This window comes from Rattus norvegicus, chromosome 1 (genome assembly GCF_036323735.1).
Source record: "Rattus norvegicus strain BN/NHsdMcwi chromosome 1, GRCr8, whole genome shotgun sequence".
Classification (NCBI taxonomy): Eukaryota; Metazoa; Chordata; class Mammalia; order Rodentia; family Muridae; genus Rattus; species Rattus norvegicus.
The window spans coordinates 88,308,059-88,586,184 of NC_086019.1; the positions used below are offsets into that span (position 1 = coordinate 88,308,059).

The window sequence follows — 278,126 nt, forward strand, 5'->3', positions numbered from 1 at the left end:
CTGACAGACACAATGATGAGGTGCAGAGAGCTCCCAGGTTATGACAGCAAAGACATGGCACCATGAGGTGGCAGTCTGCATCCACACAGGAAGGTGGCAGGCAGGCGTTTCCTTTAGCCGTTCTCCCTAGGTTTGTTTCTGTAGTGCCTGAGACCGACTGTGGCCTTCCAAGAAGGCAAGCAAGCACCCACTGCTGAACCACACGTCCCACCAAAGCCAGGCACGTGCTAGCTAGGGACAGAGCAGGAGCTCCCAGGCCTGTGCACACTCTTCCCTCAACAAGTGGGGTGATGAGAGGACAGGCTGGACCTGCTGTCTCAGCCCGGGATAGCCTTCCCCCTGCACCTTGGGAACCTCCAGGCTGGTTGTGAGAGAGGGAGCAGCTGTAGTGTGCTCCTGAGGTGTGGGTTCATAGAGAGGGGGGTGCAGGGTGTGTCCGACCTTCTGGGTTTTTTGGAGATCACTGGCACCAAACCAACAGGGGTGCTGTGACCATTCATCCTCTCTCCCTCCCACGCCTTAAGTACCTGGGCCCAGCAGGAAACAGAGGCAGAAGGTGAACCCAGCTCCATTTATTAGAAAAGGTGTGAGAGCTGCTCCAACAGGAGTGGCCCAGCCCAACCCACCCTCACCGTCCACCCACCCGCTGCCCACTGCTGTAGTGCCTGCCAGGGCGCAGCCTCAGCAGCCCGGGTAGCAGGGCCCAGAGCCACACTGCTGCGTGCCCAGCTCCCTGATAGATTTTATTGCACTTTAGAGAAAAAAGCTCTGTTCCTTCTCCATCGCCCCACCCCACAGGGGCTGGCAAACTCTACCACCACGCTCACCAGCTAGGTCCTGAGGGGTGAGGCTGGTCACTGGGCCCTCCAGGACCAGGGCAGCCTTGTGGCTGGCCTCCTTGAGCCTGGAGAGCTCCTTGCATCCTCTTTCCCTCCTGTCCACCCCTGCCCCAATCTGGGGAGCGGCAGACAGGCAAACACATAAATACGTGCTCAAGTCCAGAAGCCGCTCCCACCCTGTGCCCCTGTGGCTGTAGTGCTCTTGTGGCGGGGCCTGGGGAGCTCCGCCTGGTTTCCTGGGGACTAGGCAGGGAGTCAGCAGGTCCTTGGGGATGGCTTCGGCTCATCACAGACTGTCCGGAACAGAAGAACTAGGGGACAGAGGTGGAGGACAGACAGTGAGAAGAGGGTTCTCAGCTCTTCGTGCCTTGCCCTCACATCCGCATCTACTTACAGTGTCACAGTGTGTCCCGCGGGGCCTCCTGACTGGCCTCTAGAAGCAGTTCCTCCAGCTTGCTGACACCATGGGAGCGGTGCAGTGCTGTAGGCAGTAGGTGGCAGCTTCCTTAGAAGTAGGTGGGGACATGGCCTTGTCCCTCCAGACCACACAGTCCCCACCCCAGTGGGAAATCTAGGGCCCAAAGTGGGAACCTAAGACCAACTCCTTTTCCTTATCCCTTTATGGACCAATCCGCAGAGCAGAATCTGAAGCCACCTACAGGTAGGTGCTCCCTTGGTAGCCCATCCCCATCTCTCACTCCTTACCGTGCTCCAGGCTGCAGCTGCTACCCTTAGCCTCCAGCCCTGGGGGTGCTTCTGGGGCTAGCGCGAGGGCAAACTCAGGCTTCAGGCCATTGGGCAGTGGCTGCCCTGCCTGAGATGGCTCCGTCTGGGGCTGAGCCTCGGATGACTCTGGGTCCTGGGTGTCCATGGTCTGAGATGGTGGAGAGGCAGGCGGGGAGGGAGGAGAGGGTGGAGGAGAAGAGACAGAGGTGGGAGGAACAGGGGGCTCTGGCCTCTCAGGTGGACTCTCCACCCGGGTCACCACAAATACCTTGTGACCTCGGCCTGGGCTGGAGACAGAAATACGCTGCTCAGTGGGGGAGGAGGGGCTCCCTGGGGGGCTTTTGTCACCAGGGCCTAGGGAGTCCGTGGAGGGTAGGAGGGCAGGGCAGGGGGCCGAGGAACTCTGGTCAGTGCCCCCCTCGTCCCTCTGCTGGTCTGATTGGTCCTCCTCCTCTTCCTCCTGCTCCTCCCTGTCAGAGTCTGAGTCTGAGTCTGAGTCAGGGCCAGGCCCAGGCCCAGGGGTCCCATTCTGAGCCCCCATGGCTGGCAGATCCCCAGACTCTTCTAGGGGCTGGGGTGCGGTGATGGTGATCTCAGGCATGGAGGCTGACGGCTGCAGCTGCTGCTTCTCCTCACGTTCTCGCACCAGCACAAAGTTTCGTTTGCAGCCATTCTGGATCTCAGCCAGTAGCGCCTTTTGTGTCTCGATGAAGCTCTTCACCTGTGGGACCCAGCCTGGCTAGGGCTCTGTGTGGCTTCTACCCACTTCCCCTCCCATCTGCCCCTGCCCATGACAGCACTGGTACACAGCAGGCACCCTCACCGGCTCCTTCTTGGGCTCTCGGTCCAGGTCCAGGCGAAGCAGGGAGTGGTTCACCTTGAGGGCCAAGGACAGCGCCATGAGCCCGCCTGTCTTGATCTCGTTCTCCCGGAGGTCCAGTCTCAGGAGGCGGGGGCTCTCGGCGATGAACTCTGCCACGGCCACCGCGCCTGGGAGGGGGACCGCAGGGGCTGGCCAAGGGCCCCATGCCTGGCCACTGGCCGGCCGCCCTGCTGAGCCCCGCTGGCCCCAGCGCGCCTGGCCCGCATCCTACCCTCGCATGTGAGCTTGGTTGAGGCAAGGCCGAGGCGCAGCACACTGCGGTTGCTGATGAGCCCATTCTTGAGATTTCGGACACCCTCATTCCCAATGGGGTTGTGGCCCAGGTTCAGTGTCTCCAGACTCTGTGTGTGTGGCTGGAAGGCACAGGGTAGGGGAGGAAGAGAGCCATGGGTGGAGGAAAGGCCAGAAAGGTATGTCAGGAAAGGAGCTGGAAAAAGGAGCCAAGGCACACTTCCTCCTTCCTCTTGCCTGGCTTCTCAGCACAATCCTACCACAGACCTGGGAAACGAACTCCTCTCCTCCTATAGTCTACCCCAAAGCCCACACTGCCCGCCCCCCCTCACCCAGCCTGTCTCTTGATGGCTTTCAGGACCCTGAAGATAGCCTCCTTGTGGAAGGGGACCTGCCTGGGCAGTAATACACAAGTGCCCACCGCGCCCTCCAGAGTGTTTGTATCTGCTGGAATTGCTTTTATGTGTTATGTGATGATAAAAAGACTAAAAACTAGGGCTGGAGAGATGGCTCAAGCAGTTAAGAGCACCAGCTGAGTTCAATTCCCAGCAACCACATGGTGGCTCACGACCATCTGTAATGGGATCCAATGCCCTCTTCTGGTGTGTGTGAAGACAGCTACAGTGTACTCATATACATAAAATAAATAAAAATTAAAAAAAGACTAAAAACTTACTGCTTTCATAAATATTAACTTTTTTTTTAAAGATTTATTCATTTATTATATATAAGTACACTGTAGCTGTCTTCAGACACACCAGAAGAGGGCATCAGATCTCTTTACAGATGGTTGTGAGCCACCATGTGGTTGCTGGGATTTGAACTCATGATCTCTGGAAGAGCAGCAGGGTGCTCTTAACCGCTGAGCCATCTCTCCAGCCCCCAAATACTAACTTTTTAAGCCAACATATCCAGTTTGTGCAAAAGCACTGTCCTACATAGTCTGTTACCAAAACACAATGATAGAATGGCCCAGACAGGCAGTGGCGGCACAGGCCTTTAATCCCAGCACTTGGGAGGCAGAGGCAGGTGGATGGCTGGTTTGAGATAAGCCTGGTCTAGATAGCAGGTCCAGGACATTCAGGGCTACATAAAGAAACCTAACCTAATCTTAAAAAACCCCAAAAAGAAAAAGCACGAAAGAACAGGGTGCACAGCTGGTGAGATGGCCTGAGAATCTAAGTTTGAAACCTGAAATATTTATACATGGCGGAAAGAGAAAACAGTCTCTTGCAAGCTGTCCTCTGACCTATATAACACACACACACACACACACACACACACACGTAATAAAAGATTTAAAACTTAAACATGCATTGGGGCCATTCAGGACGAGGCCAGTTAAGAGGCCCCTAGACTCACCAGCGCCATGCCCAAGAAGGCCATGCCTGTGTGTGTGAGCTGGTTGTTCCACAGCACCAGGGTCACCAGCCCCTTCCTCTGCTCCTTGAGACCCTCGCAGATGTAGGCCAGACCTGGGGGAGGCAGGTGGTCAGTGCCTGTCTGTCCCTGATGGCACCTCTGCTCGTGCTGCAGAGAGATCCAGAGGCTTGGGCCTGACTGGCTACTCTCTCCTGTGGAGGCTCCTGTCAGAGCTCTCACTGCCAGCACACTCTGCCGTCTGTAGCCCCGGAGGACAGTACTGGGAGAGCTCACGCTTGTACTTGGCATCTCTACCTTGGCACAGGGCTGGGCACACAAGGGGCTGGGTAACAGCATGGACAGGAGCAGGAGGCCACGCACCTGAGTCCAGCACGTGGTTGTTCCGCAGGTCCAGGATTTGCAGGGAGCAGTTGAACTTGAGCAAGTTGCCCAGCTGGGCCGAGTCCTGAAGGCCGTTGAGCTTGTTGTCCGCCAAGTACAGTTCTTGTAGGTTCATGTTCATCTTCAGAGCTGTGGCTGGGAGTGGGTGGGTGGGAGTGACTGGCCAGCTCATGTGCTGGGTCACCTGCCCAGCAGCAGGCCTCACAGGCACAGACTTACCCAGCAGCATGAGGGGCCGCCCGGACAGGCTGGCATTTTCTAGGTGCAGCACTGCCAGGCTGCTGCGGATGCGGAGGGCGCGAGCCACAAAGGGTGCCGAGTGGTCCAGCAGGGGTGTGTTGCGGGCATCTAGGTACTGTAGGCAACTCGTCTGGTAAGGACAAGGCAGGGGTAGGTCATTCAGTAGACCCAGCTGGGTTCCTTCCTGTCCCAGCCTTGCAGTGTGGAGTAAGTCAAGGCTGGGACAGGGCCACTTGCCAAGGCCATGCTAGGGAGGGGAAGGGCGGTGGATTACTCTGTAGGAGGACAGGAGAGGATGGGCCTGGGGCAGGTACTTCCTCACATTTTTCCTACCAGCCTGTGAGGTACCCACCTTGCGCATCATGTGGGCAGCAGCCTGCCAGCCTCGAGTGCCGATGTGCTTGTTGAAAGAGATGTTGAGGTGGGTGGCCGACTCGTAGTATTCAATCATGTCAAAGAGGGCTGAGGCACCCTGGAGGCAGGCACATGTGGGCTTGGCCTCAGGTCAGGTGGCCAAGGCAAACACAAGGGTTGTGCCACAGGAGGGGTGCCGGGCAGGCAGCAGCCTCAGGATGACAGGTATGCTCTGTATGACCCAGGAGGGTGGAGCTCTTCTCCAAGCTACACTCAAGAACACAGCCTTCAGAGGTTGTGATTTCCAGATACCCATCAGCCCCCTTAGTGTGATAGCCAGAATAGCTCTTGGTGGCCACTCTCACTCCTCACCCTGCTTCCCAAGCCTCATCTTCAGGGTCTCAGGCCCACCCTTGTCATATTAGATACCTGCTTCTGGTCTCCAAGAGGCCCTGCCCTTGCCCTCTCCCCATCCAAGTCTCAAGAGGCAAAAAGGAGCATGGATACTCACATCTTCATCCAAGTTGGTTTGCTCCAGGTCCACGACCTTGAACTGCAGTCTCTTAAAGACCTCCTCCAGAGCCTCACAGGTCTTGTAGTCAAGCTTCTCCCCTGGGAAGGGGCAGGAATCTTTTATGTGGACAGTCCACACCACTAGCATCCATCTGTCTCCTACAGGAACCACTGAGCCCTTGGTTACCCCTGCTGTCCGTGGGGACACATACCCTTTAGGTCCAGGCAGTTGATGCGTTGCTCAAGGTCGGTGAACTCCTAAGAAAGCAGGATGGAGCTGGTCAAGGCAGGTAAGACACCCCAAGAAGTGGGGTGGCCTGATAGTGGGGGAGCCAAGGCTCAATGGGCTCTGCATGCCCTGCAGTGAGATGGCATCTGGGATGGGATTGGGCAGGGTAGGTGGATGAAGGCCTAGAGACAATCAGGACTGGCTGTGAGCACCTAGGACATGAGAAAAATCTGCCTGCAGCCAGGCAGCCACAGACCTGTCACTCCAGCTGATGACATGAGGTCAAGGTCCAGAGGAAGACTGGCCCAAAGGACTGAGATAGGCAGACTGACAGCCACCCGTGGTACTCAGCAAAGGATGCAAAGGCACCAGCTTGGGTGTTTTCCCAGACCTCCCTGTAGGGTCCACCTAACCCACACACCAGGTCCCTCTCTGGGCTTCACTGTCACCCAAGGGTCAAACGCCATAACAGAGGTCAAGCCCCAGGACCCAGAGGCTCGGGCTGGCTTGACAACATACATGTCTGGTTAGGGGCAGGTCTATTCGGCCCTCATACTTGCCTCACATGCCACACTGAGTGGCTCTTTCCCTGGAAATGGCAAGGCCACACTTTGCCAACTCCACAAAATACACATAGCCCAGGAACTCAGTGACGGCCATGTCCCAGGCACCGAAAGGGCCCCAGGTGGAGGTAGGGCAAGGGCTGACCATGGAAAGCAGGGAGGCAATGGGCAGAGTGCGCCTGCGTTCACACTAGCTGGGACAGCGCTTGGTGCCTGCACTCCTGAGCTGGCAGCCCCACTTCTACAAGTCTTTCCACAGGCTGAGCACAGGGCTCTTGGGATGTGCAGGAGAAATGAGAATCGATTTGCTTTCCATGGCTCTATCTAAACCTTCTTTTCATATCACTGTGCTCATGTGGAAGACATAGTCCTCCATTTGTAGCCAGCATGTGGTTCCGGCTAGTCAAACTCAGACTGTCACGCTGGACACTGGCACCTCTGCCTCTCAGCCTCTGGCCAGCCTGTTTTTGATTTTGGAGACAGGGTCTCATATAACTGAGGCTGGCCTCCAAACTCATTCTGTAGCTGAGAAGGACCTTGAGCTCCATCCTCCTGCTTCTACCCTCTAAGTGCTGGGCTGACTGACAGGCAGTGCAGCTTGTTTTAACTTCCTAAGCAGCAGGGAGTATACGCCACTTCTGAATCCAGACTTAGGTTTCTGCCATTTTGTTCTTGTTTGTTGAATCAGGCCTCAGAGCCCAGGCTAATGCTTGACTTAAAATTCTCACACCTGAGGAATGAATTTTGAAGTTTAGACTTAATTGACAAGATTAAGTAAGGTGTTTCTTTGAGGACAGAATTTTTCTAGGGCTGAAAGACTTGGTAATATCATTTTTGTAATTCTGGCCTGTTGCAGCTGAACTAGGGGTTTCTGCAGCTGTCCTTACACAGGCCCTGGGGGCGGCAGGCTGGGCAGGTTCCAGGGCAGAGCTATGTGTATGCATGCAAGAACACACGCATGTGCGCACGAGTGCCCGCAGACCGCATACCTGCAGCTGCCTGAGGAGCTTGGGGATCTGTCTGCAGTTCAGCTTCTGGCAGGCCTGCCTGTAGGCACTGATCACCTCATCCACCGTCACGTTCTGGGCTGTGGGCAAAGAGCAGGCTCAGAATCCACGGCCCTCCGCTTGCTGCCTCACTGAGCCCTCCATCCCTTCTTCCTGACAGCAGCGTGACAGCACTCCTGGTTGTAGACATCACTCAGAAAGCTGGCACAGCCCTCTACAAGTCACTGGGGCTCTCAGGCAGCCACTGAAACATACACAACTCAGAAGACTTTTGATTACAAGTTCCCTCCCTTACTACATGGGGAGCCCCAGCTGAGCAGGCCACCACCAGGTCCCCAGCAATGCCAGCCTTAGGGCAGGCATTTGGCCAGCAGGTGCTCTGGTTTCATTTTTGTTACAAAAGTACCATGGAGGAGGGTGTGGCTTCAACTACAGGTTACATGCAGTCCCTTACTGCAGCAAAGTCACATAGGCGAGAGCTTGAGACAAACCAGTCACACCACACACCACATCAGCAGCCAGGGGCAGAGAGAGGCCGCTGTACCTATGCTGCCAGCCAGCTCTCTCCTCCCTCACACAGATCAAGGTGCAGTCCATAGCCGTTTGTCCTTGCACCAAATGGACCTTCCATCCTACCTCAAGTGATAACCAAGAAAACCCCCACATGTAACCACAGCCTGACTTGATCCAGGCAATCCCTCATTAAAACTCCTCATTCATTCAACTTAACCGCCATGCTGGTTAGCTCCACATTAAGCCCAGTGACCTGAGTGGGATCCCTGAACCCAGAGTGAAAGGAGAGAGCCACCTTGACCAAACCATCTCTAATTCCACATATGCCCGGAAAAGGTGCCACCCCTCAATTTTTTTTAATTCATTTATTATATATAAGTACACTGTAGCTGTCTTCAGATGCACCAGAAGGGCATCAGATCTCTTTACAGATGGCTGTGAGCCACCATGTGGTTGCTGGGAATTGAACTCAGGACCTCTGGAAGAGCAGTCGGGGCTCTTAACCGCTGAGCCATCTCTCCAGCCCGGTGCCACCCCTCAAAACAACATACATAATGTAATTTTAAATTTAAGTTTTGTTTGTTTGAAACAGAGTCTCATTTTGTAGCTCTGGCTGTCCTGGAACTCTCTCTCTCTCTCTGTAGACCAGGCTGGTCTTAAACTCAGAGATTTGCAGGCCTCTGCCTCCCCAGTGCCAGGATTAAAGGTGTGTCTTACTAGAAATGGCTGACCATCTTGCCTCAGCCTCTATTACATATGTAGGTACCACTGCATTGTGCTCACTTGAATTTGATGGATGAATGCACTTCGATCCCAGGAAAAGACAAAGCTCACAGAGGTCAAGAATCTTGCCTTAGGGCACACAGCTGACACAATACAGCTAGGATTTGAACTCCTCTTTCAGTTCCTCTCTTGAAATCCAGGGTACGGCCAACCACACTGCTCAGTCCACAGTGCCACAAACTGAGAATAAAGGAGAAAACAGGCCTGCGAGCGCCCCCCAGGACGAGCAGTGGCTGTTACATTCATGACGAGACAAAGATGGAGCAGAGTAGCCCCAGGCCCAGGCCCTAAGGCTCGCAGGCAGCCCTGTGTGTGTGGCAGCTTAACCCACACTCTTCTGCCTACTCAGATTTGCTTCTTCCAGACTTTTTAGAAAAATAAGTTTAAGCCAGGCATTGCAGTTACCTAGGAAGCAGAAGGGTCAAAAGTTTAAAGTCAACTTGAAGTCAGAGTGAATACAAGGCCAGCTTAGGCAATTTAGTGAGACCCTGTCTCAAATTACAGTAAAAAAATAAATAATAAATAAATAGTATGTGGTTCACTGAAAGAGCCTCTGCCCAGAATCCCCCAGCGAGGGGCTGGGGGTGTGGCTCAATAGTAAAAAGCTCATAAAACGGTCTAGTTTCTGTTTCCAAAACTCCATAAACCCACAAAACAACCAAAGTATGAATTTTATTATATCACAAACATACTTGAAGATTTTGGGTGCTCACAACTATCTTGAAAACAATTATAGCCACTTCCACTGAGTTATTCAGGTGACCATAAAGAGACGAAACATCAATAGCAGGTAACAATCTTAAAAGAAGGCTAGCTTATTATAACTGGCACCTTTTCTATTCTGCCTTTAAAGATCACTCTGAGGAGTCCCGGAGTTTACAGACGGCACCAGTGAAACTGGTTCAGTCAAAGACCATAGGTCCAGGCCAGCGACATTAGGTATGGTGAAGCTGGGCCTGGGCTAATATAGGCTGCTTTGTCAACATTGATAATTCTCAGTCTTGTAGCATCAACAAGAAGCTGACAAGAGCAAAGCCTGGTGCAGGGACACAGGCATATACTCAGGGGCCTGGGGCAGGAGCAGCTCAAGGCTAGCTTTAGCTACAAAATAAGCTAAAGGGTAGCCAGGGCAACTCAGTGAGACCCTGACTCAAGAAAAATTAAGGAGCACTGGGGGATACAGCTCCTAGTGCCATACTGAAGATGCTAATACATGGCTGCCAGGATGGCTCTCTTTTGGCTGTTCTTCCAGAGAAGGGGGTCCAATTTCCACCACCCACAGGGTGTGTGTCTATAGCTCCAGTCCCAGGGGATCCGATGCTCTCTTCTGGCCTCTATGAGCACCAAATAGGCAGGTGATAGACAGACATGCAGGCAGTAACAGCCATACATATACAAAATAAATAAGAATGACAGCTACATTGTGTCAATTTCCCACCTTCTAAGTGGTGACAGACACAGTAAAGACACAAGAGTAGGGCTCAAAGCCAGCAGCCCCTGGTGTACAGGTCTTGACGGACCTGGCCTACCATAGCTGGCTTCGCAGCTCCTAGAATCATTCATGTGACCTAGGGCATTGCCAGTGGGGTTAGAGGAGAAACTTGGAAGTGGACACATTAATCATCATGCACCAGTATTTATTTAAAGGTAAGGAAAACAGAGGGAGGGTCTGGGTCAGTGGTCAAGAGCCCTTGCTATCCTTGCAAAAGACCCGTGTTTGGTTCCCACCACCTACAACTGACAGCCAAAAGTGTCTGCAACTCCAGCTCCACAGCATCCAACATCCTGTTCTGGCCTCCCAGGGAACCTACACAAATATGGCGCACATGTATTCACTCAGGCACATACATGTAAAATAAATCAATCGGGTGGTTACAGGTCTTTAATTCCAGCACCTGGGGGTGGGGGTTTGGTGAGGGTGGGGATCTCCGAGTTGGGAGGCCAGCCTGGTTTACAGAGCCAGTTCTAGGACAGCCAGGGCTACACAGAGAAACCCTATCTTTTTTTTTTTTTTTTGGTTCTTTTTTTTGGAGCTGGGGACCGAACCCAGGGCCTTGCGCTTCCTAGGTAAGCGCTCTACCACTGAGCTAAATCCCCAGCCCCGAGAAACCCTATCTTAAAACAACAACAAAACAATAAAACAGACAAAGAAACCAACAAATACATCTTAGGGGGAAAGATGACTGGGGCTGTAACTTGGCATAGTGTTTGCTGTGAGGAGATCCTCTGCGTAATGGAACAGGAGAGGCACACAATGACTTAAACAGCCAGTCTGTGGAGGCGCAGTGCAGGCCTCAGGAGTGTCCACTCAGTCCAAGCTCAGGAGGCATACAGCTGGAGAGTGAGTGGACCTCTCTCACTTGTGGTTTTGTTTTTTCCTTATACCAGGTAGGCCCTCAACTCATGACCCTTGTGCCCTGGCCTCTCGGGCATTGGGATTCCCTGCATGGCTAAGGGCTTTCCATGGGTGACTTCATTTAGCCAAGTCTGGGACAGATCCCGGAGATAGGCACACTTCCATTAGACAAGGAAGCCTCGCCACAGGGCCAGGCGTCTGCCCGTCACAGAGCCAGAAGAAGCAAGGCGCGGAAACAAGAAGTCAGCTCTGTCTTCTTACCGCCTCAGCAATGGAGTTAGGTGGGTGGAAATATGGACCGTGTCATTCAAGGAAGGGTCACCAGGGACATCTGAGTTTCTTAAGAGGACCCTGTGGCATGGCTGGCAAGCAGAGTCTCAGCAGTGGGGCCCACGTCTCTTCAGGACAGGCTGCTGTGGCTCTCACGGGAACAGTGAGAAATCTGATGCTGAGCGTCAGGTGACTGGCGGCCAGGAGACATGGCCTCACGTGTACATACACGTGCAAGGGTGGAGATGGAATGTGGGTCAGCCGGGCACAGGGGTGGGGGGGGACACTGTCCAGTCATCCCCAGCAGCTGGGGACTGGTAGGAAATGGGCAACACATAGGGGCTCTCACAGAGAACGACAATGGGGGTAGAGTGTACATGGAGGAAGGGCTGCTCACTAACCTGCACCCTAACTTCATGCTGTCCTTATTGGGGACGATCTCACTGGTCCCTGGTGCCCACCATGGACAGGGGAACCTGGAGGGCCAGGCTCAGAAAGCGCTGTTTCACCTGGGAGGTCCCAGGCAGGGCCTGACTGGATGTTAACGAGGCCCTAGGTGATCTGTGGGCCCCATCCTGAGAGCCCCCACACTTGGCAACACTGAGTTGCTATTATGGAACAAAGAAGAGGAGGAGGCCAGCTGGCAATGGAGAGAGGTGGTTCCCCAGGCTCCTGCCACAGGGCTCCTTCATTCACAGGCACACTGTGCTGGCAACAGGCACCATCCCCCAGCCCTGTGGGAGCCTCAGGGTGGGGACATAGAGGACAGCACAGCAGCTGGCATCAGTCCTTGAACAGTATGGCAGGAGCAGGTAGTTGGGGCAAACCACTGCAGAGGGAGGCAACACTGAAGGCCTTGGTGGAGAGAGGCCACTGAGAAGGGGCACAGGACAGAGCAGCACTGCTCCAGATTGTCTTTTGTGGGACAGGAGAGGAGACCCAACTTCGTCCCCATGACAGGCTATTAGGACTGGCTACCAAAAGCAACCAGTAAAGCATGCTCTGAGGTGGACCCATACCATCTCATGTGACTCAAGGTTTTGGTGGCTACCAAGGGGCTGGGAAGCAGGCATGACAGACACCCCAAGCCCAGGTGCATCACAGAGGCTGACAGCTCCAAGAGGCCATCACCCAGAGCAGAGGCTCTGGGCAGAGTGCAGGACAGATGGCACATGCAGGTCCTTCAGGCTCCCTGCACCAAGGTCAGGACGCACTGATGGCAGGGGCCAGGCTCTACAGGATACTGCTGCTGGCGTGACAACTGTGGCTATAACAGGTGAATAACACACACTAATACACCAGTGCAGGCTATCAAGAGCTCCCTCTGCAGACTTGGGTCAACCCCTAGAAACTTTTCCTGAAGTGAATTTCACTTCCACTTCAGAGAAGGAACATGGGGTTGGGGATTTAGCTCAGTGGTAGAGCGCTTGCTTAGGAAGCGCAAGGCCCTGGGTTCGGTCCCCAGCTCCAAAAAAAAAAAAAAAAAAAGAACCAGAGAAGGAACATGAGGCAAAACAGTCTTGTGCTCAGATGTTAAGTTCTACAAGGACACACGCCGAGCTGCTTTCTAGGAGGGAGAGCTGGACAAGCAGAAGGGTGTTGTGGAAAGACTGTTTATTTCTTAAGACAATGTCTCACTATATAGTGTCTGGTCCCAAAGAAACCCGGGACACGTATCACTCCATGCCAATGGCTCTTGTTTCCTGAACCCCTACCCTAAACCTTTCCAGCCCAGGAACTGGGCTTCCCTTCCTCCAGCTTCAGATTCCTGTGTAGTTCAGCCATTTTGTCCACACATTCTCTTGGCTCCTGGTTCCCTCTTTGCCTTCTCTTCCTCCCTTCTCCATGGCCCTGGTCTATCCTGCTGGCATGTGTAGTCTGGACTCTTCTAGGCACCTCTGCTGTTTTTCTACATCATATCTATAATAAATCCTTCTCCTTAACCATATATAGATTGGTCATATCCTCATTTTCACTCATATGATCCTATCCTGAAATACACAGGTGACCCCTACTTCAGTCTCCAAATCCTGAGACTAAAGGTGAGCGCCATGATGCCTGTCTAACTCCTCAGTGCTGAGGCTGCTGTGGTATTCAGACACTTACTCACTTACAAAAACCATGGTGGCACACGCCAAACACTAGCATGCAGAAAGCTAAGGCAGGAGGACTAACTTGAATTCAAGGCCAGCCTAGGGCTCTGAAGAAAGGGGGACTTTGTGATGACTCACACCTCTAACCTGTGATCCCCACCTGCCTGAAGACATGCCCCTGGAGTGCTGGGGTTACTGTTCATGCGAGGTAACAAGCCGTGTGTTTTCACGCCTGTAAAGAGCGTGGCTGCCCCAACTGCACAGGACGTGCTTGATCCCACATAGGGGGAGGCACATAGCCTTGTGGGCTTTGCCTGTAGAAGCCTCTGACTAATGTAATTTGGTACCATAGTCTGGGCATCCCAGGTATGGACCTGGCCAGTGCCCACCATCCTGGCCAGAATTTAATAAAGCTTGCTTCAGATTTGGCTCAAAACTAGTGGTAGTAGTCTTATTCTCTCTCATCTGGTGGGATTAACACCTTCACATTAAAATTGGGAAGAGGGCTGGAGAGACAGCTCAGTGGTTAGAGCGCCGACCGCTCTTCCAGAGGTCCTGAGTTCAAATCCCAGCAACCACATGGTGGCTCACAACCATCTGTGATGGGGCTCCGATGGCCTCTTCTGGTGTGTCTGAAGACAGCAGCAGTGTACCCACATACATATAAATAAATAAATACATAAATAAATAAAATTGGGAAGAACAGAAAAACTAAACTTCTATGCCCAGCTGGGAGCGGCTGCTCTCAAGAGGTCAGGTTCTTGGCAGAGAGTGCTTGAGAGTGAGATCATGTGATATAGAAAGGGGAGGAGCATGGCAGGGTTCAGGGGAGGGAAAGACTGTAGGGTGCAGTGGGGCACCATGCTCAGTGAGAGGTCCAGGTTCCTTAGAAAGCCTGCAGGCTAGGACTGCACTCTTGTTTGCTTCCCTGTCCTCCCATAGCTGTCCAGAGCACACACGGCCTCTCTCAGGAACACCTGTATACTCCACACAGTGGGTCTGCAGTGAGTGCTAGAGATACTAGGCCTCCACAGCCACCTCGAAGTGAAAGAACAGAACAGGATGGGAGGGGTTGGGGATTTGGCTCAGTGGTAGAATGCTTGCCTAGCAAGCGCAAGGCCCTGGGTTCCGTTCCCAGCTCCAAATAATAAAGAAAGAAAGAAAGAAAGAAAGAAAGAAAGAAAGAAAGAAAGAAAGAAAGAAAGAAAGAAAGGAAAGAAAGGGAAAGAACAGGATAGGCAACTGCTGATTTCTGAGCTGGAATCCCAAACAGTATAGCGCCACACCCAGCGAAGTCCAGGTCTCAAGCAACATGTTGAAACCGTGGACTTGCTTTTCTCGTGAGCCTGGGAATGTCAGACTAGGGCTGCCAGCGGCTCTGGAAATGAGAGGTCTTTGTCGCCCCACTGGAAGAGAGCTCCTTTCCCACACATGTTGAGACAAGGTCCACTCCTGGAACTCTGAGGATACTGAGGGTGGGGTGGGTGAGGGTGGAGCAGTGTGGAGGGCTGCTATGGCCAGGATGACTCCCAGTGGGGAGGGCCTCCTCTAACGCCAACTCAGCATTCTAAGGGTCTCTTCAGTACTGACTGTCCATTATTTTTTTTAAACTAGGTGGCCATGAATGAACCTGGTACCTCGGAGACTGGCCTTGGGCTCCTAGTCCTCTGTCTCCACACCTGGCTACTGAGTCTTGTAAGACACAGGAGAAGACTGATCATACAAGACCTGCAGTTGGGTCAACAACTGAAAGCTGGGGGTGGGGACGGACATGCTGCTAGGCAGACTGGGAAAAACAAGTAAAACCTTTTCATTTGGCAAAGCCAGTCCAAGGCGCATAGGCATAAACTGTCTGTCTCATCCAGAGCCCACTCACAGATGCTCACACTGAAGGCTCACTAGAGTGCAACTGGCACCAAGGAGGCCTGCAGCTCAGTCAGGTCAAGGGCACACTGGTGCCACAGGGAATGTGACAATGTCTGAGACAGGTTGAAGGTGAAATGCAAGAGTGAAAACCCAACCATGACAGTCAGGAGCACCGACTTCCAGGCAGCTGTTTATCCTCATTGCTGTCATCCTGTCCACCCCACCTACAAGCTCTCCAACACTGCCTGAAGCAGAGACCACCAGCCAGGGTTCACCTGCACTCTGCTTCAGAAGATGAGACCCCAGGAAGGCAAGCCTACCTCTTGTCATTATCATGGTCAGACATGATGTGGCATGTGGCCTGCTGTGATAACAAGTCCCCTGCATGGGACCTCAAAATGAAGGGTGGCCCCAGCTGAGGAGGGGCTTCATTCCCTCTATTTGTATACCTGGCTTCCTTCCTACCCCATGTCCTGTACCCTCAACTAACCTGTCACTCGGGCCTCATCTCCCACAGCACCTCGTCTTGGAGATTTTATAGGACACACATCTCCAGCCTGTAAAGGTCTGACTGTGGCTCTCTCTGGTTCTAGAGCAAAGCTGAGTATGTGGGTGGGGCCACGAAAACCAGGATGAAGTTTCTGAACTTGCAAATAACCAAACTCTTAAGGCGTGAGTGTGCGGCAGCACATGCTGGAGCTGTCTCCTGCAGCTTTACTGCAGTCTCAGCCCTGAACACACAAGCACACCCGGGAGTCACTACTCATCTGTCACGCCATGTGAACGCCCATACTCACATGTGAGCTAGAGTGCTTTCAATGTACACACAAGGCCTTCTGCTCATACAGAACCAGAGCAGTTCAATATGGTAACATGCTAACATTTTCCGGCCACCATCCTGAAGCAGGTGTGGAGTACGCGTAGCAGTAGCTGCACGGTGTTAAATAGCATCCTTATCCCATCAGCATACACATTTTAGTATTTTCTTTTGCACTTACTTCCTGTGTGTGCACACACAGAGGTTAGAGGTCAGCCGCAGGGGTTGGTTTTCTCCTTCTACCATGTAGGTCTGGAGACTCAAACCCAAGCCAACAAACAGGCTTGGCAGCAAATGACTCCCTCTGGGCCACCTTGTGTGCCCTATTCCAGTTTTTAGTTACTTCAAATAAAGTAGGAGCTAGAGAGATGGCTCAGTGGTTAAGAGATTTGCTGCTCTTTCTCAATAACCCAGCTCTGCGGACCATGCCGTCTTTCTTCTGGCTTACACAAGCACCCCACTGCATGTGGCATGCACTCAGACACATACACATGCCTGTCAGGCAACCGTGGAGCTACTGCTGATCTCCCCCACACTGCTGGCTCTCACACCTCCTATTTTGGTTTCAGGGACAGGTCTGCCCTAGTAACGACTGTACCTTTAGCACGAGACTGGGCACGGAACTTAATCTGGCTGGGTGAATGTCTGAACAACTGTGAGAGAGCACTAGCTTGGGGCTGAGGAGAGACTAAGCTCACCACAGGATTGTTTCTGACTAAAGCTTTCCCTGGGGGCATTCAGGCTTTCCTCTATGGCCCAGCAGGATGTGTACACCTGAAGACACTGGTGCCATTCTGCCTCAGGACATGTATGTACCTTCACAACAGAGGAAACAGAGACCCAGGGAGGACATCCAGTTGGGAGTCAGGCCTTGGCTCCTTAGGATGGCCAGGCTTGTGTCACCTAAGACACAGCAGCAGAGGGAAGGTTCAAGAGACAGAAAGAGTGAAGTGTGGTCCAATAGCAAGGTACTGACCACTCTCTCATTTGTCTCATATCCCCGATGGCCAGAAGATCCAAACTGTTGTAGGCCCTGCATCTTATCTCATGCTTGGGTCTCCATATCCAGAAAACCACCAAGGACACACACACAGAGACTTCTAGAATCAGTAAGTGAGCCAACCTAGAAAGAGTAGAAGCGAAGGGCTGGTGCTTTGTAAACAGCAGCAGTCATCACCACAGTCAAGGACAGACACCTTGGTGACCAGGTAGTGGAAGAGCAGAGCAAACACAACTCTTACTGCAGAGAGAGGGAGGCTTGCACCTGTCCGACCCAGCTGCATCTCCCAAACGCTGCTTACACACCCACTGTTTACCCTTAAATATTTACCCAGGGCTGGGTAGCTGAGGGTACACAAGGGAAGACCTGGGGATAGGCAAGGCAGTGAGCACCAGGGTAGGCGTGGCAAGACAAAAGAATACCCTACAGGAGCCAGCAGCCAGCTAGGAGTGCACTTGTAAGGAAAAGGTTGCAGCCCAAGCAGGCGGCTTGTCCACTCAGACCTGGCACTGGGTGGGCCCGAGGAACTCTCTTTCTGTTTGTCCATGAGCAAAACAGCTGCACTGTCCCAAGGAGGTAAAGCTCTGTACTCAGGCCCTGAAGGGCTCACTGAGGCAGGGCAGACTCAGGGAGTCTTCCGGATCCAATGCCATCTTCTGGTCTCCTCGGGCACCAGGAACACCACACAGTATACATGCATGCATACATGGAAAACACACACACACACACACACACCCCACATAACATGGAAACCCAAAGTGGTGGGTGCTGGGGAGGCAGAGACAAGCAGACCTATGTAGGGCTCACCAGTCACCCAATCTAGCCTACCCATCAAGTTTTAGGCTAATATAAGACCCTATCTCAAAAAAAAAAAAAAAAAAAAAAAAAAAAAAAAAAAAAAGATGGCTAGCCTCTGAGATTGTAGTCTGACCCCTGACCTTCAATCCCTGCCACTCTTCATCTCATGCCTATGGCAGCTCCAGGCAGCCCTAAGTGCTCCTACAAAATTCCATGCATTGTTGCTGGCCCTGTCCACCTTCTTTCTGTAAGGAGGTGCAAAACAGTGTGTCATCCCCTTTTCAAAACAGTAGCTGGGCCAGTCCTTGAGCCTCTGTGGCCCGGGGCCTCTCATTCTCTAGGTAGCAGCCCTGAGCAGAGTAGGGAGTGTGTGGTGAACAGTGACCCATCTTCTGGACTGCTGACATCAAGGCCTTATCTGTTCCTCTGCCAGGGTCCAGCACAGGCATTCCATGGGTTCAGATCTTTAGGGAATGACTGAGCTTGAGGCTCACGTGTTCTCTAAACCAGATTCAATTCCAATAAGAACAGGACGCTGAAACCCACTTCTTCCTCTCAATCACAGGTTCCTTACCAGGGAACCTATGGTGCCCTATAGGGTGATGCTGCCCTTAGTATCCGTATGACAACCTGTCAATCAATGATGGTCCTCAATGCAGCCTGGGAAAGCACCTAATGGTGTGGAGTTGAGGAAGGACAGGCCACCAGAGAGCAGCAGATCTTGCTAAGTCAGGTGGGCTTGAGGTGGCAGCACAGAGAGACAGGAAAGTGAGGAGCACTGGAAGAGAAGGAGACTCTCATGCTGGAGCCTGAGTGGCATCACTTGCCAACTGAGAGTTAAGAATCCCAACATAACACATGGCAGCACATGCCAAGAAGTTGGCTCAAAGGGTAAAGGTGCTTCCAGACAAGCCTGACCATTGGTGTTTGATCCCCAGGACCTGCATAAAGGTGCAATAAAAGTACAGACTCCACAAGCTGTCCTCTGATCTTCACACGTGTATCATGGCATGCTTCCCCCCACATCATACTCATGTGCACAGACCCAACTTATACCAGTAACACTGTAACATCAGAAAGAAAACAATTCACACCTGTCTGTGCAAAGCTAACATTTCTTTACTTAGTGATATCTGAAATATTAATGTTGGGCTGGAGAGATGGCTCAGTGGTTAAGAGCACTGACTGCTCTCCCAGAGGTCCTGAGTTCAATTCCCAGCAACCACATGGTGGCTCACAACCCTCTTTAATGGGATCTGATGCCCTCTTCTGGTGTGTCTGAAGACAGCTACAATGTACTCATATATAATAAATCTTTTAAAAAAGAAACATGAATGTTAAAGCAGCAATGAACCGAGGCCTGAGTGTATGACCTAAGGATGACCTTACTCCTTCCCAGCTAAAACCTGCATCTTAGGACTTCCTTTACAGTGGCAATAGGCCTCACTCCTTTGTGCATCTCACCATCTCAGGTTTACCTTAGCAGCCATGAGCCTACCCAATGCACCACCTCATCACCAAAAAGGGAGGGAAAATCGAGGGCCCTTTTGACATCCTTTCCCTGTATAACCCTGGCTGTCCTGGAATTCACTCTGTAGCCCAGGCTGGCCTCAAATTCAGAGATCTGCCTGCCTCTGTCTCCCAAGACCCTTTCAACTCACCACAAACAGATAAAGGGCTACTGCTAAATCATTTTTTCAAAAATACTTTGTTTTGAGAACTCCCTCTGTAGACCAAGCTGGTCTTGAAATCACAGAGACTGGCCCGCCTTTGCCTTCAGGGTGCTGGGATTAAAAGTGTGCACCACCACCATCTAGGGCTAAAAATATAAAGACTTATTTTTAAGAATCTTATGTTCCTGTGTTTGTTAATACATGGGTCCCACGTGACAGCGGGTGCCTTAAGAGGGCAGAAACTTTAGACCCCACCACCCCACAGGGTGTTTAAGCCACTTCAAAGCTCTGGTCTTCTGATGTGGTGCTGGGAACTGAACTTAGGTCCTCTGGAAGAGCAATATGCGCTCTTAGCCACTGAGTTATCTCTACAGTTCATGTTGAAACACTTAAAATTTTGCTGGGCGGTGGTGGCACACGTCACAATCCCAGCACTCAGGAGGCACAGGCAGCCTGAGTTCCATGCCAGCCTGGTCTACAGAACAAGTTCCAAGATATACAGAAAAACTCTGTCACAAAAACAAAAAACAACAAATGAGTCTATGTGTCCTTCATATCTGCAGGAGTTCACAGGTCAGAAGAATGTGCCAGATCCCCATGGAACTGGAGTTACAGGCAGTTGTGACCTGAACGATGTGGGTGCTAAAATCAAACCCAGATCCCATGGAAAAGCAGCCAATGCCCTTAACTGATCTTTCTGGTCCCTAAATATTCCTCTTTTGAAGGGATCTTCGGTAACCGCTCCCTAACTCTACATGTGTGTCATCCCCATTTTCTGTAACTTCCTTATAGCAGCTGGGACAGAGCTAAGCCTTGTTTGCTGGGCAAGCGCTCACCACGAAGCTATAGCTCCAGTCCTTTGTTGTTGTTTTGAGACAGGGTTTCTCTGTGTGTCCCTGGCTGTCCTGGAACACACTCTGTAGAGCAGGCTGACTCCAACTCAGAGATCTGCTCACCTCTGCCTCCCCAGAGCTGGGATCAAAGGTGTGCACCACCACATCGAGTCCCCAGGCCATTTCCATGTTACTTTTTGAGACAGGGTCTGGCTAAGGTACTGAGGTTTACTCTACAACCAGGGAGGTGCTGGGCTTATGATCCTCTTATCTCTACCTCCCAAGTAGCTGGACCACAAGCCTGTGCCACATTGCTGTATGGTTAGTAATTTAAGGGACTCATTTGCTGTCTTAACAGCAAGTCCCTGATGGATGGGTCTGTTTTGTTCACCTCTGTCCATTTAGTAAGGAATGAGAGGATATCTGTGTCCTGTAGTTCTTAAACTTTACAAGGGATGCTGGTGTCAACTGGTAAGGGGCTGAGGTAGAATGATTGTAGAGAATTTAAGGTCAGCAGGACTACAGTGAGACTCTATTCCAAACAAAACAAAACCACACACATGACCAGAGACCCCCCAAATATGAAGAGCAGGGGCTCCCTTGCTGAAAACAGCAGCATGAACACAGCACTACTCTACTGCTTTGGAGCCTTGGCCCTCGTGGTCTCTGTCCAGAAACACAAACTGAACCTCATGTTTCAAATGCTCCCACCCTGTGACCTGGTAAAGTCATCTACAAACTTGTTCAAAAGCCACGCAGGGGAAGAGAAAGATTTAAGGTAATTTCAGCTCTGGTCATCTCTGTGGCTGAAAACAGAAAGATACGGGCTCAGCAAAGAGGAATGGCAAGTCAGAAAGTCGGTTGAGTCACCACAGTCCACAATGCATTTTAAAGTCTGCTTTTTTGTTCTATTTTTTGAGGGGAGGGTTCAAGATCTGTAAACCAGGCTGTTCTTAAACTGTGGCAATCCTTCTGAGTACTGGGATGACAGGTATTAGCCATCATACATGGCTGAGTCCTGAATTTTGAGACATACCTCATGTAGCCCAGGCTAGCCTTGATCCTACACACACAAACACACACACAAATATGCTGGCATTACAGGTCTTGGCCCTTTGGCCATACTTTAAAAAAAAAATGGGAAGACAAGGTTGGTCTGGTGGCACATGCTTTTTTTTCTTTTTTCTTTTTTCTTTTTTTTCGGAGCTGGGGACCGAACCCAGGGCCTTGCGCTCACTGGGCAAGCGCTCTACCGCTGAGCTAAATCCCCAACCCCGGCACATGTTTTTAATTCCAGCACACACATGCTCTCTGACTTTGAGGCCAATCTAATCTACAGCCTGGGCTGCATAGTGAGACGCTGTCTCAAGGGGGGGAAATTAAAAAATAAGAATGGGACAATGACATGAAGAGGTGCAGTTTTGAACTTTCCTGCCATAGACCAGCAGTTTCATCTGCCTCTCTCTGTGGCTGGGCACCACCCAAAGACACTGGAAGGAAACAACACCCACCTTATAAGGGCCCAGCACCATATAGATATAGATATAGATATAGATATAGATATAGATATAGATATATGGATATAGATGCTGGTGTAGGAGAGAGAGGAGAGGGAGAAGGAGAGAACTCAGACAAATTAGCAAGGCAACAACACAATTTATAAATGGTCAAAGATATGAAAGGCCATTTCTCCACAGATGATGATCAAATGTCTAAAAATAGAACACAAAGGCAATGTGCCATTAGAAAGCACAAATCAAAACCAGAGAAGTCCAGGAGCCATGGCATATAGTTGTAATCCCAGCACTCTAGAGGCACAGGCAGGAGGAGCCATTCAGTGAAGCCACCCTGTCCACCAGAGACTCTTAATAAACAAACAAGACATAACATAGTGAGATTCCATTTCATGCCCCAGGGCAGAACACAATCAGGACAGAGAGCAACACGTGTCACTGCCCTTCGTAGGTGCCAGGGCAAGGTTACATGACTGGTGCTGGAAGACTGGGTGGCTGTTCCTCAAGTTTTTGGCTGCCTAATTGCTCACCCTGCCACCCTATCAAGTTCTGGTGAAGCCACGGATGGTGACACATGGTATGGACTTTGGAGAAACAGTAGTGCCAGAGAAAATGCCCTCTGGCCTCTGACACAGTCTCAAGCAGGAGAGTGCATCAGCAGAACTACAAAGAGTCCCACAGGAACCCCTGGAGACCGAGAGAAAACATTTGTTGGTTAGAGCCAGCTGTGTACACAGGGCTATTGATCTAGACAGATGCGACATGGACACTTCTGCATCACAAGGAAGCTGGTGCTGCAAGGCCACGTAAAACTCAGTGGCAGCCAGGAAGGCAGGCAGAGATGGTCACAGCAGGATGGATGACGTGAGTAAAGGGAGGTGATGGACTGCTTTTCAAGACCTCCAAGGCTGCTGTAGTAAAGACAGGGAGCAGCCGGCGCTTACACTGCCCTGACAATGGCAGGGTCCGGGAGACTGATGGGGGGGGGGGGGGGGGCAGACGGCAAAGACTGAACAAATCCCAGCTCCAAATGAACACCTCGGGTCCCAGAACTCAGGAGGCTAAGCTCTTGAGTCCCAGGCCAGCTTGGGCTGTATAGTTAGATTGTCTCAAAAATAATATAAGGCAAGTATGAGGTAAAAGCCTGCAATCCCATTGCTTAAGCGGTAGAAACAAGAGGACTGGGGAGTTCAGGATCATCCTCAAGTTACTTCTAAGTCCGAGGCCACTCAGAACTGCGTGAGACTTAACCTTAAAAACAAATATACACTTGGAAGGGCCAAGAGTGGTCATACATCTACAATCCCAACGCAGATGAGGTAGGAAGACTGCTAAACATTCAAAGGCGGTGTGGGACACGGCAATACCCAGTCTGAAAAACACGTGCATACATGGGAGAGGGTGAGGGGTAGACGAGGGGGAAGGGAGAGCAGATTATCTCCCCAAACCCTGTTCTGCTCTTCAGTGCTCCAAGGTCCCCAAAGACACACTCTGTCACAAGCCCTTTAGTCTTCCCAAGGGCTGAGGCCTGTGCCTCCTCCCAGAAGCCACAGGAACAGGATGGTGCCCCTGCAGCCTCAAGCCTCAGGCCTAGTGGAGAGATGGCTGCAATAACAATGTGGGGAAGGAAGTACTATGGCAACTAGGGAGGAGGGCAGCACTCTGTCTGGGGATTCAGGGGAGGTGGTGTTATCTGAGCCAAGTGGGAGAATAAATAGAACCAAGAAGGCAGGGATCAGCAGGGGCACCTCAGTCTGAGGGTACATGGGGCAGGGGGTAGGGCACCACTGTGGGCTTCATCCTGTAACTCAAGACATGCCAGGGGAAGGCAAAGTGTCAAAATCCTCCTGGAGAGCCAGCCCATGCTCTGAGACCTGGGTGGCTCTGCTCTGGCACTCCAGTTGGGTCCATACCCTGCTTCCTGTTGTTGCAAAGACGATCTAAGTCAGTGACACAGTCAAGACCCGGTAAGGGTTGAATGCCAGAGAGCTGAGTGTTCTCCTTGCTCCCCAGTCAACACCACCAGCACTACCTTCTCTACCATCGCCATGTTACCACAGAAAAGCCGGGAAAGCCAACGTCTGCTGTGGAGGCTTGCCTTCATCTTCTGGCAGCACCTCCCTCCCCAGCTCCTCCCTTCTTCTCCTTGGGGAATCAGGCCCAGTGGCACTCTGTACAGACAGGGCCTGTGACTACAAGGCTGACAGCTGCAGCCCCTGAGACTGAAAGGAAGAAGGGAGGGGTGTGCGTGAGATGGACATAAGTCTGAAACCTGTCTCAAGCTACAGCTTGCAAATGGGGCCACCCATCCAAACCACTTGGACTTGCCAGCCTGCAGGCTCCTGCTGGGAAGGGAGAGGGTGCTGGGCCAGTCCCCTGAGCACAGAGAGCGGTGGCAGCAGACACTTCTCAACTGCCACCCCCAAGCTTCAGGCAGCTTATTCTTGCAGCTGCCTGGAGGGAGGGAAGGGAAGACAACATGTGAGCTGACTGTGCACCATCATCACTGTCTGGCCCTGCCTGGGATGGAGGCTGGGTACTATGAAGGGTTAGTATCTCCAAGGAACCTGGCCTTCAAGAAGCTTTCCCAATGCGGGGATACAGCCAAGCCCTGTGCATCTCTCTAAGGACTCTGGCAACCGGCCCTGGAGCTCCTTCCTAGAACCGGGGGCTCTCCACATCTCCACCCACACCAACCAGAGACACCAGCTGCCTATGCAGATGCAGCCCTCAGAGGGAACAGGCCTGGACCTATAGTGGCATGCAAAGGCACTATGGGCCACTCCACAGAGGGCTCCCAAAGCACTGGTGGGCTGTTCCCTGCTACGTGCTTCTCTTTACCAGCTTCCCCCTTCTCCCCTCTTCCAAATCAAAACCAGGCATTCTGCCAACAAGGGAAACAGAGGCACAGGAGCACCTATCCAAGGTCATGCGTTCTGGATAGAGGAGCTGATGTCACCCTCAGGCAAACTGCTCCTGGCCACAAGTCACCTGCTTTCTTTTTGCAAGAGGAAGGAGGCAGGGAGGAGCCACACTTAGCCTGCACTGCATGCTTGTTTGTTCTAGATCGATGTCACCCTCAGCCCACAAATAGCTGCCTACTGAGGCAAAGAAGCTAACAAGCTATGGCTTCAGTGCAGAGTGATGGTCACTGGGTCCCACACTACCTCTGGTGCAGTTGATGCAGAGGGAAGCCACCTTAATCTCCACATTTTCCTACCAGGGACCCTTGAACCAGAACTGCTCTAGAACAAGCAACTTTCTGGATTTAACAAATGACAAGGTATCAATGTTACACAGGGTTCTAAGAATGTGAAGGGACTGTGGAGTTATAAGGTCACATAGTAGTCTCCAAAAAGTAGAAAAAGCCCTCACAGGCTTAGGTGGGCTATACTCGAGATCAAGGATGAACTAGGGGAAGAGATGGGAAGGCCACAGAGAGTCTAAGGGTAGGGGTGGAGGTGGGTGTGCACGAGGCACCTCACGGGTGTAACAAATAACTAGCAATGGCTCAGGTAAAGCCAGTCACTGCTGGTTGAGGAGACAGCCTGTAGGAGGAGCACTACCCTAGAACGCAGGAGATGCAGGTTCAATAAAAACTACAAACCACCAGGCTCGGTGGCTCCTGCACACAGCCCTGGAGGGTTAGGCAGAACTAGCACAGTGCAGCACAGCTTTAGCCTCAGCACTGGATGAGAAGCAGAAGGAGCTGAGTCTGAGGCCTGCCTGGTCTATACAGAGTCGCCAGCCAAAGCTACAGGGAAATCTCTTTATTTTGTCCCCCCCCCCACCCACCCAGAGCTGAGGACCAAACCCAGGGCCTTGGACTTGCTAGGCAAGTGCTCTACCACTGAGCTAAATCCCTAACCCCGGGAAATCTCTTTAAAAATAATAACTTATGCTGGGTGATGGAGCCACACACCTTTAATCCAGCCTCAAAGGCAGAGGCAGGCAGATCTCTGAGTTCGAGGCCATCCTGGTCTATCTACATAGTGAGTTCCAGGACAGCCAGGGCTACAGAGAGAGACCCTGTCTCAAAACAACAACAACAACAAAGCAAAAACAAAACAAAATTCCTATCTACATATATATATGTACATCTACATCTACATCACACTCCCCTGCAGCCCCCAACTCCGTTTACTCAGGTGTTTCTGCAGCCCTGATCAGCCTCACCTGTGGCCTCCTTGGCTTTTTTTTCTGTCCTGAACACTACATTCTAGCTGGTCCTGGCACTAGTCCCCACAGACCTGGTGACCAGGCTAACTCCTAGGACTTACCAGATGTCCGTGCCCTGCCCTTAGCTTATCACAGGTCTCAGCACCGAGCCTAGGTGCTTACTGCTCACCCTGGGATCTCCCGCCATCTTCTCCCTTTAACCAGCGCCTAAATGGACTGCCACCAAGTTACCTGTGCAGCACTACAAAAGTGTATAGCCTAAGGGCACAGAGTGCGGGATAAGTAGCTCGCCAAGGGGAGAGAAGCAGCCCAGCCTTCTTGGGACTTTGAAGCCATCTAGGAGCCAGTTTCCTCCTGAGTGTCCAAGGTCAAGCAAGGCCCTTTACTGTTTCTTCTTCCTGTTACTGCCCTGCAAGACCACACACGTCATCTGCAGTGACACAGCTTGCCTTTGGTCCTGCAGACAGTCCAAGGACCACAAGTACAAGCTCTAGGAGCAGGCCACCTGGGTCTCAGTCCCAGCTAAGCCCCATCCTGGTAGTGTGACAAAGGCAGGAAAGTCACTTCACTTCTGCCCCTAGTCGTCACTGCCAGAGCGATGCCTGTCCACAGCAGAGGTTTGCACCTGCGGGTACTTGGTCATGGAGACCAGGGATGGGTGAGCACTAAGGTCATCCAGAAAACACACTGCAGCCTGGCCCTATGCTCTATGCAGAAGGTAGCTGCCACCACCTGAGTTCTTGCGGTCACCTGTGTTATCATGTCAGCACTCCCTCACTGAGCACTTGGGAGTCCAGCCAAGGTCATCCTGTAGCCGGTGGTCTGCTCAGAAGGGCCTGAGCACAGGAGAGGCAGCCGGGAAGGGCTGTGCCAAACCAAGCCCCTGAGGCCTGCAGTTGGTCCAGCCCAGGCCTATGGCTCCCAGATCTTAATCCTTTTGGAGCAATGCCCTGGAGGCACTATCAGCTCAGAGACTGTGCCCAGTGCCAGCTCTGAGTGCCTCAGCAGGGCTCAGGAGTATTGCCAACACCTGTCTGGCACCTTGAAGGAAGAGTCCTGTCATGGCACAAACTGGATTAACTGCCCCATAACTTCCTCCAAATGCCACCATAGGTTATCAGATCTAAAAAACCTCATCCCTTCCCATATTTGTATTCAGAACCAGACTGGAGTCAGAGCAGTGACTAGTTTCTCCCCTGAAGTGGGGCTGGCACAGAAACACAAATCAAGAACTAAAGGCAGGGGTTGGGGATTTAGCTCAGCGGTAGAGCACTTGCCTAGCAAGTGCAAGGCCCTGGGTTCGGTCCCCAGCTCCGAAAAAAAGAAAAAAGAAACAAAAAAAAAAAAAACTAAAGGCTAGGGGCTCACAACTATCTATAAAGGGCATGTCTGAAGTTAGTGACGGTGTACTCACATACATGAAATAAATAAATAAATCTTTAAAAACAAACAAACAAACAAACAAAAAAAAAAAACTAAAGGCTAAAGGGACTGGGGGTCACCCAGGTCCATGGGCCAGAGTGCAACAGCATAGTGTGCAATGGAAGTCCTCAAGTCCTCAGTGAATTTGTAGACAGGTCAGCAATGTCCCGTCTGGAGCCTGGTACCTTGACAGTCTGTCGTGTTGGTGCCCCTCACATTCTCGGCTCACATCCTAGGCTCAGTTTACTCAGTGAGGCTGGGCAACTTGCCCTCAGACAAGGCTGGGCCTGGAGGTTTAGACTGTCCCCAGAGTGAGGCACTCGTCTTGAAGAGCAAGCCTGAGGGAAAGTGGGGTGGATGGCAAGGCTGGGAGACACGCTGCAGCAGGTGTGGGATGAAGGGACAGCAGCTGATGTACTGTTGCTCCTATGCTGCGCTCCACACTGCACCTCACCGTCCCTCAGCTGCACTGTACAGAGGCCACAGCCCTGCTCTACTCCCAACTGTTGTCACAGCACTCCCTCCCTCCCAGAACCAAGATGTGCTTTCACCTGTCAAACCAGTTCCGGGAGTACAGAGCAGAGTCAGGGAGAACAAACAGTATGGGTGTCCTCCGCGTGGCTACTGCCCTTACCACCTCTCCCTTACTCCAGGTGGCTAGGAATGGTCACATGTTGGAACTTCACAAGAAACTTCCTGGTGGGCAGCCCAGGACTCAGAGTGCGAGCTGGCCACATGCCACTGGCAGGCTGTAGGGTGGGGAACAGCAGGGAGGGCAGGCAGGGTCATCCGTGTCATGTGCTTTGGTCACAAGTCTGCCTTGCAAAGCCCAGAGTCTAGCAGTGCCTGGAGAGGCGAGCTGCGTACTTTCTTGTGGTCTGCTCCAAAAGGGTTCCAGTTCCTGGAAAGAACTAGGACCTAAGGGCTGCCTCTCATCAGGGAAGGACTGGCCAGCTCCCTCTCCAGTGCCCACACACCCAATGTGCCTCTTCTTCTCACGACTTCCACCCCACCCCCTCCAAGTCTCACTTTCTGCCCGCCCACAGGCCTGCCTCCAACTCCCCAGCCATGGCATCTCATCCTCTCAGACACCCTGGCCCACTGCAGGGTGAAGCCCATGGCCCTGCTTTATAGACAGCCTGCTCCACCCCCACCCACCCCACCTGAAAACTTCCCTCTCAGGCTGGTCACACTGCTACAAAACTCTAGGTGGGGCTAAGAAAGTCAGCTCCCATTCCTGCTGGGGACACCAAGGAGAAAACACATAACAGAATACCAATGGCTCTCGTTTTACAAGGAAAAGGATGAGTCCTTAGATCAGCTCACTTCAAGGGGTCCCCAAGACCAGGCTCCTGCAAGGCCCATGGGGGCTCTGGCCCTCAGATAGGCAACTAGAGCTCCAGACACCCTAGTCAGCACTCCTACCCAGAGTGAGGCTGAGTGGGCGCTGGCACTGGCAGATTCCCTCAGAGCTGTCCCCTACTCCAGGCTTCCTTTACCTCCCAGCACCAGCCAGCCCTTCCATCTGTCTCCCTGGGAAGAATGGATCTGAAACCACCAAGTCCCTCAATTCAGACCCTCCAAAGGCTGTCACTAGGGGCACTGTTTGGGGTCATTGCTCTTCCACGAGGACCATGACTTGTTTATATACCCCTATGCTATAGAGGGCCCACAGACCAACTGTGACACACCACCTGCCACCCCGATCCAGGCTGGACCATCCTCAGAGACCTGTCTTTCAACTGGGCTCTCACCAACCTTCTGAGCCCATTCAGCTTCCCATCCCCAACAGCTCCCAGGCCATGGACAGTCCGGCTGTTCTCCTGGGTACCTGCCCCTAGATGCTGATGGCTTTGCCAACCTGGCCACCTTCTCATTCCCTCCCCTATGGAGGCCAAATCTTCAAGCTCATTCCCAGTCAAAAGTCATGGCTGCTGCTCTAGTCCCTCCTCCAAAAGGTGAGCCCTAATTGGTCTGCTGTCACTCTGGAAAGATGGGGGGATTGACAGTCTCCCGTCTGGCAGTCATCATCACCTATACCTGTCACATTAACAGCAGCAATCCAATTAGTGGCTTTATAGGACAGGAATTTACAAGAGCAGTCTCTCCTTCAAAGTTTACAATTAAGAAATTAGTACCTCCATTTGCAAACAAAGAAACTGGAGGCAGGCAGGAGGGGAAAAAACAGCTTTCTTGTTAGCCAAACCTTGCAGCCATGGTGGGTCATGTCTGTCATCCTAGAGCTGGGAGACAGAGGCTGAGGCATGCATTGGAGGACAGCCTGGACTACCCAATTCAATCCTGTTTCCAAAAAAAAAAAAAAAAAAAAAAAAAAAAAAAAAAAAAAAAATATATATACACACACACACACACACACACACACACACATATGCTGCAAGCGTGGCTCCACAGTGCTTGACAAGCAGTAAGCAGCTCTGGACTCTATCCCCTGACCTGCATAAAATGAGTGTTAGCACAGACCTGCAATCCCATCATTCTGGAGAGGGAGGTGGGAAGGTCAAAGTTCAATCACCCTTAGCCATACACAATCTGTGCTACATAAGACCATTTTATGTAAAAAAAAAAAAAGGGGGGGGGGCTAGAGAGATGGCTCAGTGGTTAAGAGCACTGTCTGCTCTTCAGAGGTCCTGAGTACAAATCTCAGCAACCACATGGTGGCTCACAACCAACCATCTGTAATTGAATCCAATGCCCTTTTCTGGTGTGTCAGCAACAGGATACTCATATACATTAAATAAATATTAAAAAAATAAATAAAAGGCTTAGCCTTTTCAGAAAAACGGTGGGCCAGAAACTTTGCCTGACCCTCCAGGTGCCCTGACCTCCAGGCCCCACCATCTGACCCTTATCCTGGAAGGTTCTAGGTTCTGACTTTGGCCCTGACTAAAGAGCAAGCTCTTTCCAGGTCTCAGTGCTGCCTTCATAATCATCATGGATTTAAGAGGGCTCACCCTCACCAGGCACTGTTCATGTGTGATGTCACTCAGTCTCTGGCAGACCCTGGGCCACTGCTCTTGTCAGTCATTCTGGGGAAGGGGGGTTCTGAGGCTCAGGGGATCCAGGCAACTTCTCAGCAGTTTGTAAAAGACAGCAAATGAGAAAATCAGAATTTGATCAAGCTAGCCTTTCTTTTTCCCCTTTTATTTTTATAACGAAATAGGGTTTCACCATGCAGTTCAAGCCCCCCTAGAATGGCTACTCTATGGTCCAGCCTTGGCCTCTAAGCGCTAGGCTCACAGCTGCATACAGCCACACCGGGTTTCTTAACCACTTCTGAATGGCCACACTGCTCCAACTTTCCCATTCCTGCTGTGATCTCACCACAGTGGACATCGGGTTGCTGCCAGGGTCCACTGGACTCTTCCTGTCCTCAGCACCAGTTCCAAGAAGTTCAGAACCTTAAACAAACCACCCGGCCCTGGCAGGCTCCCCAAGTCAAATCTAAATTAACCTTGGTCTCTTTGATAATTACTAGTCAAACTGGCATTTATGGCGAGCTCTCAGTGTATCATTTCCTGCAACCAAGTCCCCGCCCTCACATACATCAAAGCTACTAGCTGCCCACTCTGCTGCCCACAGCCTGGCAGTAGTGTCTGTCTGCTCCCAGACAAGCAGGTTAGCTTCTACGGAACATGGCCAGTGGGCGACCTCACTTCACAGGCTCCACCCAAGCAAAACACAATTCAGCTCAGAAACGGGATTAGCCTGAGTCCGTCTCCTCCGAAACCTTTCATCTTTCCTAGCCATCAAAGCCAATGCACACCTCCAAGTGCCCGTCCAGTTCTACCTCCCCACCAACCTTCTCCAACAGGCCTAGATCTTAGATCTTCCCATCTCCCAACGGCTTCTGTTGACCAGAAACACCTGAGTAGGTAATATTCCCCAGTCCTTCCCCAGGAAGACCCTGGTAAAAGTGGGCTCCACGTTCTGCTGCTGAACCTTACTGAGGAATTCCTCGCATACAGGCAAACTGACCACCTCGCCCTCTGCTTCTCAGCCTGCTGCCTCCGACCCTCTTTTCCCAGTCGGAGGGTTTACCAACTTCTTGTACAGTCTGGGTTTATTTCCCGTTCTCATTCCAGCCAGAAAAGCAATGGCCATAGCCGGCTACCCTTTGCGTCCTGGTTTACAGACCAGCTGGTTCTGCTCTCACCGCCCCGTGGACTCACTTACCTTTCCCCCAATACTATAGACGGGTTCTTTTCATCTATTCCTGCCTGGGTGTACCATGAACTCAAAGGCTGGCTGCCAGCCTCCCAAACTCCCAGACAAGGTTAGGGTTTGAAAACCCAATCCTGTGCACCTTTCCAACTCTCCCGCCAACACCACTGCCTCCAGCTCTAACCTAGGAACCGCTGAAACCACCGATAAGTGACATTTACCGCGGGCCACCTCCGTAGGAGTCGGCGCTCTGGCGGTCCCACCCGCCCCTAGGCTCTCTCCCGCAACCCTAGCCACAGCTACCGTGTCTCCAGGGGTCTTTGGGCTCCACAGCTCCGGACACGATGTCTTCGTCCGACGGGAACGTGACACGCTTGGCCGCAGCTTTAAGGCGCCCATCGGTTGGGGGCGAAGCTCCGCTGGAAGACCCAGCTTCGGCTGGGGCCTCCTCGGCCTCGGCATCTGCGTCGGCGTCCGCGCCCGGCCCGGGCGGAGCCTCCTGCGGCGGGATCTCCATCGCCGCCACCGCCTCCTCCTCCTCACGGGGGCCCCGGGGACATGCCCCGGGCCCCGGACTCGTCTCTCCGGGTCCTCCCGCCGTTCCGGGGCATGGGCTTGGCCGCTGCCTCAAGCGCCGCCTCCGTCTGCTCCGTTCGTCGTCGTCGTCGCCGCCGCCGCCGCCGGGAGCCCCAACGCGCCTCCGCCGAGCTCCGCGAGTACCTGCTCTTCCGCAGCCACACTTTCGCTACAAGCTAAGGCGCCCGCTGCGTACCGAGAAAAGCATAACCCCGACTCGAGATTTTGTTCTGAAAAAAATAATCTTTTCGAGGGCGACACGAAGACGGGAACAAAGAACAGTTGACTCCACGGGAAAGAGAAACGTGAGCAGCGAATCTGCAGAGCCAGAACTGCAGAACACAGAGGCGGGGCCTATGATCGCTGTCTCCCCCGAGCGCCGCGCATGCGCGAGTTTCAGCCGCTGCCGCTGCCGCCGCCGCCCCCTAACCCCCCCGCCCTCAGCCCAGCTGTCAACACTTAGGCTCCCGCACATTCGTCACAAGTCCAAGTAATTCGGGAAAGAATTCACTAGAAATCCTTTCACCGCGGTCTGCAAAAGCGCTGCGTCAGCGGTAAAAGTCGTCTTGAGCTCGATACCAGAGACTCACGTAAAATGCAAGAATTGCCGCCACAAAATTGTCCGCTGATTTCTACACACGCGTCCACAAAAAAAAAAAAAAAAAAAAAAAAAAAAAAAAAAACTTAAAATATAAAATAAGGATCAGAGTCCTTAATTTAAAAACTACCTGCTGGACAGGGTAGTGACACGCCTGTGATCCTAGCCTCGGAGAGGCTGAAGGCGGAGGTTGTGAATTCGAGGTCAGACTGGATTACATATGGAGCCTCAGACAAGCAGGTGCTACAGAGTGAGACCCAGGCGGGGCTAAGCCAAGTACTGGGAGCAGGGTAAAGTGATGGAGGTGTTGAAAAGCCAAGAGAGCCGAGCTGAATATAGGATGAGTACGTGCAGGTGACAGAAGCGACAGAAGAGCAGACTTTAGCTTCACTGTCTCGTCAAAATTGTATCAAATGTAAATGCTGGGTATTCATGAACCTGATTAAAAAACAAACTGGGAGCGGAATTCCAAAAGCTCGAGATTAATCAGCTGACCAAACCCGAGCGAACCCAGGCCACACCTCCAAGGGATCGATTTCATAGCTCGGATTCATCTCGGCACTTTCGCTTTCCCTTCTTATTAAGGGTCAACCCTTTGGTGCAAGGGACTGAAATGGTAGAACTGGACTTGATTGAACTGGACTAGAGAGCTGGGCTGGGGCTGGAGAGAGGCAGCGGTGTGAACTGATAGCAACTAAGGCTACTGCTCAGGGTAACTGTTTCCCTCTTCACATTGTGGATTAGCACACTTTTGAGACTGAGAATTACCAAAAGCCCCCTATAATTAATGCAAGCCTTCACTTACATTCTGAACTTCAATAAAAGGCATTAACTAGGTTTTCTTGTTTGGTTGGTTGGTTTGGTTTTACTGGTTCTCACGTAACCCAGGCTGCCCTCTGACTTACCATGTAGGCAAGACTGGCTTTATTATCTCTGGCTCTCCTACCTCTACACCCCATTCCCCACCCCAAGGGCTAGGATTACAGGCTTAGGGCATTGTGCTCAGCTAGGAACTGCTTTTGGATATCATCTACTGAAAGATTTCTAGTGACAAGGGACTGAAACAGGTGACACAGACTTTCTCACTAGGAGGTGGAGCAAACTGAGGAAGGGTAAATCTTCAATGCTAACCACCAACCTGCAGCATTTGCTCCCGGGCTGTCACACAAATTCGAACACCACCACCACTCCCTGTCTCCTCAGTGGGAAAACAAACCTGCAGCTGACTGCAGTGGACCACATCACCCAGAGGAACCTTGTAACCTGGTGTAAGCCAAGACTATTTCTAGTAAAAGGCCATCCCTGCCCACCTCAAAATAGGCTTAAGGTCAATTTCTTGTGCAGAGAATGACAGCCATTTGGGGAGGACCCCAGGAGCAGTGCAAGCCCCACACTGTTATCTGGATTCCTCACTCATGGCTTATAGCCCCACAAGTTTTAGCATGAGATAACTACTAACTTTTAAATACTACTCCAGGGGGTAGGAAGACAGCTCAGCAGTTAACACTTGCTCCTCTGTTCCAGAGGGCCTGAATTCTGCTCTCAGCACCCACATTTCACAAGCACCTGTAACCCTAGCTCCTGCAGAGTGTGTATCTTTTTCTGGTGCCCATGAGCAGCCACACTCATGTGGGCACAGATGCAACACCTGCATTTAAAAATTTTAAAACAAAAAGGTTTTAAACATGGCACCATTCTCTGTAGGATCCAACAAAAAAGATAAGCAGAAAGGCCAAGTATGGCAGCCTGACCTGTAATCCCAGCACTTGGAAGACTAAGGCAGGACTGTGAATCCCGAGCCAGCCTGGGCTACATGGCCAGTCCTGCCTTTTGAAAAAGGCTGGGGAGGGGTGAAAAGATGACTCAGCTGTTAAGTGCACTGCCTGTTCCTGCAGTGGAGCCCACGTTGTAGCTGACAATTGTCTCTTACTAGTTTCACTGGACCTGAGCTCTCTTCTGGCCTCAGCCATACCCCTTGCATGCATGTGGTACAGACATCCATGTAATCAAACCACCCACATACATAAAATAATACAAATTTAAAGGAGAGGCAGAGCCAGATTTCTCCAGGTGATGACTTCTTTGGCAGAAGGACAGATGGAAAACAGCTTGAGAGGCTCAACCCTGCAAGCTCCTCAGTGCTCTCTGCACACAGACACACATGCATATACACACTCCTCAGTCTGCAAGGCCTAGCCTTGGAATTTATTTCTGTAAAGTTCACTAGTGTGAGGAAGAACATTCCTTTCAACACGAAAGACCTAGGATGTCTGTGGTTGCAGCCTCCCACTGTGGCACAGCCTGTCCCCCCTTGAATTTATGATCTTCCCACCGCAGCCTCTTGAGAGCCAGGGTCATCAGCATCCAGCCCCAGGTGGTCTCTGCTTTGGTGTGCCTCTGAGTCCAAAGCCAGAGTTTGTTGGCGCTTGCTTTCGAAGTCCAGGAAGGTGCTGAGAACAGAGGCCTGGGCTACTGCGGCAATGCCCACAAGAGAACGAGCAGACAGTCTTCACAGCTTGAAGGAATAGGAAATTATGTCACTACATCGAAGCAGGGCCTCCGCCTGCACGCCTATGGGAGTCTGCAGCTGGGAAACGTAGAAGTTAGCTACATCCAGGTCTGTGGCACCAAACTGGGCAGTCACGTGTACACCTTCGTGCAGTGTGAAACTCACAGGGTGGCCCACCATGGCTAGGAGGCTTCGGAGGTAGCGCTCCCGCAGAGCGGCTCGGGCCCGCTGTTCCTGTGACTCTGGCGGATCTTGAATACGACCTTCTCCGACTTCTGGCCTCAGGATGGTCCTGCGTCCATCAGGGGCAAAGCCTCGGCTGAAGCCATCCGGGCCCCGAGGGAGGCGCAGCACCGGCACCGGCACAGGAATGATTGGTAGGCTCTGCATGGTCCAGGCTCTGGGAAGAAGGTCAAAGAGTTAAAGCCACATGGCTCCAGGAGAGAATAAGTCCGCCCTTTGCTTTCGCCTCAATCAAGACTATCACTGTCCTTTGTAGGACCTGCGTCAATTCCCCCAGCTCCACCCCAGATAGGGAATTTTGTCTGTCTGTTGTTACAAGGTTTTGGAGACAGCGGCTTGCTATGTAGCTCAGGCTGATCCCGAACATACAGGCACCCTGCCTTCTAACTGCTGAACAGGTATGCGACACCATATGGGACTCTTTTGCCTTCTGTTGTTTTGAGAGGGTCCCTAGCCCAGATGGACCTTGAACTCTGTCGCCAAGGACCTTGAATTTCTGACCCTCCTACTTCCTACCAGGTGCCAGCATTACAGGTTTGCTTTGCCACCCTCTGTTTATGGGGTACTGTGGATGGAAGCCAAAGCCTCCTGCATGGTAGGCAAACTCTATACTAACTGCACCCCAACCCTTTTTTTGTCTACTTTGATCATCATAGTTTTTTTATGATTCTGGGGTAACTGTTAGAAGAATATTCCCAGCCCCTCTCAAATATAGCCTATTCTTTTTTTTTTTTTTTTTTTTTTGGTTCTTTTTTTCGGAGCTGGGGACCGAACCCAAATATAGCCTATTCTTAACTCAGTCAGCCAGAATCCTGACAGCTAGATCCAGAATGATCCAGTGACCGCTAAATACTGCAACTACTGAGTGAAAACAGCCTATGCTTAAGGAGACCTTGTCAGGAAATTTTAAGAGTTTGCAGTATCTTGGGCTTTTTGTTTTCTTATATATTTGGTTGTGAGCCTAGCCTTTAACGGCTGAGCCATCTCTCCAGCCCGGCTTTTTGTTTTCTTAAAGATTTATAGGGGCTGGGGATTTAGCTCAGTGGTAGAGCGCTTACCTAGGAAGCGCAAGGCCCTGGGTTCGGTCCCCAGCTCCGAAAAAAAAGAACCAAAAAAAAAAAAAAAAAAAAGATTTATAAGCACACTGTCGCTGTCTTCAGACACACCAGAAGAGGACATCGGATCCCATTATAGATGGTTGTGAGCCACCATGTGGTTACTGGGAATTGAACTCAGGACCACTGGAAGAGCAGTCAGCGCTCTTAACCACTAAGCCATCTCTCCAGCCCAAGGCTTTTTGTTTTCAAGTGTGTGTGTGTGTGTGTGTGTGTGTGTGTGTGTGTGTGTGTGTGTGTGTGTGTAGTGGTACACTTGTTTAGCTGAAGGTCAGAGGACAGCTTGTAGGTGCTAGTTCTCTCCTCCCTCTACATTACCAGGGATAGGACCACAAGAAGGCTGTCAGCTTCGTGGTGAGAGCCTTGAGACTTTACTCATAGAGCCATCTTACTCCTTAATCTTTCTTTGGGAAGAGGGGTGGAGGATGGAGAAGGGCACAGGCTATCACTATATACCCTACACTGTCGTGGAAGCTACCATCCTGTCTGCCTTAGCCTTCCTTAATCCTGTAATCTCAGGCCATCTGCATTGTTTTAAGGTCCCTCCAAAGTCTCATAATCCCAGCACTAGGGATGCCAAGGCAGGAGGACTGACTTCAAGGCCAACCAGATCTAGATAGGGCATCAGCATCCCAAACCCACTAGAGTTACCAGCCCTGTTTTGTCCCTTCTTGCATCCAGCCACCACCATTGCATGCCTGGACTGTCTCTGTGACCTCCCCACTGGGCTCCTAAATCCACCCTCCCTGTGGTGTATTCTTTTTTATTTTTTCTTTCTCCGTACCTCCTCCCTTTTCTGAAACAGAGCCTCAGTGTGTAGCCCCGGGACTCACTATATAGATGAGGCTGACCTCAGTATGCTTACTGCTGCCTCCCTAGAGTTAGGGTTAAAAGTGTAGACTTCGGGGTTGGGGATTTAGCTCGGTGGTAGAGCGCTTGCCTAGGAAGCGCAAGGCTCTGGGTTCGGTCCCCAGCTCCGAAAAAAAAGAACCAAAAAAAAAAAAAAAAAAAAAGTGTAGACTTCAAGTCTGGCTTATATTTTTGTTTGTGTGTATGAATGTACATGTGTGAGCTGCTGTGCCCATTCCTGGGCATAAAAGCCAGAGGAGGACATCAGGTATCCTACTCCAGCCCAGTGTTTTCCCCACAAGCTGTAAACTGGATCTGGCAACATCTAAATCCTGGGTCAGTGAAGACTTCCGCAGGTCTCGGAACTTGTACCAAGCCTGGCCGCCTGACTTCAGAAGCCGCAGAGTCCAAGGAGAGAACAGAGTCCTAAGCTTGTCCTCCCTCCAGATGCACACTGTAAAGTGCACCCATACATACACACATGCACTCGCGCACAGGTTAAAAACAAGCAGACATACATAACTAAATCCCAGAGTGACTTCTGTTTAGACCATTCTTTGGGGTCCTCACAGTGGAAGTTACATGACCTTGTCACCCTCTGACCTCATCTCCCCTCCCCTCCCCACCTTTGGACCAGCTAATACTCCTGAGGTAGAGCAAATACAGCCCTGCCACAGGACCTTTGCACTCATTGCCTTTCCCTGGAGACATGGGGATGCCTCACCTCACTGATCCATCATCATTTCTTTTCCCATTTTCAAACCACTATTTCTGAGAAGAGGTCTCAGATAGCCCACACTGACTGCAAGCTCACGGTGCAGCCCAGGCTAGTCTTGAATTTCTGACCCTCCTTCTGCTACCTCTGAGTACTGGGATATCAAGCTGTTTTATATAGTACTAGAAATCAAATCCAAGATTCCATACATGCCAGGTCAGCACTTGACCAAAGTTGGATGTGGTACTGCCTGATTTTAATCCTAGTACTCTAGGTGCAAACACAGGCAGATTCCTGAGTTTGAGGCCAGCCTAATCTACAGAGTGAATTCCTGTCTTGAAAAAGAAACAAACAAACAAACAAACAAACAATGCAGAGGGAATTCTATACTGTTCACTCTATACTGTCAAACCTCATGCCCCCATGAGGTCTTGTCACATTGCTTGGGCTGGGGGCTGGTCTTGAACTCCTGGGTTCAGGTGATCCTTCTGCTTCAGGCTTCAGTCCTGTGCCAACACCTTACCCCATCTGTTCCTTACAGTAGTGTGTGCTCCTGATGGAATGCTTCCCGGGCCCAGGAAAAACAAGGTTCCCTCCAGGAAATGCAGGTTTTCTTTCACCAGTGTGCAGACACCAGTACCTCTACTGTAGACCAGGCTGGCCTGGGACTTGTGACTGCTAATGCCGGAACTGTGAACATGGCTAACTTGGGTTTCTACTGGCCTGTTGGTATAATCAAGAGTCAGCAGTGAGGGGGCTAGAGATGTGGCTCATCCATTAAAGGCACTTGGAAAAGCAGGTTCTATTCCCAGCACTTACATGATGGCTCACAACCATCTGTAATTCATGCTTCAGGGGAGCCAATGCCCTCTTCTGGACTCTGTGGTTACCAGGCACTCACATGGTGCACAGACATACACGCATGCAAAACATCCATTCACATTTAAAATGTTGCAAAAGAAAAGTGATGGTTCAGCAGTGGGGTTGGAATGTAGCTCACCTACATGTGGTAGATGCTATCCTAGCATGTAGGAGGCCCTGGGTTTGAACACAGCACTTCTTTTTTTTTTTTTTTTTTTTTTTTTTCTATTTTTCGGAGCTGGGGACCAAACCCAGGGCCTTGCGTTTGCTAGGCAAGCGCTCTACCACTGAGAACACAGCACTTCTTAAAACTGGTTATGAGGGCACACACCTGTGAGCGTAGGCAGGAGGCTCAGAAGTTCAAGGTCATCCTTGGCCACATGACAGCTTGAGGCCAGTGTGAGCTACATGGGGGACAGGAGATGGCGTGGAGGGTAAGAGTAACTGGCAGGCTGAGACCCTGTGAGGAGGAGAGAGCCAACTCCTGAAAGCTGTCTTCCTTAATACCACACAAACAAACAAATGTAATGAAAATTCGAGGCCCAGGCCTGGTCTACAGAGCAGTCAGGGCTACATGACAAACCCTGGGGGAGGGAGATGAGGAGGACCAGCACAGGTAAGTGTGTGATCTGAGGTAGATGTGATTACAGCATGTTGCCTTGAAGCCTAGGCTAGCTTCTCCCTGGTGATCCTCTTCTTCAGTGGAATACTGGGATTCCAGGAAAGCTTTGAAATTCCATGGAAGCACAACCTCACCAGCTTTGTGTTTATTTTTTACAGATTCGGGCGTTCTCTGCCATCCCAAGTACAGGTCCCTGCACAGCAGATCTTCTGCTGGCCGACCTTAAGATCACAGCCCAGCAGTGAACACAGAAGCAATTATCCAGACAGGGCTGGAGAGAAAGAGGCTAGAGAAGAGTCTAAGTCTTGGAGGAGGGAGGAGAAACACTGGACAGTGGTTTCCAGAAGGGCTTGGGAACAGTTCTGATCAGTCACACCACAGTGCAGTCCTGGATCAAATAAGAAGCTGAGCCATTTCAGAGAACACACCACAGTGGCAGCACAGGGAGGTTTAGGCAGGACAACTGGAGCCCCAGGCCAGCCTGGATATACTTCGAGGCATGGCAATAGATTGGAATGAGGAGGTTGAGAGAGGTGGGCACACACATACTCCTCTGAGCAAGGAGGAACATGAGCTATCCCTTCCTAGAAACCCCATGCTTACTATCTAGAGCATGGACTTGTGGGAATGAGGGAGGGACAGGGAGTCCAAGACAAAGGCCACTGTATCTCCCGCTTATGCTGGCCCTTGTGAGAGGAGCTGTTGGATTAGTGCTGTGTGGGGCATGCAAAGCACTCAGCAAGTTGTGCAGGTGGAATAAGAAGTCTTCAAGGGGAGCTGGAGAGATGGTTCAGCTCTTCCAGAGGTCCTGAGTTCAATTCTCAGCAACTACATGGTGGCTCACAACCATCTGTAATAGGATCTGATGTCCTCTTCTAGTGTGGGTGAAGACAATGACAGTGTACTCATATACACAAAATAAAATAAATATTAAAAAAAAAAGTCTTCAAAGCGGGCTCCAAGGCTCTGCAACAGATGAGGAAGACTAAGCCTAAGGGCTAAAGGCTGTGTGTGTGGGTCTGTGTGTAGGGTGAAGACCATCCAGAGCCTCTAGCAGACAGGTAAGTCTATCACAGGACCACACCCTTAGGCCCTCATAGGTGGATTCCAGGCAAGTACTCTACATCCTGAAGCCCTATCTATCTATCTATCTATCTATCTATCTATGAATGAGACAGTGTCTCATGTTGACCCCAGGTGGCCTAAAAGATCTGATCCTTTACTGGCAATGGTGGCGCACACACCTTTAACCTCAGCATTGGGGAAGCAGAGGCAGACGGATCTCTGTGAGTTCGAGGCCAGCCTGGTCTACAGGGGGAGCTTCAGAATAGCCAGAGCTATAGATAGAAATCCTGTCTCAAAAAATAAAAAAAGAAAGAAGGAAAAGAAAAGAAAAGAAAGAAAATAAAAGAAACCAAGTCTAATCCTCCTGCCTCCATCTACCCTGTCCTAGGATTACAGGCCTGTGACCCCATGCTGCTGGGATTAAACACGTGCTCCAGCAACTGAGCTACACTCCTGCCTCCCAGACTGCTTTCATTTTCAAGTTGGGCTCTCACTAAGTGCCCAGGCTGGCCTTAAATTCATCTGAGGCTGAACCAAGTTGTTTAGTCCTCTGCGTGCATGCATGTGGCCCAGCACGTACATGGGGTCAGAGGACGCCTTATAGGAAAGACTCTGTTCTCTCCTTCCACCAACTGGGTTCCTAGGACCAAACTCAAGACATCGCTTCAGTCCATGTGGCAGTTTTCTTTTAAAGGTTTATTTATTTATTTCATGTATATGAGTACAATTCAAACACATTGGAAGAGGGCATTGGATCCCATTACAGATGGTTGTGAGCCACCATGTGGTTGCTGGGAACTGAACTCAGGACCTTTGAAAAAACAGTCAGTGCTCTTAATCACTGAGCCATCTCTCCAGCCCCATGTGGCAGATTTTTGATCCTCCTGTCCCAGACTGAGGACCTGGGATTTTGATACAGCATCACACAGCCCAGCTACCTGCATTTAAAAAATATAACTGCCTACTGACTGCCAAGTCTGCCTTCCTACTCAGGTTAATACTTTAGCATTGTAAGAAAAGCATCTTAGGCTGGAGATGGCTCAGCGGTTAAGAGCACTGACTGCTCTTCCAGAGGCTCTGAGTTCAATTCCCAGCAACCACATGGTGGCTCACAACCATCTGTAATGGGATCTGATGCTCTTTTCTGGCCTGCAGGTGTACATGCAGGCAGGATGCTGTATTATACATAATAAACTAAATCTTAAAAAGAGAGAGAGAGAGAAGCATCCTAATAACAAGGGCTATTACTAAAAAAAAAAAAACAAAACAAAAAAAAAGGGGGGGGGTTGGGGATTTAGCTCAGTGGTAGAGCGCTTGCCTAGGAAGCGCAAGGCCCTGGGTTCGGTCCCCAGCTTCGAAGGAAAAAAAAAAAAGGGGGCTATTACTTAAGGAAGGGCAGATGGGAACTAAGCTAGCAGTCAAAGAGCTTTTTCTTAGATCCCCAGACAGAATTAGACTGGGAACCAGTGAGGAGCCCCTTGTTTGCTCCAATAGAGAAAAAGTATATGAATGGGGTGTGGGATCCTGGCAGTCTATAGAGGTTGAGGCTCAAGAATTTCATATTTTAGGCTAGCCTGTGCCATATAATAGGACTCTAAGATTTGATTATATCCAGAACCCCTAATTGCTGGAATGCATCTGAAGCTAGACATCACTTTGCTGGGTCCAGACTGGTAGGTGTCAGAAGAAAGCAGCTATCTGTGGCCGCTGAAGCGGGTGCTTTCTCCTGGCCTTTCCTGGTAACACAACTGGGCCTGGAAAGCTCTAGAGACAGGGTGGAAGAGTTAAGAAAACAAGAACTGGTTTATGCTGGGTGTGGTGATGCACACACCTTTAATCCCAGCACTTGGGAGACAGAGGCAGGTGGGGGGCCTCGAGTTCAAAGCCAGCCTGGTCTACAGAGTGAGTTCTAGGACAGGCAGGGCTACAGAGAAACCCTGTTGAAAAAACAACAAAGATTTGAGAAAAGTCAGGAAGAATATGTCCTAGTGTCCTAAATGGCAAGGACAGCTGGAATTATCCTCTTCCGGGTTATCCTGAAGACCAGGATATCCAGAGACCGTCAATTTCCTGCCCAGAGGTTACAGTCCAAACCCATACATCCCACTCCCTTGCTAAGTAGTTTTTTAGCCCGGAGCGGGTAACAGGCCTTCCATCAGTGAATAGGAAGCTGTTCACAGGCTATCCTTGGTGCCTGGTGAAGATTGGAGTGAGACATGACCAGTCTTTGAGGGCATGCTAGCCAGTTCTAGTGTGATGAGAGTGGCCCTGGCAGGCCTTGCACTTCTTCCCTAGTCCCTCCGCCTTGATAAAAAGCATTTGATCACATTCCTAAAGCCAGCCACCAAAGTCCATTCCCTTATTTGGATACTTCCACTTCCTCCTCCTAAGGCCGAATACCAAGGTACGGCCAACAAAGTATCAATGTCCAGCCCCTTTGGCGGCTCACCTAATTAACACCTCATCCTAACACAGGATTTCTCCTGGTGTCTTTATAAACTGCCATTTGTCTATGGGCCATGTCTGTTTGTCTCTATCCAGAGGAAGACCTTTGCTTCTCTGGGACAAAAACACATCCTCCTTCTCCCTTGTTCCCTTCCCCATTTCCCTCATTCTCTATCTTCTGTCTTTGTCTCTTATTCCCTGCCCTCTGTCCCTCTGGGACAAATAAATCTCCTTTGTGCTGAGAACTTGAGTCCTGGAAGTTCTGAGCAGATATTTTCCCTTTCAGTCTTAGCTACTCTAAGAGAGTTCTACAGCAGCCTCAATTACATAGGGAGAGGCTTAAGATGTAGCCCAATTGGTAGAGTACTTGTACAGAAAACATAAATCGAGCTTCCTTCACCAACTTAAACTGTGTGGTAGTATAGACCTGTAATCTCAGCCCTTGGCAGGTGAAGGCAGTATGTAAAATTCAAAGTTACCCAGGGACACACAGTGAGTTCAAGGCCAGCCTGGGGCTACTGTTTTGCCTCGTAGTTTGGGGAGGGGGGGGGACGACGACGACAAAACAAAACCCAAACAAGAAGAAGAAAGTTAAAGAGGAATGAGTCAGTTTGGAGGACATTAGGTCTACCTTGAGTTACAAGGATACGAAACTAGCTGGACTTCCAGAATAGAAGACAAGTAATCAATCGGCTACCTATTTCTCCATACACACTGTAAGGTCTGCAGTCCTCAGACTTCCAATGCAAATTCGCTAAATGAGGCCACACCCGAGAGTAGGCAGCCCGAGGGCAAGATCTGTTCCCTTCTCAGCTCCTATGGGCGGGTCAATTTCCTTTTAATTCCTTCTAGCCGCGAAGTGTCCTTTTCAAATTCTAAGAATGTCCACCCGCTTCGGGGCAGCCACCTCCCATCCCGCCCGCCCCGCCCGGCGGTCAGAGCACTGCCCCTCTCCAGGCCGTTCCTTACCCGCAGCCCCCTCCCGGTCCGGCGGACACGGAGGACATCCCACGACCGCAGCATACTCACCAAGGCCTGTCCCTGCAAGCTCTGCTCTTACGCCCGCGCTGCCGCCGCACAGGTCCCAGCAAGAGCCAAGCCCCGACCGCCTAGGTTCCGCCCGCGCAACCGCCGCAGACGTCCGGGTGGGCATCGAGTCCCGAGCGCCTGGGTTCCGCCAGCGCCTCCACTTTCCCCACATGTTCATCGGCCGCTCCTGGGTCACCCGATCGGGACTGAGGTCTACCAACCTATGGGTTAGGGACGGTTAAGATACCCACTTTGGGGATCACGAAACAGAGGTTCAGAAAGTTGGGCATTCCAGGTTTGGAATCCCCAGCACCCTCGGGAGGTGAGGCAGGAGGATTGTCAAAGTTCGGGCGAGGCCTGACAACCTGGGCTATAGATAAGACCGCATCTGAAAAGGGGAATGGGGTCGGGAGTGGGGGAGGAAAGAAGCAACGAGTAGTGGCTCACACCTGTAATCTCAGCACTTGGCAGCCAGAGACAGGAAGATTTGGATCAGTTAGAGATAAAATGGGGGGGGGGGCAGAAATAGGAGGAGAACCAAGCAGAAGAAGCATCAGCTGCTGCTGCTCAGAGAATAGAGGTTTCCTATCAGCTGCTTGGGAGGTACCCCCTCCCCTCAGTAGGAAGCTGACCCCTCGCCATCTCCGCCATCTCCGCCTCTAACTACCAGGAAAGGGGCTTACAGAGTGCTACCGCTAGGATGGGCAGAGGTCATTTTGTCCTTCAGCCCTCTCTGCTACCCTCGTTTACAAAGGGAAAAACTGAAACCCTGCATTGGGGCATGTGAAACCCTACTGATCTCAGCCCAGGTAGAATTGATTGCATCCCCACAGAGTTCACTTAGGCAGGAAGAGGACTGCAGCTTCCCCTGACTGCCTAACACACAGGTACTCTGCAACTATCCGTGGAAACGAATGCCCTGCTCCAATATAGGTGTTGATTGAATCGTGAAAGCATGGGTTCCAGGGGTTGGGGATTTAGCTCAGTGGTAGAGCGCTTGCCTAGCAAGCGCAAGGCCCTGGGTTCGGTCCCCAGCTCCGGAAAAAAAAAGAAAAGAAAAAAAGAAAGCATGGGTTGGGGGTGGGGGTGGGAAGGGGCACTGCCTGTCCTAGCTACTAGGGAGGCCAAGGCCCAGGATTTTCTAACCAGACAATAGGGGCCTTTTTTAGGAACGGGACACCCCAATGCTCTCTTAAAACCTGCATTCTCTTTCGAGTTGGGGGAACAAAATAAGCTACAAGTTAGCAAATGAATAAGCCAAGGTCCTTCAGAGGGACTGGGGACATGACTCAGTTTGGCTTGCCTAGCCTGACAAGACCCTAGTTCCATACTTACCTCAAGAAAAAAATGGCTGAAATTATACCTACTACTTGGTGAAGGTGGAACAAGAGGTGCCAGGTTAAAGGCTAGCCTATGCCACAATACATGGCCCTGTCACCAAAGACAAAGGGTAAAGGATGGGGCTGGGCATAGAGCTCAGTAATAGAATAATTGGCTGAGATGTACAAGGCTCTGTGTTCTGCTCCTCCGAACCCCCAAAAGAGGAGACAATAAGGACAATGGGCACAATGATAGCAAGATAGTGGTTAAACCAGGTGTGTGTAGAGGGAGGACAGCTCGTGCAAATTTGGGGACAGCCTAGAAAATGAAGAAGGAAAAATGCCAGGCAAGATGGCACACACCTTTACCTTTAATCCCAGCACTGAGGAGGCAGAGGCAGGTGGATCTCTTATGAGTTCCATGCTAGCCTGGTCTACATAGTGAGTTGCAGATCTCTAAATAGAGAGACCCTGTCTCAAACAAAAACAAACAAAAAAACCCTAACCCCTAGAGAGAGAGAGAGAGAGAGAGAGAGAGAGAGAGAGAGAGAGAGAAGGAAAGAAAAAGGGGAAAAGTGAAAGAGAGGGACTGGTGGGCTCAGTGAGTTAAAGAGCTTGCTGCCAAACCTAAGGACATGAGTTCAAATCCATAGACCCACATGGTAGAAGGAGAGACATACCTCCTGATTTCTGTCCTCTAACCTCTACTTGCATGCTGCGGCATATGTGAACACACACTAAGTGAATGCATATTTCTTAAAGTGGATTAATAAGTAAGTGGATTTACTGATTCTCAAAAGTACATTTTAAAAGCCACCTTTGTGTTGAGCATGGTGGCGGCATGCCTTTAATTTCAGCAGAGGCAGAGACGGGCAGATCTCTTGAGGAGGCCAGCCTGTTCCACAAAGCGAGTTCCAGGACAGTCAGGGCTATCCAGAGAAACCCTGTCTCAAAAACGAAGGTCATCTTCGGTGGTGGTCTGGGTCCAGCCTCTACTAAGGCTTTCAAGGCTTCGAGGGAATTGGGAACAGATGGAGGTCATAGGGAGTAATTTGCAAGGCCTTCGGCAGGGTGTGGCTACTTTAGATATGCTGGCCAGGGAGGCCCTGGGCCCTGGGAGGACAATTGAGGCCTTGCCTGAATAACAATATGAGGAACTTCAGAGCTTGGCCTTGGAATTCACTCAGCTGCCTGAGGACACCTGGGGCCGGACACACCAGGGCCCTAAACATACTGAAAGCTTGTGGTGGGTGGGTGGGTGGGGGAGGACGTTCAGCAAACAGTTCTACTGTGATGTGGTAGATGCCAGGAAGAAAAGAGAACTCAGAAAGGATTGAGGGTGTGGCAGGGTGCTGATGCCACTTCAAGCCGTGTACCGGAGAGAATTCTTATCTGAGGAAGTTCAGGGGGCCCCAGAGGGAGGCAGAGGGGACAGCTGGCCCTTTGGTTTCAACTTGTAGCCTGGGACTAGGAAGAACATACTTCTGATTTGTTTCAAACCTTTCCAGACCCCCACACCTAACCCCGCCCCGTACCAGGAAAACCAACTAACCTCAGAGTAGCTAAAAGACCCTCTGGATATGACCTTTACCCAAGTTCCTGCCCCCCCCCCCAGTCTTGTTAGTTCAGAATGCATAGGTTCCTTCTTGGCTTTTCTTGGTACCTTCAAAAACCTCAGGTCTTCATATTTATTTACTTATTGAGACAAGATCTCCCTAGATAATATCCTGGTTAGCCTGGAACTCATCACGTAGACCACGATGATCAGGAACTCTTGGGCAATCCTGCCTCTCATTCCAACATGTAGTATTGGGCTCACAGTGTGTACTACCACCATCAAAGGGGGGGGAGCGTTTTAAAAAACTTTGTTTCAGGATCTCATGTACCCAAACTGGTCTCAAAGTCCCTATGTAGCTGACCTCTACAACTTCCATGTGCTGAGATGACAGATAGACAACGGCCACCCTGCCTTCCCAGGTACAGGGAAGAAAATAGAAGTCCTCTTGTGGGGTACCCCTGCCTGCTTCCTAGCTTGATTTGGCTCTGGGGCACTTGTCTGCACAAAGGATACTCTATATACTATGAAACAGCCCCAATGGGCCTTGAATTTGTAATTCTCAGGCACATGAGTAGCTGGGAAAACCAGGAAGAACTGAGGTGAAGAAGGGGTCTTTTTTTTTTTTTTTTGGTTTTTTTTGAGACAGGGTTTCTCTGTGTAGCCATGGCTGTCCTGAAATTTACTTTGTAGACCAAGCTGGGCTTGAATTCAGAGAATCCACCTTTCTCTGCCTCCGGAGCATTAGGATTAAAGGCATGCACTTTTACAGTCATTTCTATGTGGTGACCACTCCCTCTCACTGCCACCCTCCATCCCCACATTATGGAATGAAGTCTGGGATGTAGCCCACTGGGTGGAACACTTGACTAGAAGAGTGTCAGAGGTTCTGAGTTCAATGCCCAGCACCACACAATATAGGTGTAGTGAGGCACCCCTGTAAAACCACCGCTGGAGAGGGGGAAGAAAATCAAACGAACGAAGCCATCCTCAAACTAGCCGTTACATGGCTAGTTTGAGCTTAAAAGGCAAAAAAGAAAAAAAGAGGGGGGGTGTTTAAAGCGAAATTTTCTTAGTATACTTCCCCACTAGTGAGAGATGTCCACCACTTCTCGCTTGGGGGATGAGGGGCTGCATCCCGAGCCTCAGGTATCACCAGCGCCTAGGGGTGGGAACGAGGGGCACTGGGAATAGCTTTTTTCACTCTCCTGGGTGAAATCGAGCCCAAGGGAGGAGGGCACAATTTGCGCACTGGTCCCCGGGGCAGCGGGCTGGGCGGGGAAGGTCGAGTTTGACCGCCGCGACTGGCCCCGAAAAGACCCCGCCCCAGTGGGCGGAGACAAGGCAGGACCAGCACGTGTAAAAGGTTCGGCGCGGGTCGCCTAGAGCTACTCACTCACCTGAGCGCCTGGCCGCTACGCGAATTACCTCTGCGTTCTTGCCCCATGTCCCGCCGCAAGGCCGGCCGCGTGCCTCGCCGCGTAGACCCGGAGCCCAACGACGACATGGAGATGCCTGATCTCATCATTGATGTGAAACCGGACCGCGACCTGGGGTCCTTGGCACAAGGGCCCTGGTCCGCGAGGGACGTGCCCATGCCGGGGCTCTTCGATGTGGAGCGTCGCCTCCAAACCGCCTCGCGCCCACTTGGCGCGCCCAGCACGTGTGCCCCGTGGATGCCTCTGAGTTCTATGTCTTCCGGTGAGTTCCTACCTTCGCCCCTGCTTGCATCGGGACCTTTGGGTGGGTGCCTCTCCCCTGAGGATGGCCCGGGGACCGGCCTGGCCTCCCCAGCCTTCGCCTCTAACCTCCGGGTTTCCCCTCTCCACCTTGGAGCCCTCACTCGGAGCCGGGCTCCACCCCACCGCTCACCACCCGCTTCCTCCCTGCAGACCGCCAGCCCTGGACCGACAAGCACCCAGATCTGTTGACCTGCGGCCGCTGCGGGAAGATCTTCCCATTAGGGTCCATCACCGCTTTTATGGATCACAAAAAGCAAGGCTGTCAGCTCCGTCAAATCTCCGACCCCATCTCAGGTAAGTAATTCAGTGTGCAGTGCACGCCTGATCCAGGGTTGGACTTCCTGCCCTGCGGAGGAGCTAAGGTGGACAGATGGGGCACCAATCGTTACTTCCCCTTTCTCCTTGCTCCCCTTAGGGTAGAGCCTGGGCGTGGCTTGGTCTTGCCTGTCCTAGGGCAGGGACTAGAGATGGGGCGGGGGCTGGGCAGTGGAGGAAGGCCACCCACAAGGTGTGGCCAGCCCCAGAAGACTGGCCCGGGGTTTTGCCATACACCCCTAATTTAGTTTCACTTCTTCTTTCCCGTGGACAGAAATAACTGACCAGGTGGCTGGACCAGGGTTGGCAGTAGGGACCTAGTGGAGGATGGGACATTGGCCTGGGGAGTACCACACCTACTGTGTTTTGATCCTTCTCATTGAGGTTTAGACAGTTCAGAACCAGGGAAGGGTCATCTGGCTTGTTCCCCTTGCTGGGATCTCCCAGCAGAGTGCTGGGAAGCCCCTGGTCTGGGCGCTACATACTCGAGTTGTATGTGGGGGAGGAATTAGGACTGCGTGGTGTCTGTCCAGTGAACTCTTGTTATGAGATTTTAAAATATGGTCTGAACTTGAATTTCCAGCCCCCAGCTCATGTGGTGCCCAGGTGGAACTTGGGAAATGTAATTATATTTGGGGCTGGGATCCAATCAGCTTTGGTTGAGGGTGGGGCTAAGATGGGTCCACCTGAATAGCAACTCCAGCAATGACGTGTGGGCACTTGGTGTGGGTCTCTGCTGAATTTAACATTTTAGACAGGGTCTCATCCTGGCCTAGGCAGCTACTATTACTGTTATTATAGGCTTGGATAGTTGTGGGTACTTTGTTTTGTGAGACTGGGTTTCTAAGTAGCCCTGAGTGGCCTAGAACTCTGTAGACCAGGCTGGCCTCCAACTGAATAAAGATCTGCTTGCCTCTGCCTCCCCAGTGGTGGGATTAAAGGCGTGTGTCACCACCTTTGGCTTAGCTGTGGGTATTTTGCTATCTGAGGCTCAGCTCACAGTTGAGGGCTTATTATGGTGACCAAAACTCTCAGCTGTTCCCTATTTGAGGTCAGCCCTAGAAGGGCCACTCAGACTCCCCATACTCTAGCAGCTTAGGAAGCGGGCAGAGAGGGTCTAGTCCAAGGTTACACAGCTAGGGAGGAAAAGCCTTGAGTTTGACAGGTCTCTGTTTAGTTTTGGTCTGTGGTATCATAAAGGCCACCCCGTCCAGACTGGGATTGGGCTATCCAAAGTCTAATAGGTCTGGGGAGTGTCCTGTAGACACTATAGACACCATGAGCCTAGAAAAACATCAAATTTGGAATCCACACACCAGCCCACCTCCCCTAGTGTTGTTTCTGTGCCAAGCCCCAGCTCTGGGCTTTCATATTAAGATCTACTTTTTGAGCCTCTGTCCCTGCTTCCCCAATACCTTGGTGCCCCCCACCCCTACAAATATTAAAACCTGTTTATACTTCAGGAGGTTCCCTGAGGGCAGCATCTGTCATGTAGCATCCTATTGTGGTGATACTCACTGCCCCTTCCTTCCCTTTCAGAATCCAAAGAGCTGAAGGCTCTGAGCTGCCTCCAATGTGGCAGACAGTACACCAGTGCTTGGAAGTTGCTGTGCCACGCCCAGTGGGACCATGGGCTATGCATCTACCAGACACAACAATTGGAGACCCCAGAGGCTCCGTTGCTGGGCCTGGCTGAGGTGGCTGCAGCCATGTCAGCAGTGGCAGTGGTGGGGCCAGTTGAGGACAAGCCCCCTTCAGTGAGTAGCGCTGCCCGGCGGAGCCCTACCTGCTTCGTGTGTAAGAAGACCCTCAGCTCTTTCAGCAACCTCAAGGTCCACATGCGTTCCCACACTGGTGAGCGACCCTACTCCTGTGACCAGTGTTCCTATTCCTGCGCTCAGAGCAGCAAGCTGAACAGACACAAGAAGACCCATCGGCAGCCAACGCCTGGGAGCCCCTCCACTTCTGCCAGTAGCCGCGAAGTCTCCCCAGCAGCCCCTCCTGAACCAGCTGCCTATGCAGCTGCTCCAGCCAGCACTCCCCCATGCCAGAATGTGGAGAAGGCTGGAGCTGCCGCCACAGCCGGAATTCAGGAACCTGGGGCCCCTGGCAGTGGGGCTCAAGAGAGTCCAGGTTTTGGTGGCTGTGGAGCCACTGCCAAAGTAGAGAGGACGGACTCTGTAAAGATGGAGAAGACAACACCCAGGAAGAGTCACCGGGCTGGGGGCAAGTGTGAGTTCTGCGGGAAGTCCTTCACCAACAGCAGCAACCTCACGGTGCATCGGCGATCGCACACTGGCGAGCGGCCCTATACCTGTGACCAGTGTTCCTATGCCTGTGCCCAGAGCAGCAAGCTCAACCGCCACCGCCGCACACACGGGCTGGGAACTGGCAAGACTGTGTACAAGTGCCCGCACTGCCTCGTACCCTTTGTCCTGCAGGCCACGCTGGACAAGCACCTGAGGCAGAAGCACCCGGAGATGGCCTGAGATGTTCTGTACAGACAGGTGTTCCTCAGCAAGAGGACACGGCCAGCACTTAGCCATTCTTTTGTGTAAATAAACCATCTCCTATTTATTCGTGTGCCTGGACTTGGGCTTTCTTGGGGTGTCTGAGGTGGGATGCTCCCTCCATAGTGTGGACAGCTGGACAGACCGGTTTGGAGTGGGGGGTAAGTGCCCTGGGCACTGGAGGACTGGCACAGAAAGCTGTGCTCCCGGTTCTTGGTGTGGGTGAGGCCAGGGGCAGGGAGAGGCCTGGACCTGTCACCAGAGGCTTCTGGGCCCAGTCCAGTCCTATCCCGTCATCCACTGGCCCTGTCCACACATGCCATAGTCTGGGCCTTTGACTGGATTGGCCCCTTCCTCCTGCCCCTGCAGGCCTCACTCACCACACCCTGCAGGCTACCTACAGCACCTGCAGCAGTCTTCAGCCTGGAAGTTCTAAATTAGAGGACAGCATGTGGCGAAGTCCATTAAATAATGTTAGCTTTTATTTCACTACAGAAACCCAGCAGCATAACAGCCCCCAACTCTTCTTCTGCCTAATGTCTGTAATGGGGGCTTCGGGACCTGGACCTCGAACGCCTGCAGAGAAGGGGAAGACTATGAGGGTGGGATGCTGGGAGCCTCCCTCGCACCCACACATGCACCAACAGGCCTGGAGACAGTGCAGAGGGAGGAGTGCCTTCCGTAGGGAACAGGTACAGCCCCACCAAATGAGGGGGTATCAAAAGGAGGGACGCGGGGCACTTCTAGAAGAGCTGGAGGGTCACCCTTGGTGGTTGGGCTATCAGCCTCACCTGCGGGAAGAACTGTACTCTCGACCTGAAAAGAAAAGGAGGGTGATGTGATGCCAGCCAGTCTCCACGGGCCATCCTCACCCTTGCCAAAACATCTCTGTGCCAGGATCAAGCCCCTCCCCCCCACATTCTTAGCACTAAAGGGACAGATGCAGTCTGTATGCTTCAAGCAGTGTCTTACTGGTTTTTTTGTTTGTTTTGAGACCAGGGTCTTACTATTGTAGACCTAACTAGCCTCAAACTCTGAGAGCTTCCTGTCTCTGCCTTTGTACCTTCCTAGAGATGTGCCACAATACCTGGCTGTTAAAGACTTGAAAATAGTACCGTGGAGTCTTTCTGTAATCTAGGTTGCTCCCAAATACCAAATCATCTAGCCATCCTCCTACCTCAGTGCTGGTGTCTTACTGGGGGGGTGGGGAAGTGAACTTTTTATTTGAAGCGGGGATTTCTCCATGTAACCCAGGCTGGCCTCTACCTCTTCAGTGCTGGGACCACAGGGGTGAGCTGCTTGCTAGTGGTCTCCTACCCTGGTACTGCAGGAAGGGTGGGGGGGAACACTCACTGTAGCGTGGGGAGGGTGAGCGGCTCTGGCGGCTGTACTGGCGCTCCCATTCTTCTCTCTCCTTCTCTCGTCGCTCTCGCTCCCTGCAAGGGGAGAGGGGAGGCAACCAACAGGGAGGGGTGAGCACCTGCTGGGCTGTACACCTCCACCTAGACCAGGAAAGCCAAGCCTAGCACAGTAGAGGGCTGGCCAACTGTCTCCCCACAGGCAGGACTGGGAACCCTGGCAGCCTTGTCTATGCCCTGTTCTCCCAGGGGGTCTGTGAGAAGGACCGTATTCCTAAAGTGAGGCTTGGACATGGCTGATGCAGACAGGTGGTGAGGTAAAGTGGCTGAAAGAGCCAGAAGCCAACATGACCAAAGAGCAGAGCAAAGTCCCCAATGACTCTTCTAGGGCTCTGTCTTTGAGAAGGTAGTGAGCGCAGCTAGGACTGGTCTTGAACTCATCATCATCTGGTGGAATTGTACAGGCATGAAAATACCATGCCTGTGCTCTTGCTCTACCCCACAGCAGTGTCTGACACTCAATGAGCATGCCACACACATGTGACAGGACAGCTCAGAGTAAACACTGTGCCATAAGCATGACAACCCGAGTTCCATCCCCAGGTCCAACGCTGGAGAGTTCTGCTATCAATTCACAAGTTATCCCCTGGCCTCCACGCACATGCATGTGCACTGGCTGGCTGATATGTGCACTCACGCTCTCTCTCTCTCTCTCTCTCTCTCTCTCTCCACCCTTCTCCCTCTCACACCAAGATAAACACGGCCTTCCATGCCTGTAATCCCAGCACTTAGGAAGACAAAGCAGGATTGCTACAGATTCATAGCTAATCTGGGCTACAGAGTGAGTTACAGGCTACCTAGACCTACACTGTGAAACACTTATCTCACAAAAGAAAAACAAAAATGTAAATTATGTATATTGTAAAGAAATGACCAAGCAGGAGCTGGCCTGGGCACTGGGCAGCAGGCTGTGCCACAGCAGTTGGTGGCATGGCTTACCACAGAGATAGGAGCCATCCCCACCACTGTTCCAGAGGAAGACAACTGAGCTCAAGAAAGCAAAATGTTTGTTCCTCTACTTTGACACAAAGCAGAAAGAACTGTCAGGAGCAGGCCCCCATCCCTGACCGGCTCCCCTCTTTGCCAATACACAGTGTAACAGCCCAGGCTCTGACAGAGACCCTCAGGTAGTCATCCTAGCGCTTAGTTTGGTGGGCACTGAGGGGATGGCCCACTTGAGGCTCCAAGATGATAGGTACCCACCCCAGAGCCACCTGATCAGACTTAAGACAGCTGAAACTAAATCCCAAGCCTGTGGGCCCAGGCTCTGACTGGCCCAACACAGAGTGGAGGAAGAGAAAGAAGAGAAGAAGAAAAAGCTCTTGGGCCACAAGACTGGCCACAGGCAGCTTCACGTCACCAATTGTTAGGCATCAGACACCAAAGGACAGTTGCCAGGTATGGGGAGGTCAGGAGGTAAAGGCCTGGGGCATGTGGAGGGCGGGCAGGCAGGCAGGCAGGCTGCCAGGGGAAGAGGACAGCAGTAGTTGGGCTTCAGAACCAGTGAAAGGACCAAGGTGGCTCCAACTACAGGAGGCTGGGTGGACCACAGGTCGGAGCCTTACTTCATTCGGATCTTTCGGGCCATGGCTCGCAGTTCATCCTCGCGTTCCTGCAGCAGAAACAGCTATGAGGGGTGGTCCGGCCCCCCACTCTACCTGCATGCCCTGCCCATCCGAGCACAGCCTGACCTGCCGCTCGTGCTCCTGCTGGATCATCTTCTCCTGAGCTGCCTTCTTATCCGCCTTGACTGTGGATGGAGGGAGAAAGGGTGTGAGGCTGAGGGCTGGGCTCACAGTCCCCACACCAACTGGACCTGCTCAGGCAGGCTCAAGAGAGGTCAGCCCACTCTTCCCACAGCCCCAGCTGGACTGAAGGCAGGACTTACACTGGCGGTTCAGAGCCTTCTGCATCCGCAGCTTCAGCCTCTCCTGTGGGGTCAGCTTGGGCTGCGGGAGAAGGGGCGGGACAGGCGTGGGTGCCCAGAGCTCGCCCAGCCCACCTCAGCCAAGAGTCTGGACTTAGGGGTCAGCTGGAGCCCCATGGGAGGCAGGGAGGGGACTTAGTTTGCCTGGGTAGCCCTTCCCCAGTCCCTGGGCTGGCTCTCCCCTCCCCCTGGGCCCCCTGCAGGCCCACCAGGCCCAGCTCTGGACACTGCTGCTGACGGGAATTAGACGGGCGAGTTCCAAATTCTTACTGACTTTGGCAGCTCCTGTCTCTTTACCAGCGGCAGGTTCGGTCCTGGGTTTTGAGAGAAAATGGCAATGCCACTTTTACCATAAGCCTCAGGACTGGCATCAGCCATGAGCTCCAGACTCCTCAGGATATGTTCTAACCCTTATAACCTAGGCAGGACCACATCCCTGACAGCCTACTCAAGCCAAGGCCATGATGGCCCTGACCCCCCCCTGCAGTGCACACACCTCCCAGAATTGCCAGGATACTGCTACATTCCCTTCAAAATAAACTGAGGGGGGGTCCCTCAGCACCAGCCAGGCCCCTAACTCACTTTTTCAGCTTCTCGCCCACAGCAGGGGATGCTGCTGGCCTGGTCAGCTTCTCCCTTGGGGGCGATGGCGAGTGACTCTGGCTCTGGCTGTGGCTCTGGCTGCGGCTTCTGCTCCGGCTCTGGCTTCGGCTTCCACTCCGGGTCAGACTGCGGCTTCGGGAAGGGCTGAGGGACCAGCTGCTGCGGCTATGACTGCTGCTGTGGTGCCTGGGGCCCCGGGCACCCCGCTTATAGCGGTCACCTGAACGGGAGCGGCTCCTAGGTGTAACAGGAGGAGGAGGGCTGTGAGGCTCCAGGGACCTACAGGGAGTCACCCCAATTTCCAAATCCACTTTGCTCCACACCAATCTACAGGTTCTGCATCAGTTGCACAGCCCAGGGTTTCCCTTCTAGGAGCACTAGTAGTATTCTCAAGAAAGTAGTCACCCCAGGCTGGCATTCAATTTGTGATTGCCCTACCCCACCCCACCCCTGCCGCCGTTCCCCTGTGGTCATGCTACAGGAAAGACCCAGAAGCCATTTTCCAAGCACATAATTAATGAATCTCCCTAGGCTGATTAGTACTCGTCTTCAGTTCTGAGTGCATACTCAGTCTGGTAACATGCATGTTCAGCCTCCTGAGAGCAACAGAAAAATGACGGCTCGCCTAGCCATTAATGACTGATGGCCCCATAGCTGTGTCTGTTCTACAAAGAAATTCCAGCTGTGTCACTAAGCCTGGCCCTATACAAACTCCCCACTGCTGCTTTCCCCAACCAAACTTAAAAACAGCTACAGCCCACGCTCCTCTGTCCCCTGGGAACCCTCCCTCTTCTTCAAAGGATGTTGCCCTGCCCACGAGGTTCCCAGGTCCTGTAGACCGGGAAGTTCAAGCAAAAGCCAAGGAGATACCTCCATGCCCCGCCCCATACTTTGGGTACCCACCCCGTCCTTCTTCCAATCACGTGCTTCCCAAGAGAAGAGGGCTGGCCTGGTCTGTCCACAGCCCGCCTCCCCAGTACCCGCTCCTGCCCCGTCGCTATCACAGACCTGCTCCTTCGGCGGGGCGCGTACCCGCTGCGCCGGGCTGGCGAGCGTGAGTAGCGGTGTCCGTCGCGGGAACCACCGTCTGAGTGCCGTCGTCCACGGCTGCGGGAGCGGGAATAGCGCCGGGAACGGGAGCGCGAGCGGGACCAGGAGCGGGAGCGAGAGCGCGCGTGGCGGCCAGAACGGTAATAGCCACGGCGGGAGCGCGAGCTGGAGCGCGAACTGGATCGGGAACTGGAGGTCCTGGAGGCGGAGGACGAAGAGGAGCGGCGGCTGCGGGAGGACGGGGTTTGTCAACGACAACGTCCTAGGGGGCCCGTCCCTCCACCCGGCGGTCAGCTAGGGCAGGCACGAGCGTTACCGACCGGGCGCTGGCATTACGGCCTGGAGCGGGGCCACCCGGTTGGGGAGGCGCGGGGGGCTTCCCTGGGGCAGCCCCGGATGCGGCGGCTGCAGCAGCTGCTGCAGCTGCCTCCTCGTCGCTGCCTCCAAAACTCGTGATAAAAGTGATTTTTTCCTCGCGGCCTGGGCTCGGGGAGCGAGAGCGGGAGCGGGACTCGGAACTGGATTCCGAAGGTGACCTGCAGCCAGAGGGCGGGCAAAAGAGAGGCAGCATTCAGAGCCCCAGCTGTACCAGAGCCCTAGTGGGATGTATGAATTCAAGTCTAGCCTGGTATACATACATTGCGAGGTCAAGAGCTACATAGAAAGTCCTTGTCTCAAAATATAAATATATATATGTGTGTGTGTGTGTGTGTGTGTGTGTGTGTATGGTATACATACATTGCGAGGTCAAGAGCTACATAGAAAGTCCTTGTCTCAAAATATAAATATATATATATGTGTGTGTGTGTGTGTGTGTGTGTGTGTGTGTATATATATATATATATATAATTTTTATTTTATTTTTTTTACTAAATAAGTCTGTGACTGGTGGGATGGCTCAGCAGGTAAGGCTTTTGCCTCCAAGCCTGAAAACCTCAGGTCAATCCCAGAATCTAAACGGTAGAACGAGAGCTGACTCTAAGCTGTCCTTTTATTTTCAGCCCTGTGGCACATGTGCACCACCCCGACCCAGACTGATAAATGTAATTTTTCAGAAAATGGGGGGTGGGGGGTTTGAAGGGAGGGGTAGTGGCACACACCCTTAATCCCAGCAGTGAGAAGGCTAAGGCCGGCAGATCTCAGTTTGAGGCCAGCATAGAGAGTTCCAGGACAACCAGGGCTACATAAGAGTCCTTGTCTCAATGTCTCAATAAGCAACAACCACAAAACCCAAAACAAACAAAAGAAAAAAAAAAAAAAAAAAAAGGCTGGCTTTCTGTGCTAGTTAAAAAACGAAAGACTAGGTGTAATGCAAAGAAGGCTTTGCCTATGCAAGAGACCCTGGGTTCCAGTCCTAGAACAGAAGCAAAACACAGTGAGGTCTTCCTGTCAACCTAGAGAGGAACTCAACTAATTCCATCCCATAAAATACGGACCCAGGACCCAGTGTTTTCCCTTTAGGGAAAAGCAGGCCAACAAAAGGTCCCTGGCCCACCAGGCCCCACCCCCTGGCCTTAGGAAAGAGAGAGGGAAGTTAGACTGGACTGCCCTCTACAACCCAACACCCCGGGACTGCACCCTGGAGCCTGTCAGTGCCTGGCCTTTCTAATTCTAGGAATCTTGTGTTAAAGACACCCAATATTCATGTCCTTTTATGTCATATTTGATTGTATCACAAGTCTGTACGTTAACATTGGAAGAAAATAGAGATTCTGAATTTTAAAAACACTGATGAAGACCCAACCCCCACCCACAGACCACAGGATGCCATCTGCCACAGGCATGGCCAAAAGGTCAGTATCAATGACAGCGTCTTCCAGGGCACTGACACTTACCGCTTATAGGGGTCATAGGTGGGGCTGTCTCGGCGGGCATAACTACGGAGAGAACAGGGAAGGACAGGAGAGCTGGGACCAGGCTGACTGGTGTGAAGCTGGCCCTATCCCTCCCTGAACTCCAGTGCTGCAGATTGTGCACCCCATCTCATTATGGGGACCACACAGCTGTCTCCTTATTACAGCACGAGACTCTGAGCAACAGCAACCAGAACAGACAGCCCTGGCCCTGCCTGGCCTTCCAATGCCGCACTGGAAGCCATGATGACCAGTCCCAGATCAATGCTGTCGTGAAAACAGTGACCAACCTAACTCAGTGACTTATCCCAAATCTGAGGATTCACTCTTCATACGGGAGAAACAGTCCCTGTGAGGGCAAGTGACTTCCTAGGGTGGCACCATCCCTAGTGAGGAGCCAAGGTCCCAGCTCAGGCCTGTGGCCTGCAGCTACCCTCACTGCACACCACCATCACTCCCGACCCTTCACCAGGCATATGCCTGGGCTCCCGGGCCCAGAGTCTTCACTAGCCTCATCTGCTCTACCCAATCCTCTCTCAAGACTGCCTAGGCCTCTCTACTTCCCAGTGGAAGAAAACTATAGCTAGAATGGAGTCACTTGTCTAGACCCTGTAGACATGACACTGACCAGCACAGGTGGTCATAGGTTCTGGCCACAATTCCCCCAGCCACCCCCAGCAGCCTCCTGTTCCACTCCCCAAGAGTCCCCAGTCCAGCAGGGTGGTGACTGGAAGGTGGGGCAGGTGGCCTCCCAGGCTACTCCTAGCTCTATTGGCTGTCAACCATGTGCATCATCACAGTTTTGCTGAAGTCGAGGCCAGGCTCCACTTTTGAGCCCCTGGCAGTTGAGGAGGGTTGCCCAGGGGAGAAATCCTACCTGGGAGGGCTAATCTTACGGCCCCTCAGCCGCTTCTCCCGGAACTCTCTTCGCTGTCGCCGTGAACGACGGCCCTAGGTGGGGAGTGCCAGGACAGTAAGGGGTGTGCCCTCCCTGGAGATACACTTTTACAACCCCCCCCCCCCCAACCCTACCCAGACCTCACCGAGTACATGGCTTTCTCCTCCTCCAGGGCCTTGGCATGTTTGATGGCCTCTGCCTCCTCCTTGTCTTTCCGTAGCATCCTGCGAAGGAAGTCAGAATTAGCATGAAGGGCATGGGTCCCAGAGTGGGTAGAGCCCTGGTAAAGGCGGCAAAGACAGCAGGGACCTGATGTCACGCCATGATTCTTGGATAGCCCTGTCCTTTGTCCAAGTCAGGGCTTTGCTGTTACAGGCTAGCTGGTCTTGAATTCAATATGTAGTCCTAGTAGCCAAGAAACGTGTAGGCACGCACTGCCCCATCCTTTCCTGCCCTTCCCTATGACAGGGTCTTGTTCTGTCAGGCTAGCTTTGAACTCATGACCTTCTGCCTCAGCCCTGGACTGCAGAATCACAGGTGTGCGCTACTACATCTAATTTCTCTGATATGTTCGACACTCATTGAGCACCTAAAAAAGCTGGTTTTAGATGTGTTTTCCATGTGCTTTGCCTGTGCATATGTTTGTCTGTCACATGTGTGCCTGGTGCTCCTGGAGGTCATTAGAGGGTGCCATATGCCCTGGACTTGGTTGTGAGGCACCCTCTTTAGGACCCCTCTGTGCTGGCACTCGGGGCTGAAGAGATGGCTCAGAGGTTAGTATCTATTGTTCCTCCACAGAACTTGAGTTCAGTTCTAAGCACCCACATCTGATAGCTCACAACTGCCTGTTACTCCAGCTCCAGGGGACATAGTGCCCTCTTCTGGTCTGCACATGATGCACAGAACGATTTATAGTCAAAACAGTCAAAACACCCCTACACATAAAAACCCAGAACCAAACAAAAGGGAGAATGCAGAAGAAAACTCTATGCCTGAAACTGTGAAAGGCAGAGCTGGGATGGTGGCCGCAGCCCCATCCTTTCCTGCCCTTCCCTATGACAGGGTCTTGTTCTGTCAGGCTAGCTTTGAACTCATGACCTTCTGCCTCTGACCAACAGCATGGCTCCAGTTCAGTGACAGGTGTTATCTGGAGGTGACTCAGGGGTGTACGCTGACAGACCAGTAGACCTGATGTCCTCCTCTGGTACCTGCACGTCCATGGGCAATGCACCAGTGTGTGTGTGTGTGTGTGTGTGTGTGTGTGTGTGTGTGTGTGTGTGTGTGTCTGGGTGGTGGTGGCAGCAACAAACACTTTTACTCCCTTAAAGGCAAAAGCACTAGAGCAGTGGTTCTCAACCTGTGGTCCTGCCCTGTGGGGAACCCGTATGTCCAAAGATATGTACAATTCATAGTGCCAGAAAAATTAGTTATGAAGAAGCAATGAAAATGTTATGGTTGGAGTCACTACAACATGAGGAACTGCATTACAGGACTGCAGGTTGGGAAGAGCCACTGTGCTAGAGGGTTCTAGGTTGACTAGGGCAGGGACCGGGACTGATCCCTAGTTTCAGACAAAAACTGTCTCTGGTCTGTTGGTGCCACTGATGTAAAGAAAGTGATTGGTGTGGCATGACCGTACAGGCAGTGGCAGAGGCCAGCTCATTATCATATGACCGATGCATACGGCTGACCACTAGAGGGTGCTGTCCCCAAGGAGCTCATAGCTTCCAGGTCACATTGTATGACCAGATCTGTTTCTGCAGAGTGTGGGGCCTCAAGTTCATAGCTCACAGGCTGAGAACAGCTGTTGGCAGCAGGCATGTGATGCAGAAGCCAGGGCAGGGCCAGAGTATGACATGGCAGCCAGCACTCTCACCTGACGAAGTCCCCGTCAGCCATGCCGTAGGTTGTGGCCTGCTTATTGAGATCAGCCACCTGCTCCTGGTTCAGCTCATCCACATCCACCTCCACGTCTGCACCAAGAGAAAGGCTGTCAGGGACCCAAGGCCCAGGAGAAGGGGGGGAGCACCCCAAGTCGGGGCAGGTCTGCCAGATGAAGCCCCTTCAGGGAGGAAGCATCTGTGTTGGCCCAGCTCTGAGGCCCAAGCTGGGGCTTGGGCAGTGCAGCACAGCATAGCACAGCACAGCAGGGACCAGTGGGGTGGATGGATGAGTCTGTGATGGAGTGCAGGAAAGACAAGAGGATGGGAGGTGGAAAGACATGGAGGTGGGGTGGGGCAGCAGAACCCATGTGGAAGGAGGGCAGGAAGGACATAGAGGGAAGGAAAGAAGGACAGATGAGAAGTTTGGTTCTGCCTGGGGCTAAGTCCGAATGTGCATCAGAAAGAGTAGGATAGAGGGGGCAGTCTTCTTGCTGGGCAAGCCCATGGGGGTGGTGGTGGGGGTGGTGGTGGGGGTGGTGGAAGGAGATGACAGTGGAGTGTGAGTGACAGAGGCTGGAGGATAAGGGGCTGGAGGATAAGCTCTAGGACTAGGGAAGGCTGCTTTCCCAGGGCATAGCAAGGTCAGCCCAAGGAGAAGAAGAGGGGCTGGCTCCTAGGTGGGAGAATCTTCTAGATCAATGCCCAGAAATGGGGCGGGGCTTTGGGGGAAGGGGCACACAGGGGATAGGGGACAGGGAAAGCTGGAAGTAGCAAGAGGCTGAGGCCCTGTAGCTGGGGGCGGGGGATGGGGCGGGGGAAGGGCTTGTAAGCACGGGTACCCCACAGAGGGTGAGGGACGAGACACAAAACCGATGCCCAGGGACTGCAGGTGGGGAGGGCAGAGAGGGGACCCCACCGATGTCGGGGATGACCTCATCTTCATCCGAGTTGCTCTCCTCCTCTGCTGGTGACTCTTCCTCCTCTGGCTTCTCGGCCACCTTTTCTACCTCAGCCACAGTACTATCTTCATAGGTGTAGCCGATGGAAGCCTTCTTCTCTGCCAGCCTGGGAAAAGAGCCATGAGCCAGGGGTACCCAGGAGGAACAGGGCCACAGGTGAGCCCCACAGTGTTACACACATCCACCTGAGCTCTTCCACTCCAGTCCACCCCACTATGGCCTGGTCCTTCCCATCCCTGTCCTGGTACAGGGCCTCCTCTTCCAAGAAGTCCTCCTTGTCCACCTTTCTCTCCTGCCTCAGGCACTGTCCTGGACCGTCCAAACTTGCCCACATTGGCCTCCCCTGTCAGGATACAAGCGGACCCCAGAGTCATCTTGGACAGAGTGTACCTCAGCTCTGCCCTCAGAGGCCAGCCAGAGACCACTGCCAACTTCAACTGTTACTATACCCTGCCTCATCCCAGCACCCTTATCCCGAGCCACGGCTGAGCGTCAAGAAACAGATCCTGTATGTGGCTGCTCCCAGGTCGGAGCACCCAGCCAGGCTGGCTTTTGAGATGGCTGGCAGCACTGATGCCACCAGGTCCCTGTGGGTTGCAAACTCGCTACATGCTGGCACCAGAACTTTATGACTCCCCATCAGCCACGTTCCTCGCAGCTCCTGACTTAAAGCTGACTCTGAGGGCGGCCTTTCCTCAGCCCACCCCAGGACTTATACCTCCCATTCTGCAAGGCAGGAGCGACAAACCTGGGTGGAGCCTGTCTACTGTCACTGCCTCCCCCTCTCCACATATATGAAGGCAGCACCCATCAAGTGCTGGCTGACATGAAGGGGTAGGGAGGCCGGTCCCTGCCCACCCCATCAGGCCAGACCCTGACTTACTTCTTCTTCTCATCCTCGCTGGGTCTCTGCAGGCCTCCATACAGCTCATCAATATAGATCTGATACAAGCACTGTTCCTCAGAGACTGGGCAAGGAGAGGCACACACAGGTCAGCCCAGCCAGGCACATGTGAGTGCAGTGGGACACAAAGACACAGGAGGGAGTGGGAGGGGGACAACCAAGGCAGGGTCACCTATCTCAAATCACTCTTCTGTCTAGGACCCAAGTGACCACAGTATATAACATCAGCCAGATGACCCACTCACACTGTGACCTGGCTCGTTAAGTTAACCCTTGACCCTTGTGTCTCAGCTCCCTCTTCTATAAAATGGGATCCCTGACAGAGAGTAAGTACTTTGGACCTAAGGGCCCCTACCACTGTCATGGAGCCTCTCTGGCCTCCAGAACCATAAAGGCCTATAAGTGTTGGGCATCACTGGCTGCCGTGTGCTCCCGTGTGCTCCCGTGGGTTGGCTTCTATTAATGGAGTGTCTGATGATCCTGTTCTCCTACACCCCCAGCATCCACTTCAGAACTTCCTTCCCAGGGTACTGAGGCAGCCAGTCTCCCTTCAGCTCTGGACTGGGGCTCATGTGAGTCCTTTCCCTTCCCTTCAGCTAAGCTCCCCTTCCTCTTTAAAGGGAACAAGTGAGGAGCATAAGAGTAAACCTAGGGGGTTGGGGATTTAGCTCAGTGGTAGAGTGCTTGCCTAGGAAGCGCAAGGCCCAGGGTTCGGTCCCCAGCTCCGGGAAAAAAAAAAAAAAAAAAAAAAAAAAGAGTAAACCTAGGCCGAACAAGTCCTCTACCATGGAACTCCATCCCCAGCCTTCTTTTTGAGACAGGGTCTCCAAGTTGTTCAGGCTCTCAGGCAAGCCCTGAACCTGAGGCCTTCCTGCTTCAGTGTCTAGGGCAGCTCTGGTGCTGGGCCACTGTGGCAGTCTGAGTGCTTCAGCTCTTCTGTCTGGGCATCAGGGTCTGTGCTAGGTGACAAAGCATGGCCCCTCCTTGGGACTAGGAGACTCCTGCCTAGTCTGCATATCCTAGCAGAAGGCCCTACTGCCCTCTCCCAGTGCTCGCTGGCCTGTCTTCAACACTGTTCTCCAGGACCTCTGTTTACCTAATTTTAGGAGCTAGAATCTACTTTCCCTGGGCTAGCAGAAAGCACACATCGGCCCTGCTGTCTGTCTTCCCTTCAGGAACACTTGGCGAAGCATCCCTTAGACCACCTAGGTTTGTTCAGTGGCTCTCCCTGGGGCCCCGTCCCCACAGCAGCACAGAACACACTGCTTGTAGGAGTGACTGAAGGACTAAGAGAAGCCCAGGCTCCAGCTGCAAGGAACCATGTGGCCTGGACTAAGGGCAAAAACGACAGCACCAGGGCTGGAGAGATGGCTCAGCAGTTAAGAGCACCCGACTGCTCTTCCAGAGGTCCTGAGCTCAATTCCCAGCAACCACATGGTGGCTCACAACCATCTGTAATGAGATCTGATGCCCTCTTCTGGTGTGTCTGAAGACATCTACAGTGTACTTATATATGATAAGTAAATAAATCTTAAAAAAAAAAAAAATAGGGCTGGAGAGATGGCTCAGCGGTTAAGAGCACCCGACTGCTCTTCCAGAGGTCATGAGTTCAATTCCCAGCAACCACATGGTGGCTCACAACCATCTGTAAAGAGATCCGAAGCCCTCTTCTGGTGTGTCTGAAGACAGCTACAGTGTACTTATATAAAATAAATGAATAAATCTTTAAAAAAAAAAAAAATAACAGCACCATGGTGACAAACGACAAACTTCTTGACTCTAAGGCTGCACTGCCTGCTAGGAGGTGGCAACCTCTGATTTTAAGCACATAGAAGCATCTTAGAAATACAGAAGTCTGGGACTAGGAAGCCCACATGCAGGGCCACCTGTGTCAGCCAGAAGCAAGGCTTGCAGACCCATGGACCCATCTAACACTCCACAGGGAGGAGTGAGACCGGCCGGGAAGAGGTTTGTGTGGATGACCCTGGCCCAGGGCGCCCACCAGTGAGCTCTCCATGCTTAGGCAGAGGCAGGGAAGATGTCATATCCAGACAGACACCCACAAGTTCTGTCTAAAATGGAGCCATCAAACTAGACATAGCGGTCCTTGCCTGGGGACCAGCTGCAGCACTGGGGAGGGTGGGGCAGGGGACCGTGAGCTTTAGGCCGGCTCGGGCTAGAGTAAGACCATGTCTCAAACATACAAAGAGTAAGAAGAATATCCCAGGTCTAACGGTGCAGCTCGCTAGGCGAGCACTTTCCTAGCATCTGTGTGCACAGAACACAAGAGGGGGGGACTACTGAGTCCTCTCCTGCCGGAAGCCATGCAGGGTCACCCGGTGCTATCTGCTTTGTCTGCAGTGCTGGGCACGGAACCAGTCTCCATCTGCTCATGCATGCCATGTGCACAGGTAACGAGGCATGTGTGTAGAGGTCAGGGCTGGGGTCTCCTGAGCAAACTCAGGCTGTCAGGCTTTCAAGGCAGGCACATTTTCTTCCATGAGAGAATTCTGAGCCAGTCCCTGAGCTGGTACCCAGAGCCTCACACACCCAAGTGCTCCACCACTGAGCCACATCCCAGCCACATGCAGGTGTGCCCTGATGACCTGACAGAGAAGCCTGCTCAGAGGATCCACCCTCCCAGGGAAGCCCAGAGGAAAGTCCTTGCCTCCTGGACCATTGACTCTCATTCACAAAAGCGAACAGTAAAGGCCAGATTTGGCATGTTCGGGGCTCTGCCCATAACAAGGAAGAGCTTCTTCCCCTCTCCCATGAAGCTGGTGCCTGCCTCCCTCCTTTTTTAGGAAAAGAGCTCTGTATAGAATCAGAGGGAAGGGATAGATGTGGCCTGGGCAGAGACCTCCAGTCTCTTAACTCCACAGAGACCCTGTGCCAGATTCATGGACGCAGACCCAAAAGGGGGGAGGGTACACACACTAGGACAGAACCAAAGGTGACCAGCAGCAAGTACCTGGGTGAGCCTTGTCTAGGTGGTCCAGCCTCAGGCCCCCATGCCCCACGCCCCGCCCCGCCACTCACTGCCGGCGAAGTCGTTCTGCACCAGGCCTCGGTAGCGCTCGTAGTTACACTTCCGCTCGTCTGACTCCTGTTCTGGGGAGCTTTAGGGAGGAGTGGGTTAAAGAGAAGGTGAGAACCAAAGCCCCAGGCCTCAGAAAAAGTGGTGGTGGTGGTGGTTAGGCTTCTGGCTAAGGGAGGGAGTGGACAAAGGTTCAGTCAGGGGGAAGGGTATGCTGAGGCAGCCCAGTCTTGCAGGACACTTACATGGTAGTGAGCAGTGGGGGCGTATAGTCAGGGATGTGGTCTAGATGTGCACGGACATCAAAGCGGTCGATCATGTTGTTGGTGTCTCCCTGCCAGGGCATCCTGAGGTGGGAGGGCACAGTCAGAGAGGCAGAACTGAGTCCAAGCACCCAGTCCCCACCGCTTCAAGCTCCTCTGACGTCCACCCAAATCTACATCTGGGGTTTGGGGCCCAACAAGTCACCCACCTGCCAGTCCATAAGCTAGGACCTCACTTCTCAGTGCCAGGAAACAGCAAGGAACTTAAAAAACTTAAACCACTAAAGGAGGCACAGTCACCCTGAACCAGGCCCCTCTGGCAACCTGCCCTCTGCCACCTGGGAGCTTCAATCAGCCCTAATGCCTTCCCTATTGTGAGCATCTATACAACTTCTCTGATAGTCAACTGGTCTGATAACACAAGTCTGACCTTATCCGAGCCTCTACTGCAGACTCAAGAGTACCCCCAAGTCCCTTCTGACACCATCCACCTCTCCACCCCCACCTCTCCACCCTACCCCCATCTTACATGTTCACAGGGCTCTCAGCAGCCAGGGCAACTGCAGAATCCAGGTGAACCTTGCAGGCTCGGCCATGTACCTGCAGGAACTGGGCGGGGTCTTTCTTCTGCAGAGATGAACAGGTCAGAGGTCACCAAGGCCCACCATGCCTCCCTGAGTAGACCTAGTGTCACCTGGCCTCTGGGTCAAGTCTCTGGGCCACACCTCACAGGTGAGCCAACATGCACAGCACCAACAGCCTAACCACCCTGAGGGACAGGGAACAGTATCCTTCCAGGCGTGGCCAGGGGTGCTGAACTCTGCTCTAGCTGAGGCGAACTGCCAGCAAGGCCTATCTATCCCGGAACTAAGGCAAGAGGATTACAAATTAAAAGCCTACCTGAGCTACAGACACACACTGTCAAGTGTTACCCCACCTCTTTGCTCCCATCCCAAGTCATCCATTTGGAGCACAGTGCGAGCCCTGGGCCTGGTGCAGCCTCTGAGGCAGCACCATCACATGGGCAAGGGCAGTGATGCATCTGCAGTAGGACAGTGACACTGACAAGAGCACAAGCAAGGCACCAGGAAACTCAGTCCCACACAAGGTAACCCAGGCTGAGACTGTGCTGGACTGACAGTGCTACTGCCTGACACACAGGAGGCCCTAACTCCACCCACAGCACTGCAAAAAAAAACTACAATGAATACAAAGTTCAACAAAAAATTATCATCACACGATCCAGCAACTCCACCTCTAGGTACAGGTCTTACACATGCTAACACTCACGCCAGCACTGCTCACGGGAGCCAGAAAGTGCTAACAACCCAGCAGACTACCTGTATAAAGCGGGGCATTACTCAGCCATAAAGGGGACCAACATGCTATCCACTACAACACAGCCTTGAACACACAGGGCCAGAGGAAAGCCCAAACACTGCATCAAGTGGAGAGACACACTGAGAAGCTCCCCAGAACTGAGGGTGAGAGGGGACAGAAGTGAGGGCTCACGAGCATTTGTGAGGTGCAGGCAACACTGCAGTGTAGGGGACTGAACCCTGGGCCTTGAGCATGCGAGGCAAACATCCTACCTCAAGGCCACAGCGCAGCAATGAACCATGAACTTCTAATGAGTAAACTGTGGTACAGCACTTACAGCTAAGAAAGCTGCTTACACAGAGCACAGCAGTGCAAAAAGCCAACCATGTCAGTGGGTGCCTGTAACCCCGTCACTGGGCAGGCAGAGAAGGGGGGATCCTGGCTGTTTACTGGCCAGGGTTGGGGAGAAATCCTGTCAAAAGCATGATGAAGGAGCATCTATGGGATCCCCAACATCGGCCGGTAGACTCTACCAGTGCTAACATACTTGAATAGAAGCTAACATACTAGAATAGAAGCCTGTATATAACGCACACACAAATTATTTTTCTTTTATTTCAACATATTTTGTTTTGACTTTAAATTTATTTTATGTATATGAGTGCACTGTAGCTGCCTTCAAACACAGAAAAGGGTATCAGATCCCAGTACAGATGGTTGTGAGCCACCATGTGGTTGCTGGGAATTGAACTCGGGACCTCTGGAAGAGCAGTCAGTGCTCCTAACCACTGAGCAATTTTTCCTGCCCCCCCCCCTTTTTTTTTGCTTTCAAGACAAGGTTTCTCTGTGTAGCCTCGGCTGTCCTGGAACTCACTCTGTAGACCAGTCTGGCTTGACGAGATGCACCTGCCTCTGCCTCTTGAGTGCCAGGATTAAAGGTGAGCACCTCCACCTCCTGTCTTTGACAAAATAAATTAAAAAATAAAACAAGGGCTGGAGAGATGGCTCAGCAGTTAAGAGCACTGACTGCTCTTCCAGAGGTCCTGAGTTCAAATCCCAGCAACCACTTGGTAGCCCACAACCATCTGTAATGAGATCTGATGCCCTCTTCTGGGGTGTCTGAAGACAGCTACAGTGTACTCATATATAATAAATAAATCTTTAAAAAAAAAAAAAAAAAAACAAAACAAAACCAGCCCAAAAAAGGACACCTAAGTGGGAGCCTACCTAGTCTGTCATCCTGATCCTGATCCTGGGGCTGGGAGATGGGTTACAAATCCATAAGCCACATCACCACAAAAGCATCATGGGAACAATAAACCATGGTGGGGAAAGCACAACTGCCCTGGCCTGGCAGTCACTGGGTAACATCACACGACCAGGAGGGCCACAGGAGGGCTCCTATGCTACTCCACCAATGCCGAGCTGGCTCCCACAGTTCTGCCAGAGTCTCAGCACATCCTCTGCTTGGCTCCTGCTGTCCACTGGCCATCTTCCCCCTGGAGCAAGTGGCTACTCTGCTCTCTGCAATGCTTTCCCTGTCCCTCAAAGCCATGACCCTCCTCTTCCCAGTACCCTCTGGGTGTCTCCCTGCCTTTCCTCCGCTCTTCTGGTCCAGGCTTATGGGCCTCTTCGCTGTTGTTCCCTCTTAGTAGGGCTACTTTCTCCCTCACCCCACATCACCTAGAGCCTCCCCAAGCTACCCTACATGAGTGCCTTGGGTCCTCAAGTTTCTTCAGGGCAGTGACCGGCACCTGCTATTCCAGCTCAGCTAACTTCGTCACCACCTACCTCCCACAAGAACATGAAGCAGAATGTCCCTCCCAGGGGATAGGGATCTGTTTTGCTCACTGCTATACCTGTCCCCAGGGCCTAGTCCCCAAAGGGCTCTCAAGGCCTGTAAATCAGGCAGGAGGAGAAAAGAATCCTCTCTGACAGAAGACTCAGCTCTTAGAAGCCACAGCCTCCCAGTGGCCAAGGTGCTCATACTTGACACCCCAGCTCCATGTCATTGTCTGTCCCCAACCTCCTCCCTCCCCACCCCCCTCGCACAGGAAGTAGATGCAGGTGCTGTGCAAAGACCCACAGTGACCACAGCTGGTACCCTGCTCCTATGACTCTGCCGGTTACTGGGCTGTCGAGACTCTGAGTTCACAGTGAAAAAGTTGACAGGGTGCAGCTGGGTGGCTGTGAAATCAAGTCCTGGGGCTGCCACATCTGCCTGCCTTCTTCAGCTCCTCAGGCCACAGGGCCTCCAGCTAGTCTGAGGCCAAGACTCTAGGGACTGCCACGTGCAGTATGGAGTCTGGCAAGTGTGTGAGAGCCCCTGGAGGGATCTGCATCTCAAAAGTGACAGCCACAGAGCCCAAGTAAAGTGCCCGGGGGGGGGGGGGGGGGGGCAGGGCATGCTTGGGGGTGTGACACTGTGGAAAAGCCAAGGAGCCCTAACAGCCAGGCTCTCAAACAGCACTGTTTGTGAGAACTTCCCCAGCTCAATCCCTGCAGCCCTAAGACACCCATTTCCCACGAGGAAACTGAGGCAGAGCCACAGGCTGCATTTGGAATCCATCACACTAGCATCAAGCAGAAGTAATCCAGCCGCAGACAGGCCTAACTCCTTTCTACCTTTTGCTTATTTTTTCCAATTTTAGGATAATTGTTACTGTGGTAAAACGTACCAAGCGTAGAACCTATGCTCAACTACTTTCTTTTTAACTCCCTCACTGCACTGGGGATTAAACCCAGAGCCTCGCCCATACTAGGCAAATGCTCTCCCTCTGACAGATGCCCCAGCCCAGGCCTTAACTGCTTGAGTGCAGTGTATCAGCTAACACGCACCTCTCCGTGTGAACCATGCTTCCCTTCTCTACAATGGCCTCTTCTTGCAAAGTGGAAACTCCACGCATTGAAGACCACCTCACCTAGCCCACAACTACCACTCTGTGTTTGCATCACCTGGCGTGCAGAAACCAGCCATACTGTCCTTCTGGTTTTGGGGTTGTTTGTTTGATTTGTTTGGGACAGGGTCTCACCATGTAACTTACTGAACTCACAGAGCTCCAGCTGCCTCTGCCTCCAGTGTGTCCCTGGCTTGTGCTCCACATTGGATGTGAGGTAAATAGCCTTTCAGTGTATGTACATAGTCACCTTCCTTTCTCCACTTCCATGTGTGTGCATGCTTGCATGTGTGTGGGCACCTGTAGGTGCACATGTGTGGGGAGGCCTGGGGCGCATGTCAGGGATCATCCTTCACCCTCCCACCTTCTCACTACGCCATGGCCTCTCACTCACTTAAATGCGGAGCTGGCTGGTAGGGCTGCTCTGGCTAGCCAGCTCCATCTGGGGAACCATCTCTGCCTTCCCAAGGTTGAACGACAGAAAGGCCACCATGTGAACTGGCCCTCCTCATGTTGCTGTAGCAAGTGCTTTAACCACTGAGCTATCTCCCAGCCCACAGCTTCTTTATTCACTCACCCACACAGTCAGTTTCTCCCAACTCTGGCTCTGTGAGCCATACCGCAAAGGATCTTCCTGAGATGCTAAATCCAGGCTGAGCGCAGCACAGACCTGGCATGGCTAGTCTCTAGGCTCCACCCCCAGCACCGCAGGCAAACAGATCAACTGAATCCACTGGAACCCACCAGGCTGTGCTCGCTCTGGGCTCAGACAGGGCAGGAGTCCATGTGGGCGTGTTCCCTGTCATTCACTGCCTCCTTTAACGCTTTAGCAGATGCCCAGTCCCAACAGCTCAAGCTCCACCTCTAAGGCTCACAGTTCAACATAGAGGACAGCCCTACACTCCACAGTGATGACCTTATTTACAGGGAAGGGCTGGCATGAGGAGCTCAGGGGAATGCCTGGCCCGGCAGAGGGCCTGCTGGGCCTTCCAGGAGACACATTTCCCACCTGTGCATCAACAGGGGATTGTACTTCTTTTTCTTTTTTCCTTTGAGACAGTCTCACTATGTAGCCCCGTGTGGCCTGAAACTTGCTATCGAGATCAGGCTGGCCTCAAACTCAGAAACACGCCTGCCTCTGCCTCCCTTTAATGCAAGAATTAAGAGCGTACCCATCAGGTTCTGTAGGTTGCACTTCTTTATCCAAATTAGAGAAGAGGCACGGGGGGCACACACTTGTAATCCCAGCATCAAGGAGGCTGAGGCAGGAGGAATGTGAGTTGGAGGGGTAGCCTGTGACCTGAATTCTACGCAGTGAATTCTAGGCCAGCCCGTATGACTTCGCAAAATCCAATCTCAAAAGGAAAAATATTGACAAGAACTGGGACAATGAGAAAAGTCATAAAACTCGAAGAAAAGCAGCCACCAGGAATGATCAGGGATGCAAATCTAGCTGCTCACAGACAAGCTTGCAGGCAGCCGCATCCCAGCCTGGCTTTCCTCACCCCCGCACCCCCTACACCACCCCAGCAGCCATAGGTAGTGGCCTGGCCATCTCCCAAAGCTCCGCTCCGCTCCGCACATCTGGATGCCGATCACATTCCCGTCCTGCCCTGGACACTGGTTGCTTGTATGGTTCACATCACAAAGAGCCTCACAGACACTTGTTGTCAAGCTCTTCCTGTCACCCAGTGAAGACTGTTCCTCATCAATGCCCTGAACAAAAGCTCGGGAAGCTCCCCTCCGTATCATTCACCCACTGGTCTGAACCCAAACTCCATTCTACCCAGCAATCACAGGGGCTGTTGAGTCTGCTATTTCTCCTTTCTTTGTGTGTCTAGGATGGCGCTGGCTAGGCAAGCGCTCACCACTGAGCCACATCCCGGCCCTGCAAGTTAACCCTTCGGGAGCCTCAGTTACACACGAGCAGTGTGGCTGTCCCCTCCCTGTTCAGACATTCCTTCCTGGTTCAGGAAATGAATGCCACGTAAGTGGCTCTGAAGTTTACTACTAGCTGGACACGTTCACCAAGCTGCTGCCACAGAGACACAGTCGTTGACAAGGGCCACAGACAGGGAACACTGGTAGAGCCACTTGTAGCTGTGGCTCGGAGCTCTCCCATGCTGGGGTAGACTTTCCGGTGATGTGCATGGCTGAGTCCTCCTTGCTCTGTATGTAACTCCAAATACACTCAGAAGTCACGAGGCTCGACCTTCAAGGAGTCCTCTCTGGTGTGTTGCTGTGCCTCACTCAAGTCGCCCCAAGGAGAACCCACAGAACACCCAACAGGCAAGCACACACTGGTCTACACATCCACCCCCAGTCAGCCTGTGAGGAAGCTGCACCCAGTTGCTTTCCACTGGCAGACGGCCCGCCCACCTCTACATCCCGATTCAGTGCTCCCCTCACACACATGGCCGAGCCCCCCAGGAAGGGAATCCATGTGCCAACTTCCTTGAGGCTGAATGGGCCTGTGGGACGATCAGGTTATCCAGACAAGGGGTCATGGGAAAACACCCAGAAAGTCTCTCACCAAGGAGCCTAAGAGCTCCTGCCCCCCTTCTCTCATTTCCTCTCTGCTGGGTAGAACAAGGCAGAAGAGCCAGAGCCTCCAGAGGTCTCAGACCTCAGGACAAAACTTCTTTGAAGATAGGAGACAAAAGTCTGTCAGTGTTAAAACCAATTGCTCATGTTTCATTCCTCTGCTGCAGCCAAATCAATTCCACACAGTGTAACATTCTGCATGCAGAAGGAAACATTAGGCAACATAGAGAGAGCCAGCAGATCTGGACAACTTGAACAAGGGAGCCAGGCAGAGAGGAGAACGGCATGAATCTGGAGGAGAGGTAAAAATCAAACTAAGGGGGGCTGGAGAGATGGCTCAGGGGTTAAGAGCACCGACTGCTCTTCCAGAGGTCCTGAGTTCAATTCTCAGCAACCACATGGTGGCTCACAACCATCTGTAATGGGATCTGATGCTCTGTTCTGTTCTATCTAAAGGCAGTGATAGTGTACTCATATACATAAAATAGAAAATAAAAAAAAATCAAATTAAGGGTCAAGTGGCTCAGTGGCAAACTACTTGCCTAGAACCTACCAGAACGGCAGGGGCCTACGGGTATGGCTCAATGGTAAAGCACCCCCCTACTCCCAACCCCTGCCTAGAATCCCCCAGTGAGGGGCTGAGTGTGGCTCAGTGGTAGAGCATTTGCCTGACATAAGCCCTTTCCTGGTTTCCAATTTCAGCACCTCATAGAGAATATCCAAACTACGTACAGCCCTGAAAGCTACAGTAAAGAAACTGGCTTTCTCCCAAAGACACCCACAAGCCATAGGATTCGGAACGAGAGAAATGGGACCAGTTTTACCCTCACGAAGACCTCTCTAGTCTGCTGAATGGGCTTCTGGAGACAAGACTGAAGGCAAAGGGAACAGAGAGGCTGGGCAGCAACTGTAGTTAATAGGATGTCTACAAGAATCTAAAAGAACTGAGCCAGGTAAGCAATTGTCACTTCACACTGTGGGACAGTCCCAAAACCAAGCCAGTCAAGACAAGGTAAGGCATCACAGACCAAAGCTGTATCTATGATGGCAGATATGGAAAAGACCAGCAAAGGTGTCCCAGAAAGCCATGCAGGGGCCTCAAGGACTTTTCAGCCAAAGCATGGAGTCTGCTTTGTCTTTTTATTTATTTTCCTCCAAAAGCAATGAAGAGAGGGGACAAAGTCAAATGAATCTTGATGGCACTGCTGCTAGATGCCAAGCCAAGCCTCAAGGATGGCTGAGCTGCTCTGGGCACTGGAACGCATTGATGGAGGAGCAGAGAATGTTCCAGAGGTCTTACTCCTGGAATGTTCAGAGAGCCACAGAGTCTTTCGTCTTTGACACCAATGCACCGGGGCTGCACCAGACATACTAGGCAGATGCAAACAGAGGCCCTCAAGTTCACTCCAACCACTACGCTGAAGAAATGACTATCGCTGAGTATGGCAACAGCACAGGACTGTAAACACAGCACTCGGGAGACACAGGCAAGAAGACTATGAGTCTGAGGACAGCCTGGGTTACCTACCAGGATTGTCTCCAAGAGACGGGGTAAGGGCAGCTCAGGTGGTAGAAGACTTGTGCAGGGCCCAGACTTCTATCTCCAACACCACAGAAAATAGTCACAGTAGAAAAGGCGGGGAGGGGTACAACTAGGATTCTGAGGAAAAAGAGCTCTTGCCTTGACACACTTCCAAGCCCAGGACCCTTCCCTCGGGACCCCGCCCACCCCATGCTGAAGCCTGCTCACTCACAATCTTCTCATAGTATTCCCGACGCCGCTCTGCCCTCTTCTTGTAGTCCACCATCATGCCTCGAAGTTTCCGCTCATGCTTCCGAGCCTCGTGCCACATCGTGCTGAGGCTTCTCTACCTGAGAGAGGAGGGCACCAGACATATCAAAGGGATGGTAAAGACTTACAGTCCTCTAAAGAGTTGATGTTGATCCAGATGCTAAACCCCAGGCTTCAGGAGAGAGAAGCCTTGCTGCAGACCTGGAGGCTGAGCGCACAAGAGGATTCGTTAACAGTCCTGTGGCAGTAGCTCGAGATCTATGAGAAAGCTCTCGGGGACCTAGGTAAAACCTCCTCCTGGGAAAGAAATCATCTTAGATTCTGTGCACCAAAGTCCTTATGAAAGACTATGGAGTGGGCGGTCTTTGGAAGGCTGATGCAGAATTGTCTTGAGTTCAAAGCCAGCCTTGGTTACACCGTCCAGTGTAGCCTAAATATGGAGAGCCTGCTTTAATTTTTTTTTTAAATGGCTGGGAGTGATGGTGCATGTCTTTAATCTCAGCAGTGGAAAGACAGAGATAAGCAGATGTCTTGAGTTTGGAGCCAGCCTGGTCTGTGTACTAAATTCCACGCTAGTCAGGACCTCATAGAGAGATGCTGTCTGGAAAAAAAATAATGGAATTTTTGGAATAAAAGGAGTGCCTAAAACCGATCCTTAGCTGCCAGGGCTGGGCTCACAAGAACCCCAAAGATCCCTCTGCAGGAACCATGCATGGTGCGGGGGTTGGCGGGGTGGAGCAGTGCTATAAGATAGGTTAGTAGAGAGAAGCAACAGGACAGCAGGGGCATGCTGCTTGGGGAGGGGGGTGAGTCAGGTGAATAGCGAGGACAGAGGATGAAGATGGTCAGGCAGCTGAGATCTAAAGGTCGGATGTGAAGCGGGCCAGGCGTGCAGGCTAAAAAGAGAGGCTGAGGCCCTGAGCCGAAGCGATGGGTGAGAGGCAGGGGCGGAGCTGGGGTACCGGGGTCCGGGCCGAACCCCAAAGCCCGGACTCGGGCCTGAGGAGGGGCGAGGGGCGCAGCCTGAGGCCTGTCAGGACGGAAGCAGGCGGGGCCGCCCTCAGGGCCCGGCCGACACCCACGGCAATCCCCGGAACGCCTCGGGCAGGGATGAGGCCCGACTGCCACCGCTCGGAAGTCAGGAGGTCGAGGTAGGACGCCTGCACTCACCGGCTGGTCGCCGCCTCCCACTGCTGCGCTCGCGCGCGCTCACGACCCGCACCGGAAGCGGAAGTTAGAGGTTGAGCGAAGGAGAGAGGCGGCGCTGCACAAAAGGCACTTCCGCGGTCGCAAGGAAGGGCTCTGGGATGTGGGCGTGGTCCTCGAGATTGGTTCGAGTTGTGGGCGGGGCCTGTACGGTGGCACGTTCTGGGCCGTCCTAGCCCTGAGGTGGCCAGGAAGCTCAAGAAGAGGAACCCATTCCAGACATGTTTTGTTATTTTAAAAGATTTATTTTAGGGGCTGGAGTGATGCCTAATCGATTGAGAACACTGGCTGTTCTTGCCAAGGTCCCGAGTTTAATTGCCAGTACTCACATAGCGGCTCACAACCAGTCTCTTAATTCAAGTCCAATGGTAACCGATGCCTTCTTCCGATGTGCACACATGCAAAGAAAATACCCATATGCATAAAATACAAAAACTGAAAAGTCTTTTTAAAAGACTTATTTTTGGGCTGTAGAGATGGCTCAGCAGTTAAGAGCACTGACTGCTCTTCCAGAGGTCCTGAGTTCAATTCTCAGCAACCACATGGTGGCTCACAGCCATCTGTAGTGGGATCCAATGCCTGATGCCCTCTTCAGGTATATCTGAAGACAGCTATAGTATACTCATATACATAAAATAAGTAAATCTAAAAAAATTTACTTTATGTGTATGCCTGAAGGTGTTTGTGATAAATATATAATTTTAATTACTCCCATGTATACATACATATATGTATATATATATATATATGTATACATGTACATACTCATGTAAATATGTTCATACACAGATATAGATATATAGGATTAATTAAAATGATTTATAGGTTGTGATTCAGTTCATACAATGGTAGGCTATGAACAGAAAGTCCAAGAATGCAGTAGATGCTCAGTCTACAAGGCCGGATGTCTCAGCTGGTCTTCAGTATATACTGGAATCCCAGAGAAGGCTCTAATGCCAGTGAAGGAATGGACTTGCTAGCAAGTTGAGGGCAAGCAGGCAAAGACCTAAAGCTTCCTTCTTCCACATCCCTAAATAGGCTTCCAGCAGAAGTTGTGGCCCAGAAAAGATCTGGATTAAAAGTGTGTCTTCCCACCTTAAGATCCAGACTAGAAGTGGATCTTCCTACTCCAAATTAAGCAAAAATCTCTCCCATGCCTGCCCTCCATTTTGGGGTTTTAGTTCTAGATGTAGTCAGGTTGACAACCAAGAATAGCCATCACACATTGTGATCTCCCATGTGGATGCTGGTATTGAACCTAGGTCCTCTGGAAGAGCAGCAGTAACTCTTAACCGCTGAGCCATCTGGCTAGCCTCTTAACTACAACTGTTTTGTTCCACACAAACCTAGTGTTTCCTAAGCAAAAAAAGAGAGAAGACCCCAAAGGCTCAAAAAACTAATTTTTATTGGGAAAACTGAACAAACAACCTACCCCCTTCTTCAGGATTGGGGAAGAAGACTGGGGATCTGCTCCCTATCCCCTATGTACAATCTTGAGATTCTGTCCTGAGAAGGGGTCCACCTGCAGGAGCCCCTTTTCCTCTCCGGACTCCGCATTCTGTTTAATGGGCTCAAAGAGAACAGGCGCTCACCCCATCTCAACAGCACTGCAGACGTCCGACTCAGGATGAGGAAGCTGGAAGACTGATCAAGGTTGGCTTCGGGGATGGAGTGCTGGACCACAAGCCTCACCCACTGCCTCCTGGTCAACTCAGAGGCTACGTGGCTTCAGGCCCTGGGGACAGGAGGCCACCCCCGAAGGCTGCCTCTCGGTACTGGTTAGGGAACATGTTGCTGCCCACAAGGCTAGCAGTACCAACATCCCCAGGGCCCGGAGCTGCAAAAGAGTCCAGCGACAGGGGCTCTGGGCCAGGAGACTCCACGACCGTGGCCCCTGCACCCCCATTACCCACCACAGCACTGGCAAGTGGTGGTGCTGGGGGCAGCAGGTCCAACATAGTGAAGAGCGTTGGGGCAGAGGGATCGTAGGCAAAGCCATCATCCAGGAGGTCAGGGCCGCCAGGAGGCTCCAACCCAGGAAGGGATATGGTACCAGGGAAGAAATCAGTGTCTGCTGACTGCAGAGCCGATGGCGGCAGGAACAAGCCTGATGAGGAGAGAAGAATGGCAGGCTTTACCTCTGGCCAGACAGTAACTAACTTGGACTCCATCTTGGGCCTTTAACCCTAAGCAGAGTAGAAAGGAAGTACTACCACTCTCCTCATTTTTAGCGTGTATGGATATGTGTGTGAGTGTGTACATGATGTATGTGAGTGGACATACCTGCCACCATAGTGCATGGGAGGAGGTCAGAGTTCAACTTTGTGGAGTCACTTCATTCCCGCCACCTTTACATGGAGACAGAACTCAGGTCCAAGCTCCATGGTGGTGGTGGGGGGTAGCGGGGGAACAACAACTGTCCCTACTGAACCAGCACACCAGACCACATTTTTTAATGTGCATGAGTGTCTGCCTTTGTGTATAATAATGTATATATGTATGTACAACACATGTGAGTTTCCCAAGACCCTGTCTTTAAGGTTGGGAGGGCTGGAGGGATGGCTCAGTGGTTAGGAACACTTCCTCCTCCGGCAAAGGCCCAGAGTTGGGTTCCCAGCCCCCACTTCCAGCAGTTCAAATCTATCTGTAACTCAAGATCCAGAGGGATCTGATGCCCTCTTCTGGCCGCCACGGGCAATTGCATATCTGTGGCATACACTCACACAGACAAAGATGGAAGTGAAAATAAAGGCGGGGTCTCGGGCCATCCAGACCTCTCATTGGTTAAAGGTGCTTCCTGACATCCCTGATGACTGATGCCAGGTCAGACCCGGAACCCCCATGGTGAAAGAAGAAAACTGACTCATGTAAGTTGTTTTCTGATCTCCACATGCAACCAGCATGTATGCACCCACACGCATGCAAAATAAATAAATAAATGTTGTTTTTATAAAACTTAAAAACAAGACGCGGTCTCTTACAAACCAGGCCGAACTCAAATATGCTAAATAGCCTATAGTGATTTGAACTCCAGATTCTCCTGCATCCACCTCCTAAGTGCTACCACATCTGATTTATTTATGTGGTGGTGCTGCAGATCAAACCGAGGCTTTGCACATGTCCCCCAGCTGCACCGCTCCTTTAAAAAGCAAACCGAGGCAGAAAGAGCAAGCCAGCCTCAGCTGTCTATTCCCAGAACCCGAGCAGAAGCCAGGCTCCAGCAGGGAGCAGGGCTATGGACATAGCTGCGGGCGACTGGGTAATGGGGGCCAGGGAGAGAGAGCATCAGAGAAAGAGAGACTGAGACTCCCTTGCAGCCACTGTGGAACTCACAATTCTTCTATCTCAGTCTCCCAATTGCTGGTATGAACGCCATACCAGCCCTCTCTTCTTGTTAATGGCATCCATCTGAAAGGGACTGAGGAACTACAGAGATCAGCTTGGCCTAGGGGCGTGACAACAGGGAACTGCGTTGATTGGTTGATTGTTAATTGACACAGGAAGACCCGTCACGCTGTGAGAGGCAACATTGCCTTGGTAGGTGGTCTCGGGCTGGGAAAATAAAGCTCAATCCTGAATCCCCTTCCTACCCACCCCCCACATACATATCAGATGTACATCTCCGTCTTCACGTGGGTCCCTAACGCCTGGAGCAGGGGCTGTCCCAAAAGCTGCTGCCTGTCTGGAATACGTTTTCCCCTAGCTGGGGTACCTTGTCTGGTCTCAGTGGGAGAGGATGTGCTTAGCCTGCAGAGACTTGATGTGCCAGGGTGGGGCATAGCCAGGTAGAGCCTCCGCCCTCTCAAAGAAGAAGGAGAAGGAGTAGGGAGTGTGAGAGGGGGCACCCGGACAAGAAACAGGAACAGAGATCCAGATGTAAAGTGAATAAATAAAAATAAATTTAAAAAAAAAAAGCTACCTGAGCACGGGTCTGGCAGGGAACAAGCCAGCCATGGCGTTCCTCCATGGTCTCTACTTCAAGTTCCTGCCTCGACTTCCCTCAGTGATGGTCTGTGACCCAGAGCTGAGATAAACACCTTCCTCCTCCCCTACAGAGCTGTAACTTGATTCTGGTGTTTCTCACAGCAGCAAAATGAAACTAGACTGTCTCTGGTGTTGTGCCAACAGAACCATGGGGTGCCATGGCAGCTGCCTTTGACCAGGGAATCTACTCAGTGAGAAGGGCACCAGACCCTTCCTGGAGCAGTTACCTCTCCCGTTTCCGTAAAAGGTGAAACAATGTTCCAGCCTCCTGTTTGGAACCTGATGTGAATGCAAATAAACATGGAATGACCTTAGCCAGGACTGGTCTGGTGGCCCTCATGGTTTTTTTTTTGTTTTTTTTTTTTTGTTTGTTTTTTTTTTCTTTTTTTCCGGAGCTGGGGACCGAACCCACGGCCTTGCGCTTGCTAGGCAAGTGCTCTACCGCTGAGCTAAATCCCCAACCCCATGGTGGCCCTCATCTTTAACCCTAGCAGAAGCTGGAGGATCTCTGAGTTTAAGATCAGCCTGGGCTGCCTAAGAGTCTGCATGAGGGGTTGGGGATTTAGCTCAGTGGTAGAGTGCTTGCCTAGGAAGCGCAAGGCCCTGGGTTCAGTCCCCAGCTCTGAAAAAAAGAACCAAAAAAAAAAAAAAAAAAAAGAGTCTGCATGAGATAAAAACCACATACTCCGGATTCCTCCGCTATTTTCCAAGGTTGTTTTCTAATTACCACAATGTAGGCTTCAAGTGACTCTGGCCTCAGGAATGAGGGCGGGGCCACAAGACTTGGGGGACACATGATGGCAGCTGGAGGAGGAGCCAAGCGTTGCTAGGGAGAAAGTCATGCAATAGATACCGGCTGCAGGAAAACCAGAGAGGGCAAACAAATAGCAAACCCCCCCTGGCAGCAACCCCCTGGCTCTGGTGACTGGAGACTGGCTGGGACTTGGGTGCTCTGGGCAAGCTGAGGGTAGTAGGGAAAAATTCTGTTCTTCCATTTTTTTCTCTCTCTCTCTGTGTGTGTGTGTGTGTGTGTGTGTGTGTGTGTGTGTGTGTGTGTGTGTGTGTGTGTGGTCAGAACTGGCCAGCAGGTGGCTGTGCTGGGAAAGGCTCTGGAGATGGATGAGCTGAGCCCCATCCTTGTGTCCTTGTGCCCACTGCTGTCAGTCACACAAATCCCTGCTCCTCCACACAGATGTCTGCATGTCCAGCTTTTCGCCCCACTGCAGATCCCCGACCCTGTGACCTCAGACTCGGCTTGTCACCTCTCTGAACCCCTGGTTTTTTAAATCTTCGAAAAGCGAGGCACCACGTTATGAAGATGTGCGAACTTAGGAATAAACAGGAAGCCGGCTTAGGGGGTCTGTCACTGGGTGTCTGTAAAAAGGGACTCACTTGGGTCTAGGGCTATAGCTCAGTGGGAGAGTGCTTGCCCAACATGCAAGAGGCCCTGGGCCCAGTTCCCAGGACCATATGAACCCAGAGTGACAGGACGAACCTATGGCGGAAGCGCTTGAGAGGCACAGGAAGAGAGACCACAAGTTCAATGCCAGTTCTCCACTGTCAGCCTGGTGAGTGAGAGACCTTTAAAATGAGACTGAAGAACTGGCTCGGCCCTAGTGGCTCAGACCTGAAATGCCAGCACTTGGGAGGCTGAGCCAGGATTCCATGAGCTCCAAGCCAACCTGTGCCGGACTGACAGACTGGCTGAAAATTACAACAAAATTGAGGGCCAGGTGTGACGGTGCCCACTTTTAACCCCAGCACCTGAGAGGCAGAGGCAGGAGGATCTCTGTGAGTTCCAGGCCAGACAGGGATGCAAAGTAAGACCCTGCCTCACACAAACCACTGGGCTGACAGACGGGTCCGTGGACAATACTTCCTGAGTGAGCAAAGCTGACTCCCAGATTCACAGTGTAAGGAGAGAGGGTGGGAGGCCGGGGGAAGGGAGGGCGGTGTTGGGGGACCAGTTCCTCACAGTTGTCCTCTGACCTCTACGTGGGCACTTACACACTCACACACAGATGACAATAAACTTAATTTAGTTAAGAAAAATTTAAACTACTTTTGCTGGATGTGGTGAGGCAGCCTGTAATCCCAGTATTTGAGAGTCTGAGGCCCCAGTATTTGAGGTCCTGTTTTAAAATTATATTCAAGGGCTGGAGAGATGGTTTAGAGGTCCTGAGTTCAAATCCCATCAACCATATGGTGGCTCACAACCATCTGTAATGGGATCCGATGCCCTCTTCTGGTGTGTCTGAAGACAGCTACAATGTATTCATATATAGTAAATTAATTAATCATTAAAAAAATTATAGGTTGGGGATTTAGCTCAGTGGTAGAGCGCTTGCCTAGGAAGCGCAAGGCTCTGGGTTCGGTCCCCAGCTCCGAAAAAAAGAACCAAAAAAAAATTATATTCATTATGTGCATAAGTATTTTGTCTGTTCATCAGGTGCACGCAGTGTCCATGGAGGCCAGACGAGGGCAATGGGTTACCTGGAGCTGGACTTAGAAATGGTTGTGAGCTGCCAAGTGGGTGCTGGGACTCGAACCCTGATCCTCCACATGGGCAGTCAGTGGAGCCACCTATCTCTCCAGCCCCCACCCAAGCTTGCTTTCATTTATGGAGATAGTTTCTGAAACAAGAAACAACAAATAAAATAAAAAGTTCAACCCACAGCACACTGTGTTCTTGGACCGGCTCCCACACAGGTACCAACCAGGCCTGACCCTGCTTAGCTTCCCTGACGAGATCAGACACATCCATATGGTATAGTCAGAGATTGCATCTGTTTTTGTTTTAAGATGGGATTTCGTTTAGCACACGTGAGCCTTGACTTCATATATTTTTTTTTCTTTTTTCTTTTTTTCGGAGCTGGGGACCGAACCCAGGGCCTTGTGCTCGCTAGGCAAGCGCTCTACCACTGAGCTAAATCCCCAACCCCTGACTTCATATATTATAGCTAAGATGACCCTGCACTTCTGACCTGCCTGCCTTGACTTCTGAAGAGCTGAGTGAGTGCCACCACATCCAACCTGTGTGGTGCTGGGGACAAACGCAGGGCTCTGGGCAGCCCAGGTGACTGCTAGCTGCCATGTGAGCCACAGCCCGGCCCGGAGTGAACGACGATGTGCAAGGCAGGTCGCTAAAGGCCCTCCCGGGGCTGGTGAGGTAGTTTGACAGGTAAAATACTGCTGTGAATGCCTCATGCCCTGAGTTCAACCCATGGAATACTTTCATAGTGAGGGAATGAAAGAATAGAAAAAGTTGGATCTCTGTGTTTTGCTGATTATTATTACTATTATTATTATTACTAGTAATTATCATTTTGAAACAGGCTCTCAGTGTGTGGTCAGCCCTGGCTGGCCTTGAACTCACAAAGATGCACCTGCCTCTGCCTCATGGGTGCTAGGGTTAAAGGTGCTCAGTTGGTTTTTGGCCTCCATACAAGTCATACACATATCAGACACACGTGATAAATAAAATAATAAAATAAACTTGAAAGGTATTTTTAAAAAGATTTTCTAAGGAGCCCTGAGGCTCAGGGATGTGGAACAACCCAGCAACTGTGTCCCTGCAGAGAACACGAGCGTCCCCTACTCTGACTCCAAAGCCTTCTGACTACTCCTCTGTGGGAAGGTATGTCTGACACAAGGTCTCTCACAGAGCCCCCAGTGTGTCTTGGAACTTTATGTAGACTGTGTTGGCCTCCAACTCCTGGTAATTCCCCTGCCTCAGCCTCCTGAATGCTGGGATCATAGATGTGAGCCACTGCCAGACTTCTTGACCCCTTATTCTTTTTTTTTTTTTCTTTTTTTCGGAGCTGGGGACCGAACCTAGGGCCTTGCGGTTGCTAGGCAAGCGCTCTACCACTGAGCTAAATCCCCAACCCTTGACCCCTTATTCTTTGTACTCCATGTTGCTAGATAAGTGGTCAGCTACTGACCTTGGGCAAGCATTCAGAGGATGTAAAGAAATCAGAAAAGGGTTCAGGATGGCTCAGGGGGTGAGAGCACTGGCTGCTCTTGCCAAGGACACGGGTTCCATTTCCAGCAACCCCATGGCAGAATCTGACACCCTCTTCTGGCATCTGTAAGCACCAAGCATGCATATAACGTGCAAGCAAAATACCCAAACATAGAAAATAAAATATTCTTTTTAAATTATGGGGGGAAAAAAGAAGCCAGAAGGGGCTGCAGGGGTTGCTCAGTGATTAGAAGCACGTACTACTCTTCCAGAGGTCCTGAGTTCAATTCCCAGCAACCACATGGTGGCTCACAGCCATCTGTAATGGGATCTGATGCCCTCTTCTGGTGTGTCGGAAGACAGTGACAATATATATCTATATATATCTATATCTATATCTATATCTATATATATATATATATATATCTTTAAAAAAAAGAAAAGAAGCCAGAAAAACAGGGTCAGGGGCTTCCTGTTAGCATACACAGAAAGGAGGGGCTACAGACACCACACTCACCGGAGCTGTGGCCAGGCAGGAAGTGGTCCAAGAACACTGGTTTCTTTTTCCGTCGCTTGCTTTCAATTCCATGTGGATCTGAGGGGGAGGTGAAGATGAGGGTTCCATATCCCAACAACCACCCACCCCAAGCAGGTCACTCGTACCCTCCCAGGGACCTAGCGATGAGTGTAGGCAGGGGTAAAGGGACACACCAGAGCTGCTCAGCTCTCCAAGGACATCAGGCAGTCCCCGCTTTCGCTTCTTGTCCACACCATAGCTGTCTGTTCAGGAGAGCAGAGGTATCCAAACGTCATACATCAGTTAAACACAGAGGTCGCTATGACAGTCAGTCACAGAAGTCACTATGACAGTCACAGAAGTCACTATGACAGTTGGTCACAAGGGTCGCTATAAAAAGGAAAGGCTCTTCACTAACTTATGTAAGTAGATTTCTATATCCTAATAGGATAAAAGCCCAATGCGGTTCTCTCTGGATCCTACCTCAGGACCTTGGCCCTGGCTAATCACATGGCTTTCCTCCTGTCTCTCTCCTCCTCCCTGTGACCACCTCTATAGCATGTGTGGAGCCCAAATGCCAATCTTGGTGCTCACTCCTCATTTGTCATCTAACTTCCTCTTTTGTTATGTTCTTTTGTTTTAAGATAGTTTCTTAGTGGCCTGTGGTTTGCTGTCTAGCCTGGGACTTGCTGGTCAGACTAGGCTGGCCAGAGAGTCTCAGGAGTCCAGCTGATTCCGTCTTCCCAGTGCCAGGGACATGCGCCTCCCTGGCTGGCTTTCTGCAGGGGTGCTGGGAATTGAACTCAGGTCCTCATCCTTGCAGGGCAAGCCCTACACTGACTGAGCTACTGCCCCCGGGCCTGCTTTCTTTCTGCTTCTCATATCTCCCCAAAGACCTGGTCTCGGGGTGGGGGTCGCTGCGTGAGTGGTTACCATGGTCCCGAGGCAAGTACGTGAAGGGCAGCGGCTCGCTGCAGACCCCGTCTGTGAGCCGCTGCAAGAACACGTTGACCGTCACGGGCTCTGAGATCTCCAGGTCCTCGTATGGTGGCGTTTTGAACACAATGGCGATCTGCCTGTGCACGTCAGCTTGAGAAAAGTCAGCACGACCTTCCCAGGAAGCTGTGCTGAACACCACGGATATGTCCTCTGGTAGGGTGGATCGGGGGGAGAATACAGCTAAGCCAAGGGCATGAGACAGTCCACGGGGTCCCTACTCACTCATTCTACCCTAATCAAACCAGTATTACAAATGATAAAAGGGGGCTGGAGAGAGGGCTCAGCGGTTAAGAGCACTGACTGCTCTTCCAGAGGTCCTGAGTTCAATTCCCAGCAACCACATGGTGGCTCACAACCATCTGTAATGGGATATGATGCTCTCTTCTGGTGTGTCTGAGGACAGCTAAAGTATACTCATATATAATAAATAAAAATCTTTAAAAAAATTTAAAAAAAGGATCTGATGCCCTCTTCTGGTGTGTCTGAAGGCAGCTACAGTGTACTTACATATAATAAATAAATAAATCTTAAAAAAAAACAAAAGCAAAAAACAAAACAAAACAAAAAAACAACAAATGATAAAAGGACCCAGGGAGGCCCAGCATAGTGGTGCACCCCCTTAATGCCAGCACTCAGAGGGTAGAGGCTGGACATTCTTGAAAATTTTAAGACAGCCTGATCTACATAATGAGTTTCAGGCCAGCCAGGAAATCACAGTGAGCCCCTGTCTAAAACATACAAAAACAAACAAACAAACCCAATTACCTAGCTTCTCTACACCAAAGAGAGTAACACAGGCATGGTGACAAAGACATGCAATCCCACTACAGGAGCTGAGCAAATTAGCAAAACTCCTGCCTCCTGCCAGTAATCAGCAGAGACTGAGGCTGGAGAATTGTGAATTCTAAGTAAAACCTGGAAGACTAAAAATTTGATGTAAAAGGCCTAGGGATATAGTTCAGTGGTACAGAGTTTGTATAAAATCCTCCAGGGAGAGCCCGGGACTTGGATCAGGGTAGAGCCCTGCCTAGAATCCCCCAGGGAGAGGCTGGGGGCGTGGCTCAGTGGTAGAGCCCCTGCCTAGAATCCCCCAGGGAGAGGCTGGGGGCGTGGCTCAGTGGTGGTACAGCCCCTCCCTGGGGAATTCTTGGCAGGTTCTCTCCCGATAGCCACGCCCCCGGCCTCATAATGCACCTGTGCAGTTGCATCCCAGCACCGCAGCATCCTGAAAGAGCGCTGCACAGACCTGGTTGGCTCCAAGGCTTCCATACTTGGCAGACCTGAGCGGGCTCATAAACCCCTCGCCTGCATCTGTGTGCCCTGCAGCTGGGCTCTGACTGTATCCAGAGCGCTGCCCTGTCTAACCAGCACCGCCTTCCCCTCTGTCCATACAAGACTATGGACCCCTCACCTTTTTGCACCTTGTCACATAGCAAGTACAGCTCCTCACCACCTGTGCATGGCCCGCTCTCCTTGTTGATTCGGCAAATCCGCAGCTCAGAGGTGTTGGTGGACTCTAAAAAGAAGAGTGGAAGGAAAGGCAACAATTGAGCCATCACAAGGTACTTGCTGACAGGTGGGCGAAACACCCCATCCAGGTGGAACGCAGGATGCTTAGGCAGGAGGGTACGACAGACAGTAGCCAGAACTCTACTCTGAAGTCCGCTTAGTGTGGCATGATGAGGGTGACACAAGACCCCTAGATCAGCGCTTACAACCTGCAGTACTGTTTTGTTTGTTTCCCAAAGTGGAAGTTTTGGAACACAGGATCGTATACTGGTTAGGTAAGAATTCTACCACTGAGCCACGCCCCCAGCCCCTCACTGGGGGATTCTAGGCAGGGGCTCTACCACTGAGCCACGCCCCCAGCCCCTCACTGGGGGATTCTAGGCAGGGGCTCTACCACTGAGCCACGCCCTAGCCCTCATTTTGTATTCACTGGATTAATATTGATCAGCTGCCCAAACTGGCCTTGGATTTACCATCCTCCTGCCTGATCCTCCCATGTGGTTGGAACTACAAACATGTGTCACCATGTGTGTCAGCAACCTGACCTGATGTTCTTATAGTACACCATCACCTGATCCACAGTCCTTGTCCTTTTGGTAACAGCTCTCAAAACTAGGGACCACTCCTTATCAGCCATGATAAGTCCTCCCTTAGGTCAGCGATAATCTTAAAGGCTAGACTGAGTCAGAGCATTCCCTCCCCATGGCCACTGCTGATTAGTTAGAGGTTGTGCAGAGGCTATGAGCAAAACCTGCATATTGTCAGCTATGGTAATGTCTGCTTGCAACTGCACCACTGAAGAGGTGGTGGCAGGAGGATTGCTAATTTGCTCAGATATGTATCGGGATCTTGTCTTAATTAATTAATTAATTAATAATACAGGCTGGGGTGGGGATGTAGCTCAAGTGCTTCACTGATATGCACCAGAGCCTGGGTTCAATCCTTAGCCCCAGGAAATGGGTTATGGTAATCCATGCTGGTCCTCTCAGCTCTTAGGAAGGAGGAGGCAGCATAACAGGGAGCCCACCAGGCTCCAGCGCAGAGTTCCCAAGCAGTGGTCATACCGGGGTCCCAACTAAAATCAGTGGACTACAAAATAAAACGCAAAGCTGTGAATGTGGAAGGGCCCCATGGGAAAGGGAGAAGACGGTGAAATCAGTGAAGAATCATAATGCACTAGATATGTGTGTGTGTGTGTGTGTGTGTGTGTGTGTGCGCGCGCGCGCGTGTGTGTGCGCGTGTGTACACATCTGTCACGGAACAGAGTCCATCAGTGAAAAGCTCCAGACAAAAAGAGAGATGCGGGCTGGAGAGATGGCTCAGCGGTTAAGAGCACTGACTGTGGGGTTGGGGATGTAGCTCAGTGGTAGAGCGCTTGCCTAGCAAACGCAAGGCCCTGGGTTCGGTCCCCAGCTCCGAAAAAAAGAAAAAGAAAAAAAAAAAAAAAGAGCACTGACTGTTCTTCCAGAGGTTCTGAGTTCAAATCCCAGCAACCACATGGTGGCTCACAACCATCTGTAATGAGATCTGATGCCCTCTTCTGGTGTGTCTGAAGACAGCTACAGTGTACTTATATATAATAAATAAACAAATCTTTAAAAAACAAAAAACAAAAAGAGAGATGCATACAGAAACAGACAAGGCACGGACTGTAGAAGCCTATGGGATGGCACTGCCCATCCCGAGCTTTGGATGTGAACGTGATGTCTGGGGCTATGGCACTCACCATGTGCCCAGGAGGGAAAAAGAGAACGGACGTGGAGACCCAGCTCCCCTGAGACTGTGAGCACCAAGCCTCTGTGTAAATGTATCAGGCAAGAAGGAAACAGAAAACAATCAAAACCCACAATGATGCCCTGCTCATCCATGCCACTGTCCCGGATACATTCCCATGCCTGTGACAACTCCCTCCTGGTGAACATGGTACCCGTGACTTACTCTTGTCGTAGACAGGCTCAGAGAGAATGGGGTCCATGCGGTGCAAATGTCCCTGCTGGTCGCGATAGGAGGCCTGGAAGCAGATCCTGACAACATTCATGTCGACCTCCTGATGGTTCTTCAGGGAGCCAGCTTGGAGAGAGCAAAGGGAGGCCTCGGTCAGCTGAGCTGCTGCAGGCACAGTGATAAAGGGGAGGGCGCTAAGGCGGGGTGATGGATGCTTGTCCCAGCACTGGGGAGATGGAGGCAAGAAGAGTCAGTGTTCGAGGTTATCCTCAGCTACATGGTAAGTTCAAGGACAGCCTGGCCTACCTTGAGGCCTCGTCTTGAAAATCAAAATGGGAAATCGAATAAAGGGGCAAGTGAAATGGCTCAGCCGTGAAAGGCGCTTGCTGCGAAGCCTGAGAGCTGATTTCATTTGCTGGAGCCCACCAGGGAAAAGCTGACTCCCCCAGGACACCCCTGGAACTCCATAGGCGTGCCCACACCGTGGAAAACAGACATGTAGCCACACAAAAGAAATACGTGTAATAGTTTTTAATTTCCTTTTTTTTTTTTTAAAAAGAAAAAAGTGGCTGGAGAGATGGCTCAGCGGTTAAGAGCACTGACTGCTCTTCCAGAGGTCCTGAGTTCAATTCCCAGCAACCACATGGTGGCTCACAACCATCTGTAATGGGATCTGATGCCCTCTTCTGGTTTCTGAAGACAGCTATAGTGTACTCAAATACATAAGATAGATAAATAAAGTTGAGAAGTGGTGACGCACGCCTTTAAGCCCAATGCTCAACAGGCAGAGGCAGGTGGATCTCTGAATTTGAGGCCAGCCTGGTCTAGAGAATGTGTTCCAGGACAACCAGGGTTATATAGAGAAACCCTGTCTTGAACAACCAAAAAACAACAACAATAAAAAAACAAAAACAAAAACAAAGAAGATCCAAAACCAAACCAAAACACCCCCCCCCAAAAAAAAAGAAAACCAACCAACCAACTGGAACAAAAACCAGCTAAGGGGGCTGGGGATTTAGCTCAGTGGTAGAGCGCTTGCCTAGGAAGCGCAAGGCCCTGGGTTCGGTCCCCAGCTCTGAAAAAAAAAAAAAAAAAGAACCAAAAAAAAAAAAAAAAAAAAACCAGCTAAAGGGACAGTGGCTAGGGAGACAAGTGGGGCACCTACCATTGTAGGGGTCAATTCCCAGCTGGATCTTACGCTCAATGGCAGCTTCGATTTCCTTCTTCCTAACACACTGGATGCCCAAGTTGTTAAAGCTGAGTGGGAGACAGAGAGGTGGTGAGGGGTGGCATCCAGTGGACAGGACAGGCAGCTGCACAGATGCTGTAGGCACAAGGCAAGGAGGAGCATGGGAAAAGCCTGGGACACTAAGCTCTCACAGGCCACCAGGAGGCACACTGTCGTGAGACCTAGAACCTGCCTTACTCTTTCCTGTAGGAAGGCTAGCCTGGTTCCTTTACATAGTAACAAAGGTGCAAAGAAAGCCTGGATTCTCTGCACTGGGGAAGCTGGATCCTGAATTTGGGGCTAGCCTATGGGCCTAGAAAAACACTCCCTCTAAACTAAGTAGAAGATTAAATGGAGCCAGGCCTTTAATCCCAGCACTCGGGAGGAAGAGGCAGGCGAATCACTGTGAGTTCAAGAGCAGCCTGGTCTACATATCGAGTCCAGGAGAGACAGGGCTATTACATAGAAAAATGCTGTCTTAAAAACAAACAATAAATAAATACTCAATAAATGGCTGCGGTTGTACTCTTAGCGCTCAGGAGGTAGAGGCAAGAGGATCATCAATTCAAAGTCAGTGGGCAGGGCGCCCTTTAATCCCAGCACTGCAAGGCAGAGGCAGGCAGATGTTCTCTGTTCAAGTTTCAGGCCAGCCAGGGCTACAGTGTGAGACTGTCAAAAGAAAAAAAAGTGAAGGTCATCCTCAGCCACGATAGTGAATTTTGAGGCTAGCCTGGCCTATGTGAGTCCTTGTCTCAGAAACAAAAGCTAGGGTCAATTAGATGGCTCAGCAGGGAAAAGTCTTTGTCAGCAGTATAAACTACCCCAGGTCAACCCAGGGAAGCCACACAGTGGAAGGAGAGAACCGAGTCCCATACGTTGTCCTCTGACACGGGCAACTCCGCTAAGTTGGGTCTGGAGTCCACGGGCAGCTCTGATGTTAACAGTACATCTGTGCTCCCTTCCCTCTCTGACCCTCTATCTCCTCTACAGAATGCAGATAAGTAGGATGGGTGTGGGCTGGGCTGGTGGCACTTGCCTATAAAGACTGAGGCAGAAGGGGCTCAAATTCCAAGTTAGTTTTGACTACATGGCAAGACACTGTCTCAAAAAGCAAAATGAAAAGCAAATATGGAACGGATGTGAACGTGGATGGTGGGTGTTCAGTGTGGTGCACGCTATAGCATTGTCCACGCCTAACTTTCCCCGTCCATCCAAGATGAGCAATAGGGAGGCTCTGGCCAAGATGCCGATGACCTGGGCTTTTCCAGGTGCTGATGTTCACCTTTGGAATCTCTATGAGCAGAGGTGAGAAGCTGGGGGTCAGAGGTCAGGGTCTGGTACCTGTGCCGGGGGCTGACGTGAGGCCGCAGCCGCACCCTGCAGACGCCGTCCGTGCAGTCTTTCCCCACAAGGCTGTGTGGGTGTACCCGGTGTGGCCAGTCCTTCCACACCAGGCACGCCGTCACCTCCACCTCCCGCAGCCCGCCACAGTCTCGAAGCTGTAGGAAGACATGGGCTTGTTGGGAATTTGGTGGACCCCTGTCCCCATCCAGGCTCCCTGGGGCTCCCTTGTCGCTAACCCCACCTCTTCTCCCTAGAAAACCAGGGCAAGAAAACCAGGGAAAGGCACTGCTTACAATCTCTAACCTACGAAAAGCTGGAAACATGTCAACAGTGGCCAAGTAGCCTTGCAACAACGTGCCCTCCCTTCCTCCTCCCTTCCTGTGTCTCTTCCTTCCTACCCACACCTGTTCTGTTGGATTTTTCTCTTAACACAGTTTTGAAACAGGATCTCATGTACTCGATAGTCCAAGTCTCCTCTTATCTGCTATGTAGCCAGGCTGGCCTTGAACTCCCGACTTTTCTGGCTTAGCCTTCCAAACGCTACATTACAGGTGTGAGCCACCCATTCTTCCTTGGATTTTTGAGATACGCCTCATGTAGCCCAAGATCGTCTAGAACTCACTATGTAGCTGGTGGGTGAACTTGAGCCTCTGATCCCCCTGTCTCCACCTCCAGAGTGTTGGAAGGCCTGCACCGGTACATCAGACACATAAAACATGTACTTTTTGGCCTAAAGAGATGGCTCAGTGGTTAAGAGCACTGACTGCTCTTCCAGAGGTCCTGAGTTCAATTCCCAGCAACCACATGGTGACTCACAACCATCTGTTATGAGATCCGATGCCCTCTTCTGGTGTCTGAAGACATCAACAGTGTGTGTATATATATATTTTTTTTTCACATTTTTTTGAAATGTACTTTTTTTTTTCGAGACAGGGTCTCACTATGTAGACCAGTCTGGCTTCAAACTCATAGAGAACTGGCTGCCTTTGCCTCCTACATGCTTGGATGAAAGGCCTGTGTCAGCAAGCATGGTAGATGCAGTCCTAAGAGCTGAGCAAACATAACTGAGAGAGAGAGAGAGAGAGAGAGAGAGAGAGAGAGAGAGAGAGAGAGAGAGAGAGAGAGAGAGAATATGCTGGACATACAGACAGAGACAGAGAGACAAGGTAGCTGGACAGGATGACATACACCTGTAGTTCCGCCTAAGTTTGGGGGCTGAGACAGAAGGATCTCTTTGTGAATAGCAGTGTTTGGGGTCAGCCTGGGAAACATTTGTAGATTCCGGTTCAAATGTTCAAGCAATCACAACAAAAAACAGGCCTGATAGTGTAAGCCTGTAATTCCAGCTACTCATGAGTTGAGGAATGATAGAAAGTTAAGTGCCAACCTGGGCGACAAGTATGTGACCCAAGATAAAAATTAAAATCAGAACGCTGGGCATGGCTCAGTGGTAGAGTCTCCGCCTAGAATCCCCCAGGGAGGGCTGGGGGTGTGGCTTAGTGGTAGAGCCCCTGCCTAGAATCCCCCAGTGAGGGGCTGGGGGCGTGGCTCAGTGGTAGAGTACTTCCTTGCCTAACAAAAAAAAACCTACGTTCACTTCCCATTGCTGAAAAAATCCAATAGAAAAGCTGACTTCTTATTCAGTAGCCATAGGTGATGGGGGAGACAATAACCAGTCCCAGTAGACTGCACTGACTCTCTCCATTTTGCTCTGGATCTGTGTCTGGGCTCTGCTGGCCTGGTCTCTGAAAGCAGCCTAGTCTGTGACATACACTTCACGGTGAAGTTTGAGTCAGTGCTTCCCTCTAGTGGCGAAATGGGAGGTTGAGGGTAACTGGATGGCACGCCTTTGGGATCCAGATGCTAATTTGTCATTGGAACAGCCTCACACGCGATGTCATATAGCTTGTTGTTGTCTTCGTTGTTTTAAAGAAAGGGCCACACTCTGTAATCCAGGATGGCCCCTCTATCCTCCTGCCTCCCAGCCTCTCTGGAAGCGCCGGGGTTTGTAAGTGTGAGCCACCACCCAGGCCCTTTCGAGGTTTGCAGAAGGATGCAGCCCGGCGATCCTGTTACCAGGCACCACAAGGGCACAGCAGCACAACACGCACCTCGATGGCGGGCAGAGTCTTGCTGGCTTCAGTGCTGCTCTCCCCGAGGATGCTGCCAGCCGAGCGACCCTCGCACTCGTAGCGGAAGCGCATGCCACGCTGCTTTGGCTGCTCTGTGATGACCAAGTATGGCCGTGGGCATGGGCCGGGTGATACCAGCCTGCCCAGTGTGCAGTTCCAGGGCGGCGTGGCAGGAGGCGGTGGTGCAGCTGGGCCCAGAGTGACGCTGCTCAGTGAGGCCGGCCCGCGGGGCACCAGACGAGGCATCTCACTCAGCTGTGCCCCGTCCAGGCCGAAGCCGTTCTCCTTAATATATTCGTCGATGATTTCTGCGGGACAAACAGAGGAGACCGGTGAGGCTGGGGAGGGACAGGGCTAGGTTCCTTTCCTGCCTTCTCACACTTTCTCTGCTTGGTTTTCCTTTTTGTCCTTTGGTTTTTTTGGTGGTTGTTTTGATTTGTTTTTAGTTTTCCGAGACAAGGCCTCCTTGTGTAGCTGTGGCTGGCCTGGAACCAGGCAAGTCTTGAACACATAAAGATCCACCCTCTGCTGGAATATATACCACACCCTGTAATTCACCCAATTTTTTTTCTTGATTTGGGTTTTTTTGTTTGTTGTTGGTTTTGCTTTTTTGGAGGCACGGTTTCTCTGTGAAGCCCTGTCTCCCAATTCCCATTCTTGGTAAAGCCGGAAACTCACAGAAATCCCCCTGCCTCTGCCTAAGAATGTTGCAATTAAAGGTGTGTACTACTACCCTGGCTCAACCTTGATTTTTCTTAAAGATTTTTTTCTCTTTGTCTGTGTGTGTGTGTGTGTGTGTGTGTGTGTGTGTGTGTGTGTGTGTTGCCTGCATATATGTCTGTGCACCACTTGGAGGGTCCAGTGCCCTCAGAAGCCAGAAGAGGGCATCAGAACCCTTAGAACTGGAGTTACCAGTGGTTGTGAGCTGCCATGTGGATGCTGGGAATCGAACTTTGGTCCCCTGGAAGAGCAGCCAGTCCTCTTAACTACTGAGCTAGCTTTCCAATCCTCTAAAGATCTGTAAAAATTACACGTATGCATTCGTCTATGTAGGGGTGTGTGCCAACGAGTGCCCAGGTGCAGAGGCCTGAAGAGGGTGTCAGATGTCCTGGAGCTGGGCTTGCAGGTGGCTGTGAGTCTCTTAACATGAGTGTTAGAAATCAAACGAGGGTTCTGTGGGAGAACGACTAGCACTCTTAACCACTGAGCCAGCACTCCAGCCCTTCCCTTTGGGTTTTTGAGACAGGGTCTCACCAGGTAGCCAAGGCTGCTCTCCAATACAAGATCCTCTTGCTTCTGCCTCTCTAGTGCTGCGAATACAGACAAGGGCCAGGAGAAACTCCATGTAGCACTTTCACCACTGGGCCTCTACTTAAAAACCATATTCACTTTCCCTGGAAGCTCCTTCAACCACTGTTGCCCCACCCACCACCTATCTCCCAACTGGACTGCGGCAGTTGCCAGGTTGTATTTGTGCATTTCACACAGCCAAAGGGATTTCGTTAGCACCAACCCATCCCTCTTTTGCCTAGAAGACTCCCATGGCTCCTGACTCCTTTACTGCCAACAATGTCCTCACATAAAACTTGCCTCAAATATGGATATGGTTCATTAGTAGAATGAACTCCAGTAAGGAGGTTGGGGGCGTGACTCAGTGGTAGAGCCCCTGCCTAGAATCCCCCAGTGAGGGCTGGGGGTCTGGCTCAGTGGTAGAACAACTGCCTACAATCTTAGTGAGGAGCTAGGGTAAGGATCAGTGGTATAACATTGCTTAGCATGGAGGCATGAATTTGAGCCTTCCCCTGGCCTACACGGCAAGATCCTGTCTCAAATAAACAGAGGGTTGCAGCTCCATTGATAGAGTGCTGGCCCAGCATGCACAGGGATTAAGCTCTGGGTTCCACCTCAGCACTACATCCAATCCCAGCCCCAAGGAGGTAGAGAGATGGCAAGCAGAAATTTAACGTTATCCTCAACTAGATGGTTATTTTAAGGCCAGCCTGGGATACTTTTTTTCTTCTTGATTTTTCAAGTCAAGGTTTTTCTGTGTAGCCCTAGCTATCTGAAACTCACTCTATAGACCAGGCTGGCCTCAAACTCACAGAGATCTGCCTGCCTCTGCCTCCCAAGTGCTGGGATCAAAGGTGTGCACCACTGCCCAACTTCAACCTGGGCTACTTGGAACCCTGTCTCAAAAACAAACAAAACCATCCTTAAAGTCCATTCTCTGAGGAAAAAACAGCTTAACTCTTTCTGTTTCTTTTACCCACCTAGTGTGGTGACCTTTAGGGCCATGAACTTGTTCCTCCTCTCTTCCAGTTCCCAGCTTTCCCTCCTTTCAACCCATAAGGCACCTCATGCTGCTGCCCCCTCTGTGAAAGCCACACCTCTTCACCTTCCTCCCCCTTTCTTCTCTGCCCTTTTATCTCTCCTTTTTCACTTTGTAGCCCAGGCTAGCCTAAAACTCACTATGTAGTTCAGACTGCACTCAAATTCTTTCTGTCTCTCATTTTCTTTTCTTCTTCCTCCTCCTCTTGTTTTTTTTTGTTTATGTTTTTGTTTTTGTTTTTGTTTGTTTTGTTGTTTTGAGACAGGGTTTCTCTGTGTAGCCCTAGCTGTCCTGGAACTGGCTCTGTAGGCCAGGCTGGCCTTAAACTCAAAGATCAACCTGCCTCTGCCTCCTGAGTGCTGGGATCAAAGGGGAGCACCATCACCCCCTGGCTCAAATTCTCTTTAATCTTCCCGCCTCCAACTGTGATTGTGGAGACTCAGGCATGGATCTGACCTACCTGCCCCTGCCTGTGGGTGCAGAGGTCCAGGTATGAGATGTGGGCATGCCTGGCTGCACTGTGTCTTCCCAGACACGCCCCTCTGCCAAGTCTCCCCCTAACCCCTCTTTCCCCTGCTCATTCTGTGTTCTCCCTGACCACTCCACAGTCCACACTGCTAGCTCCTCCAGGGTAATGATTTAGTTTTGTTCAAAGCTGGATTCCTGGTGCCTGGCACTGGGTCCGGCACAAGAAAGACCATTGTCACCCACGAGTGAGCACCGGCCATGGAGAACGGAAGCACAGACACCTGCTGAGTGTGCTGGAGTTTGGGAGCATCCCTTGCTCAAATCCCTGGTACTCCTCGAATCACACCAGAGCCTGCTCCCATCAAACAAGGTGTGTCCCAGCTCTACCAGTGCCAGGACCCTCATCCTCCCAAACACCTGCCTTCTGATACTCACCCAGTTCATCTGTGGAAGGAAGAGAAAAGAAAGGTGAAGGTCAGACACCATCAGACATGAGATCTACACAGACTCCCCCACCCTGTCCCAAGGCAGACTTCCTGAAGCTTCCATCCCCAATCGCCTTCGTCCCTTCTATCCCTTCAGTTCTTAATGTTGGGGACCCAGGAACTCAAGACCCCCCCCACCCAACACCTGCCATCCATTAACAGCCTCAGACCAGGAATGATTAGTGTTGCCAGGAACTCGTGGAACACAGAGAAAGGGGAGCTCTGTGTGAATTTGGGGTGTGGATTTGTGTAGCTGACAGACATGAACGGTTCTTAATAAACTGTGCATACATTCCATCCTGAAAGTCCACCTTGGGCCCGAAGAAACTGATCAAACTGGGGGTGCTGCCCACTCTGCATACTAGCCCAGCTCCCAAAATCTCAGGCCCACCCCTATTTTGCAGAGGGAATGGGGAGGAGAGGGTAGCAACCACGCTACATACCTAGTGAGACCTCATCTCTTCCCCAGTAGAAATCAACAACGACGTAATGGAAACCAACCTCCCCATACAGGACTGGGGGAGCCAGAGGAAGCAAATGGGCCCAGAAGTCACTCAGCAGGGAGGGTCACCCAACTGACTAGAGCGTTCCTGTGAAAGCTATTGGCTGGGGACTGATCACATAGTATCCCAGGCTCTGCCAGGTCCCTCCTCCTCCCCTGCCTCCTGCCCTTCTTTCTCCACACTCCTGGGAGTGGCTCCTGGCAGCCCGAACTTCGCCCCCGAACAAGGCAGTTTTCATGCACCCCTTATCTCATTTATCTGTGAGATCGGTAGATGCCAAGTTCCCTTCCAGTGAGATCAGGAATGCTAAGGCTTTGAGATCGGAGGGGACCTGACAGGACCAACCTCCAAGTATTTTGTTTGGGAAAACCCTTCTTAGATGAACCTGGAGATGCAGAGACAAATTTGAACTTCCAGGTATTGTGGCATGGGACTGTATTCCCAGGACTAAGACAATGAAGCAGGTCTTGAGGCCAGCCTGGGCTACACAATGAGCTTCAGGTCAGCCTAGGCTAAAGGGTGAGAGACCTTGTCAAAACCAGACCAAACCTCAACTCAGGAAATTCTACTTGGGGGTCCTGGGAGCTGGGTGTGAGCCACACCACTGCCATCCTGGCATTCAGGATGCTGTGGATGGAGGGCTGGAGCTCTTCCAGGCCAGCCTGGGTAACTTAGAAAGATACTGAACTCCAACAATCAAACGGAAAATGTGGCTCTCAGGCAAGGTCCAGAAGATCCGCGCTTTCCTGTCATTTGTCTAAGACACACTCAACTTGAGTACGGAAGAGTGGGGACCACGTCTGCCATAGTCTCACTTTACCCCCAGTTCTGCTTATGCCTGGCACATCAGAAGGGAGGAATTTGTCCTTCCACTTGCCCTGCTCCATCAACCTGTCCCCACCCTACTTCTGAATGTCATTGACCCCACGATCTCTTCACAGTCAACACTGCCTTTTATAATCCCACCTTTAATTGTTTATAGAACTGCTTCCTTGTCTGGGTAGGGAGTAGTCCTGTAAGGACAGGGCTGGGACTGACTATCTTGGTTACTGCTATGACCCCAGCAATGACCAGCACTGAGTCTGATGTAGAACTGGTACTCAGTAAATAATAACCGAATGGATGTAATCAGGAGCGACTTGGGAACCTCAGTGCTGTGATTCAGACCACACAAGCCTCAGTTCATACTTGTCCTTAACCAGCATGCGGGTCACCCCCGTGTCCAACACCATCCCCTGCCTTTCTACACCTCTGAAACTCTCATTTCCTATGCCCGCATCAGGGCTTCTGGGGTCCATTCTGAGAGAAGTCTAGGCATAGACAACAACTGAGGCTATACAGCTCTCCCACTAAGATCCAGCTGGCTCTGTCTTCCAAATCTCAGGAAATAATGTTTATGATTGTTTTGTTTTGTTTGAGGTAGGATCTTACTATAAACAGGATCACCTCAAAGTCGAGATCTTCCTGCCTCAGCATACTCAAATATGGGGACTCCAGGTATGGAGGGGTGGGTTTTTTGTTTTTGTTTTGTTTTGTTTTGTTTTGGTTTTTTTTTTGATGTAATAAGCAAAGGCGAGGTTTATTACGGAGATCTATTACGGAGATCTCCGGGCCGACACGTATCCCGAGCAGGAGACAGAGGTGTCGACGGAGGGGTGGTTTTGATTCGAAAGTCCTGTTTTCAATTGTTTGAGTTTTTTTAAGATTTATTTATTTTATTTATATGAGCACACTGTAGCTACCTTCAGACACACCAGTAGAGAGCATTGGATTCCGTTTTAGATGGTTGTGAGCCACCATGTGGTTGCTGGGAATTGAACTCAGGACCTCTGGAAGAACAGTCAGTGCTCTTAACCACTGAGCTCCTCTCCAGCCCCCCAATTGGTTCTTGATCTATCAATAAAGATGCCACGAACCAATTACTGGGCAGAAAGAATAGGTGGGACTTCCAGGTCCTGACAGACAAGCTGGAGGCCCCAAGGAGAGGAGAGGGAGAGTTTATCATGCTTGGGAAGGAGAAAAGCCAAGCAGGCATGTGAGACCTCGGGCAGAGCGACTACAGGAGGGCAGTTATAAATGTTGAGCTGGGACAGAGGGTGGCTGAGCAGCTGAAATCGAGTGCAGATTTAGACTGCTGAGCTAGGAATACCCGGAAGGGCACACTTGCTGAGGTAGATCGGGGCACCCGGCAATTGGGCCAATAGAGGCAAGTTAAAAGTGAACAGTTGTGCGGGTCTGTGTTTTTCATCCGCAGAATCAGTATTCTCTGGGCAGGGGCTGGTATCTTGGTCCTTTCCCCGAGTTTAGTCAGGGTAGTAAAAGCTACACAAAACAGATGGCATGGCTCCAAAGGGGAAGGCAAGAATCCACTATTAATTTAAGAATTCTCGGATGGATTACACACACAGTGGTAAAAATCTAGGAAGAGAGGAGAACTGGTTTCTCAGCGAGCAGAGTGCAGGGTGTGGGACAGGGAAATTTAAACAAAGGAACACGGAGCCTCAGCTCTCAGATGCTGGGATTGCCTGCTGTGCAAAGAGACAGTATGGCCACTCTGAGGCAGAGCCAGACAGTAAAAGCTGCCTGCTTCCTACAAGCAGGTAATTAAAGGATAGATTTTTTTAAAAAGTGATTTAATTGTTTTTAAGAATAGAAGGTGTGTGGGGTTGGGGATTTAGCTCAGCGGTAGAGTGCTTGCCTAGCAAGCGCAAGGCCCTGGGTTCGGTCCCCAGCTCCGAAAAAAATAAAGAAAAAAAAAAAAAAAGAATAGAAGGTGTGGGGACCTGGAGAGATGGCTCAGTGGTTAAGAGCACTGACTGCTCTTCCAGAGGTCCTGAGTTCAATTCCCAGCAACCACATGGTGGCTCACAACCATCTGTAATGAGATCTGATGCCCTCTTCTGGTGTGTCTGAAGACAGCTACAGTGTACCCACATACATGAAATAAAAAAAAAAAAAAAAAGAATAGAAGGTGTGATGGTTTGTATATGCTCAGCCCAGGGAGTGGCACTATAAAGCATGTGACCTTGTTGGAGTGGGTGTGTCACTGTGGGTGTGGGCTTTAAGACCCTCACTCTAGCTGCCTGGAAATCAATAAACAAGGCTAGTAGGAGATTCCAACAGGCGTGCTGGCAAGTACATTCAAGCAGGCGAAGAAGTGCAAATCAGAAGAAGTGCAAATCTTCCTTCTTCCAATGTCATTATGCAGGTCTCCGGGAGAAGCTGTGACCCAGATTAAAGGTGTGGATCACCACGCCTGGATCTGGGACTGAAGGGAATACAGATTTTTCCCAAGCCGCATGGGGGATTTCTACCTATGGTCCAGAACTGATACAAAGACCTTAAGATGAGAGGCCGAGAGCAAGTTAGTAGATGCAGAAAATATTGAGCTCCAGAGAAGAGAGAAGTTAGGGAGATTGAATGAAAAAATGTTTTAGAGAAGATTTGAAAAAGTCTTGCCAACAATTTCTCGGGATCTTTAAACACGGCCTATTCATGGGATTTCTGGGATTCTTTTTCCTGGTAGGACATAGATAAAGCTGGGACACAGGCTTATACAGTAAGTAGACGTAGATAATAAAACATTGAGACATTCGATCTTAAAAAGTTAGATCAAAGGCAGGGAGGGGGTAGGTCACCTAGCCTATCTCAGACAGTAGAAATTCAGGCCTTGATAATTATATAAAGATCCTGGAAAGAGGTCCATACAGTAAGTAGACAGAAATATTAAGGTCAGGGCAAAAGATGGCAGAAATACTGTCTAATCAGCTGAAATTTGTTCAGATTGCTTTATTTTCTTTGATTTGTTTTATCAAAATGAGTGTGGTTTTGAGTTTGGCAGTGACACTATTAAGAGGTGTGGCCTTACTGGAGTGGGTGTGGCCTTGGAGGAAACGTGTCACTGGGAGTGAGCTTTGAAGTTTCAGATGGTCAAGCCAGGCCCAGTATCACTCTCTCTTGTTGCTGCCTGCTGATCTGGATATAGAAATCTCAGTTACTTCTCCAGCCTTACGTCTACCTTCATGCCACCATGCTTCCTGCAATGACAGCAATGGACTAAATCTCTGAACTGTAAGCCAGCCCCAGTGAAATGTCTTTCTTTGTGAGTTGCTACAGTAAGCTGGGTGGCAGTACAGTTTATACCCTTACTCAGGGCACTTGGGAGGCAGAAGTGGTCTCTGAGTTTGAGACCAGCCTGATCTATAGAATGAGTTCTAGGACAGCCAAGGTGGGGCAGTTTGAATGCAATTGCCTCCCTAGGTCCATAAGGAGTAGCACTGCTAGATGGTGTGGGCTTACTGGACTAGGTGTGGCCTTGCTGGGGATGGGCTTTAAGTTTGCATAGTCTCGAGCTACACCCAGTGTGGCATCTAGTCTTCCTCTGCTGCCTGCAGATCAAGATGTAGAACTCTCAGCTCCTTCTCCAGCACCAAGTCGGCTTGCATGCTGCTGTGGTTTCTGCCAGGACAATACTGAACAAAACCTCTGAAACCATAATTCACAATTAAAGGTTTTTATGAACGTTGTCATTGTCCTGGTGTCTCTTCACAGCAATAAAAACCCCAAGACAGGGTGGAACTCAGGGCCTTGTACATGCTCAACAAATGTTTTACCACTGGGCTACACCACCAGCCCTTGAGGTTTTTTGTTTATTTAGTTCACTTTGAGACAGTTTCTTTTTTTTTTTTTTTTTTTTTTTTTTTGGTTCTTTTTTTCGGAGCTGGGGACCGAACCCAGGGCCTTGCGCTTCCTAGGTAAGCGCTCTACCACTGAGCTAAATCCCCAGCCCCTTTGAGACAGTTTCTTATGCTGCCCAGTATGATATTTTGGATGAGAATGGCTCCCATAGACTCATATGTTTGAATACTTAATCTCCAGTTGGTGGAACTATCTGGAAAGTGTTAACAAATGTGGCCTTGTTGGAGGAAGTGTATCACTGGGCATAGACTTTGAGGATTCAGAAGGTCCTACCCTTCCCATTTTCTTCTCACTCTCTCGGCTGCTCTCTGCCTTATGCAGATGCGCTCTCAGCTAGTGCTCCAGCCTATGCCTGCCTGTCTGATGCTAGTCTCCCTACTAAGATGGTCATTGGCTCACCCTCTGAAACTATTTTTTTTTTTTTTTGGTCTTTTTTTCGGAGCTGGGGACCGAACCCAGGGCCTTGTGCTTCCTAGGCAAGCGCTCTACCACTGAGCTAAATCCCCAGCCCCCCTCTGAAACTATTAAGTCCCAATAAATCCTTTGTCTTGGTCATAGTGTTTTTTTCCCAGCAATAGAAAAACAACGGAGACACTCAGATAGGCCTTGAACATGACATGTAGCGGAGGATGACCTTGAACTCTATCTTCCTGTTTTCACCCCGAGCTACTGGAATCACAGGTGTGAATCAATAGGCCCCATTTTATAGAGTGCTGGTATCAAACCCAGGGCCTAGGTAAACTCTCAACTGAGCTACATCTTCTGTTCGTCTTGTGTGTGGGTTTGTTTTGTGTTTTGATACAGGGTACCACTATAAGCCAGGCTGGCTTCCAACTCATTCAATGGCCTCAAATTTGTGCCCATGCCCCTGCTTCAGCCTCCCCTGTGCTGAGAACATTACAGTACAGTACAGGCATGTACTGCCATTTGGTAATTGTTGTTGTTGTTATTGTTGTTGTGAGACAGCTTTCTCTCTATAGACCTGGCTGTCCTGGAACTCACTCTGTAGACCAGGCTGACTTCACTGAGATCTGCCTGCTTTTGCCTCCTGAGTGCTGCGAATAAAGGTCAAGACCACCCCTGCCTGCTCCCTCTCCCCACTTTAATGAGGCTTCCAGATAATTTGAATGCACATGGTCTGAGAGCTACCACTGTCTAAGTAAAAGCGATTACTGCTTTTGTTATCATGACTATGCCACTAACAGTTACCACTAATCGGAAAACGGTGAACTTGTAAGCATCGACTCATCTAACTTTCTCCATCCCCACAAAGAAAGAAATGGGTATGAAATTCATCATACAGATGGATAAAACTGAGGTAGTTTTAGGGAAATCTCTTGTGGATTCACCCAGTGAGGGGGTGGTAACATCATTTCTGAGATTCAGTTCCAAGGTCCAAGATAATGGATGGTGGGGATCATCTAAAAGGGCTTCTACTTAGGGATCAGCATTTAGAACTATACACCTTTCTGATAGCCTTGGAACTATGGGCAAGTAAGGACTCACTGACCAGCAGGGAGAGACAAAGGTTGCAAGTGGGTACACTCATTCCCTCTCCACAGGAGCTCCTCCAATCCTATTTCCTACAAGCAGATGGGCAGGGACCGAGGAGGGTTGCTCACCTGTGGTCCTGGACAGCGAAGGGATGTCACTGGAACCTGGGAGACGGAGACCTGGATCAACAAATGCAGGACCAGAGACTCTGACAACCCTGCTCCTTTCTCTGGCTTGGCCCTTTGAACAAAGTCCCTCTTCCTTACCTAGCTCAAGTGAGGCCACCCTTCTCACTCTAACTCTTGACAAAGTTCTGACTTTTCCTTTCTGCCCTTGACCCCGCCAGTCACCACCCAATATCTGCTACTTTCCCCACTAAGGTGAGACTTGGAGGACTCCTGATACTTCAGGAAAACCCCCCGTACCCCCCCCCCGTCTCCTTTCTTCCCTCAGGGCGAAATCCGAGCCCCAATACTTTGTCACTAGAGAACTTTCCTCTCCCCATTTCGCTAAAGGCCCCGCCCCCTTTCAATCCCAGCATCAGGCCCCTCCCTTCGTTTTCTGAACAAGCCCCGCCCCGTCCCTAAACCTGTCACCACGTCCCGTTCCTTCTCCCCCCCCTACCCCCCCACCCCCGGTAAGTCCCGCCCACTCACTGAGCCACACACCTCTTCTTGCTCTTGGAGCCTGACCCCGCCCTTATTTCCTGTCAAGCACAGTCCTGGGTCCGCCTCCTCCAGGTCAGGCTCCGCTCCCCCTTAAATCTTGAAGCTAGGCCCCGCCTCTTTCTTTGCCTTTAGGCCTTGCAGGAGGGTCCCCCTTGTTTGGAGAGCATAAAGCTACTTCCTCGAATTAGGCTCCGCCCCTTACTCCTTAGCGCAGCCTCACCCACTCTGTAAACCAGAAGCCTCCTCTAGAAGTTTGTCCCGCCCCTACGGGCGTCCGGCTCCTCCCCTTCAGAGTTATGCCCCGCCCCTCCCCTCGATCGCCGCCGGGCCCGCCCCCTTCTTTGCCTCAGGCTCAGGCCCCGCCCCCTTCTCACTCTTTAGCGGGACGCCTAGCTTGTATCTCCCCGGCAGGACCCTTCACCATCCTCTACCTTCTGCCTCGTCCCTCACGCAGTGTCCCCGCCACCCTCGTACTCTCCGCACCGAAGCGCGAAACCTGCGGGAATCCGCAGATGACTCCGAGCGCCCCGAACTCCCCCAGACCGGCCCCGCCCCAGAGGTTCCACTTTGCTTACCCAAGGCCCCTAGCTCGGGCGCGGACTCTCTGGCAGCGCGGCGACTCGGCATGGCCCGGCCCGTAGGGACCGACAGCCCAAAGGCAAGCTCAGGGCGAAGCGCGCACGAGGGCAAGCCGGGCAGCCGGACAGCCCAGTCTGTTGGGACGATCACCGGCCGGGGAAGCCGCGCAAGGATAGGGCCGAAGGCCGGGTTGGACGCACGGCGCCCGGGGCTGCGGGGGGCGCCGGGCCGAGCGGGCGGCGGGCGGGGGCGGGGCGGCGGAATTCCCCGGCGCCGCCGGCCTGCGCGCCCATTGGCTCACACCCCTCCGTGACGTCACGGCAAAGGGAATGGGAAAACCCCCGCTGCTCACGTGACTGCGGGGGCGGGGCCGGCCGGGAAGGGAAGGCTTGGCACCGTGCAGGGTCCGGGTGCGAGTCGCTGCCCAATGCACTGGCCAAGACCACTGAGGTCTGTCCGGGTCCATTCATGCCCTACCCACAGAATAAGCTGAGAAACGGGCACTTCTTTCCCCACCCTTAGGACTTGAACCTGCTATCTTTCAGGCTGACAAATGAAGCCAGGAGCGGGAAGTTAGCAGCCATTGATAATTTGATGTAACATTTAGATAGGGTCTCATCTTGCCTAGAGTGGTGACCTTGAACTGCAGATCCTTTTGCCCTCAAGGATTCTTCAGATTCGTCCCTCCAGTGCTGGGACGACAGGCATGAACTACCACCTTGGTCTATGCAGTACCTGAGTATTGGACCCAGGGCTTCATGCATGTTAGGCGAACATTACCAACTGAGCTACAGTTCCAGCCAGCCCCTTGGTGATATATGACACCTATGATCCATTCCACTTCTCTCATCGCATGTGTGATCAATGATTCAAGCAACCTACGCATAATTAAGCACTTGCTGTATGCTGCAGCCTGTAATGAAAAATGGGGCACAGCATTCCTAAAACAAAAACTAGACCCACTTCTTGCTCCAGAGGCAGAAAAGTGCAGCAGTGAATGGAGTGGCACCAGAACTACACCGCATACTGCTACACAGCAAAGCAAAGAGCATTGTTTTGGTTTTGCTTTGGAGCTCTGGCTGGCATTGAATTCATGGCAATCCATCTGCCTCAGTCTTCCAAGTGCTGGCAACTGCAGGCACCTACCATCATGCCCAGCTAGAGCAAACTTTTCCTTGCAATGAGACATTAGGCCCAGGCTTTCAGAACCACATGGTCTTAATTTTCAAATGTGCCACTGTATGTAAACAGCAAAGGGCCAGAAACAGGGGTGTGGCTGTGTTCTATTACAGTACAATTTGACAAATATGGAAATGGGAATATCATGAAACTTTCACATTGAACCATATATTCTTTTTTTTTTTTTTTTGGTTCTTTTTTTTCGGAGCTGGGGACCGAACCCAGGGCCTTGCGCTTCCTAGGTAAGCGCTCTACCACTGAGCTAAATCCCCAACCCCATATATTCTTTTTAATTTTGCACCAGATGGGTAATATGCCAGTGTAGTAGGCAAGTCTAGGGGTAGACATCTCCCGTAGGATAAGCCTCATCAGGTTTACCAGCCACACACACCCATCACTGCTTTCCTTTACATTTTCCATCTGTAGGGCTGAGGATGTGGCTTTTGATAGAATGCTTGTCTAGCATGTATGAGATTCTAGGTTGTATCCTCAGCAGCACACAAAAAGATAATTATAGCCATGATATGCCTGTTCTGGAGTGGCAGAGGCAGGAGATTCACTGACAAGGAGTTCCACTACATAGCAGGCCCTTGTCTCAATACAAACAAAAAAGAGGGGGAAATGAAAAAAAAATTGAGGACTGAGGGTGTGGCTTAGTGGTAGAGCCCCTGTGTAGAATCCCATGAGGGGCTGGGGGCGTGGCTCAATGGCAGAGCCCCTGCCTCGAACTTAAGAGGACCTGGGTTGATTGCCTGGATCTGAGAAAGGACTGTGAATTCAAAAGCAAATCTGAGAGCCAGGCATGATGGTTCACACCAGTAACTTCAACACTTGAAAGGCTGAGGCAGGAGATCACCATGAGTTCTAGGCCAGTCTGGACTACTTATAACAAGACTCCACCTCAAAGACAAGCATTCTCAAGAGAGTTGTAATTGGAAGGTCCTGAATCAGATTTCCTGTGTTCAAATCCTAGGTTTTTCTGGGCAGTTATGCAACCCCAGGAAACCGATTTCACCACTCTGGACTTGAGTGTCTCCTAACGGGGTTCCCTTAATAGAATGCCTTTGAGGACTGAGGACTCAATGAGGTAGTACAGTTGACTCTTGCCACAGCTCCCCCACGTCCCTGCACTGTTCAAACTACTAAGTACTTGTTAGGCTACATAAACAAGGCTGACTTCTTAGTAGTGTGATTAAATGTGTGATCCCATGGCCAGCTGGAAAAAACCCGAGTTTCTGATCTGGAGGTACAGAAGGCATCACAAAGGGGTTGGGGATTTAGCTCAGCGGTAGAGCGCTTGCCTAGCAAGTGCAAGGCCCTGGGTTCGGTCCCCAGCTCCGGGGGGAAAAAAAAAGAAAAAAAAAAAACAGAAGGCATCACAAACTTCAAAGAGCTGCTAGTCTGTCTGTCTGTCTGTCTGTCTCTCTCTCTCTCTCACACACACACACACACACACACGCACAAAACACAATGGTACTGGGCTACTGGGCACTGTTCTCAAAGTTGGGGACAGTACATGGTGCATTCATGGTGTTTTCTATTTTTTATTCAAACAAGGTGTTAAACAGCGCAAGCTGGTCTCAGACTCAACTTACAGCCTTGATGTTCTGATCCTTCTGCCTCCATCTCCAAAGTGCCAGAATTACATGTGTGCCACTATGCCAAGTTTTGTTTTATAGTCCAGGTTAGCTGAAAGCTTCAAATTCTCCTGCTTTGGCCTCTCAGAATCAAGGATGAGGTATGGCCACTGTGCCCAGCAGTGCCTAGAGTTCTGCTGAGTCCCACAGGGCTGCCATGGAATGACGGTCCCTACTGTGTACACAGAACTGTCCTGTGCCGTCTCTGCCCAGAGGGACTTGCAGAAGCCTCTATTGACCCATCCACTAGTACCCCAATAAGGGCTCTGGATATGTCTTGATATCTGTGAAAGCAAATGGCACCAGAGTGGCGAGGACACAACAGCCACTGAGAGGACAATAACTATATTTTCACAGGTCTTGGTCCAGTGAAGGAACAGTCTCCTTGCCATGATGTAGCAGTGGGCAGAGCCTCAGGACTCTGGTGACAGGTGCCTGGGAAGCAATACCAATTGTATCCTGCAGGTACTTGGGACCCAGTGAGGATTTGTGAGACTGGGGTTAGAGGTGAGGCTGTGGCAGAACATGAGACAAAGGTTCTGGAGACATACAGCAGCCCCCCGGGGATCACCAGTTAGAATCTACTCTTCTGAAGACACTGGGCTGCCACAGCAAGGAGACTGGATATGACACCTACCCTGAAAGTGAGGGACCATCCCTGCTTGACTCAGCAGGGTAGAGAAATAGGTGGAGCCTGAAGGAACCTGGGTGGTCCAGGGCCTCCTTGCAACATGGCTGATCTTACTGCCTGGAAAGGTGTAGTGAGTAGCCCAGTGGCTGTCACTCTCCTAGAGTGGGTAAGTGGACCCTGCTCCTGCTACTGACAGTTCAGTTGTACCCTTGAGGCCAGCGGTGGAGAGGGACAATGCAATGGCACCCAAGGATTCACTCTGTTCTGTTGTGGCCCAGGTAAGTGTAAACAGGTCCCATTCTGGTTTCTCCACTGAGGAGGGTTTCAGGTCCTGCTTCTTGGCATGCAGCAGGACACAGAAACACCAGTTGCTCTTAGCCAGCAGCCTTGGAGGAATGTAAGAAGGGACTGTTTCGGGAGTCCTCTTGCAGGGCAATTGTCATGTTCGGATTATATGTACCACGGTGTGTGTGTGACAGTCAGACAACACTATAGTTGCTTCCTCCTGCCTTTGTGTGTGGTTTGTTGATCAACTCAGGTTGTGTGGCCTTTGTTGCACAACAAGAGTGTTAAGCCAGGTTGTCAGGGCTGCTTGGCAAATACCCTCACCCACTGAGCCACCTTGCAAGCCTCTGCTATCTCTTTTAAGTTAGCTCTGACTTATAGGCATGTGCTATCACTAACGGTTTATGCAGCACAGGGTTAATCCAGGGTGTTAAATGCTGAACAACCCCAGATTCCACTCCCTGTCATCACCTCCAGGTCTCTTCAAGACCTCAGCCAGATGCACGGTCCAGACAAGGAAGGCAGAGGAGGTGCTGTGGTTGAGCTTAAGTTAAACACCCATATGAATTTATTAAATCCAGACTGTGTTAAAGGGTGGTGGTCTGGGAGCAGGGTGGTCAGGGGATGAGGGACAAGATGATGGAGGACCATAGGCATCCCACAGAGGAGCCCTGGCCCCTTCCCCGCCTGGCCCACCCTCGGCGCCATATTGGCTTCACCATGATTCCCGATGGTGCTGGGCTGGCAGGGCGAGATGTCTGCAAACACACAGGAACAGACAGACAAGACGACGGACGGTTGCCTCCACATACACACAGCCAGCCCCAGCCTGCCCGGCCCCATCTCACACACTGGGCCCTGGCCCTGGGGGCCTCCTGCCGCCCCGGCCTGATCTGTCCAGGAAAAGGGCGACAGGGAGGGTAGGGTAGGGGCCCGGAAGGTGGTTGGCGGTCAGTCACCAGGAGCAGATAAGGAGAACTGCAGTGGCTAATCCTTTTTCTTGTCCTCTGCTGGTTTTGGAGGGTCTTCCTGGGGTTGGCTGGCCGTGCAGGCCCCAGGAGTAGCCGTTGGGACTGTGGAGGCATCCTCTCCGGTGACAGCTGTGCTGGGTGAAGGTGTGAGAGCCCCTGCTGCAGTGGATGCCTGGGCCCCGGATGCCGCTGCTGAGACATCCTCTCCACTCATACCGAACTCGTTCACACGGGTGGGGTCGACGCGGTAGATCCACCGTTGGTAGAGGTAGATGAAGAAAACCACATCTAGGAGAAGGGACTGTGTGAGGGAGATGGCCCACTGCAGTGAGAGGAGGCTCCTCCCTGCCCACTGCATCCCTGTGTCCTTCGGGCCTTACCGTCCCGCAGGCAGCCAATCCGGTACATGACAGGCATCTTGATGACAAAGGCAAACAAGTCATCAATGAAAGTGTTGAGGGCCTTGTAGGTGAGCATTCGCCATGGCAAGTGGGCCACAGACTTGAGCTTATAGTTGATGAACAGTTGGGGTGTCATGGTGATGAAGCCTTGGGGAAGACAAAGGATACCATGACTAGCTACCCGCTCGCTCTGCTCCTCTCGCATAGCCTACCCCAGATCTTTGCATTCTTTCCAACAATTTGGTTCTGGTGTTGTTTAGAGAGAGGGTCTCAGGCTAAGGCCTGGGATAACCTTGACCTCAGCTCCCCAATCTCTAGTGTTTCCAGGTCTTTATGTTGTCCCTTCAGGCCAGCCTGGGGACTGCTGAGCATCTTTCCTCGGAGTGCTTCCTAAACTCCATCTAAGTGCACATTTATTGCTCTGCCCGCATCTGTACTTATTACTCACTGAGTGTCTGCTTTCTCTCTGCACGCTGGGATTCCCACAACACATGAATTCCTCTCTGTAAACCTGGCCAGAAGCCTCCTTACAGCTCCCTAGTCCCACAGATGCCCACACTGGGTGGGAGGCCCATGAGTCCTAGGACAGGGCCTGGCTGCTGTGCTCACTGAAGTGTGACCATGTGGGCCTCAGATGGTCTGCAGGCACAGGCCCTTAAAGTGGGGGCAAGGGCAGGCCTGGCAGCCAGACCTAAGGCTGTGGCCTACAAGGATGGTGGGCCTGGAACAGTGTGGGCATGCCCTCCAAGCAGGGTAGAGCTGGGCCTGCTCACCAAAGGTCAGCAGGAAGCCGTAGAGCATGCTGAGCACCCAGGAGTACCAGCCCTTGTGCTCCAGGTACAGAAGGCTGTAGACGGCATAGCAGCCTAGCAGGGGAAAGAGGATCCATGACAGGTACCGGAACGCCATCTGTGGGGTAGGGGTGGGGGTGTGGTCACAAGAGCCGGCCCTGTTCAGTGGCTCTATTCCTCATCCGCATCCACCCACACCTGGTCCAGCAGGCTAGGCCAGGGGAATTTCCAGGTGGCTCTGGGAACTATGGACTTGGCCAGGAAGTAATGTGGCAGGCGGGGACTCTGGCAGTGATACTGGCAGGCAAGACCAATGGCCCAGCCTATCCCTCATGAGTATGAGTGCCTGGAGACCACCCCAGGGCTACGGGGGTCACTCACGTCATCATATACTTTGGTTGAAGACTCAATGTAGGTGGACTTGTCTCTGAATGTCGGACAAGGGAAGATCCCTGCCACTCTGTGCTCCCGGTCCAGCTATGAAGAGAAAGTCAAGGTCAGCCGGGACCTGGCTCCTGCCACTCCCCAGCCAGAAACAGCCCCTGCCCTTCCTCACTCTTCCCAGTTCCCCTGCCCTAATGTGACCCCAAAAAAATCCCCTACTGTAAAAATCCCCTTGGTCCTAGGAGCTAGGCAGGCACTGGGAAACCCCCAGAGACCAAGGCAGGTCCTGGCTGAGGAGGCGACCCCCTTCCCACCCTGCAAACCCCATAGCACATAGTGCCTGACTCACCCGGACATCCATGACCTTGGTAATCTTCCAGAGGTCAATGAGGACCCCAATGAAGACGCTGACCTGTACCACGAAGTTGGTCTCATTGTCCAGGATGTAAAGGAGAACCACAAAGGACTGGAAAACGCCAAAGAAGACAGACCGCACAGACAGCCCCTCCAGAGACTGACGACTGTTCCAGAACTGAATGTCTGCAGAGGATGAAGACACAGGCAGTCAGCGGCTTCCCCTGGCCTGTACTCTCTCCCACAAAAGCAGAGGGCACACAAGACCTTTTCCATGGTCACATAGGATAGGAACACCAGTTCTCTGGGCTGTTGGCTGGGTACTGATGAGGTCATCAGGTGCTAAGGGGAGCAGGTTAGCTGGGACCATACCTGGGGCTGTACAGCCTTGCATGGTAAAACCTGGGCAGATACCAGATCAGTATCACACAATGCCATCCTACCTCTCCTGGACAGGAAGATCCAAGGTGTGTGCTTGGGGACCTTTTCTTCTGGCCTCCCACTCAAAACTGGAGCACAGACAAGCCCTGGTTTTTGGTCTCCATGTGGACATCTGGCGGACCTGAGCTAACAACATCCAGCTATTTTCTGGTCTCCCTGGTGCCTGACTTCTAGAAGTTAAGCTGGACCACAAGAATTCAGGGTTCCTGGCATTCATGACCCAGGAGCTTGGACCCTAACCCACAAGCCCAAACCTGGGGCTTATCACATCCCATTCACAAGGCCATCCATTCTCCAAAACGACGGGGAAGTATCTGGAGACAGGACTCTAGAAACCAAGTGGACAGAATCTCCTCTTGGATTGGGGGGCACCTGGCATGGGGGGCAAAGCCGAGCTCACACTTGCTGCTTTGCATGTGTGGCAACACCTGCTCCTCACTCCTCTCAGGCTACCCTGCAGTTCTGACCTTAGGGTTTGTTTGTTTGTTTGAAGAGCTCAGCTCTTCTCCAGAGCCAGCAGAGCATGGTGAAGCTTCCCATTTAAAGGCCTTCCAGGAGAGGTCACACTGAGTACCCCTCATTTGCCTACTATATTCTTCTGGATGGTAGGTAGCTCCCACTGCAGTGTCCGTGTGACAGAGGTATCCATCACTCCTGCCAATTGCAGGAGCTTCAGGGCACCTCCCAACCCCCCTCACTATGGGCCACCCGCCGAGAGGCTGACAGAGCAGTTGGAATGGCTGCTGTAGCAGAGCTGGGCTGCTGCAGGCCTGCAGTTTATTCAGGAAGCCTCTGCCTTAGCACCTGGAGCTGAACATAGCAATCAGCTGTTCCAAAACTGAGAAGCTGCATGTTGGGGCCCCCTGACAGGCAGGGTGCTGGGAGCAGCCCCGGGGCTTCCCTTTCTTTTGGCTTTGGAGTTCCCCGCCCTGCTTCCTGGTGGTGCCTTAGTCCCGGCAGCAGGCCCAGGGCCTCCCTCAGTTCTGTGGCTAGTGGGGTCACTGTTCCTTCTCAGGCCTTGAGACCTCTAGAATACAGGGAGAGACCCCAGGCACAGTGAGGAAGCAGGGAGCAGATTACTTCCTCTGCTGGTTGATTCAGTGTCCTGGGCCCCCATACCTACCATTTTTGAAAGCCAGGAACTCGAAGACACTGTGGACAATGGAGACGATGATGGTAAGTGCCAGAAGATAGGGGCTGGTCTCCAGCAGGGCAACCTGGGGAGAGGAGCCTGTGAGCACTGCCCTGTCCCCGCTGTGAAACCTCATTTCCAGGAACCATTCCCTACATGATCCTTGGAATCCCAAGTAGGACCTGGTAAGACCTCTGTAGACCTGCTCTAGTGACCATCAGAGAGAGTGTATTCCCTATGGGCAAGAGGAGGAAACGGGAAAGTAACGGGAGTCAAGTCGGAAGTCAGGTCCCCAGAGTTAGCTAGGGCTGAGGACTCATTTCCTGCCCACTGCTTCTTAGAGGGTGGGGAGGCTAGGCAGTGGTGAAACAGTCTGGGGGAGTGTTGGGTGGGCCTTGGCCTGTGGATGCCCCACACACCTTCACTGAATCCTGTTCCTCGTCCGATTGCTCATACAGCTCATCACCTAAGAAGTTCCAGGGTGACTTGGTACTCTGTGCAGCATAAAGTTGCCAGCGCCACAGTGACAGAGGGCAGAAAGAGACGCGCAGTGGTAGACTGGCTAGGCTCTCATTAATGGGGTAGTAATCCTTCTGCAGGTTCCAGTAGTCATTGAAATAGATGATGGGGTAGTAGTCACCACTCACGGCATCAAACTTCACATCTGTGGGCACATGGGGCGGGCACTGCTCAGCCTGGCCAAGACAGCACATAGCATTTCTTGACTGTGCCATGAGGAGCAGAAGGGTCCCAGGACCTCAATGGAAAGGATGCAGTGGCAAAGAGAGTGGCCCTGAATGAAGGCTTGTCTCCAGTACAGCTTACACTGGTGGTCATATACCCCCAACTCTATAGAAAACAGTGAGAAACCAGGTGTGAACTGACACCCAGGGACAGTTCTACAGCCGTTCCCACCCACAGTAGCCAGACCTGGGCTAAGCAAGATTTATGGGGGGAGAGAGGACAGGCGTAGCGTGGTTAGTAGAATGTGGAACTAGAAAGATCTCTCATAAGACGGGGTTCGGGGAGGACAGGGTCATAGGCCCTGAGCTTTCAGCTGAGCTTACATTGGTCCAGTGGGGGTGGCACGCTGCCCTTCACCCATGGTGTGTGGTCATCCACGATATTGATGGTGATGTTGGGGTGCCAGTGTGAGATCACTTCTACAGGGCCATAGTCCTCAGCCCTCTGCGGGGAGATAGGAAATGAGCAGTAGGCCTCAGGCAAGCAGAGGCCCCATAAATACTACTGCTTATGCCCCCCATGACAACTGGGACAGAGGGGCAGAAGAGCAGCCACCGCAGCTATGGCTGGTAGGTGCACAATGATACCCATCACCCACTAAGCCTGACACGAGACTCAGATTTGACCATCTTCCACCCCCTCATCTGAAATAAGGAGACAGGCTTGTGGAGGCAGAAGCAAGGGCAAACTAGTCATAGTCAAAGCCCGCCCAGAGAAAGCACCTTGGTACTCCTCTCAAAGTAGCCCTTCTTCACTACAGGACCAGGCCCCCTGCCCAAAGCCACAGAAAAAGGTAAGCTCGTGTGCCTTTGAGAAATGCCCTGTGGTTTGCTCAGTCCACAGAGCCACAGAGCTGATTAAGCCTATGGCTGCTCCAAGCTCCTGCTCCTGCTCTGAGCCAGCTACATGGTGTCAGCCCAGCCTCCCATCTGCTGCCTCTGTAACCTGCAGCAAGGGTCCCCTGTGAAATGGGCTCTACCCCAAGGGTTCCCTGGGCCGACCTTGTCTGCAGTCTTCCTGCTGCAGTGTTCTCATCTCTGAACTCTTCCCAGAGAAGCAGCGCACAGAAGTGGCAGTCACTTGGCCAAAACTTGTGTGCAGCTAGGTAACACCACAAGACAACGACCTCACTTCCATTTACCTTGATCATTTCCGGGTCAGCTTCTGTCTCTCCTGTCAGTAGGTTCTTGGTTTTCTGAAATCGTCTACGCTTGTATTTGTTGATCACTGTGAGCAGAGGGAGGTGGGTGAAGCCTGTGAACACTGCCACCCCATGGCAGCTGTGTCCCGGCTTCCCACTAATGATTATATATCACTTGAGAAGCCTCAATCACCCCCTAAATTCAAGGAACCACCTTTCGGCCTATATAGAGAAGTACCACTTATAGATTTACCCAGGCAGAAAGCAGAGCCTCCCATCTCTAAAACCCACCTGGCTACTCCTTAAGCCAACAAAGGACACACATCTGCCTGGAGCCCACATCACACCATTGCTCCCTTCCTCAAGTCCTCCTTCCTGCATGGCTGTGGCCACTGTTTTTCTTTTCTTTTTTTTTTTTTTTTTTTGGTTCTTTTTTTCGGAGCTGGGGACCGGACTCAGGGCCTTGCGCTTGCTAGGCAAGTGCTCTACCACTGAGCTAAATCCCCAACCCCGGCCACTGTTTTTCTATACTTTAGGCTGGCCTCAAGTTTGAGAACTACAGGCACGAGCCACTTCACTGGTGTTCACCTCCCCAAGGACAGTTTAATGCCATCATGACACACGCCTACCTGCCTTCTAGTTCACCCATGTGCTCGGTAGCCTGGGCTCAGGAACAGCCCACTGAATACGTGGCCACACATGGGGGGTCAGAGAGCAGTTCTAGAGAAGGTGTGGTGCCAGCAACATGAGAAGCCAACATGGGAACTCTGACACTGTGAATCCCCAGCCACAAGTGGACTTACTTCCCCTTGCTAAGGTCAGGTCAGCCAAGGTTCCCACCACCTTGCCTGAGACAAGAGCAAAGGGTTAACCACACCCTCCCAACTTGGAGGTCACTAGCTCTTACTCAGGCTGAGAAGGAAAACTGCCTCCCTTGCTGGATCTACTGGTGCAAACAAGTAATCACAAGTAGTTAATGGCTGAGGCAAGAGGATCAGAGTAAGTTCAAGGCCAGCCTAAACAACCTAGTGAAACCCCCTCAAAATAAAGCCATAGCCGCTGGAGAGATGGCTTGTGCGTGACAGCACTAGGGTGGACGCACATATATACAGGAGAATACTCAAACATATAAAATCAAACACACTACACAAAATCAAATACAAAACACAAATGGCTGGGCGAGATGGCACAAGCCTTTTTTTTTTTTTTTTTTGGTTCTTTTTTTCGGAGCTGGGGACCGAACCCAGGGCCTTGCGCTTCCTAGGCAAGCGCTCTACCACTGAGCTAAATCCCCAACCCTGGCACAAGCCTTTAATACCAGTACTCAAGAGGCAGAGGGAGAAATAACTGTGAGTTGAGGCCAGCCTGGTGAGTTACATGCCAGTCAGGAAGGCACATAGACGCTTTCTCATGAGGGGCTGGGGGCGTGGCACAGTGGTAGAGCCCCTGCCTAGAATCCCCCAGTGAGGGGCTGGGGGCGTGGCACAGTGGTAGAGCCCCTGCCTAGAATCCCCCAGTGAGGGGCTGGGGGCGTGGCTCAGTGGCAGAGCCCCTGCCTAGAATCCCCCAGTGAGGGGCTGGGGGCATGGCTCAGTGGGAGAGCCCCTGCCTAGAATCCCCCAGTGAGGGGCCTGAGGGCATAGATGAAAGCAAGTGAAAACCCCTGGGTTCCACCAAGAGGCAAATGAAAGCAAGAAGGCCTGTGCTACTGAGGCCCATTCCATCCTACAAGGGAACAGGGAACTGGCCAACATAAAGCTGTGGACTAAGATTCTCGCTCTTGTCTCCTACAAACCAAGGGATGCTGGTGAGTTAATACCATTTCCTAGAACCTCAGTAACTACTATAGAAAATGAGGATAAGGGGCTGGGGATTTAGCTCAGTGGTAGAGCGCTTACCTAGGAAGCGCAAGGCCCTGGGTTCGGTCCCCAGCTCCGAAAAAAAGAACCAAAAAAAAAAAAAGAAAATGAGGATAAAGCCCACACTTCTTCATGGTCCAAGGTCTGAAGCTCTTACAGCATCATATCATTCCATTATTTCTCTCTCTTTTTTTAAAGATTTATTTATGGGTTGGGGATTTAGCTCAGTGGTAGAGCACTTGCCTAGCAAGCGGAAGGCCCCGGGTTTGGTCCTCAGCTCCGAAAGAAAGAAAAAAGAAAAAAAAAAAGATTTATTTATTTATTTTATGTATATGAGTACTCTAAGGCATTGGATCCCATTACAGATGGTTGTGAGCCACCATGTGGTTGCTGGGAATAGAACTCAGAACCTCTAGAAGAGCAGTCAGTGCTCTTAACCACTGAGCCATCTCTCCAGCCCTGTTTCTCTTTTCTTTATTTCCCTCTTGTTTTTTTCTTTTCTTTTTTGGAGACAGTATCACAGAACCCAGCTGGCCCTGAATTCCCGAATCAGGGTCAGGATGACCTTGAACGTCAGGTCCTGCTCTACCCCTCCAATGCCAGAATCGCAGGTGCATACCATCACAGCTGGCTGCTGCTTGAGGGATCCAACCCAGGGTGTCCGCATGGTAAGCAAATGCTCTGCCAACTGAGCCCCAGCTGCTCTTTCTTTTCTTTCTTTCTTTTTCTTTTTTTTTTTTTTTTGGAGCTGGGGACCGAACCCAGGGCCTTGCGCTTCCTAGGTAAGCGCTCTACCACTGAGCTAAATCCCCAGCCCCTCTTTCTTTTTTTTTGGGGGGGGGCTGGGTACCGAACCCAGGACCTTGGGCTTCCTAGGCAAGCGCTCTACCACTGAGCCAAATCCCCAACCCCCCAGCTGCTCTTTCAAACCCACTGCTGCACCTAATTCTGATCCACTCCTTCCCTCCAGTTCAGCCAAGCTTTGTGGCCACTACCTTCTACTCAGCAGTTCTAAGCTTCACCTGCTCTTGCTTATCTGTTTGCTTTTTCTAAAAAGCCTAGGCTGGCTTCAAACTCATGACTGCCACAGTCTCAGTCCCTCAGCTCCCTAGCTAAGATCCTGGCTTGCATCACACCAGATTCTCCTGCTCTCACTAGCAGGTCCCTGGGTGTCCCAGAGCCTGTAACATGAGTGGGGCCAGTGCCTGTCTCATCAATCGAGAGTCCAGAGCATAGAGCTCCACAAGACCCGAGGCAGCATGCAACACTCCAGTCAGGGTCCTGTGATCAGGAAGTAACTTACTCCGGGACATGTGGACGGTGGCAAGCCGGCGGTACAGGGCCTTCTGCCGGGGGTCTGGGTGGAAGCCACTCTTGGTGAAATAGACATGGATATAGATGGAGCCATTCTGCTGTACACTCTGCAAGAGAAGGGGACTGGTAAGTGAGGATTAGCAAATGTCAAGGGTGCATGTCCCCTGCCTAAGGTAGCTTTCATTTACTTCCAACTGTCCAGCAGCTTACTGAGGACTCAAGGCACAGATGTCAGCTGACTGGCCCTGCTACTAGCACTGGAGCAAGACAGACTGAAGCTGGGTCCCAGCTGGACTGAACTTCTTTTACAGGACTCAGTAACCCAACTGTGGGATGTAGGCCATTCCAGGACTGCAGCAAGGACTGCCCAGAGCACCCAGCCAAGGAGCTGCTTTAACCAGTCACGAAGCACACTGTAAGATCACAGGAGCAGAGCACTTCAGTCCTGCACTGCCCCAGGTCATGATATGACCCTGCTGTGCTGATGAGGCTCAGGGCTCACTTACAACCAAGGGTTAGAGACAGGCTGCAAGGGAGTCAGAATTCAGTTTTCTGAAAGCCAGTTGTGGTGGTGCATGCCTCTAATTCCAGCTGAGGCAGGAGGATTGAGAGTTTGAGGCAAGCTTAGGTAGGTACAAGATCATATTATGATAAGACAGAAGAAAACAAAAAACAACCAGTCTGTGAGCTCGTGGCCCACTTTTCCATCTTCCACACCGTGTGCTATCTCCCACTGCCCCTCTGGCCAAAGCCTTCCTCACTCCCAACTTCCTAGGAATGGGGAAGGAAAGGAGGAGCTGAGCGAACCTGATGTGTGACCGTTAGGCAGAGCCTGGACCACACTGGGTCCCGTCCTCCAAGCCCACCAGCTGCTTCTTGGTGGTTAAACCTTCTTGGGGGTTAAACCTAAGTCTCTAAGACCAGCTTACTGGTCCCCCCATCCTTTCTGAACCTCCAGAAAGGGCCTAAGCTTGACAGTATAGCCATAGCATGACCAGCATCACAGACCCCGTGTCTGCACACACACAGAACCAACCACTCAGAGTTGGTGCATCTCTCCTCCCCAATTCCCAAAGCCTGCTGGGTACAAAGGGCAAGAGTTCCACCAACCATGAAGTAACATGTGCACACTGGCTGCAGCAGCAGTCCTGGGCACAGGCCTGTAGTCTCAGTCACTCAGGAGACTGAGACTTAAAAGTATGTTCAGAATTCAGAGCCTGAACTCAGTGAACCCCTATCTAAAAAAGGGGGGGCTGAGGTCAGGTGTGTTAGCACATTCCTATAATACAAACATCTGAATGAAAGTTCTAAACCAGTTTCTGCTACACAGAAGACTTGCCTGAGCTATATGAGACTGTCTCAAAAAATAAAATCTGTCAGAAGGTGGTAGCACACATCATTAGTCCCAGCACTTGGGAGGCAGAGGCAGGTGAATATCTGAGTTCAGGCCAGGATGGTCTACAGAGCAAGTTCAGGACAACCAGAGCTACACAGAGCTTATCTAGAAACAAACAAACAAACAAACAAACAAACAAACAAACAAACAAAAGATTCAAAAACTAAATCCAAGGACAGGGGGACAGCGCAGTTGTACAGCCTTGTGTACCAAAAATGCTTTACATTTGACTGCCAACAATAGAGGGGAAAAAACCAAAAACAAACTACTGAGAGCTTGCGTGCCTAGTCTGCTGCACGGTGATGGGATACAGAGATTGCAAAGCCCAGTCTTACCCTCCTAAGTTCTAGGATTTGTGAGAAAGCATACAGAAGCCCAACTGGCTGTGAGACTCAAAACAAGCTGAGGAAGCCTTCCTGGGAGGCAGAGCCAGGGAGCAAAATGAATCTCTCACTAGTTGTTGACCTCGAGAAAGCCACCAAGCTGCTACTCACCCCAGTTCCATCTCTCAGACAGCACAAGCAGCAGTTACATGAGACAGTAACAGTTAACATGGGGGCAGTAAAGCTTCTTTTTGTTTTAAAACACGTTTTCCCAGAGCCTGGTTTTGAACTCATGGTAAGCCTGCCTCAGCTGTCCAAGTGCTGGGAGACTACAGGGGAGTGCTATCACATTCAGCTGCAACGCTTCTCAATTTTATGGGGTACAGAAGTTTCCACACATCAATCTGGCTTGGGTTCTGAACAGGAAATGCTCCATCACTGTTTATTCGTATTCCCTGGAAACTGCCTTTGCCATCACTGTGCTGAGAGGACCCTCAGGAATAGCTAATGATGGCTGACTGGCTAAAGTTGGAAAGCACACCACACTAAAGGGGCTTGGAGGACCCAGGCCGAGCAAGACAGGCAGATTGTAAGGAGGACCCACCTGTGGGATGTCAAGCTCTGCAAAGTGCTCGTAGCAGCCATCGGAGTTCTCTCCACTGGTCCAGTCACCATAGACCAGGTCATGTTGCTCCCAGAAGAGCGCCGAGGTGGCATTGAAGTCTGTGAAGTGCTCGTGCTCTGAGATGTACACGTGCAGGTTCTGTGGAATGCAGGAGAGTGAGGGGCCACTGATCAGATGGTAATGTTATTTGTGGACAGTGTCTGATAGAAACTGACTACCAGTAATGAACTTAAAGACAAGGGGAAGCAGGACCACCACGATGACCTCCCAATTGGAACTGGAGAGATCTGGGGCAAGGAAGTCAAGCGTCTGTGCCTCAGAAGGGGAGGCAAGCTTGGGGAGCCTCCTCCTACTCAGCCCAAGGCCCCCACCCACTATCCCCACCCCTAGGATCCATTAATCAATAGTGGCCTGCTGACGGGCTGAGATACATCACAACAGAACTAAGCAGAGATGGGACCTGGGAGAGCTTGAGGGGGAGGAGTCTGGTGACTGTGCTGTAAGCTCAGGAACCTGAACTGATCTCAGTCATCCTGTCACCCACAACCACGAGGGCCAAACATGTTTCTGAAAGAAAGCACCCGGGGACCCTGTTGCAATAGGTGCACAACAACCAGAAAGACTACTGTATGAGCTCCCAAGAGTCCTGTTTTCTCAGTGTCCCTTGGGTGGCACAAGTCACCTGCACTGATGGGCTAGAGCATCTGGGACCCATAAGTCTAAAGAGCTGACATAGTCGGGAACTGTCCCATCCTGCCTGTCCTCATCACATCACCGTCCCAGCCCCTCCAGTTGCCTTCCACCCAGCATTACCATTAGAGTGTCTTTGGGGAATAAGTTTCGGCTGGCGACACGTGGGGCTCCTCCAGGGCCTGACTGGTCCTGAGGGGATGGCCCTCGGCGGAACCAGCTGCTGATGGCCCAGATGATGAAGATCCTGAGGAAGGAAGCAGGGGCAAGTAAGGCCTACACCCTGTGCTGGAGTCCACTGTGTAAACCTCCAAACCCAACCCCCTATTCTCTGAGGTCTGAGATGGCTGAGACAGCAGTGGTGCAGCTAGTGAAGATCCGATGCCCTTGCAGGATGAAGGTTCAAGAAGACCCATCCAAGCACAGGGCCACCCTGACCCCTCCAGGATCTCATGTCATGCATGGGCCACCAGGCTCAGCCACACAACCCCAGAGTTGGGAGATCTAAGGCAGTCAAGATGCTCAGGCCTTAGTAGCCTAATGAGTATCCAAAGGATCTAAAATCTTCCCACTGTTCCACAGGAAACCTTAGTGTAATTCTTTCCAATTTCAATTGAAGACTAAAGAAGCTGGAGGTAATAGGTTAGCCTTCTCAGCCATAGAAAGCCCGGTTTTGGTGGTGATTTTTTTTTTTTGTACTACGAGAGTGAACTGAGGCTTTTTATATGCTAGTCAAGTATTCTACTGTTGAGCCACGCCCCCAGCCCCTCACCGGGGGTTCTAGACCTTAGCATTTAAAGGGTATCCTCAGGCAATTTTATTATATTTTCCTTTGCAGCCAGGGTATTTTTTTTTTTTTTTTTTTTGAGCCTTGGTTTCTCTGTGTAGCTATGTAGCCCTGGCTGTCCTCAAACTCACAGAGATCTGCCTGCCTCTGCCTCCCAAGTGCTGGGAATAAAAGCATATACCATCACTGGCCAATTTTTTTTAATTAAGATCAAACAAACAAAAAACTACAGTCAGTCAATAAAAATTATTTTTCTTTTACAAAAAAAATAATTACTATACTAAAAGAGCTATGGGAATAGCATGCAGGTCAGAGCTTGCCTAGCATATGCAAGGCTCAAAGTTCTACTCTAGTGACACAGACACGGACACACAGTCTCTGTCTCTCTATCAACAGATTTTGTATTTGCAATAATACTGTCATAGCAAGGCTACAACAGGCTGTCTCTATCTCCATCAGAAGAGTCAACCAACAATAGATCCAAAATACTAAGGAAAAAAGAAAACTGTACTGTGCTTGGTGACATGCTGTACTTGAGGAGATTGGAGCAGGAGCATCATTTGAGCCCAGAGGGCCAAGATGAGCTTGGGCAACACTCTCACACCATATTCTGAAACAGAACAGCTTGGACTTTAGGTTGGGCAACAAGCCCCAGCAATCCTCCTGACTTTGCCTCCTACCACTAGGGTTGAGGTTTCAAGACCCCTCCTTCAGGCATGGGGGCTGGGGACTACACTAAGGTTCTCATGCTGTGCACTGTGCCATCTACAGAGCCCTGGGTTGGCTTTTTGAGGCAGTCTCAGCCTGTAGCTGGGGTTAACCTGGAACTTAAAATCCTTCTGCTTCAGCCTCCCTACTGCTAGGCCTGGGTGTGTCCTGCCAACATTTGCTCTCAGGCAAGACTCTTGTTTGTTTCTTTTTGAGCAGGGTTTCTCTGTGTAGCCCTAGCTATAGAATTCCCTCTGCAGACCAGGCTGGCCTTGAACTCAGAGATTACCTTCCTCTGCCTCCCTGTGCTGGGATTAAAGATGTGCACCACCACCATCCAGCTTCAGGCAAGACTCCTAACGTTTTGTGTAGGGTGTGAAGAGAATGGAGCTAGCTTCAGAGTTGTGATGGCATTACCAGAATGGTAGCCTGGCATGCGCCCATGCCTGCCTTCCCTGTGTTAGCTGCTCCTGCTAGTTCATCAGGGGAAATAGGCATGCACAGCTCTCAGGGTGGAGCTCAGACAGCACTGTCCTGGCATGTGCAAGGCCCTGGGTTTCAAACCTGATGTTGCAAAAAAACAAAAAACATTTAAGTAGAAAAGTACTAAGAGTGATAGCTCGGTGGGTTGGTACCTCCCGGCTGAGCCCTATTAGGGCAGGACTGGGCAGAAGGACTTGCCTCTGCCTGTTGAAACCAAGGAGCCCTGGGGTCTGGGGTCTCAGGGGCTGCAGCCCAGATGAGCCACCTGCTGCTCCCCGATGCACATAGCTGACAAAAATCTGGAACCAGTGCTCTCTGGGGACCCTTGCAGCCTTCATGGGAAGCTCCCACTTACTGGTAAATACTCCAAGGAGAGTGTAGGAGCAGCATTGTGCTACTCAGAGGGGGGCCTGTGGATCCTCAGCCCGTGTGTGAAACAAGGCAGGCTAGACCAGCGCTTTGCAGGGTTTGGGTTAGATATCTGGACAGCATATGAGGACAGCTGTACATCGTCTCAGGAGCCCTCTCAGAGGGCTTTTGGGACAAAGAAAGCCCTTCCTCTGTGCACCCAAGCCTACAAGAGACTGTCCCAAGGCTTCCCAAATTACTGGAGTAAAGGCAGCATGGTGGCTCATGCCTGTGATTCCAACACTTGATAGGTAAGAGGGCTATTCAAGTTTCAGGCCAGTTTGGACTATGTGTCAAGACACTGTCTCAAAAATAAAATAAAACAGAAGAAAAAGTGGCTTAAGAAAGAAAATAAAAGGGGTTGGGGATTTAGCTCAGTGGCAGAGTGCTTGCCTAGGAAGTGCAAGGCCCTGGGTTCGGTCCTCAGCTCCGAAAAAAAAGAACCAAAAAAAAAAAAAAAAAAATTTCTACCCTATTCCCAATAGCCTCTGTTGCAGGAGTGGGGGTTTGGGTTTGTGATAGGTTTTCTCTGTGTAGCCCTGGCTGTCCTGGAAATAGCTCTATAGAGCAGCTCAAAACCAGAGATCCGGGCTGGAGAGATGGCTCAGTGGTTAAGAGCACTAACTGCTCTTCCAGAGGTCCTGAGTTCAAATCCCAGCAACCACATGGTGGCTAACAACCATCTGTAATAGGATCTGATGCCCTCTTCTGGTGTGTCTGAAGAAAGCTACAGTGTACTTATATATAATAAATAAATAAATCTTAAAAACAAAAAACAAAAAACACAAAAACAGAGATCCGCCTGTCTCTGCTTCTGAGTGCTGGGGTTAAAGGCCTGTGACACCACTCAGACAGTCCAAATAGATATTTTTTACAGTTAGAAGCTCAGAAAGCTTATAAACAAATGTGGGTATGATAGCTTATAATTGTTAATTTCAGCACCCAGGAGACAGAGACAGAAGGATCACTGAAAGCTTAAAACTAGTTTGGATTACAGTGAGTTCAATGCCAGTCAGGGATATGGATGGATATATGGATATGGATATGGATATATATATATATATATATATATATATATATATGTATGTATATGTGTGTGTATGTGTGTGTGTATATATATATATATATAAATTGGTATCTCAAAAAAACAAAATGCATGGTTAAGACCACTGCCTGCACTTCCAGAGGTCCTGAGTTCAAATCCCAGTAACCACATGGTAGCTCACAACCATCTGTAATGGGATCCAATGCCCTCTCCTGGTGTGTCTGGAGACAGTGACAGTGTACTTATATGTAGTAGTAGTAGTAGTAGTAGTAATAATAATAATAATAATAATAAAAAACCACCCACAGACAGACACACAGACATAGACAAAGACACACAGATACACACACACACACAAAATCTGGAAAGGAAGAATCGTCTTCCCCACCCCTCCATCTCCCCTAGGAAACACCAAAGCAGGTGAAAGGTAAGCTCAAATCTGTGGACATCATCCCACACTGATTATGTGCCATAGAAGGCCACTGTCACACAATCTGCTGAGAAGGGGTGGGGGGGGGCAGCAGGCAGGGGCTTTATGCATTTCTTAATTATCCCGGAATCTTAGTACTCATCTATAAATCTGGCATTCAGAACCGGAGAGCTGGCTCAGAGGTTAAGAGCTGCTCATCCAGAGGTCCTGAGTTCAACTCCCTGTACCCACAGGGGAGCTCATCAAGGAACCCAATATATGCAGATATAAATAAAATAAAATAATAAAAAAGGAAAACTGACTGGGTATAATGGCACACATCTTTAATCCCAGTACTAGGGAGGCAGAGGCAGGCGGATCTCTGTGAGTTTGAGGCCAACCTGGTCTACAGAGCAATTTCCAGGACAGCCACGGCTACACAGAAAGACCCTGTTTGGCACTCACCTGATGGAAATGGGTCATCCTCAGCTAAACAAAAACTTATTTGAGAGTATTGTTGACTGCACAAGACCCTGAATCAAAACAATCAAAATAAAAATTCCTGTATCTTATATTTTTGTGTGTGTATTTCTAGCTGTCCAGAACTTACTATATAGAGCAGGCTGGCTTCAAACTCAGAGACTGGCTTGCCCCTGCCTCCCAAATGCTGAAACTAAAGGTGTGCACCACCATATCCAACCTTGGAGCTGAAGAGATGAATCAGTGGTTAGCAGCACTTGTTCCTCTCCCTAATATTGGGGTTCAACTCCTGATACCCAGATGGGACTCACAGTCATCAGTTACTCCAGTTCTAGGGGATCGGATGCCCTTTCTGACTCGAGGGCCCAGGCACACATAGAGTACAAAGATACACACGCAAAGGCAAAATAAATACTTATACACATAAAGCCATCTTAAAATGAATGAATGAATGAATGAGTGAGTGAAATGAAGCAAGTTCCAACCAACCAGACATACACTCTGGTAATCACAGTCCGAGAGAGGCTGAGGTAGGAGGATCTCAGCAAATTCAAGGCCAGCCTGAGCTACAACACTGCCTCAGAAAAACAAACAAGTACCTTTAATTCCAGCAACCAGGAGGCAGAGGCAAGGGAATCTCTGTTGAGTTTCAAGCCAGGCAGTTACATGATGAGGCCCTGTCTCAATATATAAATAAACAGAATAAAAATTCAAAGCTAGGACTTGTGCAATCGATCAATGGCTTATCATAAGTAAAGTGTCTCACAATGCAGGCCTGGTAACCATGTGTCTTAGTTAGGGTTTTACTGCTGTGAACAGACACCATGACCAAGGCAACTCTTGTAAGGACAACATTTAACTGGGGCTGGCTTACAGGTTCAGAGGTTCAGTCCATCATCATCAAGGTGGGAACATGGCAGCATCTGGACAGGCACGGTGCAGGAGGAGCTGAGAGCCTTATTGAAAGGCTGCTAGGAGAACACTGACTTCCGGGCACCTAGGATGCGGGTCTTATAACCCATAGCCACAGTGACACACCTACTCCAACAGGGCCACGCCTTCTAATAGTGATACTCCCTGGGCTGAGCACATACAAACCATCGCACCATATAAAAGTAGGAGAAGGGGCTGGGGATTTAGCTCAGTGGTAGAGCGCTTACCTAGGAAGCGCAAGGCCCTGGGTTCGGTCCCCAGCTCCGAAAAAAAGAACCAAAAAAAAAAAAAAAAAAAATAGGAGAAAACAAATGTCATAAAGTTATCTTCTGGCAGTTGTCCAACACAGCATGTGCCTGACCCCCCGACCTCACATACAAACAATAAATATAATAACTAAAAAAAAAAAAGAAAGCTCTATGCCTAGCATATTTGGGTCCTTTTGTTCCACCCACAGTAACACACACACACACACACACACACACACACACACACACACACACACACACACACACACACGAGGATTTCAGACGAGATAGTCTGGGAGCAGCCACCCACACCCACCTGATGTCTGCTGCTACTAGCTCTAAGGAAGGAAGTGAGCCTGCAGAGCTGGATCAGAGCCCCTCAGAAGGAAGCAGTCCTCAGCACCACCGTGCAGATGTCCAGATATGCAGTTAATGAAAAGCACTGGGAGGGTGCTGAGGAGATGAAGGGAAGGACCCGAGTGAGCTGACTGCCCTGTGGCTTAGAGCATGAAATCATGAAGAGAGCCAGCCACATGGTGCAAGCCTGTGATGCAGCACTCAGGGAGTGGGGGCAGTCCCAGTTACAGGCCAGTCTAAGCTACGGACTGTGACGTTATCTCAACTAAAAGGGGACGGGAATGATGGACAAGGAGACCTAAGGAACTGGGCATGAGGCTCAGCTGACAGTGCCTGCCTGCCTTGCACATGAAGCTCTGGGTTTGAGCCATAGTACTGGATAAACTGTGTGTGTGTGTGTGGGGGGGGGGGGTAGGGCCTAAATAGGATCCAAAATACATTGTATCCACATGTGCAAATGTTACAGGGAAACCACTATTGTGTATAAATAATATATGTTAATAAAAACTTTAACCCCAACACCCAGGAAGCAGAGGCAGAGGGATCTCTAGGAGTTCCAGGCCTGTCTCAAAATAAATAAAAAATTAAATTTTAAGAAGTTGTGGGGGGGCGGGGGTTGGGGATTTAGCTCAGTGGTAGAGCGCTTGCCTAGCAAGCCCAAGGCCCTGGGTTCAGTTCCCAACTCTGAAAAAAAAAAAAAAAAAAAAGAAAAAAAAAAAAAAAAGAAGTTGTGGATAGGGGTTGGGGATTTAGCTCAGTAGTAGAGTGCTTGCCTAGCAAGCACAAGGCCCTGGGTTCAGTCCTCAGCTGGGGGAGGGGGGGTTGTTAAGATGACTTAACCATCCTCACGACTGACCTCATGTGTCAGGACCCACACAGTAGTAGGAGAGAACTCCAGGCTCTCCTCTGATCTCCATGTGCAGAGCACAGCACGCATGTAATATACACAGCCAGTCAATAAATGGGTTCTATAATGTTTCGGTTTTGGTTTTTTGAGACAGGGTTTCTCTGTGTATAGCTGTTACTCTATAGACCAGGCTGGCCTTAAACTCAGAAATTTGCCTGCCTCTGACTTCCGAGTGCTGAGATTGAAGGCATGGACCACCATGTCCAGCAACTTTTTTATTTTATTTTTTTTTCAGAGCTGGGGACTGAACCTAGGGCCTAGCGCTTGCCTGGCAACCCCAACCCCTCCAGCAACTTTTTTTTTTCTTTTCTTTTTTTTCAGAGCTGGGGACCGAACCCAGGGCCTTGCACTTGCCTAAGCAAGCGCTCTACACTGAGCTAAATCCCCAACCCCGCAACTTTTTTAAAGACTAAAGAATAGGGTCCATGGGATGGCTCTGCCAGCCGAGCACTTACCACGAAGCCTAAGGCCCTGCACTCCATACTCAGAAGCGCCATGGCAGAGAGCAGAACAGACTCACACAAGTTGTTCTCCTGCCTCCACACACATGCTATGCTATTTACGTGTGCATCCGCAACACGCACTCCCATACAATAAATAAATGTGTGCGGATACATACACACACACACACACACACACACACACACACACACACAGAAGAGGAGAGAGGAGAGAGAGAGAGAAATAGAGAAAATCTGAAAGCGAGTGGTGAGACAGGGTAAGGAACAGGGCCCCATGACTGAGAAGCTTGTGCACAAGTGGCAGAAGGACACCCAGGTCTGGGGCTGAACAGTGAGGAGCATTATCCATCCCTCTCTCATAGCTTCACACCCGGAAGCCACAGCAAGCAGTTCTGTCCCCCACCAGAATGTGCCTGGAGATGGAAATGAAGGTCATGAAGTCCGTCCGTCCGTCCGTCCGTCCTTCCTTCCTTCCCAGGGCTCAGAAGGTAACTCAGAAGTCCAAGCATGCTGGATGAGTACTCTAGCGCTGAGCCATGCCCACTGCAGACTATACCCTTCTAAAACAGCAGTCAGTCCCCTTTCCGTCACACCCCTCCCTCTGGTGACAGGTCTTCACGGAATCCCTAAGATGAGCTGAGCATAGGACTTCCACTAGAGGTGGGAACTGAAGCGTGAGAAGCAGAGGAAGGGGCGGGGAATGTAGTGCAGTTGGCAGAGGGGCTTTGGCGAACGTGATGCTCTGGATGGTATCCCCAGTACAACACATAGCACACTGGTATGGTGGCACATGCCTGTGACTGCCATGTAAGAAAACTAAGCTATGAAGGCAGGGGGATAGAAATTGGGGGTCATCCTCAGCTATAAATCTGAGGCTAGCTCAAATTAACTGAGACCATGCTTTAAAAAGAAAAAAAAAAGAGAGAGAGAGAGAGAGAGAGAGAGAGAGAGAGAGAGAAAGAAAAAAGAAAGAATGCTAATAAAGCTGGACACAGTGGCACAGGTCTGGAACTCCAGCATTCAAGATGCTCGGGCAGGAGGATTGTCCCAAGTTCAAGGCCAGCCTGAGTAACACCTGTCTTTAAAAAAACAAACAAGCAAGCAAACAAACAAACAAAAAGGGCTGGAGAGATGGCTCCATGGTTGAGAGCACTGACTGCTCTTCCAGAGGTCCTGAGTCCAAATCCCAGTAACCACATGGTGGCTCACAACCATCTGTAATGAGATCTGATGCCCTCTTCTGGTGTGTCTGAGGACAGCGACAGCTACAGTGTACTTATATATAATAAATAAATAAATCTTTGGGTTTTTTTTTCTTTCTTTTTTTCGGAGCTGGGGACTGAACCCAGGTCTACCACTGAGCTAAATCCCCAACCCCTAAATAAATCTAAAAAAAAAAAACAAAACAAAACCAAAAAACAAAAACAAAGGGCCAGTAAGATGGCTCAGTGAGTAAAGGCACTTGCTGCCAAGCCTGAACCTGAGTCTGATCTTCAGGTCTTAGACAGAGAAAACTGAGTTCTTTTTTTTTTTTTTTTTTTTTAAGATTTATTCATTTATTATATTTAAGTACACTGTAGCTGTCTTCAGACCAGAAGAGGGCATCGGATCTCTTTACAGATGGTTGCGAGCCACCATGTGGTTGCTGGGAATTGAACTCAGGACCTCTGGAAGAGTAGTCGGGTGCTCTTAACCGCTGAGCCATCTCTCCAGCCCCGAAAACTGAGTTCTTAAAGCTGTCCTCTAACCTCTGAATGCACATACTTATATATGCCAACACTCCCAACCCCTACATGTACCCTCACCACCACTACCACACATACACGCACATATGCAAATTAAGTTTTAAAATATAATCACGTAGTGGTGGCACATATGTTTAATCCTACACTGGGGGGGCAGAGGCAGGAGAATCTCTTGATTTGGAGTCAGCCTGGTCTACAGAGTGAGTTCCAGGACAGCCAGGGCTACACAGGAAAACCCTGTCTCAAACCCTCCTACAAAAAAGACAGAAACAAACATAGCCGGTGTGTGCCTTTACGGAGAAGTTAGTGAACGATGCACCTATGTGTTACCTGTACTCCGACTCCTTCAGCATTGTTAGTGAAGCCTTTATTTCAGACTAAACGTTGGGTGCTCCTAATGACTGTAAACATTTAGTTCACACCTATAAACCTGGGACCCAGGAGGCTGAACCAGAAGGGCCTTCATGTTTAAAACCTGGACTAGAGAGTGAGACCCTTTTTTCAAGCCAACAATAAATACCTGCATCTCCACGGAATACGTATAAACTTAGACTGTGATTAGTCCCTTGTGAGCCAAGAGGACCACTGCAAGGGAGTCACAGGCCAGCGGGGGCTACATACTGAGACCATTTCTAATCAACAGGACACAAAACACATGCTTATGGTTAGCCTAAGGCCACTGCCGATAGAGGACACAGATGTACCCCATACACTTAGGATGTCATTTTATCAGTGACCTGAGCACATGCTCAGCAGCTACCTAATACACTCTGTTATAAAAGGGCACAGATAATTCGAGTTTAAGGGGAAAATCTACTAGGGTAGATTCTCTAACTGCCTGTATGAAATCTTCTCCCTTCCAGTGCCTGGCAAGGCTCCATTTCCCACGTTACAAAGCGAGCATCAGCCAGACCTTGTGTTCCCAGCCTGTCATTTCAGTATTTGGGAAGCTGAAGCAGGAGGGCCAGTGAGCTGGCTCAGAGAGTAAACGTGTGTGCTAGTATGGCTCAAAAAGGATATCTTTCATCCTAACACTCAGGAGGCAGAGGCAGGCAGATCTCTTCACAGAGAGAAGGTTCAAGGTCAGCCTGGTCAACATACAGAATGAGTTCCAGGTCAGCCAGAGCTATATAATAGAAAAACAGTCTCAGACAAAACAAAACAAAAATAAATAGGTAAATAAATAAACAAATCCATTTTAGTCTGAATGTTGTCCAGGAGGGCTCTTAGGGGCTCTGCAACCACCATTAAAGAAGGTGTGAGACTATGGGGTGAGACTATGAGAGACCATGGCTTATCCACAAGGTCCTTCTCTGGCACATAGGTCCTGAGGCTCCTGTGTTGCAGCCCCTCCACCAATGTGGAGATGTGCTATCCCTGGTTACCTCTTCCTCTCCCCAGGCTTTACTTTTTGCAGAGTGGGAACCCCAAGCCCACATGCTCACCTGAACAGAACGCCTTTGATGACCTGCCAGGCGTTGGGGGCTGGCTGGGGTGGAGGGTTCTGAGGCTGGGTCTCGGCTGGTGTGTCCCTCCCAATGCTGCCATTGCTGGTCACCTGTGGGAGGAAGAAAGTAGGATAAGGCTGATCAGGGTACCCTGAGTTCAGAGGCTGAGACTCTGTCCATCTTCCAAGAGGGCACACCAGTAGTCCCCAAGCAGAAAGGGCTTCAGAGGAAACTGCTCCCCAAGGATACCAGTGCTGGGCACAGTCCTGAGCTGCCTTCCAGTCTATGGGGACCTGTCTATCAGCACTGACCCAGACGGGGCAGCATTGGGAAGCAGGAGCTAAGAGGGAGCTGTGGCCTGGCCTGAGACTCAGGTGCTAGGAGTTAAATCACAGTACACTGGATAAAGGAGCAGGCACAGATGCAGCCAGCAGCTGAGGGACAGTCTGACAGTTTGAGTTGAGCACTATCCATGGAGGGCTGTTCTAGGCTCTGACACTGTTGGGGCTGATCCACAAGATCCTTCCCTGGGCATGAGGGCTCTGAGTCCATTCTCCAGCTCTCCAGTAGCTACAGTCCAGCAGGGAGACAGACAGACTGGCGCAGAACCTCACTGCTGTGAGCTGGTACACAAACACCCATCCCTTATACCCTGCAGAGCACCAAGCTCTGACTATAGCTGCATTCTGCAACTGAACAAACAATGGCTCAGAGAGATTAAGATAGTTGAGTTACTCAGGAGCAAGACAGCAAAGAGAAAGAATCAGGTAGGGATAAATAACATGGAAAGAAATCATCTCTCACCAGGCAGAGTGACACAGGCCTATAATCTCAGCATTTCAGAGGTAAAACCAGGAGGAGCAAGAGCTCAAAGTCTGTCTTAAAACACTATGAGACAGGGGCTGGGGATTTAGCTCAGTGGTTAGAGCGCTTACCTAGGAAGCGCAAGGCCCTGGGTTCGGTCCCCAGCTCCGAAAAAAAGAACCAAAAAAAAAAAACCACTATGAGACAACAAAGGCCATCTCAAAACACAAGAACTCTCTAGAAGCAGAGACATTCCGACAGCCAGGAAGGAGATAGTCCAGGTCAGGGCCATTTAGAAGCCTCTCTTTGGACACTGCTGGCTCCAGTCCTGTGCTAGTTTCTCCCGCTGGCTGTCCCATCCTGTCAGCCTTCAAAAGGTAGGACCAGAGGATTACAGAGATGGCTCTGTAGCTCAGAGCACGGCTGCTCTTTCTGACGACTGAGGTTCAGCTCCCAGCACACACAGTGGCTCACAGACATCTGTAATTCCAGTTCCAGATCTAATATCCTTTGACCTCCATAGGCACTGGGCACACATACAGTACACACACATACATGCAGGCAAAGCCCTCACATGCATAAAATAAAACAATCTTTTTAAAGGGCGGTGGGGGTGGGGGTGGGGGAGGTCTCACAACACCATGGGCATAGCAGAGAATACACACCTGACCCACACTTGTCAAGTCAGCACATACAGGGCCTCCCTGTCTCTGGGCCACCCATACCCACTGTCCTCAGGCTCCACTGCCCAGCCCTCTCCCCCAGGACCCTGAACCCCAATCCTGCCCATCTTTCCTTATCACCTCACGGCAGAAAGCAGAGCAGCCGTGGAGCAGAGCAGGTGCTGCTTGTTACCTCTCACCCCGATTCAGCAAGAGCTCCTCCTTGCTATGTCCCAAAGTGCAGGACAGCACCAGTGAGGTGTCAGGGAGGGAGTGATGGGGGTGGGGGGTACAGTAGATCTCAGCTGTAGTCCTCCCCACGGTTCTTGCCTGAGACACCTTAGGCATGTCATTAGGCATGTCACCCCTTCTGCCCTGAGAAGACTTCTGAAAACACTAGTACAGGGTGAACAGAAATTGTCTCCTCCATGGGCTCCCAGGACTGTTCTGCATACCTACTGTGTGCCGTGCTTGGTGGTAGCCTTTAAGCTCAGGAGCTCGATGGCCCAGGCTGTAGAGTCAAGAGGGTAACACACCCACAAAACAACAAATAGTAAAGAAGCCAAGTACAGGGCAGACATCTAAACCCCAGCACTGGGAAAGAGGATGAGAATAAAAAGACAAAACTACTGCCTATTTACCTACCTACCTATCAACTATTTACCTATCAACCATCAACCTATCATCTAGCTGCCTGACTTTATTTTTTGTTTTTACAAGACAGGGTTTCTCCATGTAGCCTTGGCTATCTTGGAACTCAGGCTGTAGAACAAGCTGGCCTCGCTTGCCTCTGCCTCACAAGTGCTGGGACTAATGGTGTACAACACTGCTCCCAGCTCTATCTGGGTTCTTTTTGGTTTTAGTTTTTCAAGACAGGGTTTCTCTGTGTCATACCCAGTAAATGTCTAGCTGTCCTGGACTTGCTCTGTCAATCAAGTTGGCCTCAAACACAGAGATCTACCTGCATCTAGCTGGGATGTGCCACCACGCCTGGCCTCATCTGTTTGTTTAAGGTAAACATGCAGGCAGTACTGTGTGCCTGTTCAGCCATCCATCCTTATGGTACACTCAGTGCTCTTCTTAAAATAAGGTAAACAGAAATATGTTTGGAGAAACAAGCAGAAGATGACAGCCACTAGGACAAAAGGTAGGACCCACAAAGACTGGACTGACATCTCAGTGAGTCTCTCAGGCTGAAAGTAACATGGAGAACCCAGGGAAAGGTGTTTTAATGGTGGGGAGAGTATGAGGGCCAGCAGACATCTGACCATAGAGTCCTTACTCTGAGGATGTTGAGATTAGCCAAGTTTCTATTGAGTCTGGATAGATTCAGAGTCAGGAAGAGAGGTGGGGGCCCAGGCCAGGTGTGATCTGAAGTCACACCTAGCTGCTTCCAGGTCTTGTCTCCTACAGTGATGGGCAATCCAACTAGGAAGACTCCCACAGACAAGTAGACCAAACCCATGAGGTATACTCCTCATACGCAGGAGCATGGCCACAGTCAGAAAGCCCCTCAGAGTACTGTGGGGTGTGAGGAAACAGGCGGGTTCTGAGCTACTGCTTGCCTGGATTTCATGAGGATGGGGTGGGGAGCATGGCTCAGTATTCCCAGAATTCAGGATACACCAGACCCTGGGTCCCATCCCCAGTACTGGGAAGGCATGGAATTATCCTGAGTCAAGAAGACAGGAGGGGTTGGGGATTTAGCTCAGTGGTAGAGCGCTTGCCTAGCGAGCGCAAGGCCCTGGGTTCAGTCCCCAGCTCCGAAAAAAAGAAAAAAAGAAAAAAAAAAAAAAGGCCAGGAAAACTCACAAGGTAGCTCACAACTATCTGTGATCCCAGTCCCCAGGGATCTGATACCCTCTTTCAGCCTCTACATGTATCAGGTATCCATGTGGGCAATTACTCATGTACAAGAAATGAAGTAGATATAAGCATTTCTCTTTTTCTTCTTAATGTTTCTTTTATTTTATGGGGAGGACATATACCACAGCATGTGTGCAGAGGTCAGAGGACAATTTGAGAGACTTGGTTCTATACTTTTGCCATGTGGGATCCAGGGATCAAATTCAGGCTGAGAGGCTTGGCAATGTGTGCCTTTGCCCACTGCTCCATCTCACTGCTCCCTCTCATTGGTCCCTAAACCATTTTCATGTGTGAATGGACAAGAACAAGTGCCTTTTAAAAATATTTACGGGGGCTGGGGATTTAGCTCAGTGGTAGAGCGCTTACCTAGGAAGCGCAAGGCCCTGGGTTCGGTCCCCAGCTCCGAAAAAAAGAACCAAAAAAAAAAAAATATTTATGGATTATGAGTGTTTTGCCTACACGTATGTCTGTGCATCATGTACATACCCTGTGCCTGGTGAAGCCAGATGAGGTCATGGGATCCCATGGAACTGGAGTTACAGAGGGTTATGGGTTACGGGTTGTGGGTGTTGGGAAGCAAACCTTGGTCCCTGGAAGAGCAGTCAATGCTCTTTGCTAAATAATTTGTTTTTGAGTTAGGGTCTATGTAGCCCTGGCTGCCCTGCAACTCTCTATGCAGACCGGGCTGGCTTCAAACTCAAAGATCCTCCTGCCTCTGCCCACCAAGTGCTGGGATGTGCAGGTGTGCAGCACCACTGACCACGATTTCTTTTGAATTGTGTACAAGTACATGGTATACATTTGAATGCAGGTGCCCCTGGACACCAGAAGAGGTTGCCGCGCCCCTGAGCTGGAGTTACAGGCAGTGACTGGTGAGCTGTCCAGTGTGGGTGATGGGGATTGAACTATGGTGTCCTGCAACAACAGTCCAGCCTCTTAATGTCTGAGTCAGTTCTCCAGCACCCACCCCCTCTCTACCCCACCCCCCAAAAAGAAGTTTAGCTGATGTGATGGCCCACTCCTGCATTCCAAGCATCCAGGAGGGAGACTTGGAAGATCTCTTTGGGTTGAAGACAACCTGGATTGCATGTCGAGTTCTGGATCAGTTAAGGCTCTCTACAGAGACTGTCTCAAAAAAGTAAATATATAAATAAATAAATAAATGTTATTATTATTATTACTATTGTGCATATGTATGGTGCATATGTGTGAATGTGTGTACTCCATCATGTGTGTGAAGTTCAGAGACATACTGTTCTCTATGTAGGCTCCAGGGATGACATGGGCTACCAGGTTTATCTGGTCGCTGTTTTATCTACTCGTCTAGCTCGACAGCCTTCCCTACCCGAGTGTTTTCAACTGTGCACGCCTGTAACACCAACTCAGGAAGGAATGGCTGAAGGACTGCCTTAAGTCTAAAGCCAACCTAGCTTACGGGAGATCCCTTTTCTACCACCCATTAAAGCTTGCCTGGAGATGGCTCAGCTCAGTTAAGAGCCCTGACTGCTCTTCCAGAGGTCCCTAGTTCAACTCCAACAACCACATGGTGGCTCACAACCATCTGTGATGGGATCAGATATCCTCTTCTGGTGTGTCTGAAGACAGCTACAGTGTACTCATGTTCATAAGATAAATAAATATTTAAAAAAAGAGAGAGACTTAAAAAAATAAATAAAAATTTAAAAAAACAAAACAGTAGAGCTGGTTGGTGGCTTATGCCTTTAATCCCAGTACTTGGGAGGCAGAAGCAACTGGATCTCTGTGAGTTCAAGGCCAGCGTTGTCTACATAGTTCCAGAAGATAGATAGATAGATAGATAGATAGATAGATAGATAGATAGATAGATAGATAAATAGATCCTATCTCAATGCATGCATGCATGCACGCACACACCCACACATACCCACACCCTAATAAATAGGACTGGAGAAATGGTTGAGCAGTTATAAGCACTTGCTGATCTTGCAGAGGGCTGGTTTTGTTATCAGCAACATCCTACCATCTATAATCCATTTCAAGTGATCTGACCTTTGGCAGGCACCAGGCATGTGGTGCACATGCATACATGTAGGCAAAGCACTCATACACATAAATCACCTAAAAATTAAAAAAGAAGAAGACAAAACCAAAGTATGTAAGTTAAACCTGGACAGAGAGGTGACTCCTGGGGCTCCCCTGGCCTTCAGAGTCAAAGGCCCACCCTTACCAGAGCCTGGTACACTGTGCCTCCCTGCTTCTCTGTTTGGCCGTATGCTTAGCTCATCATCCTTCCTCACACCAGGCATCTTCTACCTCAGGCCTCTCACAGTCCAGTTCCATTACATTAATGGCCTTTCCTTTAGAGGGTGTGACTCCTCCTGTCCCTCCTCAGATCTGATAGAGTACCACCTTCTCTGGGACATCTTCCCCAATACCCTATTTGAATGGCAGCTCTCCCACATACCCACTGCTCACTCCATACACACACCAGCTATATATCTAAGACTCTGCCAATTGCAGCCAGGTATATTTTTTTAATTTTTTTTTTTTTTTTTCAGAGCTGGGGACCGAACCCAGGGCCTTGCCACTGCGCTAAATCCCCAACCCCTAGCCAGGTATATTTTTGTTACCGTGTCTCCACCTATGCATCCCCACCTCTTACTGGAGACACATGAGGTCCAAGAAGGCAGAGCCTGTTCTACCCAGCCTTGTAGCAGCTGAGGGAATGAGTGAGGCTAGCCTGAAGAGGGGCAGGCTGCCAGGACACAGGCAAGGACAGGGTCTGCAGGCTTCATGCTAAGCCAGCAGGCTGCGGAGGGTGGCAGAGACTGTGAAGAAGGCGGTAGGGAGGAAAGCACAGCTCCTGCTTGCTCTTGCCTCTGTGCCTGAGCTCAAAGACCCTCCTCCAGGAGCACCCAACAGTCTGGTAAACAGTTAGGACCACTTACAGGACCATGTGCTCAAGGACTGCTCAGATCCACCGTGACCACCCAGACTGTATCTCAGCACAGCCTCAGTTCAGTAGCCACTCAGTGCTGTGGAGGTGTAGAGACCTGCCAGTGACGGACTAGGGCTGCAGCTCAGTGTGTGGTTTGCTAGGCATGCAGGGATCCTGGGAATTCACTGCCTAGGCCATTAATAAAATAAAACAAAACAAAACTTCCTCTAACTTACCCTCTCCTTGCCCAGCCCTAAGCTGAGGGAGGTAGAGATATAGTACTGACCAAAAGTCCAGTGGAAGAGTGGGCAGGCTGGGCCATCAGAACCCATGGAGAGCCCAAAGGGCACAGCTCACCCAGTCTGAGAGGATTTCTTTCTTAGAGAAAGGAAACCTGAAATCTGAGGACTAAGGATCATCCAGGTAGTGAGGCATGTCAGGAAGCGGAGGGAAAAAGGATTCTGAGTCTGAGGCTAGACTGAACTACATGGTGAAGACTCTTGCCTTCAATCAAACAAATCCAAAAAATGCCCAACCTTCTGTGGCCCTGCACATGCCTTGCGCTTACAGCTCCCTCTAGGAGTAAGCTCCTAAGTGGATGTTACTGAGGATTGTGTGAGAGCAAGAAGATCAAGAGGGAGAAATAGGGAAGACTCCAAATAAGGAGAATGGAAGCACTCTAGGAGGTAAGGTTCACAGCAGATGACACTGTCCCAGCTGTCCACACAGGTGATTCTGCCTCCGTCACCCCTGCCCCCACCCCGAGAACACTCAGAAACTTCTAGAGACTTTTTTGATTGTCAAACCAGGAAAGAGTATACATGCTACTTACTGGCATAGTCTGCAAATACCAGGGGACAAGGTGCACAGGGCAGCCTCACATTGAAGGATTTACCAACTCAAAATGTCAATAACCAAGGGTGTTTTTAAGTTGGACAATGGAGGCTCACACCTTTATTCCCAGCACTTGGGAGGCAAAAGCAGATGGATCTGTAGTTCCAAGCTAGTCTGAGCTACAGAGTGAGTTCCAGAACTACAAAAACAAACAAACCTGGGTATAATGGGCACACCTTTAATTACAGCACTTGGAAGACAGAGGCAGGCAGAACTCTATGAGTTCCAGACCAGCCAGGGCTACAAAAACTTGAGATGACTTTAAAAAGTCTCAAAAATTAAAAGAGAGAGAGAAAAACAAAAGGAAAAAAAATAGAACGAAAAAAGCCTAGTCTAGTCTGAAGTAAACAGTTCATTCGAGATCTTGATCTGCTTTTAAAAAGAAAAAAAAAAAGGAAAAGAAGTGTACTTTATCCTGAAGGCCAAAGGATGAGTATTAAAACTTTTCAAGCATGAGCTAGGATTAGAAGCATATGCCTGTCATCTCAGAACTTGGGAGGCTGAAGCAGAAAGGCCACCACCAGCCCTAGCTTCACAGGAAGACCCTGACGAAAGTCACAAACAAAAGATTTAGCGCAGAGATGGGAACCAGAGAGGCTCCACATGTGACTACTCAACACAGTGTAAGTCTTGGTCTCTCATGCCACTGACACCCAGTAGTCAACAGAAACTTGAAGGAACTAGTTCCAAGGATCAGAAGAGAGGGAGTCCCTGCAGACCCAGCTAGTGTATTCATCCCAGCAGAGATAAACCAACAATTTCCTGAGCTGCTTGTACCCCAGGTCTGGTTGGAAATGCCAGAAAGACTCAGCTCAGAAAAGCTGGGTTCTATCTCATCGCTGTAGCCCGGTATCTTCCCTCAAGTGAGTCTATCTGCCCCGTCTTTGAGATCCTACAGCCCTTCATCTCCTCATCCCGACTTCTGTCACTTCCCTAGTATGTTTACACAGTCTCCTTTCCCACTCCCCTGACTGCAGGGACAAGGCTGGAGACAGCTTTACAGCCATTAAGTATGGGCCTCTCACTCAACTCCTCCATTAACCACTGGGGAAATGAAGACCCAAAGGAAGAAACTTGTCCAAGGTCACATCCAGTCAGCTTCACGCACCCCTCCCAGTCGGTCCTCCTCACCCCTGAGCTTCCTCCTACATGTCAGTGACATCCCAGTGGGTGGGTCGACAGCACCTTGCTGTCACTCCATCAATTCCAGCAGAAGCCTGCACTGTGCCTGAGTGAACTGGTACGCTCTGAAGTCTCAGTGTAGTTTGGGTAGTAATGGGTTAGAAGGCAAACGCGCCTGGACCAATTTCTCTATTTGATCAGCTAAGGTTAAAAGCGCCCATCTCAGTCCAGACCACCCACGGTCAGCTTTTTCATAGAACGAATAACAAAGCTAACCTGGGTGACCTTCTACAAGCGCCTTCGACTCATTCCTCGGATCCTTGTCTGTGAAATGGGTCGGTCCGCCTCCGCAGCCCATGCCCTTTCTCCACCACAAATTACCGTATTTGCCCTGAGCTTGAAAACTACCAATCACTGCCCCCTATCTCAGGCACTGCGGAGCGGACCCAGAACGCCAGACCTCTCTAGGAAAAGTGTTGGAGCCTGGAACCACACAGTCACTCGAGGACCGAGGACGCTTGGGTTTACAAGTTTGCGCCCCTCCGCGCCACCCTCTCCTCAGCTCGAGCAAGGAGTCCGCTGGACGCCCGGCGCGAGCCTGCAGGAGACCTGGCGCGCAACAGGGCCCGGTTCCCGCCACCGTCCGGCCTCCTGGGCAGCCGGGCGCCGCCAGGGCCCAATATTCAAGGTCCCTCTGGGGCATGGAGCCCCCGGTGCATCCGACTCCTCCAAAAAGGACAAGACACTCCCTGCAGGAGTGTCCCCCCGCTGGGGAAGAGCCCCCTCAGGCACCTCTCGGCCTCCGTACCTGACCAGAGCTGCCTCCCCCGGCCGCCACCACGGCGCTGCCGGCCCCGTCCGCCTCCTGCGCCGCCGCCATCTTCCTGCTCCGGGTCCCCGCCCCCGCCGCCAGCCCCGCCCCGTCCCCGACGGCGCCAGCGCAATCGCGCGAGATCTCACATTTAGCCCACCCCGCCAGGCTTCCGTATCTGAACGGAGCGCCTCAAGCCACGCCCTCTTGAAGACCCGTCTCGGCCACCGTACTCCGCTTCCACCTCTTTTCATCGCAGGATATTTGTTTTGGTCTAGCATAGAGTGACTTCTCCGAGTACTTGAACTTTCTAGTCTAAAATGCTCTTTTCATGGATTCTACTTTGTACACCCTGCCAAGTTGGATGATTTTTTTTTGATTGTATGGCCATTCCAAGCAATTCGACCGCAGTTCGGATTGCCGTTTCTTCGCGGTTTTTACAGTCGATGGTTTCGGAGATTTCTGGCCACCGTAGCGATTCGTAGCAACCCACTAGAGCCACGCCCCTATTGAAAAGAAACCCCCTTTCTGGCTGTGACTTTTCGTCATACGGGGTGGTCATTACCTTGTTATTTTCACTTCTAATGCGATTTCCTTTTTTTTTTTTTTTTTTTGGTTCTTTTTTTTCGGAGCTGGGGACCGAACCCAGGGCCTTGCGCTTCCTAGGTAAGCGCTCTACCACTGAGCTAAATCCCCAGCCCCGATTTCCTTGTTTTAAACTTTAGTCGTCTACCTCGGGAGATTGTAGTCTCTCCATTCATTCTTACAACGCATCTGCTTTCTTACGGACACCGCACCTGGAAATAGGACCCTAGCCACTTTTTCTTTTCTTTTTTTTTTTTTCGGAGCTGGGGACCGAACCCAGGGTTGCGGTTGCTAGGCAAGCGCTCTACCACTGAGCTAAATCCCCAACCCCTAGCCACTTTTTAAAAATAAAGGTTCATGTATTTATTTTATACTATATCTGCATGTCACACGAGGGCATCAGATCACCTTATAGGTGGTTGTGAGCCACCGTTGCTGAAGTAAACTCAGGACCTCTGAAAGAGCAGATAATGCTCTTAACCGCTAAACCATCTCTCCAGCCCGGACCCTAGCCGCTTTTAGGCTGTTTAGTTTAGTACTCGTCTTCCAGTAGGGGGTCTATGCTTTCCGGCAAACCTCGAATCTTTAAATACAAAGACAGGATCTCATATTGTAGCTCAGACCCGCCTCAACTCCTGACCCTCCTGCCTCAGCCTCTGGAATACTGAGGATAAAACGCCACAAACCTGATTAATAACCGTATTTTCTCTTTTTGCTTGTTCATTTTGATGGGTAAAGGGAAAGGTCTTGAAATGAAATCCTGGCTGTGGCAGGCATAGAATTAGTGGCATCTTCCGGTCTCATTCTTCAGAATGCTATCTGGGATTACAGTTTATGTCCCAGCACATTAAACAAGTGACAGACCAAATCGTTTGGGTTCAGACTCCATCTTAGAGAACCTGTCCTAAGGAGGAACTCAAGTAAACCAACAGGCCAGTACCTAGCACCAGTTTTGAGGCTCCACCTCAACAAGAGCTTGAATAAAGAGACCCTAATGTGATTGCATTGGATTCAACTCCTTGGTGGTCTTTGGGGTTTCATGGCACAACACAAAAACACCATGATTTTACATTAGCTACAAAACCTCTCAATTTGCTCTTACCCTCTTTTGCTCTTGCTTCTCTGCTCTCTTCCCCTCTGTCCCCTGTCCCTTCTCTCCCCATCCTTCCCTCTTTCCCTCCACGTGCCCATGGCCCGCCTCCTTTGTTTCTCCCTCTACTCTTCTCTCATTAAACTCTCCACGTGGAAAAAAAAAAAACTCTCAATTTTATTAGCTAAGAAGTTAGTGAATTACATCAGTTACAAAAATCTCTCAAATTTTATAGTGGCTACAAAATCAAAGATTGTTAGACAACAATCAGGGACTGGTATGTTGGTGCTCAACTCTAGTCCCAGCACTGGGAAGGCAGAAGCCGGAAGATCTCTGAGTTTATAGTCAGCCTGAGCTGCATAGCTACATATACCCTGTCTCAATAAAGAATTGTGAGCTGCCCAACAGGAGGGCTAAGAACTGACTGCTGTCCTCTGGAAACAAGCCCTCTTAATTGCTGAGAGTGGCTCTACCCCTACTAAAACATAGTTTTAAAATAAGTGGGGTTGGGGATTTAACTCAGTGGTGCCCTGGGTTCGGTCCCCAGCTCCGAAAAAAAAAAAAAAAAGTTAGATTCATCATTTTATATCTTCACGTATGGATGTGCACTTTGTTAGGGCCTAGTGTCCTTGAAATCCAGAAGAGGGCACCAGGTCCCTGGAACTGAAGTTACAGACTGTCGTGAGTGGCCATGTAATTCCTGGAAATGGAACCCAGCTGCTCTAGAAGAACAGCTAAGCCATCTCAGCAGCTCCAACTAAAAAGTCTTTCACGTAAGGGCCTGGAAAGAGGGCTCACTGGTTAAAGGCACTGGCTGCTCTTCCAGAGGACACAGATTCCCTGACACCCTTACACAGACATACATGCAGGCAAAACACCAATACTCATAAAATAAGAAAATAAATAAATCAGCAGGGTGGTGGTGCACGCCTTTAATCCCAGCACATATGAGGCAGAGGCAGGCAGATCTCGGAGTTCGAGGCCAGCCTGGTTTACAGAGTTCCCGATGAAGTCTGCATTGGTTACTTTCCTGTTGCTGTGACATAACACCATGGCCAAAGGCAAGTTTTGGAAGAGTATACTTTCACCTGTAACTCCAAAGAGAGAGTACATTGTGGGGGAGGGGGACATAGGCAGCAGGTATGCTGGTTGGAGCAAGTAACTGAGAGCTCATCTTCAATTAAATGTATAAAGAACAGAGAGAGAGAAAGAGAGCGCGCTTTGAACTCTCAAAGACCACTTCAAATGACCTACCTGTTCCCTCCAGTAAGACCTCACCTCCTAGGTGTCGCCAAACAGTACCACCAACTGAAGACCAGGCCACACCTCTGAGCCTATGGGGGACATTCCCATTCAAACCATTACACTGTAGGAGAACATGAATCCCTCTATAGGCAGTTTTCACATCCTCATTGAGTTCTCCTGTTTCCTGACTCTGAACAGGAAGAGAAAACCAGACCCCTCCCCCCCCCAGACAGAGGCTCTTTTTCCTTCCTTTCCTTCAGGCACCCGCTTAACTTCTCATTTTCCTACCCTGCCTCAGTTTCCCTGAAGTTCATACCAGGTCATGCCTGGGGATAAAATTATGTAGAGCTTCTACCTGTGTAGGAGGGCCTGGGCTTCCAAGGCAGAAGGATGTGCTAGGGCACACCTGTAAAGATCAGAATTCAAGGCCACCCTCGAGTTCTAGGTCAGCCTGTGTCACATGATGCCCAGTCTGGAAAAAAATAAATGAAGATATAGCTGAGTCAGGTGGTGGCAAACACCTTTAATCTCAGCACTTGGGAAGCAGTGAGTTTGAGGCCAGCCTGGTCTACAGAGTGAGATCCAGGAAAGCCAGGACTAGAGAACCCCTTTTCTAAAAGAAGGAGGGAAGAAAGAGACAGAGGAAGAGGAAGAAGAAGAGAAAAGTTTCTGGGGCTGGGGATTTAGCTCAGTGGTAGAGCGCTTGCCTAAGAAGCGCAAGGCCCTGGGTTCGGTCCCCAGCTCCGGAAAAAAAAAAAAAAAAAAAAAAAAAGAACCAAAAAAGAAGAGAAAAGTTTCACTTGTGGTTCACAAGGTGGCCCAGTGGATAAAGGCACTTGTGGCCAAGCCTAGGGATCTAAGTTCAGGGCCTGGGGCTCCAGGATGGAAGGAGAGATCCAGGTTCTATAAACTGACCTTGGACATCCACAAGTATGTCTTGGTATCCACATAATCACACACATAGAGTGAACAAAAGCATAACTTAAAACTTTAAATGAGGGGTTGGGGATTTAGCTCAGTGGTAGAGCGCTTGCCTAGCAAGCGCAAGGCCCTGGGTTCGGTTCCCAGCTCCGGAAAAAAAAAAAAAAGAGAAAGAAAGAAAGAAAAAAAAAAACTTTAAATGAGACAGGAGGTGGTGGCACTGGCATTAATCCCAGCACTGGGGAGGCAGAGGCAGGTGGATGTCTATGAGTTCCAGGCCAGCCTGGTCTACAGAGTGAGTTTCAGGACAGCCAGGACTGTTAGCACAGAGAAGCCATGTCTTGAAAAAACAAACCAATAACCAAAAAAAGACCTATCTAGATCTGACTCTTGACAGGCTAACAGATATTACTTCATAAGTAGCGTCTCTTTCGTCCTCAGCAACTTCCCTCCTCCCAGCCGAGAACTCTATTATGTGCCCCATACTCACACCCAACATGGCTGCTGTGAAGACCTGGTATGCTCAAAAGTGCTTGTAAAGATAAAGCAGCTGAGGGGCTGGAGAGATGGCTCAGAGATTAAGAGCACTGACTGCTCTTACAGAGGTCCTAAGTTCAATTCCCAGCAACCACATGGTGGCTCACAACCATCTGTAAGGGGATCCGATACCCTTTTCTGGCCTGCAGATGTATATGCAGGGCACTCATACATTAAATAAATAAAATTAAATAACACGGGGGCTGGAGAGATGGCTCAGAGGTTAAGAGCACCGACTGCTCTTCCAGAGGTCATGAGTTCAATTCCCAGCAACCACATGGTGGCTCACAACCATCTGTAAAGAGATCTGATGCCCTCTTCTGGAGTATCTGAAGACAGCTACAGTGTACTTGTATATAATAAATGAATAAATCTTAAAAAAAAAATTAAATAACACACACAGAGATGACGAAGGTTGGAGCGTTGGCTCAGGGGTTTAGAGCACTGGATGCTCTTCCAGAGAACCCAGGTTTCAGGTTCAATTCTCAGCACCCAAATGGCAGTCCACAAACATCTGTCAGTATCTCTAGTCTTTTTTTTTTTTTTTTTCTTTTCTTTTTTTTTCGGAGCTGGGGACCGAACCCAGGGCCTTGTGCTTCCTAGGTAAGCGCTCTACAACTGAGCTAAATCCCCAACCCTCCCCTGTATCTCTAGTTCTAAGAGACTGGATGCCCTCTTTTGACCTCCTTGCTGCCAGGCATTTACATATATGCAGGCAAAAAACTCATATACATAAAACTAAGTTGAAACTTTGTAATATACAGATGGGAAGTAGAAATTTAGTGGGTAGAGTGCTTGTTTAGCATGCATGGCACCCTGGGTTTGATATCCAACGTTGCATAAGACCAGGCTTTTCGGACGGACACCTTCTCCCCCAGTACCAGAGGCAGGCAGATCTCTGAGTTCGAGCCACCCTGGTCTACAGAGTGAGTTCCAAGACAGCCAGTGTTGTTACACAGAGAATCTCTGTCTTAAAAACACAAAAACAGGGGCTGGGGATTTAGCTCAGTGGTAGAGCGCTTACCTAGGAAGCGCAAGGCCCTGGGTTTGGTCCCCAGCTCCGAAAAAAAAAGAACCAAAAAAAACCACACGCACACAAAAACATAGAAAACATAAAAAAAAACCCAAAACAAGAACAACCAGTCTATTGTGCTCAAACAAGTTCTCACTATGTACTGGAAGCTGGCCAAGCATCTTCAAGAGCTAAGACTACAGGTCTGTCTGAGCCCGCACCCAGTGCCAGTTATATATTTAGTGGGTCACAGAACAAACTCACTCTGTTTACCGTTAGGGGGCGCCCAACACCATCAAGAACTGTGTTTTTAGTCTCTAGAGAAGTGGGATGGAACATCCATCTTTTAAATCTTCAGGAGACAGGACTCAAGGTACAGAGTCTTAAGTCTGAAAGAGGAGAAACCCGGGGTTCAGATCACCCAGCCTTAGAAAGAACCTGGGCATCTGGACTGTGGGATCCTAAACAAAGGTGGTGGGGAGCTGAGAAAAAAAAAAGTATTTGGGGGGCGGCACTGGGATTGGCTGGGAACAGAACTTGCCTGGGCAGTGGTTCCCTTTGGCTTGAGTTTGTGGGAAACACTGGACAGAGGGGGAATTGTTTCCCATGCATCTCCCCCTCCCAGGCACCCCTAGAGCTTGGCAGCCTCAGCTCTTCCCAGGCCCTGGGGACTTGGGAGCCTTCCCACTGCCCCTCCTTCCCAGTCCCTGTTTTCTACTGGATTCACAGCTGCCCAGCCTCAGGACCTGGGAAAATTGTGCCAGGAATATTGAAAGACTGGCCGTAGGTTATTGTCGAACAGATTAGGAGAAATCCAGGCCATGGGTCCTCTGCGGGACCAACGGCACCACCTATGGGACACTGGAGTGAGGAGCATAGTCTTGTCCTCAGGTCTCACCATGAGACAGGAGAACTTGGGGGAGCTGCACTTAAGATAAACTTGGATAAACAAAAGAACAGCCAAATGAAACATACGGCAAAGCCCTAATCATCAAAAGGGTACTATTGTCTTTTGTTTCGACACGGGGTCTTTCTGTTCTGCCCCACCTATCTGGAGTTTGCTCTGTAAACCAATCAGACTTGCAACTCACAGAGGTCTGCTTACCTTGCCCTCCCAGATAATGGGCTTATAAATGCGTGCCACCATGCCTGACGCCATTGGCTCTTTGTGAGAGACTACATGTAAGTATGGCTGACTTTTCCTTTGCTGTGTCCAGTTCCCCAAGCTAGCAAGATTCGTGGTAAAATGCATATGAGGTTAATGTGTTGGAACTGTCCAAGAGCCCAGATTTCAGTGTGTGTCCTCCTGGCAACCTTAGCATCAACTTCTTATCTTTAGCGGTGCCTTTCGAGCCCCAACAGGCCCTTCCTCTGCTCCAGGCATCTGTTTGGACAACTCATTGCCCTCCTTTTTCTGGTTTAAACTGAGGACACTCACACAGGCTAAGCAAGAACCCCAGCCCTGAGTTATTATTGTGTGAATATGCTGGTGCGTGTGTGCACGTGTGGCACACACGGCACAAATGTGGAAGCTGGAGGACAGCTTTGTGGAGTGGGTCTCCCCTTTATGTGGGTTCTGGGATGGATCACCTGTAATCACTGAACCACCTCACCATCCTGCTTTTGTTCGTCTGTTTGATTTTGTATGGTTTTGAGACAGTGTCTCATGTAGCCCAGGCTAGTTTCGAACTCCCTATACGGTTGAGAATGGTCTTGAACCCTTGATGTCCCTCCCTCTATCTGCTCCAGGGCTTTGGGACTGCTGTAAATATAAACTCCAGCTGCCACAACTGGGTGTTTTGGAGGAGTTAAAAATTATTTATTAAAAAAATATTTATTGGGGCTGGAGAGATGGCTCAGTGGTTAAAGAGCACCGACTGCTCTTCCAGAGGTCCTGAGTTCAATTCCCAGCAACCACATGGTAGCTCAAAACCATCTGTAATGGGATCTGATGCCCTCTTCTGGTGTATCTGAAGACAGCTACGGTGTACTTGTATATGATAAATAAATAAATCTTTAAAAAAAATATTTATTGAGCAGGTAGTGGTGGTGTATGCCTTTAATATCAGCAATCAGAGGCAGAGGCAGGCAGATTTCTATGAATCCAAGGATAGCCTGGTCTACAGATTGAGTTTCAGTAAGTCAAGTTACACAGAGAAACCCTGTCTTGAAAAAAACATGTATATACATACATACTACATACATACATACATACATACGTACATACATAATTCTTTTTAAGCTCTATTTATTTATTTATTTTATATGAGTACACTCACTGTCTTCAGACACACCAGAAGAGGACATCAGATCCCATTACAGATGGTTGTGAGCCACCATGTGGTTGCTGGGAATTGAACTCAGAACCTCTGGAGGAGCAGTCAGTGCTCTTAACCACTGAGTCATCTCTCCAGTCCATGTGTATAATTCTTAAATTGGGTGAGTTTGTGTGTTTGCGTGTTGTTTGTATTTTGTTTAGTGATAAATCTTACTCTGCCAACCAAGCTGGCCTCAAAACCCCTGTTGTGTGAAAAAAACAAAGGGGGGGGGGAGGGAGAGAGAAGAAAGAGAGAGAAAGCAGGGTGGTGGCTCATACCTTTAATCCCAGCAATCAGGAGGCAGAGGCAACAGATCTCTTAGTTTGAAGCCAGCCTGGTCTACACAGTGAGAAACACTACATAGAGAGCCTGTCTCTAAATACATACATACATACATACATACATACATACATACATAAATGTCATTTAAAAAGAAAACTAAAACTCACAATGTATCCCAAGCCGGACTTAGAAGTGCTATGATCCTGTGCCTTTGGTCTCAGGTGCTAGGATTACCCATGTGAGCCCGAATGCCTGGCTTCAGCCTTCATGCGAGTGGGCCAGGTTTTGAGTGAAAGCCATAGACATGTGGGTGGTCACCAAAGGTCCAGAATGCAGGATGCTAACCACCTTGTCATAAAACCACACCGATCAAAGGAGGACTAGATCCAAAGACCCTCCATCTTGGCTCTGGGAACCCCAGAAAAGAAGCCACACGGATGCCAAGGAAACTGGACTCATTTATTCTTTCATTGAAAGAATTTGGTCTAGAGTTGGACGCAGGAAGATGGGAGATGCTGGGACAGGGAGATGTAGGACCATCCTGGTCAGGTGATGAGAGCAAAAGGGCCGGGTGTCCGGTTTTCCTTTCCCCTAACTCGGAGTTTATGTAGTAACTACTCTCCTTTCAGGAGAGTAAGGAGCTGGTCTGTAAAAATGCCAGCGTACGTGGTCATGGCCGCCGAGCTTTTGCTGTACATGTCCCTGGAGAGAAGAGAGCACAAGGAGGAGTTGGAAGGAAGAGCCTAGAGACTGAAGCCCTGGGTCTGAGGGAGAAAAGGAAGGTTTGGACCTCGCATTTGACAGAAAGGAGATGGGGGCCGTATTCCTTAGTCTGGGGGGAAGACTGGGGTAATGCCTTGGTGTGAGGGAGGGGAGGAGGGGCGTTAGGGATTGGATCCTTGAGTCTAAGGGGAGATGGTTAGGCTTGGACCCTGAGCCTGAAAGAGGAAGTTGGGATCTGGACTTGAGTCTGAGGGATGAGGTCAGTGTCTGGATTCCAGAGTTTTGAGGTAGGAGGGCTAGAGCTTAGACCCATGAGTCTAAGGAAGAAGGGTCTGAGGGAAGAGAGCTGGGGCCTGGACTCCTGGGTCTGAGGGAGGAGGGATAGGGCATAGACCTCTGGTTCTGAGGGCATATGCTGGGATCTGTCCCCACTGGGAGAGACACACCTCAGTTTCTCGTCCACGCTGGTCAGGTATGTCTTCTGGTATAGTTCTCCGGCGGCCGCCTTGGCAGAGTTCCAGTAACTGAACAAGTGCTCCTGTACCGTGTCCAGCAGAGCTGAGCTGCCCGGATCATCTTCCTCGGTCCCCTGGACCTCTGTGGGAAGCACCAGAGTTAGACTGGAGGTGCTGAGGGGACTTTGGATGAGTGGAAGCAGGTGAGGAAGACAAGGGAATGGCTGAGGAAGGTGGGGAGCTCTTGAGGGGTCACCCCGCCCCTCCCTTACTCACCTCTCCCCACCACCTTGCAGTTCCACCCACTTACCGTTTCCCAACACTAGGAGAGCCAGGAATAGAGCCAGGAAGAAACGAGACCCCATGCTGTCTGGGACCTGGAGCATTGAGGACAAGGTTGTGTTAGACAGCGGGGTCACTGGGCAGTGCATTCCTAGGGTCCTGTTCACCAGGGGTGGGTGGGACCCTACTCTGTCCCTATTCCTGCCCAACAATGATTTGAAACCTGTTAATTCAGATGAGGTCCCTCCTGGAATTCTACTCTAGAGGGTTGTGTTTTGGGGAGGGAGGGGGCAAAGGGGGGGCAGGATCACACAAGGTCTCATCACTATGTAGCACTGGTTGGTCTGAGGTTCACTATGTAGACCAGGTTGGCCTCAAATTCAGAGTCACCTGCCTTGAGCTCTCAAGTACTAGGGTTGGTGGCGTGTGCCATTACAACACGTGTGTGTGTGTGTGTGTGTGTGTGTGTGTGTGTGTGTGTGAAGCCAGGCATAGAAGTGTATGTTTTTAATCCCAGAACTTGGAAGGCAGAAGCAGGCTGATCTCTTTGGGTTCAAGGTGAGCCTGGTCTACAATGTGAATTCTAGGACAGCCTGAGCTGTCTGGAAAACAATATAACAAGAAGATGATAATAATAGAAGAAATGCACGTGGCTGTTCTGCCCGCATGTATGTCAGTGCCCTTAGTGCAGGCCTAGTCCCTGTGGAGGCCGGGAAATGGTTGGATTCTGGAATTAGAGATGTTAGTGAACCGAACCCAAGGGGTTTTTTGTTTGTTTGGGTTTTTGTTATTGTTGTTGCTGTTGTTGTTTTGACAGGGTTTCTCTGTAGCCTTGGCTGTCCTGGAACAGTGCTGGATTAAAGCCGAGTGCCACCAAAGCCCCCTGTTTCCTTAAGAGCAACAAGCGCTCTTAACCACCGAACCATGTCTCAAAGCTCCACTTTAAAAAGCCAAAAACCCCCACAACGTCTCACATAGCCGAGGCTGGCCTCAAATTGACTAAGTAGAGGCTGACCTTAAACTCCTGAGCGCCCTGTCCCCACCTCTGGAATGCTGGGATCACATGTGTGTCACCACATCTAGTTTCCTGTGGTCCTGAGACTCAAACCTAGAACCCTAAGCTTCCCAGGAAAGCACTCTACTCTCTGAGCTACAACTCCCGTCCTGCTCTTCAGATTTTGACACGCCCTGCCTTTTCTTTCTAATAAGAAAGAAGAACAAAGGAAGGATTGAAAGAGTTGAAGGAGCTTGCAACCCCATAAAAACAACAATGCCAACCAACCAGAGCTTCCACTATCGAAAGACTATACATGGACTGACCCAGGGCTCCAACTGCATATGTAGCAGAGAATAGCCTTGTTGGGGCACCAGTGGAAGGGGAAGCCCTTGGTCTTGCCAAGGTTGGACCCCCAGTGCAGGGAAATATGGGAGAGGGCAATAAGGGGGATGTATAGGGGGAATACTTGTACGGGGGAGGGGGAGGGGAGGAAATGGGGGCTTATGGACATATCCCAGTTATGGCTTCCTAACCGGGAAGGGGAATAACCTTTGAAATGTAAGTAAAGAAATATATAATAAAAAATTTTTAAAAAAAGAAGCAAAGACAAGACAAAACAAAACTAGATTCTTTCTAGGTAGATCAGACTGGCGTTGAACTCACAGCAGACCCCTGCCTCTGTCTCTAAGGTGCTGAGATGACAGTATGTGATGCAATGGCAGGGTACATTTTTTTTGTTGTTGTTCTTTTTTTTTTCGGAGCTGGGGACCGAACCCAGGGCCTTGCGCTTCCTAGGCAAGCACTCTACCACTGAGCTAAATCCCCAACCCCGGGGACATTTTTATAAGCGGTAGTGCTGTCACTCAAGGTCTGCTACATACTAGTGAAAGGCAGACAAGGAAACTGAGACACATCTCTTCATTCATTCATTCATTCATTCATTCATTCATTCATTCATTCAGGAAAGCTGTCATGAGGCCTAAACAGCCCTGGAGTAGTAGGAAATATAAACAAAACTTTTTTAAAAAAAGATTTATTATATATAAGTACACTGTAGCTGTCTTAGTTCACACCAGAAGAGGACATCGGATCCCATTACAGATGGTTATGAGCCACCATGTGGTTGCTGGGATTTGAACTCAGGACCTCTGGAAGAGCAGTCAGTGCTCTTAACCACTGAGCCATCTCTCCAGCCCCTAAACAAAACTTGTAAAAACAAACAAATAAATTCTTTGGTAAAATCTTGAGGGTGGTGCTGGGCACACTGTGTGAGATGGTTCAGCCGATAAGTATCTGACACCAAGCCAGAGGACTTGAGTTCAAATCCTGGGAACCAAGTAAGTAGTGGAAGGAGAGACCCTACTCCTTCAAGCAGTCTTCTTCTTCTTTTTTTTTTTTTTTTTTTTTTTTTGGTTCTTTTTTTTTTTCGGAGCTGGGGACCGAACCCAGGGCCTTGCGCTTTCTAGGCAAGCGCTCTACCACTGAGCTAAATCCCCAACCCCTCAAGCAGTCTTCTGACTTCTACATGTGTGCCATGGCATATACAAACACACAGACACACACACATACATACATACATACATACATACATACATACATACATACATACGTACATAAAATATAAGAAAAAATAATTGAGCCTGCCAGGCAGTGATGGCACCTTCCTGTAATCTCAGTATTTCAGAGGTGGAGGCAGGAGGATCAGAATTCCAAGGTCACCAGGCATGGTGGGCACACGTTAAACCTAGCGTTCCCAGAGAGGTAGAGGCAGGCAGATTTTTGTGAATTCAAGGCCAGTCCGGTCTACAAATGCAGGTCCAGGCAGCCAGGGCTCTATTACACAGAAAAATACTGCATGTGGGGGGGGTGAGAGACAGAGTGAGAGAGAGAGAGACAGACACACACACACAGAGAGACAAAGACAGAGAGACACAGAGTCAGACACAGCGACACAGAGATACAGAGACACAGAGACAGACACATAGAGACAGACAGACACAGAGAGACACAGAGATAGAGACAGACAGACAGACACACACACACACACACACACACACACAGAGAGAGAGAGAGAGAGAGAGAGAGAGAGAGAGAGAGAGAGAGAGAGAGAGAGGCACTCTGGGACCTGGGACACCTGTCACACCAGACAGACGCTCCTGCCTCTAGTGTCTTCAGAGTCTTGGGCTTGTCTCTGCTTTGCTCAGCCGTCCTTTCTTGCTTGCCGATGGTTGTATAATCAGGACACAAATCATCTCCCATATTTTGGAGATGAGAAACTGAGACAGCAAGGGGCTGAAATCCAGGCCGGAAAGCGATGGCGGGGGAGGGGGTTTTAGTGGTAACTAGAGAGAACTAACTACCTTCCAGAGGACCTGGGTTCGATTCCCAGTACCTACAAGGTGGTTCACAGCCGGCTCTAAGTCTAGTCCCAGGGGATCCAGTGTCCTCCTCTGGATCTCTAGGATCTCTAGGGAGTCGGGATACATGGGGTGAACAGACACATGCAGGGAAAACACCCATACATGCAAGAAAGTAAATAAATAATAGATTTTTTAAAAAAAGGTAGAGATGAAACCTGGGAGAAGGGCCAAGTTAAACAAATAGAGCATGACTATAAATTCCATGGTTTTAGTCAGGCACACCACAGCATGCCTGGTCAAGCCGAGACGGGAGGAACGTAAGTTCAAGGCTCACCTGGGCTGGACTACATAGTGAGACCCTGTCTCAAAGGAAGGAAGAAAAGAAGGAAGGAAGGAAGGAAGGAAGGAAGGAAGGAAGGAAGGAAGGAAGGGAGGGAGGGAGGGAGGGAAGGAAGAAAAAGTCTTTCAATCCCATCTAAGACATCTAAGGTGTTTAGTCCTATAACTTTCTGCTTTAGGAATCTCCCCTCCCCACCTATATCCCACCTCAACCCCTCGGCCCACCTCTTACCTGAGTGCAATGGGCAGGATGGACTATCCTCACTAACTTCAGTGGGCTGGCAGGCTTTATAGCTCTGGAGGCCCCCTCCTTCCATATCAGCCTCTGTCCTAGGCCAAAGTCCTGGCCAACAGAGCCACAGAGGGGGTGGGGCAGCAGGCCTGGAAGAGTAGTGGCCAGTGACGTTCCCTGTCAGGTCGTGCCGCAGGGGAGTCCCACTTTGAGAAGCCACCCATAAACTGGACAGGGCTGTAATCTCAAGCTTTTTCAGAAGGCTGAGGCAGGAGGATTAAGAATTCAGAGTGAGTCCAGGAACCACTGAGCAACTTAGCAAGATTTCTATCTGAAAATGAAAAGGTTTGTTATGGTTTTATTCTAACACGGGATCTCATGTAGCTCAGGCTACCCCTGGAACGCTCTGTGTAGCTGAGTGTGTCCTCATCTTCCAAGTGCTGGCATTAAAGGTTTGTACCACCATGGCCAGCCTTGTCTACACACAGCAAGTTCCAGGAAGCTGGGAAGCTGGCCCACCCTGTAACAGAGCTTGCTACCAAGACTGATCTGCGTTCATCCCCCCATGTGACGGGAGAGAACAAACTCTTTTTTTTTTTTCTCTTTTTTTTTTTTTTTCGGAGCTGGGGACCGAATCCAGGGCCTTGCGCTTGCTAGGCAAGCGCTCTACCACTGAGCTAAATCCCCAACCCCGAGAACAAACTCTTGAAGGTTGTCTTCTCACTCCTACATGTACACACGGCACACACACACACACACACACACACACACACACACACACACACACACGCGTGTGCGCGCACACATATAAATGTAATAATTAGCAGTCTGTCACATTAACCACTCAGCTACCTTGTCATCCCCTCAATAAATGTAATTTTAAAAGGAAGGAAGGCTGAGGCTGGGGCTCAGTGATAGGGTATTACCTGGCATGTACTAGGCCCTGGGTTCCATCCCTAGAGCCTCTCCTCACTGTCTCCCACAAAAGAGAGACAATCCCCCAATTCCTGAGAGAGATCGGTGTGCTTGGGTGTTGTGAAGGGCTTTCTGGGTTTGCGGAACCCACTTGGAATTCTGTATAAGGTCTGCATGCTCTAGGGAGAGAGGGGCATTGTGAGGATGTGGGTTATCTGACCTATGCCGGCCTCCAAGACTTTGCCTCCTGAATCTGAGCTGGCGCCTGGAAGTCTCCTGTTCACTTCAAGCCGGAACCCATGGGCAGGGGGAGGGTTATCACTTTGGCCCCTTCCCCTAAAGCTTTCCTGTGTCCTCCCCAGTCAGGTGACAGCTTTCCACTTATTAACTCCTAGATATGATGGAAGGTTGACCTCTGGCCTCAAGAGGAGCTATGCATCCGGTGACACAGATCAAGAACAAACACCTTTATTGTGGGTTCCAGGGGAGGGAGGTACGTGGTGGCACTTTAACCCTGAGTCCAGTCCCTGCAGAGCAGTCTGGGACACAGGCTGTGGGTCTTGTTTAGGAGGTGGTCTCTGGAGCTCTGCAGCCAGGCCTGAGTTCGGGGACCCAGGTCTTTCAGGTGATCTTCATAGTAGGTCTGCACGAAGCCCTGGATAGCTCTGGGGCCCCTGTGTAAAGGGCACATCTCAGATGACAAACCAGATACTCCAGCTGTATTGCCCGTTTACTTCTGACCTTTTTCAGACTCAATACTCCAGAGTCTTTGTACTCTTCCCTCAGACCCAGGAGTCCAGACTCCCATCTTTCCTCCCTCAGACCCAGGAGTCCAGATCCCCAGCCCTTCTCTCTCAGACCCAGGAGTCCAGACTCCCATCTCTCCTCCCTCAGACCCAGGAGTCCAGATCCCCAGCCCTCCTCCCTCAGACCCAGAAGTCCAGATCCCCTCAGACCCAGGAGTCCAGATCCCCAGACCTCCTCCCTCAGACCCAGGCATCCAGATCCCCTCCTCCCTCAGATCCAGGAGTCCAGATCCCCAGCCCTCCTCCCTCAGACCCAAGAGTCCAGATCCCCAGCCCTCCTCCCTCAGACCCAGGAGTCCAGATCCCCAGCCCTCCTCCCTCAGACCCAGGGGTCCAGGTCCCAGCCTTCTTCCCTCAGACTCAGGGTCTAGTCACAGGCTTTCTCTCCTCTCTAACTCTGGTGTCCCCTCCCAGCTGAGCACAAGAACTCTCTCACCAGAACCACCGCCATCTGTCCCTGGTTCTGGTCACCAGTGGTTCCACCATCTCCATCACCCTGGCTCTTACCAGGCTCCAGCGGCTGTTCTCAGGGCCAGGAGTGGGGGTCAAGCTTTCTGTAGGCATGGATGCTGGGGGAAACCACAGAGGAGCTTGAGATCTCAGAACCCCATTCCTTTCTCCCTGTATGTTACTCCTGGGGACAGGGGGACTCATCTCTGTACTCGGACACCCACGTCACCCCTTATTACAAGTCACACTTGACTTTGCCTGTCCTAGGCTCAGTTTCCCATCCTATAGAAGGGGGTGCAATGATGCTCTTTCTGTGTACTGTATAACACAGGAACAAGTAAGCAGGAATGTGCCCGGTATATTGCACAGCCTTTCTCATCCTGGCCTATTAGGCCCTCTGACACCACAGCCTTCTCTCCACCATCTGATCCGGTCTCTTCCTCACTGCTGGCCCCTCCCTTGTCTCTGCCTCCTGAGAGTTTTCTTGCTCAGTCTGCAACTTCACTTCCCACCTGGTGCCTCTCTCCTCTAACCACCTAACCCTCCTGCCCTAGGATGGGCCCCTGACCCAGAAAACCCCCTGCCTCCCAGTCCTTCCCACAAAACTAGCTGCCTCCTCCATGCACCGAGGAGCAAAAGCCCGCTGTAATTTATCTTCTACCATGGACAATGTCCCTTCTGGGACACACACACAGACACACAGACACACACACACACACACACACACACACACACACACACACACACCACACCAAGGTAGAGACTCACTCCCACATACTAGCTGGCGCACAAGTACTTGTGTATACTTGTGTTGTTTGGTCTTTTGGTAACATTTTTTTTTTCTTTTCTTTTTTTCGGAGCTGGGGACCGAACCCAGGGTCTTGCGCTTGCTACCACTGAGCTAAATCCCCAACCCCTTTGGTAATATTTTTAAAATTAATTAATTGGGGTGGGGTAGAGCACTTGCCTAGCAAGCGCAAGATCCTGGGTTCGGTCCTCAGCTCCAAAAAAAAAAAAAAAAAAAAGACAAAATAATAATAAGATTAGGGGCTGGGGATTTAGCTCAGTGGTAGAGCGCTTACCTAGGAAGCTCAAGGCCCTGGGTTCGGTCCCCAGCTCCAAAAAAAAGAACCAAAAAATAATAATAATAATAATAATAATAATAAGATTAATTAATTAACTATTTTATGCACAAACACCATTGATCTCTTCAGACACACCAGAAGAGGGCATCAGATCTTACTACAAATGGTTGTGAGCCACCATGTGGTTGCTGGGAATTGAACTCAGGACACCTCTGGAAAAGCAGTCAATGCTCTTAACCACTGAGCCATCTCTCCAGACCTTCTTTTTGTTTTTCAAGATATGGTTTCTCTGTGTAGCCCTGGCTGTCCTGGAACTCACTGTGTAGACCAGGCTGGCCTCGAACATGCAGAGATCTCCCTGCCCCTCCTTCTGAGTGCTGGGACTGAAGGGGGTGTACCACCACTGCAGAGCTCCCCAATTTTTTTCTTTAGTTGATGAATCTTCCTATGTAACCCATACTGGCCTCCAAAGTCCCCTTGCCTCAGCGACCCCCCGCTTGAGAATTGGCATGCATGTGCCTTTTAGACCTGACTCGTTAGGTGATTGTATTTTAATTAATTAATTATTTTACTGGATGTTGAACCAAAAGCCTCATGCATGCTTTGCAGGTGCTTTACCATTCAGGCCGTTCTGTCTGAAAATTAAAAAGAAAAAAGGGCTGGAGAGGCAGCTCAGCTGTAAAGAGCACTGTCCGCTTAACAGCACTCACTGCTTTTCCAGAGGACCTGGGTTCAATTCTCAGCCCCCCCATGACAGCTCACAACTGTCTGTAACCCTAGTTCCAGGGGATCTGGCACCCTCACACAGACAAATGTGTAGGCAAGACCCCAATGCACACAAAACAAAAATAAAATAAAATAATAAGAGGAATTTAAAAATTATTTATGTATGTATGTGCTACATGTTTCTGCGTGAGGTCCTCTGTGTCTCATGACGCTGGTGTTAAGGTCAGAGGACAACCTTCAGAAACATGTTCCTTTCTGACATCATGTGGGTTCCGGGCACTAACCTCTGGTTCCAGGCTTTTGTGGCACACACCTTTACCCACTGAGTCATCTCATGAGTCCCAGTTTTCTGTACTTTCAAAAACTGAGTGTCGGGGCGGGGCTGGACAGATGGCTCAGAGGTTAAGAGCATTGAGAGGTTGTGAGTTCAATTCCTAGCAAACGCATGGTGGCTCACAACCATCTGTAATGGGATCTGGTGTGTCTGAAGACAGCTGCAGTGCACTCAGATGCATCAAATAAATAAATAATTAAATAGCAAACAAACAAAACAAAAAAGATCTGAGTGTCTCTAAACTGTCGGGAGGACCCTCGGTCTGCAATCCTCCTGCCTCAGCCTTCGAATAGTTGGGATTACAGATCCACACCAATGTTGTCTGCTTTTGGGATACAATTTTGACTGCATGAACAAAACACAAAGCTATGTGCTAGCACGCATGCAGAGAGACAGCCTCCTGGATAGCCACACACTTAGAACTTTTCAGACATGTACCCTATAGAGAGCACACACATGCCCACCCAGGAAGCTTTGCCGGCTTGTGATTCTGGTGATTAGGAGATAGAATCAGGAAGATCAGGAGTTCAGTCTGGGCCACCTGAGACCCTGCCTCAAAACAAAATAAAACTGAAAAAACTACAGACAGCCACACACCCACAAATAAATGGTATCAAGTAAGAGCGACCAAAGCATACTTATGCCCATGGTGGGACATAAACCTTTGTCACAACTGCAGCTGGGGCCAAAGGGCAGAGGAGAAGGCTTCACTGGGAGTTCTTCCTTTGAATATACAAGGCCCTGATTTTGATGCCAGCATCAAATAAGCCACTAGTGGTGGGGCATGCCCTTAGGCTGAGCACATTGGGGGTGGGGGACGGGTGAGGGGGTGGGGGTGGGGATGGAGGTGTGGGTGTGGAGAAAGGAACATTCAGAATTCAAGATCATCCTTAGCTGTATCTGGAGTTCAAAGCCAACCCGGGCTACATGAGACCATGTGTGTATACGTGCTTGTGTGTGTGTGTGTGTGTGTGTGTGTGTGTGTGTGTGTGCATGACCGTGTGTGTGCACGTGTGCTGTGCATGTGCATGTGTGTGTTGCGCTCCTCTTACATGGCTACTGGCCTACTGATGAAGCCACAGCTGTGCCCCATCCAGGGAACCCCCCTCCAACAGCCCCCCTCAACTCCTCACCTACAAAGCAGGCCAGGAACAGCACAGAGAGGCAGAGTGATGGCAGGGTCTGCTGCCTGCATCTCAGCAGGGACATTTCTGGGGACTTGGGCCTCTGTGTCTCTGTCCCTCTGTACTCCACTCTTCACACCGGGGAAGGGACAGGCAACACTGGGAAGAGCCCTCCCCTTGTGACCTCCCCAATCCCCTTGGCAGGACTTCAAAGCGATGGGGCCAGTGACTGTGAGAGGCAGAGGCTCTGCCCACTCTTGCCTGGCTCCCCCTTTCCTAGACAGAGTGTGGCTCTGGCCTCAGAGAAGACAGGAAGCCCCGACACTGACTCCACACGCCACCAGAGTTTTCCTGGACTCCGTTTCTTCCTTTGAGAAATGAGCCCATAATCCACACTTTGAGAGAGATTGGGGGGTTGGGGATTTAGCTCAGTGGTAGAGCCCTGGGTTCAGTCCCCAGCTCCGGGGGGGGGGGGGGAGAGATTGGTGTGTGTGAGGGGTTCCTTCTGTCCTAATTGAGGCAGGGTCTCAAGTAGCCCAGGCTGGCCTGGAATTCATTGTGTAGCCATGTGACTTGAATTTTGAGTTCTTCTAGCTAACATTTAAAAAATGTATTTTTAAAAAAGATTTATTAAGCGCAAGGCCCTGGGTTCGGTCCCCAGCTCCGAAAAAAAGAACCAAAAAAAAAAAAAAAAAGATTTATTTATTTATTTTATATATAACTCACTGTTGCTGTCTTCAGACAGGCCAGAAGAGGGCGTCAGATCCCATCACAGACGGTTGTGAGCCACCAGGTGGTGGCTGGGAATTGAACTCAGGACCTCTGGAAGAGCAGTCAGTGCTCTTAACCACTGAGCCATCTCTTTTTTTTTTTTTTTTTTTTTAATTTTTGGGGTCGGGGATTTAGCTCAGTGGTTAGAGCGCTGGTCTAGCAAGCGCAAGGCCCTGGGTTCGGTCCCCAGCTCCGGAAAAAAAAAATTAAAAAACAAAACAAAACAAAAAAAAACAATAAAAAAAATTTTAAGATTTTTATTTATTTATTATTATATATAAGTACACTGTAGCTGTCTTCAGATATACCAGAAGAGGGCATCAGATCTCTTTACAGGTGGTTGTGGGTCACCATGTGGTTGCTGGGAATTGAACTCAGGACCTCTGGAAGAGCAGTCAGTGCTCTTAACCACTGAGCCATCTCTCCAGCCCTCTTTAATGCTTTTTTGTTTTTTTGGTTTTTTTCCTTTTTTTTCGGAGCTGGGGACTGAACCCAGGGCCTTGCGCTTCCTAGGCAAGCGCTCTACCACTGAGCTAAATCCCCAACCCTTTTTTTTGTTTTTTTGTTTTTTTTCCTTTTTTTTTTTTGGAGTTGGGGACCGAACCCAGGGCCTTGCGCTCGCTAGGCAAGCGCTCTACCGCTGAGCCAAATCCCCAACCCCCAGAATGCTTTTTTAATTATGCTATTTCTTTTATGTGTGTGTGTGTGTGTCTCTGTGGGTAGGTGTCTGTGTGTGTGTCTCTGTGTCTGTGTTTGTATGTGTCTGTATGTGTGTGTCTATGTCTGTGTTTATGGGTGTGCCCATGCCATGGAACATGTGTGGAGGTTAGAGGACAACTTCAACTTTCAGGAGTTGCTTCTCTCCTTCTACTGTGGATCCCAGAGAGCAAACTCTGGTAGTCTGGCTTCGTCTCAGGTAATCTTGAGGCTGCCATCGCTGCCTCCTCTTCCTTCCTCCTCTCTCTCTGTCTCTCTCCCTCTCTCATGAGTCAAGGTCTTGTTATACAGCTCATGACAGCTATGAACTCATAACCCTTTAGCCTCAGGCTCTTGAGATCTACAGTGTCAAGAGTCAAGCACATTAATGGGAAAAATTAATTTAAACATGTTCCATGCAAGATTTGGGAATTTTACCAAATGGATGTTTAGACAGTACCTACTCCTCTGACACTGAAATGTTACCGGGTACCCCGTGGTTGCTTATTGTTTACTGAGACTTAAACTCAGGGCCACCTTGACTGACCTTGAATTTCTGATGTCTCTGCCTCTGCCTTCCCAGGGCTGGGATGACACCCAGTGCCCACATGGCTAGCACACTCTGTTTCCATGCAGCAAATCCCTGATGAGGTGGGGTAGGGTGGAGAGATGGCTCAGAGGTCAAGAACACCGGTTCCTTCTCCAGAGGACCCGGGTTCAATTCCCAGTACCTTTGTGGCAGCTTGAAACTGCCTGTAACTCTGGTTTCAGAGGGTCTGACACCTTCACACAAACATACATGCAGGTAAAACACCAATGCACATGAAATACAAATTGTGTGTGTGTGTGTGTGTGTGTGTGTGTGTGTACTGATGGTCTTTTACCTGCAGTGGGGGCAACTGCAGAGTGACCCTGTCCCCAGATGACTGAGGAGGGCTGAGCCATCATACTGATATCATAGGGTTCCTCACGTGTTGATTTCTCGCTGACAGAAAAAAAAAAAAAAAAAAAAAACACAGAGCTGCTGCTTGTCATGATGCAAAACATTTTAGGAATAGATTTTGGGGTCTGTTGCACAACCATGTAAATGTCTCAACACTGCTGACCCAGACACCCGAAACTGGCTGAAATGGTAAATTTTATGTTCTGTGGTTTTGTTTTGATTTTCCACATCAGAAAAAGAAAAACAGAAGCGCAAACCAACAAACCATAGATCCCCTACGTCTGGTTATGAAAAAGACCTCTTGCTGGACATGGTCATGGGGCGGGAGGCACACGTCAGGGACCGCAGAACTTGAGAAGCTGAAGCAGGAAGATTATTGAGTTTGAGCCTGGGTGACTTAGGAAGACCCTACTCCCCAGAAACTCTGGAGGGAGGTGGAGTTTATAGCCAAACTCCATGTCTTTTCAGCATTGAGACTACATGCAGGTTGCCGACCCTCTGCGGGCTGATTACTTCACACTAAAATGTGACTTGCTGATTTACTGTTCCCAAGCCTGAGACAGGCCAAGGCATCCAAGAGGTAATGCTCAGTTGCTATTTATTTTTTCATTTTTGAAAAAAAAAAAAAGATTTTAAACCAAGTATAGCGGCACATGTCTTTAACCCCAGCACTCCAGAGGGAGAGGCAGATGGACCATTGTGAGTTCAAGACCAACCTGGTCTACAGAGCTCCAGGCCACTGTGGCCATGGAGAAACTGTATCTTTGAGAAGAACAGCAACAAAAAATTATCAGGCATGGTGGCACAGGCCTTTAGTTCTAGCACACAGGAAGCAGAGGCAGGGGTCTTGCTGGAAATCTCCACACTAGGTTTTGGATTTTTAAATACAGGTTCTCCTTTCCTGATGAAGCCCTGCATGCCTAGAACTGTGAACACTTTTGTGTCTGCCTTCCCAGTGTTGGGATCATTGGCCTTTGCCACCACTGAATTTGATGCACAGTTGGGGATTGAATGCAGGGCCAAGTGCAAGTTAGTAAGTCCTCCATCAACTAGCCCACGTATGATGGTCTTTATTTGGTGTGTGCTTCTCTACACACTGTGCTCAAGGCCCAGAGGGAGCTGCTTTGGTGTTCTCCAACAAGGATTTTTTCCTATGGATGGGAATTGAACAGAGAGGGCTTTTTGTCTGGGCAGGAGCACTACCACTGAGCCACATCACCAGCCCTTCACTGGGGGATTCTGGGTAGGTGCTCTATCACTGAGCCACGCCCCCAGCCCCACACTGGGGGATTCTGGGTAGGTTGCTCTACCACTGAGCCATGCCCCTACCTAGTATTCTTTTTTCACAAATGAAGAAACTGAGACAGTAGCTGGTGGTGGGGTCTCCGTCTGAATCTAGTTGTCTCTCACTATTTCACCATGCTGGGACAGCCTGTGACCTTCCCCATGCAATGCGTACAGCCCAACAGGGAGGCTAAGGTGGGGGGCTGGGGCTGGAGCTGGGGGAGGTCTCTGTCCTTTGCCCTTAAGTCAAAGTCAGCATACAGGGTGGCTGTGGGCTGTTTGCTATTTGCTGCCTGAAATGTTTGCTCATCCTGGGGACAGGGACAGACTGAAGGTCGTTTAGGGTGGACATCAGGGACAACTGAAAAACAAGTGTTCCAGGGAGGGAGCTGGGGGCGGGGGGGAGAAAGAAGAAGGATCAGTCAGGAGACTGGGACGGGTTGGGGATCCTGTCACCCTGGCAGATGTCTGAGGTTTTGGGAGAGTCCCTGAGATCTGAACTGGCTAAGTCATCAAGAGCGCCAGGGGAATTAACGCTAACTCTCCTTTGTCTTTTTGTTTTTGAGACAGTTACACTGTAGCCAGGCTGGTCTCCAGCTCCTGGTGATCCTCAGTCAACCTCCCAGGTGTCTAATCTCCTCTCTCCTCTCCGAGTGATCTTGTTGGGATTGAGAGTCCCTACTCATGCTGCTCATCCCCCAACCCCCTGCCCCCCCAACCCCCCTAACATCCTCCCTCAGCCACCGTCCATCTTCCACCAGTCTCTAACTGCTCACTTCTCCAGATGGATGCTTGGGGCTCTGGCAAGGAAATTTGGAGTGAAAGAGAGGCTGAGGATGTGTGGCCCAATGGGTAGAGCCCTTCACCACACACATACACATGGTGTCCGGAGTTCTGTCTCTAGCATTGCATAGGCATGGTGACAGAAGTCTGTAACTCAGGATTTGGTTGGTGGAGGGAGGAAGATGCATGGTTTACCACCTTCCAAGTTTGAGGCTAGCCTAGGCTATATGAAACTGTATCAAAAAAATAAATATTAAAAAAATCTTTTAGAAATTAATTATGTAGTGGAGTGGTGGTGGCACACACCTTTAATCCCAGCACTCAGGAGGCAGAGGTGAGCAAATCTCTTTGAGTTCAAGGCCAGCCTGGTCTACAGAGTGAGTTTCAGGACAGCCAGGACTACATGAAGAAACCCTATCTTAAAAAAAACTAGGGTTGGGGATTTAGCTCAGTGGTAGAGCGCTTGCCTAGGAAGCGCAAGGCCCTGGGTTCGGTCCCCAGCTCCGAAAAAAAAAAAAAAAAACTAAAAATAATGCTAAAACTAAAAAATAAATGTAATTAGTTATGCATATATGCTGTGAGGGTGTTGTACATATGTGTCCCTGTGGAAGCTGGAGTTGTAGATAGTTGGGATCTGCCCCGTATGGATGGTTGGAACTGACGTCAGGACAGGCCCTTAACCACTGAGCCATCTCTCCAGCCCACCTGATAAAGGCACTTGCCGCCAAGACCCACGACCTGAGTTCAATCCCCAGATCCTAGAGAAGCAACTCAGGCAAGTTGTCCTTTGACCTCAACACATTCCTTGAGGAGCACGCACACTCGCACAGTCACACACACACAATAAAGTAAGTTAGGTGGGTGTCCCCGCCCTTGTGATTCGTCAGCTGATACAATCTACAAGGGGAAAGGGAGTAGAAGATGTCGAGTGGGGTAGGGAGATGAGGTGGGGAGGGTTCAGAAGCCCTGTGAGAAGATAAGGTGAAAGACCACAGCAGACATGCTGTCAGCAGACAGAACAACTTTACATGATTGAAGGCTTAAAGTTTTGGGGGACTGAGAGCAGGGACACCCAGGTTGGGCAGAGTCTGGCTTGGGGCTTAGGATTCTGAAATGCCTCATTCGCATGGGGAAGTGTTTTAGGAATCTCAGCTGCTGACTCAACAGGTTTTGTCAGGAAAAAGGAAATTAATCCTCTAATGTCACTGAGGTCGTGTGAAATTCTTCAGGTAGAGGCAAGTGTGGGGGCTTAGAATTCCCCAGACAAGGTCAGAGCAGGAGAAGGCTGGCTAACGAAGAGTGTCTCCCATATGGCACTGAGCCCACAGGCTGTCCTGTCATAGTGGCCTTCAACCTTAATTAGCAGAGTTTTTTTTTTTAAAGTATGTTCAAAGAGTTAGAGGTGGCAGCACACACCTTTAATCCCAGCACTTTGGGTGGGAGAGTCAGGGGGATCGCTGTGAGTTAAAGACCAGACTGGTTTATGTAGGAAATATAGAGCAAGACCCAGCCTCAAAAGTGAGAAAAGAAATGAGGTAGGAAAGAATTCCTCAGTGAGGGGCTGGGGGCGTGGCTCAGTGGTAGAGCCCCTGCCTAGAATCCCCCAGTGAGGGGCTGGGGGCATGGCTCAGTGGTTAGAACCCCTGCCTAGAATCCCCCAGTGAGGGGCTGGGGGCGTGGCTCAGTGGTAGAGCCCCTGCCTAGAATCCCCCAGTGAGGGGCTGGGTGCGTGGCTCAGTGGTAGAGTAACCCAGAGCACAGGTCAGGCCCTGGGTTTTGTGGGAATGCAGTGTGCTAAGGCAGGCCTAATGCCAGGCAGTGGTGGCACACTCCTTTCATCCTAGTACTCAGGAGGCAGAGGTAGATGGTATAGGCCAGCCTGGTTTACAGAAGTTCTAGGGCAGCCAGGTCCTGCCTTAATAACTAAACAATAATGAAAAGAAAGACAATTAGGCCCAGCATGGTGGCACATACCAAGAGTCACAAAACTCTGGAGGCTGAGAAGGTTGAGGCAGGATGCTCTGGTGTGAGACTTACCTGGTCTGTAAAGCCATCCAGAGCCAATTATTGAAACCCCTTCTCAAAAAACCAAAGCAAACAAAACAAGGCACCCCAAAGCCAAAACATCTGATGTTCTTAAATTAAGCAATCATTGCTTTGAACAAATGTTGTTCAACACTGGCACTGCAGTCTGCTGAAATGAATGTAGAGCCTCCGGTGACAACAATCTTGGCCCTGTTATCTGGGGCCTCATGGTGACAGTTCCAAGAAGGTGAGTAGGGAAGAGTTGGCAAAGCTGCAATGGAGAAGCTAACCTGGGAGGATTTCCTGGAGAAGGGGACCTGGGTACTAAGCTCTATACTATAGGTGAGTACTATCTTTCTGGTTCCCTCCTATGCCCGTCCTGTCCATCCTGTGTCCTCAATGCTTTCAGGACGTGAATAGGCTTCTCAAGAAGATTCTTTGGGAGAGCCATAACGTGAAACGTATACAGACAGGGGTGGGGAGCGGAAGAGATGGCTCAGCCCTTGAGAGCACTGGCTGCTCTTCTGGAGGACCCGGGTTCCATTCCCAGCACCCACGCGGCAGCTCACAACTTTCTCCAGTTTCAGAAGTAAGGTCCTCTCCTGGCTTCTGTGGGCACTGTGGTATATGCAAAGCACCCACACACATAAAATGCATAAACAAACGGCAGAGGGACCCAGATTCCACCTTCTCCCTCAGCTCCCACCCGAGTCAAAGCACTTCAGGAAGCATTTGTTCTCTACAAGTTTTTATTGGTATTTGAAGAGGGACCTGGCCCGTCACGTGGCCCTCTTTGCTGCTGCGAGGTGGCTCGCCAGGCACTCAGGCAAATGTGGTTTTTAATTTCTCCTTCATTTTGTTGAGCGTCTCTGAAAACCAGTTCCTTTGGAGAGAGAAGGGGGCAGGGTCAGTGCTTACTGTACCCTCCAAGGGACCCAGAGCTGTGCTTCCCACCCCCTTCCTGTTCCTCCCTCCCTTCCTCCCTCTCTCTTTTTTAAAGGTTTATTTTTATGAGTACACTGTAGCTGACGTCAGAAACATCGGATCCCATCTCAGATGGTTGTGAGCCACCATGTGGTTGCTGGGAATTGAACTCAGGACCTCTGGGAGAGCAGTCAGTGCTCTTAACCACTGAGCCATCTCTCCAGCCCCTGTTCCTTTCTTTATCTCCCTTCATACTGTCTGTGGGATGAAAACCTCTGGTAAGTTCCCTCACACAGAGCAAAGAATTTGTGTGTGGGGTTTTAGAGACAGGGTCTCATATAGCTCAGGCTAGCCTTAACCTTGATATGTAGCTAAGGATGATGACCGATGATGACCTTGAACTTCCAATCCTCCTATCTGCATCCCTCAAATGCTGGTGTTGGGGACCAAACTATGGGGTTTGGAGCACTCAAGGCAAGCGCTCTACCCACTGAGTGACATCCCCAGCCCAGATGGGGCACTGTGAAACAAAAACTCAAAAAACTTCATCTTGACCTGGCTTTCAAAGCCAGCCACTGTGGGGAGGTAGCTAGCAGGTGACTATAGAGGATGAAGGACAACCTCAGGTCTTCCTCAGGTATGTCCCTGATCCAGGCTCCTAGCATAGCCAGCCAGCTGGCTAGCTTACCCCAGGGTCCATCTGATTGTCCTAGCTGAAGCCAGGGTTCTCTCTGTCCTCCCCATCAGTGGGGTTAAAAGCATGCAGCACCGGGGCTGGGGATTTAGCTCAGTGGTAGAGCGCTTACCTAGGAAGCGCAAGGCCCTGGGTTCGGTCCCCAGCTCCGAAAAAAAGAACCAAAAAAAAAAAAAAAAAAAAAAGCATGCAGCACCATACTTCTCTCACTCACGATTTTGTTTTGTTTTGACACAGGGTTTCTCTGCATAGCCCTGGCTACCTCTAACTAACTCTGTATCCTTGAACTCAGAGATCCGCCTGCCTCTGCCTCCGCCTCCGGGGTGCTGGGTTAAAGGCGTGCACCACCACTGGCTGGCACTTATACATTCTCTTGAAGTCTTGTTTTGTTCCTGTATCTGTGCTCTGGTGCCTGCAGGTCCAGGAGAGGGGACTGGAGTCCTTGGAGCTGGAGTTACAGGCCACAGTGAGCTGTGCTGACATAGGTGCGTGAGTGTGGGGGAGACACAGAACCCTGGTCCTCTGCAAGAGCAGCACGTGCTCTCTTAACCGAACCCTGTGACTAACTTTTAAGATGTAGATTCTGGGTATCAACTTCAGATACTCACAGGCATTTTAGGCACTGAATGATCTTTGATCTTTTCTCAGTCTCCCTCCTCCTTCTCCTTTTTTTAAAAGTTTTTTTTTAAAGCTTGTTTGTTTTTCTTTCTTGCTGAGATTAAAAACATGTGCAGCTGCACCTCAGAAGCCTTGCCATCTCCTGCTTCCCACCCTCTCCTTCTCTAGCCTGTGCTTGCCCAAGCTGTCTCCACTCATCCTGGCCTGTCCTTGGCCCGAGTTCTAAGCCGATGTCTAGAAGGCCATTCTCTCTTATCTACAGATCTTCCCGCCCCAGGGCCTTTGCACTTCCTGGCCAAGTTTAAGTCTGGCTGGATATTCATAATCAAAATCAGACCTTTAACTTGTCTACTTGCCAAATTGGCTAACCAACCTGTTTACAACATACCAAGCGCCTCTTGGGGTGTCTGTCTTCACCTCCTGCTTTTTCGTTATTTTTTTGTTCCTCATTTTTAGTCAGAGGCTTGCCCTGTAACCCAGGCTAGTCTCAAACTCCTGATTCTTTTCCTTAGCCTCCCAATTTGCTGGGGCCTTTTTTGTTTGTTTGTTTGTTTGTTTGTTTGAGACAGGGTTTCTCTGTATAGCCCTGGCTATCCTAAACCTAGCTCTGTAGACCAGGCTGGCCTCAAACTCAAGAGATCTGCCTGCCTCTGCCTTTCCAGTGCTGGGATTAAAGGCGTGCACCACCACAGCCTGGCTGCTGGGATCTTAGCCAGCCCTAATCTCTCTTTGGCCAGTCTAAACTGCAGAGCTGCGGCCTGCACAACTCTGGCTGTGACCCTGCCCCAACTCTCCTACATTCTTTCTCTGTCCCAGGGGATCAAAGTCATGTCCTGTCTCAAGAGTACACAGGGAAGGGACAAGGTCTACCCTAACCAGTCACTACAATCATCTCTAACAGACAGACAACTAGGTGTTACTAGGCGTCAATCACTCTGCTGCTGTTTCCACATTGTGTCAGTGTTGGGACGGGACACACACACACACACACACACACACACACACACACACACACACACACACAGAAAGAAAGAGAACATCCGCCCGTGCCCTGAAAGGTCCTAACCGAGTCTTGATCATAATTTCCTTCTGTTTGATATGCTCAATGGCTGCCCGGGCCTTATCTTCCAAAGTGTTCCCAAACTCTTTTAGTTTATCCGGTAAGCTCTCCATTGCGCTGGAAAAGTCAGGGGCCGCCTGGGCAGGGGCTGGGCCTGCAGCGAGATGGTTGTAAGCAAACCCGTTAGCATTGGGGGAAGAGTATTGGACACTTATTTTTACTGCACTGCCCACCTCCTTGTTTTTACGCGCCACCCCTTCTAGGAAGATTAGCCAATCCCAAAGGGTCATTGGTTACTAAGGTCTTTTCTGGACAGACTTGCCTCCTGCAGCACCCACCTTGATAGAAAAATAAGGCACCTGGCCAATGGGTTGGGGGATGATTGGAGAGCGGTAGTGGAATGGTGACATAGAAAGGGACCTCAGAGCTCTCCCTCAAGAGTCCTCTAAGCCTGGGCCACAGGCCCAAGACCAACTTCAGACTTCCAAGCCTCTTACCTTCCAAAGCCATGGCTACGACCACGATCAGGACAGGAAGTGCGATGAAGAGCCTCATCCTGGCTGGAGGGGCACCCTGGAGGCAGACGCGCGCGGATAGGGGGCATCACTAGTACCCACCACCTCCCACCACTATGATCCCACCACCCCAATCCCTTATCTGTGGGAAGTGGGGAACACTTTCCCAGGCACTAACCTGGATCTAAGGTTCTCTCAGGAGGCCCGCAGGGGTGGGAGGATCCTGCACAGAGGTTTAACGGGTTGGGGAGGGGGCGGAGCAGGTTGATCGCCCTCCCCTTGAGCCTCCCCCTTGTCTCTGTGCCCACCTCCTTTTTTATTTTTATTAACAGAATTTTTGGCTGGCCTGGAATTTGTGATCCTCCTGCTTCTGCCTCTCTAGTGAGTGCTGGGATTATAGGCACCAACACAACCGACCCACCCTGTTCTGCCATACTGGTGGATACTGGGAGCCAGATCCCGGTCCAAACATTTTGTTTAGGCCTAAGGCTCCTCACTGGTCAGCACCCTCACTTCCAAATCTCACTGATCTTCACCCAGCCTTGGCTGCTCTACCTACTCACACTCTCTCTGAGGTTGTTCACCTTGGCGGGGTGTGTGTCTTACAAACAACTCCCCCCAAGCCCCCAAATCTTACCCCAGCTCACACTGCACCCTCAGGTTAGCTCTTCTCTACCCTGTCCTTGTCCAGAAGCCTCAGCTCACACTCTCTGTCCTGGATGCTGGGCTCTGGTTTCCTTCACCTCCAGTGCCTTTGTATCTGGAAACCCTCAGACCTCCTTTGATGCTCTCTAGGGTCTTTGACAGCCGTCATCTCCCTTCTTTACAAGTTGCCTCTTTAGCTAGTCAAAACTGCAGAGCCTCTCAGCTTGCAAAGCTCCACAGTGCCCCTGAACCAGCACAACCCTCACTCCCCTCCCCAACACTATTAGCTCTTGTTGGGCCTCCTAGGCCCCTCCAGATCTGAAGCCTGCTTCCCCGCCCCCTCCCTCCACCACATCCTTTCTCTCAGGCTACAGTCCAAGGCCCTTCCCTCCCTCCAGAGCCGTCAATGACCGCCAGTGACCCCCTGGCAGCTGGTGGCTAAGAGGCCCAGACTCTAGGTTGGCTGGCCTGGTGCCCCTGCAACCCACGTGTCAGCTGGGGGTGGGAGGATGGGGGCACAACAGGGGGATGGTTGTGAAAGGGGTAGAACAGATTCGACCCTGGCCGGGTTGCAACATCTCTGGGGCCAGCTCACAGCTTCCAGTCCCTGTGGGCGCCAGGCCTGACCCTCTTGCTTCTTGAAAGGAGTCCTGCTCAATCCTCAAGCACCCATCTGAATAATGTAACAGATGTCCCCCTTACTCTGCCCGGTGCTTCCTATGTCCTTTCTCTTAGCAACGAGAGCTTCCTGTACCACAGGTAGGGTAATGGGAGCACAGCTAAGGTCGTTAAATTACTAGTCGTTCAACTCTGATTTTTTTTCTTTCTTGTTTTGTCAAGATAGGGTTTCTCTGTGTAGCCCTGGCTGTCCTGTCTGTACGTCAGGCTGGTCTTGAACTCAGAGGTCTGCCTGCTGGGATTAAATGTATGATCCACTTACCACCGGGCTCCCCCATGACTCTCTGATTTTCAGTAGGATCAGCCCAGTACTCCATGGCTCCCTCCACAATCCTGGTTCTCTAATGTCTTTCTGGGGTCCTTGTCCCACCTCTAGGTCTGCCCATAGGGAGGTGGGGCTGCTCCTTTGTTTAGAAATAAGGTTCTGCTCTTGGCTGTACATCTCTGTATCCCACTATCACTTGTTAGGTAGAGTTAGGAAGACCAGGGATAGTCTTGGTTAGAGAGTGAGTTCAAGGCCAGCATGGGCTCCCAAGAGATCTGGATTAAAAACCACCAACAACAAAGGGTTGAGGAGGATGTGGCTCTGATGGTTGTTTACTTGCCTAGCATGCAGGAATTCCTTGGTGCTATGCATCCGGCACCACCTAAAACTGGGCGTTAGGATCACCCATTGTCTACCCAGCCTGGAGGACTCCGGAGATGGGGAGACCACGTGTTCAAGGTCACCTTGGTTCTACAGGGAGTTGGCAAGAGAGTAGCTCCCGGTCCATGAGGCCTTATTTCAAACCAATAAAAACAAAATCTCTTCTGTAGAATTCAGAAGTTGAGCTCTCAGCTAGGCCTGGTGGCAGGAGCCTGTAATACCAGCCGTTGGGGACGGGTTCAGAGTTCAAGGCCAGCGTGGTTCAAATACCATCACAATAATTCAGGTCTTCAGAGGTAGACATGCCCTCTGTACTCTCCCCTCATCTTGATATTTGAGGGTAATGAAGCTCTGGGGGTGTGTTCCTGGCCCTTGGGCATGAAGTGTGGCTGTCTCCGGCCCTGCCACTCAGCCCACTGACCCATCTTCTCACTGGCCTGATGAATCATCTGTGGGAGTGGTGCCTACCTCCAGATAATGCTGAATTTGGTGCCAGGAAAAGCTGCAGGCTCAGGGTGTGCCAGAGGCAGTTGAATTCTGAAGCCTTGGCCTAACCCAAGACACGGCTCAAGCCCTAGCCTGCCCAGGTTGGTGGGAGCCCTGCTGGGTCCCTGAGAACTGAGGGGGTGTGAGGGGAAGCCAGCCAGGGGCTCTCCAGCTCCTACCACGACCCCTTTGAGTGCCAGGATATGGGAAGAATGGTTTTGTGTTCCCAGCTTGAACTCACTCCCCATACACTTGCTGGGAAAGTCAAAAGGCAGGCAGGGGAGAAAAAGTGGGGCTGACTCCCTATGACCCAGAGGGAGTAAAGACCCAGCAAGCTAACTTCAGAGTAAATGAGAAAGGCTGAGGCTCCAAGAGCCACCGCATAGAAAGGGCCAAGCAAAGGCCCAGAGCGAAAGAAACCGCAGGAGGGTGAGATAACAGAAGATCAGGAAAACAGGAAGCCCAAAAGGGAAGCCTAGAAGAGACAAAGCAAGGAGAGTGTACCAGATAAGACTATCGCGGAGTAGGAATAAGACAAAGAGAAAAGTAAACACCACCTGGCGACTCTGGTCTCTTACATGTTGATTCATGGCATAGCTGAGGAGCGGGTGTTTAAGTTGGGAAAGATAGCCCAACAGACAGACATAAAGTGGTACACACCTTTCTCAGTTCCTACGGAGATTGAAGACAAAGATTCAAAGATTCAACTAGGCTGGAGTGAATGCAACGAGGAATCAGTTAAGATGCTATTTCAGACTAAAAAGCGTGGATATACCTAAACGTAAGAGCCCCTGCCTAGAATCGCCCTCCCCCCACCCCGCCCCAAGGGTGTGGGCGTGGCTCAGTGGTAGGCGCTGGACTCGAATTCCCCCATCGAGGGGGCTGGGGGCGTGGCTCATGGTAGAATTCCCCATTGAGAGGTTGGAGGTGTGGCTCAGTGCTAGATACAATCCCCAAGTGATGGGTGCGGGCGTGGCTCGGTGATAGAACCCCTACTAGAATCCCCCCAGTGAGATCTAGAGGCGTGGTTCAGTGGTAGAGCCCCTCCCTAGAATCCCCCCAGTGAAGGACTGGGGGCGTGGCTCAGTGGAAGGTAGAATCGCCCGGTGAAGGGTTGCGGGCGGGGCTCAGAGGTAGAGCACTTGTCCTTTGGCGTTGCTAGCTCCTAGGTTTTATCTCTATTACTGCAAAACCAAAGCAGAGCAGACCAAACTAGACTTGAAATAAAGCACATGACCTCCTTCTACAGACATGGCCATGGAATGTGTGCTATGTCAGGCAGAAACGATAAACTGAGGCTGAAGCTGTGTGGAATCACTCACAGAGACTCAGAACGTGCTTGGAGAATCTTTATTAAGCAAGGGCCACCAGAGGGCCAGAGTGGTGCTTGGGACAGGGCCACCTGGCTGGTCATGGATGTTGCGGCAGGGCGTAGGTGAGGGATGATCATTGATTCTCCAGGGGCACTGTGGTGGAGGCAATGGAGTTGGTAGCCACAGAGGCCTGTATCTTCTCCATTAGGTTTGCCCACTGGCGCTGCATGTCTTCCACTAGCGGCTCGAACCAGCCCTTGATGCGGGCCTGGAAGATCTCGGCCTGCAGGCGTATCTGCTGGGTCTGCTCCTCCATCTTGGAGCGCACCTCCTCCATCTGCTCACGCACCTCCTCTAGGCGGTCTCGGGCCTGGTTGCCCACTTCCTCCAGCCGCCCTCGGATGCGGTCACTCAAAGCCTGGGCGCGATCGCGCAGGGGCTGGGCGGCGCCAGCGCCTAGGTTGGCTGTGCGCTGACGACCCTGCTCCACCAGTGGCCCCAGGCGCTCACGGATAGCACTCACACCGCGCTCGGCGCCCTCCTGTGCCCCGGCCTTGTACACCGCCAGGCGCTTCTGCAGATCATCCGCATCCCGCATCAGGCGCTTGCGCATCTTGCGCAGGTGTGTGGAGAGGCGCGACCGCAGCTCCTCTGTGCTCTGGCCCAGCATGGTGTTTACCTCGTTGCGGTACTGCCCGAGTCGGTTGCGTAGATCCTCCATGTCAGCTCCCAGACGGGCCTGTGCCGCCTGCACCTCTTTAGCCAGCCTGGCCCGTGTCTCCTCCGCCACTGGGCCCAGCTGTTCCTCCAGCTCCTTTTTGTATGCCTTTACTTCCGTCATAGTGTCCTCCATCAGTACCCTGCAGGCCCAGAGGAAACACAAGAGGGAGATGAATGCAGAGACAAAAAGGTCAGAATTAGGGTGGGAGGAAACCACAGAGCGAGGTGCGGTGGTACTCGCTTGTATTCCCAGAAGTTGAGAAGCTGAGGAAGGAGAATTGCAGAGCCTTCGAAGCCAGCTTAAGTTAGATTGGGATCCTGTCTCAAAAAGCCAAAAGCCATTCGACCAAGAACATAAATGAATGCCTGTTCATCCCAGTATCCAGAAGGCTAAAGAAAGCAGAAGTATTGAGAGTTCAAGGCCAACCTGGCCCACACACTCATGGAGAAAGGAAACAAGTAGGTAGGTGCCCAGATAGGAGGAACCCCTGGATCTGGATACTCAGCAGGTGCGGAGGGTGAAGCGCTGAGCACTCACGTCAGTTCCTGTGTGACTTGGGAGCTCTGCAGCTCTTCCTGGACCTGGTCAGAAAGCGTCTGCACCCAGCGCAGGTAATCCCAGAAGCGGTTCAGGGCCTGCTCCCAGGGTTGGTCGCTTTGCCCTGGGAGCTGATCTGTCACCTCCAGCTCTCCCTCGGCCAGGCATCCTGTGTAGAGTAGTAAGTTTAAGGCTGGGTCAGGACCTACAGTGCTCTTGGGTCTCTTTGAAGCAACAGTGCGTCTGGAAGTCAGTCGTGGAGTCTGTTTAGATACTACAAGCATACACTGTCTAGTATCCTATGTAGAACAGAGCTGAGACTAGGCTGGTATGGGGTTAGAAAATGTATACCTCCCCTTTAAAAGCGACTAAGAAATTACACACTTCAACTTTTTAATTGTGTGTCTGTGTGTGTACCCTTGGAGGTCAGAGGACAACTAGAGAGAATCCGCTCTCTCCTTCCACCATGTTGGGCTCCGAGATAAGTCTTCGAGCTTTATGACAAGCACCTTTACCCTCTGAGCATCAATCCTCTCATATTATGGATAGGGAAAGACAAGGCCTGCATGTAAAACAGCTGCTCAGGGCTATTGAATCTCAGAGGTCTCAGAACTGCCCCAACCCCAACCTGCCAGCAGGGAAAGCCACCCCTTGCCCCATACCTGTCAGCAATGGGACCAACAGCAGGGCCCACAGAGCCTTCATCTTCCCAGTTGTGATTGGCCAGTCTGCGGAAGGAAAAGCTGTCTTTGAACACCAGTGGGTAGGGGTGGAGAAACTCGGGCCACCCAAAGAGCCCCCACCTTAATTCCCTTCTCAGGTCTGTGAGTCATCACAAACATCTCCACAATAGAGCATCTGCCCAAAGGTCTATTTACCTCCCCCTCCTATCTCTATCTCAGCACCCCGGGGTGGACCCGCTGCCAAAAATTCCAGCTCCCAGTCCTAGGGTTCAAATTCCACAACGCAGAGGGACAGCCGGTGGTCCAATTTACATTCCTTTCTACCTTCCCTGCTAAGCCGGGCTCTCGGTTTAGTACTAATGTAAGTTTTTAATCGTCCTCCATCCCTGCGAAGTGGTACCCTCCCGCGACCCCAGAACTTCGGACGCTCAGGCATGAGGATCTTCGCTTTGAAACTGGCCCAGGGTAATTTTGGGGACTGTGATGGAAATCAGTAGGTATTTATATAAACGCAACCTAAGGCTCATCGCGGGTCCTTTCGCTAAAGATTGATACTACCTTCTAGTTGAGCCCGTATGCAGTGCACCGACAGTCCCATACTCCTGGAGATGACCCCTCCATCTCCTCCATCTGTTCTGACCCCGGCAAAGGCTAGTTACCTCACGATCTTAGTTTGTCTCCCCGCCACCCTAAGTCTTCTATCGGGCTTCCTGCTTTTCTAATAATTGTGCCTGTTTCCTGGACTCCAGCGGATTTCAAGGTCCCCTGCCCACGTCTTACCAAGCCCCCTGGGTGAATCGCCAGCCCAAGCTTGTCTTACCAGCTCCTTCCGAAACAACTCCTTAGCCTCCGGGGTCTGAGCAGGGGACCGGATCCCAGACCTGTCCAATTATAGGACTCCCCCTGCCCCGCCCCCTCCTCAGGGCTAGGGCGGGCTGGGCCAACCCCCTGTCACGAGGCGGGTTGCTCTCCCCCCCCCCCTTCACAGCAGGGCAGAGGAAAGAGGTGGAGTTTTGATGCCTTGTGACCCCCCCCCCCCCCCAAAAAGGAGCTGACTCCTCATTGAATAATCCAGGCCTTGGTGCTGGGGCACTGAGTACTGCTTCTCCCCTTTCCCGCGGGGTCTGGTGCATTCGTTGTACGGAAAAGGGCTGGAGGCTTAAATGGAAATAGGTGGGGGGCTCTATCTGTTAAGAGGCTCAGCTTCTGGGATGAAAACTGAGTTTTAGCCCTGGCCCCTCTTTGTTGATTCCTCTGCCACGGGTGAACTCTCCCCATCCCCGGGCTGGGGACATGCTCCTTTCCTTCAGGAGCTGTTCAGTGGTGGCTCCCAATGGATTTGAAGCCATACATTGTCAAGCCCTGGGAACCCAAGTGTTGATGCTACTGTCCTGTTTCTGGCGGTTGCCGGATGTATAATCTTGGGAGGGGGAGCTATCCCCACCCCTACTGAGCACAACTTTCAAGTTGTTTTGCGATCGGATCCTCGGGCTGCCCTTAAAGTCACAAAGGTCCTTTTGCCTCTGCTGTGGCATGCTGGGGTTGCAGGTGTGCCCCTCGGCACATGCATTTGCCTTTTCCAAGCACTTTTCCTTTTCTTCATGAAAGAAGTGTAGGGGCTGGAGAGATGGCTCAGAGGTTAAGAGCACTGACTGCATTTCCACAGGACCCAGATTTAAATCACAGCATTCGCAACTCAACACCCAGATTTGACAGCCCTACAGGGACATACATGCCGGCAAAACACCCAACACACTTAAGAGACAAGCCAGAAGAACAGCTATTTATGGGGACATGTGCCTCTAGTCCTAGTCACTTGCAGAGCTGAGGCAGGAGGATCCCCTGAGCTCAGGTAATAGAACAGAGCCCAGGCTAGCACATGGCAAGGCTGCTGTTACCGGGCTGTCAGGTAGGGCCAAGGGCTCACACACCACTCGGATGCTTGCTGAAGTGCCGCCTGCACAGGGGTTCCCATTCCCAGCTGTTGCTCAGAGGGTGGCAGTAGGAGAAGCCTCCTAACAAGGCTTGGCAGCAGATATGGCAACACATGACTCCGCAGGATGGGAAGAGGTGGAACACCTGGTTCCAAGGGTACAGGGTGCCGGGCCCAGGCCTGTTAGTTTTGGCTTAAAACACTGACAAGGAGTGGGTGTGGTGAGATGATTTTCATGGGTTACTAAGGGCCAGCTTCCATCTCCAGATGGCAGTAAAAAGGGTTTCAGTGTTGCGGTCTAGAGGGTCATTGACCAGTTCATCTTGAGTCTTCTCCTCCAGTGGGGTGCCAGGAGGAGCAGTGGTGGCATGCAGGCCCAATTTGAAGATGTGACCACACACACATCAGAGCTGGGGCTGGAATGCAGCTCCACGGAAAAGCACTTTAGTGACCCAGCACCTGCCTGATACGTGAGGGCTGGAGTTATATCTTCAACAAAATTAAAAGAACCAAAAAAAAAAAAAAAAAATCCCCAAAACCTTCACGTTTCCTGTTTTAGTCTGGGAAGGTCCTAGGGCCCCTTCCTCCCCCCTCAGTTACTTTCTTTATTGTGCTGAACTTCCAGGAACTTGGTTTCTTCCTGAAGTTTCTGAGACCTCTGACCTTCCCACTGGGAGAAAGTCAGCACATGCTACCACCTCAGCCCTTTTTGGGACAGGGAGGCTCCTGAGCCCCATCTCCCTGCCCCCACCCTGTTTGCAGAGACAAAGTCCTCCGCCAGCTCTCCGGGGCCAGGCTGCACAGGGGGAGTGACCTGGAGCCACCCTCCCGGTGAGGTCAGGCCTATGATGTTCCCGCCGCCAGCGTAAGTCCCCAAGAGCAGAGGGTGTGACTACGCCTGGCCAAGCTTTCTCTAAATTGCTTGCCGCTGCTGTGCTCTCCGACCCCTCGGCGCCGCCTGCTGGCAACCATGTCAACAACTGGAGAAAACCGAGGCCTCCCAGATCCTATTTTTTTTCCGTGTGTATTTTTTGTTTTTTAAGTTTTTTTTTTCTGTAAAATGTCCCGGTTTTCCATAACTTATAAACATGATTTCTATGGAGGGGTGGAGGGGAAAGTGACAGGCGGCCCGGCGCTCCTCTGCTGCCCTCAGGAGGACGGGGACATCAAGTCTTTCCTCCCTGAGCCTGTACAGCCGCCTCTGTGCCCCTGCCTGGGCGCTCACAATCGAATGCCCTTCAGATCCCAGAACTCCCTCGGGGACCCCAGGCCTCCAGACACTGTCCCCTGGCGCTGGGATCCTCGGGCATGGGGTAGGTCCCCTCCTTCCCACTGCCCCAACCCCAAGAGAGAGGGAGGAGGGGAGGGCAGCTGGCCCAGCAGTGGTCTGCAGAGGAAGGCCAGGAGGACTCAGCCGATGGTGAGGCCAAAGCCACACAGGAACTTATTCTTGCGGTGGTTCAGGAAGGCGCAGAGCGACAGTGTCAGGGGCAAGGGCGGAAGCTTCTTCTCCAGCGTGGCACCCACGATCCAGTTACTGTTCACAGAGCCTGTGGGTCAAGAATGGGGCAGAGACTGGGTGGCTCGATGTGCCTGGTCATCCACCTCTATGGCAGCCACAACAGACCCATAAAGTATACATCCTGGCACTTGTGAAGCGGCTACTTGGGCCTGTTACTCTCCAGCTCTGGGGTCCCTGGGATGGTGGCTTCCATGAACACACAGGACTAGTGTCGCTTGAGTTGGGCTCAAGCTTAGCTCTATCTCTAGGTAAGGGTTAAACAGGGTGCAGGCAGCAGGGCTGGACTCAGCTGGCCTGGCCCAACCACAGGGAAGACTGCTGGGGTCACAACCAAGGCCACTCCACACCATTACAACAGTCCCTTAAGCCTCAGCACCACCGAGGTTTGACAAACCCAGGTCATTGCCCAGAATGAGGTTCTGAACCTGGCTGTCATTACCCACATGCCCCTGCAGTCTCAGTTCCCCAAGTTGTGCTGGCTATACAAGCTACTCATTTGTTTCTCTGGGTAGCCCTGGTTGTCCTGGAACTCGATCTGAGGCCTCAGGCTGGCCTCAAACTCAAGAGATCCACCTGAGGGAACCTCAACAGACATCTGTTAGATAGGGCAGCAGGCAAGCCTGTATGTCATTTCTGGGTGATTGATACCCAGATTGTTTTCAGTGGGGCATCCTGGGCTAATGGTCTTGGGGATATAAAAGCAGGCTGAGGAAGCCACCAGGAGCAAGTCATCAAGCAGCACTCCTCAGGGTCCTGCTCCATCTTCTCAGTGATAGGCCTGTGCTCGGACAGTTGTAACCCAAAACAAACCCTTTCCTCCCCGAGCTGTTACCCCCACGTCTCATCACAGCAATGGGAGAACCCTAAGGAAGGAGAGAGTGAATGGGAAGGCCCAGAAGAGGGCTTAAGCATGGCTCCCAACATCCACTAGAGGTGCCAGGGTAGGAGCCATGACAAGCCTCCCAGAGTAATTTGGAGGTGTACAAACCCCCCACTCTCATTCCCCCAGCACACTTTCAACCTTCCTTTTACCCATGGCCTCTACCAGACAAAGCTGAGTCATATCTGGCCTGTTTCCCGGGAGGGAAACTGAGTCCTTCCTTACCTTTGAAGAGGAAGTTGGCCTTGGGCAGGTCCAGCTGATACCCAAAGGAGGCACTGGTGTCCTGCATCCTGGTGCTGGCCTCAAACTCCACACCCACCTGCAGCTGGGGGAGGGAAGGCCCCGCACAAACATGAGCTGCCTCCTGGGTACACCAACAGCCCCAGCAAACCCAGCCTGGGACTCACAGCTCAGAGCTCCCTCAGGCTCACCTGGTCACTGGCTTTGTGGTAATACGTCGCATGCATGCCTGCCTGACCCAGCGTTACTGTAGCCAACCAGTTGTTCACTAGGAGAGCAGAGATGGGTGAGGACTAGGTGTCAAGGGATGCGGGCATCTGGAAACCCGCTCTCTTCCCTCTCACCCTGAGATACAGGCCATAGCCCAAAGCCTCCTCCCTAAGTGCGCCCCAGGCTCACGTGTGTATTTCCCAGCTAGAGACATGACAGTGCCCTCTTCTCCAGGCCGCCGGTGGTAGACGAGCTCGCCACCTAGGGCCAGACACGGTGTGATGCTCTGGAGGTAGTGAGCCACGAGGATTCCTGTAGGAGGAGAGGGTGGTCAGACCCAGTCCTGGCTTTACCTCCCCAGAGGCTCCTGTCCCTTGTACCTCACAACAGTTCATGCGGTTCTCCTTTGTCTCTTGGGCTATGACCCCCAAGAGGTAGCACATACTTGTCACCTCTTAGGGAGAACAGAAGCAACCACCCTTCAACAGAACATGGTGAAGCAGGCCCCTCCATATCATAAACCCAGAGCTCTGAGCCACTCAGAGGCATTAAAGGAGGGCAGAAAGCTGGGAGGGAGGGATTGGAGGCATGGTTCAACAGCAGTTGCCTGGCCTGTATAAGCCTCCAAATTCTACCCCTAGAATGGGGAGCTAGAGGGGAGCAAAAAGAGAAGTCAAACCCAAAAGACAGGAATAGATGGGAAGCAAAGAGCGGAAGGGTTCCTGGGAGGACCCAAGGCCAGGAGGGCAGACGGGTCCTCCCACACAATGGGAATGAATAAGCACACCTGGGATCCCATGACTTGGGAGAGACTAAATGCCAGGCCAGCCAGGGGCACAGTGAGACCATGTCTGGAAAAACTTTCCCCAGGCACATCTGACAGAATAGCGGGCAGGACTACATGTGGACCAGCTTTGGCAAGGAACTAAGTAAGTACTTCCTGCCCCCTGCAACATGAGTTCCCAGCCAGGGCCTGGGTGGGTGTGTTCTCAGGCTCCGGGGCCAGTGTGAGGGAACAGGGACCATTAGTTTCAGAACAGGATCATCTGAATCCCAGAATACCTCTGATCACCAGTATCAATTCATCTAATTAAGAGGAAACTCCTTGGGTCACCACTGTACTGGTAAAGCCATTTTTCTACCCACAGCTCCCACAACTCGTACAGAGTATCTCATAGAAGCATAAACAGAGCACTTGCCAGTGCTTAATGAATATCTTGGCTCCTCACAATAGATTGTGGTGCCCTAAGGGTTGGCCCCAGCATAAAAACAGCCAACCACTATGGGACACCTGGTCAACCCGCTTCACCCAGCCCTCTCCTAAGTGGGTTGACTGTGGAGGCTCTGAATTACAATGGTTCCTCTTAGGAGTTTGTGGGGCTTGTTCTGAGTCATCTCCCACTGTGTGGCCCAGGCCTGCCTTGACAGAGCCAGGTTAGAAGTACCACCAGAGCCCACCCCCGATCTTACCATGGCTTAAAAATGTTTCTTTCTTTTTTTTTTTTTGGTTCTTTTTTTCGGAGCTGGGGACCGAACCCAGGGCCTTGTGCTTCCTAGGCAAGCGCTCTACCACTGAGCTAAATCCCCAACCCCTTAAAAATGTTTCTTAAAAATGTGCAATGGTCTGGGTTCGGTCCCCAGCTCCGAAAAAAAGAACCCCCCCAAAAAAAAAATGTGCAATGGCTGTTTTGTCTGCATTTATGTCTCTGTGACACCTGGTGCCCACAGAGGCCACAAGAGGGCATCGAATTGTTGTCTGGAACTGGAGTTCCAGGCAGTTATGAGGAGATACACAGGTATTTGAAATTCAGCATGGGTCTCCATCCCAACATGAGATAGAGGTGGGGCCAGCCGGCTCTCCATGCTTTGTTCCAGGACTGCCAGAGCTGCACAGAGACCCCATTTTACTAAACAATAAAGGCAACTGCTCTGGAGCTCTGGCTAGCCTCAAAGTTGGGGTGATCCTTCTGCCTTGGCCTCCCAAGTGGTTGGGATTATTGGAGTGTGGCACTGTCTATTCAAGGCGGCACACCCAGCCTCGTCAGTAGTTGTGCAAGCATGTGCAGGTGCTTGTGCAAGCACACAGGTGTGCATAGGTCAGGGGACAACTTGTGGAGTTGGTTCCCTTCCATGTGTCCCAGGGAATGGAATCCAGGAAGTCGGTCAGGCTTGGCAGCAAGTGCCTGACCTGCTCAGCCCTGCTGTGCGCCTGCCCACCTTGTTCTGCTGCTTGCTGTTGTTTTCACTCTGTGCAATCCTAGGCGGCTCAGAACTTTCGAGATTCTTCTGCCTGTGTGAGCCGCCAAGCTCTGAGCCAAAAATCTCTCTAATCAAAGCTGATGTGGAGTCTGCTCACTAATTAGCCCAGGATGACCCTGGAGGTGAAACCCTCCGGTTCCTACTCTTGGTGATGTGATTTGGGGTGTGTTCCTCTACCCACTTTGGTTAGTTGCTAGGGACTTAATGGAGGGGTCTGTACCGTAGGCAAGACCTCAGGTCAGCAGCCAGGGCTTTATCATTGAGCTTCGCCCAGCCCTGTGTACAATGCCATAGCAGCTCTTACAGCTGGATTCTAACCTATGCCCCAGGTGCTTTGTATGCCCAGTCTTCTCTACCATGCTATCTCCACGGGTCCCCACTGCAGTTTAGAATACAGCAGCAGTTCCCAAACGAAGGCTTCTGCAATGTATGAGAACGTTTCAGATGGGAAAAACTTGGAAGGTCTGTCTACATATGCCCACATCCACCTGTCCAAGAACAGTCTGGCTAAAGTCAGGTCTGAAGACTGAAAGCCCAGAAATGTCAGCATTAATTTGTAGTGGACAGGCAGCCTATTGGTAGAAGAACCCCTGCCTAAAATCCCCCCCAGTAACAGGCTGTGAGTTGGGGGTGTGGCTCAGTGGTACAGCCCCTGCCTAGAATCCCCCGTGAGGGGTTGGAGCACAGTGGAGACATTGCCTAGCATGCATACTGAGACCGTGGCTGCCATTTTTAGCATTGCAAATAGATAAAGGACCAACATGAAGCCTGGCACTTTCAGAAGTGATCAACAAAATCATGTTCTTCAAGCAAATGGAAGAACCTGAGTGGCTCAAAGGGACTAGAATAATCCAAACTGAGAATGCAAGATTAGTAAGAGCTAAGGTAAGAGCAGGCCTCAGGGGTTGGGGATTTAGCTCAGTGGTAGAGCGCTTGCCTAGCAAGTGCAAGGCCCTGGGTTCGGTCCCCAGCTCCGGAGGGGGGGAAAAAAAAAGGATAAGAATTTCGATCCCCAGCCCAGAAAAAAAGAAAAAGAGCAGGCCTCAGGCAGGCTGGGTTTTGGTAGAGGAAGGCAGGCCACGGTCCCAGCAGGTCCCGGCCTGATCAAGGGGGACAGTTTTAATTCTCTTTTCTGAGACGGAGTCTCTGTGTAGCCCTGGCTTTCCTAAAGGCCAGTGCTCTGCCTGCTTGGCTGACGTGGTATCTTGAATGACTACCGGTACCTATACAGATGTGCAGGTTGCCTCTGGAGGGCAGCAGCTATGTGTTCCAGCAGAGACCTTCCCATCCCTGCCGTGAACGGAGTACCTTTTTAAAAAACAAGCAAAACAACAACCAAAACCAAGGCCACCCTTCCTTTTTCCACTTCTTGGGTGAGGCACTGGCATTTTGGAGAAGCTGTCTGGCTTACTCCAGTAAGGATGTGGCCCTTTAGGAGCCATCACAGAGATGCTGTCCTTCCTCTGCCTCCAGTGACACACAGTGATAAACAAAGTCAAAAAACAAAGCAGCCACCAGTGGCTGGGCAGTGGTGGTGCATGCCTTTAATTCTGGCACTTGGGGGGGGGGGGGCGGAGATGGGGGAATCTCTGAATTTTGAGGCCAGCCTGGTCTACAGAGTGAGTTTCAGGACAACCAGGGCTACACAGAGAAGCCCTGAATGGAAAAATCTCCACCCACCCACCCCGAGAGCATTCAGCCATTTGAACTTGCTTTATGCGGGACTTATCCTAACAGTAAGCCATGCACTGCACAGATATTTGCTGTTGGAGGTAAAACACGTATTTGCCATAGTTGTACACTCTAATCTCACTCAGGAGAAAGACAGGCAGAACTCAGGTGAATTCTGGGCCAGTCTCAAAAACAAAACAAGTGCCAGGCATGGTGGCACACCTTTAATCCCGGCACTCTGGAAGTGGATATTTTTTGAGTTTGAGGCCAACCTGGTCTACAGAGCAAGCTCTAGGACAGCCAGGACTACACAGTGAAATCCCATCTTGCAAAACAGAACAAAAAAATTTATGGTATTGAGACCACAACCCAGAGTCTTGCAAGCACTCTATCCCTGACCACTGCACGAGTACCTACCTCACTGGCGGATGTGGGCAGCCCCACCCCAGTCTACATCAAACATCCCACATCCCTGTGTGCTCGGCGCTCGCTATCTGGAGGTCCTTGCTGGGGTGGTCACTCCCTAGAGGTGGATTCAGGTTTTCCTCCACCATCTTATTGTCAACGCTAAAGGACACCCTATGGGGCAGGCTCGGTGCACTTACATTCTACGGGCAGTTAAGACAGGCGGTCAGTAACTCCTGCACACCAAGAAGGAGCAGAGGGCAGAAGTGCAGAGAAGGGCCAGGTGTCAAGACTCAGTGGCACTCATCTTGGTCTGTCTTATCTTTCTGTCTGCACACGGCTACCATGTGCCCTGTTCCATGACCGAAACCCAAGTCCACGTACCATGGGCAGGTGTACTAAGAACAGTTCTATCCCCTGGTGCTTCGGACATGCCCGGCCCTATAGGGCAAGAGTCCAACAAGCTTCACCAGTGTCACTAGGGTGCACACGGTTGAGCAGACAGCAGCAGTACAGGGCTGAACTGTCACCCAAGGATGGTTACTGCCAGATGGCATTGTATGGTCACAGATGGGATCCTGGAAGTTTACCACGGCGCCACATGCCATCTCTACTTCTCACCACACTCCATCATTTTACCCCTGTCCCTGGGAAACAGGCTTTCTCTGCCGATGTAACCAGGTGTGGGGGTCTGAATGAGGCCCCCCCATAGTCTCAGGCACTGTAACACTTGCATCCCAGTTGGCAGTACTCTTTGGAGCCCTGGGCACAGCCTGCTTGAGGGAATGTGTTACTGGGGGCAGACTTGGAATTTCACAGCTAATGTCATTCCTAGTGGTCTCTCTCGCTTTGCTTCTCACTTCTCCTACGCCAGCTACTTGCTGTCATGTCCCACTGCCAGGACAAACTCATCCTTCTGGATCTTTCTCTAAACCCAAACAAATTCAATCCTTCCCAGTGTTGCACTGGGCACACTGTTTGACCACACCAACTGAACCCTCACAGGGCAGGCTGGCCTTCCTTGCACAAGTCTTCCCAAGCGTTGGAATGACAGGTTTGTATCATCACGCCCAGATTTCTTGGTTTATTTCAGAGACAGTCTCATTATGCAGACCAGGTTGGCCTTCAGCTCAGGTAATCTGATGTCTCTGCCTCCCTAGTGCTGGGCCTAAGGCATGTTCCACCAGGCCAGAACAATTGCCCAGTGGTTAGGAGCACTGGTGGCTCCTTCATTAGATCTAGGTATCACCAGCACCCACAAGGCAACTCTCCACAGCCTGTAATTCCAGCCTCAAGGGAATGGACACACTGTGCTGGCCTGAAGGAAACGGGCACGCTTGGAGTGTGTGTGTGTGTGTCCACATATGCATGTGCACACGCCCTCACACATATTGCAGGCAAACACACTCACCAAATAAAGTTAAAAAAAAGTAGGCACCCTTACCCTGAAGGGATCCAACATCTATCTTTGACTCTCCCTAGTCCTGAGATTACAGATATGGCTACACCAGCTTTGTGGTTTGCCTCTTATTTTATTCATTTTTTGAGAAAGACTCTCAGCTCAGGCTGCCAGAAATCCAAGACTGCCCTGCCTCAGCCTTGGGAGTGCTGGGACCACAAGCTCATCTCAGCACCCAGGATCTCAAGTCACTCCAACCTTGCCACCCCTCAGAGGCAAAACCATGCGCCTTGTGGGGACAGGGGATCTGGACCAAGGCTTCTTGAGTACCAGTGAGCCCCCCACCTCTTACCTGAACCCACCAAGACATCTGGGTTGCCCAGGGTGACAGCAGCCGTGAAGTCGGAGCCACGGTACTCGCCATCCACCTGCCAGTTCACGAACTTGGACTGCTGGGTCTGTGGGGGAGGGGCGGTGTGAGGACCACGGGTGAAGAAGCCCCTGTGGGGGTGACAGGCCACAACCATGTGTGACTCACCTGGATGGCCATCTTGGACCTGAGGCCTGGGCTCAGCTGGTGGATGACCTGTGCATTGAGGCTGCCACTATTGTCCATGTCACCCACCAGCACGGGGAACGCCTGTGGAAGAGAATGAAGGGTAGAGGGTGAGCACCGCTCACACTGGCATCGCCTCCACCATGAAGCCTCCCCAGTGCTTCCACTGTGTTGTGGAGCTAACTGGGGAGGCAGAGCAGGAACTCAATGCAGGAACGTGAAGGCAGGGGCTGAGGCCACGGAAGGGGGCCACTTGCTCAGCCTCTCTCGTAGCACCCTCGACCAGCCTGGGGGTGACTTGGGGGGCAGCACTGCCCAAAGTGAGTCTGCCCTCCACCGTCATCTAGAAAGTGGCCCCAATCTGTCTGTGGGTAGCATTTTCTCAGCTGAAGTTCCTCTCCCCAGGTAACTGTAGCTTGTCCCACCCTGGCTAGCTGCACTAGCTAGTCAGCACACTAGTCATGTCATTGAGGATACCAGTGACATGAGTGACATCAGTGTCACTGAGTGACCTCCAGAGAGCTGGGTTACAGGTCTGCACTGTTTGTTTGTTTGTTTGTTTATGGGCGTTGGTCTTGCTATGTGACACGGAACTCCGCCTTCTGCCATAGCCTTTCCTTTCCTAGGGTTAGGATGAGAGGCAGTGTTGGGCAGGACAGTCAGCTGGGCATGCTCTGCTTCCTGGCTGACAACACAAGACCTCCACGGTGGGCTTCTGCTCCTACTGCCTCTCTTCCCCGCCACAACTGCAGACTTTCTCTCCAACTACTCAGAGGCCATTTGTTCCCCACGTCACCATTCTCTGAGCCATGTCACAGGCGAGCCTTGCCTCTTAGATACCGACCTGCTCCACTCTTCAAAACATGCCTCAAGGGGCCAACGAGATGGCACAGTAAAAGGGTAAAGGTGCTTGTCACCAAGCCTGAGAGCAGTGTTCAAGCCCCAGAGCACACAGGGGGAAGGAAAGAAGTTGTCCTTCTATCCTCCCTGGGCCTCCCGCCACACAAACAAATGCAATTCCAAGTGCAGCACAGGCTTTTCCTGCCTCCAAACACTAGGGCCCCGTGACACATGGGCAGTGCTGCACAGGTCCCCTTGCTACTCTAACGCAGCTCCTGAGAACGCTTTCATTCCCGGCTGATCTGCTTGCAAGTGGAGGTGCAAGACTGTAGAGATTTAAAAACAAAAACGTGGCAGGCATTTTAATCCCAGCACTTGGGAGACGGGCAGGAGGGCACAAAGACCTGAGTTGGATTCCAGCCTGGTTTAGAGTTCGAGTCCAGTAAGAGCTGGGATAGGTATGAACTAGGGAAAAACATTCCTACATGCAAGTGTAGCAACCCATGTTCAAATGCCCAGCACATGTATCGGCATGGTCTAAGTGTCATGTATGGCTGCACATGCCTGTCACTCTAACCCTGTAGAGATGGTGCATCCTGTGAGCCTGCTTGGCAGCCTGTCTAGGCCCAAACAGTGAGCTTTCGGATCAGATGTCCCAATCTGGCTTTTGCAGGCGCCTGCACACATGCATACAACACACAAAAAAGTGCTAAGGAAGCATCAGTGAGAATGTTTGTCTAGTATGTCCAGGTTTGAGTCCCAGCACCAGATAAACTGAGCATGAGGACTTATGCCTGCAATGTCAGCACTTAGGGAGGTAAAGACAGGAGGGCTGATGGTTTAAGATTATCCTCAGCCACAGCTCAGTATTTCCAAAAACACCAACAAAAACCCAGCGGTAACACAAGGAGCGATCTAACTCAGATCTTTACCTCCCACTCCCACCCAGCTCCACCCCATTATCTATCCCAAGGAACATACCTGGAGCACCCATCTGACCCCATTTCTCCCTCGCCAAATCTCTGTGGCTCTCTAGCACCCCCTAGAGAACACCCAAGCAAAGAGCTTGACATTCCAGGTGCTGTCTGGTTCCCAGCATCCTGGTCATCACCAAGTTGTCCTTCAACTGCAGCCCCTTACCCCAGCATCACTCAGCTCAGGAGCAGACACAGGAAATATGCTAGAGAAATTGCTGGGGAAGGAGTCACCCATGTCCCAACACCTCCATGGCGCTAGGCTGCTCACTTGCTCACCACCTCCCCTCTCAACCCCTTGAGTCTGTCACCTGGCCAACGTTAGGATGACTAAAGGAACCTTACCTCTGTGGGACTCAGCTGTTTTGTCCCCACGTATGTAACCCCGAAGTGGTAGTTGGACTCCCCAATTGTGCCGAGGGCTACTGTATGGGTCACCTGGGAGAAAAGAGTAGGCGGTGGGGTCTTGGCAATGGCTGGGGGAAGCAAACTAGTGGTGTGGGGCTGGGGAGTTGGCACCAGGTGGCAGGCCAGGGTTAGCAGCATCAATGCCCAGGGTTCCAACAAAGCACCAGGCCTGACCTGATGAGATTCAAGGTTACCTGTGAGAAAAGTTGGGCCAGGGTGGGCTCCACACTCACTGTTTACACTGCTGCTTGACTTTGCAGGGTAAGAATTCTGAGCCCCTAAACGCTAACTCTCCCACTCCCGCTGAGGAGTCAACCTGGAATATATGAGTCTTACTGTTGTTTTGCCTTTATGTTTTGATACAGGGTCTTGTGATGCATGTCGTGCAGGTCTGGGGAGTAAGATCTTCCTGTCTCTGCCCTGGCCAGTAGTGCCACTGGAGTGCTATTTGAATCTTGCTACCTACCAAAAAGCCCAAGGCTTTAAGAGAGTGGGGGGATCTGTACCCATGGAGGAGTATGGCTGTTGTAACCTCTGGAGGGTCAAGGCATCAGAAAGGCTCACCTGGAAACGATTGCTTAACCCTTTGTTGACTGTAAGTTTGACACCTTCCATCTGAACTGGAAACAGCTCTGCAGAAGAGAGATGCTGTCACACCCCAAATTCTTTCCCTGCCATCCCAAGCTCTCTCCAGAGACCTGTATCTCACCAACTAACTGAAAATCCTACCGCTAGAGGAGCCTCCGCCTACCACATGGGGCCAGGCCCTTTGCATGTTTTAAATCCAGTGCAGTCACCTGAACTTAGGAAACTCACTTTCTTGACATGAAACTTCTCATGCTTACAGTTCTCACCACACAGGACTGTTCCCAGTAATTGGTAAGTTAACACATATTTGAGTATCAAGAATAAGAATGTACCCTTCTTGTGATCAAAATGTCAAGATGATCCTAGGCTAGGATCCAGGTCCCTTGGGTTGAACCCCTCACGGGAACGTTGGGGGACACCTCTTGACACTGTGACCTTGGGCTATAATTCCTTCTCTGATCACATAAATGAGTCTTGGTGGGGTTGGTGCCCTGGCTCCCAGTGCCCTAAGACTTCTTTCTCCTACTGTGGCATTCTTCCCCAAGGAGTTCAACATCTGATCGCAATTCCGAGTCCCAAGTTCAAGGTCCCACCGCCCCATCCTATCCTCAGCTCCTAACGTTCTGTTCAATGACTGCAACGATGCGCGCCAATCCTCCGGGGGTCCCTTCCTTTTCCCTCGGGCGATGCGGGAGGGCGCCCCTCACCCTTGCACTTCCGGTGGCACTCCTCGAACGTCCCCGGGTTGGGCAGGCAGCCGCAGTTCCCATCGTTCGAGGACGCCGCAGCGCCGCTCGCCGCGGCCCCGGGAGTCCGTTCCGAACCGCGACCAGCGTTTGACCCAGTGCCCAGGCCACCTCCAAGTGGCGGCAGCGTGAAGCCTGGCGGCGAAGGAGGCGGCGGCGGGAGCCCCACGAGGGACGGCGTAGGAGGCGGCGGTGGCCCTGCGGGCGGAGAGCTAGCAGCCAACACGTTCCCCATGGTATCTGCGAGGGGAAAGGTCAGAGGCCAGGGGTCAGGGGACACACGCACACCCCCCGGATGCGACCTCAGGCACTTCCCACCCAACGCAGACTGGGCTCTCACTGGCGGCAGCTGCGGCGCCTGTTCCCGGCCTGGGCTCCGCTCCTACCCCGTGCGCTATGCGCAACCGAACCCGCTGCCGCCGCCGCCGCTGTTTCCCCGCCCCATGGAGCTTATTGGTTCGGTATCCTCCGAGATCCGCCCACCGCTCTAGAAATAAGATATTCTATTGGAGATTTGGCAGGAAGTTCCACCCTTCTCGTTGAAACACCCATTTCCATTGGCTTTTAGTCGAAATTAGTCAGTGCAGTTTCCCGTACTTTCCTATTGGCTTGTGTATCTTGTGCCCATTGGTTCGCGACGCCGCGGGGCTGGTGCTAGTTCGCTATTTGTCAATATCACAGGAATTGAAACGCCTACTTGCTCATTGCCCCACCCTCTTTTTGGAGGCGCGGAGCCCCGCCCCAGAAAATGCCTTGACCATTGGTGGGTTTTGGTTCATCTCGCATTCTAATTGGATACAGTACGTCTAGTAGGCTGACCGTAGTGACGTGTTATGATAGTTCTCTCATTGGCTCAAATGCCAGGGTCAAAGGACATTGGTAGAGGTGCGTTGCGCTGCAGACGCTGCTAGGCAGCAAGGTCAGGTCTAGCGTCCCAACAGGCACTGCGATGGAGAGGCAGGGTCTCCGGCTGAAAAGCCGGAAGTGCTGCCCCTTCCCACAGTGCCTCGGGAAAGTTTCAAACCAGTTGTGTGAAAACTGGCCCGCATCTACTTACCCACAATGCCCGCTTTCTCCCTTAACGCAACAGCTGCCTAAGCCCCCCTTCTTACCCATCATGCCGTCTGCTCCTTGCGTCACTGTGGCTTCTATCTTTGGCCCATTCATTCGTTTCCCATTATCCAGCATTCATTTCCCCATTCATTGCGCTTCAATCCCGAGGCTCTGCTTAGCCCATTTCTGCCTGTTCACTTATATCATCCTTCTGGCCTTTGTCTAATTGACCGTCGTGGAATCTTTTAATTTCTGGCTGTTACCCATTATGCCCATGGCTCTGTTTTTTATCGCTTTGCCTCTGGCTCATTCGTTTAGCTACATTACCCATCACGCCTTGGGGGCTTCTTTGAAAATATTTGCCTCATGACCTTAGACACCTCTTGCATGCCTATTTGTTTTTGTTTTAGTTGATGTGGTTTTGCTTATTACTCATTAATTTCTGCGGCATCTTTGAACTTTTTTTGGGAGGGAGGGGTATCTATTCCGTATTGACTTACAGATCACGGATGACTTCAGTCTCCAGTCCTCATTCATTTCCCTCACATGCTTCCCCACTCCCTTCACATCTCACAGAAAACACAAGACTTTATCAAAGTATAAACTCATATTATGTAGGAAATGCTTACAAAATAATATTCCCAACCCAGATTGCCAGATTCTCCATCACACACACACACACACACACCATCCCCTAAAGAGGGATGTGTAGTTCTCATCTCACTGGGTAGGGGTTATAAGAATTCAGTAGTCTTCCGATAAGAGCAGATTCTCCCAAACTTGGGGTGGCAAGGCACACTTGCATTAGGCTCTCCCCTCCAGCACTGGACCTGGAATTCATGCTCTGGAGACAGGAACTGGGGTGCTGGGTGATGAGGAGAGGGTGTGAACCCTGAGATTCCTGCCTGCAGGAGTGGGTGGAAATGGGGAGGTCCTACCTGACACTGGGGAATCCTCTCCCTTTTCACCTTTGGGGAGCAGGGTGGGAGCCTCTGCTGCCTGGAGGGCTCAGGTCTGAGCAGCAGGGAGCCCTGGATCCTGTTCTTGCATAACTGTGGGGACTCTAAGGCCTGAGGATAAGTGCAAGGTCCGGATTCTTTGAGACTTTAAGGGTAGTTGAGATAGAAGTATTCGGTGAATGCCGTGGTCAAAGGGTCGCAGCCTTAGGAGTCCTTGTGGGGGACAGGTGGTACAGAAGAATATTCTGAGCTCCCTGCCTTGGGAGGTAAAATCCCTAGGTTTCCAGTTATGCAGGTTTGCCTGCCTCAGAAATCATAGGTTGGATGTCATGGTGGAGCCATTAAGAAGTCACAGGTGGATTGCATGGGTGATAGCTGTCCCTGGCCTGCCTGGAAGTCAGAGTGTCCTAGATCACTGGTGGAAAGCTGAGGGGTCAAGGGTGAAAGGTGAGAGGTCAGAGCCCTTGTGCCTCCCTCACACATACATGGCCCGTGACACAAAAAAGTCTTTGCTCTGGTAGGAGTCAGAGGGGCTGGGGTAGGATAGGGCATCATAAATAGGGTTGATTTTATCCAGGAAATCTTCCTCCTCCTCATCTTCCTCCTCATCTTCGAGACCCAGGGAAACCCCCTCCACAACATTGGGTCCTGGAGGCACAAGAAGAGAAGGTCCCAGGCCTGTAGCCCCTAACAGCAGGGGCCCTGACCGCTCTTCCAGGGTGGGCAGCTCGTGATATCGAGGCATCTCCTAGAAGTGGGGAGCAAGCAAGATGTCAAGGTCACCTCGGTCTCAGGATGGTGTCCCAGACAGATCTGACCCCTGCCGATCAGATCCAACTACACCACTGTCATCTTTTCTTCCTGGACCAAACTTCTTTGTACAGTCACTCCTAACCCAAGCCCAGCACTGACTCCTTACCCTGTGTCAATCTTCCTCTTTGACCTCTGAAACCCAAACCTTACCCAAGAACTTTGACCTCTGTTATATCTCCTCCTCCTCTTCTTCTTCCTCCTCCTCTTCCTCCTTCTTCCTCCTTCCTCCTCCTCCTCCCTCCTTCCTCCTTCCTCCTCTTCTTCCTCTTCTTCCTCCTCCTCTTCCTCTTCCTCTTCTTCCTCTTCCTCCTCCTCCTCCTCGTCTAGTAGTAGTACTAGTACATATTTTTTATGTAACTCTGGCTGTTCTGGTGAGCCAGATCTGCTTGCCTCAGTCTCCTGAGTATTAGAATCATAGGTCTAGGCTGCCATAAATTTCAAAATGTTGGGGATTGAACTCAGGGCTTTGTGCATGCTGGGCAAAAAAGTGGAACCAACCAATTTATAACCCCAACCTGACCCCAATCTTTGCGTGTTTGGAGATGAGGTCTCATGTAACTCAAGGTATTCTCTGTAGTCAAAGATGACCTTGAATTCCTGACCCTCCTGCCTCAATCTTCCTCAGGTCTCAGAAGGGGCACAGGTTGGTTTCAAAATGGCAACCCTACCTCAGGCTCCCAAATTCTGCAGTTACAGGTGTAGATCCCCACACCAGGCATGGCTTTGGTCTTGTTTTTCTAGATTTTTGGAAATACTTGTGTATGTGTGTGTGTGTGTGTGTGTGTGTACTAGTATTTGTGTAGAAACCAGAGGAGGGTATCTGATCTCTTAAGGCTGGAGTCTCAGGCACTGGGGGATGCCTTGTATGTGACTCAGACACAACTCTGGTCCTCATGACACAGCAAGCTCTAAACTGTGGAGTCAACCATCCTGCTGCTTTTCTTGGTTATTTTGAAAAAAAAAAAAATCCCACCCTTGAGCTCATGCCCGCCTTGTAGCCCAGGTTGGTTGAATATGCTGTGAGTCAAATTTATGGTGATTTGCTTCTCTCAGCTTCCCAAGTGCTGGGGTCAGAGGGTGGAGCTACACTGCACAGCTCTGACCTCAATATTTACTTTATTTAACCTTGGCTATGGGGCTGGAGAGATGGCTCAGCGGTTAAGAGTACTGGCTCTTCCAGAGGTCCTGAGTTCAAATCCCAGCAACCACATGGTGGCTCACAACCATCTGTAATGGGATCTGATGCCGTCTTCTGGTGTGTCTGAAGACAGCTACAGTATATATATATATATATATATATATATATATATATATATATACATATATATATATATATATATATATAAAATCTTAAAAAAAAAAAAAAAAAAACAACAACAACAAAACCTTGAGTGTCAATCAGTCTCTCGAGCTGCCTTCGCCTCCTTATCTGACTCTTGACCACCAGATGGTCTATGATGTCCCCTGGGACCCCAGGGGAATGGCTCCATGGTGCTACTGCTGCTGCAGGCACAGCCCTGGGCAACTCATGTGCTCTACTCCATGCGACACAACCTTGATCCTCAACCCTTAAGCCACCCCCTAAGCCCACCCTGGTTTACCCAGAAGTTCCCACCTGATCAGCACAAGAGACACCAGCATCAAAGTATGGCGTCTTCACTGGGCTGTGTTCCGAGGGTCCCAAAGTGAAGAGTTGTGAGGGCTGTGGAAGGACACAAGGGTCAGCCAGGATCCCTCCTGGCTGCTGCTTCCAGCCAGCACCATCCCAGGCCAACAGCCCCCTCCCAGCTTGACCCTGGGAAGAGGGCAGGATATGAAGGCAGTGCATCCTGGGTTCTAGGGGAACACCTTACCATTTCTGGTTCCTCCAGCTTGGCCTTTGGGGTGGGTGGCTTATAGGAGGGAGGTCCTTCCAGTCTGTAGGGGTCGGGGTAGGAAGCAGATCAATGGGAAGTTAGCCCCCTTTCCCAGCTTCTCCTCTTATAGGAGGTGCCTCTGGTTCTCCAGAGGACAAAGGACTGGTCACTTTGACCCTTGCTGTCAGACTGGCCACTTGAGGGGAAGTAGGTAGAAAGTGCTGTGTTTTACTTGGGTTTTTAGCACCATCCCTACCCCTGCCCCAGTGCTATGAGGGAGTCAGACTGAACAAGTTCCAGTCCCAGAACCCTCCGGAAAGAATCAGAAAATTCTCGCCCAAGCAAGTGAGCCAGGTGTGTGGCCCACACCTGTATTCCTACTACTAAGGAAGGTCTCTGAGTTCAATGTCAGCTCCAGCTACAAGATGATCTCTAGGCCATCCAGGGCTACAAAGTGGGATCCTGCTTCAAAAGCAATCAAGTCAAGGCAGATGGAGCCTGGGCAATGCCACCCAAGGTGACACTCTGCCTTCTCTCTATATGAGCACTTATTTAGTCTCACACACACAATTAAGCTGTTATCGATGCACACAAATAAAAAACGAAATGGGGCTGGCAAGATGGTTAATGAGTGACCTGAGACCCAAATGGTGGAAATAAAGAACCTTTGACTTCCAACAAGATAGTAACTATCACATACACATAGACACACAGACACACAGACACACAGACACACACACACACACACACACACACACAGACACACACACTCACAGACACACACACACAAACACACAGACACAGACACACACACACACACACAGACACACAGACACACCCCCCCCCAATGTAGGAGGACCATGAGCTTAAGGTCAGCTTGGGCAAAATGTTTAAAAAGGAACTGGAGAGATAGCTCAGTGGTGAAGAGCACTGACTGACCTTCCAAAGGACCCAGGTTCAGTTCCCACCACTCACATCAGGGGTTTATAATAGCTTGTCTTCTGGTCTCAGAGGGTGCACATACAAAGACAGTCATATACAGAGATATGTGTAGGACAAACACACACACACACACACACACACACACACACACACACACCCCAATAAGAAATATATATATAGGGGTTGGGGATTTGGCTCAGTGGTAGAGCGCTTGCCTAGCAAGCTCAAGGCCCTGGGTTCTTGAAAAGAAAAAAAAAATATATATATATATTTCTTCTTCTTGACACAGTGTTGAGACAGGGTTTCTCTGGGTAGTCCTGGCTGTTCTGGAACTAACTCTGTAGACCAGAGCCTCTGCCTCCTGAGTGCTGGGATTAAAAGTGTATGCTACCACTGCCAGGCAAGAAAATAAATCTTTAAAAAAGAAAAACAACAACAAAAACAAACAGAGAAACCAGGCAAGAAAGTTGGTTAACAGATAAAAACCTTGAAAACTTGAGGACATGTTTTATCCCCAAAACAAACACACACACACACACACACACACACACACACACACACACACACTCACACACACGAAGGTATTCCATGACTTCACAAGTCCTCTGATCTCCACATTTATGCCAAGGCCTGTGTGCACACAAGCACAAACACATAATAATTCTAACTTTACAAACAACAAGCCAGGCAGGAGGCGGTGCACACCTTTAATCCCAGTGCTAGGGAGGCAGAGAGAGGAAGGTGGATCTCTAAGTTCAAGGTCTAGACAGTCCGGTTTAAATGGGAACCCATCACAAGGGTAAGTGTTGGGCAGGAGGGACAGCTCCTTCAGCCCACTTGGTGCTCTTTCAAAGGACCCTGGTTCAATTCGCAGCACCCAGTGGGCAGCTCACGACCTCCTTGGAAACCAGACATGCATGTAGCAAACAGACATACATGCAAACAAACACACCACAAAATAAAAATACATCTGTTTTTTATTTTCCCCAGACAGGGTTTCTCTGTGTAGCTTTGGCTGTCCTGGAACTCACTCTGCAGACCAGGAACTCACAGGGATGATTTTTTTTTTTTTCCACACAAGAACTTTAGGGATGCAACTCAGGTTCTCACAAACCAACTAATCTCCCTGGCTACTGTACATAAGGTACAATTTGTTATTTATTTTTTCATTGCTTTTTTTTTTTTGTCTCCTGTTAGAGGGGAAGCATGACCTTGAGCTTCTGATCCTAATTCTACCTCCCACATTTAGCAGCCCTTGAGATCCAAAGTTCTAGGGAACAAACGCGAGGGAGCAACAAGATGGTGGGAGCCTGGGCTCTGATGGTGTCTCAGAGACAGACTCTAACACCCACATTTCATTTAATACCTGTTATTTACAGCGGGGTCTTACTGCCTTAACGATCTTCTTCAGTTCCCACTCAGTGCTCCCCAACTCTGCCATCCCTCCTCCCGACCCCTCCTCCCGACCTGTCCATCACTCACTCTTCTTCCTCGTCGGCCGCCTGAAGCCTCTGCTCCTTCCGCTGTTGTCGGCAGATGAGGATGCCTGTGCCAGCCACTGCGGTGGCGATGATGGCAGCGATGATGCCTCCAATGATGCCTCCCGTGGCCCCTGCTCCTGCCGTGCTAGGTGACTCTGTTAGGACAAAGACAGCATGGGGTCATGATGAGAACCTCACAGCTGCTGCTTCAGCCCTGGTCTTCAGATACTGCACATGCCAGGCATCTTGAAACGACTGTTTCATTTGTTACGACAGGATCTCACATTGTAGGCAAGGCTGGCTGAACTCTACGTAAACCACAATAAATCCATGCCTCTGCCTTCCGAGTGTAGGCATCACAGCAGTGTGCCACCGTATTGGCAATCCTGTGTGTTTGCTTTTAGCTACATTGGGAACTAAGCCCAGGGCCTCAAACATGCTAAGCAAGTTCTCTGTCTATGCCTGAGGACATCCCCTGCCTGTCTGCCCAGTCATGGCCAAGGGCTTTGCTTTATCCAATCTCCCTGTACACCTGACTTCAGGAACATGGATCTCCCTGTGCGCTTGATTTCAGGAACATGGATCTGCAGGGAGATGTATTCAAAGCAGGAACTTTCCACCCTCGTGGAGTTGAAGTCTCCTGTAGCTGGTGTTGGCCAATAGCAAACAAGCAGATTTGATGCTATCTAATGTCAAGATGGAACTCAGTACACAGAGTAGGGAGGGGGACAAGGAAGTCAGAGAGTGCTGGACCCACAAGCCAGCCAGCCAGCCAGGACTAATCTGTCAAGGAGCATTTGAGTCCTCTGGGCATTGCAGACAGGGAAACAGGGTACTTTTAAAGGAGAGCCAGTTGTGACAGTTTAGAGGCACCTACAATTCCTGCACTCAAGAGGCTGACACAGGAGGACTGCAGAGTATGAAATCAGACTGGGCTACATAGGGAGTTCCAGAACAGCTATAGATAGCTACATAGCCAAGACTGCCTTAAAGACCAAAACAAACAAAAAAGCCCTCCCCACGCAAGGCTGAAGCAGCAGTATGAGGTTCAAATTCAACCTTGGCTGTAGCATTTGAGGACTGTTGGAAAACAAAACAAAACAAAAACCTAAAAGAATGAAACAGAAAGCAGTGGTTCTGGACTGAACTGAAGAGAGAGAAAGATGGGGCTGGGGGGAGCACCCCTTAATATTATCAGAACAAGATGTTTTCCAACCCACCAGGAGATGGGGCTAAGAGCTCCAGGCTACTGAATCCCAACCTCTATGTGCCTCTCCTAAATAGCAGAGTTCCTGCAGCAAGGACCTGCTTCCTCACCAGATCCATTGCCCTGGATCAGGCACACAGCAGACATGTAAGAGGGGATCTGTGTGTAAATCAAGCAAATTGCCTGCCCTGCCCTCCATGGCTGAGAACATGGTGGGTTCTCCAAGAACACTCAGAAAAAACAAGGATTCAGAAACCTTACAGGTGTAGTCCATGAAGTTAATGTGCTCCCCACACATGGCGGGGGAAGCTGCCCAAGGGGTACAGGCAGCATCCGCTCTCCGTCTGAGTATCCTCCAGAAGGTTCCTGTGTCTGTGTGTGTGGCTAACTAGTGTGCCCTACACAATGCCAACCCAAACACTCAGCGTTTCCTGCCATTGTTGCTGGCTGGCTACATTTCTACAGGACAAGGCCCTGTGATCTGGGCCACTTTTGTGTCTCCAGCATGGCTGGCATAGGCTTGGTAATCTGAGATCTGACTACTGGTTGAGGAAGTGCTTGTGACCAGGCCTCCTGAGTGCTCCACCCACCAAGAAAGTGGCATCTGATTCGAGCTAGTGCCCCAGGAGGCCACCTCCTTCTCTCGGGAGCAAATGCTCTAGGCCCCTGAGAGTCGAAAGAATGCTAGGTAGAGGAGGAACATGTGTGTGTGTTATATGTGTGGTGCGTCTGTGTGTGTGTGTGAGTATGTGTGTATCAATGTATACATGTGACTCTATGGTGTATATATATGGTGTGAGTATACATATGTGTTGTGTGTATGTGTGTTTATGTTGTACGTCTGGTGCATGTGTATGTGTGAGTATGTACATGTATGTGTATGGTGTATGTCTGTGTGAGTATATTTATGTTGTGTGTCTGTGTGTGCATGTCTGTGTGTGTTGTATATGTGGTGTTATCTCTGTGTATGTGTTGTGAGTATATGGGTCTACATGTATGTGGAGTCTGCATATGTTGTGCGTGTGGTGTACCTATGTTGTGTTTGAGTACATATGTATGTTTGTGTGGTGTGGGTGCACAGAGACAGATCAGAATTGCTGATAACTTCCACAGAACCAAACCCTGCCAGGTGGCTGGAAGACAGGCGTCCACAGACAGGCTGCTTTGAGGACATCGAGGTGGGGCCATCTGGGTATTGCCAACTCCTGTCACCTGCCTCTATAGCCTTGAGGTCCTCAAATACCGAGAGAAGCCACCCTCCATTCCCAGGACCCTCTACAACATAGAAAGGAGACCTGTGTGCCCTTCCCACCCCCTCTCCCCAGGCCATTAGGACTCAGGACCAAGGTAGCTGGTTTTTCTCTTCCTAAGGAAGCTCAGCTCTGAAGCCCCTTTCCCCACACTCATGTCTCAGAGCCTCAAAGCCAGAGACCCCATTCTAAATCCCCACAGCTTTAAGGAGGGTTGAGTACAAGTGGCCGAAAATCTCCCAATCTGGGCCCCAGCTGGTTTTTCTTCCTTCATACTCAGGGGTCCCTGTTCCATTCAGTCATTCCCCAGGACACAAAGAGAGGGGTCTGATGTATTACAAAACACCCCTGAGTTTTTCCGACAAGGCATTTATTAGCTCCTGAGTGTTTCGGGGCCAGGGTTAGGCTGGGGCCGAAAGCAAGCTCTGAGGAGTCCTGAGTGTGCACCATGGTGCTCCTGGGGTCCCCTTCTCCACGAGGCCCTAGAGATAGGAGTCTGGTGTGTGGTTCCACTTGTCCTCTATCCTGAAAGCAGGGGCGGTGCCCTTCCAACTCCAGTGTGCCCCAGAAGAACCAGTCCAACCGGTCCCTAGCCATTGTTGCTGACTGGCATTGGTGTGGTTGGCAGTGGGGGGGTGGGACTTGGCGTTTCTATGTGTCCAGTGTCTATGTTGTGGGGTCACACGTAAACTGCCCGCCGAGAGATGAGGGAGCCATCCAGATGGGACTCCATGTCGTCCTTAGGTGACTCGTGTGGAGGTAGCATGAGGCCTTCCTCTGCCTTCATTTCTTCCTCTTCCTCATCTTCTTCCTCCCTGCCATCTGGCCTCATGGGCTCAGGGGACGCTGACCTCCAGAAGACAGGACCCCCGTTCCCAAACACCTGAGTCTTTGGATCGTAGGATCCTCTGTCGCCATCACTTCCTCCTCCTCCAGGGCTCTTCCGCCTCCTCCTCCCCCTCAGCAGGATCAAGGCCAGGAACCCCCCAGCCAGGAGTAGCACCAGCAATGTTCCCCCCACGGCCCCCCACACCAGCGGACCCACATCTCGGGAGGCCTGGGGGGTGTCTGAGGAGAAAGGAAGGAGAGAGAAAAAGAGGAGAGGGAGTCAAGAGAACACATCTGGGTGTGAGGGTATGGGGGAGACCCAGGACATGGGTTAGTGACCAGACCAGAACTTAGAAGGTGACTAGCTGGGAGAAGGGAGGAGAAAGGAGAGGAGGAAGAGGAAAGGGGTATCTGTGACCCTTCAGGATGGGCACTGTACAAGGAGAGGTTGTCAGCTGATGCTGCCTAGATAGCTATCTATACCCATAATGTCCCCAACGTGAAGACTGTAGTATGGATTGGTGGAACAAGATGGCCATCCTAGCATTGGGGAGAATGAGGAAAAAGGATCGTGTTATCAAGGTTAGCCTGCGCCATGCAGTTAAACTCCAGACTCTCAAAAACTCTACAAAGGGAAAAAAGTGTTGGTGGGCTGTGGATGGTTGGTAGTAGATCCCCTGCCTAGAATCCCCCAGTGAGGGGCTGGGGGCGTGGCTCAATGGTAGAGCCCCTGCCTAGAATCCCCCAGTGAGGGGCTGGAGGCGTGGCTCAGTGGTAGAGCCCCTGCCTAAAATCCCCCATTGAGGGGCTTGGCATGTGTCCAATGGTAGAGCATTTGTTTGCTTAGTGGCCCTGTATTCCATTTCCAGCATAACCAAACACTATGAATTAAGACCATTTTTGTGACCTATAGTCACACCTATTGAGGAAGCTCAGGTAAGATCCCATGTTTGAGGCCAGGTAGTCTCCACCTCTCTCTCAAAACAACGAAAGACAGTGATGGATGTGGTCAGGGGTGAGGTGCTAGCCCCCTATATGCAGAGGTGCAGGATAGGAGGCCACTGTAAGTGGAGCCCCTCTGTTCTTTTCCACTAGGGTCTAGAATGTGATTATGGGAGGAGGTAGTGGGAGGCACTGGTCCTATCAGTATATCTCCTTGGTTTGGGAGGTCTTGAATTATCTTCCCTATCTCACGCTGCTGTTCCTACTGTTCCCTGCTTCCAGGAAGTCTCACGCTCACCTTCCACAGCTCCTTTCCCACCTGCTCCACCGTGGAAGGGGACTATGATGGAAATCAACAGTATAGGGATTTGAAGCCTTGCCCACCATTGTGCCATTTTGTGCAACACAAGAGTCCAGTGAGCCTGCTGGTGGTCAGGAGTAGAAGTTGCTCAGCCCCATGCAACCTGTTAGTATTCTACTGCAGCTGCTCACGAGTGGACCTAAGGTCTGTGTTGGCCAAACTTGAGTTTTCTGCCAACATTTTCAGTTTTCTTTCACAGCACTGTAGATGCAATGCAGACTCTTGACTACATTGAGGCACTGTACCACTGAGCCACACCCTCAGCCCCTCTCTGGGGGATTCTAGGCAGGGGCTCTACCTCTAAGCACTCTCCCAGCCACAGTGTTATATTTTTGGACATTTTATTTATTTATTTTTGTTGTTTTTGAGAGGATTCCATTCATCTCAAGTTGACCTCAATTACCAAATCTCTTTTTCTGTATTTCTGAGATTGTGGGGCTGGGCTACCACACCCAGGCTCTGAGTAGTGTTTCAAGTAGAGTATTGTACTGGGCTCAGATATTGCTCATTTTAAATCCCAACATGTAGGAGGAGGCAGGGGCAGGCAAATCTCTGACTTCAAGGCCAGCCTGGTCTATAGAACGAGTTGCCTACCAACTGGAGCTACACAGTGAGACCCTGTGTGTATCAAAACAACACATAAAAACCAAGATCTGGGGGTTGGGGATTTAGCTGAGTGGTAGAGTGCTTGCCTAGCAAGCGCAAGGCCCTGGGTTTGGTCCCCAGCTCCAGGGGGTGGCGGGGACGGGACGGGACCAAGATCTGGGTCTGGAGAGATGGCTCAGCGGTTAAGAGCACTGACTGCTCTTCCAGAGGTCCTGAGTTCAAATCCCAGCAACCACATGGTGGCTCACAACTGTCTGTAATGGATCCGATGCCTCTTCTGGTGTGTCTGAAGACAGCTACAGTGTACTCATGTACATTAAATAAATAAATAAATAAATAAATAAATAAATAAATCTAAAAAACCCCCCACAAAAACTAAAACCCCGGTTGGGGATTTAGCTCAGCGGTAGAGCACTTGCCTAGCAACCGCAAGGCCCTGGGTTCGGTCCCCAGCTCCGGAAAAAAAAAAAAAGAAAAAGAAAAAGAAAAAACAAAACAAAACAAAACAAAAAAAAACCCAAAAAACTAAAACCCCAGAGGCAAGATAATTAAGACATACAAATAAAGCCACCGCAAGTTCCATGCAAACAGCATTCTGTACACGGATCTGCATCTAGTGTGGGGGAGGTTGGGGGTGGTCCCTGAAAGGACACTTTGACAGTATGTCTGTCTCTAAGTACTGCACAGAGGCAGGAATGAGGTCCCCCTGAGTGCTGGTCAGTGAATTCCTGTTGTCTGCTTCACTGGAAATGTGGGTGCACCCATGAAGTGAGGGGAGGGGCTCTGGAGTTCGGGAAGTCTATTCCTGGGTCAGTGAGTTGAGTCAAAGTCTGTAATGTGGCTGCAAAGAGGTCTGCCATGTGACACAACACGTCCACTCTTGTATTTCATCGTTGAGAATCTAAAGTCATGCTCACCCAAGACTGTGAACGTGTGGGATCTAAGCATGTGGGTCTGGGAGGGCGCGTTGAGTCAGTACCTTGGAGAGCGGCAGGACCCACAACTGAAACACCCCCCCCCCCCCCCCCCCCCGGAGCTGGGGACCGAACCCAGGGCCTTGCGCTTCCTAGGCAAGCGCTCTACCACTGAGCTAAATCCCCAAACCCACAACTGAATTTCTTGAGTTTCCCTGGTGTGACTCGGACACTCCGACTTCTGCCAATTGGATTTATATCCTTCCTTTCTCTTTTTAAAAAAAAATATGCTGTTTGGGAACCTGCTATATAGACCAGGTTGCTCTCCAACTCAAAGAAATCCCCCTGCCTCTGTCTGGCAGGTGCTATGATTACAGAGCAGTACCACCATACCCAGTTTGTTTGGTTTTCTGAGACAGGTCCTCAGGCTGCACAGAACGGCTCTGGACTCATCAAGAAGCCTTGAACATGTATCTGATCCCTCTGCCTCCGCTCACCCTCCTTAGTGCTGTTAGTCTTAGGCGTGTGCTACATGCCTGGCCCAGCCGCTGATTTCTGGGGTGCTCAGTGTGCCCTTTTCGGCTGGTGTGAAATTTTGGGCTTGTCTTTGTGATCATGTTCTCAAGTATGCTAGTGTCATGTGGCAGTTTCCCCTGAAATTAAAACCTTCATCTTTGAAGAAACCTTAAGGCAGAGGGTGTCAAAAGGGAGCTAGAACATTCCATCCCCAGGGAATAGCTTTATACTTAGAAAATAAAGGCTTTAAAGGGGCTAGAGAGGTGGTTCAGCAGTTAAGAGCACTGACTGCTCTTCTAGAGGTCCTGAGTTCAAATCCTAGCAACCCACACGGTGGCTCACAACCATCTGATGTCCTCTTCTCTCTTCTGAAGGCAGCTACAGTATACTTATATTTAAATAAAAATAAAATAAAATCATAAAAAATTAAAAATAAAGGCCTTAAAGGTTACAGGAAGTCCCAGAAACGCAAGGCCTCTCGTCTCCCTCTCTAAGAGGTGAGGAAAGCTGGAATTCATACCAGCTGAGCTCTTGGATGAGACAGAGAGAGAGAAGACGAGCTGCTGGGAAGAACAATCCCTAAGCTCCAGCCCGCAGGCTGTGCAGGGTGCTCCAGGCTCACCTTTGTGAGCTGTCACTCATGCCGGGGCGGGCTTTGGTGATGCAGCTGTCCTTGTATCATTTCTAACCTCAGGACCATGCACAGGCCTATCATAGTTGGACTACAGTGCTATCTCACATTGATCTGTCCTTGATTCCCTATTGGGGACAAGTAGCCGTTTGTTTGTGTCTCCCCAGGAATAAATAGTGTCCCATGACAGGTGGGTCTGTGGCCACCTTTCTGGGAGTCTGATGTATGTCTTTCTTATACTGTAGATTTTCTTTGGGTTGGCCATCCCAAGATATCAGATCTCTCTCTCTCCCTCTCCGTGTAGTGTGTGTGTGTGTGTGTGTGTGTGTGTGTGTGTGTGTGTCTGTCTGTGCCCGTAAATGAAGTACTTTTGTAGTCGGAGTCATCAGGTAGTTGTTAACTGACCAACGTGTGTGCTGTGAACAAAATAAGGATGGCAGGGAGTCTCTGCAAGAGCAAGGCACACGCCTAACCACTGAGCCATCTCTCCAGCCCATCAAGGTTCCTCTTTGTGCGTAGCATACAGGAGCATCTGACTGGAGAGTGAACTATTCACCAAGTAAGGCTGGGCACACAGTACATACTGTCACCTCAGCCCTTTGGAGGTAGAGGCTGGAGGATTCAGAGCCGGGGATAGCCTGGGCTACATACCCAGACCCTGTCTGAAAAGATGAGAGAAAGGAACACATGTGTTCCCTGTGTTTCCTGTCTCTCTGCCTCGTGATGCCCTGTGCCGGCTCTGTATGCATCAGCGAGGAGGCTGTGACTAGGTTCGGCCCATAGGGTCTGCACCCTCTGGGATCCTGAGCTGAGGGCAACCTCTCTTTATAGAGGAGACCTCAACACGTACTGCTTACTTAGCAGCCCTCCCAAGAATCTCCTGAATGTCGTTTCTGGAGGTGGAGGTATCTTCTGGAATGTTCTTCAGGTGTTGAGGAAGCATGTTTCTGTATGTGAACTGTAGCCCTGTTTGACATTGCTTTGCTCTGAGTACATGTCTCAAGGGTTCAGAGCTGACCAGCAATGTGAGTTTGTGTTCCTACAGGCAGGTCAGCGGGCCTTTGAGTGTCTGAACAAAAGTTGTGTCTCAGCAAGGGTGTGTTCTCAAGAAAGGTATGTCTAGCACATCACAGGGCCAGGCTCTGTCTTACACTGTCCCTCTACGCCACTTGTGTTTCTCAGGGGCTCAGGGCCTGCCTGGTAGGGTCACTTACTTCAGATTCATGTATTTCCATAGGCAAACCGTGTGGTATCTACACCAGCACTGCTAAGTCTTCTTCTTTGTTTAGGAACTGAGGATTGAACTTAAGGTTTCCAACATGCTAGGCAGATGCTCTCCCACTGAGCCACGCCCCCAGCCCCTCACTGGGGGATTCTAGGCAGAGGCTCTACCACTGAGCCACGCCCCCAGCCCCTCACTGGGGGATTCTAGGCAGGGGCTCTACCACTGAGACACGCCCTCAGCCCCTCCCTCACTGGGGGATTCTAGGCAGGGCTCTCTCACTGCCATTTCTCTAAGACACTTCTTACATTTTATTTTATGAGATTTTAGTTTTGTTCTGTAGCCCAGTCTAGATCAGAACTAATTCTGTAGTCCCTGTACACGCTGAACTTACTCTTCTGCCATACCTTCTACTAAGTCTGGCTAAGAGTCTTTCTAAGAATCATTCTTCCCTGTGGCATGTCATAGGCCCTAGACACCGTCACTCTTTCTTGGAAGTGTGTCTTGGTGACAATTGTTCCAACTATATAGAGTTACATCTGGGTGACTGGATAGCCAGGTTTCAAGAGAATGCCTAGCCCTAGGTCTCCAGCTGCAGGTCTTGTCGATGGTTCTCATGACTGAGCAAGCTGTTTCTTGCTCTGTGTGGGTCTGTTCACAAGAATCAAGGGCACTAAGACAGTCCAGTCTCCTCCAAGGGACAAAGCACCACAGCTGCCATTAGACCTTGCCTCCTCCACAGACATAAGCCAACTTCTTGATTCTCTTCTCTCAATGAACTTGGAGGCATTTCTTTAAAACAGGGGCCTCATTATGTAGCACAGTCTAGCCTCACATTAATCCTCCTGCCTCAGTTTCTTTTCTTTTCTTTTTTTTTTTAAAGATTTATTTATTTCATATGTTCAGACACACCAGAAGAGGGCATCAGATCCCATTACAGATGGTTGTGAGCCACCATGTGGTTGCTGGGAATTGAACTCAGGACCTCTGGAAGAGCAGTCAGTGCTCTTAACGGCTGAGCCATCTCTCCAGCCCCTGCCTCAGTTTCTTGAACAAGTGCTGGGACTATAGACTTACACCATGCCCAGCTTAAGTTCTGGCTTAAATATAGGCCCCCAGTTCGAAAGCCCCCCGCCAATATGCCTCTCTGGTCACTCCCACTTACAGCCTATGGTCACAGCCTATGCCACAATGGACAAGCTGAGCTATATGTTCATCTGTGCAGACAGAAGTGGATCTGACTCTCTTTCTCTCATCCTAGGGCAGCATCAGCGACACCCCAAAGTGGACCCAAATCCCAAAGGGAGAAACCACCGGGCTTTAAATTCAAATACCACAAGGCTCCTTACCTCGCACCAGGATGACCTGCTCAGCACGGCCTGTCCCCACAGCATTGGTGGCTGTGCAGATGAAGGTAGTGTTGACCATTCGATCCACAGAGTGGACAAGCAGCTGAGAGCCCTGGGCCACTGCGGAGGCTGGGAAGACCCCCGAGGTCCTAAGGGTATGGGGTGAGGTGAGCAGCACAGCAGGTGTCCAGGGAGAGCAGGCTGCCCCAGAGACTCCAACAGTCAGCCCTCCTTCTAGAGACCAGGCTTTCTCCTCCCTCAGACCCAGGGATCCAGACCCCAGCCCTCCTCCTCAGACCCAGGGATCCAGACCCCAGCCCTCCTCCTCAGACCCAGGGATCCAGACCCCAGCCCTCCTCCTCAGACCCAGGGGTGCACACCCCAGCCTTCTCCTCAGACCCAGGGATCCAGACCCCAGCCCTCCTCCTCAGACCCAGGGGTGCACACCCCAGCCTTCTCCTCAGACCCAGGGATCCAGACCCCAGCCCTCCTCCTCAGACCCAGGGATCCAGACCCCAGCCCTCCTCCTCAGACCCAGGGATCCAGACCCCAGCCCTCCTCCTCAGACCCAGGGATCCAGACCCCAGCCCTCCTCCTCAGACCCAGGGATCCAGACCCCAGCCCTCCTCCTCAGACCCAGGGGTGCACACCCCAGCCCTCCTCCTCAGACCCAGGGATCCAGACCCCAGCCCTCCTCCTCAGACCCAGGGGTGCACACCCCAGCCTTCTCCTCAGACCCAGGGATCCAGACCCCAGCCCTCCTCCTCAGACCCAGGGGTGCACACCCCAGCCCTTCCTCCTCAGACCCAGGGGTGCACACCCCAGCCTTCTCCTCAGACCCAGGGGTGCACACCCCAGCCCTCCTCCTCAGACCCAGGGGTGCACACCCCAGCCCTCCTCCCTTCCTCACTCACGTGCTCCAGTCATAGCCTGTAGGCTCTGGGTTGCTTCGTACTTCACAGGTCAGTGTGGCCTCGCTGCGGCCTAGGTACCAGTTGTCATCATAGCCGGAGATGGATACTTCGGGAGGGTCTAGGAGAAAAGGACAACTCAGAGACAGTGGAACCCAGAACTGGGGACAAGTTAGCAGCACTGGCAGCGAGAGATCCACCAGTCATAACAATAGCAGGCTACACTGTGTATGCTCTAACCAGTGTAGACCCAACCTGGGAAGCCACTTGAATATCAGCTCAGGCAGGACCAAGAAAGCAATTAGAGGTACCCTGTGTGGTCTGTGTGTGTGTGTGTGTGTGTGTGTGTGTGTGTGTGTACGTGTGTGTGTCTGCACACATACCCACCAACCCACATGCGCCCAATACGACATGCATAGAGTGTATCCAGACCATTTGGGATAGCCAGCATAGAGCGTAGACAGACAGAAGCCAGGGTAGCCAGGCTCACATGGGCAGTCTCGGGATGAACCTGGCTGGAAAGAGCCACTGCAGATGAGGTGGGGGGACTCTATCACACAACCGAGGGCACAACCATCCCACTGCGATCCTGAGTCTGCTGCCACAGGGAGTGACAGCACAGTACTGCAAATACCAGGTCTGAGGGGCGTGACTCACGCTTGCAACCCTCGAACTGAGGAGGTAGAAGCAGGAAGTGCGTTCAAGATCATCTTTAGCCACAGAGAGCTCAAGGATAGCTCAGGTACATGAGACCCTCTCTCAAAACGCAAAGGCTGGAGAGGTGGCTCAGTGGTTAAGAGCAGACACCACTCATTCAGCTCCCAGCACCGGTATCAGGTGACTCAAACTGCCTGAGTCTCCAGCTCTAGATGCATCCAATACCTTTGCCCTACACTTGTGGGCATAGAAAGTTCAAGGCCAGCCAGGGCTACAGAGTGAGACTCAAAACAAAATCAAACAAAAAGGAAGCTGGGTGTGGGGACTGCAGCCTCTGTGTGGAGAGTGCTGGGAGGTGTCCCTAGGCAAAACTGAGGGCTGTCACTGTAGGCAGTTTCTGCAGAAGCCTAGGACACTTTGGGAAGGCTTGGGGAACCCCAAGGCCTCTAGATGCCAAAGGCAACAAGGGAGAGCAGAGGTCAGAGGACGGCAATGTCAACAGTGCTGGGAGGGGGCGGCTGGGCTAGAGTGCTTGCCTCGCATGCACAAGGCACTGAATTCCACGATCAGCTTCTCACAGAAGCTGGTGGTCCACACGTGTAATCCCTGCAATAATTTTTAAAAATAATTATGGATTATTAATTATATGAGTACACTGCAGCTGTCTTCAGGCACACCAGAAAAGGGCATCAGATCCCATTACAGACGGTTGTGAGCCACCATGTGGTTTCTGGGAATTGAACTCAGGACCTCTGCAAGAGCAGTCAGTGCTCTTAACCACCGCTAAAGTATCTCTCCAGCCCTATATCCCTGTACTCTTTTTTTTTTTTGGCTCTTTTTTTCGGAGCTGGGGACCGAACCCAGGGCCTTGCGCTTCCTAGGCAAGCGCTCTACCACTGAGCTAAATCCCCAACCCCTTATCCCTGTACTCTTGAAGTGATGTCTGGTGGATCAGAAGTTTCAGAGCAGTGGTTATCCTCAGCTTCGTGAGGGCAGCCTGGACTACACGAGACCTTGTCCCGAAACAAAAGAATTGATAACCCTTGGGAGGCTGCTCAGGGATGAAATACAGACGATTCAGGCAGCAGAGCCCTGTGTGGAAACTATGGGTCACAGGAACGGGTTATGCATGGGGTCTGTGTATGAGCCTCGATCTTCCTCAGCTGTCTGGGATGTTTGAGGCTAGACCAGGCTACATGAAACCCTGTCTCAAAAGTCAATCAATGAATAAACAGTGTGGCAACAGAGTGGATGAGCAGTGTGGATGGTGACCTAGGATAGTTGAACTTTCAGGGAACCAGGAATTCCCTGGAAGCCAGAGAAGATAATGCAGGGACAGCTCTTTGCAGGCAAACCCAGCCTTTCCTCTTTTTTTTCAAGACAGAGTTTCTCTGTGCAACACTGGCTGTCCTGGACTTGCTTTGTTGACCAGGCTGGCCTCAAATTTACAGAATCTCCCACCTCTGACTCCCGAGTGAGCCGCCACCACTGCCAGCATATTTTTCTATTTTCTCGAAACTGAGAAGTGAACCTTTGAGCTCTCAACCCTCTCTCAGTTTATCTTTGATTCCGGAAGGCAGGAACCCACAGAAGCAAGTGTTCCTGGGAGACTCAGACTAGGTGGATCTCTAGTTTGGACCACAGGCAAGATTTGGTCGGTGGAGACTGAGGCAGACAGAACTCGGAGCCAGCACGGACAGCATGTGAGGGAAAGCCACCTCACGGCACACTCACAGCGCACGGAGAGGATCACGGGCAGCAGCTCGGGCTCTTCCAAGCTCTCATGTTCCACTCTGCACGTGACCTTGACGCCATCCGCTCGGCCCACCGGCACCATGGAGTATCGACTGATGACAGTGACCGTGCCAGCCTGTAGTCCGGGCTCCTGAATATCTCTGGCCTCTCCACCCAGGGATGAGATCCAGGTGATTCGGGCAGGGGGGCGGCCCCCCGTGGAGATACAGCGGGCAACAGCTACCGACTGGGGGCCAATTGTGACCTCTTGGGCCTCAGCATGGTTCTCCGGCTGGGCTAGGGAGAGGACCAAAGAAGGCTTGTGACTCTACAGGCGGGAGTGGGGATGGGGGAAGACACGGACCAGACGGAACCAGACAGGACGGACTTATAGACAGACAACAGGGAACCACACAGTCAGGCTCTGCTTCCTGGGTTCAGAGCCCAGCTTCTTAGTCTAGCATATGGCCTAGCTTTGAGCAGCCATTAAAACCATTTTCTCTGATGTCACATGGGACTGATGCATGGATCAAAGAAATTGAGTTTCCAGTGCTTAGGATCTGTCTGGCATACATTATCCTAGTCTGAGTAATTACTACATACATATATGTATATTATGTAATATATAATTTATGTACTATATTTTATATATGATATATTGCATTATATTATATATTATTTTATGCTATTTGTATGAAATGTATTTTCTATAGTATAAATTATATACATATGTATATATAACTTTTTGAGACGGGGCTCACAATATGGTCTTGGGTGATCTTGAACTCACAGAGATAAATCGGCCTCTGCCCTTGTGCTGAGATTAAAGGTACACAACAGCAAGCCAGGCCTGCGTAGGACATTTTACACCATCCATTGTGCCCTATCAGAAAGATGCCCAGGCCAACGCTGGGAGCACAAACCTGTGATCTGACCACTGGGAGAGCCTGAGGCAGGAGGATGTTGAGTTTGAGGTTGGCTTGATCTGTATACTCATATTTTGTCTCACTAGTCAAAAGAATAAAAGGGGCACGGTGGGTCGCGCACTGAGGTGGAGGGAGGAGGATCAGAAGTTCAAGGTCAGCTTCAGCCACACAAATTCCAGGTCAGCTTGAAATACATGAGATTTTTGTCTTAAAAAAAAAAACAAAAAACAAAACAAAACAAACAAACAAAAAAACCCAAAAAATGAAACAAAACAACCCCCCCAAAAAAAACAAAATAAAACCAAAACAGAACAACAACAAAGTTACTAAAATTAGTATGTAAAATCAAAAGCAGAGACAATGTGTCACAGCCTGGAAGAAAATGAAACTTCTATAGCTGAGCCTATGGTTTGAAAGTCTAACCTGAGCCGTGTGGTGGCGGTGGCGCACGCCTTTAATCCCAGCTCCAGAGGCAGAGGCAGGCAGATCTCTGAGCTCAAGGCTAGCCTGTTCTACAGAGCGAGTTCCAGGATAGCCTGTGCTACACAAAAGCCCTAAGAAACCCTGTCTGGAAAAACAAAACAAAACAAAACAAACAAACAAAAAAACCCCAAAAACCCAACCAAACAAAAAAACAAAAACAAAAACAACAACAAAAAAACCCAACTGTCCTAAGGGTCTGTGAGTGGGCTCAGCTGAGGAGCTCCTGTCTACTGATGCTGCGGCGCTAGGTTCCATGACCCGGGCACTAGAAAGGAAAGAACAAAGTGTCCTATTTGTTTTCCTGTGATAGCCATTGTACTGTGCTTCCAAAAGGGAATAAAAACAACAGGGACTTCCCAGCTGGCCATTTTTACCCTTTCACCTTATCCTCTGGAAAATATGGAAAACCCTCCAACGGAGATGGCAAGGCCCACTCCCTAGAGTCTCTTACCCAGTACTGTCTCTGGAGCCAGGACTCCTGTGTCTCCAGTGTCCTGCTGGACCCGCCCACCGGGGCAGGTGTCCCCTGGGCTGTCAGTCTGCTGTCCCCTTCTGCTGTCCGCACTGTTTCCTCCTGCCCACCCTCCCTCAGGCCGTTCTGTCCATCAGCACCCATAGGGATGTTCCAGATCCCTCACTTGGGAAGCTCCTCGGCTGTGGAGCCTGGCTAAGGTGCACAGTCCTAAGTTGGGGGTTCCATACACTTCAGATCCCATCCCCAGCTCAAGGCTAACTTCCTCAAGGGGACTTTTCTGGCCTCTGTGGCTCCAACATCACCAGGCTCTCCAGACGTTGCTATATCCACCGTACCCTATGGCCTAATTCATGTTCTAAAAGTAGGCCTGCCCCTCTTCCCTACCTCTCTCTTTCAAGACTATTGATACAACGGAGTAAATGATAGGCCAGGCTTTGCCACCGAGCCATGCCCACCATTTCTCATTTCCCTCCTGTTTCCCTCCCTTTCACAGCACAGCGTACGCACGCGCACCCTAGGACCTTGTGTCCCTGTACCGCGGAAACACTTGCTATTGTGCAGCACCCCAGCTTTCCATTTATCTATCTATCTATCTATCTATCTATCTATCTATCTATCTATCTATCTATCTTTATCAAAGCAGGATTTGGCTATGTAGCCCAGGCTGGCCTCAAACTAATGATCCTGCTTTAGCCCCTCATGCTTGAAAAAGGGAGGCACATGCTTGTATTCCTGGCTTGACATATTTCTTTCTTTTTCTTTTCTTCCTTCCTTCCTTCCTTCCTTGTGCTGGGGTTAAAGGCGTGTGCCACCATACCCAGCTTGAAGTATGTCTTGACTATATTCTTGTTCAAGTTAGTGCATTAGAGAGTTTAGGAGAGGCTGGGGATTTAGCTCAGTGGTAGAGCGCTTACCTAGGAAGCGCAAGGCCCTGGGTTCGGTCCCCAGCTCCGAAAAAAAGAACCAAAAAAAAAAAAAAAAAAAAAAAAGAGAGAGTTTACGAGGCTTGGGAGAAGGGCTTGGTAGTGTGTGTGTGTGTGTGTGCGCGCGTGTGTGTATGTGTGTGTGTGTTTTGATTTTGACACAGGATCTCGTATAGTCCAGGCTGGCCTCAACTCAGTTTATATACCTGAAGATGACCTTCAACCTCTAATTATCCGAATTCTACCTTTCAAGTGTTGGGATTGCAGGCATGTGCCATCATCCCTAGTTTCATGTGGTGCAGGGGATCAAACCCAGGGCTTTGTGCATCATAGGAACACATTCTAACAACTAAGCTACATTCCCAGCCATGCTTCTATTTTGCATAGGAGATTGGATGTAGACATGTGTTCAGTTGCTGAGCCACGCCCCCAGCCCCTTGCTGGGGGATTCTAGGCAGGGGCTCTACCACTGAGCCACGCCCCCAGCCCCTCACTGGGGGATTCTAGGCAAACACTTGGAAGGACTTCATCCCTAACCAATCCTTTTTAAAATTTGACTTTGAAGTCAGGCAGTAGTGGTACATGCCTTTGATCCCAAGATGGGGAGACAGAGGCAAGTGGATCTCTGTGAGTCTGAGGTCAGTCTGGTCTACAGAGTGAGTTCCAGGACAGCCAGGGCGACACAAAGAAAACCCTGTCTTGGAGAACCAAAAAGAAACAAAATATTAAGAGATGGAGAAATTTGACTTTGACAGAATCCAAGTTGCCCAGGCTGGCTTTCAACTCACTCTGAAGCTTGCCTCAGTCTCCTGAGTTGCTGGTATGGCAGACCTATTCCCAGGGACTGGCAAGGGCTATGGACGCAGCCCTCATAGCATCCTTCAGAAAGTCTCTGTTCTGGAACGTACAGCAAGGCTCCAGGGAATTCCAACTCTCTGAAGCAGAAATGGAAGCACTCTGGGAGCCATGGTGTCTGCAGGGCTGGAGCACTGTGTCCTGCAGGGATTTTTCCAGCATTAGTGAGAAATCTCTGCCCTCGGGCCGCTCCTGTTGAAGCCAGCTGGGAATCCTTTATTGCGGTCTGTGCACGGGCGTTGTGTGTGCACGGGGCTGTGCACACGTGTGCAGTATCCTCAGGAGAGAAGACAGCGATGGACCCGTGAGAACTGGAGGTAATGGATGATTGTGAGCTGCCACGTGCCTGCCGGGTCTCTTCCACGTGGTCATCTCTCAGCCCCACGGGTGGGTGAGTTCTTCCTGGTTCTTGTTTTCCTTCAATCCAGGGACAGTGACTTAAAACTGCCTAAAACTTCTTCTATTTTGTGCTGCCTCACCCTGCGTCCAGCCAAGGCGACCTCATGCCTACAGCTCACTCCCTGCTTCCTTGAGCATTTTCTGCCTCTCCAATCCTCCAGTCATTTTTTTTTTTTTTAGATTTGAACAAGTTGCCCTGGCCTCTTCTGTGACATCCAGGAGGATTCCTCACCAAGCCACAGCCCCTGCTTACTCAGAACCCCGTGGCTCTTGTTCAAGACAAAACCAGGGTAGCGCCCACAGTCCCAGCTCAGAGGCAGCTGGGTCGTTTTTGCATTTGAGGCCAGTGTCTGGGCTACATATTGAGCCCTGATGTAATTAAAAAGAAAAAGAATAAAAAGAAAACCTTGTCTGCCATATCCTTGGTGGACAGAGTAAGCAACAAGCACTCAGGGGGTACTTAGTAAGCATTTGTCAAAGCTGGCTGCACTGGCACACTCCTGAAATCCTCGCTCTCAAGGGATGCAGCGTTCAAGGTCAGCCTTCCATACACAGTGAGTTCAAGGCCAGCCTGGGCTCCATGAGAGCCTTTTTCAAAGGAAGGAAGGAAGGAAGGAAGGAAGGAAGGGAGGGAGGGAGGGAGGGAGGGAGGACGTTGAGAAAACTGGGGCTGAGGCAGAAGCTCAGTTGGCAGAATGCTTGTGCTACCTCCACACCCAAGTGCTGTTTTGTCCCCAGGACCCAAGAAACTGGGTGTGAGGCTGGAAATGACAAAGTGGCTTGGCAGATGAAGACATTTGCTGCCTCGCCTGACACTTGACAGCCCGAGTTTGACCCCCAGGGCTCCGGTGGTATAAGGAGAGAACTGATTCCCAAGAGTTGTCTTCTGACCTCTAAACACTGCAGGGGACGGACAAAGACAAGCACACAGGGTTGGGGATTTAGCTCAGCGGTAGAGCGCTTGCCTAGCAAGTGCAAGGCCCTGGGTTCGGTCCCCAGCTCCGAAAAAAAGGAAAAAAAAGAAAAAAAAAAAAAAAAAAAAAGACAAGCACACATGTGAGCACACCCCCACCCCCATCTCAATAAAACACACAAACTTCTACAAAAACAAAAGCCATCTGCCAACCCATTAAGGACTGTCAACCCCTCCACTCACCTATGACTCTGAGCCAGGTCACTCCCCTGCGGGTACCGTTGGGAAACGTGGCAAACTCGCAAGTGTAATTGCCCTCGTCCTCTACCCTCAGACCCCGGAAGGCCAGCGTGGCGTCCCGCAGGTCCGCGTTTGCTTCTTGTTTCGCTCGGACGAAGGACAGACGGTCCTTGTTGAACTGAGAGTTGGGGAAATCCACGCCGAAGGATGGGTGGAAGGCAGCCACAACTGTGCCATCCAGGCGCTGCCAGGTCACCTGAGAGACGCGCTCCGTCGTGGGTGGGAGCAGGTGGCATGGTAACTCCACCGTGCCTCCCAGGCGGCCACGAACCTCGGGGAGCACTCGTACCCGCACATCTTGGGCTCCTGGGGAGAGAGGGAAGAGGTCAGTCTTGTTGGGGAGGGAACAAGCCAGAGATCTCCAGGAAAGAGAGTGCCAAGACAGAGATGAGATAGATTCCCACTCATTTAATTGACTTAAATTATACAGGGTCTCACTATGTAGCCTGGGGCTGGCCTGGAACTCACTATGTGGTCAACACTGCCTTGAATTCAGAGATAACCCCACTGCTGAGATTAAAACCGTGTGCCACACCTGACCCACCTTGCCTTTTTAGTTTTATTTTTTAGATTTATTTAGTTTTCGTTTATGAGCTGGGTGCTCTGCCTATAAGTCTGTGCACCATGTGCATGCAGTGCCAGTGGAGGCCAGAAGGGGGTGTCAGAGTGGCAGACACAGGAGTTACAGGCGGTTCTAAACCTGTGCGGAAGCTGGATTCTCTGGAACAATAGGCAATGCACTCTTTTTGAGGGGAGTGAGGGGACAGGGTTTCTTTTGTATAACAGAGCCTTGGCTATCCTAGACTCACTTTGTAGACCAGGCTGGCCCCAAATGCACAGAGATCTGCTTCCCTCTGCCTCCCTAGAGCTGGGATTAAAGGCATGTGCCACCATACTGGGAGGCAGAGTGCTCTAACCACGGAACCATCTCTCAGCTCTCCACATTATTTGAGAAAGGTCGCTGTTGGCCGGGAGCTAACTGTTTCTGCTGGGCTGGCCAACAAATACCAGAGATCCCTTTATTTCAGCCTCCTCAGTGTTGGGGATTGAACTCTGGTCCTCATACTAAAATAGGAAGTGTGTGGCCATCCATCAGTGTCCCCAGCTCCATCCTCTGTCTACTTTTACACTGATGGCGATTTGGCTCAGGGCATTACACGTGCTAGGTGAGTTACATCCGTTTCCCCCTGAGGGTTTCATACATGTACACGGTACAGTCCGGTCACTGTCACCCTCCCCACCATCCATTACCTTCTCACCCCCATATGGCTCCCAGTGAACCCCTTTCTTCCCAAGAAGTCTGTCTCTGACTCTGATGTCCTGTTTTCCGGTGCTTTCCATGGGCACAGTCGTGGGGCTATCTACCGGAACATGGGCAATAAGCCGAGGCTACCCTACTCGAGAAAACGACTCCCCCTCCGTCAGCCACCTTCTTGACAACCAACTACCACTGTCTCCTCTGGGGGGGGGAGGGGTCTTACAAGCCCCTTCTCCTATTTTCCCACTTTATTTTTGTTCTTTTGGAGACAGGCTCTCTCTACATAGCCCTAGTTGCTTTAGAACTCACTATGTAGCCTTAGGCTGTCCTTGAACTCAGAGATCCTCCTGCCTCTGCCTCCAGAAATGCTGAGATAGAAGGTGTGAACCACTGTGCCTGGCTGTATTTTTACTTTAAATTTTTTTTTAATTATTTGATAAATATGGATGTTTTGTCTGTGTGTGTCTGTGCACCACGTGTGTGCCTGGTGCCTAAGGAGGCCAGAAGAGGGTTCTCTGGAGCTGGGGTTACAGACAGTTGTGTGTTGTCATGTGGACACTGAGAATTGAACTCAGATCCTCTGGAAGAGCAGCCAGTGCTCTTAACTGCCAAGCCAACTCTCCAGTCCTCAATTCCTCATTTTAAAAAATATTAATTTTTTATTTTATATGTGTGTGTGTGTGTGTGTGTGTGTGTGTGTGTGTATCTATGTATGGCGTGTCCAGTACCTGTGCGGGCCAGCAGGGGGCGCCAAAGCCCTTGGAATCAGAGCTACAGGCAGCTGTGCTGGAATCTGAGCAAGTCCTCTATCTCTTCCTCAGCCCAGCTCCCCACTGTGAACAAACACTGAAGGGAGGAAGCCTATGTCTCAGCTTTGGAGGAAGTACTCCTCCAAAGTGACCCAGGGCAGAATAATGTGTGGGTTTAAATCCAGGGCTTAACATCTTTGTGCCTCAGTTTCCCAGCTGCATAAAGAGGGCATAATGACAGTGTCACACACCCCGGGGTGTTATGAAGACCAAGGAATGCTGGGTGCACAGGAAACTGGAACTCTGTAAACAAAGAGGCCAGATAATTACAAGTGGCCATTGACTGTGAGCCCTGAGGTGAGGTACTTGTCTGTATGAGCAACTGCTTACAACCATGGGGTGGGTGTGTGTGTGTGTGTGTGTGTGTGTGTGTGTGTGTGTGTGTGTGAGAGAGAGAGAGAGAGAGAGAGAGAGAGCGGGAGCGCGAGAGCGAAAGCACCTTGGGCAGAGCTGCTGTCTCATTATACAGTGGTGAGTATGTACCGTCCTAGTCTTCTCACACAGGAGAAACCAGGAAAGCTGGGTGTGGTAGCAAAGGCTTTTAACCCACCACATGGGAGGTGGAGGCGCGTGGATCTCTTATGTGTTTGAAGAAAGCCTGGGCTACACAGTGTGTTCCAGGCCAGCCAGGGAGACATAGATAAACCCTGCCTCGAACCAAAATAAAAATAAAAAAAGCCAGGGGCTGGATAGACTCAGTATCCATTGTTCTTGCAAAGGACCTGGGTTGGATTCTCTGAGATGATGGCTCACAAGCATCCCAAATGGAGCTCCTTGGACACTGCACACATATGGTATGCGGACATGTTATGTAGGCAAAACACCGATTCATGGGCTGGAGAGATGGTTCAGAGGTTAAGAGGACTGTCTGCTCTTCCAGAGGTCCTGAGTTCAATTCCCAGCAACCACATGGTGACTCACAGCCATCTGTAATGAGATCTGGTGCCCTCTTCTGGCCTGCAGGCATACATGCAGGCAGAAAGCTATATGATGTATACATAATAAATAAATAAATGTAAAAAACAAACAAACAAAAAACATCAATTCACTTGAAACAATCCTTAAAAAAGAAGAACCTGGGTGATCCTGGTGAGGGAATCTGACAGAACACAATCCTGGGGTCAGACAGTGCCAGGGAGGTGGACAAGTAGCCACCAGTTAAGAGAGTCACACCATCTCCAAATATGCCTCACCGCTCAAACCTAGCAGATCACAAGACGGAAAGGGCTTCATCTTCTGCCACAGAGCAGATCCATAAGGACTGGGAGAGGACAGCTCAGCAGCAGAGCCCCTGCCCAGAATCCCCCAGTGAGGGGCTGGGGGCGTGGCTCAGTGGTAGAGCCCCTGCCTAGAATCCCCCAGTGAGGGGCTGGGGGCGTGGCTCAGCGGCAGAGCCCTTATATATCATAGAAAGCTTTGGGTCCCAACCCTACCACAAAGGAGCAGCAGGAACAGAGTACTTGTTCAAAGAATTGCAACACAGATAGATAGGAGCTTCCTGCTGCTTGCTGCTCCTGGGCTGGGTGACCTTTTCAAGCCCCAGTTCTTCCATGTGTAAAATGGAGACATTTAAGCCACCCTGCAGGGTTCCCTGGAACAATTCCAGTAAAAGATCTGACACTTTTAGTGGGCCAGGTCACAGGGTCAGGGCCTGTCCCCACAGGCCACATCTGGCAAGGCTTGTATTTGCTTCGGTCTGGGTTTTAGTTTGTTTATTTAGACAGGGTCTCAATGTTTAGCTTCAGTTGGCCTTGAATTCACTCACATCAATCCTCCTGTTTCACCATCCGGAAGAGCTGGGATCACACATCTTTGCAAATGTGAATTAGAGCAGGTCTTGGGGCTAGGCAGAAGGACATGAAGGCCAGAAAAATGGATTTTAAAAAGGTGTCAGGGAGGGGTTGATGAGATGGCTCAACAGGTGAAGGTGATTGCAGCCAAGACTGATAACCTGACTTCAATCCCTGAGATAAAATCCACAGTGGATAGAGAGAACGGACTCCTGAAAGTTGTCCTTTGACTTCCACACATCATGCATATTCTCTCTCTCTCTCTCTCTCTCTCTCTCTCTCTCTCTCTCTCTCTCTCTCTCACGCACGCATGCTACAATAACAAGAGGTGTGAATGAACCAGGCTGAGTGGCCTTCAGCCATAATTCCATCACGAAGGAGGCAGAAGCATAAGGATCATGAATTTGGGGCCAGAGAGTCCCAGGTTAACCTGCACCATCCAGGGATGGCGTCTCAAACTGAGAATGAACACACACATGAGAAGAACGTCACGGCCCCAAGACCTCCAAACTACATTTCTTTGCTGAATAAAGGAGCCAATGTTCCGTGTGAGGTGTGCAGTGGTCTTGTTTTGTTTAATTGTTACATTTACTTGTTTTATTTAATTGTTACATTTAATTGTGGGGCAGGGGTGGGGTGCCAATGCACCGGTGTGGGGCTAGCTCCCTCTTACTACTGTGTGGGTCTTGGAGACAGAACTCAGGCTGTCAAGCTTGGCTGCAAACACCTCCACCCGCTGGGCCATCTCCCTGGCGCCTGTTTTATTTGTTTTTCTAATATGGGGTCTGACTACATAGTTTTGGTTGGTCTGGAACTCAAGATACTAGGGTGCCATAGTTGAACCAGTACCCCACACTACCACCGAGAGTAGTCCTTTTTCTATTTGTTTGTTTTGGTTTTTCAAGACAAGAGTTTTTCTGTGTAGCCCTGGCTGTCCTAGAACTCGCTATGCAGACCAAGCTGTCCTCGAACTCAGAGAGCCGCTGCCTCTGCCTCCGGAGTGCTAGTTCACTTTAAGGTCCTTCTGAACCCTTAGTAGCAGGTCAGTGCGGAAGCCTGATGCATCCTCTCCATCCCCTGGAGTAAAACCCGTCACGATGCCCATCCATCCTTTTCTTTTAGGCTCTATCTTTAACATTTCTCTTCAGTCAGACTAATTATGATCCCTCATGGTCCTGACCCGGGCTTAACTCACCAGCCTTCCTTGCCTGGGTCACCTCCTGGGTATCTATTCTTGGGCTTTGTCTCCACACACAACCAGCGAGAAACTTCCAGGCCGGTAGCCCTCTTCTCAGCCTGGGCCTTCAGGAGCTTCCTTCTCACTCAGAACCCTGCATGTTCATGCCCATGCCCTCTCAGTCTCCTCTCTCAACCTCTCCGCTCTGCTCTTCTGGCCCAGAGGCCCTGCCACCTCCGGGGCCTTTGCTCGGGTTATAGCAGGTCAGCATGGCTTCCCTGTTCTCTAGCTTAGTGATGGCAGGATCTGGTCACCTTAATGGTAACAGGATTCTTAACCCGCTCCTTCCATCATAGACCCAACCAGCCATCTCCCCAGCAGAGCCACAGGGGAAGAGAGTTCTCTTTCACTCATCGCTGTGTTCCAGAGCCTAGAACAGTGTCTGGTATTCTGAAGGTGCTCTATAAATGTACTGGATGAATGAATGAATGAATGAATGAATGAATGAATGAATGATGGGCAACCAAAAAGTGCTGTTCTTCCAAGTATGGGGGTACACACCTTTAACCCCAGCCTGGGGAGGCTGACACAGGGAGAGCCTGGCCTATGCAAGCCTACGAATACCTCTCTTCCAAACAGCACAACAGCAGCTGAAGCTGAATAGCTTTTCTAAGACTGCAGGGGGGTGGGGGTGGGGAGGTGGGGGTTGTAAACAAAGGGAAGTTTGGAAAGGTTACTGAGAGTCAAGAAAAGCCCTCTAGTACCAGGCAGTGACAGGTCGTTAGTCTCAGCACTTGGCAGGCGAAACAGAGTTCAAGGCCAGTCTGGTCTACGGAGTGAGTGCTAGGACAGCCAGGGCTAAACAGAGAAACCTTGTCTTGAAAAACAAAAATATAAGTCAATAAGTATATAAATAAATAAATAAATAGATAAGTAAGGCCTCTGGATCAGGTAAGGGCCAGACATGACAATGAAAAACACATATTTCTATTGGCCTTAGGAACCGAGGCACCACCGCTTAGTAGCAAAACTACAGTCATGAAGTAGCCAAGAAAATAAACTTATGGTTGAGGCTTCATAAGGCCATTGGAAGCAGGTTGAGAACTGCTCTTCTAGATGGTAGATTTTTCTCCCAAGCGGGAATGGGAGCAGGACATTGGGTTTGAGAAGGAAGACAGGGGTTGGGGATTTAGCTCAGTGGTAGAGCGCTTGCCTAGGAAGCGCAAGGCCCTGGGTTCGATCCCCAGCTCCGAAAAAAAAAAAAAAAAAAAGAGAAGGAAGACAGACAAGTGGGGACTTATGGAGTTTGAAGTCTATGTGGTAAGGGGGATACAGGGATTCTGGGTGTCTGATGGGGAAGCAGGGGAGATGACGTCATGAAACTGGGAATATACAGGCCCTGGTGCTAGAAACACACTTCCTGCAGGCTGAGCAGCACATAGCTGTGGTGACCTTGCAGGGACAGCCAACGCCCAGAGACAGTGGCCAGAGAATGGCCCATGGGAACATTTGCTTCTCTCTGCCTCCGACCGGTGACAGGTCTATAGAGATGTCAGCCGGGTCCTCCAACACACTTCCTCTCTCCCCCAGGGAATGGATTAGCTGGCTTCCTGCAGGCCAGAGTAGAGACTGCCTCCGACATAAGTAAAGCCTAGGTCCAGGAAAGACACAGGGGAGGGTTGGACCTGGGGGATATGATAGTCTGAGGGAAGAGGGCTAGGTTCTATACTCTTGGTCAGAAGGAGGAGGTAAGAGGAGGATCTGGAAGCCTAGTTTCTTAGATTTCCGGCCTGGCTGGCTTCTCCAGTCCCAGCTGGCCCCTGCACTCCTATAAAACATGCTGTGTCCCAACCCCCACCATGTCAGGGTAGGGCAGGGCTGGAGCAAACCCTTCAAGGCCAGAGGGCTTTGAGGACCAGCATCAGCTGCTGCCTCAGCCACCTGGGTAATTAATTAATTACATTAATCATAGTTCCTGCCCCCACAGTGGACATCCGGAGCCTGTCTGAGGGGTGAGAACGCAAGCAGAGCTGCCAGGGTACAGGGCTTGGGCTGTGTCTGGATTTCTATGTGGGCCTCACTAGGCCCCTCTGGACCCTTGGAGGCACAGCCTTTCTCTGCTGCTGACACTCAGCTCCCCGAGGACTCCCCTGTGAAGTACAAACTCATCAGGGTGAAGCTCTCAAAGGCTCGTCCAGGACTCCCACATCCTGCCAAGAGAGTGGACACCTCAGTGTGCATCCCAGTTCCAGGAGACCCTGGCCTCTGCTTGTATACAGATCCCACTCCTAGGGTCTGGTTCTTCTCTTCCTGACCCTGGGCCTCTCATTCCCTAGAGTACCTACCTATTTCTCTAAATATAATATATAATACACACACACACACACACACACACACACACACACACACACAATATATATATGGGGGAGAGAGAGAGAGAGAGAGAGAGAGAGAGAGAGAGAGAGAGAGAGAGAGAGAGAGAGAGAAAGAGAATATGTCCATGTATCTCTGGCTATCCTGAACTCTCTAATTAGACGAGACTGGCTTCGAACTCAGAGATCTGCCTCTGCCTTCTGAGTGCTGGGATTAAAGGCTTATCCACGCAAAAACATATGTGTTGTGTGAGTCAGGGTCTTATGTAGTCCAGGCTGTCCTGAACTTAATTATGGAGCCAAATATGACTTTGAACTTTAGAAGCTCTGCTCTCTACCTTCCATTTGCAGGATTACGGGTGCACACTACCACGGGCGATTTCAGGGTGCTAGGGATTGAACCCTAGGCTACATGTGTGCCAGGCAAGCACTCTGCTGACCGGTTTGCACCTCTCACTTTTTTCTGAGAGAAGGACTCAGCTAGCCCTGCCTGGCCTCACTACGTAGCCATGCAATCTTGAATTCATGCTTGGATTCCCATCCTGTGCCGCCATGCCTGCCTTTGGAGGTCCTGAGTTTGGAACCCAGGGTTTCGTGCATGCTAGGTGATCATTTTATCCACGAGCTATGGCCCAGCCCATCTCTCTCTCTCTCTCTCTCTCTCTCTCTCTCTCTCTCTCTCTCTCTCTCTTTATTCTTTCCGTTCTACAGCCGAGGTGGCCCTGGGGGTGGATAGTCTGCTGCCTCAGCCTCCCCCACGCTGGTACTGAGATTACAGGCCTGACTCCACCACTCTGTTTTTCCTGAGACAAGGTCCTCCTTTGTAGCTCAGCCTGGCCTTGAACTCCCTGCAATCCCCCTGCCTCAGCCTTCTTTGAGTGCTGGAGTTACAGGTGTTTGCTCCCTGCCACCGTCTTAGGTTTCTGTTTCTGTGACCCTGGGGTCTCCCTGTCTCTGTATCCGCACCCACACATCTCCAAAGCTGCTGACATACTTTCTCACCGCCGGGGCCATCTCTCCTGGTCCCTCTCCTCCTCCCCTTCCTGCTCTGTTTCTCAGCATTGCTGGGGCATTAAAAATGTAACAGCGTCCCAGGCGGGGGCAGGGGAGCTGGCCCTTGTGCAAGACTCCCTGTGCCTCCTGTGTCTTTAACTCCCAGTGGCCCCTACACACCGGCTGGCCTTGAGACGGCCTGTGCTCTGACCTCTCTGTATCACAGGATCTCCACAGCCCTTCGGCTGGGGTCTTTTGGTCTCCTCTCCTGTCACCAAACCTCTGTGCCCTTCCAGTGTCCCTGCCTACACCCCTCCCAGCACCCCAGCCCCTTTCCAGTATCTTGCCCTCCCTTGCAATCTTCCTTCATTCTTTGCGCATGACTCCATCCTTAGGTCCGATTCCCGTCCCCTCCCTCTCTTGGCTCCTGTCCCTCTCTATCCTGTCCCTGGTCTCCCCCCCCCCAACCTCCTATTTCTTCTCTGCTCAGTTCCCCTTCCCTAACAAGAAGAGACAGCGAGGCCTGCCATCCCCTCTTCTCCCCTCCCCCGCCACTGTGTGGGGCTGCCTGGATGACAGAGATGAGCAGCAAGAGATAGGGAAGAGTGGGGAGGGAGGCTCAGGCTCTCGAGGGAGGTCCAGGTGGTGCAAGCCCCATTCCCAGAGGAGGCCAGCAAGAATCAGGGATGGGGGGGGGGGAGCCAGGGGGATAGGGATGTAGGGAAAGCAAGGGAGAGATGGAGAGAGCAAAGGAAGGACAAACAGAACAGAAAGGAGAGAGAGCCATGAGAAGTGAGAGATGGAAAGGGAAGTAATCGGAGAAAGAAAAAGGAGAGGGAGAGAGAAAGAATGAGGAAGTGGAGGGTGGGTGGGTTAGGAAAGGCCAAGGTTCCCTCCCCAGAATTCGCAGGGAAGGACCAGCCCCTGGGAATTCCCCCAGGGATTCAGCAGAGAAGGGACAGTCGCTAAAGGGTTAGGAAACAGGAAACACTTTGGGGAGTCTGTCCAGCACGGACTGGGGTTGCTGGCTTTCAAAGGCCTCCAAGGGACAGCATGGAGCCATGGGAGAGAGTGTGTCCATTTCGGTTTCCTCGTTTGCAGGCTGGGAAGAGGAACAAGGTTTGCTTTGGAGTTCTGTGGAATCTGTTGTGAGGTTCCCCACAAGTGGATTCTAAGAATTCACCCAGAGGGACAGGTACTGATTTCATCTATCTGGGAGGTCAAGGCCGATGACCTCAAAGGAGGCATCGAAAGAAAAATGAGGCCAAACGTGATAGACATTCTCCCCAGGATCCCTCTGACCCCGGGTCTGAGCAAACTCTCCAGAAACTCCCCGCTCCCCGTCCCACAGTACTTAGTTCGGAGAAACAGCAGGTCACCTGCTAGGGGCGGGGCGAGGTCTGCACACCTGTTTACACACACCCCACTACCCCAGCCTCGCCGAGCCCCACACTCCTCCCGGAGCCGCTCCCCTCCAGGGCTGGGGGAGGGGCGGGGGGTAGGGTGGAAAGGGGAGAGTGTCTTCGAGGAGGCTCCTCCCATTTACCTCTCAAAGTGCTTCGAGGACAAAGGCGTGACCAAACCAAAGATAAGGTCCCGAAACCGGGAGTCGCGACTCAGGAGAGCTCCAGCCCCGCCCCGCCCCTCCCAAACTAGGTGAAAGCGATACCGGAAAACTTCCCTAGGGACGTCGCCACTCACAAGGAAAGGGAGAAGGGGAGGGGAACTGCAAACCTCCTGAGCTCCGACTCCACCTGGGACACAGCAGACTAAGTTCCCAATTTCAGGCTGAGTCTTTAGCTTTTGATTATATTTGGGGGGGGGGGCAAAGGTCAGAGTCCCCTGATTACTAAATTCTATTGCCTACAGTTAAATCCGAACCTGCCAAGATAGTGCCTCTGTAGCCCAGCTGTACCTGAACCCCAGCGAATAGAGAGCTCTTTGCCCACAGTTAAACCCAAGACCTACAAGTTTGAACCCCCCTTTCCCAATTCTACCTTGACCCTGTTTAGGCTCGCCCTCTGAAATCCTGGAGGCAGAACCTCTTAATTTTCCCAGAACCAGGGGGTCAGTATCTGTAAACTCACTGAGGCCTGAGGCTTGAACTCCAGACTCACACCCTCCCCGCCTTAGGGTGCCCACAACTCTATTGGTCTGCCAAGGGCTCCTAAAGACTGAGCTCCCCCACCCCTCGCCGTGGGTCCTCTCGCGCCCAATTCTCCCCGGGCCTCAGATGCTGGGCAAGAAGGAGAAGGAAAAAAAAGGAGGGGGTGTCGTCCCTCCTCACCATCACGACCCTCCAGCTAGTGTGAGTGGGGGGAACATTCTCCACATTCCTGAGGCGGGGAGGGGGCAGCAGAGACGGAAATCCAGATTCCGGATAAGTGATCGGCACAGGATGGGGAGGATTTAACCCCTACCATGCCGAGGGAGGTGGAGGGGGACAGAAACCCAGGTTAGAATGGGCGGTTGTGATTAAGCGGGGTGCAGAGAGGGAGATTAGGAGACTGGGAGAGAGAGCCCGGTATGTTGAGGGGATCTCGATCAGTAGGGCCAGCCTGGAAAGGGGGACCAGGGAAGGGGCCTCCGGGAGCTGGGAGTGAGGTGGGGGACGATGGCCCGTTCCCTCCCTTCTGACGAAGGCATCCGCGCGTTTTCACCTGTTTCCTGAAGCAGGAGCAGTAGCAGCGGCAACAACGGCAGCGTCGGTGACAATCTGGACGGCGGGAGGACTGCGGCCCGGGCCATGGGGGGCCCGGGGAGGGACTGGGCCCGGGCAGGGGGTGCCTAGGGACCACTCTCGTGTACCGATCGGGTGGGAGAGCAGTCACAGGTCTGAAGTGTCCGGCTCCAGGCCGGCTCCCGCAGCTCACAGCTCACCGGATCAGTTCTTTCGGCCCAGCTTTCCCTCGCCTGGCTCTCAGGATCCGCGCCCCCCGGCCCCTCGCTTAGCTCCCGCGGGCCGGACTCATGACGTCACAGGCCCCGCCCCTCTTCGCCAAGCCGATCCTAGCGCTCCGCCCCCTCCCAGAGCTGTGTCCCCGCCCCTCCCGGGTCCCACACCTGTCTGGCCTCACGATTCTATCTCCGCCTTCTCCTGGAATTAAACTATTTCACCACGCCCCTTTTGCCATGGAGCCACGCCCACACGCACCCCGGGAAGACCCGCTGCGCCCCCTACTGGTCGTTCTAATAAGACGCGGTCACACCCCCTTCCAAACTTCCGGTCACCTCCCACCAGCAGAAGCCATGCCTCCTCGCCCAGACCACGCCCCACTGCCCTCTGGTTAGCCTGAGTATGTGGGTTCTCATAGGGCCTCCCTTCCTGAGGCACCGCCCCTTGATGAGGCCACACCCCTGTCCCAGTCCTCCTAGTCCTGCTGCTGTGGTAGGTCGGGGTCACTTCTTGGTGGATCCCGTTTCTTTCTGATCTCCCCCCTAGGTTCTCGTGTCGCCACATCATTTCTTTCCTGGTATCCTCTCTTTATCTGAGTCTCCCTCCGCATCCCCATGTTTCTCTTGCTCTGCTCTGGTGTTTCTTTGTCTATCCGTGTGCCTGTGTCACTTAGTCCCGTGTCTCGTTGCATTCCTTTGACTGTGTGCGTCTCTCTTTGCATCCCTGCCACTTTCTGTTTCCTGTCTCATAGTTTTCTCTGTGTCACTCTTAATGTTTCTTTCTGTCCCTGCATCTGGCCTCTGTGTCCCTCCCACCCAGTATCCTTTATAGCGCAGCCTTCCGCTAGAGGGCAGCATAAACCAACCCAGCAAGCAGAACCCCACTGGGTGGGGCTGGACCAGTCAGTCTGTCCTCTGGCCCTACCAGTCCCTTCCGGTTGTCCTTGTCCCACTTTCTCTATCTCACCAGAATCCTCTGGTCTTTGTGGTTGGTTTTGACGCGGCCCTTTTGTCTCTTCCTAGACGCTCCATTCCTCCCCACCCCTACCTGCCTTTTCACATTTCCAGGGCTGCCCAGGAGAGCTAATGAGAAGGTCCACTTGTTGGAGATGGGGGAGGGGAACAGGTACTCAGCTGCCTGAGTATCTGACAGCCAAATCATTCCTTAGGGGCAAGCGTTTGGAGGTTTCTTCCAAGAGAGCCACCTGGGCTGGGATAGGGTCCCTTCTCCAGCCTGCCATGTACATGAAGTCCCTCTCCCAAGTGGCAAGGCCTGAGGAGTGGACACTGACTCTGACCTACTTGCTTTCCACTCTTGTTAACGATCCTATTTGCTTGCTTGCTAATTATTTTGTGTGCGTGCAAGCCATGCCTGCTTCCGAAGGGCAGATGACAACTTGCTTTGAGTTGGTTCTTCCATTAGGTGGTTGCCGGGGCCGACTCACCAAGTTTGGTGGCAAGTGCTTTCTTTACCTTTGAAGCCATTCCACCCACCTTGGTTTTGTTTTATGAGATGGCATCTCATGTCATCCTGGCTAAACCAGCTGAGGGTTACAATCCTGGGATTGAGGCATGCACTGACACTCTGGGCCATGCAGAATGTTCAGGATCGAACTGCAAGTTGAGCCAGCTCTCCGTTCTGAGCTGCTCCGTATCACTTTAATAACATTGTTAATAAAGGCTTTTAGCTTTGGCTGTTCACAAGGCACTCATGTGAGCCTGTCCAAATGATCCCCCCATCAAACCATGGAGAAGGTAGGGAAACTGAGTCTCAGGGATGGAAAATGACTTGGTCCCAAAGATCAGCATTACAAAAAGAGGCAGATCCACAATGGACATTATTCAAAAGTCCTCCTGTCTTTGTTCTTTGCTCACAAGAATCTCAGGAAAGGGGGTCAGGTTGGTGCCTTACAACCTGAATCCCAGCACTCAGGTGGCAGAAGCAGAAAGGTCTCACAGGGTTCCAAGCCAGTACAGTTCACAGAACCAGTTCTAGTCAACCAGAGCCGCACAGAGCCATCCGTCTCAAAACACCAGAATTTGAATCTCAAGAATCACGGGGGGCTGGAGAGATGGCTCAGTGGTTAAGAGCACCGACTGCTCTTCCTGAGGTCCTGAGTTCAATTCCCAGCAACCACATGGTGGCTCACAACCATCTGTAAAGAGATCTGATGCCCTCTTCTGGTGTATCTGAAGACAGCTACAGTGTACTTATATATAATAAATGAATAAATCTTAAAAAAAAAAAAAAGAATCCCAACAGGGTTGGGGATTTAGCTCAGTGGTAGAGCGCTTAGGCCCTGGGTTCAGTCCCCAGCTCCAAAAAAAAAAAAAAAAAAAAAAAAACAACAACAACAACAACAACAAAAAAAAACAAACCAAGAATTCGAACAAGGAGACACTCTAGGGAACACCACGTGACGATGACCGGGCGACAACCACCACATACAAAAAGTAAACCGAAGCTTAAGTCCTTTCCAAACCACCATCAGAGAAGGAGCAGTGTGAGGTTTGCTGGTGTTTTCAGTAGCTATGCAACGTGACTTCCAGATAATATCTCTGGCTTGGAACAAATGCAGCTGGCTGTATGAAAAGCAGGCTCTGAATAAATGCACCGTGGGTCTCAACTTTTTTTTTTGCAAGACAGGGTGTGTCTTAGTCAGGGTTTCCATTAGTGCAACAAAACACTATGCCAAAAATAAAAATTAAAAAAAAAGCAACTGGGGAGGAAAGGGTTAATGTAGTGACAAGTTTGGAATTTTGGTCCCTTTAGAAAGCACAGAAGTAGCCTAGCAAGCGCAAGGCCCTGAGTTCAGTCCCCAGCTCCAAAAAAAAGAAAAGGAAAAAAAAAAAAGGAAAAAAAAAAAAAGCACAAAAGTGTGGGCTGGAGAGATGGCTCAGTGGTTAAGAGCACTGACTGCTCTTCCAGAGGTCCTGAGTTCAATTCCCAGCAACCACATGGTGGCTCACAACCATCTGTAAAGAGATCTGATGCCCTCTTCTGGTGTATCTGAAGACAGCTACAGTGTACTTATATATAATAAATGAATAAATCTTTTAAAAAAAAGAAAGAAGGAAAGAAAGAAAGAAAGCACAGAAGTGTTACATGTTTTCATTTTAATCCCAGGCGTGGTGCTAAGAGGCCGCTTCTGACTGCAGCAGCAGCTGATTATGATTGGCTTCGTGCTCCAGAGGAAGTGTGGTTTGGTCAGCTGCAGACAGTTTCTGCAACCCTGCGATATTTGGAATTCTGGGAACTATTTAGAGGGTGCATAAATGCTAGAGCCCCAGTAGGCGGGGTAGGTGGCCGTGACTAGTGGTTTGTCTTCAAGGAAGACACAAAAGGAAAGAAATTAGATCCAGGCATCTCTATCGTTCTCTCCCCTCTCTCCTTGTTTCTCTCTTGCCTAGTGATAGCAGGTGAAATGGCGCATGGAATGAAGGGTGGGTAAAAGAAAAACCCACAAAGTAGCAAAGACCAGCTACAGGTTTATTTGCCTTATACTTCCATGCTCCATCACTGAAGGAAGTCAAGACATGAACTCTGCAGGGCAGGAACCTGGAGGGAGGAGCGAGGCCATGGAGGAGTGCTGCTTACTGGCTTCCTCCTTGTGGCTTGCTCAGCCTGCTTTCTTATAGAACCCAGGGAATGGCACCACCCACAGTGGACTGGACTTTCTCCCATTGATCACTAATTGAGAAATGTTTTATAGCCAGGTCTTTTTTTTTTTTCTTAAGATTTATTTATTTGTTTCATGTATATGAGTACACTGTTGCTATCCTCAGACACACCAGAAGAGGGCATCGAATGCCCATTACGGATAGTTGTGAGCCACCATGTGGTTGCTGGGAATTGAACTCAGGACCTCTGGAAGACCAGTCAGTGCTCTTAACCTGGTCCTATGTATTTTTTTTTTTTTTTTTTTTTTTAGCTGAGGACCGAACCCAGGGCCTTGTGCTTGCTAGGCAAGAGCTCTACCACTGAGCTAAATCCCCAACCCCCAGGCTGGCTTTGAACTCACAGAGGTCTGCCTGCCTCTGCCTCTGTAACACTGGGATTAAAGGGGTGGACCGCCATACCCAGAGCCTTGATGACTTTTTGGTTTTTGAGATTTAATTTTATGTATATGAGCATTTTGCCTGGATGGATGGATGTGCACCCTATGAGTTCCTGGTGCCTGTGGAGATAAGAAGAGGACAGCAGATCGTCTGGAACTGGAGTTGTTTATGAACTGCCATGTGGGTGTTGGGAAACAAGCCTGGGTCGTCTACAGGAAAGAACAACAAATGCTTAAAACCTCCTGACTCTATACGTATATGTATCTGTATATACTTAAATTTTTTTATTTGTGGTTGGGAGGAGCCTATGTGCCACAGCCTGTGAACAAGTTGTGGGAGTCAGTTCTCTCCTTCAATTTTGTGGGTCTCCAGCAATTGAACTCAGGTTTCAGGCTTGGTAGCAAACACCTTTACCTGCTGAACTCAGGACCTCTGGGAGAGCAGTCAGTGCTCTTAACCACTCAGCCACCTCTCCAGCCCTGATGGCTGCTCTTCCGGAGGTCCTGAGTTCGATTCTTAGCCATCACATGGTGGCTCAAAACCATCTGTAATGGGATCCGATGCCCTCCTCTAGTGTGTCTGAAGACAGCTACAGTGGACTCATATAAATAAAATAAATCTTAAAAAAAAAAAAAGCAACAACAAAAAAGCCCCGAAGAGTTGGCATGTCCGGCCATCTTTTTCCCCTGTGCACCTGCTCACTTGGACTGCCACCAAGTGGGCTAGGCTCACTCCAGGCGGGTCTTTGTGGGTAGGGCTGGCTCAGGAAGGAAGCCAGGAGAGTGTGGCGCTCCCAGATTTCATGCCTATGAGGCATGCTTCAGCCCCAGAGCAGCTCAGTTTGTTGACAGAGAACTGGGTGGGTCTCATACTTGTGAAGTCAACCTCCAGGGTCAAGGAGCCCCAGAGGTAGCACTTCACGGCCGAGTCAGAGCCCACTAGGCACAGAGCCAATGGCTTCCTGTTCTGAGTAATTTGCCTACTCTTGTGGGCACCAGCATTTGAGGCCCCTTCCCCCAGTCAGTGGTTCTGTCTCAGAGAAAGAAGTGGATTCCAGCTCCTAAATCCAATGGTACCTTTGAACATTTCGGTTATAATCGAACTTTTAAATTCTATTTTGTGAGTGTGTGTGTGTGTGTGTGTGTGTGTGTGTGTGTGTGTTGTGTGTCCAGACAGGACTTCTCTGTGTAGCCTGGGCTGCCCTGGAACTCTTTCTGTAGACCAGACTGGCTTCGAACTCACGCCTCCTGAGTGCTGGGGGTAGGGCTTACTACTTCTGCCTCTTCAAATGCTTGGAGTTCCAGTGCTAGCTCTGTGCTTTGTCTCCCCCAACCCCCTACCCCAGGGTCTTCTCACATCATAACCTTGGTTGGGCTTCATCTTGCAGCAATCCTCCTGCCTTGCTTCAATGTTCTACTAAGAATACAGATATGAACCACCATGCTTAGCTGGACTTAAGTCAAAATTTCACACACACATCCCTCCCTGCATTTGTTTATTTAGTATTGTGTGTGCCTGCTCATGGAGAAGACAGCTTATGTGAGTTGGCTCTCCTTCCATTAGGTGGGATTTGGGGGATGACTCAGGTCATCTGACTTGGGGACTTGAACCCTCACCTGTCCAGCTATCTCTCTTTCTTTTGTTTGTTGCAGCATTCTAGAATGCGAGGCAGGAGGACGGAGAATTTGAGGTCAGCTTGGGCTACGTGAAACCCTGTCATAAACAAGCAAGCTCATACACAAACCCACCATCTTCGACTCCACCACACATACAAGGACAAGAGAGCTCTACTGACAGGGACAGGGAGGTGGGAGGATTTGAATAAAGCCTGGGGTCTGGTGACTGGAAGTGGCCTCCCTAATCCAGTTTTCCTTCCCTCTTCCATGGTTTCAGTTACCCATGGTCAACCTCAGTCCAAAAATGTTCAATGGAACATTCCAGATATAAATAATTCACGAGTTTAAAATATCTCTAGTTTTAAACAACAATTTTTTAACAATGTCGTACTTTGGGCTGGAGAGATGGCTCAGTGGTTAGGAGCACTGACTGCTCTTCCAGAGGTCCTGAGTTCAATTCCCAACAATCACATGGTGGCTCACAACCCTCTGTAATGGGATCTGATGTCCTCTTTTGGTGTGTCTGACGACAGCTACAGAGTACATAAATCAATAAATCTTTAAAAGAAGTAAAAAAAAAAAATAAACAATTAGGAATCCAGTTCTCCACAAGAGTAGTAAGTATCCTTAACCACTGTGCCATCTCTCTAGCCCCAACCAGTGGAAACAGGGTCTCTCACTGGTCTGGAAGCTTGCCAAACAGGCTGGACTTTTATGCCTCCCAAGCAGTGGGATTCTGTTCCAGCTTTATTTGTGGGGCTCTAGGAAGGGAATTCACATTCCCATGCTTGCATCCTCCCTCCACCCCGGCCCTTTATTTTACTAATGACTGTTCTCTTTTCTTCCTGTTCTTTCCTTACTTCACTTATTGAGATGGGCTCTCATACTGTGGCCCTGGCTGGCCTTGAACTCATGGCAATCCTCCTGCCTCAGCTTTCTGAGTGCTGGGATTATAAATGTGAGACGCTGCATCTGGCTTTATTAATACCACTAATTTCTTACTGATCTTACTTTGTAAGGTGGGATTTTTTTTTCTTTTTTTTTTTGGAGCTGAGGACCGAACCCAGGGCCTTGCAATTGCTAGGCAAGCGCTCTACCACTGAGCTAAATCCACAACCCTGTAAGGTGGGATTTATTATAAGTGTATGTAAGAGAAAAAAATATATATAATATATATATATGTTTCTATGTTTCTGGAATTCACTGGGACTTGTCTCTAGGGGACAGGTGTCTACTATATTAAAAATGTGAACTGAAAGCCAGCTGTGGTGGCATATTCCTGAAATCCTGGGACATGGGAAATTAGGGCCATCTTCAGCTATACAGTGTGAGTTCAAAGCCAGCCTGGGCTACATGTTCTAATTCATGCCATTAGGCTTGGTAGCAAGCTCTCTTACTCACTAAGCCTCGGGCTCCCTGGCCTGATATTTTGTTACTTTGAGACAGTTTTGTTCTGCAGTCCCAGCCTGCCTGGAACACACTGTGTAGCCCAGGCTTGCCTCAAACTCACTAGTCAATTGCTTCTGCATCTCAATTGCTCAGATGACAGGCGTGTGTCACCACGCCAGGCCTCCATCGTTCTCTCCAGTCCTTGTTTGGACTTCAGAAAGTCCCCCGGTTTCTTTCGTTCTGCCCCAGGTTCCTTTGTATCGCCTTTATCACCCCAGCTTCCCCAGGGAGTCCCTCACTCCTCCAAGAAGGGAAGAAAATTTTTCTAGACTTAGCTTCAGCCCCTAGGGACTCTGGGAATCTTTCCTTAAGGGGACAGGACCTCACTCCTAAGCATACACTGTGCCCTGCTTCACAGTGACCAGGCTGCTGCTCGGACCCGGGAGACTCTCTTCAAGGATCATCCAGCTGAGTCTTGTGCTATGCTAGCTCTCTCTAACCCTGCCCAGCCTGTCTCCTACTGTTCTGCTTGACATCAGACCTTTCCTGAGGGTGTGTGAGGAGGCAACCAGCCAGCAGTAGTAGAAGGGAAAATGGCCTGTACCCTCCTCCCTCCCTTCCCCTTTATCCTCCTCCCCTAGAAGAGAACCTGGCCATAGGAAAGTGTCCACGTGACAGACAGCATTTATTTCAGAGTCCAGTGTTCACAAATGATGGGCTGAGGATGAAGGCAGGGAAGGGGTGGGTTGGGGACTCCAGTGTCAGACTACACAGCAGGGTATCAGGTGGGGGGTAGTGCCCAGCAAGGGAGACAGGAGGTAAAAATAACCCCGGCCTGCCGACCCTCAGCGCTGTGTCCCAGGCCGGGCCCTGGGCTTGGGTCCAGGAGCTATTCTGGGGCCTGGGAGAGTTACATTCCCTGGAGGAAGGCCCCCTCCCAGCCCCCACCTCCCTCTTTCCCTCCCCAAGGCCGCTGGCCACTGTGGGTCCCTGCCCAGCAGGCAGAGGAAGGAAGGGAGGGCCGAGGCTGGAGAAGGAAGGAGGCGGAGGCATGCGCTGAGGCAGAGACGTGCTCAGAGCAGGTCCTCTGACGATGCCCAAAGTTCCAGATCCAGAGACTGCCTCTGGGAGGTCCTCAGCCTCAACACTGGGAACAGAACGGGCAGCTAAGCCTGAGCCCACAGGCTGGCTCTGCACTTAGCTGGTTCCCCATTGCACACCCAGACCATCACTCACCTCATCTCCAAAGCCCCCGTTGCCACCTCTGCCTCCTCCGGAGGGCCCACCCATGAGAAGGCCGGTGTGTTCTGGACGCTCTGACCCGGAGTGGCTCAACTCCGGTTCCCTGGCTGGCCTGGGGGAGGACAGTGGCATGGTGAAATAGTCCCTGCTAGAGAAGGAGCTGGGAGAGGGTAGGGTGGTGATGGCATTGGGTTTGGTGGTGGAGGTGAGGCGCTGGCTGCTGAGGTTGAGGAAGGATTTGAAGCAAGGCTATAGCATCTGAGACCAGGAGGGGATCTTAGGGACTGAAGCTGACGATGCTGGGGAAGGTTGGAGAGGAGAGAGATTTGGCTGGTTACAGGTGACGGTTGTGGAAAGACTGGGTATAGGCAGTTTGGGGCTAGCCACAGACTGAGGGGTTGTTGGGCTGCGGCTGTGATGACAGTTACTGGAAGTGTGGCTTTAAGGAGCAGGCCAGGTTACGGCTAGCATTCAGATGCAAACAGTCCTGTGTGGGACTTCGGATAAGACAAAGTCTAGTCTGAAGATGAAGTTCGGGCTCGTGGCTCTAATCTCAGCACTTGGGAGGGTAAAGAGGATTGAAAGTTCAAGGCCAACCTGGACAAACCTGGACAACATAATGAGACCTTGTCTCAAAATATTCAAAAAGAGGTTTAGGATACAAGGAAAGTACCTGCCTAGAATCTCCTAGTGATGGGCTGGGGGCGTGGCTCAGTGGTACAGCCCCTGCCTAGAATCCTCCAGTGAGGGGGCTGGGGGCGTGGCTCAGTGGTAGAGCCCCTGCCTAGAATCCCCCAGTGAGGGGCTGGGGGTGTGGCTCAGTGGTACAGCCCCTGCAAAGAAGTTCCCAGTGTGCTGGGTAGTTTGATGCCAATTTAACATGGGCTAGAGTTATTTGATAGGAGAGACCCTAAGCTAAAAAGTTGCCTCCATAAAATCAGGCCTGTAGGACATTTCTTTTTTTTCTTTCTTCCTTTCTTTCCTTTTATTTTATTTTTATTTTATTTTTTTATTTTTCTCTGTGTAGCCCTGGCTGTCTTGGAACTCATTTTATAGGCAACACTTGTCTGGAACTCAGAGATCCATCTGCCTCTGCTGGGATGAATGGCGTGGGCCAGCCATGTCCTATAGGAGCATGTCTCAGGAGTAAAGGCTTTATCTAGTATAAGTAAAGTCTGTGTTCCAGTCACAATACTTCAGGCAAAACTGAAGACTAGAGCTAAAGTTAGGTAGAACCCTGCAATGGAGAATGATAGGAAGGAGATGGAGGTAGGTCTCGGCGGATTTAAGGTGACTTTGGGTGAGATTCTGGGTTAGGTAGGCAAGGCCATCCTTGGGTTGGAGATGGGTGAAGATGGGCGGGAGAGGCTGGGTAGTTGATGGCTTTGGGACTCCTTTAACCACAGAGCTGTTGTGTCTGGCTGAGGGCAAGACACAGACTCGAAGCTTGCAAGCACTTACGGAGCCCCTTTCTCTGCTCGCTGGCAGCAGCCGGGGCGTCCCTTGCGTCTCATGCAGTAGAAAGCAGCGACTACGAGTAGCAAGAGACCGACGCTGACTGCCACGGCCATGACAGCCACGCCAGCCTGGGCAGTCTGAGGGGCCACTGTATGGAAAAGACAACGAAGATGTGCTCAGTACTACATTAGCTGCCTGCGTGTCCGCCCAGATGCTCCCCTTTGGTTACGTACCAGAGCCAAAGTGGAACACGTGACCGTTCTTGCCGTGGATGTTAGAAGCTTCGCAGGACACGCCCTCTCGGCTCAGGGCGCTGGTGACTTTCAAGGTCAGCGAGCTGCTCATCCAGCCTCTACCCTCGAAGGGCGGCTCTGCTGGCTGTGGAGGCTTGGATCAGGCCCGGTCCCTCGGGATCAAGGGCTGGGGGGGTGAAGGCTGAGGTGGAGTGTTGGGGATATGAAGCTTGGATCGATGAGGGTCAGGGTCCCCTGTGGAACATGGGGTGGGCTCAGGGTGGCAAGGAAAGCCCCTTACAGTAGTATCTCCTCGCTGACTCCAGGTGAGTTTGGGCTCTGGGAAGCCCCGGGCAGAGCAGGTCAGCATGACTTCATCGCCTTCCGTCCAGCTAGTGCCTGATTTGGGTTTTATTTCATTTGGTTTTAACTCTGGAGCTCCTGCGGGTGGCAGGGAGGCGTAGCACAGTGAGTGCGAGTCACAAAAGGGCAAAGAGGAGAAAACAGAGAAGAAATGGGGCGGGGTGGGGGTGGGGGGAGGATGAGCGCTCGCTGAGTGGGTAAAGTGCTTGCTGTACAAGCGTGAAGCCCTGAGTTCAGATCCCCAGCAGCCACATATTAGATGACAGCAGCGGTGAGCATCGCTAACCCCAGCACTGGAGTCAGGGAGGGTAGAGACAGGAGGATTCCTGGACTTCTCTGAACAGCCATAAACCTAACCACCGAGCTCCTGGTCTCAAAGAAGGTGGAGGGGGCTGGCGAGAGGGCTCAGCAGGTGCATGCCGCCGAGCCTGACAACCTGAGTTCCGTCCCTGGAACCGATGTAATGGAGGAAGAGAACTGACTCCCGCAGGTTGTTCTCTGACCACCAAACTGACCCCAAAATAAATAAAAAAACAAACAAACAAAAAATACAACCGTGCACAGCAGCTTACACCTTGAATCCCAGCACTCGGGAAGCAGAGGCAACTGCATCTCTGCGGGTCTGAGGCTAGTCTGATCTACATAGTGAGTTTCAGGCCAGACATGGCTACATAGTGAGACCTCTGTCTCAGAACGCCCACTCCTCCCGAACAAAAAGATGAAGGAATAGAGAAAGACAGCCAGAGTCAACTTCTGGTCTCAGGCATGTACACGCATGCACATACACATAACACATGAACGGCTATATAAACCACATATGCACACACAAACATAGCACAGATATCCACATAGACCACCCAACCATCCAAACCTTGGACCACAAGCTGGAAACTCTGTGTGCGGCTCAGGAGGGGGACTGTGGGTGTGGACGCCTCACACGTGTACGTGCCAGCTGAGTCGAAGGTCACAGAGTCAAGAGAGAGTATGGGACCATCTGCAACGGTCACAGAATCCTAGGGAAGGGAGAGGAAGAAAGCCAGGCAGGGTCATGAGAGGATGAGAGGCAGAGGCAGGGCAGTGCCTGAGGTCCCACAGCTCTTCCCTCCAGTCACCTTGGTCCAGCGCACAATAGGAGCAGGCAGGCCTCTGGCAGAGCAGTTCACCACCGTGCCACTGCTGTTCAGAAATACAGAGAACTCCTCAGGCACGCTCAGCTCCAACGGATCCAGGTCTGCAGTGGGGAAAACATGGTCACATTCCCAAGGTCATTGCTCGTGCAACCAGGTCCTCTAGAGGGTTACCAGGGGCAGACAACGCCATGCTGTTCTATTGGAGTACAATGACATATTTGCTTTCTACCCAGACCCATCAGCAGATACCAGAAGAGCAGCTCTAAAGAATGCACTATCTGACCTGCAGAGGCTTTACAGTGCTGAAGGTGGAAACCAGCCCCCCCCCCCAGGAACCGGCAAGTAAATGCACTAGCACTAGCCACGCCCCCAGTCCCTCACTGGGGGATTCTAGGCAGGGGCTCTACCACTGAGCCCTGCCCCCAGCCCCTCACTGGGGGATTCTAGGCAGGGGCTCTACCACTGAGCCCTGCCCCCAGCCCCTCACTGGGGGATTCTAGGCAGGGGCTCTACCACTGAGCCCCGCCCCCAGGCCCTCACTGGGGGATTCTAGGCAGGGGCTCTACCACTGAGCCCCGCCCCCAGCCCCTCACTGGGGGATTCTAGGCTGTTATTCTGCTTCAGTGCTGTGCCTCCAGCTCTCCTCCCCAAGTTTTGCTTGAGCTCAAATTTTTGCTCTCTTTTGTGCCAACTCATCATCTCCATAAAAGCTTAATGGGCTTGGACCAGCAAGACTGCTCAGTGAATAGACACCACGAAGCCAGACAACCTGACTTCAGGCCTCTAGACCCACAAGGTGGAAGGAGATGACGCTCCTGCAAGTTACAGGCACATATGCAAGTGCGCACAATGAATGTAACGGTAATTTTAACTCATCTGACAACTTGATGGGCTCACAGCTAGGTGTAAACACAGGGGACAGAGTCTTTATTTAGCATAGAAAAGACCCTGCGAAAGGGGTTGGGGATTTAGCTCAGTGGTAGAGCGCTTGCCTAGCAAGCGCAAGGCCCTGGGTTCAGTCCCCAGCTCCGAAAAAAAAAAATTTAAAAAAATAAAAAAAAAAAGAAAAGACCCTGCGTTCAATTGTTAGCATCTAAAAGACAACTAAATTCTGGCTTCGTTTGGTGGCCTGTGCCTGTAGTCCCAGCACTTGGGAAGCTGAGGCTGGAAGATCTGAGTTTCAGGCCAGCCCAGGTTACATATAGTAGGACACCATTAAGAGAAAAAAAGGTTTCCTTTATGTGACCCCACCTCACCTTCTCTGCACTATTCCTCACTTTTACTACAACAACAACTACTACTACTACTACTACGACGACGACGACGACGATGACGACAACGATGACGACTACTATTATTATTATCGAGACAGGTTTTTCTATGTAGCCTTGGCTGTTCTGGAACTTGTTCTGTAGACCAGGGTGGCCTTGAACTCACAAAGATTCACCTGCCTCTGTCTCCCGAGTGCTGGGACTAGAGGTGTGTGGCACCACCGCCTACTTATCCCACACTTGTTAAAAGTCGTATTCTTATTGTTTATGGTGTTTGTGTGCGCGTGAGTGCTGGGGGTTGTGTGTGAAGGTCAGAGGACACTTGATGGAGAGATAATTCTCTCCCTCCTTCATGGGAGACCCAAGAATCAAACTTGGGCTGCTGGGCTTGGCAGCAAGTTCCTTGGCTTGCCGAACCATCTTGCCTGCCCATTTTCCCGCTTGTCTGGATCTGTCATCCTGACAAGGGATGTTTTTAAAGAACACGCGGGTCCATCTTCACCTTTCCTTAAACCCTGTTATGGCTCCCCGGTACCCTTGGCATCCTGGCCAAACTGCTGCAGCCTACAATAGCCTGCCTAATCTATGAACACTGCCTTTCTTCCTCCCTACCTGCTCCGCTCCAGAGACCCTGATTTTAGGTTCAGTTTTTCTCATCTCGAGGGCCTCTGCACTCACTCTCTCTGCCTGCAGTGGAAGCTCTGTGGGTTTCCTGTATCATTCTTCAGTATCATTTCTTATCCGTGTGTCCCCTTCTCTCAGAGGCTCCCCCTGCCCCCATTGCTGTGGACACCCTGATCTCAGGATCTCTTTTCCAACACCGACAACTGATTCCTCCAGCTGCTGCGAGGGCCCGCAGCTGTCAACCCTCAGCTGTCAGCCCTCTGTGGGAATGCCCTCAACTGTAAGGAGCCCCTCACCCAAGGTCATGCCCCTTCCCTGCACAACACACAGACAATTAGGCCCTGTTCCTTCACCCTAACTGGGGATCACTGGGGATTCCACCCTACCCTCACCCCACCCTCACCCCACCCCCACCCCACCCCAAGGCCTTTCGTAAACTGCAGTCAAACCTGGGCTCCTGCCCACCCTTGCTGCTTCTGAATGCATAGACTTTTCATAAATACTCTACCTACAGGAGAACACTTCTGTGAACTCAGACTGCGACAATCTTTTGTCACCTCACACCTCTGTCTTATCAACGCTACCTACCGCTGTAAGACACACTACTGTGACTAAAACGGTTTGGACTAGCACTTGCCTCCTGTCTGTGCTACTGTAGTGGGGCTACAGAGTAAGTCCAGGGCCGGCCTAGCTTCAGGAACTTTGTCTCAACTAAAACAAAAGACCCAAACTGAGGCTGGAAGGCCTGGAGGCCTGCGAGGCTCAGTGGTAGAGCCCTGCCTAGAATCCCCCAGTGAGAGGCTGGAATGTGGTTTTACCATCATCCACCTCCCTTGAAGCCCCAGATTCTACATAAAATAAAGGCTAGGTATAGCTGTTCAAGTTTAATCTCTGTGCCAAGAAGGCGGAGAGAGGTAAAAAGATCTCTGGGGCACGTTGGCTGGCCAGCTAGTCTAGGTTAGTCAGAGAGCCCCAGGTCATGCAAGAGATCCCACATGTACACACACACACACATACACACACACACACATACACGCACACGCACACATATGCACACACACGCGCACGCACACGCGGGTGTACACACACACACACACACACACACACACCCCAGAGCTTTCTTCCTAGCAAACTGAATTGGAAAAGCTTTTTTAAAACCCAGGATCTAGAAAAGTCAGAAATCAATGGACTTAAAATTGAGGAATTAGCAAGGAAGAGCAGCGCTTGCTGGGCTGCAGCCTCGAAGGGGGCGGGGCCGGGATGGGAGAGGAAGTGGATGGCAAAGCTGCTTGGGTGAATATGGATGGTTCAAGAGGGACTCATCTCTGTCTACACAACACCTGGGAGCCACCGCACACTCTAAGCAGGGGAGAGAGTCAAGGGTTGAGATCTGGCTATCGCACACTGGAAAATCTGTGTGGCAGTTTGGAGGAGCCAGGGCTGGGACCCAGAGGGAGAGGAACGGATGAAGCCTGACCCCACCCTATCCTCCCTCCTCCCAGAGCTCTCACAGGCCACGTGCAGCTTTAGCTTCTTGACAAGTTGCACCTCCTCGTCAGCATCGTAATCCTCCACTCTGCAGCCGTAGATCCCGCTCTGGCTCCGATGCACCCCCTCCAGGGTCAAGTTTCCCTTGAGGTTGACATTCAGCTGTTCCTCCTGGTTTCCCTGAGTAAGAGGATGGGGCACCAGATTCGGGAGCTGTTGTTCTCTGGGCAATTGGGGGTGGAGTCAGGGGTCATACTTGGTTAGAGCCTATTCAAGCCAAGGATAAGAAGGTCACACAAGTTGGGTGTATCCTCCAAACCATCTCAGGTTAGGATCACAGGTCCTTCAGGTCAAAGGTTCTCACCAAGCTAAACACCCACTACTGTCAAAATTAGCAGCTGGGGGGTTGGGGATTTAGCTCAGTGGTAGAGCGCTTGCCTAGGAAGCGCAAGGCCCTGGGTTCGGTCCCCAGCTCCGGAAAAAAAAGAACCAAAAAAAAAAAAAATTTAGCAGCTGGGCCTGGAGGCAAGGCTCAGTGGTAGAGCCCCTGCCTAGAATCCCCCAATGAGAGATGGGGGCGTGGCTCAGTGGTAGAGCACCTGCCTAGAATCCCCCAATGAGGGCTGGGGGCGTGGCTCAGTGGTAGAGCCCCTGCCTAGAATCTCCCAGGGAGGGGCTGGGGGCGTGGCTCGGTGAGATAGCACTTGGGGAGCATGCAACAGGCCCTGGGTTCTTTCTCCCTCACCACTAAAGACAAAGAAGCCGTTGATAAGGTTTAGTATTGACAGGTTTAGGTGTTATCCAAAGGGACTGCATTACCTGTTCTCGAAAAAATGAATACTCCGGGCTGGGGCTGCCATCACCCTGGCAGAGCAGCTGGACAGCATCACCCTCACGTACCCAGCCCTCTGTGGTAGATGGGCTCCCTACCCAGAATTCTACATGCTCCGTGGGATCTGTGGGAGGATAGGAAGTAAGGTCATGGCATGTGTCCAGGCTGGGCTGAGGAGGAGAGGTCACTTCTACTTTTAAAGGGAGAGATACAGTAGCTAAAGCGTAGAAGTCTGGTCTCTGTTTAGTTCTTTAAGGTTTATAAGCCAGGCAGTGGTGGCATAGACCTTTAGTCCTAGCACTCAGGAGGCTGAGGCAGGAGGCTCTGTGAGGCTGAGGCCAGCCTGGTCTACAGAGTGAGTTTTCCAGGACAGTCAGGGCTGCACAGAGAAACCCTGTCTCAGGACTCGTGTGAGTGTGTCATATTCCTTTTCTTTGATTTTGAGATGTGCTCCCTCTCTGAATCTCAGGTAGGTTTTGAACTCTTCATCTTCCTGTCTCTGCCTCCTCAGTGCTCTGATGACAGGCACATGTCACCTCACCTGATAGGTCCAGACTTACTCTCAGAACTGGAAAGGTCAGAGCTGGAGGGAAGTTGACAGAATAGCTCAAAGGTATTATTTGAGATTTAAGACCAGATGATATATGGAGACCCAATTCAGTGGGAGAGAGTGGAGCATTCTATGGGGTACAGGGCCCTATGCTGGAGCAGGGTCAGTAGGGCCTGATTCTTTGGGGGTACTGATTGTTTGGGGGGTACTGTTGGAGGTCAAAGGTCAGCCATCCAACCCAGCATCATTTCAGTATGAGGTGAGTAGGTAGAATATGGACCCCGATTGGAATAGAGGCTTGGGAATTGGGTCTTGATGGGATAAGATCTTAGGTTAGGGGCTGAGGGTCATGGGGACTCACAGTGCAGGGTGAGGCGGAAGGTATGGCTGTCTAGGCGGCCATGTTGGCCTGAGGGCAAGTCGTAGTGAGCAGCACAGTGGAAGCTGGCATCCCGATCCTCTTTGTGGAGCCTCAGGTAGAGGGTGCTGGTCAGGGAATACAGTCCTGAGGCTTCCCGGACAGTTCGGCTGGTCATATAGCCCTCTGTAAGAGAGGCATGTAGCAGTCTGGTGAGTTAACCCTGCCCACTAGAAACCCTTATCTCACCTGCCCCCGCCCACTGGCTCCTGCTGGCTCACTTGAGTTCAGCTCCATGGGTACATCCAGACGCTGCCCGTTCTGGTACCATGTGATCCGAGGCACCGGGTTTCCGTTGTTGCTGCTGCAGGTGGCGATCTGGGGAAGATAGGGGCGTGGCCTGGGCTCGGTGCCAAGACTCTGAAGTCTGGTTCCCTTTTTCCTAGATCTGCCCTTTAGATGTGTCCAATGGGCTCTTTCTCCCCAGCAGCGGAAACAGAAGACCCTCACTCCCATTTTTCCCATTAAAAAGCCCAAAGCTCCAGCCTGTGAGACCGCACAGCCGTTAAGTGTGGTTGTGGGGGAGACGGAAAACCTGAGTTAGGTCCCAGGAACCGTGTAGAGGAAGAGGAAGGGAAGTGGCTCTCAGAAGTGGTCCTCTGCCTTACACACTCACACTGTGGCAGTGTGGGCCCCTCCACACCCCTTAATTAATTAAAAACCTGGACCAAGTGCGGCACCCAACTGTAATTCCAGGTCTTAAGAAGCTGAGATAGGGGTTGGGGATTTAGCTCAGTGGTAGAGCGCTTGCCTAGCAAGCGCAAGGCCCTGGGTTCGGTCCCCAGCTCCGAAAAAAAAAAGAAAAAAAAAAAAAAGCTGAGATAGAGGGCTGGAGCGGTGGCTCAGTGGTTAAGAGCACTGACTGCTCTTCCAGAGGTCCTGAGTTCAATTCCCAGCAACCACATGGTGGCTCACAACCATCTGTAATGGGATCTGATGCCCTCTTCTGGCGAGTCTGAGAACAGGGACAGTGTACTCATACATATACAGAAAGTAAATAAATAGATCTTAAAAAAATTAAAAAAAAAAAAGAAACTGAGATAGAAACATCAGTTTGACACTAGCCTGGGCTACCTAGTGGGTTCCGCGCCAGCCTGAGTCTCCTGAGATCCTATTTCACACAACCCCAAACCAAAATGAGCTCCAGCATGTAATCCTAGCACTTGAATCAATCACAGAGGTAGGAGGACCAGGAGGTCATGCTGGGCACACACGCGGGACCTCAGTACTTGGAAGGTAGGTATAAGTGGCTACATGGAAAGTTTCAGGATAGCCTGTGCTACATGGGGTCATGCCCCCCCCCCAAAAACCCCAAACAAAACCAGAACAAGTCAAAACCCCTACAACAGGGAGGCTGAGTCTTACTGTTCATTGGTACACCACCTGCCTGGCATGCTCAAAGCCGAGTTCAATCTCTAATAACACACAGGCGCACATGCACGCACCAACCACCCCCACCACCATACACACGTGCGCTAGGGCCCTAGTCTTGGATTCTTCACCCACTGCTTGCAACTCCAGCCCATATTACCTCCTGGGCAAACTGTTCCATCACGGACAGCGTCCCTTTGTTGGGAGCCACCTCCGTAGCCTCTGGTGTTGCTGTTGGAAAGACGTTCACGTCAGGAGGCCCTCCTCTGGTCCCCTGGCTCCTCAGGATGGTTTTTTTAGCAACACTTACCAAACACACGGACACTTGAAGTGGCCTCTGAGGTACCTGCTGCCCCAGCCTTCACTACGCACACGTAGTCCCGTTCATCGCCCACCTGGGCCTCTGCTATCACCAAACGCCCAAGGGAGTCTATTTTGTATGGGGGTCTGCGGCCCCGAGAGTTGTGGATTGTGCCCAGGAACTCTGAGCCCTGTGGTTCCACAGAAGCCAGACGGTGTCGAGCCCCGGAAGCATCAACCTGTGGACGTGTACAGGGGACAGTCTTAGCCTGAGCAGTGAGCCCTTCTTTATATTTTTCTCCAAAAATTTTTTTTTCTCTGGGTCTCAGAAAGGAACTTAGCGGCTACATGCTAAGTAAACACTCTACCACTGAGCCACGCCCCCAGCCTCTCACTGGGGGAATCTAGGCTAGTATTCTACTAGCTACTAGTGAGTTACACCCTCATTCCTCTTTTTATTTTTACCTAACACTTTTTTTGAGACAGGGTTTGTGCATCCCCATTTTTTTCTGGAACTTGTAGACTAGGTTGACTCAGACTCAGAGATCTGCTTGCCTCTGCCTCCAGAGAGCTGGAATTAAAGGTACATGAGACCATGCATGGCCATCCTTCTTCTTCTTCTTTTTTTTTTTTGGTTCTTTTTTTCAGAGCTGGGGACCGAACCCAGGGCCTTGCGCTTCCTAGGTAAGCGCTCTACCACTGAGCTAAATCCCCAGCCCCCTCTTTTTTTTTTTTTTAAAGATTTATTTATTTAATGTACATGAGTACACTGTCACTGTCTTCAGACACACAGGAAGAGGGCATCGGATCTCTTTACAGATGGTTGTGAGCCACCATGTGGTTGCTGGGAATCGAACTCATGACCTCTGGAAGAGCAGTCAGCGCTCTTAACCTCTGAGACATCTATTCAGCCCTCAATGGTCATCCTTTCTTAAAACCTTTTTTTTATATTAATTTTTGTTATATGTGTGTGTGTGTGTGTGTGTGTGTGTGTGTGTGTGTGTCCATGAATTCGGATACCCGTGGAGTCCAGAAAAGGGCATCAAATCCCTCAGAGGTAGGGCCACAGGCAACCGTGAACATAGGAGTGTTGAGCTCAGGTCCTCAGGAAAAGAACCAAGGGTTATTAAGTGTGGCCCATCTTTCCAATCCCTTGGCCTTCTCCTTGATTTTTATATTGCATTTTATACCTCAGTGGGGTTTGACTTCATAGACCCTGAACTACCCTCATGGTTGTCTGGGATTCCAGGCCTGAGAGGCTGTCGTTTCTCTCAACCCTCTGGGCCCATCCATGTCCTCTCTCCTGAGTCCAGCGTTCACCTTCTGTTCCCGTGTCTCCTCTGTCTCTCTCTCTCTCTCTCCTTGCCCTGTCTCTCTCATTTCCTCTCCTTCCCCGTTGTCTCTGGTGGCCCTCACTCCAGCACTGTGTCCTAAGGGGAAACCACTGCTCCCATCTGCCCTGCTCAGACACCTGGCACCTTGCAGAGGCCAAAGCCTTCCTAGGTCTCAGCCTCCTCATTGGTGAAGTAAAAAGGCACCTTCCGATGGCTCCGTGCAAGGTCTTCTGAGCAATCAGTGTAGGCAGAGCTAATGGCTGCTAAGGTGACCAGGCTACTGGACCCTCCTTCCCCACTCCTCCCCTCCTCTCCTCCCCTCCTCACACCCTCCCAGCCCTGGCCTCCAGCATAGAGCACTCACAAGCAACCACTCCAGCACGTAATTCTCAGGATGCTCCCGTGGTGTGCAGTCCAGGGCAATTTGCTCCCCTCGCATCACCTCCACCCGTGGGGGAACGGACACGTGCAGCTCAGCCTGGGCACCTGCAGATGGGTGCAGCATCGAATGTCCACCCACTGCCATCAAAAGGGATGGCCCTCCAGGCCCCAGCCTCCTCCATCAGATAGGAGTCTAGGCTCTAGCCTCCTCCCTCAGACACAGATCCTCTCTCCGTCCTTGGTCCCCTCTGAGCCTGAGTCCTGTCAGTGTCTTTCCAACTCTTCTTTTTAGAAACAGGGTCTTACCCCATAGCCTTGGCTGCCTGGAATCCTTCGGGCTATGTGAACCAGGCTGGCCTCGAACTCACAGAGATCTACAGCTGCCTCAGCCTCCCTCCTGAGTGCTGGGATTAAAGTCCTGTGCCATTGGCCCAGTCTCTCTGACTTGTAAGGCTTAAAGTAAAGCTTTCTCCAGCATTCCAAACTAAAATCTGGCTTCTTTTCTAGCAAATGTCCCCTCAAGGAAGGGCCAGGCCTGGCTCTCCCCTTGGCCTCCAGCGCACAGAGCAAGACTTGGCCTGGGGCTAAATAACAAACAGGTCTTTCTCCATCTCAGTCCCATCCTATCTCTTGATCCCATCCTATCTTCTCCGGTAGCTCCTAGGGGCCCTCTGCTCTCTCCTGTGTGGGGGGCTGGGGTGTGGGCTGCAGCTGGGCCAGAAGCTGGATGGGTGTGTGGGAGTGGCAAGGGGGGACAGGGCTGGGCAGGTTTCAGGAATGTGGGAGGGCCAGGCTGGCTGAGACCTGCCCGGCTTGGCGCCAGAGCCCCCTACCCGCCCCTTGACAACCCCCCCCCCCCCATCTCTATACCAGAGAAGCTTGAAAAGGGTGAGGTGAGTCACCTGGGCAGAGGGGCGAGGCTGGGTCCTGAGGGAGAAAGGGCCGGAAGCTTAGACTCCTAGATGCCTGCAGCAGAGCAGGCTGGATGTGGGAAACAAGGACCTCTGAGTCCTAGGGACCTGGGAACTTGGGTCTGGGTTTCCTGTCAGGGTCTGGCGAGTAGCATGGTTCTTGCTGAGAATCTACCCTCTGGGCTGACACCATTCTTTTTCTGCTCAGCCTGGCACAGGCTACTCGTAGGTTTCCACTATATACCACGTTTGTGCCAGGAGCCTGGTTTCTCAGGCACCCACCTCTGGCCCCAGCCTGTCCCTGGGGAGCTGATGTGGGGCCAGGCTGGTGCCCCGGACTGGATGTGAGCAGCAAGCAGCAAGGCAGACAGAGATCCTGTCTTCCTTGATCTCTCTTCGCCTTGTCCACAGTGTCCCTCAGTCCCCGTTTCTCCTCTCCTTTCACCACATGCAGGTGTGTGGATTTATCAGGGGCCCAAGGAAAGGGGCCCTGTCAGTCGGAAACACTTTTCCACGTTCTCTGCCAGGCTCTCTTCTCCCGGCCCTTTCAGAGAGAGGCGGGTCCTTTAGAGACAGCCTAAACTCTGAATTTTGGGGAAACCCCAATATTCTAGAAAGTGCTCTAGCCACAGGGTCCCCAGTTTCTCCGAGGAAACTCTGAGCTTAATCATTTAGAGACAGCTCTGGGATGTTAATCTTCGGTATCTTAGCAGAACCTACTTTGATTATGGGGGAGGGCAGGGGCTGGACTCTAGTCTAAAGGACTAGGGACACAGATCCCAGATTCCAGGTACCCAAGGTTATTAGGGGTCGTAGGGCTTAGATTCCAGGATTCCCGAAGGGCTGGGAAGGGAGCGCTATCTCAGGTTGTGTTTGCTCCAGAGCTGGGTTATCCTTAGCATTCAGATCCGATACACCCCAAGGCCTCCCCGCCTTCCTCCCTACTGGGGAATCCCTAGATTGTGCTCCCTGGGGAAATGGAAGCTTGTTCCCCTTGTCTTCTCCGGGACTCCAGGGGCCTGCCCCACAAGCCCCAACCTCAAGTTCCAGCTCTGCCCTCAGCCGCAAGTCATACCTGAGTAGCCCGACAGCAGGAGGGTGAGCCACAGTAGCCCTGCGCGGGCGTCAGGGGGTTCCATATTCCCTGCAGTGGCGGCAGTGACTGAGCCCGGGCGAGGCTCTCCGCCGCCCTGAAGCTGGCAGCGGAGGCCAGGCCCCTGACCACGCCCCTGACCACGCCCACCCCCATCTCCAAGCTGGGCGCAGGGCCAAGACCTCCCACTGCCCTGAGAGGACCTCCCACCCTCGCGCGCGGGGACCCGCCAGCAGCGGCGCGCGCTCTGCTCCATCCAACCCATGCCCGCGGCTGTCCTCCGCAGCCATGGGGACCGCCCGATCAGTCTAGTTAGTGCCCCGAGCTGGGATCTAAAAGACACCGCGCGGAGACCCTCGGTCCCTTCCTTCCTGGCCACCTGCGGGACTTTGACACGCATTCCCAAGGTGGCTTGCGGCCCTCGGCTGCAGGTGGATCTTTTCCCTAGTTTGTTTTCTTTTTGGAGACGGGTGTCACACTGTAGCACAGGCTGGCCTGGAGCTCACCGCAAGCCTCCGTCGGGTCTCAGTTTCCCAAGGACTGGGATTACAAGGGTGAACCATCACCCTGGTTTGTGAACTGTCGGCTTTGATCAACAGTCCCTGATATGATTAGTTGCCTGTGCTAGCCTCTCTTTGTAGTTTCTCCTGCATGACCGGCTCTTCTCTGAGTGCCCTAGGATGCCCTCCCCTTGGAGCCAGCCACCTTGCTGGGAAGTGCCCCTCCTCTGACGGAGCAGTGGCTTGGAACTGGTCAGGTCATTCTTTTCTCTAATGAGTTTTCAACTCCCAGTCCTGGTAAAGCTCTTTGGTGATGAGGTGGGGATGGGGTGCCCCTCCCTCTGCTCTGCTCTCCTTGACTCCCTCACTTCCCCCCATCCAGGGAATCCAAGGAATGTCACCCCCCTTCCGCCTTCCTTCCCTCCCCGCCATTCCTTCCCCACCTTGGGGGGAGGGGAGGAGAAGTGGGCTGGTGTGGTGGCAGGTGAGTGGTGGAAGGAAAGAGAAGAGCCGGCCACTGGGGCCGCTGGATGGAAGAGAGGGTCACAGGTCAAAGTAAAGGGTCACAGATCAGTCTACTCCAGGATCCTCACACAGCCGAGGCAGTGTGGAACGAAATCCCAAGAATGTTGGATGGGGGCTGGAGAAGGACGGTTCTGCCTCTGTTCAGCGGGTAGAAACTAGCCTGGGATACGGGTATGGATGAGGGGGTGGTATCACTGTGGGTCAGGCTGAGAGAGGTCTCCCTCCCGTTTCTGACCAGTCTGAGGGTGACCAGCGGTGAGCTTCCCCTCCCCGGGAGCCAAGGTTTTACCCATCAGCCTCTGAGGAAAGGCTTGTGTTGTAGGTATTGACTGGGCTCTCAAAGCTGCTTTAGCATTCCCTGACACAGGAAGTAATTGTGAAACCAGGAAACTCGACCTTTGCACGGGGCTCCTTCATCCCCTCTTCAGGAAGTCTTTCTTCAACCCTCTCCTGTCACGTAGGTCCCTGGAAATCTCTGGACGCCCTGTAAGCCCTGCACATCCTGGGATACATCTATCTCCCCATTTGACTCCCAGCCACTATGTGAAGGTCGGGTCTGTCCCATATTCCAATCCCACCCCACAGCAGGCAAGAAAGAGTTGCCAGGTGCCTACTCAAAGGCCCAGAGGCTCACACGAAAATGCCACCCATAGCTAACTGGGTAGAGTTGCCCACTCCAGAGGAGGCAAATGTATCCCAGAGTGCGCAAGGCTGACACGGGGGTCCGGAGATTTGCAGGGTATTCGACAGGCAGAATACCTGTCTGTATTCTGAAGAAGAGGGTTGAAGGAGGACTTCATGAAGAGTAGACGAAGGAGCACCTGACACTCAAGGATGGAGGCCGGGGGGGTCGGAACCCAGCACCTCACCAACCAGCCATCACAGCGCATACTGGTTATCCCAGCCCTGGAGAGGTGGAGGCAGGAGGATCAGAAGTTCAATCATCTTTGGCTATTGTTGAGTTTTAGGACGCCTGAGTGTGATGGTGGGCTCCTTTAATCCTAGCACCTGGGGAGGCAGAGGCAGGTAGATCTCTGTGTTCAAGACCAGCCTGGTTTACAGAGCAAGTTTCAGGACAGCCAAGTCTACATAGTGAGACCCTCTCTAAAACATCAAAACAAACAAACAAACAAAAACCCAACGAAACAAAAAGAGTTAGAGAACAGCCTGTGCTACGTGAGGTCCTGTCTCAAACACAGAAAGGGTTGGAGAGACGGCTCAGCTGCTCAGAGCACTTAATGGCTCTTGCAGAGGACCCAAGTTCAGAACCCAGTACCCATGTCCAGTCAGGCGGCTCACAACACCCTGTAACTCCATTTCCAGAGGATTCGATGCCTTCTCCGGCTTCTATGAGCACCAGGCAAACACGTGGTGAATACACGTGCGTATAGGCAAAGACTCATGCATATAAAATAAAATAGACCTTTAAAAATAAATATTAAAAACAAATTAAAAGTAAAACTTTTGAAATAAGCCGCACCAGGGCAGCCATCACAGGGTGCCATGGACATTCTGCAGATGGCTTTCTTACACAGTGCCCGTGTGTTCTCTGGGACTCTTCTGTCCTTCTGGCTCTGGCCTGTGCATCTGATTACTGGGTCTGGTGACTGGCATCAGCCACCTCCTTTGCACCTTTATAAAGTCAGCAGGTAGCTCGAGCATAGTGGGAGCTTTAATCTCAGCCCTCGGGAGACAGAGGCAGGCAGAACTCTGAGTTCTAGACCAGTCTGGTCTACAGAATGAGTTCAAGGGATAGCCAGAGCTACACAGAGAAACCCTGCCTCGAACGAACAAACAAACAAGCAAGCAAACAAACGAACAAGTGAAGAATCTGCAGGCCGCGGCGCTGGGTGAAGGAGGAGGGCCAGGCAAGTGCACAGACCAAAGACATCAGCCCCGGACTTGTAGAAACTAGTACCATAATGCCACGTCCCTTTGTCCCCTACAATTAGGTCCTACAGAACAGCCAGAAGAATCCTGTGAAGATGTGAGTCAGCTCACACTGTTCTGGTCAGAATACGCCCACAGCTCCATCTTACTGAAAGTAAAAGCCGATGTTCTTTCTGTGGTTTGAGAGATCCTAAGTCCTTTCCTTCCCTGACCCCACCTTCCCTGACCCCTCTCCTTCTATCTCCCTCTCAAGCACCATTTTTATCACACTGGTCTCTCTGATGACGTGCTAGTCCATCAACCCCAGGACCTTTGTACTTCCTATCCCCTCTGCCAGGCATCCTTCCACTGAGTGGCTTCCTCCTTCGCTTCTAATCTCCCTGAGGCTTGCCTCATTGGAGAGTTTCAGATACCTGCTTCTGCTCTCCCAGCTGCCCTGCATTTTCCTGCCCTGTCCCCCTTTATCGTAGGGGAGAAATTCTGTTTGCCTTGTATTGTCTGGTGCAGGATCTATGCCCCAAAGGGACAAGAACTCCACAAGGGTCACACTGGACCACTAGGGCCAGGACAGTGCCGGACTTGGGAGATAAGTAAATATTTGTGTCCTGAATCAAGTCATATTCTGCCTCTGTCCTGCTGCCTCACTTGTACAGAGCAGCAGTCACGTGTCACTTAACAATGGGCATCCGTTCTGATAAGGGCGTTGCTAGGCAATGTGTCCTCATGAGCATCACAAAAGTAGATCCACAAGCAAAACCAGCTAGCACCTCCTTAGGCCATATGACTTTATGAGCCGCTGTCACACAGGGGGTCTTGTGCTTGTGACGCGCAACTTTGTCTCACTGTCCCTTAAATAAAAGGTAGAGAAACTGCTACGTAGCTAGGAGCATCTCTCCATAGACTTTACAGTTCTTGTTTATTTATGTGTATACGTACTGTGAGCCCCTCCATGCAGGGGCCGGGATTTGAACTCTGGTCCTCTGGAAGAACAGCAAGTGTCTTAACCGCTGAGCCATTGCCATAGTCACCGTTGTTTTGCTGTGAAGAGACACCACAACCAAGGCAAACTTTAAGTGGAAGTTTCCAGAGATGTCAGGTGATACAGACTCAGGTGGTGAGGCCATCTCATGTGGTGTTTTACTGAGGGAGGACGTGTGATGTTTGGAGAGAGTATAGATAGGAATCAATGGACATTCAATGGACAATGGCATTCGCATAGCTAGCTTTAGAACGCTTCGTTGGTCTCGAGGCTTCATCTTTGTCTTCACTTCATTGAGAGAGGCATGGCAGAGAACTCTTGTCGTCCCGAATGGTCCTGGTCAATGCTTCTGACTCGTGCCGATTTGGTGGAGGTCTGGTGGTTTCTGCTAGATCATGGCTGCTGATTTGTGTTCGCTATCCTGACACTACTCAACTGGACTGCTGGAATCCTGACAACGGAGATTAGAATTGCCTGAAAGAACTATGTCTACACAGGTCCATATCTCCTTGTCCTGTTTACCATCTTTTCCCCCCATCTTTGGAGGGTGGGCTAGAAGGAGGGTTAAAGTGTTTGAGAACCCTTATAAAATTAGGTTTTAAAAATACTAAACCTACATAAACTGTTTTAAAAAAAGAAGCATTTAATATGGCCCTTACTTACAGTGTCAGAGTTTTAATCCCCTGGCATCATGGCAGGGAACATGGTGACATGAATGGAGAGGAGAGGAGAGGGGATGGGAGGGGAGGGGAGGGGAGGGGAGGGGAGAGGAGGGAGACTGGGTCTTGTGTAGTTTTTGACACCTCAAAGTCCACGCCCAGTGCCATACTTCCTCCAAGAAGGCCACACCTCCTAATCCTTCTCAAACAGTTCCACTCTAAACATTCAAATATATGAGCTTATAGGGCCACTATCATTCAAACACCCATGGCCATCTCTCCAGCCCCATACTTTATTCATTTATATCTCCTGAGAGTTGAGTCATTTATATCTCCAAGTAGGCACAATCGCTCCTTACCAGAATGCTTTGCTGTTTTAAGGCAGGATTTTATGTGGCCCAGGCTGGCTTAGAATGCTGTATAGCTGAGGATGACCATAAACTTATATTTTTCCTTCCATCTTGTCTCAAGTGTTGGGATGGATTTATTTCTGGGTCCGACTGTGTTTTAATTAATGTTTTTGGGAGAGAGCAGGGTTTCTCTGCTCTTTCAAGACTGGGTTTCTCTGTGTAGCCCTGTCTGTCCTGGAACCTGCTCTGTAGACCAGGCTGGCCTTGAACTCAGATCTGTCTGCTTCTGCCTCCCTAGTGCTGGGATTAAAGGAGTGCACCACCATTACTTGGCTTAATTAATATGTTAATCATCATCACCACCACCACCACCACCATCATCATCATCATCATCATCATCATCATCATCATCATCATCATTTTGAGATGATCTTATTACTATGTAGCCTTGGCTGGCCACTCACTCCATTGCCCAGGCTGGGTTGAATTTACAGAGATCTGCCTGTTTCTCTGAATGCTAGGATTAAAGGTGTGGGCCACCACCTGGGTATTATTATTGTTGCTATTGTCATGGTTATTAGTGTGTATATGTGTGTGTGTGTGTGTATGCTACACTGTGCATGTAGCATCAAGTGTGGTGGTCAAAGACAACCTTGAGTGCTGATCCTCTCCTTTGGCCTTGTTTGAGACATAGTACTTTGTCACTGTGCACGAGGTGATCTGGCCTGCGTGCTTCTGGGGATTCTCCCCGTCTTACACTGGGATCACAGAGATGAGCTGCCTATCTGACTCTCCGAGGGTCCTGGGGATGTGAACTCATGCTTCAGGCTTCCACACCAAGGGTTTTATCCTCAAAATCATCCACCCACACCATTTTCTTTGTTTGTTTCTTTGTTTCTTTCTATTTTTCTTTTTTTGAGGTAGAGTCTTACTCTGTAACCCAGGTTGGCTTTGATATCTCTCTCTCTCTCTCTCTCTCTCTCTCTCTCTCTCTCTCTCTCAGATTTAATTATTTTTTTAAATTTTTTTTATTTATTTTATATAAGTACACTGTATCTGTCTTCAGCCACACCAGAAGAGGGAATCGGATCCCTTTACAGATGGTTGTGAGCCACCATGTGGTTGCTGGGAATTGAACTCAGGACCTCTGGAAGAGCAGTCAGTGCTCTTAACCACTGAGCCATGTCTCCAGCCCAGATTTAATTATTTTTATTTATGTGCACAAGTGTCTGCATGCACACATGTATATGTACCATGTGTGTGCATATATGAGTGTATGTGTGTGTGTAGAGTGTGTGTGCTGAGTGTGTTTATGTGTGTGTGTCTGTGTGTGAGTGTGTGTGTCTCTGTGTGTGTGAGTGTATGTGTGTGTGTGTGTGTGTGCACCTGCGCATGTGCACGAATCAATACTATACCTGTGGATGTAGAGACTGGAGAATCACCAGAAGTTCAAAGCCAGCTTTGTCTAAATAGTTCTAAGCCAGCAAAGGGGACTATATAGCAAGACTCTGTCTCAAACAATAACAAAGTCATAAAAACCACAGTAAGTTCCAGGCTGGTCTGATTTACAGTTAAACAAGTTGGACTAAAGGGAGACTGTTCAGTTGGTTAAGTTCTTGCTGAACTAGATTAAGGATCTGAGTTTGGATCCCTAGTGCCCATCCACTTAAAAGCTGGGGTGGGCAGCATGCATCTGTAACCCTAGCACTGCAGAACATGTTTGACAGTATTCCTGGGGAGGCATGTAAAAATGTCTACCCATCCCAGACAGAGAACCCATGACAGACCAATGTGAAATGAGTTTATTGGGGGTCACTTACAGGATCAGGGATGGCTCAAAAGCTGTTCCATCACCAAAGCCCACCCCAGCCTGAGTGAGACTCTGATGGTCACTGCACAGCTTGCAGGCAGCTTGAAGGGTTGGAGAGCCATCCCCTCTTCTCAGAGGCCCTTACTGATCATATAATGATAAAGTGGGGGAGGAGTCAGGTGCAGTTTGTCAGTTTCAGGGACTTCCTGAGATTTGTAAATTCCTCTAAGATGTAGTGCTTTAACTTGGGGGAAACTGCTACACAACAGGCAGAGGCAGGGGGATAGCCAGGGTGTGATGGGCAGCAAGACTGGAGCATGACTAAGGAAGATACTCAAGCTAAGCTTTTGGCTTCCACACATATGTGCACACTGCAATACACCACACACATACACATACATCACACACCCCAATACATCACACACATACCCCAATACATCACTCACACAGCCATATATCACACACACCTATATGACACACACACCCCTAATATATCACATACACCCATCCCAATTCATCACACACACCCTAATACATTACACACACAGCAATATATCATACCTACATGCCATATACATACACCAATACAATACACACCAACACATCACATATACTACACATACCAGCATACTGAAAAATCCCACACACCAACACAACACACACACTAATATATCACATACACCAACACATCACACACACCCTAATATATCACACATACCCCAATAATTACACACACCAAAATACATCATACACACATGCTACATACATACACCAATACAATATAGACCAATACATCACACACACATACACAGAAAACATCACACACACCAACACATGACACAAGCACACACACCAATACATCACACACAAGAGACAATACATCTCACACCCACATCTCTACACACCCCAAGATACCACATGTACTCATACGTACATGCACACCCCAATCTCTCACTCAGACATATCAATACATCTCACACACCCCAATATATCACGCACCCCAATACATCACACTCACTCACATACTCCCAATACAAGACACACGTGCACGCAGGCACACACACACACACACACACACACACACACACACATCAAAGGATAAGAGCTGCAACAGGTGGCACACACCTGTAACCTTAGTACTTGAGTGGTGGAGACAGAAGGATCAGGATTTCAGCCACCTTTGGATCCATGGTAGATTCAAGGCCAGGCTGAGCTACACAGAACTTACGTTTAAAATAAGGTGTTCAAAGGGTTAGTCAATATGCTTTTTTGCTGTTGATGTTTTGAGACAAGATTTCTCTGTGTGACCTGGCTATCCTGGAACTAGCTCTGTAGACCAGGCTGCCCTCGAACTCAGAGATCTGCTTGCCTCTGCCCCGAGTGCTGACATTTCAGGCATGTGCCACCACGCACAGCCTTTAATAATGACTTTTGGGGCTGGGGATTTAGCTCAGTGGTAGAGCGCTTACCTAGGAAGCGCAAGGCCCTGGGTTCAGTCCCCAGCTCCGAAAAAAAAGAACCAAAAAAAAAAAAAATAATGACTTTTAATAATACATTATTACCATTAATACGGGGGCATCGTGCACTCAGTCAGAGACAACCTTTGGAGTCTATGCTGTCCTTCCTCTGTGCCTTCCAGGGAGCCATTCCAAGTGGCCAGACTTGGTGCCAAGCACTTTTACCGCCCGAGCCATCTCACCAGCACTGTACATGCTATTAGGCATTGGTAGCTTGCCATCTGCCCCATTCCTATCTTCGGGCAGTCCCTCAAGCTGGAAGCTCCACTCCCTCTATGGAAACGGACAGTGGCAGGTGTTTGTTGTTCTGCCACCGGGAGCCAAGGTGAACTAAGCTGGGAAAGCCATGCCAGACATGTGAATTAGAAGTGAGTGCTGCAGAGGAAACCAGCCTTGGCTAGGCTCTCCAGTCATGGCAGCTGGAGCAGATCCTGTTTTCTAAAGATGGCAGAAACAATTTCTCACCCCACAGGACCGTCTATAATCAGAGCTTGACATTCCCTGCATGAGGAAGTGGGTAGTGGAGCCTCGGCTCAGTAGAGTGTTTGTCTAGAAACCTCCTGTGATGGGGCTGGGGGCGTGGCCAGTGGTAGAGCCCCTGCCTAGAATCTCTCCTTCTGCCCCCCCCCCCTAGTGAGAGGCTGAGGTGGTGGTGCCTAAATGACAGAGTGCTTGATTAACAGGTCAGAGACCTTAGGTTCTATCCTAGCACACAAGGAAACAAGAAAGGAAGGATGGAAAAATGAAAAATAAGGGCCTTTGTTTCTTTCCTTCAGATCTGTGAGGTTTAAGGTACATAACCTACAGAAGGTACTAGAAGCAGAACCACATTCCGCCACGATGGAAAACATGCCACACAACTTCAGCAAAAATCATCGGAGTAGTCGTTCTCCCATATCTGAGAGCTTGTTCTGTTCTATTGTTCTTGATAGTCTTGCTATGTAGCCTAGGCTAGCCTTGAATTTGGGATCGTCCGTTCTGTGATTCCTGACTGCTGGAATTATAGTTGTGAACCACCATGTCCGTCTCTTCAGGAACTTGTTTCTTTGTTTTTTTGTTTTTTTTTGTTTGTTTGTTTGTTTGTGTTTTGTTTTGTTTTGTTTTGGAGGGGGCTGGAATAGAGTTTAGGGCCTCCTGCATGCTGAGGGAGTGTCCTAAAATTTGGTCACGCCCCAGCCCCTCACTGGATTTTAAGCAGGGGCTCTACCACTGAGACACACCCCCAGCCCCCCACTGGGGGATTCTAAACAGGGGTGGTTCTGCTAAAGTAAAACCTCCTGGTCCAGAGACCTACTGATTGCATCTTCTGATGGAATCCTGAGCCAGAACCATCGAGCGAGATCTCTATCATCATTTCCTCACCCGCAGCAATCCCAGTCAGTTAACCGATCACCACCACCAACCGCTACTCTGATTGACTTCTGATGAGCCAGTGGTGAGCAAAAGGGCAGTGACACCCTGCCTTAGTGACAGTGCAAGCCGCAGGTGACTATGGCGTGCTCAGGTCACTGGGGAACCTGTGCTGTCCTCATCAAACCGGTTCTGTAGAGTGGTTTCAGTTGATGAGCATTGCTGGCTAGCTGCCACAAGTCTCACTGCCTTCCAGTCCCAGTTATCCAAGCTGCTGCTGGGATCTGTGACTGACCCAAAAAAATCCTCTCACTAAATTCCCTTGTGTTCCTGAAGTGGTTTTTTGTTACTTGTTATTATTTGGTACTTATCTGGAGTCTAACTTTCCAGCACTGTTCCTGTGGGACACAGACGCCTCATTTCTAGAATCTCAGATGTCCCCTCTTCCTGGAAGCCTTCCCTGATTAAGGCTAGGTGCCTCCCTCTGGCTTCCTGGTGTCCCCTTCCAAGTGACCTTGCCCATCTTAGGCCAGCTGAGGCCCGTCTTCTCCATTGGACTGTAGGTGCATGTACAAGTGGCCCAGTGGAGAACAGGTACGGAAGATACAAGGTGTGTGGGAGCCATGAGCTGGTTGAACCTAAATAAATGGAGCCTGAGTCCCTCCAGAGTCAGTGAGAGTGGTGGAGAAGAGCCCACAGCTTGCTTGAAACCAGTGGTTACATTATTTTTTTTTTTGAGAAGTGGCAAGGGGAAAGGGTGAAGCAGGCAAGCGAGGTCTGTAACTGCTGAAAATACCCTGAGGGATTCTCGGGTTTGGGTATCTGGCCCTAAGAGCTGTTGACTGGATGGTGGACAGGGCTGGGTGCATGAGTAGCTGAGAAGTGCGATGTAGGACTCCATTTCTGATGGAGGAGGGACTCCTAGGTGGGAATATCCGAGGTGGAGGGGCCTGGGTTCTGGAGTTAATAGGGCAGAGACCACCCTTCCCCAGAGCCACCAAGATGCCCCCTGGTGGCGTTGCTGGTCTCCCTCACACACCAGAGGATTGAAAGATCAGGATTAATTTATTTCGGCTTTGTCACCCCTTCCAGCTCCAAGGCTCCCTTCCTCCAGTCCAGGTGCCCTGCCATGGGGAAGAAAAAGGTGTTAGAGTTTTTATTCACTTACTCACTTACTTACAATTTATCTGCTTTTTGTTTTCTTTTCTTTTTTTTTTCCGGAGCTGGGGACCAAACCCAGGGCCTTGCGCTTGCTAGGCAAGCGCTCTACCACTGAGCTAAATCCCCAACCCCTTATCTGCTTTTTTGATACAGGGTTTCCCTGTGTAACCCTGGCTATCCTGGACCTCATTCTGTAGAGCAGGCTGGCCTTGAACTCATAGAGATCCACCTGCCTCTGCCTCCTGAGTGCTGGGATTAAGTGAGTGTGCCACCATCACTCTGATTATTTATAAAAGTAGTTTATTTTTAGTGTGTGTGTGCGTGTGTCTGTGTGTCTGTGTGTGTGCGCGTGCACGCGCACATGAGTGTAATGCCTGAGGAGGCCAGAAGAGGGCGATGGACTCCCTTGGAGCTGGGGATGCAGGCAATTGTGAGCCAGCTAACTCTGCCCTGGGCAAGAACAGGGCCCACTCTTAACTGTTGAATTCTCGGGGTTGGGGATTTAGCTCAGTGGTAGAGCGCTTACCTAGCAAGCACAAGGCCCTGGGTTCAGTCCTCAGCTCCGAAAAAAAAAAAAAAAAAAAAAAAAAAGACAACAACAACAAAAAAAAACTGTTGAATTCTCCCTCCCAAACCTTGTTTGTTGCTGTTTAAAGACAGAAGGGCAGAAAGACAGCTTAGCAGGAACCGCCTGCAGACCTGATGACTTGAGTCCATTGCCATGGTGGAAGGGGAGAATGTACCCCCAGGAGTTGTCCTCTAACCACCTGCATACACCGCGGCACATGCCACACCCCACCGCAAAGGAAATACATAAATGCAGTTGTAATTTTTTTCTTTTTAAGGTAAATCTCATGTAGCCCAGGCTGACCTGGGACTCATTATATAGCAGAGGATGACCCTGATCCTCCCGAGTGCTGTGATTACAGACACTTGTTGTTACTCAGTTTACAAAGTGCCAAGGATTGAACTCAGGACTCTGAGGCAGACAAATGCTCAACCGAGAACCAACCACTAGACTCCCTCTCCTTTATTTTGAGACAGGATCTTGAATGCCCTGATGATAACTGTCAGGTCCAGTCACATCTAGGTCAGAGAGTAGTCGGGAGGAAGCAAAGTAGACTCACCTGGCCTCTGGGTTTTGGGCAGAACCGAGGGTCTCGCAGGGCCACCTGGAGGGTGCTTTCCCTTTTCAGGAGCTTCTGTCATGGAGAGAGTCACCAGGTGGTGTTGGTTTCACTGGAGTCCCTCTGCCCACTTCCCCCAAGACCCTGAGGTCTCACAGTGACATGAAGGGCTTCACTTACTCTGTGGCCCCCTCCCTGACCTGGGGCCTGGAGGTGACTTCCCACAGAACTGATGCCATTTTGGGGAGAGGAAGTGGAGGTCGGAGTCTGGGCAGGGTGAACGGTGCCTGAAAGCAAAGGATTGGGGAATGTGTCGTGGGCCAGTGAGACAGTATAAAGGCGCGTGCTGCAAACCTCACGACCTGAGTTCCATTTCCAGGGCCCAGGAGGTGGAAGGAGAGAACTTAGTCCTGCAAGTTGTCTTCTGACCTCCACAAATATGCGGAGAAAGGAGTGTGAGTGTGCACATACGTGTACACACACACACACACACACACACACAGACAATTAAGAATAAAAATTAAATGTAAACAAAAGGAAACAAAACCAAGCCGGGTAGTGGTGGCACACACCTTTTATCCCAGTCCTCAGGAGGCAAAGGCAAGCGGATCAGAGTTTGAGGCTAGCCTGGTCTACACAGTGAGTTCCAGGACAGGCAGGGCTACACAGAGAAACCTTGTCTCAAAATCAACCAACCAACCAACCCAAAACCCAAACCAACCCATTATAAACAAAGCTCAGACGCTTTCTTCTATATGGAAGAAATGTCTCAGATTGGGCTGCCAAGGCACCTTAGCAGTAAAGCATATTTGTCCAGCCTCATGACCTGGGGTTAGCTCTCAGAACCCGAGGTGGAGAGAGAATCAACTCCTGAAAGTTGCCCTCTGGACTCCGTTCAGTACTGAGGGCTGCCCTCAAACCTGCCTCAAGCACATACACAGTAATAGTAAATTTTAAATGAAAAGAGATGTCACCACTGCCGGTGGTGCTGTACACTTCAAATCCCTGGAGTAGAGGCAAGGAGGATTAGGAATGCAAGGTCAGTCTTTGCTATACAGTTACTCCCAGGCAGCCATGGCTATAAAAGACCCTGTCTCAAAATACCCTCCCCACAAAAACCATTAAAGCAAAAACACCACCACCAATAACAAAAATTCCAGGGCTGGAGAGAGGCTCAGGGGTTAAGAGCAATGGTCGTTTTTTTTTTTTTTTCCAAGGACCTAGGTTCGATTCCTGGCACTCACCGTTCCGGAGGATCTGATGCACCCTTCTGGCCTGTGTGGGCACTCCACACATGTGGTACATGACATTCGTGCAAACAAACACATTCATAAATTTAAAAAACGAACAAGCAGGCTGGGCAGTGGTAGTGCACACCTTCAATCCCAGCACTCGGGAGGCAGAGGCAGGTGGATCTCAGAGTTTGTGCCCATCCTGGTCTACAAAGTGAGTTCCAGGACAGCCAGGGCTACACAGAGAATCCCTGACTCAGAAAAAAACAACAACAGAAACCAACCAAACAACTAAAGAAGGAAAAAAAATCAGGATTGGGAAAAACTGAGACAAGAGCATCTAGAGTTCAGATCCAGCCCCTGGCTTTCTGTAGCAAGGTCCTGTTAGCCAAGCACACAGGCAAAGACTGTACACCAAGCTCCATTACAATGGCTATCACCTTGAATGCAGACCATCTCACCCAGGGCCTGTGGTGGGGATAGGTACTGCACAAACCACAGAACAGGTGGCTCAAAGGCTCACAACCTGCAGCCTGGGATCTGGTTCCCAGTTCTAAATCCATCGCCTGTGAGCTTGCGCTCTTGGTGTCTCCTCTGGATGCTGGGATCCAGAGTAAGCAGTAAGTGGCACCCACCTTACTAGGCTGTCACAATAATGGCATATGTGAAGAAGCCATGGCCCCCTTTAAGAGGGAGGGAGGGGCTTTGGGCATGGTTCAGTGGCAATAGATACCTGGAGGCCACCAGAGAAGGGCTGGAGGTGCGGCTTAGTGGAGTACTTGTCTAAAATATACGAGTCTTTGGGTGCAATCTTAGAACCTCAAAATAAAGATGGGAGGGGTGTTGGAGAGATGGCCCAGTGACTTAGAGCAAGATTTAGCTCTCCATACGGCATGGCATGGCGGCTCACAATCATCTGTGTGTCCAGTTCCAGGGTATCTGCTGCCCTCTTCTGGCCTTTGTAGACACTGCACACACCTTTGTGCACATAAAATCCAACATGCATCGGGCCTACACACATACACATAAATGAAAGAGGCCAAACATGGTGGTACATGCCTTTAATCCCAGCATGCAGAAGACACAGGCAGGAGGATGTCTGTGAGTACTAAACCATCCTGGTCCACAGAGCACGTTCCAGGCGGGGATACATAGTGAGACCCTGTCTCAAAGCAAAATTAAATAATGGGGCTAGAATGATGGCTCAGGGGTTAAAAGCACTGGCTGCTCGTGCAGAGAACTGGGTTTCAGTTCCCAGCAACCACAACCACACTGTGCCTTAACAACTGTCTGTAACTCCAGTTCTAGGGGATCCAATGTCCTCTTCTGACTTCCCCGGGCACCAGACATGCACACACACAGACATAGAGGCAGACAAGACACTAAAATAAATACATCTTTGTTTGAGACTCTGTCTCTCTGTGTAGCCCTGGGTGTACTGGAACTGACTAGGTAGACCAGGTTGATCTCAAAGTCACAGAAATCTGCCTGTATCTGCCTTCCAAGTGTTGGGATCAGAGACCTGTGCCACTATACCCTGCCTAAAACTAAATAAATCTGATGACGATGACGATGACAACAATGAGAATGACAGGGTGTGTGGAGGATATAGCAATGCCAAGAACTTTGGAACTGCTCTCAAAAGTACAGTACCTTTCCGGTAAGGGGTTTGCCCAAGGCCTTCTCTTCCTTGATGTGTTTGGAGTAGGAGTGCCCAGGAATGTGTAGAGGGCAGGGGACGTCTCATGCCAGGCAGAGGGCACAGCCCTGGCCAAGGGGCACCCATGTGGCTGGAGGTGACCGGCAGGCTGTCGTCCTAGCTGTGGCCCCTCCTTGTCCTCAGGGAGCCAGCTGAGTGCCTCCTAAGGTCTCCATTTGCCTTTGGCCATGGGTCCAGATCTGTTTTTAGCCTCCCTCCCCGGGTGCTCTGGCCCCCCCTTCCTGCTGGCTCTCTCTCCTTGCAGTGGTAGAGTAATGTTCCCAGATTTCCTGAGCTGTTTGAAGACAGCTGGGTATTGATCGCAGCCAGTGTGTGCTCAGCTAGATGACCTGGACCGCTGCCTTCCCTGTAGGGGAGGGTCTCTGAAGGCCCAGGCGTGGGAAGACAATGCAAGACAGAGGCTCATTTAAGGAGTGAGCTTGTGGGAGCTGGGCTGAGGAATGCTGTCCATCCCAAGACTCAGGAGGCTGAGGCAGGAGGATGGAACGTTTAAGCCAGCCTGGATGTCATACTAAGAACCTGCCTTCAAAAGAAGGGGAAAGGGGAGGAGGGAGGGAAAGGAGGGGGAGGAGGAACAGAGAGAAGGAACGGAATAGAGGAAAGAGGACTGAGGTGGGAGAGGAGAGAGAAGTGGGATGGGCATGAGGGAGAAGAGGAAGTAGAGGGGGAAGAGAAGAAAACAGGAGGGCTGGAGGGATGGCTCAGCAGTTAAGAGCACTGCTGCTCTTACGCAGGACCCAGGTTCAATTCTCAGCTCCCACATGACAGCTCACAGCCATCTGTAACTATAGCTCCAGTTCTAGGTCTGTCCTTCTCTTCTGGCCTCTGTGGGTACTACGTGTTCACGGTGCACAGAAATGCATGCAGGCCAAGCACTCGTCGACACAAAATATTTTTAAAAATTAAAAATTTTGGGGTTGGGGATTTAGCTCAGTGGTAGAGCGCTTGCCTAGCAAGCGCAAGGCCCTGGGTTCGGTCCCCAGCTCCGAAAAAAAAGGAAAAAAATTTAAAAATTTTTAAATTTTTGTGTGTGGTGGCTTGTGCCTTTAATCCCAGCACTTGGGAGGCAGAGGCAGGGGGATCTCTGAGTTCAAGGCCAATCTGGTCTACAGAGTGAGTTCCAGGATAGTCTGGGCTACACAGAGAACCACTCCCCAAAAAAGAGAAAGTGGGAAGGGCATCTTAACCTTGTTGCTGAGTATGAGTCCATTCCTGTGACCCCCACAGCCCCGTGTGGCCACACTAGGGTGAAGTGAGACCCCAGCCACCCAACTCAGACCTCACTCACCAGTGTCAGCCAGCCTTTGTTTTGGGGTCTCTGAGGGCATGGAACTTCAGGGGGCAGTGGGGGAGCAGAAGGAGTCACCTAAAGGAGACAGAGGAGGCAGAATATGGTCTATCTTCCTCACACCTACATGTGCTTTTACTGGGGGCCAGCAGGAGGCGCTGGGCAGACTCTACAGACAACAGATTCAGGGGCTCTCCCTCAGACCAGACAGCCAGGGAAAGCCAGAGCAACCAGGCACAAAGTCAGGAATGTTAGCATCTAAGTATACTGCTCTAGACCATCCTCCCTCACAACCAGAGTCCAGGTCCCAGCCCCCCTCCCTCAGACCCAGATGTAGAGATTCTAGCCTCCTCCCTCAGATCCAGGACTCCAGTCTCAGCCCTCCTCCCTCAGACCCAGATGTAGAGATTCTAGCCTCCTCCCTCAGATCCAGGACTCCAGTCTCAGCCCTCCTCCCTCAGACTCAGATGTAGAGATTCTAGCCTCCTCCCTCAGATCCAGGACTCCAGTCTCAGCCCTCCTCCCTCAAACCCTGGGAACAGAGGAAATCTAGGTCCTGCTTGTCTCTGCTCACCGATTCCAGTTTCCATTCGGCAGCCTCCTGGTGACAGTTGTCTCCTGAGTCACCTGCAGTAGTCCTGACCTCCATTGACCTCTCCTGTGCCTGACAGATACTCACAGCCTCTCGGCCTTTGATCTCACAGCGGCAGAAGGGACAGGTCTGGCTGTCTGAGTGCTGGGGTTAAAGAAGAAAAATGTCACTCACCCTATGGTCTCCTGCGTTCCTTCTGACTTCAAATGACCCCCAACAAGGGGCATTGGGGGGATGGCAGGGGAGAGACAAGCTCTGGGATGGGAGGCAGGGAGAGGAAGGCTCGTAGCAGGTTGGGAACTGGTATTCTCTGAATCCAGAAGGGACCTACAGACTGGGGCCTAGCCTAGCAGAGCTGCTGAGGCCTTTGCTGTAGGCTCTGTGGAACTGGCCCCACACTGTACCACAGATGAAGGTATCTTAAAGTCTATTCTTTGAGGTCAAGGTCCAGTAAGGGAAGCTATTGACTCCACACAACCTGTTGCAAGGGAGAAAAGGAGCCCTTCCTAAAGTAGAAGCTCAGGGAGAAGTGGAGGGTGGACTTGGCCTGAGGTGGCTACAGAGCAGCAGGGCAGAGCTGGGGCCCTGAGTAGCCTGACCAGACCTCTGTTCTCTTTGGAACTGTGTCTCCTCACAGGCTCAATGAGGCCCCCGGGAGATCCAGATGGGGCTTTTAGGGTAGGGATGGGGAGGTGGGGGCGGGGCAGAGGGCAGATGGCAGCCCCACCTGCCAGGCAGCCAGGCAGCAGCTGCAGAGAAGATGCCCACAGGGCTCAATTCTCACGTCCTTGTCCCTCTCTGTGCAGATCTTGCACAGCTCAAAGGTGGAGTTCATGGCTTGGTAGAGCTGCAGTTGTTCCTGGGAGAAAAATGGAGAGGGGGTGGGGCTGGGAAGGATGGTTCCCCAAATCTGTGCCAACCTGCATACTTCCCCAAGTCCCAGACTGGGGCTGGGGGTTAGCACGGTGGTTAGAGGGTTCGCCTGATGCTCAGGAAGCCTTGGGTTCCAGCCCCTCATAATCTGGATGTGCTGCACAGGTCTGCAATCTTAGCATGGGCTGGGGGAGCAAAGGACATGCGGGAGGGTCCCCTTCAGTTACATAGGAACCTGGAGGCCAGCCTGGGGCTCATAAAACCTTGTCTCCAAACCAAACCCCTACCATCAAAACATAACCCTTCACGGAAAACCGACCCAGGTTGAAGGCCACTGCACCTAAGACTCTCATAGGCACCCGCATTTCTGTATCTTTCCTGGCCACAGGATTTTACTATGCATCCCAGAGGTGGGCCTTAGCCGAACCAGCAGTGGAATCACAGCCACAGGTCCCCACCAGGCCAAGCATGTCTTCAACCCTGGACCAGAGACTTGTTTTCTGGATCCCTCATCACTTGGGAGTGCTGGTGCTTTTTAGCCATTTAGTTTTACACAAGTCTCTAGTTCCTGGGGATCTGACACCCTCTTCTGGCTTCTGTGGACACTACACACAGAAGGGGCACATACATATAGGCAAATGCTCATGCACATGAAATAATTTTTTAGATAATAATTAAATCCCCAGCTCCGAAAAAAGGAACAACAAAAAAAGATAATAATTAAAATATATTTTAAAAGTTATATAAAGTTGGACAGTGGTAGCACATGACTTTAATCCCAGCACTCTGGAGGCTGAGGGAGGTGGATCTCGGTGAGTTCAGGGCTAGCCTGGTCTACAGAGCAAGCTCCAGGATAGCCAGGGCTACATGCACAAAATCTGTCTGTATGTATAATATATATATATGCATATATATCTTAAACATAGAATACGATGTACTTAGGCTAAAAAAAATTTCATGGAGTCAAATGCCTGTAATTCCTCCAGAGGCTGAGTCAGGAAGATTGGGAGCTCCAGGCTCAGCTACACAGAAAGTCCTTGTACCAATACCTCAAGGGCCAGGCATTGAGGTGCATATCTTTGATACCAGAAGCTAGGAGGTAGCAGCAGGTGGATTTTATGAGTTCGAGGCCAGCCAGGTAGACCACTAACAAATTCCAGAACAGTCAAAGCTACAAAGAGAGATCTTGTCTTGAAATAATAATAACCACCACCACCACCAACAACAACCACCACCACCACCACCACCACCACCACCACCACCACCACCACCACCACCACCAACCACCACCACCACCGCAGGGGAAATCCCACAAGAACTAAGGCTAAATGTTGGTAGTGCTCTGTGTACATGTGTGCCACGGTGCCATATGGAGGACGGAGGATGACTCAGTTCTCTCCTCCCATCCTGGGGGTTCTGGGAACTGAAATGATGTCATCAGGCTTGGCCGCACTGCCTATAGTCAGTACTCCTGTTACTGCCCAGCCCTTTGCAGTCTTGTCAATAAAGCTATTTCCTTATTTAAAAAACATGGGGCATGGCCCAGTGGTAGAGCCCCTGCCTAGAATCCCCCAGTGAGGGCTGGGGGTGGGGCTCAGTGGTAGAGCCCCTGCCTAGAATCCCCCAGTGAGGGCTGGGGGCGGGGCTCAGTGGTAGAGCTCTAGTGTAGCATGTACAAGTTCCTGGGTTCCATCCTAAAAACAGAAAGAAAACATCTCGGTTCTTCTGGTGCGGGTGTCTGCTCAGACTCAGAGCGATAAACACTCTAATGCATTAGCTATTTTGATGATCTCAGACGCTCTTTTCTTTTTTCCACATCCAAGAAAAACCCTGGAGAGGAGGCTGCAGAGGCTGTAGTTCCCAGTGGAGGAACTCAGAGAGCTTCAGAGAAGCCAGGGTTGGCTCAAGTTTACATGGCTCCAAGCCAGCACCACATGCCCAGGTCTCTGGGCTGAGTAGCTGGCTAGCAGGCACGAGTGTGGAGCTCACCTGTGACACTTGGATGCACTGGTTCAGTACTGCACGGCAGAGCTCAGTCAAGTCTGGGTTGTGGTTCTTTCCATCAGGGTAGAGGAAGCTGAGGGAAGAATAGAGTTGGCCTCTGAGGAGCTGGACTCACAAGGACCTGCCCTACCTCATCTACCTGGTGTGTGTGCATGAGTACATAGGTCCATGCATGCATGCATGTGAATATGCGTGTGTAAGTGCATGCGTGTGTGCGTACACACACATGTATTAATCCCGCCACAGTCCCACATTGGGACTTCCCAGTGCAAGTGTACTCTCTAATCCCTGGGATACAACTGTCCACTTGATCATCTTAGAGAAGCTGCAATGAACTGTGGCCTCCAGTCGGAGAATCAAGAAAGATATCTAAACCTCTGTCCTTCCAGGATTCCATGTTCTTCAGAGTCAAACCTGGAAGGTTGCTATTAGGATGATTATTTTTTTTGGGGGGGGTTCTTTTTTTCGGAGCTGGGGACCGAACCCAGGGCCTTGCGCTTCCTAGGTAAGCGCTCTACCACTGAGCTAAATCCCCAGCCCCTACTAGGATGATTATTACTGCTATTTTGTAGTGTTGTCCTAGCCTGGAGCATTCTAGGCAGGTGCTCTACCACTGAGCCACGCCCCCAACTCCTCCCTGGGGGATTCTAGGCAGGGGCTCTACCACTGAGCCACGCCCCCCAGCCTCTCACTGGAGGATTCTAGGCTGAGGCTCTACCACTGAGCCACGCCCCCAGTCCCTCACTGGGGATTCTAGGCAGGGCTCTACCACTGAGCCACGCCCCAACTCCTCCCTGGGGGATTCTAGGCAGGGGCTCTACCACTGAGCCACGCCCCCAGCCTCTCATTGGGAGATTTTAGGCAGGGCTCTACCACTGAGCTATGCCCCACCCCCAGTATGATGGTATAATCTGTACATTTTTTCTTTTTCTCGCCGAACAAGAATCTCACAGTGTGTAGCTTAGAATGCAGATCTCAGGATCCTCCTGTATCTTGAATACTTAACACACACACACACACACACACACACACACACACACACACACACACACACACGCTCATATCTCACTCCTGCTCAAGACCAATACACTTTCAAAACAAAGAACAAGAGACTAAACAAGTTCTAGTACAATAAATAGCCTATAGAAAGGGATGTGACGGCCATGAAGATGCCACAAGGTTGCCTGTTCCTTGAGAGTTACGGTTTTGTATGTAACGACTCAAGGCTTTTGCCATTTTATAGAACAGAAGCCCTGAGAACAATGAGAAGCAACAGGTCTGCCCATCTGTCTCTCTCCTCTCTGTCTCTATCTCACACCAGCCCTGCAGCTCATTGGCAGCGTCTTGCCTAGCTAGGAAGCATCCTCAGCTGAGCAAACCACAAAAGATCTGGGTGAGAGAGAACCCTGGAGGGCAGCCGGCCCCTCCCCTCCCCACCGCCGGCAACTTCCCTCAGGAAACCGCCGGAGGCAGCTGAGGTTACAGGTGGAAAACCGCTAGTTTGACTGTTTCCCCGCCCCTGCCCTGCCAATCGAGACCCTAGAGCAGGATATGGCCACTAGAAGCACAGGGTTTGAAGCCCAGTCTGAGGAAGGAATCCTGCACTTTGTAGCCCGCAGCGTTGGCTGCAGACATTCCCCAGCCATGAGATCCCTGCCGCCCCCTGCTGGGAGCTTGTGGCATTGCAGCTTGGTGCTGGCTGTGTCTACGCTGCGGTACCTTAAGCCAAATAAATGCACGAAGCGTGCTAAATCTCTCCAAGTGGATTTTGCTGACACCCTTTTCCTATCAGGCTGGGGACTCACATGCCGTCCTTTTGTCCTTTCAGGAGCACCTGGAGCAGAGGCTTGTTGAGAGGAATGGTCTGTAGGATGCTTCCATTGGAGCTCACGTACCCAATGGCCCACTGCCCTAGGCGGGTACAGCTGGGCCGGAAGATATAGCTGTGGAAAGACAGATGTGGATGGACAGTGATCGCTGCTGTCCCTTGTTGGGACACCTGGGTGTCTCCGTCCTCATTCTCATCTTCTCAGACTTTTTGGAAGGGGGAGCCTTGCTCCTCATTCACAGTTGCCGACTGAAAGGGTGGGTATATGGCTAGAGCTTTAGATAACAGTGCTCACCATAGGGATGGGTCACATCTGAGAACAAGGCCGACACAGGAAGAAACAGAAGCAAGTTACACTCAAACACTGACCCTCCGATGAAAGGGCTTGAAAGCTTGGATCTGGGCCCAAATCCCACACTCTGGTTCTTTATTTCCATTTTAAAATTTCCCCTTCCTTCCCCCTATACAGCTGAGTGAAGGCTAGCCTGAGCTACGAGATACCTATAGCGACCCATCTAGACAAGGATGCTGCCACTGAACAGCATGTCTGATATGAGATAGACAGAGATACGGACAGAGATAGAGACAGACAGACTGAGAGAGACCCTCCCCTTTGTCTTCTCCTTCCCTCCCCCAGCCTGAAGAGAATGGGGTCTCTAGAGGGTAGCTGCTAGGACTGGAGAGATGGCTCAGTGGTTAAGAGCAATGACTGCTCTTCCAGAGGTCCTAAGTTCGAATCCCAGCAACCACATGGTGGCTCACAACCATCTGTACTGGGATCTGATACTCTCTTCTGGTAAGTCTGAAGACAGCTACAGCGTACTCATATACATGAAATAAAAAAGGCGAGAGTAGCTGCTATATTATCCTTGTCTTCCAGAGGCGGGAAGGCTTAACCTGTGGACGCTCAGCGTATCCTTAGCCTCTTTAATCCCAGCCCTTGGGAGGCAGGCAGATCTCTGAGTTAGAGCCCAGCCTGGTCTACAGAGCGAGTTCCAGGACAGCCAGGGCTACACTGAGAAACCCTGTCCCCAAACAGGGCAGAAGCAAATAAATAGACCTTGGCAAACCCCTGAGTGCAGTGGTGACATCTGTGACCCCCAGCACTCAGGGGTGTGAGGGGAGGATGATCAGGATTTCAAGGGTCATCCTTAGCTACATGGCAAGTTTGAGGCTAGCCCAGGCTAAGTGAAGCAAGCCCTGTCTCAAAACCAAAACCGTTTAACAGGTTTACAGCATAGCCTCTAACTTGTCAAGATGGGGCCATATCTCAGGTAGGGCCTTTAGAACTCCTTGGTCGAGTTTCTTTAGTTGTTGGGCTGTGGGATGACCCTGGAGGCTCCAGAAGAGGAGGCGGGGTACTGGGCATCACAGCTCAGAGTATTTTTTTTTTTTTGTGACAATGACTCAGGTAGCCCAGGCTGGCCTTGAACTTTTCATCTTCCTGCCTCCATATCCCAAGTGCTGGAATTATAGGAAAACATCATCAGCCTCCAGGTGTAGAGCTCCTGACCTCTGGGTTCCCAGGAACCTCAATTCTTGGCCTCTCAGAAGTTGAGGGATCCCTCCACCTCCACACCCTCCCCACCCCTCAAACACTCCCCTTCCACCTCCCGCCACTAGCCGGGACTAGACTACCTGATCCATGGAGCCCTGCTTAGCTCACCTGCCCGGTTTGTCCCTGTAGGCCTGCAGACGTGTTTGGACCTCATCGTAGGTGAGGAAGGCCATGTAGCCAGGATGGTTGACAGCCAGGAGTTGCCAATTCTTCAGTAAAGTGGGCCACGGCTGGGAGGGACAGAGATGATCACTAAGGGATCAAGGAAGTAGCCTATGCCCTAGGACCTACAAGGTTCAAGAATCCACCACCCTACTCTCATCCATGGTGGCCCTGAACACTGTCTAAACACACCGGAAACCATATACCCTTTCTTCCCCAAGACTCAGTGGTCCAGACCCGGCCTTCCTTAGAGCCAGTGTGCCCAGTCTCTATCTCCTCCCTCAGACCCAGGGTTCTAGGTCTAGTGCTCAGCCTTGACCTTCCCTGACCTGGAAGAGCCTGGTGAAGATGTCGAACTCAAAGACAGACACGTGGCCGCTACAGGTGAGGTCCAAGGTGGACCGCAAGGCCTGCATGATGGGGCCTGGTTCCACAGGGTGGCAGGAGCACAGGAGGGACTGGAACTCAGCCCAGGGAAGGACGCACCTGGATGAGAAGGGGCGTGGTTAAAGCTAGGGATAACAGGATAACAGGAAGCCCCAGGAAGCAGCAGCTCTCATCCCCACTTCCGGTCCTTGGGCAGGGCAGTTAAGGGAGTTGGAGACCACCTTCCCTTGGTGAAGGTTCACTCACCGAACTCCACAATTCTCCCTCCAGAAGGTGTTGGCAGAGCCCTTGGTGATCTGGTACAGGTGCCCACAGTACTTGCCCTCAGGGAAGAGTGCGCTCAACTCCGCATGCATGTGACTGAAGATGAGAGCCAGCTTGGCCAGTTGTCGCCTGCAGAAAAAAGCTATGAGCATCACAGCGGATGCAGGGAGAGTCCCTACAGGTGCAAGGCCTCCAGATTTCCTCTACTGAATCAATGCAACAAAACAGCCCATCTCAGTTCGGAGGCCTCTCTTCTCTGCACCTCCGTTTCCTCATCGATGAAGGAACTGTGGAAGCTAAGATTCAAGCACAGCACAGGCCCATAGCCCGCTATGGCTGGAGAAGTTTCGCCTACTGATATGACGGGAAATAACCATCTGCCATTGGCGGTCAGCGAATGCCCAGAACTGCTTTCCACACGAGTGAGTGTGTTGGCTGCCCTGAGTTTGAGATCAGGATGTAGAAGGCAATAACGGGTTTTCGGACACTTAACAGCTATGAAAGTATTGGAAAATCATTAATGAATGTTTTCCCCAAGTCTCCTCAGTTTCTCACCTGTGAAGTGGAAATAAATATGGGAGTTTAGCTCCTGAATCACTCAACAATAATGAGGGCCTTGACCACACCTTATGAGCATAGAGAGAACACAGCTCAGGGCAGGGTTCAGTAGTAAAGTCCTTGCCTAGAATCCTATACTGAAGGACTGGGGGTGTGGCCCAGTGGTAGAGCCCCTGCCTAGAATCCCCCAGTGAGGGGCTGGGGGTGTGGCTCAGTGGTAGAGCCCCTGCCTAGAATCCCCCAGTGAGGGGTTGGGGGCGTGGCTCAGTGGTAGAGCCCCTTCCTAGAATCCCCCAGTGAGGGGCTGGGAGTGTGGCTCAGTGGTAGAGCCCCTGCCTAGAATCCCCCAGTAAGGGGCTAGAGGCGTGGCCCAGTGGTGGAGCCCCTGCCTAGAATCCCCCAGTGAGGAGTTGGGGGCGTGGCTCAGTGGTAGAGCCCCTGCCTACCATGCTCAGGGTCCCGGGTTCCATCCCGAGCATTTTCAAAATCAAAAGAAACCTGCATAGCATATTGGGTTAGCAGTTGGTTCATGCTGATTTTATTATATTTCTCATTTATACTAATAGCTTCCATGGCCAGGTCTGTAGGGCTTGTGACAGTTTCTTAGCAACCTCACTTCCCAGAATGCAGAGCTGTATAGCTCAATGGGTTTGCCATCAGCAACTCTGGCTGGTTCAGACTACAAGGTCTCTCTCTCTCTCTCTCTCTCTCTCTCTCTCTCTCTCTCTCTCTCTCTCTCTCTCTCTCTCCCTCTCTCTCTCTCTCCAGGATCAAACTCAGTCTGGCCTCAAACTAACAGAAATCTGCCTGCCTCTGCCTCCTGAGTACTGAGGTCAAAGGGCTCTGGCACCACAATCAGCCTAGAGTAACAAACTGGTATTTTGTTTGTTTGGTTTTGGGAGACAGGGTTTCTCTCGTAGCTCTGACTGTCGCAGAGAACTCAGAGATCCACCTGCCCACTGCCTGTACCTCCTGGGTGCCAGGACTAAAGGCATGCGCCACCACTTGGCCTGTTTTTTTTTTTAAAGATTCCCTTTTGTTTTTAATTTTGTGTGTGTATGTATGCATGCATGTGCATATGTGTGTGTGTGTATAGATATGTGCACATGAGTGTGGGTTCCTGAGGAGGTCAGAAGAGGGGTCAGTTCCTTGGAGCTGGAGTTACAGATGATTGTGAGCCACCCATCCTCTGCGCTGGGAACTTTGGTCCTCGCTAGAACAGTACGCACTCTACCTCTAAGCCAGTAGTTCTCAATCTTCCTAACGCTGAGACCCTTTAATACAGTTCTGCATGTTCTGGTGACCCCCCAACCATAAAAATATTTTCCTTGCTACCTCATAACTGTTTGTTCCTGTTTTGAGTCCTGATGCTAATGTCTGTGTTTTCTGATGGTCTTAGGGAACCCTGTGGAAAGGTGGTTGGATTGCCAGGTTGAGAACCGCTGCCCAAAGCCATCTCTCCAGCAGGTGCTTTGGTTGTGGAATAAACACCAGACTGCAACAAGGCAGGCTGAAAGAAAGCAAGAAAAATCGTAAAAATTGTGGCTAGAGTTGGTTGGGCTGTTAAAAACACTGGCAACCTGTCTTCTGACCCTGATCTGTGTCCTCACACACAGAGTGAAAGCTAATTCCGTGTAGCTGAGCAGTGGTGATGCATATGCCTTTAATGCCAGCACTCGAGAGGCAGAGGCAGGTGGATCTATGTGAGTTCTGGGCCAGCCTGGTCTACAGAGAGAACTCCAGGACAACCAAGGCTACACAGAGAAACCCCAACTACAAACAACCAACCAATCAGCCAACGAAACAGAAGAACGAGTTTATTACTCTGGGCTGATTGTGGTGGCTGAGCCCTTTGACCCCAGCACTCAGGAGGCAGAGGGAGGTGGATCTCTGTGAGTTTGAGGCCAGCCTGGTCTACATAGTGAGTTTAAAGACCAGCTGGAACTACACAAGAAAGAAAGAAAGGAAGGAAGAAGAAGAAGAGATTTGCATTTTCTTTATATATAGTCATGTACACATATACATATACACACACATATACAAATGTATATACACATACATACACACACATATAGTATACATATAGTATTTATAGTTTGTTATATTTCATCATAAGCCAGGCAAGCCACGACTAAGGCTAGGGAGTCAGGTTCAAATCACCAGTTTAGACCTTGCTCTGGGGTCCAGATCCAGTTCGCCTGTGCAGCTGTCCCTCAGAGAGGGCAGGCAAGTACAAGGTCCTTGGAACTGAAGTCCTTGACAGAACCCAGGCAGGTGGGGATGGGGGTAGGGGCGGGAGCTGGCCTGTTTCTCAGGCTGGACAGGTGGGTCCACTTATCCTGCCTCCCCAACAGGAAGTCTGCGCTCCCTACATTCACAAGGCCGTGTGTGTCTAAGGCCTCTAGGGGAGAGACATGCCTGGACCCCAGATGCAAGTTGATCCACAAAAGGAAGAAAGGGGGTCTGGTGGCAGGGGTGCTTAACGTAGGAGAAAATGGGGAAGAGGGTTCGACCTGTACCCTTAGGTCTGATGGAAGAAAGGTCTTGACTCTTGGGTCTGATTGAGGAGGGTTGGAGCCTGGACCCCTAGGTCTGAGGGAGGAGGCTGGAGCCTGGACTCCCGGGTCTGAGGGAACAGGTGGCACACTCCGGAAATCACTAGTTTGTGACTTGTCTCCGAGGTAGGTTAGCACTCACCTGAATCTGGAGCCCTCCGGGAAAACATCCTGGTTCGCGTCCTTTTTGCCGCGGTGTGGCAGGAGCTCAGCCACCTGCCTGCCTTTGGCCTCCAGGTTGGTCAGGTAGATAACCAGAAAATCACCGGCGCCTCCGGGACCCTCGGGGTCTCCCCTGGTCTTATCGCTCCGGGCTTTTGCCACCTCTCGAAGTAGCTGTGCGGTGCGGGGTAGCAGGTCCCGTAGCGACGGGGGCCCCACGAACAGCCTGAGATCCCTGCATTGCTCTTCCAGGCGCTGGAGCAACTTTACCGCCCGGCCAAGCGCGCGTGGCTCTCCCCACTGCCACCCTTGCGGGGCTGTAGCCGCAGCCATGGGTCGCTCGGGTGGCCTGGGACTGGGACGGAGGGGTGTGGCGGGGAAAGGCTCCAGGTTGGGCGGGACCAAAGGGGAGCAAGAGGGCGGGGTCTGGAGGACCGGGAGGGGACTGCAGGTGGCTGCAACCCTAAATGGGCCAGGCTAGAGAGCCTGAGGGGAGAGGGCTGAAGCTGGACCCCTGGGTCTGAGGAAAGAGGTGGCTGGTAGAGGTGAGGACGCTGGGTGCTCGGTTCTCCACACTCTGCAGGGAGGAGCAAGGCACTCCTTCCTGAATTGTGGCTGAAGATGCCAGTCTTTGCTTATAGGGTGGTCAGAGAGCTGAGTCTCCTAAGAACAGAAAGTCAAGTAGTTACTCTGTCCCCGAGGGAAGCTCTGGCTCCCGTGGCAGGTAAGGGAAATTAAGTTGCAGTTTAAGTACCCAGATTTTCAAAAGAGGTGAAAGGGGTGTGGCGGAAAGTGAAGTTCAGGAATGCACAGGACTGCAGGAAGTGGCTGCCGGGCAGGTTTGCACCCCAACCTGCCAGACCTGTAGGGTCGGCCCCGACGTGCTTCAGGCAGCCACCAGAGGGCGCCGTGAACACAGTTCTCTCTGTCCCAGGGCACTCAGGGCACCCAGTAAGCCAGTCACCGCCCCAGCTAGACCGGGTACTGACTCCTCCTCAGTCTGCCTGCTCGCTCTCTCCCTCTCTCGCTCTCTCTCTCCTTTTCACCCTCTTCCCCCTCCTCCTCCCCTCCTCTTCCCTTTTCTCCCTCTCTTCCCCCCTCTCTTCCTCTTCCCTCTCCCCATCTCCCTCCCCCCTCCCTCCCTCTCCCTCACTGCTTGGCAAAAACTCCAGATCCAGGGGATCTGAAGCCTCTATCCACTGAAGGCACCCTGGGTAAGCACATGAGCGCGCGTGCACACACACACACACACACACACACACACACACACACACACACACACCACACAGACACATGCACACACACACACACCACAGAGAGACACACACACCACAGAGAGACACACATACACCACAGACACACACCACAGGCACACACACGCACACTCACATACATACACACACCACACACACCACTCACAAGCACACACACCCCCACACACACCACACACGGACATACACACACACACCCTAACAAGGGCTGGGTGGGGGCTACCGCTCAGTTGCTGAGTGTTTGTCCAGAGCATCCAAAGCTCCCTCCCCAGCATCACAGAAATGAAATATAGTGACCTGTGCCTGTTAGCCCATCACTTGGGAAGTGGAGGCAGGGGAATTACCAGTTCCAAGTCTACTTCATCTATGTATCAAGTTCGTAGATTTAGTTTTGGCTATGTGAGAATCTACCTCATTCCCTCCCCAATATAATGACTAAAATAAAAATACTATGTATGCTGCTCTATTTCTGTGAGACACACAGGATAGGTGGTTTTAAACATTAAAACATAAACGTATTGTTTTAATTTGTAATTAATAGTATGTAATAGTCATTAGG

General features: G+C 50.9%; 14 protein-coding genes and 1 long non-coding RNA gene across 31 annotated transcripts; 2 read left to right on the forward strand and 13 right to left on the reverse strand.

The window, feature by feature from the left end:
- Window positions 1-723: 723 nt before the first annotated feature.
- Window positions 724-32,738, reverse strand: Ppp1r37 (protein phosphatase 1, regulatory subunit 37). Of its 2 annotated transcripts, NM_001107482.1 has the most exons (13): window positions 31,952-32,534; window positions 7,332-7,429; window positions 5,763-5,808; window positions 5,549-5,649; window positions 5,036-5,155; window positions 4,663-4,813; window positions 4,423-4,578; window positions 4,042-4,154; window positions 2,660-2,801; window positions 2,389-2,555; window positions 1,545-2,286; window positions 1,234-1,320; window positions 724-1,150 (listed from the first exon to the last, which is right to left on the reverse strand). In NM_001107482.1, exons 1-12 carry the CDS (start codon window positions 32,163-32,165, stop codon window positions 1,238-1,240), a joined length of 2,133 nt encoding a protein of 710 aa, NP_001100952.1. In that variant the 5' UTR covers window positions 32,166-32,534; the 3' UTR covers window positions 724-1,150; window positions 1,234-1,237. The 2 variants fall into 2 exon arrangements, with proteins under 2 accessions (NP_001100952.1, XP_063117375.1); XM_063261305.1 differs by lacking the exons at window positions 724-1,150; window positions 1,234-1,320 and having other exon boundaries at window positions 1,553-2,286; window positions 2,389-2,442; window positions 31,952-32,738.
- A 2,235-nt stretch (window positions 32,739-34,973) lies between these two features.
- Window positions 34,974-44,415, reverse strand: Gemin7 (gem (nuclear organelle) associated protein 7). 4 transcript variants are annotated; one of them, NM_001109170.1, is made up of 3 exons: window positions 44,017-44,145; window positions 42,420-42,565; window positions 34,974-35,729 (listed from the first exon to the last, which is right to left on the reverse strand). In NM_001109170.1, exons 2-3 carry the CDS (start codon window positions 42,451-42,453, stop codon window positions 35,332-35,334), a joined length of 432 nt encoding a protein of 143 aa, NP_001102640.1. In that variant the 5' UTR covers window positions 42,454-42,565; window positions 44,017-44,145; the 3' UTR covers window positions 34,974-35,331. The 4 variants fall into 4 exon arrangements, with proteins under 4 accessions (NP_001102640.1, XP_038944118.1, XP_006228523.1 ...); XM_039088190.2 differs by lacking the exons at window positions 42,420-42,565; window positions 44,017-44,145 and adding exons at window positions 39,446-39,574; window positions 44,276-44,409 and having other exon boundaries at window positions 35,001-35,731; XM_006228461.5 differs by lacking the exons at window positions 42,420-42,565; window positions 44,017-44,145 and adding an exon at window positions 44,276-44,415 and having other exon boundaries at window positions 35,001-35,731.
- Window positions 44,416-48,594: 4,179 nt separating this feature from the next.
- On the forward strand, window positions 48,595-51,783 carry Zfp296 (zinc finger protein 296). Its single transcript, XM_345065.8, has 3 exons — window positions 48,595-48,850; window positions 49,042-49,185; window positions 50,746-51,783. Exons 1-3 carry the CDS (start codon window positions 48,595-48,597, stop codon window positions 51,693-51,695), a joined length of 1,350 nt encoding a protein of 449 aa, XP_345066.3. The 3' UTR covers window positions 51,696-51,783.
- Window positions 51,784-52,176: 393 nt separating this feature from the next.
- Clasrp (CLK4-associating serine/arginine rich protein) lies at window positions 52,177-76,285 on the reverse strand. Of its 3 annotated transcripts, NM_001024294.2 has the most exons (21): window positions 76,235-76,285; window positions 75,027-75,144; window positions 67,041-67,138; window positions 66,494-66,595; window positions 66,251-66,330; window positions 63,191-63,275; window positions 62,265-62,413; window positions 61,342-61,438; window positions 59,611-59,689; window positions 59,445-59,518; window positions 58,550-58,591; window positions 57,035-57,250; window positions 56,673-56,942; window positions 55,644-55,901; window positions 55,336-55,375; window positions 55,023-55,083; window positions 54,826-54,884; window positions 54,700-54,746; window positions 53,070-53,152; window positions 52,508-52,532; window positions 52,177-52,292 (listed from the first exon to the last, which is right to left on the reverse strand). In NM_001024294.2, exons 2-21 carry the CDS (start codon window positions 75,123-75,125, stop codon window positions 52,250-52,252), a joined length of 2,007 nt encoding a protein of 668 aa, NP_001019465.2. In that variant the 5' UTR covers window positions 75,126-75,144; window positions 76,235-76,285; the 3' UTR covers window positions 52,177-52,249. The 3 variants fall into 3 exon arrangements, with proteins under 3 accessions (NP_001019465.2, XP_063127863.1, XP_063127865.1); XM_063271793.1 differs by lacking the exons at window positions 75,027-75,144; window positions 76,235-76,285 and adding an exon at window positions 74,801-74,932 and having other exon boundaries at window positions 53,070-53,174; window positions 54,698-54,746; XM_063271795.1 differs by lacking the exons at window positions 66,251-66,330; window positions 66,494-66,595; window positions 67,041-67,138; window positions 75,027-75,144; window positions 76,235-76,285 and having other exon boundaries at window positions 53,070-53,174; window positions 54,698-54,746; window positions 62,281-62,413; window positions 63,191-66,168.
- A 1,373-nt stretch (window positions 76,286-77,658) lies between these two features.
- Window positions 77,659-105,322, reverse strand: Relb (RELB proto-oncogene, NF-kB subunit). Its single transcript, NM_001427140.1, has 11 exons — window positions 105,112-105,322; window positions 103,997-104,047; window positions 93,871-94,199; window positions 91,757-91,914; window positions 90,353-90,444; window positions 89,182-89,313; window positions 87,146-87,250; window positions 85,669-85,884; window positions 84,930-84,998; window positions 84,736-84,813; window positions 77,659-78,377 (listed from the first exon to the last, which is right to left on the reverse strand). Exons 1-11 carry the CDS (start codon window positions 105,161-105,163, stop codon window positions 77,989-77,991), a joined length of 1,671 nt encoding a protein of 556 aa, NP_001414069.1. The 5' UTR covers window positions 105,164-105,322; the 3' UTR covers window positions 77,659-77,988.
- Window positions 105,323-109,388: 4,066 nt separating this feature from the next.
- Window positions 109,389-140,989, reverse strand: Clptm1 (CLPTM1 regulator of GABA type A receptor forward trafficking). Its single transcript, NM_001106232.1, has 14 exons — window positions 140,906-140,989; window positions 131,830-131,942; window positions 121,537-121,660; window positions 120,703-120,861; window positions 118,369-118,486; window positions 115,207-115,292; window positions 114,389-114,509; window positions 113,741-113,985; window positions 113,313-113,406; window positions 111,744-111,934; window positions 111,392-111,487; window positions 110,993-111,128; window positions 110,199-110,366; window positions 109,389-110,106 (listed from the first exon to the last, which is right to left on the reverse strand). Exons 1-14 carry the CDS (start codon window positions 140,975-140,977, stop codon window positions 109,835-109,837), a joined length of 1,995 nt encoding a protein of 664 aa, NP_001099702.1. The 5' UTR covers window positions 140,978-140,989; the 3' UTR covers window positions 109,389-109,834.
- Window positions 131,939-136,344, forward strand: LOC134482894 (uncharacterized). 2 transcript variants are annotated; one of them, XR_010059596.1, is made up of 3 exons: window positions 131,939-133,013; window positions 134,197-134,311; window positions 135,976-136,344. It is a non-coding gene; the product is annotated as an uncharacterized LOC134482894 (long non-coding RNA). The 2 variants fall into 2 exon arrangements; XR_010059595.1 differs by lacking the exon at window positions 134,197-134,311.
- An 8,349-nt stretch (window positions 140,990-149,338) lies between the features above and the next one.
- Apoc2 (apolipoprotein C2) lies at window positions 149,339-154,307 on the reverse strand. Its single transcript, NM_001085352.1, has 4 exons — window positions 154,287-154,307; window positions 150,387-150,453; window positions 150,068-150,218; window positions 149,339-149,600 (listed from the first exon to the last, which is right to left on the reverse strand). The coding sequence occupies exons 2-4, from the start codon at window positions 150,439-150,441 to the stop codon at window positions 149,513-149,515; spliced, it is 294 nt and encodes a 97-aa protein (NP_001078821.1). The 5' UTR covers window positions 150,442-150,453; window positions 154,287-154,307; the 3' UTR covers window positions 149,339-149,512.
- Window positions 154,308-155,654: 1,347 nt separating this feature from the next.
- Apoc4 (apolipoprotein C4) lies at window positions 155,655-159,851 on the reverse strand. The gene is made up of 3 exons (NM_001109419.1): window positions 159,736-159,851; window positions 156,444-156,576; window positions 155,655-155,875 (listed from the first exon to the last, which is right to left on the reverse strand). Exons 1-3 carry the CDS (start codon window positions 159,809-159,811, stop codon window positions 155,710-155,712), a joined length of 375 nt encoding a protein of 124 aa, NP_001102889.1. The 5' UTR covers window positions 159,812-159,851; the 3' UTR covers window positions 155,655-155,709.
- Window positions 159,852-166,959: 7,108 nt separating this feature from the next.
- On the reverse strand, window positions 166,960-170,994 carry Apoc1 (apolipoprotein C1). Of its 5 annotated transcripts, none has more exons than XM_063281631.1 (5): window positions 170,816-170,994; window positions 170,218-170,262; window positions 170,022-170,097; window positions 169,531-169,678; window positions 166,960-167,111 (listed from the first exon to the last, which is right to left on the reverse strand). In XM_063281631.1, the coding sequence occupies exons 3-5, from the start codon at window positions 170,077-170,079 to the stop codon at window positions 167,051-167,053; spliced, it is 267 nt and encodes an 88-aa protein (XP_063137701.1). In that variant the 5' UTR covers window positions 170,080-170,097; window positions 170,218-170,262; window positions 170,816-170,994; the 3' UTR covers window positions 166,960-167,050. The 5 variants fall into 5 exon arrangements, with proteins under 5 accessions (XP_063137701.1, XP_063137700.1, XP_063137702.1 ...); XM_063281630.1 differs by having other exon boundaries at window positions 170,677-170,900; XM_063281632.1 differs by lacking the exon at window positions 170,816-170,994 and adding an exon at window positions 170,783-170,800.
- A 2,836-nt stretch (window positions 170,995-173,830) lies between these two features.
- Window positions 173,831-177,758, reverse strand: Apoe (apolipoprotein E). Of its 5 annotated transcripts, none has more exons than NM_001270683.1 (4): window positions 177,680-177,758; window positions 175,728-175,793; window positions 175,066-175,234; window positions 173,831-174,667 (listed from the first exon to the last, which is right to left on the reverse strand). In NM_001270683.1, exons 2-4 carry the CDS (start codon window positions 175,768-175,770, stop codon window positions 173,941-173,943), a joined length of 939 nt encoding a protein of 312 aa, NP_001257612.1. In that variant the 5' UTR covers window positions 175,771-175,793; window positions 177,680-177,758; the 3' UTR covers window positions 173,831-173,940. The 5 variants fall into 5 exon arrangements, with proteins under 5 accessions (NP_001257612.1, NP_620183.2, NP_001257611.1 ...); NM_138828.3 differs by lacking the exon at window positions 177,680-177,758 and adding an exon at window positions 176,569-176,641; NM_001270682.1 differs by lacking the exon at window positions 177,680-177,758 and adding an exon at window positions 176,569-176,641 and having other exon boundaries at window positions 175,728-175,812.
- Window positions 177,759-178,686: 928 nt separating this feature from the next.
- Window positions 178,687-190,775, reverse strand: Tomm40 (translocase of outer mitochondrial membrane 40). The gene is made up of 10 exons (NM_212520.2): window positions 190,723-190,775; window positions 190,344-190,622; window positions 189,613-189,680; window positions 188,986-189,078; window positions 186,809-186,910; window positions 186,623-186,728; window positions 180,726-180,848; window positions 180,518-180,594; window positions 180,309-180,411; window positions 178,687-179,231 (listed from the first exon to the last, which is right to left on the reverse strand). Exons 2-10 carry the CDS (start codon window positions 190,615-190,617, stop codon window positions 179,092-179,094), a joined length of 1,086 nt encoding a protein of 361 aa, NP_997685.2. The 5' UTR covers window positions 190,618-190,622; window positions 190,723-190,775; the 3' UTR covers window positions 178,687-179,091.
- A 1,252-nt stretch (window positions 190,776-192,027) lies between these two features.
- Nectin2 (nectin cell adhesion molecule 2) lies at window positions 192,028-227,416 on the reverse strand. Of its 2 annotated transcripts, NM_001012064.1 has the most exon segments (9): window positions 192,028-193,142; window positions 194,823-194,909; window positions 195,061-195,124; window positions 197,488-197,641; window positions 207,313-207,461; window positions 208,227-208,344; window positions 210,615-210,911; window positions 215,832-216,194; window positions 226,948-227,247. In NM_001012064.1, coding segments are annotated over 9 exon segments (1,593 nt in total). In that variant the 5' UTR covers window positions 227,036-227,247; the 3' UTR covers window positions 192,028-192,869.
- Window positions 227,417-234,912: 7,496 nt separating this feature from the next.
- Bcam (basal cell adhesion molecule (Lutheran blood group)) lies at window positions 234,913-249,300 on the reverse strand. The gene is made up of 15 exons (NM_031752.2): window positions 249,228-249,300; window positions 247,225-247,346; window positions 245,537-245,765; window positions 245,387-245,457; window positions 244,077-244,173; window positions 243,799-243,981; window positions 242,875-243,011; window positions 242,079-242,235; window positions 238,655-238,773; window positions 238,414-238,555; window positions 237,481-237,620; window positions 237,180-237,324; window positions 236,950-237,094; window positions 235,483-235,600; window positions 234,913-235,393 (listed from the first exon to the last, which is right to left on the reverse strand). The coding sequence occupies exons 1-15, from the start codon at window positions 249,289-249,291 to the stop codon at window positions 235,388-235,390; spliced, it is 1,875 nt and encodes a 624-aa protein (NP_113940.1). The 5' UTR covers window positions 249,292-249,300; the 3' UTR covers window positions 234,913-235,387.
- Window positions 249,301-259,871: 10,571 nt separating this feature from the next.
- Window positions 259,872-276,651, reverse strand: Cblc (Cbl proto-oncogene C). The gene is given in 12 exon segments (NM_001034920.2): window positions 259,872-259,949; window positions 261,114-261,188; window positions 261,294-261,400; window positions 265,354-265,431; window positions 265,928-266,089; window positions 266,673-266,804; window positions 268,808-268,895; window positions 270,628-270,765; window positions 272,317-272,438; window positions 272,700-272,856; window positions 273,004-273,150; window positions 276,277-276,651. Coding segments are annotated over 11 exon segments (1,494 nt in total). The 5' UTR covers window positions 276,630-276,651; the 3' UTR covers window positions 259,872-259,949; window positions 261,114-261,178.
- Window positions 276,652-278,126: the final 1,475 nt, after the last annotated feature.

Bases quoted from the DNA above. Each gene is read 5' to 3' on its own strand.
- Gemin7 (XM_017589594.3), bottom strand. From the start codon at position 44,253: ATGTCCTCCGTGTCCGCCGGACCGGGAGGGGGCTGCGG. The intron at 35,732-44,215 runs GTAAGGAACGGC...CCTTCTTCCCAG, and splicing joins GGACCGGGAGGGGGCTGCGG to AGCCTGGACCATGCAGAGCC.
- Bcam (NM_031752.2), bottom strand. From the start codon at position 249,291: ATGGAACCCCCTGACGCCCGCGCAGGGCTACTGTGGCTCACCCTCCTG. The intron at 245,458-245,536 runs GTAAGTGTTGCT...TCTTTCCAACAG, and splicing joins TTCAAGTGTCCGTGTGTTTG to CAACACCAGAGGCTACGGAG. The intron at 237,621-238,413 runs GTTTGGATGGTT...TGCCACCCGCAG, and splicing joins TTTCCAGCTTGTGGTCCAAG to GAGCTCCAGAGTTAAAACCA.
- Zfp296 (XM_345065.8), top strand. From the start codon at position 48,595: ATGTCCCGCCGCAAGGCCGGCCGCGTGCCTCGCCGCGTAGACCCGGAG. The intron at 48,851-49,041 runs GTGAGTTCCTAC...TCCTCCCTGCAG, and splicing joins TCTGAGTTCTATGTCTTCCG to ACCGCCAGCCCTGGACCGAC. The intron at 49,186-50,745 runs GTAAGTAATTCA...CTTCCCTTTCAG, and splicing joins AATCTCCGACCCCATCTCAG to AATCCAAAGAGCTGAAGGCT.
- Apoc2 (NM_001085352.1), bottom strand. From the start codon at position 150,441: ATGGGGTCTCGTTTCTTCCTGGCTCTATTCCTGGCTCTCCTAGTGTTG. The intron at 150,219-150,386 runs GTAAGTGGGTGG...TGCTTCCCACAG, and splicing joins TCTCCTAGTGTTGGGAAACG to AGGTCCAGGGGACCGAGGAA. The intron at 149,601-150,067 runs GTGTGTCTCTCC...TCTTCTCTCCAG, and splicing joins AGCGTGGACGAGAAACTGAG to GGACATGTACAGCAAAAGCT.
- Apoc4 (NM_001109419.1), bottom strand. From the start codon at position 159,811: ATGTCCCTGCTGAGATGCAGGCAGCAGACCCTGCCATCACTCTGCCTC. The intron at 156,577-159,735 runs GTGAGGAGTTGA...GGTTTCCCCCAG, and splicing joins GTTCCTGGCCTGCTTTGTAG to CATCCATGCCTACAGAAAGC. The intron at 155,876-156,443 runs GTGAGAGAGTTC...CCCTTTACACAG, and splicing joins GACAGATGGCGGTGGTTCTG to GGGCCCCAGAGCTATCCAGG.
- Nectin2 (XM_006228421.4), bottom strand. From the start codon at position 227,035: ATGGCCCGGGCCGCAGTCCTCCCGCCGTCCAGATTGTCACCGACGCTG. The intron at 216,195-226,947 runs GTGAAAACGCGC...CTCTCTCCCCAG, and splicing joins GCTCCTGCTTCAGGAAACAG to GAGCCCAAGATGTGCGGGTA. The intron at 210,912-215,831 runs GTGAGTGGAGGG...TCCTCTCCCTAG, and splicing joins GACCTGGCTCAGAGTCATAG to CCCAGCCGGAGAACCATGCT.
- Clasrp (NM_001024294.2), bottom strand. From the start codon at position 75,125: ATGTGGCACGAGGCTCGGAAGCATGAGCGGAAACTTCGAGGCATGATG. The intron at 67,139-75,026 runs GTGAGTGAGCAG...TCATCTCTGCAG, and splicing joins GGGAATACTATGAGAAGATT to AAGAAAGACCCCGCCCAGTT. The intron at 52,293-52,507 runs GTGAGGCTGATA...CCTTCTCTGCAG, and splicing joins GAGTACAGTTCTTCCCGCAG to GCGTTCGAGGTCCAGGTCCC.
- Tomm40 (NM_212520.2), bottom strand. From the start codon at position 190,617: ATGGGGAACGTGTTGGCTGCTAGCTCTCCGCCCGCAGGGCCACCGCCG. The intron at 186,729-186,808 runs GTGAGTCACACA...CCTCCCCCACAG, and splicing joins GGTCCAAGATGGCCATCCAG to ACCCAGCAGTCCAAGTTCGT. The intron at 180,849-186,622 runs GTAAGAGGTGGG...CTCCTCCTACAG, and splicing joins AGATGTCTTGGTGGGTTCAG to GAATCCTCGTGGCTCACTAC.
- Ppp1r37 (NM_001107482.1), bottom strand. From the start codon at position 32,165: ATGGAGATCCCGCCGCAGGAGGCTCCGCCCGGGCCGGGCGCGGACGCC. The intron at 7,430-31,951 runs GTAGCTGTGGCT...CTTTGCCCACAG, and splicing joins CAAAGACCCCTGGAGACACG to CCCAGAACGTGACGGTGGAT. The intron at 2,287-2,388 runs GTGAGGGTGCCT...TGGGTCCCACAG, and splicing joins GAGAGCCCAAGAAGGAGCCG to GTGAAGAGCTTCATCGAGAC.
- Relb (NM_001427140.1), bottom strand. From the start codon at position 105,163: ATGCCGAGTCGCCGCGCTGCCAGAGAGTCCGCGCCCGAGCTAGGGGCC. The intron at 94,200-103,996 runs GTGAGCAACCCT...TTTGTCCCGCAG, and splicing joins TTCGCTGTCCAGGACCACAG to AAATCATCGACGAATATATT. The intron at 78,378-84,735 runs GTGAGTGTGGTG...TCTCCTCATCAG, and splicing joins CCTGCCTGGCCACAGCTCCG to GCTTGTTCCTGCCGCCATCG.
- Clptm1 (NM_001106232.1), bottom strand. From the start codon at position 140,977: ATGGCGGCGGCGCAGGAGGCGGACGGGGCCGGCAGCGCCGTGGTGGCG. The intron at 115,293-118,368 runs GTAAGTTACTTC...CTCTGCTCACAG, and splicing joins CACCGTCCACATGTCCCGGA to TGATCAACAAATACAAGCGT. The intron at 114,510-115,206 runs GTAAATGGAAGT...ATCTCCCCGCAG, and splicing joins CTGACCCGGAAATGATCAAG to AGGGCTGAGGACTATGGCCC.
- Apoe (NM_001270683.1), bottom strand. From the start codon at position 175,770: ATGAAGGCTCTGTGGGCCCTGCTGTTGGTCCCATTGCTGACAG. The intron at 175,235-175,727 runs GTATGGGGCAAG...TACTCTACACAG, and splicing joins GTTGGTCCCATTGCTGACAG to GATGCCTGGCCGAGGGAGAG. The intron at 174,668-175,065 runs GTGAGTGCTCAG...CTGGGCCTGCAG, and splicing joins CAAGTCACACAGGAACTGAC to GGTACTGATGGAGGACACTA.
- Apoc1 (XM_063281631.1), bottom strand. From the start codon at position 170,079: ATGAGGCTCTTCATCGCACTTCCTGTCCTGATCGTGGTCGTAGCCATG. The intron at 169,679-170,021 runs GTAAGAGGCTTG...ATCTCGCTGCAG, and splicing joins CGTAGCCATGGCTTTGGAAG to GCCCAGCCCCTGCCCAGGCG. The intron at 167,112-169,530 runs GTTAGGACCTTT...CTCTCTCCAAAG, and splicing joins GAAATTATGATCAAGACTCG to GAACTGGTTTTCAGAGACGC.